This window comes from Phasianus colchicus, chromosome 11, assembly GCF_987193195.1.
Source record: "Phasianus colchicus chromosome 11, bPhaCol1.hap1.1, whole genome shotgun sequence".
Lineage (NCBI taxonomy): Eukaryota > Metazoa > Chordata > Aves > Galliformes > Phasianidae > Phasianus > Phasianus colchicus.
The window spans coordinates 3,320,347-3,591,100 of record NC_143446.1 but is presented as its reverse complement, the minus strand read 5'-3'; the positions used below and the strand labels follow the sequence as shown (position 1 = coordinate 3,591,100).

The following is a 270,754-nucleotide window of genomic DNA, read 5'->3' as shown; positions in this document are numbered from 1 at the left end:
GATTTACTGCTTCCAATGCCCCCTCTGCCGAGACAGAGACTGGTTTATTATGGACATGCTCTTTACGGGGATCCGAATCCCATTCAGGTTGGTGTCTTTCAACCAGCCCTTGAGATGTGAGGGCACACAAGCTGTGCCCAGCAGGCCTGGCCCTCTGCGGCCATTAAGATGGGCCTCAGCTTCACTGGGAAGCTGGAACTGGGCATGGGGTGGAAGGGGAGGGATGCCATGCATTAGTTTTAGCCCTGGGCATCACGTTCTCTCCCTTCTCTGGCAGAAAACCAACATGGGAGGACAACTATGCCTATGCATCCTTGGGAGTCAGGCATCAGCGCTGTGATGCCAGGTACTGCCATCATCCACGTGGCAGGGAGCGGGCAGAAGGAGAGGGGTGAGTTACCTCAGCAGCCCTCTGGGGCTCTGCGTGGGATTGCGGCCTCACCACAGGCTGGGGTGGAACAGACTGAGCACCAGAGCTGTGAAGGGGCACTCCGTAGCTCCAGTCACTTTGTCCTCACGGCCACACACCATTTGTTTCCCCAGGCCCTGGCAGCTGCTCCTCTGCAGCTCCTGTGCTGCACAAGGCACACATCGACTCTGCTCCAACTTGAGTCCAAGGACATCTGCATGGGAGTGCAACACCTGTGCTGGAGAGGGCACCGGTAAGAGGCAAACGGCCGCGTGCTGCTGGGCTGGGGCCAGGCGAGGCCTTGCTCAAGTCCCTTTGGCCCATGACGAATGGGACCCTGCCCCTCCCCAGCGCTGGAGATCTGTCCCGCTCACCTTGCTGTCTCCCCTTCCAGCCTCCAGCACCAACGTGGACAGCGCTGGCCCCACCACCACCAGCCAGCAGGGACCGGGGCCATCCCAAGGCCCCATAGGACGGGAGAGCAGCAGCTCCGGCACCACCAACCAGGCACCGTCGGGACCAGATCCCAGTTCCCAGGTGCCTGAGCTGCTCTCCAGGCAGGCAGGGCGGGCCCGGACTCGGAGCCGCTCGCCTCTCACACGTCGGGCTGCAGAGAACAACAGCCAGCCCCGAAGACGCCGAAGACGCCGCAGGAGCCGGTCCTGGCGGCGAGGCCCAGCCCGGGGGCGAAGCCGCTCCCGGGTACCACGTCGGGCCCAGAACTTCACCTGCTGGCTCCTCTGATGTTGCGGGAGCTGCTGTGTGCAAGCTCCAATTGCTGTATATATAAAGTCATCACATTCCATCAATAAAACAGAGTTCCATCATGCCACTGTCAGCTTTCTTCTTCTCTGCCTTTCCCAAGGAGGGCAGCTTTAGGGGCTGCAACCACGGCCATCTCTTCCCCCAGCACCCAACCCACTCCTTCCTCCCCCCAGCCCGGTTCAGGCTGAGCTGGGTTCTGGCCCCGACTCCAGCGGGGCGCAACGTTTCCAACGCACAACGTGGCAGAGGCCCGGCTGGCAGCTGCAGCCCCGTTCTGGGGGTGTTTCTGCCACCTTGGGGATGTCGCTGCATTTGGGACATGCGGGCGGACCCACGGCTGCTGCCGGCTGTGGGGTGGGCCAGGCCCCGGGCTTTCCTGCTGCATTCGGGCAGTGCCTCAGGTCTGAGGGCTGCTGCTGCTCTGGGGATGCTGCCAGGCTGTGGGTGACGCAGCCCATCGAGCACTGAACCACTCATCTCTGTCCCGAAGTCAGGCATCACGCCTCCTGTGCGAGCAATAGCAGTGCTGCCACTGCTGTAAACGGGACGGCCACCCTTCACTTACTCGGTCCAGCTGCCCAGACAAACAGCCCGCCGGTCTCTTCCTGCACCCAATGCGTTCTCCTAACACAGCCAGCGCAGCGCGTGACGTTTTCTTGCCGTGCCACAGATGACACCGCAGGGGCAGCGAGCCGTCCTGCAGCCCCGAGCGCGGTCGCAGCCCCCCTCGCTCTCGCAACACGGCGTGCGAGCGGCCCCGTCTAATTCCAGCCTTCCCAACCTCCCTTCCCACGCCCGCTCCAGGCCCGTCGCCCGCACTCCGCCGCGCACCCGGCGCTCTCCGGCCGTTGTCCCCGGCCGTCCCCGGCCGGCCGGGCTGTCTGGGCGCGTTCCTCCCGCTCCGGCTCTCGCCGGCCGCCGCGCATCCGGGACGCCCCGCGCGGACTCACGGCGCGGTTCGGGTGCGGGGCGCGGTCCGCTCGGCGCCCCCGCCCGTCTCCCGGCAACGCGCCCGCCCGCCCGCATGGCCCTCGCGGCTCGCCGTAGCGCGGCGGCGGCGGCGGCGGCGCGCCCGGGCCGGCGGTGAGTGCGGGGCGCTGGGCCGTGGCGCCCGGCTTCTGTTTCAGCCCACGCGCGGCGGTGCGCCGAGCGGGGCCGGGCACAGGGGCTGCCCCCGGCAGCGCGACCTCAGCCGGGGGGGGCGGAGAGGCCGCGTGTGCGTCCTTCCGGGCCGGGGCCGGGGCCGGGGCCGGCGGCTCGGTGGGAGGCTGCCCGCTCCTGGCCTTGGGGACGTCGCCGCGTTCGGCACGCGCGGGCAGAGCCGGGGCTGCTGCCGGCTGTGGGTGGGCCGGGACCCGGGCTTTCCTCCCGCGTCCGGCGGGGCCGCAGGTCTGAGGGCTGCCGCTGCTCCGCGGATGCTGCCGGGCTGGCGGGGCCGGCCTCGTCTCCTCGCCCTTGCCGCGATGGCGGGGTGCGGCGCGGCTGCCAGGCAAAGCTGCGTTTGCTGGCCCTCCTGCCCGTCGTGTGCCAGCCCGATTTAAAACCTGGCCTCCCCCGCGCTGTTTGTTCTGCGCTTCTTCTACACAGGTTCTGCTCGCGGCTGCCCAGCGTGGGGAGTCCGGCGCCTGGCCTCACTCAGAGCCCACGTTTGCTGGGGCTGCATGGGCCGCCTTTGTTTTTAGGCACCGAATCACCGATCCGGGCGGTGAAGGGGCTGATGTGTGGGGCTGCTCTGCCCTCTCTGTGACCTGCTGGCAGCGCCGTCTGCTCCGGTGGGATATGCAGTGTGGCACGGCAGCAGTGCTGCACGCTCCTACTTGTTCAGGGCGTGCAGAAGCTCGGGTCCCTGGCTGGTCACTCCGCGTGGCACTCGCCGAGTTCCTAACTTGGCTCAGACCAACTTACTGTATGCTCTGTATAAGATGCGTCGCAGAATCACAGCATGGTTTGATTGAGAGGGACCTTACAGCCCCCCAGCCCCACCCCTGCCATGCTCTGGCTGTCCTCCAGCTCGGCTGCCCAGGGCCCCTCCATGGCCTGGGGCACCTCCAGGGATGGCAGCCGCAGCTCTGGGCAGCAGTGCCAGCGCTTCACTGCCCTTTGAGCAAATAATTTCTTCCTAATATCTCACCTAAATCTGCCCTCTTTTAGTTTAAAATTGTTACCTTGACCTTTTATTATCAGTCAGTGTAAGAAGTCACTCTCCCTCCTACCTGTAAGCTCCCCTCAAGTACTGGAAGGTCACAGTGGGGTCTCCCTGGAGCTTTCTCTCCTCCATGCTGACCACCCCCAGCTCCCTCAGCCTGTCTCCATAGGAGAGGTGCTCCAGCCTGCTGAGCATCTTCGTGGCCTCCTCTGGCCCCGCTCCAACAGCCCCACAGCCCTCCTTTACTGGGGCCCCCAGGCCTGGACGCGGTGCTCCAGGTGGGGCCTCATGAGGGCAAAGCAGAGGTGGAACAATCCCCTCCCTGCCTGCTGCCCCCCTCTGTTGATGCAGCCCAGGATGCTGTTGGCCTTCCAGGCTGTGAGCGCACACTGCTGGCTCATACAGGGACCCCCCAAGTCCTTCTCTTAGTCCTTCTGCTCTGAAAGAATTATTCTCCCAGTCTGTACACATACCTGGTATTGCCCCAACCCAAGTACAGCACCTTGCCCTTAGACTTACTGAACTTTGTTAAGTTCACATGGGCCCACTTCTCAAGTTTGTCCAGGTCCCTCTGGATGGTATCCTTTCCTTCCATTTTATCAGCTGCACCACTCAAGCTGGTATCATCCACAGACATGCTAATCCCACTGTATATGTCATTGGTAATGATGTTGAAGAGTAGTGGTCTTAAGATGGACCCCCTGAAGGACACCGCTCATCACTGGCTCCCACCTGGACATAATGCTGCCAACCAGCCACTTCCTTACCCACCAAATAGTCCACCCTTCAAATCCATATCTTGGGAAAGAGTGGGAAAATCCTGGGAAGATTTTGAGCAGTTGGACAAGTGGATCTGAGAGCAGGATTGGCAACTAGCTGGCTTTGGGCTCCTGTGTGGTGGCATTAGTGGTGGCACTTTGACTTCTTTGGCTTAACCCAGTTGTTTACTCCAGGTGCATGAATCCACAAGAAAGGGAAAAGTCCTCAGGTGGCAGCATCCTCCCCAGCAAGTTCTGTTCTGGGTGTCTGTCCTGCCTTCGCTCTGGAGCTGGTGGCTGTGAAGAATGACCTCACGGGGTGCTGGGATGGCTCTCTCAAGGAAGAACTACAGGCTGAGCACTGGGCCAGAGAAGTCCAAGGTTGCAGGTATGGGCTGAGCATGCTTTGTATGAGCAGCACTGCTGTGGATTGGGGTGAGCGGCCCTGGCCTCACCTGAGATCATCTGCATTCCAATTGCAGTTATCTTGCTGATAAGAGGCATAGCGGGGCTGAAACTGAGTAAATCTCTGAGCTGAGGTGAGGTTTTGGGAGGGCCTTTCCTGCTGTATGAAGGACACCACCAGCAGCTCAGGTCACAGTGCCCTTTCTTCAGAGATGTGAGGCTGGAGAGTGTGGTGTTGCTTGTCTTTGTCCCATCTGACTTGGGGTAGATGGCTTCTCAGGTTCTGAGGTCAGTCTTTTCCTTGGAAATGTCGGTACCTGGTAAGCAGTCCATTTTTGCCTGGACTGAGCAATCCATCAGAATCATGCTTGTGAGATCACAGATCTGGGATTTGAGGGCTCTGTTGCACCCAGAGCTTTGTGACACAAGGGATAACTTTGCACAATGAAAGCTGGTGTGAGGTGTACAGGATTAAAGAGAGCTGTGAGTTTAGTCTAGATGATCCGTGTCTGCAAGCCTTCCTGTCTCTGCATCTTCCCTAGTGCAGATAACCTAAAATGTTCCAGGACATCAGGAATTGTAACACCAGCATTATTTGTATTTGTTTATGGGGGTTTGGTTTTGCTTTTAAATTGGATCCCCATTTTCAAATTTGAAGTTTCTTTATCTGGAAGTAGTACAGCAGTAGGGCTCCTGAAGATGTAGTCTCACCCTGGGGAACCACTGGCAGCCAGAACCACTGGTAGCCTCCCCTGTGGTAGAAATGCATTCGCTCCATGTTGCTGGTCTCAAGGGCTGTAAGTGAAGAGAAAGTAAATAACTTCTTGGAGCTCTGTCTGCCCCTGTGTTGGTCTGCAAACCTCATTGCTTGTACTCGAAGTTAATGTTTCGACTTCTAACTCTCTAAGCTTCTTTTTCTCTCTCTTTTTTTCTCCACAAGGGATTGTGAACAGCAGGCTACTGAATGACTATCTGCATCGGGTCTTCTCCAGTGCTGATGGGAACCAGCCTGCAGCTGCTTACAGGTATGGGACTTCTTAGTCTCTGGATGGCAGCGATGCTGTGTCAGTCCCCTGCATGTAAAACCCCATATAAAAGGTCATGAGGCAGTATTTCTGAAATAAATAGGCAGGTATGCATTCCCCTTCTCATTCCTGTTCCCTCTCTGCTTGCAAAGAAATGCAAAATGCACAGGTTTTAGCTAATGAAAAGTATGTCATCAGTGCCTGGTAAACTGAATGCAAGGCTGCTACTTGTACATCGAAGACCATATGCTTCTCAGGCAGTGGAATTGTGAGTACTTTTCTTGTTAGGAGTCACCAAAGGAAAAGGAACACAAAATTGCTGTACAATGTCTGTTTCCACCTCTTTGCTTTCATTTCTCCTTCACCTTGTAGTCCAGCAACTTGTAGCTTTGGATGAGAGGAAGGTCTTTTGCATTTAAATTTTTTGGCAGAAACAAGTCAGCTGGGTGCAAAGCAGGTCCAAGTGTTGCAGAGAGGCAGGCGTGTAGCTGCTGCTGGGTGGGCGGTGCTGCAGAGTGGGCTGGGGTCATGTTCCCTGGGCTATACTTAGTAGTGCCAGCTCAAACGTGAGCCTGTGGCTGCTAAAAATACTCCTGGTTCTGTGTGTGCTTGATGAGCTGAGGTTCTTGTGGGGGGAGGCAAGGTGGGTTATGTTACTTGGCCACAAGCTCTCCTGCCAGCATGCCTTGGTATGTTCCATCTGCCCAGGCATTCTGGTTGTCAGTACTGCTAACTTCTTTGCCTGGCAAGCACAGAGCTGATAGTTTGTTGGCTTGGTCCCTCTGTTTGTAGCTCCCTTCCAGTCTTCTTCCTGGACTTGGTAGCAAGTCCAGTAGCAGTCAGATTGGTCTCAAAAATAGTATTTACTACATGAGGGCAACTTTTATGGTGTGATATCTTGTCTTCTGGGGAGTTCATTGTAAACCTCTCTGGCTGTCCCCTCTCTGTCTGTCTCGTGCTCTTCTGCCTCTTTCCTGTGCTCCTTCTCCATGCTAGCTGCTGATACAGCTGCTTTGCTGAAGCCACTTTCTCCTGCCAATCCAAAGCTGCTTCTTTGATTCCACCTCTGTGCATCTTCACATGCATTGGGCTTTCAGAATGTCTCTCACCACTCCTTCAAAAAGTGTCTGGTCCCAAAGAATTGGAATGGTTGTTCCACAGATGAGTGGAAGTGGCAACCAGGATAGGAAAAGCCAGCAATTCTCACAGTAATAAAGGGAAATCACGATGGTCCCACAAACACAACACAAGCAGTGCTGTTCTGTCAATCTTTGGGAAGTTTTAAAAGGAAAAGAGCATGAAATTACAAAGTTTGCTGCTATTACAAAGTGATGTAGTGAAAGGAGAACAGCCCCAACTTTACGCATAAAGTAGTGGGGTGTGGGCTGATTTCTGCTGCACAGGAGTGAGACTGGAGGGATATAAACTCTTCAGTAAGTTAGGGAAAAAAAAAGCAGATAGGAAGTAAAGGATTGTTAGCAAAGGGATTCTGGAAAAGGAAAATCATTATGGCACAGAATGAATTTGTGGTCAATCCTCATCTTGATTAGCATGCTGTGGTGGCACCAGCTCCAAAAGGCTATCTTGGGGCTACGGAGATTTGGAGGAAGAGTAAGAGCAACGGCCACGAGTCTGGAAGGTCTGCTGTACAAGGAATAAATAAGTGATCCAACCTTGAGATGAGAGAACTGAGAGGGTCTGTGTGGAAGGTCTGTACAGTGGTAGACTGGAGGGTGTTGGCGAGGCATTTTACTTCATTACAGAAAGTGTGAAGACAAAATGTTTTTGGCTGTTCTCATGGAGATGATGATGGGCGAGCTTGACCTCTGTCTGAGCTGCTCCAGCTGCTGATATGGTCTTCTTTCTGCTTTTGTATTATGAAGTACTTGGGAAAAGAACTAAATCCTGTCCTATGCTGTGTTTGTATGATTGACATTGCCTCAGCAATGTCCCAGTCATTACTTATTGCTAATACAGGCTGGCAAAATACTCCTTAGCAGGCTGAAGACTGAAGGATCCTCTGTTAACTGCTTCATTTGTTCGCACTGTGTTTGGTTCTTGTTTCATTCATCGCACCAGCATGCTGGTCAGCAAATTCTTCAGATCCATGCCAAGAAACTCAGATCGACAGAACTTCCTGGTTCGTGTGTCAACACGATCCTATGCTGACACGTGTCTGGACCAAAATGCTTTAAAACTTGAAGGCAGAGCTTTCTGAAGTGCTCCTGTGTGTGTTTATTCCCTAGAAAGCACCTGACGTTCCAGAACCTGCAGGAGCACCTTGACCGGTTGCTAGCAGAGGAGAATGGCTCTGAAGACAGCCAAGGTAGGAGGCACGAGATGCCTGCAGTCTGTGTTTGTGCTACCTAACTGGAGGGGGGACAAGTTATGTCATGCAACACAGTTCCCTGAGTAAGCAGTTTTCTGCCATCTTGGGCTCTAATTTATTGTCCCTTTACATCCTGCCTGTTAGCAGCCCATCAGACAGCCCTCAAGCAGGTCTGCTTGTTGATGGAGGAGGCATGTTTCCAGGAAATGCCTGAAAAAGCAGCTTTGGAGCAGTAGTTGGATATATTTCATCGATAGCGACGTGCAGAGCCTTTGCCATGACCAGCTGTGAGGAGTGCTGTCCTCACTGGGAATGGCAGAGGCCTGTAGATGGTTTCTGTCTATGGGTCTCTGCTGTGGATGTCTGGTTAGGGCCTCAGCCTGTTGCCTCTGTTCTTGCTAGCGTCTGTTTGCCTGAATGAGGCACGTGGCAGGATGCATCCTGGCTCTTCTCCTCCAAAGCATTTTTCTTGCAGACCACAGTCAGAGCTTGCCTTCAGTTATGTGATACGCTGGCCAAACGTTTGGCTCAGAGTTTGGCCTTTGAACTTCGCACTTGTAAAATTTTCAGATGACATGAAGGCTTCATTTATGGTCTGACTGCTGCATAGCTTAGGCCTAAGGTGTTGCTGTGCAAGCTTCTTTTAAATCTCTTGGGTGTCTCCTCTCCTGAAGTTCTCATGGTCTGACGTGTGTAGCAATGTTTGAGTGCAGAATTCAGGTACCATTGCAGTCTACCCGGCAACACTTCAGAGCTCCCTTTAAATCCTGCACCTCTTTTTCTAACAGGTTATCTGCAACTCTTTGTTTCAGATCAGTTAACAGAGGGCCGGCTTGGTCCCTCTACTGTGGTGCTGGACCACACGAGTGGCTTTGAGGGGCTCCTGCTGGTTGATGATGACTTACTTGGGGTGAGTGTGATGGCTGCTGCAGGAAATGGGCTTTTAAGACTAAAAGCTGTCGGTTTGTTTGTCATGGCAGGTCCCTTTCACTGGTTTTGTAATATGTTGTTAAATGGAATCTACTCAAAAAGCTGAGGAGTCCTGGAGGAAATGATCTCTCCTGGGAAAAGGTCTAGCAGTACCCCCAGTCTTAGCAAACTCTGAGTGGAGCTGCAAGGGTGGGGAAGTGTTACGCTGGCCCAGTGGCTCACTGAAGAGCTTGGCTAAGCAAGAGGAGGGGATGGCAACCAATTTTCCTGTCCATCCCTCCAGTGGCTGCCTCTTCCTTCCTTTCCTGCTATGTTGTTTAACAGTGAGGACAAGTTGAGGCCAAGCTGCTATACTTTTTCCTTTCTCCCTTGTCTCTATCAGTTTCCTGCTGGTTCACTAGCTGATATTCTTCACTACACTTTGGGTTTGAGGCCTTAGTGCCTGACTTTGTAATATCTTCTGTTTATTGGTGCAGGTGATTGGCCACAGTAACTTTGGCTCTATCAGGGCCACAACGTGTGTGTACAAAGGTAAGAAGATAAGTGGGTGATGCTTTGATTAAGATCCCAGGAAGAATCCATGGAGGGTTACACAACTGGCGAGCACAGGACTAGAGTTCCAGAGCTCTGTCTTCCCAAATTCATCCACTGGCTTTCCAGGAAGTCAGGAGGGTGGAGAATTGTGTGGTGCCTAAGTGAAGAGTTGGGAGGGGAGTCCTGGGGATGTTGGAAATACCCTTTGTGTGCCAGGTTATTTTCTATGGGAACTGAATCACATTCTACTCCTCTAACAATGAGTTGAGTGGCACGGATTTACTGTGTGGCATCTCTTTTTTTTTCAGGGAAATGGATTTATGAGGTGCTTATCTCCTCCCAGGGACTCATGCAGATTGGCTGGTGTACTCTCAACTGCAGATTTAATCAGGAGATAGTGTAACTCCTGCACATGGCTGCTCGGTGTTCCTCCTCTTTGCCTGGGGGAGGCAGGGCCAGGCCAGCTCTTGTCAGGCACTGGGTGGGATGTTTGGTGCTGGGAAGGTTTGCCAGCTGCAGGGTCTCACTATCTTATCTGCAGCACTTGAGAGGGAGGGTGACAAACATCCAGAGGGGCTGCTTTGACAGTGATTTGAAAGTGTAATGTAGCAGTGCTCTTTTTCTAACTTAAACGTTAGTAGGGAATGGAGACAAAGATCGCAGGCCGTGGGCAGACCATGTCTGCTGTCAGCTGCGCTCCCTGTCTGCCAGTCTCCCCCTGAAGCTGCTCTTGCAATGAGAGGGATCCTTTGTACTTGTCCACATCTGAGTCTCCTCTTTGATACTGTGATGCAGGAAGGAGTTGGAGATACTCCAGATTCCTATGCGTATGATGGCAATAGGGTGCGCAAGTGGAACGTGACCACTACCAACTATGGCAAAGTGAGTACTGTCCTTCCAGGAAGGGAAAAGAAAGCAGGTGTCTCCTGCTCGCTGGGTTCTGCTGGGCCCTGTGGAAAGCATTTGATCTGTGCTTCCTGCTTCAGTCTGCTCTTGGGGAGGCTGTGTGCCAGCACTGATTTGTACTTGAGGGGCGCTGGGCACCCTGTGTGGGTGCTTTGTTTGACAGGCCCAGCAGACTGATTCCCAGCACAGTGCTGCTGGTGGTGTCTGAAAGGCTCTGGTTCTTTGTAGCGCATCAGAGGATGATGCAGTGTTGGGATAAGCATTATTCTGATCCTGTGCATGTTCCTAGTGCTCAAGGGAAAAAAGAAAATCCCATCCAGAGGCTTCCAGAAGTGTCTGAAAATGCAATGTGAGCTGCTGTCAGAAGGAGCTGTCACTCCTTCTTTCCTGAATCATAAGGGACTGATTGGGCTTACAGTCCTTCTTCTGATGTGGGAACTTGCTGGGTATGTGTCTAATATATTTTTTTCTCCTTTTAATGCAGTCTTGGGCTGCAGGAGACATCGTCAGCTGTCTGATAGACCTTGAGGAAGGCACTATTGCTTTCTGCCTGTAAGCATCTTTGCCCAGTTCCCTGTTCTGTGAATGGCTGCGTGTTGTCTACATGTTTCCTCATAGCTCAGCAGGTTGCTGATCCCTCTTTCTTCCTTCTCCCCTTTAAGTTCCTTGTTAGCTCCAGCCTCTGCTTTTCTGCTTTGTTTTGAGAAGCCATCTAGGTGAGCTTTGGAGTCTCCTAAGTTTGGGTGAGAGCAGTTGCTGGAAAAGTGCTCAAGCTCCTAAATAGCTGTAAAGTTTGCTGGGATTTTGAAGGAGAAGGCATATGTTGGGATGCTTAATACTACAGTTGGCTGAGCCCCACTGATTGCTTTCATGGCAAGTGTTGACATTGCCTGTAGTAGAGTCAGAGGGAAGTGTGGTAAATGTGATAAATCTGCAGCCTCCATCTTCGCTGGACAATGAACAGTGGCCAACCTGAGTAAGAATTGTTCCCTGGCCATAAACTATGGCCTGAGACAAGTCAGCTGGAATGAAAAACTGTCAGAGGCTGTCATTGTCTTCCAGAGAAGAGTGGACTAAGACCATTATCCTTCTATTTCTATCAGTGTCAAGTAGATGAGGCCAAAAATGGCACCTTTAAAATGTCCTGGTAATCACATACCTTGCAAGGATTTGGGTTGCCCTTGAAGCTGAGCAGGGCTCTTCATATTGTGCAGGCTCCAATGCCTTTCCATGCCATTACATGCAAATGAGAATTCGGCTGTGATTGCCAGGGTACTTGCTTAGCAGCACTGTGGTGTTTGCACATCTGTCAGGTTACAAGTGTTTAGAAGTATGAATGACTGTGATGTCTGTGTTGGCAGGTCGCTGAGAGGGGGGTGCAGACACATGAATTGCCTGCTTGAACACAAAACCTTTTGACCGTGGCTAAGGTTTTGTGGGCTTTTCTTCTTTCAGAAATGGCATCTCTCTAGGAACTGCTTTTGATAACATCACGAGAGGTGCTGGAATGGCTTACTTCCCTGCCATCAGTCTCTCATTCAAAGAGTCTGTTGCTTTTAACTTTGGAAGCCGTCCACTTCGATATCCTTTGGTTGTTGGGAGAGGAGGTCTGAAGGGAGAAGAGCCTGCCCTGAAACCATCTATGGAGGCTGTGGAATATCTGTATCTGAGTGCAGTTCACTCTCTTCTCTTAGCACTTCTGCTCAGAGCAGGATCAAGGAGAGAAGAAGCAGACATCCCTCAGCTGGACCACAACTGCAGGGCCCACAGTCACCTTTGCTGGCGCTAGCAATTGCTGAAATTGAGTTTACTTTAAGCTCTGAATCAACAGCTTCAAGCCTGGAGCTGCCAGTTTCCAGGCATTCAGATCCTAGAAAATCTCACTTTCCAGACCTGGAAACCTTTTGTGCTTCTGAACCTCTTGGCTTTGGGTCTGTTCAACCTCTCAGCCATGCAGGACCACTAGCATAGTAGAAGCATTGCATGCTGCCTTTCTGTGTGAAAGCTGAGACCTGCAGCAGTCCTGAATGTGCCCCTTGATAGTTGTCATGGAGGCTCCTTTCTGATCAGAAGCAGATAGGGAAGTACTGCAGTATTGAGGAGGAGATCTCGTGGCCTGTCATGCACTTAGAAGTGCACTTTGCCTTGAACTCTGATGTAGACATGCATACCGTAAAACAGACACTTTTCTTTGCTCGGATAAAGAAGGCCTGAAAGAATCTGATTGCATTTTACCTTAACACTTGCCCACTTATCCAGTGGAAGGCTACCGCCCCTTGCAAGATCCTCCTGTTGCAGACCTCGTGAAGGCCCGCAAGCTGCTGGGCTTCCTGAAGAATGTGATCCATATCGGGATCGATGTGACGGTAGGCTGATGTTACTGGGCAGGTCTGGGGGGCATCGTGCCAGGAAACGTGGTTCTGCACTATGTACATGCTCAGATTTTTCCTGACACCTGCGTGCCTTTACATGGGGGCATACACATCTCTGGTCTTTGGTTTGCAAAATGGGATTCCTAATAGTTCCACCCTAAGGCTTCAGATAGATCATACTGGGCCTTGTTGCTCTCAGTCCCACAAAGTTTCCTTCCAAGAGGTGATGTTTGTTGGGCTCAGAATTACTGCATTTGATTTTGAAGCTTTGAAAGAAATTTGTTTGCAGCCCATACATTCTCCTGATGTCCTGGTGCAATGATGGGGTCATGCTCTCTGCTGTGAGAACTGTTTTGGTTGTACCAGTGTTCAGTAGAAACCAGGTTTTTTCCCTCGAGGGTGAGAGATGTTCTCTTTATGCCCAAAACATGGGGAATGCTCTCTGCTTTAGTCTCAATTTACTTGCAAGCCCCGTTCACTTGTTGACCTCATCTGCAAGAGATTCACATTTACAAGTAATGACATGCACTCAGAAAACAAGTTTTCATTTGGAAAAACAGATTGTCAAGGTGCATGCATGTGACTGATACTGACACCTGGGGCATGATCGTGGCTGCTGCTCTGCCATCCTAACTTGTCACATTCAAGCTTTCTAGCCCAATTCTAGCGTGTGATAGCAAGCAGTGGCTGCTCCAGGCCCCTGGTACACTCAGTCAGTGCAGAGGTGGACTGGGTGGGCACCAAGCTGTGTTCTTATGGGTTTGTCATTGCAGGAGGGGAAGCTGGTGGAGAAGGATGCATCCATGTGGCAGCTGCAGGGAGAACCCACAGTGCTGATTACATTGGCCCACATCTTCAATTATTTCTCCCCTCTTATGGTGAGTTTTGCCTGCTCATTGCAAGCTTCTGTAAGTACCTGGTTTCTTGCTGACAAAGGGATGTAAATCAGGCCTCAGTCTTTGCTGGGAAGTGACTTTGCCTTGGAAGGCTGTTGACTTGCCTGTCTTCCTGCAGTGCAAGGTGTATCTGGTGGAAGATGTGCTCATGACCTTCCTGTTGAGCATCCTGGAGCGAGGAGGGGCAGTGGAGGCCCATCCCCTTATTCAGCAGCTGCTGGATCTCATGTGGCTTCTCATGGAGGTGAGTTGCTGGAGTGCTGTGAGGTGCTTAGAATAGGAGCATCCACTGGAACGTGCTGGTAGTGATCAACTTCTTTGCCTTCCTGGTGATGAGATCCCATTTTGCGGTAGACACTCTTCTTCCTGAGATTATCTTGCTGACCACGTGAAGCCAAAAGTGCTTGCTGGTGTGGGTACCAAGATCGTAGAAGAGACAGCATTTGTCCCACTGGTTGTCTGTCAGTTAGACTCAACAAGGCAGTTCTTCCACCATCACGTTTAACAAGAGTAGCTTGTCCTTCCCTTCTGGGTTGATTCTGCCAGGGCTGATTTGATTAGGTTTGGGGGCTGTGGGGATGGGTGACTCAGCCCAGCCAAGTAGGGCCTGGGACTTTGGCTTGTCCACTGGGTTGATTTTACTCACACAGGAACTTATCCCCTGTACAAAGTGATAGTAGCAACCACTGCTCACACTCTCCTGTTGAGTAAGGTGAGCAAATGCTGTGGGTGCAGGGTGCTTGTGTTTTCAATTCAGAAGTAAACGCTGCATCCTTCCAAAGCTGCACTGTGGGAACTATAGCTGTTCCTGACTTCATCCCATTGGTTTTGTTTCTTGTTTCCTCAGGAATATGAAGTGCACGAGTGCCTCAAGCAGCTACTGATGTCACTGCTGCGGGCCTACAGGTTCTCTCCTATCATCCCAGACCTAGGATTACAAGTGAGTTGCATTTCTGAGTCTCCAGGAATCTGTGACTAGCCAGCTTCTGTTATGACCCCTTGTCCAAAGGTCCCTAATGTTTTTGATTATCTGCAGTTATATGATCTGCAGTGGCAGTTCTGTCCCACTGTACCTCTTGGAGAGTTGCATACTCTTCTATGGATGGAGTCAGTTTTGCTTCTCATTTCCCTAGATTCACTACCTCCGGCTCACCATTGCAGTCTTGAAGCATGAGAAATCCAGGAAATACCTCCTCAGCAATGTTCTGTATCCTTTGTGCCTGCTCGGTCCTCTGTTCTCCCTGCCCTCAATAATGCAGCCAAGGAGACTGCAAGGATTAGCAGTTCCCTGGAGGCAGAAGCCACCCCATCTTTGAGAGGTCATTTCTCATTTCTCAAGTCTCCTCTGTTTGCCTGACAGCATTCTGTGCAAAGTCCTGCTTTGAGGAGTGGGAAGCAGTGCCATGAAGGTCACATCATACCAACACACAGGGCTTTATTTCTGCCTGACCCGCTTGTCTAATGTCCTTAGGCATTAGGGCACACCAGTGCTCTAACTCCTTTCAGAGCTGACTAACTGCCATGCCAGCATTTGGGCAGCTCCTGTTCTGAGTACAAGAGGCTTCTCCCAAGAGGAGGCTCTGGATTTTGCAGAGCTTTGAGTGGTTTTGGAAAGGGGTCTCTGACTCCAGCTCTGAAAACATATCCCATCCCTTCTCTGCCACAGCTTTTTGTGCTTCCTTTAACTTTGCTGCAGCTTTGATGTGCTCCGTTCAGTTGTGTTCTTCTACATTAAGAGCCCACTGCGTGTGGAGGAGGCTGGTTTGCAGGAGCTCATTCCCACCACCTGGTGGCCAAACCGCTTCACCAAGGAGGTGAGTCAGGGCACATCTGCTAAGGAGAGCAAAGGACCTCGGTAGTTTGTGGGCCCTTATTAATGCAGGGAAACTGAGCAGAGCTGTGTGGAAGCTGCGCCCCTCCGCTGCCCTGTCATCTCCTGTTAGGGTGTGTGTCTCAGGACTGGGGAGGTGACAGTTTTCCATGGCATTAGTTTTGGAAGGGAACCTCACAGAGTCAAAGAAGTTGTAGATGGGCTTGTGTGTCCTCAGAAGACCTCCTGCCATGATTTCTTACAAGGCCAAGGAGGGACAATTAGGTGTGCTTGTGTCCACACACTCATGCCTCATTTCAGTGAGTTTCTTCTCCCCTTTTGGCAGGATGCTGCCCCATGCTGCGTACTCCTCTTAATCTCTGTCTGTTCCTCAACCAGCCTCCGCCCTCCTGCCTGGGTGCCCCCAGCCACTGTGAGGTGTGATGGCGTCACAGAGGTGGCACGGAACGGCCATGGTGACACGCGGGGTGTGGAACACAGCTAAGGCTGCGGGGCTCAGGCCGAGCTCAGTGCGACTTGGTGAGGTGAGCAGGGAGGAAGGGGCTGCCTGGGGCTGCCGAGGGAGGCGGGTTCCCCGGCGCTCAGGGCCTGAGCTGAGAACTCAGCCTCGTCCCGCTTCTGCCACAGGTTGTCACGCGGAGGAGAAAGCCTGGTGTTGCCGGGACAGACGCTCTGCGAGGCTCACTGTTGATGCACACGATGTCCGAGGGGACGCAGGAGGCCGCCGGCTTGAGCGAGCTGGGTGAGAGCAAAGTATCCCTGCACGCAGCTCCCCGCCGCCGGGCAGAGGGGTGCTGGGGGTCTGCCTGCGGCGGAGAGGGGAGGCGGGGGCACGCAGGGCCCGTGTGCTCCTTGGCCAGGGGGGCCGCGGTTGGGCTGCGGCTGCCTGCTGGCACCGCTGGGCCTGCAGTGCCCCTTGCCCTCCACGGCCTCCAGCCCTGCCCCTCAGCTGGCACGGCCGGCACAGAGCAGCCCCTGGGACAGCCCCCGGGGGCACCTGGCCCCGCAAGGCGCTCACTGTGCTCCTCTCTCCTCTCCAGCATGCGTGCTGTGTGGCCGAGCGGATAACCAGAAATCCGTCTTCGGCAAGAAATACGAGATGTATGGGATGTGCTTCCATGCACTTTGTGTGGTGAGTTCCCTCGCGCCTCCTGCCACCTTCCTCCATCCTGTGCTTCCCTCCTTTCTGCACTAACAAGACCGTGCTCTTTCCTCCTGTCTACAGGGATTTGCCAACGGTCTGTGTCAACATGGAATAGACAACCAAAATAGAGGACTTTTCTATGTTGAACACCTCGTATGCGTACTGAGGCAGGCAGAGCAGACGGTGAGCACCGGACCCGAACAGGGAGCTTGGTGCCAGCAGAGGCATGGCGAGCTTCGCCTGGTCCCGAGAAAGCAATCCCAGCCCTTCCAACCAGCCCCGAGACACATTCCCGCTCTTGCAGATGAGCCCTGTGCAGCAGGCAGCTCTGCAGAGCGCCACCCAGCCCTGCCCCATCCTGTGCCCTGCTGCTCAGCCTGAGCCTGCTGCTGATGGAAATGCTCTGCTCTTTCCAGCTCTGCTTCGTTTGTGGCAAGCGGGGGGCCAGCATCACCTGCGCAGAGATGGGCTGTGACCGCAGCTTCCATTTCCCCTGCGCCTCGGAGGGTCAGTGCGTCACCCAGTTTTTTGGCCAGCACAGGTAAGGGCTGCCAGGCATCGTCTGCGAGCCTCCAATCCCTGCTGTCAGTACCAGCCAAAGACACCTTGCCGTGATGCCTCCCAGCAGCCTGACAGAGCCAGAGCCAAGGCCCGGGGCTCCTTCCTGTTCCTCTGCCCTCCTCGCAGCACTTCTCACCTTGCCCATCCCTCCCATCTTCCCCCAGGTGCTTCTGCTGGGAGCACCTCCCGCACCTGCCAGTGGAGACAGCGCCAACGCAGGACACGACCTGCATCATCTGCATGGAGCCCGTGGGACTCAGCAGGTCGTACTGCACCATGGTGTGCCCAGCCTGCCAACACGCCTGGTTCCACCGGGCCTGCATCCAGGTAGGAGCCCTCCCGTCACCCGCAGGCACCACAGGTGCTCAGCAGCACCGGGCTCCACTTACACTCGCGCTGCTTCTGTTCCCGCTGCAGGGCATGGCCAAGAGTGCTGGGCTTCGCTGCTTCCAGTGCCCTCTGTGCAGAGACAGAGACATCTTTATTCAAGAAATGATCAATCTGGGGATCCACATCCCAGCCAGGTTAGTGTCCTTCAGCCAGCTCTCGAGACATGAGGGCACAAGAGCACAAGTGCCTGCCCAAGGACTGTCCTGGCAGGCCTGGCCCTTTGCTGCCTGGGAGCAGCGGCCTCAGCTTCACACATATGGTGGAACGGCAGTCAGGCTGGAAGAGCAGGGATGGCTTTGGCCGCTCTTAGTCTCGAGGCACTGGGAGCTCATCACATTCCCTCCCTTCTCTGGCAGAAAACCAACATGGGAGACCAACCGTGCCTACGCATCCCTGGGAGTCAGGCACAGGAGCTGCAATGCCAGCGACTGCCGTTCCCCACACGGCAGGGATCGGGCAGAGGCAGAGGGGTGAGTTACCTCAGCAGCCCTCTGGGGCTCTGCGTGGGATCGCAGCCTCACCACAGCCAGGAGGAGCACAGACTGAGCACCAGAGCTGTGCCGGGCACTCCCTGGCTCAGGTCACTTTGTCCTCACGGCCACAACCCCTTGTTTTCCCCAGGCCCTGGCAGCTGCTCCTCTGCAGATCCTGCGCTGCACAAGGCACTCACCGGCGCTGCTCCAACTTGAGTCCGAGAACAACCAGCTGGGAGTGCAACGCCTGTGCTGGAGAGGGCACCGGTAAGAGGCAAACGGCCGCGTGCTGCTGGGCTGGGGCCAGGCGAGGCCTTGCTCAAGTCCCTTTGGCCCATGACGAATGGGACCCTGCCCCTCCCCAGCGCTGGAGATCTGTCCCGCTCACCTTGCTGTCTCCCCTTCCAGCCTCCAGCACCAACGTGGACAGCGCTGGCCCCACCACCACCAGCCAGCAGGGACCGGGGCCATCCCAAGGCCGCATAGGACGGGAGAGCAGCAGCTCCGGCACCACCAACCAGGCACCGTCGGGACCAGATCCCAGTTCCCAGGTGCCTGAGCTGCTCTCCAGGCAGGCAGGGCGGGCCCGGACTCGGAGCCGCTCGCCTCTCACACGTCGGGCTGCAGAGAACAACAGCCAGCCCCGAAGACGCCGAAGACGCCGCAGGAGCCGGTCCTGGCGGCGAGGCCCAGCCCGGGGGCGAAGCCGCTCCCGGGTACCACGTCGGGCCCAGAACTTCACCTGCTGGCTCCTCTGATGTTGCGGGAGCTGCTGTGTGCAAGCTCCAATTGCTGTATATATAAAGTCATCACAGTCCATCAATAAAACTGAGAGTTCCATCATGCCACTGTCAGCTTTCTTCTTCTCTGCCTTTCCCAAGGAGGGCAGCTTTAGGGGCTGCAACCACGGCCATCTCTTCCCCCAGCACCCAACCCACTCCTTCCTCCCCCCAGCCCGGTTCAGGCTGAGCTGGGTTCTGGCCCCGACTCCAGCGGGGCGCAACGTTTCCAACGCACAACGTGGCAGAGGCCCGGCTGGCAGCTGCAGCCCCGTTCTGGGGGTGTTTCTGCCACCTTGGGGATGTCGCTGTGCTTGGGACATGTGGGCAGCCCCACGGCTGCTGCCGGCTGTGGGGTGGGCCAGGCCCCGGGCTTTCCTGCTGCATTTGGGCAGTGCCTCAGGTCTGCTGCCACTGCTGGTAACCGTGACGTCCACCCTATATTTACTTGGTCCAATTGTCTAGAGAATTAGCCTGCTGGTCTCTTCCTGGATCCAATGTGCTCTGCTGTCTCTTCCATTGCAAAGTGACATCTTTCTTGCCCATACAGTTCAAAAGACTTTTCCAGACTGGGCAGTCCTAAGCAGGGGTAGACATCAGAGCTGCTCTCCGTTGAATAAAGGCTGTTTGGCATTCTGGGTTCCAGTCCAAAATTTCTCCTTCTCCTTTCACAGCTTCCTATTCCACGATCCTCCATCACTCCACAGTTTGGTATCCATAATCTACAGCATCCTGCCGAACCTAAGGAAGCTTGCATTTCCCATTTTGACTTTGGTCAAGTGGTATTTGACATACGGCCTCCTTGCCCTCACCCCCAGGCTTTGGTATCCCCGAGGGATGGTAAAACCAACGTAGATCACAGACTGACAAGCTAGTGGTGCTTTCTTTGTGGATACTCTGTGTCCCACAGAGCTCGGAAAATTCAGGAGACTTGTTGCCACTTGTGTTATTTCCTCCCTCATCTCAGCACCTATAAGGAGTTCATCTGCACCCTGGCGCAGTGTAGCTTCCAGCTGTTTGTGCCGCCATCCCTCCAGTTCCTTAGCAAGCCGATTCCCAGGTATGATGGGGCAATTTTTAAAGCCCTGGGGGGGCACAGTCCAGCACCACTGTGTTTTCCTCCCAGTTTTGGGGTTTTTGCACTCCAACACAAAGTCTGGCTTGCAGTGTCCAGCAAGATATAAAAACAAGCATCCTTCAAATCTAAAACTGTACACCTTTGATCTTTCTCTTCAATAGTCGTCAGGAGGGTATGTGGGTTTTCCATACGGGGATGTACTTCCATCACAATTGGACTTATAGCCCTTCCATCCGGAACCAGCTGACGTTCTGTGGAGTGAGGCTTTCTGGCTGGCAGAAGTGCCGTACTGCACTGTGAACAGCATTCTCGTAACGGTCCGTGAGTCACAGCACTACCAATCAGAGGCTGCTGGCTGGACGGGACGCTGCTCTCAGGCACCTTAGAGCTGTGAGCTGACCCCAAAGGGGCCTGGCTGGTGGTGCTGGAACTGCTGCTGCTCTGCGACGTCACGGGGCCTTGGAGAGACCCCTGTCCCTGTTGGATGGCAGTGCTGGGGCCAGCGCTGACACATTGCTGCTGGAGGCTATAAGGGAAGGCAGGAAGATGAGTGGGATGGAACTCCAGCCCTGGGGTGGACAGACTCCCATCCGTCCTGGGCAAAAGGGACTTAAGCAAATCGCCTTGCCCCAGTTCAGCAGCACGAGTTCCTCTCCCACCTTCCATTTTCAGGAGGTACTGGTTTTGTCATGCGGGCTTAGCTTTGGCTTTAGGGGTATTCATACCATTTTCTGCTGCTTTGGATCATCCTGGAATTTCAGTAGCCCACCGCAGTGGATTTACAGCAGACAGTATTCATAGGGGTCTACGATTTTATTTTATCGGCAATTATTTGCGCATTCAGTTTGTTCGGTGAGTCTCTTCCAACTCAAGGTATTGGACACTGAAGGACACACAAGAAATCCCATAAGCACCCGGCTTCCAATCCTCTTCTCAACTGCCTCTGTCCAACCAGAAAGTAAGGCTGCCTGTTTTTGGCTGTTCAGAAGTGCGGGAGCGGGATTGTGGAACTCGGTGACGACTCGATACGAGTTAGCAGCTATGTCCAACTGTAATGAGTTAACGCAGCAATATCTACACGAAAAGAACCCTTGGCCTCATACGATTGTTATACGAGCCCGCGCGTAACCTCTCACCGCGCGTATCCTATCAGCGGGCGAAAGCTGGCACCGTGACAACGCGGAATTCCCCGGAACCGCCTATTTTTTCCCGCCAACCTCCTCATTGGACACAACTCAGCAACCACGTGTTTATCTTGAATCCTCACAAAGTCCTTATCATTCCCGCAGTGGCCCCGCTCCCCAAGCCACCCCTCCACACAGAAGCCTGTGTTTAGCCAGCGTGTCAAAACGCACATACTTATTTGCTGCAGCAGAAGTTAGCCCCGCGTCCCGTGCCCCACTGTCAGCCCAGGTAGGGCTAACATAGCACCAAAGTTGGCTTGTTGCTCCCTGGGGTTCAGGACCGAGGGCAGTGGGGAAGAAGCGTTGATCTGCTTGAAGCCCTGCACAGGGATCGGGATGGCTGGTTGGATGGGCCGAGTGCAACTGGATGAGGCCCAAGAAGACCAAGTGCTGGCTGCTGCTCTTTGCTCACAACCACCCCAGGCAACAGCACAGCGCTGCAGCACCGTGCCCAGGCGCCCAAGAAGGCCAAGGGCATCCTGGCTTGTAGCGGAAACGGTGCAGCCAGCAGGAGCTGGGAGGTGATCGTGCCCCCGCAGCCGACACTGGTGAGGCTGCACCTCAAGAGCTGTGTTCCGTACTGGGCCCCTCACTACAAGAAAAACATGGAGGCCCTGCAGTGTGTCCCTGGAAAGGCAATAGGGCAGGAAAGGGTCTGGACAAAAGTCCCATGAGGAGCAGCACAGTGACCTGGGAAAGTTCCATCTGGAGGAGGCTCAGGAGAGGCCTCACCACTCCGTATGACTGCCTGGAAGGAGGTTGTAGAGAGGTGGGGGTTGGCCTCTTCTCCCCGGTAACAGCGATGGGACACGAGTGTTGCACCAGCAGAGCTCCCCATTGGATGTCAGGAAGAAGATCTTTGCTGAAAGAGCGGCTGGGCACTGGCACAGCTGCCTGGGGAGCTGGGAGAGTCAGCGTCCATGGAGGTGTTCCAGAGCCGTGGGGATGTGGCACTGAGGGACGTGGGCAGGTGGGGAGGTGGACGGTGGGACTTGGTGATCTTAGAGGTCTTTGCCAACCACAGAGATAATGTGATTCCGTGAATCGAGTCATTTATTGTAAGGAGAGGTAATCAGCAGCAAGGAACCAAAAAGTAAAGCGTTCAGAACACCGCAGAACCACCTGAACGCGCCATTGGGATACTGATGGAGCCACCCGTAGCCCGGCAGCATCCAGGTGGGGCCAGGAGGGTGGACGTGTCGCCCAGTGCCTTCAGCAGCACCAACACGCCGGGTTCCAGCGGGGCTGCGTCCGGCACCGGGCCCCTCACCCTGCGCTGGCTGCAAGAGCCTCCGCCCTCCTGCCTGGGTGCCCCCAGCCACTGTGAGGTGTGATGGCGTCACAGAGGTGGCACGGAACGGCCATGGTGACACGCGGGGTGTGGAACACAGCTAAGGCTGCGGGGCTCAGGCCGAGCTCAGTGCGACTTGGTGAGGTGAGCAGGGAGGAAGGGGCTGCCTGGGGCTGCCGAGGGAGGCGGGTTCCCCGGCGCTCAGGGCCTGAGCTGAGAACTCAGCCTCGTCCCGCTTCTGCCACAGGTTGTCACGCGGAGGAGAAAGCCTGGTGTTGCCGGGACAGACGCTCTGCGAGGCTCACTGTTGATGCACACGATGTCCGAGGGGACGCAGGAGGCCGCCGGCTTGAGCGAGCTGGGTGAGAGCAAAGTATCCCTGCACGCAGCTCCCCGCCGCCGGGCAGAGGGGTGCTGGGGGTCTGCCTGCGGCGGAGAGGGGAGGCGGGGGCACGCAGGGCCCGTGTGCTCCTTGGCCAGGGGGGCCGCGGTTGGGCTGCGGCTGCCTGCTGGCACCGCTGGGCCTGCAGTGCCCCTTGCCCTCCACGGCCTCCAGCCCTGCCCCTCAGCTGGCACGGCCGGCACAGAGCAGCCCCTGGGACAGCCCCCGGGGGCACCTGGCCCCGCAAGGCGCTCACTGTGCTCCTCTCTCCTCTCCAGCATGCGTGCTGTGTGGCCAAGTGGATGAGGACTCGAGCATCCTTGGGCACAAACATGAGAAAAATGGGTTGTGCTTCCATACTTTTTGTGCTGTGAGTTCCCATGTGGCTCCTGCCTCCTTCCTCCAACCAGTGTTTCCCTCCTATCTGCCCTAACAAGATCATGCTTTTTCTTCTTGTACAGATATTCTCCACTGGTCTTTGTAAACCAGGAAAAGATCACGGAAATACATGCCATTTCGAGGAAGGCCTGATACGTGCAATCAGGCAGGGAGAGCAGACGGTGAGCACCGGACCCGAACAGGGAGCTTGGTGCCAGCAGAGGCATGGCGAGCTTCGCCTGGTCCAAAGAAAGCAATCCCAGCCCTTCCAACCAGCCCCGAGACACATTCCCGCTCTTGCAGACGAGCCCTGTGCAGCAGGCAGCTCTGCAGAGTGCCACCCAGCCCTGCCCCATCCTGTGCCCTGCACAGAGGTGCGGGACCCGCTGTGTAGGCCCTGAGCCTGCTGCTGATGGAAATGCTCTGCTCATTCCAGCACTGCTACGTCTGTGGCAAGCGGGGGGCCAGCATCACCTGCGCAGAGCCAGACTGTGACCGCAGCTTCCACCTCTCCTGCGCTTCAGAGGGTGAATGTGTCACCCAGTTCTTTGAAGACTTCAGGTAAGGGCTGCCAGGCATCGTCTGCGAGCCTCCAACCCCTCTGTCAGCACCAGCCAAAGAAGTGAGGAGTGTGCTGTGACACCTCCCAGCAGCCTGACAGAGCCAGAGCCAAGGCCTGGGGCTCCTTCCTGTTCCTCTGCCCTCCTCGCAGCACTTCTCACCTTGCCCATCCCTCCCATCTTCCCCCAGGTGCTTCTGCTGGGTGCATCGTCCGCATCAGGCAGTGGAGGCAGTGCCGGCACAGGACACGACCTGCATCATCTGCATGGAGCCCATGGCAGAGAGCAGATCGTACTGCACCATGGTGTGCCCAGCCTGCAAACACGCCTGGTTTCACCGGGCTTGCATCCAGGTAGGAGTTCTCCCCTCACCCAACAGGCACAGCAGATGCTCAGCAGCACCGGGCCCAGCTCACACTCACGCTGCTTCTGTTTCTGCTGCAGGAACAGGCCGTGAGCGCAGGGATTTACTGCTTCCAATGCCCCCTCTGCCGAGACAGAGACTGGTTTATTATGGACATGCTCTTTACGGGGATCCGAATCCCATTCAGGTTGGTGTCTTTCAACCAGCCCTTGAGATGTGAGGGCACACAAGCTGTGCCCAGCAGGCCTGGCCCTCTGCGGCCATTAAGATGGGCCTCAGCTTCACTGGGAAGCTGGAACTGGGCATGGGGTGGAAGGGGAGGGATGCCATGCATTAGTTTTAGCCCTGGGCATCACGTTCTCTCCCTTCTCTGGCAGAAAACCAACATGGGAGGACAACTATGCCTATGCATCCTTGGGAGTCAGGCATCAGCGCTGTGATGCCAGGTACTGCCATCATCCACGTGGCAGGGAGCGGGCAGAAGGAGAGGGGTGAGTTACCTCAGCAGCCCTCTGGGGCTCTGCGTGGGATTGCGGCCTCACCACAGGCTGGGGTGGAACAGACTGAGCACCAGAGCTGTGAAGGGGCACTCCGTAGCTCCAGTCACTTTGTCCTCATGGCCACACACCATTTGTTTCCCCAGGCCCTGGCAGCTGCTCCTCTGCAGCTCCTGTGCTGCACAAGGCACACATCGACTCTGCTCCAACTTGAGTCCAAGGACATCTGCATGGGAGTGCAACACCTGTGCTGGAGAGGGCACCGGTAAGAGGCAAACGGCCGCGTGCTGCTGGGCTGGGGCCAGGCGAGGCCTTGCTCAAGTCCCTTTGGCCCATGACGAATGGGACCCTGCCCCTCCCCAGCGCTGGAGATCTGTCCCGCTCACCTTGCTGTCTCCCCTTCCAGCCTCCAGCACCAACGTGGACAGCGCTGGCCCCACCACCACCAGCCAGCAGGGACCGGGGCCATCCCAAGGCCCCATAGGACGGGAGAGCAGCAGCTCCGGCACCACCAACCAGGCACCGTCGGGACCAGATCCCAGTTCCCAGGTGCCTGAGCTGCTCTCCAGGCAGGCAGGGCGGGCCCGGACTCGGAGCCGCTCGCCTCTCACACGTCGGGCTGCAGAGAACAACAGCCAGCCCCGAAGACGCCGAAGACGCCGCAGGAGCCGGTCCTGGCGGCGAGGCCCAGCCCGGGGGCGAAGCCGCTCCCGGGTACCACGTCGGGCCCAGAACTTCACCTGCTGGCTCCTCTGATGTTGCGGGAGCTGCTGTGTGCAAGCTCCAATTGCTGTATATATAAAGTCATCACATTCCATCAATAAAACAGAGTTCCATCATGCCACTGTCAGCTTTCTTCTTCTCTGCCTTTCCCAAGGAGGGCAGCTTTAGGGGCTGCAACCACGGCCATCTCTTCCCCCAGCACCCAACCCACTCCTTCCTCCCCCCAGCCCGGTTCAGGCTGAGCTGGGTTCTGGCCCCGACTCCAGCGGGGCGCAACGTTTCCAACGCACAACGTGGCAGAGGCCCGGCTGGCAGCTGCAGCCCCGTTCTGGGGGTGTTTCTGCCACCTTGGGGATGTCGCTGCATTTGGGACATGCGGGCGGACCCACGGCTGCTGCCGGCTGTGGGGTGGGCCAGGCCCCGGGCTTTCCTGCTGCATTCGGGCAGTGCCTCAGGTCTGAGGGCTGCTGCTGCTCTGGGGATGCTGCCAGGCTGTGGGTGACGCAGCCCATCGAGCACTGAACCACTCATCTCTGTCCCGAAGTCAGGCATCACGCCTCCTGTGCGAGCAATAGCAGTGCTGCCACTGCTGTAAACGGGACGGCCACCCTTCACTTACTCGGTCCAGCTGCCCAGACAAACAGCCCGCCGGTCTCTTCCTGCACCCAATGCGTTCTCCTAACACAGCCAGCGCAGCGCGTGACGTTTTCTTGCCGTGCCACAGATGACACCGCAGGGGCAGCGAGCCGTCCTGCAGCCCCGAGCGCGGTCGCAGCCCCCCTCGCTCTCGCAACACGGCGTGCGAGCGGCCCCGTCTAATTCCAGCCTTCCCAACCTCCCTTCCCACGCCCGCTCCAGGCCCGTCGCCCGCACTCCGCCGCGCACCCGGCGCTCTCCGGCCGTTGTCCCCGGCCGTCCCCGGCCGGCCGGGCTGTCTGGGCGCGTTCCTCCCGCTCCGGCTCTCGCCGGCCGCCGCGCATCCGGGACGCCCCGCGCGGACTCACGGCGCGGTTCGGGTGCGGGGCGCGGTCCGCTCGGCGCCCCCGCCCGTCTCCCGGCAACGCGCCCGCCCGCCCGCATGGCCCTCGCGGCTCGCCGTAGCGCGGCGGCGGCGGCGGCGGCGCGCCCGGGCCGGCGGTGAGTGCGGGGCGCTGGGCCGTGGCGCCCGGCTTCTGTTTCAGCCCACGCGCGGCGGTGCGCCGAGCGGGGCCGGGCACAGGGGCTGCCCCCGGCAGCGCGACCTCAGCCGGGGGGGGCGGAGAGGCCGCGTGTGCGTCCTTCCGGGCCGGGGCCGGGGCCGGGGCCGGGGCCGGCGGCTCGGTGGGAGGCTGCCCGCTCCTGGCCTTGGGGACGTCGCCGCGTTCGGCACGCGCGGGCAGAGCCGGGGCTGCTGCCGGCTGTGGGTGGGCCGGGACCCGGGCTTTCCTCCCGCGTCCGGCGGGGCCGCAGGTCTGAGGGCTGCCGCTGCTCCGCGGATGCTGCCGGGCTGGCGGGGCCGGCCTCGTCTCCTCGCCCTTGCCGCGATGGCGGGGTGCGGCGCGGCTGCCAGGCAAAGCTGCGTTTGCTGGCCCTCCTGCCCGTCGTGTGCCAGCCCGATTTAAAACCTGGCCTCCCCCGCGCTGTTTGTTCTGCGCTTCTTCTACACAGGTTCTGCTCGCGGCTGCCCAGCGTGGGGAGTCCGGCGCCTGGCCTCACTCAGAGCCCACGTTTGCTGGGGCTGCATGGGCCGCCTTTGTTTTTAGGCACCGAATCACCGATCCGGGCGGTGAAGGGGCTGATGTGTGGGGCTGCTCTGCCCTCTCTGTGACCTGCTGGCAGCGCCGTCTGCTCCGGTGGGATATGCAGTGTGGCACGGCAGCAGTGCTGCACGCTCCTACTTGTTCAGGGCGTGCAGAAGCTCGGGTCCCTGGCTGGTCACTCCGCGTGGCACTCGCCGAGTTCCTAACTTGGCTCAGACCAACTTACTGTATGCTCTGTATAAGATGCGTCGCAGAATCACAGCATGGTTTGATTGAGAGGGACCTTACAGCCCCCCAGCCCCACCCCTGCCATGCTCTGGCTGTCCTCCAGCTCGGCTGCCCAGGGCCCCTCCATGGCCTGGGGCACCTCCAGGGATGGCAGCCGCAGCTCTGGGCAGCAGTGCCAGCGCTTCACTGCCCTTTGAGCAAATAATTTCTTCCTAATATCTCACCTAAATCTGCCCTCTTTTAGTTTAAAATTGTTACCTTGACCTTTTATTATCAGTCAGTGTAAGAAGTCACTCTCCCTCCTACCTGTAAGCTCCCCTCAAGTACTGGAAGGTCACAGTGGGGTCTCCCTGGAGCTTTCTCTCCTCCATGCTGACCACCCCCAGCTCCCTCAGCCTGTCTCCATAGGAGAGGTGCTCCAGCCTGCTGAGCATCTTCGTGGCCTCCTCTGGCCCCGCTCCAACAGCCCCACAGCCCTCCTTTACTGGGGCCCCCAGGCCTGGACGCGGTGCTCCAGGTGGGGCCTCATGAGGGCAAAGCAGAGGTGGAACAATCCCCTCCCTGCCTGCTGTCCCCCTCTGTTGATGCAGCCCAGGATGCTGTTGGCCTTCCAGGCTGTGAGCGCACACTGCTGGCTCATACAGGGACCCCCCAAGTCCTTCTCTTAGTCCTTCTGCTCTGAAAGAATTATTCTCCCAGTCTGTACACATACCTGGTATTGCCCCAACCCAAGTACAGCACCTTGCCCTTAGACTTACTGAACTTTGTTAAGTTCACATGGGCCCACTTCTCAAGTTTGTCCAGGTCCCTCTGGATGGTATCCTTTCCTTCCATTTTATCAGCTGCACCACTCAAGCTGGTATCATCCACAGACATGCTAATCCCACTGTATATGTCATTGGTAATGATGTTGAAGAGTAGTGGTCTTAAGATGGACCCCCTGAAGGACACCGCTCATCACTGGCTCCCACCTGGACATAATGCTGCCAACCAGCCACTTCCTTACCCACCAAATAGTCCACCCTTCAAATCCATATCTTGGGAAAGAGTGGGAAAATCCTGGGAAGATTTTGAGCAGTTGGACAAGTGGATCTGAGAGCAGGATTGGCAACTAGCTGGCTTTGGGCTCCTGTGTGGTGGCATTAGTGGTGGCACTTTGACTTCTTTGGCTTAACCCAGTTGTTTACTCCAGGTGCATGAATCCACAAGAAAGGGAAAAGTCCTCAGGTGGCAGCATCCTCCCCAGCAAGTTCTGTTCTGGGTGTCTGTCCTGCCTTCGCTCTGGAGCTGGTGGCTGTGAAGAATGACCTCACGGGGTGCTGGGATGGCTCTCTCAAGGAAGAACTACAGGCTGAGCACTGGGCCAGAGAAGTCCAAGGTTGCAGGTATGGGCTGAGCATGCTTTGTATGAGCAGCACTGCTGTGGATTGGGGTGAGCGGCCCTGGCCTCACCTGAGATCATCTGCATTCCAATTGCAGTTATCTTGCTGATAAGAGGCATAGCGGGGCTGAAACTGAGTAAATCTCTGAGCTGAGGTGAGGTTTTGGGAGGGCCTTTCCTGCTGTATGAAGGACACCACCAGCAGCTCAGGTCACAGTGCCCTTTCTTCAGAGATGTGAGGCTGGAGAGTGTGGTGTTGCTTGTCTTTGTCCCATCTGACTTGGGGTAGATGGCTTCTCAGGTTCTGAGGTCAGTCTTTTCCTTGGAAATGTCGGTACCTGGTAAGCAGTCCATTTTTGCCTGGACTGAGCAATCCATCAGAATCATGCTTGTGAGATCACAGATCTGGGATTTGAGGGCTCTGTTGCACCCAGAGCTTTGTGACACAAGGGATAACTTTGCACAATGAAAGCTGGTGTGAGGTGTACAGGATTAAAGAGAGCTGTGAGTTTAGTCTAGATGATCCGTGTCTGCAAGCCTTCCTGTCTCTGCATCTTCCCTAGTGCAGATAACCTAAAATGTTCCAGGACATCAGGAATTGTAACACCAGTATTATTTGTATTTGTTTATGGGGGTTTGGTTTTGCTTTTAAATTGGATCCCCATTTTCAAATTTGAAGTTTCTTTATCTGGAAGTAGTACAGCAGTAGGGCTCCTGAAGATGTAGTCTCACCCTGGGGAACCACTGGCAGCCAGAACCACTGGTAGCCTCCCCTGTGGTAGAAATGCATTCGCTCCATGTTGCTGGTCTCAAGGGCTGTAAGTGAAGAGAAAGTAAATAACTTCTTGGAGCTCTGTCTGCCCCTGTGTTGGTCTGCAAACCTCATTGCTTGTACTCGAAGTTAATGTTTCGACTTCTAACTCTCTAAGCTTCTTTTTCTCTCTCTTTTTTTCTCCACAAGGGATTGTGAACAGCAGGCTACTGAATGACTATCTGCATCGGGTCTTCTCCAGTGCTGATGGGAACCAGCCTGCAGCTGCTTACAGGTATGGGACTTCTTAGTCTCTGGATGGCAGCGATGCTGTGTCAGTCCCCTGCATGTAAAACCCCATATAAAAGGTCATGAGGCAGTATTTCTGAAATAAATAGGCAGGTATGCATTCCCCTTCTCATTCCTGTTCCCTCTCTGCTTGCAAAGAAATGCAAAATGCACAGGTTTTAGCTAATGAAAAGTATGTCATCAGTGCCTGGTAAACTGAATGCAAGGCTGCTACTTGTACATCGAAGACCATATGCTTCTCAGGCAGTGGAATTGTGAGTACTTTTCTTGTTAGGAGTCACCAAAGGAAAAGGAACACAAAATTGCTGTACAATGTCTGTTTCCACCTCTTTGCTTTCATTTCTCCTTCACCTTGTAGTCCAGCAACTTGTAGCTTTGGATGAGAGGAAGGTCTTTTGCATTTAAATTTTTTGGCAGAAACAAGTCAGCTGGGTGCAAAGCAGGTCCAAGTGTTGCAGAGAGGCAGGCGTGTAGCTGCTGCTGGGTGGGCGGTGCTGCAGAGTGGGCTGGGGTCATGTTCCCTGGGCTATACTTAGTAGTGCCAGCTCAAACGTGAGCCTGTGGCTGCTAAAAATACTCCTGGTTCTGTGTGTGCTTGATGAGCTGAGGTTCTTGTGGGGGGAGGCAAGGTGGGTTATGTTACTTGGCCACAAGCTCTCCTGCCAGCATGCCTTGGTATGTTCCATCTGCCCAGGCATTCTGGTTGTCAGTACTGCTAACTTCTTTGCCTGGCAAGCACAGAGCTGATAGTTTGTTGGCTTGGTCCCTCTGTTTGTAGCTCCCTTCCAGTCTTCTTCCTGGACTTGGTAGCAAGTCCAGTAGCAGTCAGATTGGTCTCAAAAATAGTATTTACTACATGAGGGCAACTTTTATGGTGTGATATCTTGTCTTCTGGGGAGCTCATTGTAAACCTCTCTGGCTGTCCCCTCTCTGTCTGTCTCGTGCTCTTCTGCCTCTTTCCTGTGCTCCTTCTCCATGCTAGCTGCTGATACAGCTGCTTTGCTGAAGCCACTTTCTCCTGCCAATCCAAAGCTGCTTCTTTGATTCCACCTCTGTGCATCTTCACATGCATTGGGCTTTCAGAATGTCTCTCACCACTCCTTCAAAAAGTGTCTGGTCCCAAAGAATTGGAATGGTTGTTCCACAGATGAGTGGAAGTGGCAACCAGGATAGGAAAAGCCAGCAATTCTCACAGTAATAAAGGGAAATCACGATGGTCCCACAAACACAACACAAGCAGTGCTGTTCTGTCAATCTTTGGGAAGTTTTAAAAGGAAAAGAGCATGAAATTACAAAGTTTGCTGCTATTACAAAGTGATGTAGTGAAAGGAGAACAGCCCCAACTTTACGCATAAAGTAGTGGGGTGTGGGCTGATTTCTGCTGCACAGGAGTGAGACTGGAGGGATATAAACTCTTCAGTAAGTTAGGGAAAAAAAAAGCAGATAGGAAGTAAAGGATTGTTAGCAAAGGGATTCTGGAAAAGGAAAATCATTATGGCACAGAATGAATTTGTGGTCAATCCTCATCTTGATTAGCATGCTGTGGTGGCACCAGCTCCAAAAGGCTATCTTGGGGCTACGGAGATTTAGAGGAAGAGTAAGAGCAACAGCCACGAGTCTGGAAGGTCTGCTGTACAAGGAATAAATAAGTGATCCAACCTTGAGATGAGAGAACTGAGAGGGTCTGTGTGGAAGGTCTGTACAGTGGTAGACTGGAGGGTGTTGGCGAGGCATTTTACTTCATTACAGAAAGTGTGAAGACAAAATGTTTTTGGCTGTTCTCATGGAGATGATGATGGGCGAGCTTGACCTCTGTCTGAGCTGCTCCAGCTGCTGATATGGTCTTCTTTCTGCTTTTGTATTATGAAGTACTTGGGAAAAGAACTAAATCCTGTCCTATGCTGTGTTTGTATGATTGACATTGCCTCAGCAATGTCCCAGTCATTACTTATTGCTAATACAGGCTGGCAAAATACTCCTTAGCAGGCTGAAGACTGAAGGATCCTCTGTTAACTGCTTCATTTGTTCGCACTGTGTTTGGTTCTTGTTTCATTCATCGCACCAGCATGCTGGTCAGCAAATTCTTCAGATCCATGCCAAGAAACTCAGATCGACAGAACTTCCTGGTTCGTGTGTCAACACGATCCTATGCTGACACGTGTCTGGACCAAAATGCTTTAAAACTTGAAGGCAGAGCTTTCTGAAGTGCTCCTGTGTGTGTTTATTCCCTAGAAAGCACCTGACGTTCCAGAACCTGCAGGAGCACCTTGACCGGTTGCTAGCAGAGGAGAATGGCTCTGAAGACAGCCAAGGTAGGAGGCACGAGATGCCTGCAGTCTGTGTTTGTGCTACCTAACTGGAGGGGGGACAAGTTATGTCATGCAACACAGTTCCCTGAGTAAGCAGTTTTCTGCCATCTTGGGCTCTAATTTATTGTCCCTTTACATCCTGCCTGTTAGCAGCCCATCAGACAGCCCTCAAGCAGGTCTGCTTGTTGATGGAGGAGGCATGTTTCCAGGAAATGCCTGAAAAAGCAGCTTTGGAGCAGTAGTTGGATATATTTCATCGATAGCGACGTGCAGAGCCTTTGCCATGACCAGCTGTGAGGAGTGCTGTCCTCACTGGGAATGGCAGAGGCCTGTAGATGGTTTCTGTCTATGGGTCTCTGCTGTGGATGTCTGGTTAGGGCCTCAGCCTGTTGCCTCTGTTCTTGCTAGCGTCTGTTTGCCTGAATGAGGCACGTGGCAGGATGCATCCTGGCTCTTCTCCTCCAAAGCATTTTTCTTGCAGACCACAGTCAGAGCTTGCCTTCAGTTATGTGATACGCTGGCCAAACGTTTGGCTCAGAGTTTGGCCTTTGAACTTCGCACTTGTAAAATTTTCAGATGACATGAAGGCTTCATTTATGGTCTGACTGCTGCATAGCTTAGGCCTAAGGTGTTGCTGTGCAAGCTTCTTTTAAATCTCTTGGGTGTCTCCTCTCCTGAAGTTCTCATGGTCTGACGTGTGTAGCAATGTTTGAGTGCAGAATTCAGGTACCATTGCAGTCTACCCGGCAACACTTCAGAGCTCCCTTTAAATCCTGCACCTCTTTTTCTAACAGGTTATCTGCAACTCTTTGTTTCAGATCAGTTAACAGAGGGCCGGCTTGGTCCCTCTACTGTGGTGCTGGACCACACGAGTGGCTTTGAGGGGCTCCTGCTGGTTGATGATGACTTACTTGGGGTGAGTGTGATGGCTGCTGCAGGAAATGGGCTTTTAAGACTAAAAGCTGTCGGTTTGTTTGTCATGGCAGGTCCCTTTCACTGGTTTTGTAATATGTTGTTAAATGGAATCTACTCAAAAAGCTGAGGAGTCCTGGAGGAAATGATCTCTCCTGGGAAAAGGTCTAGCAGTACCCCCAGTCTTAGCAAACTCTGAGTGGAGCTGCAAGGGTGGGGAAGTGTTACGCTGGCCCAGTGGCTCACTGAAGAGCTTGGCTAAGCAAGAGGAGGGGATGGCAACCAATTTTCCTGTCCATCCCTCCAGTGGCTGCCTCTTCCTTCCTTTCCTGCTATGTTGTTTAACAGTGAGGACAAGTTGAGGCCAAGCTGCTATACTTTTTCCTTTCTCCCTTGTCTCTATCAGTTTCCTGCTGGTTCACTAGCTGATATTCTTCACTACACTTTGGGTTTGAGGCCTTAGTGCCTGACTTTGTAATATCTTCTGTTTATTGGTGCAGGTGATTGGCCACAGTAACTTTGGCTCTATCAGGGCCACAACGTGTGTGTACAAAGGTAAGAAGATAAGTGGGTGATGCTTTGATTAAGATCCCAGGAAGAATCCATGGAGGGTTACACAACTGGCGAGCACAGGACTAGAGTTCCAGAGCTCTGTCTTCCCAAATTCATCCACTGGCTTTCCAGGAAGTCAGGAGGGTGGAGAATTGTGTGGTGCCTAAGTGAAGAGTTGGGAGGGGAGTCCTGGGGATGTTGGAAATACCCTTTGTGTGCCAGGTTATTTTCTATGGGAACTGAATCACATTCTACTCCTCTAACAATGAGTTGAGTGGCACGGATTTACTGTGTGGCATCTCTTTTTTTTTCAGGGAAATGGATTTATGAGGTGCTTATCTCCTCCCAGGGACTCATGCAGATTGGCTGGTGTACTCTCAACTGCAGATTTAATCAGGAGGTAGTGTAACTCCTGCACATGGCTGCTCGGTGTTCCTCCTCTTTGCCTGGGGGAGGCAGGGCCAGGCCAGCTCTTGTCAGGCACTGGGTGGGATGTTTGGTGCTGGGAAGGTTTGCCAGCTGCAGGGTCTCACTATCTTATCTGCAGCACTTGAGAGGGAGGGTGACAAACATCCAGAGGGGCTGCTTTGACAGTGATTTGAAAGTGTAATGTAGCAGTGCTCTTTTTCTAACTTAAACGTTAGTAGGGAATGGAGACAAAGATCGCAGGCCGTGGGCAGACCATGTCTGCTGTCAGCTGCGCTCCCTGTCTGCCAGTCTCCCCCTGAAGCTGCTCTTGCAATGAGAGGGATCCTTTGTACTTGTCCACATCTGAGTCTCCTCTTTGATACTGTGATGCAGGAAGGAGTTGGAGATACTCCAGATTCCTATGCGTATGATGGCAATAGGGTGCGCAAGTGGAACGTGACCACTACCAACTATGGCAAAGTGAGTACTGTCCTTCCAGGAAGGGAAAAGAAAGCAGGTGTCTCCTGCTCACTGGGTTCTGCTGGGCCCTGTGGAAAGCATTTGATCTGTGCTTCCTGCTTCAGTCTGCTCTTGGGGAGGCTGTGTGCCAGCACTGATTTGTACTTGAGGGGCGCTGGGCACCCTGTGTGGGTGCTTTGTTTGACAGGCCCAGCAGACTGATTCCCAGCACAGTGCTGCTGGTGGTGTCTGAAAGGCTCTGGTTCTTTGTAGCGCATCAGAGGATGATGCAGTGTTGGGATAAGCATTATTCTGATCCTGTGCATGTTCCTAGTGCTCAAGGGAAAAAAGAAAATCCCATCCAGAGGCTTCCAGAAGTGTCTGAAAATGCAATGTGAGCTGCTGTCAGAAGGAGCTGTCACTCCTTCTTTCCTGAATCATAAGGGACTGATTGGGCTTACAGTCCTTCTTCTGATGTGGGAACTTGCTGGGTATGTGTCTAATATATTTTTTTCTCCTTTTAATGCAGTCTTGGGCTGCAGGAGACATCGTCAGCTGTCTGATAGACCTTGAGGAAGGCACTATTGCTTTCTGCCTGTAAGCATCTTTGCCCAGTTCCCTGTTCTGTGAATGGCTGCGTGTTGTCTACATGTTTCCTCATAGCTCAGCAGGTTGCTGATCCCTCTTTCTTCCTTCTCCCCTTTAAGTTCCTTGTTAGCTCCAGCCTCTGCTTTTCTGCTTTGTTTTGAGAAGCCATCTAGGTGAGCTTTGGAGTCTCCTAAGTTTGGGTGAGAGCAGTTGCTGGAAAAGTGCTCAAGCTCCTAAATAGCTGTAAAGTTTGCTGGGATTTTGAAGGAGAAGGCATATGTTGGGATGCTTAATACTACAGTTGGCTGAGCCCCACTGATTGCTTTCATGGCAAGTGTTGACATTGCCTGTAGTAGAGTCAGAGGGAAGTGTGGTAAATGTGATAAATCTGCAGCCTCCATCTTCGCTGGACAATGAACAGTGGCCAACCTGAGTAAGAATTGTTCCCTGGCCATAAACTATGGCCTGAGACAAGTCAGCTGGAATGAAAAACTGTCAGAGGCTGTCATTGTCTTCCAGAGAAGAGTGGACTAAGACCATTATCCTTCTATTTCTATCAGTGTCAAGTAGATGAGGCCAAAAATGGCACCTTTAAAATGTCCTGGTAATCACATACCTTGCAAGGATTTGGGTTGCCCTTGAAGCTGAGCAGGGCTCTTCATATTGTGCAGGCTCCAATGCCTTTCCATGCCATTACATGCAAATGAGAATTCGGCTGTGATTGCCAGGGTACTTGCTTAGCAGCACTGTGGTGTTTGCACATCTGTCAGGTTACAAGTGTTTAGAAGTATGAATGACTGTGATGTCTGTGTTGGCAGGTCGCTGAGAGGGGGGTGCAGACACATGAATTGCCTGCTTGAACACAAAACCTTTTGACCGTGGCTAAGGTTTTGTGGGCTTTTCTTCTTTCAGAAATGGCATCTCTCTAGGAACTGCTTTTGATAACATCACGAGAGGTGCTGGAATGGCTTACTTCCCTGCCATCAGTCTCTCATTCAAAGAGTCTGTTGCTTTTAACTTTGGAAGCCGTCCACTTCGATATCCTTTGGTTGTTGGGAGAGGAGGTCTGAAGGGAGAAGAGCCTGCCCTGAAACCATCTATGGAGGCTGTGGAATATCTGTATCTGAGTGCAGTTCACTCTCTTCTCTTAGCACTTCTGCTCAGAGCAGGATCAAGGAGAGAAGAAGCAGACATCCCTCAGCTGGACCACAACTGCAGGGCCCACAGTCACCTTTGCTGGCGCTAGCAATTGCTGAAATTGAGTTTACTTTAAGCTCTGAATCAACAGCTTCAAGCCTGGAGCTGCCAGTTTCCAGGCATTCAGATCCTAGAAAATCTCACTTTCCAGACCTGGAAACCTTTTGTGCTTCTGAACCTCTTGGCTTTGGGTCTGTTCAACCTCTCAGCCATGCAGGACCACTAGCATAGTAGAAGCATTGCATGCTGCCTTTCTGTGTGAAAGCTGAGACCTGCAGCAGTCCTGAATGTGCCCCTTGATAGTTGTCATGGAGGCTCCTTTCTGATCAGAAGCAGATAGGGAAGTACTGCAGTATTGAGGAGGAGATCTCGTGGCCTGTCATGCACTTAGAAGTGCACTTTGCCTTGAACTCTGATGTAGACATGCATACCGTAAAACAGACACTTTTCTTTGCTCGGATAAAGAAGGCCTGAAAGAATCTGATTGCATTTTACCTTAACACTTGCCCACTTATCCAGTGGAAGGCTACCGCCCCTTGCAAGATCCTCCTGTTGCAGACCTCGTGAAGGCCCGCAAGCTGCTGGGCTTCCTGAAGAATGTGATCCATATCGGGATCGATGTGACGGTAGGCTGATGTTACTGGGCAGGTCTGGGGGGCATCGTGCCAGGAAACGTGGTTCTGCACTATGTACATGCTCAGATTTTTCCTGACACCTGCGTGCCTTTACATGGGGGCATACACATCTCTGGTCTTTGGTTTGCAAAATGGGATTCCTAATAGTTCCACCCTAAGGCTTCAGATAGATCATACTGGGCCTTGTTGCTCTCAGTCCCACAAAGTTTCCTTCCAAGAGGTGATGTTTGTTGGGCTCAGAATTACTGCATTTGATTTTGAAGCTTTGAAAGAAATTTGTTTGCAGCCCATACATTCTCCTGATGTCCTGGTGCAATGATGGGGTCATGCTCTCTGCTGTGAGAACTGTTTTGGTTGTACCAGTGTTCAGTAGAAACCAGGTTTTTTCCCTCGAGGGTGAGAGATGTTCTCTTTATGCCCAAAACATGGGGAATGCTCTCTGCTTTAGTCTCAATTTACTTGCAAGCCCCGTTCACTTGTTGACCTCATCTGCAAGAGATTCACATTTACAAGTAATGACATGCACTCAGAAAACAAGTTTTCATTTGGAAAAACAGATTGTCAAGGTGCATGCATGTGACTGATACTGACACCTGGGGCATGATCGTGGCTGCTGCTCTGCCATCCTAACTTGTCACATTCAAGCTTTCTAGCCCAATTCTAGCGTGTGATAGCAAGCAGTGGCTGCTCCAGGCCCCTGGTACACTCAGTCAGTGCAGAGGTGGACTGGGTGGGCACCAAGCTGTGTTCTTATGGGTTTGTCATTGCAGGAGGGGAAGCTGGTGGAGAAGGATGCATCCATGTGGCAGCTGCAGGGAGAACCCACAGTGCTGATTACATTGGCCCACATCTTCAATTATTTCTCCCCTCTTATGGTGAGTTTTGCCTGCTCATTGCAAGCTTCTGTAAGTACCTGGTTTCTTGCTGACAAAGGGATGTAAATCAGGCCTCAGTCTTTGCTGGGAAGTGACTTTGCCTTGGAAGGCTGTTGACTTGCCTGTCTTCCTGCAGTGCAAGGTGTATCTGGTGGAAGATGTGCTCATGACCTTCCTGTTGAGCATCCTGGAGCGAGGAGGGGCAGTGGAGGCCCATCCCCTTATTCAGCAGCTGCTGGATCTCATGTGGCTTCTCATGGAGGTGAGTTGCTGGAGTGCTGTGAGGTGCTTAGAATAGGAGCATCCACTGGAACGTGCTGGTAGTGATCAACTTCTTTGCCTTCCTGGTGATGAGATCCCATTTTGCGGTAGACACTCTTCTTCCTGAGATTATCTTGCTGACCACGTGAAGCCAAAAGTGCTTGCTGGTGTGGGTACCAAGATCGTAGAAGAGACAGCATTTGTCCCACTGGTTGTCTGTCAGTTAGACTCAACAAGGCAGTTCTTCCACCATCACGTTTAACAAGAGTAGCTTGTCCTTCCCTTCTGGGTTGATTCTGCCAGGGCTGATTTGATTAGGTTTGGGGGCTGTGGGGATGGGTGACTCAGCCCAGCCAAGTAGGGCCTGGGACTTTGGCTTGTCCACTGGGTTGATTTTACTCACACAGGAACTTATCCCCTGTACAAAGTGATAGTAGCAACCACTGCTCACACTCTCCTGTTGAGTAAGGTGAGCAAATGCTGTGGGTGCAGGGTGCTTGTGTTTTCAATTCAGAAGTAAACGCTGCATCCTTCCAAAGCTGCACTGTGGGAACTATAGCTGTTCCTGACTTCATCCCATTGGTTTTGTTTCTTGTTTCCTCAGGAATATGAAGTGCACGAGTGCCTCAAGCAGCTACTGATGTCACTGCTGCGGGCCTACAGGTTCTCTCCTATCATCCCAGACCTAGGATTACAAGTGAGTTGCATTTCTGAGTCTCCAGGAATCTGTGACTAGCCAGCTTCTGTTATGACCCCTTGTCCAAAGGTCCCTAATGTTTTTGATTATCTGCAGTTATATGATCTGCAGTGGCAGTTCTGTCCCACTGTACCTCTTGGAGAGTTGCATACTCTTCTATGGATGGAGTCAGTTTTGCTTCTCATTTCCCTAGATTCACTACCTCCGGCTCACCATTGCAGTCTTGAAGCATGAGAAATCCAGGAAATACCTCCTCAGCAATGTTCTGTATCCTTTGTGCCTGCTCGGTCCTCTGTTCTCCCTGCCCTCAATAATGCAGCCAAGGAGACTGCAAGGATTAGCAGTTCCCTGGAGGCAGAAGCCACCCCATCTTTGAGAGGTCATTTCTCATTTCTCAAGTCTCCTCTGTTTGCCTGACAGCATTCTGTGCAAAGTCCTGCTTTGAGGAGTGGGAAGCAGTGCCATGAAGGTCACATCATACCAACACACAGGGCTTTATTTCTGCCTGACCCGCTTGTCTAATGTCCTTAGGCATTAGGGCACACCACTGCTCTAACTCCTTTCAGAGCTGACTAACTGCCATGCCAGCATTTGGGCAGCTCCTGTTCTGAGTACAAGAGGCTTCTCCCAAGAGGAGGCTCTGGATTTTGCAGAGCTTTGAGTGGTTTTGGAAAGGGGTCTCTGACTCCAGCTCTGAAAACATATCCCATCCCTTCTCTGCCACAGCTTTTTGTGCTTCCTTTAACTTTGCTGCAGCTTTGATGTGCTCCGTTCAGTTGTGTTCTTCTACATTAAGAGCCCACTGCGTGTGGAGGAGGCTGGTTTGCAGGAGCTCATTCCCACCACCTGGTGGCCAAACCGCTTCACCAAGGAGGTGAGTCAGGGCACATCTGCTAAGGAGAGCAAAGGACCTCGGTAGTTTGTGGGCCCTTATTAATGCAGGGAAACTGAGCAGAGCTGTGTGGAAGCTGCGCCCCTCCGCTGCCCTGTCATCTCCTGTTAGGGTGTGTGTCTCAGGACTGGGGAGGTGACAGTTTTCCATGGCATTAGTTTTGGAAGGGAACCTCACAGAGTCAAAGAAGTTGTAGATGGGCTTGTGTGTCCTCAGAAGACCTCCTGCCATGATTTCTTACAAGGCCAAGGAGGGACAATTAGGTGTGCTTGTGTCCACACACTCATGCCTCATTTCAGTGAGTTTCTTCTCCCCTTTTGGCAGGATGCTGCCCCATGCTGCGTACTCCTCTTAATCTCTGTCTGTTCCTCAACCAGGGCAAGGAGAGTAAGGAGGTGAAGGAGGAGAGTGCTGAGGAAAGACTGAGGCGGCGGGCTTATGAAAGAGGCTGCCAGCGGCTCAAGAAGCGCATTGAAGGTCTGTGAGGAAGGAGAGAGATTGCCAAGATCCCATTCTTTGTGTGCAGCCAGAGGGATCAACCCATGAGCTGTTTCCAAATCGCCTTCCTGACCTGACGTGCAGCTGTATTCCCATCACAAAGGCTGCACTGCAGAGGCAGAGGCCAGCCATGGCCACTGTTGGATGGGTACAAGTGTTGAGTCCCCACTGCCCACACATGCAGCATTCTGCCAGGCGTTGTGAGCAAAGCAAAACCCACCTTTAGGGGCATTGTTTATCAGCTGGGGATTAATTTACTGCTGGGTGGAGAAGGAGAAAATTCTCCCAGCGATGGGACTAGCATTCTGCTGGACCTGGTTCTTTGTGCTGGGGTGGTGGTCTTTCTCCTGATGGCAGGGTACAGGTGGAGTTAGCACGGGCAGTTGCTTTCCAGTTGTTGCTGTCCAGTAGCAAACTGCTGTGTCCCTGTTTTAGTGGTGGAAGGTCTCCAGGTTCAAATTCTGAAGCTACTGCTGAACAACAAGGACAGAGGAGGGGTAAGCACTCTCTGGATCTTTTGCTACATTATCTCTGCATCCCAGGACTTGTAAGGTACAGAAGTACAGCTGTGGAGACGTTCCGTCCGCAGAAGTAATTCTCTAATTGATCCAGTCAGGCAGGCTGAACTGCAGAAACAGTTATTGGGCGCTGTTTAAAGGGCTGTCATGGAATCACAGACTCATAGATAGTCTCAGATGCTTTGCCAGTGTTGACTGATGACATGAGCTGCACCTGGGCCAGCCTTGTGTTTCTGTTGAACTAGGCAGACAGTCTGACTGCAGTGCATTCTCCCCTCACAATTAATATTAATTCCAGAGAGAAAAGAAATGGCAAGTATGTGAGTGTGTGCCTCTGCAGAGCAGGTGGAGAATGTTCAGCTGGATAAAGCTGTGCATCTTCTGGCCATCATCAGTGCGTCCCAGTATGGGCCTTAGAAGACACAACGCTGCAAATGGTGGTAGCAGTGGTGGTAGCTGGGTCAACTGCTTTCTCCCACTGAACGTAGCTCCCAAGCATATACAGCTCTGTTTCTCAGCAACGTTGGACCCCACAAGGACTCAGGCATCACTGCAGGCCCAGACCTTGTTGCAGATGTTCTGGGTACTATTGATGTAGCATAACACTGCAGATCTGCCTAATTAATATGGAAAAGTATACAGAGCCCCTCTACCTTACGTGCCTGAAGCCTAGATGCGTCCCTGAGCAAGCGTGACAGAGATGGACAGTGAATGCCTTTCTCTGGGAGTTCTTTTCCCTGTGAGTTCACCACCTGCTTTTCCTCCTACCAGGGGGAAGCATCCAGATACATCTTCCTGAACAAATTCCGCAAGTTTCTTCAGGAAAATGCTAGCAATAGAGGGGTAAGTCAGAGGGACAGCCTTCCCACAGACCTCAGCTGAAGAGCTCTCTGGTACCTGTGGGGTGGGAGCTCTTGCCCTTTTGGCTGAGCTGCTTCCAGCAGATGAACAATTGATACCTAGATACAGCATCCTCTTCACCACTTGGGTGAGGACCACTCTTCTGGCCTTTGCTCAGACTGATGGTCTGCAGCTAAGGAAGGTGGGGATATTATTATTATTGCAGGAAACCCTTTCCTCACCAGCCTCTCTGCGTTAATGAGCAGCCCATCTTCAGAGGCAGAACACGTGGTATCCATCCTCCTCTGTCACACCAGCTTGTTATTGTAGGGTCAGGTGTTTTACAGAGGTGGAAGCAGCTACACGCCATCAGTGCTGGGCTCCATCCCAGTGCTGGAAACTGGAGGTGCTCTTTGCAGACGGGTGCATGTGCTTTCAGCAAGACTGAGAACAGGAAGTTTCTGCCTGGCCCACGTGGCCACCAGAACTAAGAAGCACCTTCCCAGCTGCCCTAATGGCTGAACTCTCATTGTTGCCCTAGAACCTGACTGTGTTGTGCCCACCAGAGTACATGGTGTGCTTCCTGCACCGGCTCATTGCTGCCCTGCGTTTCTTCTGGGATGGCCACAAGGTGAAGGCACCTGCTGCACTGGGCAGTGAAGGTAAGGCCTGGAGGAGAAGCTAGCAGGACACTTCTGTGTTTGGGACAGGGTTTGTTTCCTGGCACTGCTCTCCAGGATGCTGAAAGCTTTGTGTTTCTCATGGGTGCTGATGCCTTCTGTGCCCTGAGCCTGTAGATCTTGGGAAATTCCTAGGTGCAGATCTAATCCAATTAACATCCAGACCGATTCTGGACAATTTGAGATTTGCAGAAGAGTATCTATGTTGTGATCCAATATTTAAAATACAGGGAAATGTATTTGCCAGTTTTCACAGGAATTTCTGTGGGATTAAGGAGAACACAAATCAATGCCAGTTGCTTTCCCACTCTTCATCCCAACTTTACCTATCCCTTTTCTTACTTTTGGCTTACTCTTTCTTTAGATTCATTGAGTGCCTTACAGTAAGGACCCTATGGGATGTAGTGGACTCCAGCTCAGCTTAGAGTAGATAGGTGGGAGCTGAAGAGTTTTCCCAGTGACTGGGACTGGTCGGGAAGAAAGGCTGGGAGCCTTGTTGCCTCCTGCTTTGATGTGCATCTAGTGCTCACTGTGTTATGGAAGTTACCTCTACCTCTATGGCTTGTGTTCTTGGAACAACAAAAGCAGTCACTTGGTGTAGCACCAGCCTGGGCCCTGGGCTCTGTCTTAGACTTACCTGTTGGTGCTAATATATGTGGGGGGGTCCTGTGTATGGCTCTAATGGGACAAACAAGTTTCTTTATCTACTTCAGAGGCATATGTCCCTCCCCAACTTTTCTATAATGGGAAGGTGGATTATTTTGACCTTCAGCGACTCGGAGGTCTTCTGTCTCATCTCAAGAAGACTCTGAAAGGTAAGTGCTCTCACTTCTAGAAGCTTTCCCACAGGTCCTGGCTGAAGTTCACCAAGGAGATATCCCACGGAGGGAGCTGTGGGTAATGAAATGTGATTAAATGTAAGGAGAGGAGACTTGAATTTTGACAAGATGCAAGTTACTCTAGAGAAGGCAGCATCCCTCTGGGGTGGAGTGTCCTTTAAGTTAACAGCTTTTTATATCTGTGATTTGGACACTAATTTGTCTTCTCCTAATTGCAGGCTCCATTCTGATGTTCAGTTGGAAACTTTTTTTCTGAACTCCTGTCCTTGATTTTTCTTGACGTGCTTTTATTCTCTGCCCCAAACTCATTATGGTGTATGGTGGGGATAGTGGAGAGATGCTGAACAGAGTCAGGTCTCAGTCCCTCTTTGTGTCAGGGTAACCCCAGCCTACCCAAAAAGCCCAGCAGCAAAGCCAAGGTGACTCCCTGTGGGACCATTAGCTTTGCCATTTGCCCTAGTTGGTCTGCCATCCAGCCCCCCTTGCTGCAGCTGTAGCGACGTGCCAGCTCTGCAGATGTAAGATGGGAGTCCAACTCAAGCAGTCCCACAAGGATACCGCTTCAGCCTATGGCTGGTGGAAGGAAGGGAGATAGCCTGGGAACACCTGTTGGGGAAGTGTTCTTGCTGCATCACAGCCAAGGGCTAGAAACTGTCAAAGCCTGCACAGTTCTGCTGGGTGTAAGAGATACCCAGGTTTTACTTGCTGTACCACTCCAGGCAAGCAGTAGCAGCAGCTCCAGGTTCTTTCTGGACCGCTTTAAACCCAGGACTGTGGACAAGAAAGCATGTTTAGGCTTCGTACAGCACAGCCATCTGAGCAGCCTTCCTCTGGGCTGTGAAGGGACCTGCAGTCTTAGTGATCTGGGGCAGCAAATTGGAGGATTGGAGGCTCAGCAGGTGGTCTCAGGCCCTGAAATAACTTCCCTGTCTCTGGCCCTGTTCACTGTCTCCTGGTTCCTCGGTTCTTCTGTTTGCTGCTGGTAGGAATAGGAACAGAAAGGAGCAGTACCTGTCATTGTTTGGTATCCATCCACTCTGTAGGGAGAGGTTGGGGAGAAGTGAGCCTGTTCTGATGCAGCATTCAACCTCGCTGGCTGCTTCTCTACTTCTGAGAAGCAGGAAAGAGAATGAACCTAAGGCTGTGACAGGTAACTTGTGCATTCACAGCTGCTCTGGTGTGCTCTTTGCAGATGACCTGGCTGCAAAAGCCAATGTCCTAATTGACCCTGCGGAGCTGCAAGCAGTGACTATGGATGATCTTGATGAAGATGAGGAATCAGCAACATCAGCAGCACAGGTGAGCCACTGGTGCTGGGCATCAAGCTTAACCTCTAGCTTGAAAAGCTTTGTTTAGGGGAAAGCAGTGTCTGGTACAGGACTGTAACCAGCCCATGGGCAGCCAGGTTAACAACTTGTGGGAGATCACTAAAGACCTAGGTGCACCAAGTCTGAGCAGCCAAATTTTCTCTGCACTGTAACTATCCCTTGATCTGAATGTAGCCCTCTCCTCTGTGAAAACTCTCGATGCTTACTTTTAAAGGAAGGCATGGCAGCTGCAGGCACAGCAGCTTCTTGCTGTGCAGATCTGCTGCTTGTGCCTGACACGTGCCTCAGATGAAGGAACACACATCAGCTAACTGAGCATCATCTCCCTTTCCAGTAGCCCTTGTGCATCTGTACCAAAATCCCTGCAGGAAAAAAAGGAGGAATAGCGAGCAGCATAACAGCTAGAACTCTTTCTCCCTTAATTTCTTCTCAGTCTCAGCGTCCTTCTGCCACCCTAGCCATTGGTGGAGCTCTTGCCAGACCTGGCTGGCTCAGCTCTCCCACCCTGGGCCGTGCCAACCGTTTCCTCAGCACAGCAGCCGTCAGCCTGATGAACCCACGGCGACCTCTTGGTACCCTTGAGAAGGTCAAAGTACGCACTCTAAGTGTGGAACAGCGTACGGAGGAGGACAGTGAGTACTTCTGCATGCTAGCATGGCCCAGCTGGTCCCTGGGAGAACAGCCTCTTCAGCTCCCCCTGCTCTTGAGAGGAAAGCAACCTGTTTACTTCCAGCATTGCTCCTTCCCTTTCCCAGGGCATGCTGAGACCCACAAAATCCACAGTTAACCACTTTGCTATCCTGAGCGTAACACTCTTGATGTTCTTGCACTCTGTATGCAAGGAGGTGCTGCCTTGGCTCCTGTAAGAATAGCATGACTTGGCAGGAAGGTAGTTTGGAGGCAGCGCTGTTGTTGTTGGCCCCTTGGTGGGGCCAGGCAAGTCTCTGAAATGTGGCTTCAGTCTGTTAGAGCAGATCTGGCAGGTCAACTTGATGCACAGTGGGGTGGGACGGCGTGTTTGTGTGTCTAGGGAAGGAACAGTGTGTTGCAGATATACTGCAGGGTTCTGGTCATTGGCTTGAGAGAGGTGCAGGCAGGAGCAGTGGTGCCAAAATGCCTTGTTGAGAACTTCTCTCCTGTCTTGGGGGTGGATTGCAGTTGAAGGCAGCAATGGAAATGAGGGTCTCTTACTGGGGAGACCTCCAGAGGAGCCAGACCAGCCCATCACAGAGAACTCCCTCCTGGAAGTCCTGGATGGGATAGTGATGATGTACAACCTCAGTGTCCACCAGCAGCTTGGGAAGGTAAGTAGCACGTGCTTTGCAGGCATCCATTCTCCCAGTCTCTGTTACTTCTGTACTGACTTTCTGTTTTCTGCTTGCTTAGAGACTGTGTGTTCTTTTCTTCTCCCAGCTCCCACGGGGGATCAGATTGCATGCTTTTGTGTGTAGGGAAATAAATGCCCTCATGTTTTGTTGGAATCTGCTTGCTTTTCAGATGGTTGGTGTGTCAGATGATGTGAATGAGTATGCTATGGCACTGAAAGATACAGAGGAAAAAATCAGCCGCTGCCCAAAGAGAGTAAGTGTTTCTGGACATCCAGCTTCTTTCTCTGGAAGCTCCTCAGTATCTGGCAAAAAGTTTGAAGCATGGTGCATGATTTTCAGCAGTGAAGCTGGAAATGTTTTGTTGGGGTAGTAACTCATGGCTGGAGCTGGCAGCCACATTTCATGCTGTGCCAACCAATTGTACCACTGCTTCAAGAAACAGAGGCACTGAAGCAACTGCTTCAACTTCTCCCAGACAGACTGTGAGAGTTTGCAAACCTCCAAGTGCTGCAGCTTGGAGCCATTCTCCTGAAGTTGGGACTAGGGGTACCTCACAGCTGTGGGCCTCCTATCCAGAGGAGACCTTTCAATCCACAGCTACTGCACTTTTGTCTGAGCTGCTGGAACTTTTGCTTACATCTGGCATTCACAAGCAGAGTGGAAGTTCAGAAAAAAACAAGTAGTAAATACCCTGCAGTGGTGAACTTGGGATACTTATGTCCTCTCCAGCTGCCGGAGACAGAATCTATCCGATGATGCATTAAAAAAGTATCCCTGACAGCAGTTGATCCTAGAGCTGTCAGGACCAGTGTCTACATCAGGCCTTGTGGGCTGCAACTGAGTCCAGTAAGTGCTTTTTATAGCACCAATTTCCCACTCCCTCCTCAGAAGGGGAGCTGACCTCTTTCTTTTCTGCCTAGCAAGCCCCAGGGTGGTATTTGCTTTTTGCTGTTTGTCCAGCTTTGAAAAAGGATAATATAAGTGGAAGTGATATCTGCCCTCACATCTTTGCACTCTTTCAGAGGAGAGACATCCATGAGGAGCTGCTGAAGAGCCAGAAGGTCTTCTCTGAGAAACTCAATCACCTAAGCCGACGCCTTGCCTGGATAAATGTCACCATCTATTCAAAGGTGGGCAGGAACGTAGTGTGAGTGGCTCAGAAGCTATTGAGCAGCTGTGCCTCTGTATCTGTGCTGCTCAGCTCACATGTCACAAGTAATGTTTTTGCTGGTGCTGGAGCAATGCTGATGATCTCTAGGCCTTGTTTGTGCCTTTGTGCACGGGGACTCCTTAGGCCTGGACTCCCTCCTGCCCCAGCGTTTATACATTAGAACACATCCCAGTTCTGTTCTGAGCTTTGTGTGGTGCTGTAGGCTTTTCCTTGGGGAATCAAGTCTCTGTGGTGCAGATAGAAGCTTGCAGGCCAAAGGGATGCAGGCCAAAGGGACATCCAGTTCTTAGGGCAAGCTGAGAAGACAGAGAAGCTATTGTGAAGCATTTCCCTGAGCTGTGCTGTGTGTCACAGGGAGTTCTCACTAAGGCTTCTCTTCTTGGAATCTGCAGCATCCAGCCCTTAGGAGTTTCCTTTTCAGATGTTCTCCCCTTCTTCACTTGGTTCCCAAATGCTTTTTATATTTAGTGCCACACTGACTGTTAGCACAAGTTGTCCCTTCTTCCTTGCATTCACCATCTTCTGGTGTAACATCTCTGGTCCTGCTTTTCTCACAAGCAGTTTATGCTCTTACACCCTGCAGATCTCCTCTTGTGTTCCCTTGCACATTACTTTACCCCATCTATGTTTGTACGTTCTTTGTTCTGGGGAGTAGGACACGTTTCTCTCAACATGCAGTGCCAACATATATCCCAGGATGTAAACAGGGAGGGAAGAGCAGTGGCTCCTATGAACAAATCTGCCAGGGCTGTGGAGGCAGAACTCTTTGCTTGTCCCCTCCATCGCTGGCAGAATACAAGTGCAGGGCACAGCATGGCAGCTCTCCAGCCACATGAGCATAGCCTTTGCTTGCCAAAAAATGCACCTTTCTTCCTGGATCCCACTTGAAAGGCTGGGGGGCTTTCCCAGTGCATATCAGTTATCACTGTAGTAGCCCACGCAGAAACAACGTTCTTGTCTCTAGATGACCTGTTGTCATGTTAAGGATGGGTACCTGCTGTTTGCCCATGGAATTCTATCCCCAGTGGGCTCCAGCATCCACATGGCCTGCGTGCTGGGGAGAGACACATCTGTATGAGCGTTGCTGATGGAGAGAAGGAGTGAATCTGCTCTCTGCCCAGCAGGGAAGTCCTGCTCTGTGCTGAGGTGTCAGAATGTAGGAGAGGCTGCTATGTCCTCTGGGGAGTTCACTGTCAGTTTATTCTGAGCTGTGGGATTTGATGTTAGATGAAAGGAAGGGCGAAACATCCGTAGTTTTAAGGTAGATAATGCCATCTTCACAACACCCCAGGGGAAGACCATTTTGGCTTATTTTGTTAAGACATTACTTATCTGTCACACTGTGGGTAATCACATCTCTCCATCCTCTTGGTGTAAGCTTTATTCCATCTTGGCAATACCTGAGATAATAGATTATAAGGTCTTAATAAAATCAAGCACAGCTCTCTTTACCTTAATGTTGTCTACACGATTGCTGATCATAACTGTTGGAAACAACACTTGAGCTGAGGTGTGTGTCAGCGTTGAGGTAAAGATGTCTTTTATTCAATCTAGTTGATTTTCTCCCCTTTGGTGTAATTTACAGAACAAACTCACGTAGCTCTCCCAAAGATGATAGTGGCATACTTTAGAAAAGGTACTAGGCAGACTGAATCACTTATCTGTACCTCTGAAGTGTTGTTGTTTTTTTTTAATTTGAAGTGTAACTCTCTTCCATCTGTTTTTATGTAAACTGCTAGTGTTCATCATATTTCTTGGCATTACAGGGTATAAAATAACATTTCCTCTTCTTACGCCTTTGTTGGTACTGATTGTAGGAGCTTAAAGTTATATAAAGTTATATAGATGCCCTTAAATTTCCTGGTTTTGATTTAGGACCTCCAGAGCTTTGCTAGAGAAGCAAGAAGCCAGTGCTGCTCCAGGTGGGGAGTGTGGCTGAGTGGTTGGCATGGAAGCCAAAAGGCTGTGGCCACCTATTGCAGGGGTCTGAGTTGGTGTGAGCTCTCTGCCAGTTTCTGTGTGTTAATTCCTACCGTGGCTGAGGTTTCTTTCTGCCAGATTTATGCCAGGATTGCTAGTGCCTGGCTTCCTTCAGACACTGCACTCAGAACAGAAACTAACACACGTTTTTTGCCATCAGGCTCATGTGGTCTCATATTCCCTAGAAAAGAATAGATCCTGAAGGGATTCAAGACTCTGAGACAAAGCCACTGCTGATCTGGTCTCATGCTGGTGGTAGTTGTGCTCTGAACTGACTGGGGATTGCTGTGTTCTCCTTGGCAGGAGAAGATGCAGGATATCTACTGGCTGCTGAGAGTGTGCATCCGCACCATTGAGCATGGTGACAGGACAGGCTCGCTTTTTGCTTTCATGCCAGAGTTCTACCTCAGCGTGGCTATGAACAGCTACAGCGCTCTCAAGAACTACTTCAGTCCTGTCAATAGCATGGAGGAACTTCCAGGTAAGGGGATGGGGAGGCCTTGCTAGTTTTGGCCTGGTAAAATCTAAGTAAAGCCCCATCCTTGTGATGTACTGGTAGCTGTGCATCCCTTCTGTATCCTTCCATGGCTGTGATATCCTTCACTTTGTATTGTCTGTGCGATGTGGGGCAAGTGCTGAATGCTGTTCCTTGGGTAGGTGCCCACTGGTGACCAATGCCCATTACTGAACTTAGGTGGGGTGCCTGTGCCTTGCCCAGAGCTGTCACAGCATTAGCTGTATTGAAAATCATTGGCAGCTGTGTATTTCCAAGGAGGCATTGGGAATGGGTTGGGATGCAGGAAGATGTCATTGTCCTGACCATGTATAGCACTGGTTCCTGGGTGGGGGAGATTCATGCCATGAGTGCAGGAACTGGGGCTGTTTTCAATTCCTCACGGGATTTGAATATGGAGATGAACACCCACTTCATGCCAAGCATCTGTGTTCAGCTGGGTTCAGTCTGTTCATGCTTTTCCTATCTACATCACCCTAGCAGTTCTTAGGCTTTCCAGAGCCTCTAAAAGCAAGAGCTGCTGTTCCATTCAACAAGACATAGCTAAAAAGTGTCCATTAATTGGAAGATGTGCAGGGAGCAGTAGAACTAAGCAGTAATAGATTTATTGCTTCAGGGCCTGCAGATTGGACACAGCTTCTCTGCATAGATCTAGGGTGCTATTTGTGTTGCTCAGCCCCTTCTGCATTAGTCTAGTCTCCCTTGTCATCTGTCACAGTTGCTTGGTTTTTTGGTTTCACCTTTTTCTGAGTAACTGCTTCAGACTGCATGGTAAGGCTGGAAACTGTGTTGCAGATACAAGTTTTCCCAGCTGTTTATTTTGACAGTTGGACAGGCAAGAAAGCTGCAAAGTTAGCAGCTGCAGGAATTCATCCCATTGCCTGTCCTGTTGCAGGACCACAGGTCTGCCCACTGGGTCGTTGCATGACCCCTACTCCCCTACTCCCTCCTTCTCTTCACAGGCTATGAAGAAACTCTGATGCGCCTCGCTGCCATCCTGGCCAAACACTTTGCTGACTCAAGGATTGTGGGCACAGGTAATGCTGCTCTCCTTTTCTTTGGGGTGATATGAGCCCTGGTTGGCTCCACTGCCAATGGCTCAGCAGTCTTCTGTTGGGATCTATCTGCTGAACTTATTGAGTGCTCTATACCTCCTCACATAGGCTGAACAGCCTCACAGAGGCTGAACACTGCCATTACCCCACATGTCCTGCTTAATTCAGGGTTAGGTACATGACCTAGGATGCCCCTTTGAGAGCAAGGCTCATATCTCAGCTACTTGCACATTAGTCTGGGGTTTCTCCCTAGCTGCCTAGGCACAGGGATGCTCTCCCTGCTGACTGGGGCAGCAAGCCTCTGTTTTTCCTGAGCTGTAGTAGGAGTAGGCAAGCAGATGCAGATACAGATGGGCCATATACAGGAATCCTTCAATTCACCATGAACTTTTGCTAACATGAGGAGCACACAGACTTGTACAAAAATGCTTATCTCTGCATGCGTGCTTCTGCCTGTAGTTCTCTGAGTCTGGGGCTTGACTTGGGCTTCTGGAGAAACCCAATGTCGTGCTGAGTGGACTGTTTACTCTCAAACCAATATTCCCTGTTCAGCTTGACTCTTGTTTTGATTCAGTCAAGTCTGCAGGGAAACTACTGCGTTTGACAGAGACTTAAGTGTTTCTCCTTCATCAGCTCAGCGTGTCTTCTGTGAAGGCCCTTGAGTGTATGACCCTTTATGATGTCTGGGTAGATCCTAAAGGCAGAATGATTCAACATGCCTAGTTCCAGCTGCCTGGAAACCAGTTTGGTTCACACACTTGGCTCTAACTTCTCTGAGCTCTACTTAATTCAGTAGCTATTTCTGAAGGTGTGTTTATCCTGCATTCTCAGGAGGAGACGAGTCCCTTTCTCATCCCTGTCATCTGGATTTAAAAGTGACTCTGCTCCTCTTCCAGAAGCTGCTTTCCCCTCATCCTTTAGATGACACTGTCTTATTGAGAGGTTAAACTAAGGCTGTAGGCACACTTTTCTATTGCAGAACAGGAGGCTGCTTGTCATACTGCTCATCTGCTGACAGCTGTTGCATCCTCAGCAGAGCCCCAGAATGCTTGTCTGCTCTTTTCATTCTGTGCAGGTTGGCTAGGTGAGATTGTGCTCTAGATCAAAAGGATTTGAAGTCGCTGGCTGCCTGCACAGAAGTAGATCAAGAAATACTCTACAAACTGTAGCAGGGAGTCAGTTGTTTAGGAATACCGTCATCTGCTCCAACTAAAGACAGAAGAGACAGTGGGCTCAAGAGGGAGATTCAAGACACAGCACTTGCACAGTACCTTTGTCTGCCTCTGATGTGGACCAGTAACCCTCAGCGGAAGGGTTTTCCTCCATCTGGACTGTCACAAGGCCATGGGACCAGACAGCCTACACCCTTGGGTGCTGGGGGAACTGGCGGAGGTGATTGCTGAGCTGCTCTCAGCCATCTATCAGCTCTCCTCTTTAACTGGAGAGGTCCCAGAGGATTGGAGGCTTGCTGATGTGACTCCCATCAACAGGAAGGGCTGTAAGGAAGATCCGGGAATCTACAGGCCTGTTAGCCTGACCTCGGTACTGGGGAAAGTAATGGAGCAAATCATCTTGGGTGAGATCACACAGGACATGAATTGTGTCTAGGGGATCAGGCCCAGCCAGCATGGGTTCATGAAAGGCAGGTCATGCTTGACCAACCTCATCTCCTTCTACGACTGGGTGACCAGCCTGGTAGATGAGGGAAAGGCTGTTGATGTAGTCTACCTAGACTTCAGCAAAGCCTTTGACATGGTCTCTCACAGGATTTTTCTGGGGAAACTGGCTGCCTGTGACCTGGACAGGTATACCCCTCTTTGGGCAAGGAACTGGTTATAGGGCCGTGCCCAACGGGTGGTGGTTAATGGAGTGAAGTCCAGCTGGCAACCTGTTTCAAGTGCTGTCCCCCAGGGGTCGGTACTGGGGCCTGTCTTGTTTAATATCTTTATTGATGACCTAGACGAGGGGATTGAGTGTACCCTCAGTAAGTTTGCAGATGACACCAAGCTGGGAGGTGGTGTTGATCTGCCTGAGGGTAGGGAGGCCCTTTAGAGGGATCTGGATAAGCTGGATCGCTGGGCTGGGGTGAATGGGATGAGGTTCAACAAGGCCAAGTGTCAGGTCCTGCACTTTGGCCACAACAACCCCATGCAGCACTACAGGGATGGGTGGCTGGGTGACTGGAAGAGGAAAGGGACCTGGGGGTGTTGGTTGGTGCTCGGCTGAACATGAGCCAGCAGTGTGTCCATCAGTGACCATTAGGGCCAACAGCATCCTGGCCTGCATTAGAAATAGTGTGGCCAGCAGGAGCAGGAGGTGATCATCCCCTGTACTCAGCACTGGTGAGGCTGCACCTCAGTACTGTGTTCAGTTTTGGGCCCCTCACTACAAGAAAGACATTGAGGCCCTGGAACGTGTCCAGAGAAGGGCAACGAAACTGGTGAGGGGTCTGGAGCACAAGTCTTATGAGCAGCAGCTGAGGGAGCTGGGATTGTTCAGTCTGGAGAAGACGAGGCTCAGGGAAGACCTCACTGCACTCTCCAACTTCCTGAAGGGAGGTTGTGGTGAGGAGGGGTTTGGCCTCTTCTCCCAGGCAACGAACAGGAAATGGCTGCAAGTTGTACCAGAGGAGGTTTAGGTTGGACATGAGGAAGAACTTTTTCTCTCAGTGGTCAGGCACTGGAATGGCTGCACAGGGAGGTGGTGGAGTCGCCGTGCCTGGCAGTGTTCAAGAGGCGTGTGGATGAGGAGCTGAGAGATGGTTTAGTTTGTGGTAGCAGTGGTGATGAGAAGGCAGTTGGACTGGATGATCTTATAGGTCGTTTCCAACCTTGTGATTCTATGATTCTATGAGAAGATCAGCACACAGCCAGTTGTGGCTTCATGGATACTTGTTCAGTTTTTCCTGAAGAGAGCACTGTTGGAACTTCAGGCTTTGGCTGTAATCTGAATACCTTTTGACAGCAGCATTTTTTGATCTGGTGCTGTCTGTAGCTGTGTGTTTTCCAGTATCTGCTACTTTGAGCAAGTGTTATCCTTCAGACTCTCCCATCTCGTGACTGACCTTCCCTCTGCACAAAGGGTGCAGATGCTTTTCTAACTGCAAGCATGGGTCAGGCAGAAACCTCAGGGCTATTCAGATTGGAGAGAATCTCAGGAGGTCTCTGGACTGTCCTCTACAGGGTCAGCTGTGATGCTGGACTAGGGCTCAGGGCTTTATTCTGTCTGGTCTTGAAAGCCTCAAAGGATGAAGACTGCACAACACAGAGCCTTTCTGAGCAACTGTTTCACTACTTTACTGTCCTCATGGAGAACATTTTTCCTTATATCCAGTGTGAACCTCTCTTGTTTTATGTCCATTCTGTCTTGCCTCTCACTGTATACCACTAGTGGTATATAACCACAGTTGTGAACTGCATCTGATAACCTCTTACCTTCCTGATAAATCTCTTTGCAAGCTACTGTTAGGTTCCCTATAGCTTTCTAATCCATGATGAACAAAGCCAGCTCCCTTAGCACTTCCTTTCAGGGCACGTTGGCCATATTAGCACCCCTCTGCTGAACTCTAGTCTGTTTATTTTATTTTGAGGATCTCAAAACTGGATGCACTGCCTGTGGTCTAATGAGAGCTAATTAAAGGGAGTTAATCACTTCCCTTGATCTACATTCTTGTTAATGCAGCAGAGGATGCTATTGGCCTCCTTTTCTGCCAGGGCATACTGCTAGCCCAAGCTCAGGTTACTGTCTGCTTCCAGCCCTGGTTGCTCTGCAGTGCTGTTCTGCACCCAGCCTGTACCACTGCAAGGGATTCTTCCTTCCCACACCTGGAAGTCAGCATTTGTTCTTTTTGAATTTGATAAGGTTCATGCTGTCCCATTTCTCCAACCCATCCAAATCCCTCTAGCAGTCCGGCCATTGAGCACATCAACTGATGCCACTAATTTGGCATCATCTGCAAAGTGGGTTCTTCCTCTGAACGTGTTCAGAGAGGAACTGTTGTTAATGAGAGCTGGTCCCTCCCAGCCTCTGGTGTTCAGGTGCCCCATGGCACACTGTGTGTCCTTGGATGCCTGTCCTAGCTCCTTCTCTTTGCTCCACAGACATCCGGGACTCCCTGATGCAGGCACTGGCCAGCTATGTTTGCTACCCCCACTCGCTGCGTGCTGTAGAGAGGATCCCAGAAGAGCAGTAAGTGCTGCCCTGCCTGTTCCTGGGGCAGGGCTGGGTTGGTGGCAAGGCTTGAAGTGAGCAGGCAGGCTGCCAAGCACTGCAGGGATAGAGGAGCTGCAGCAGGGTGCTGGAGTTGATTTGGGGGAGCCTCTTTCCTCTAATACACCAGTGTGTTGCTCTGCCCCGGCTCCATGAGTTCTGCCATAAGTCCAGTTTGTTCCCCTGTCCCCAGACCCTTTGCAGCACCTATGTCTTCTGTCATGCAGGCGGATCTCCATGATGAAGAACCTCCTGGCTCCCTATGAGCAGCGGCCCTGGGCGCAGACCAACTGGATCCTCGTCAGGCTGTGGAGGGTGAGCATCCCTGCCCTCTCACTGTCTGGGGTTTGGGTGGACGCTGAGCATTTTGCTTTCCAGTAGCAGCAAAACCTAACTGTTCTCCATCCTCTAAGATATTTCCTCATCTCTTTTGGCAGGGCTGTGGCTTTGGATACAGATACACACGGCTCCCACACTTGCTGAAAACCAAGCCTGAGGATGCCAGCCTCCCCAGCCTGCAGAGTGAGTGGGGCAGGGGAGTGGCATTCAGGCTTACAGAGGGTGCAAAGGGAGGGCTGTCCTAATAGCAGGTACATTGTGAGAGGGAGTGGGTGTCCAAGGAGACAGGGCACTGGACAAATTCAGAAGTAAGGAATGTTTTAAACAGGCTTCTCTCTTGGAGCCTGGCAGAGCCTGTCTTGCCTTTGGCTTGGCATTTCAGTTATCAGTTCTATTGCCAAACTGAGGAGTTCCTCAGATCTGCTGCATCTGGAAAAGACATGGGGAGGAGGTAACTTTTATGAGCTGAAGTATCCATCTTCTGCTTCACCTGTGCAGACTCTTGGCCAGTCTGGATACAATCCTGATTCCTGTCTTCTGTGGAAAAGGCTTTGTGCCAGACTCTGCTGGAGAGCTGCTCAGGGATGGGGGACAGAGGATACTGCAGCCTGATGTAGGCTGGGGGCGTGTGGAGGTGCACTGAGTGCCCCTTCTGGTGGGGAGAGCTGCCTATCTCTATTTTAATGGCACTGTTGTTCTTTTTCTTTCTCCTGCCTGTGTGTGCCCAGGAGATCTCTCTGTTGCTAGTTTCCAGAGTAAGTTTGTTGTGTGGCCCTCTCCTGTCTGGTGTAGTAGCTTTAGAGAGTTCCCTCCTTCCCCGGTTCTGTGTTGAGAGAGTCTTCTTTTGTGGGACAGAGGGGTTCATGCAGTGATCCCTTTTCTCAATTACATCCCTGGGAGATGCCAGGGAGTCTGGTACCCACATAGCAGATTCTGAGGCTGCATTACAGACCTGCTCTCACTCCTGTTTGTATCAGTGTTGCCTCTTGGGTCAGAGGTTTGCTGCAGGCTGTGCCAGCCTTGGGTTCCTCTCATCCTTGGAGGATGATGGGGAAGCCCTGCTACACATGGCAGGGACCTGATGGTTACCCCTCACCCTCATCCTGCAAAAGCAAGTCCTCAGGTAGCTGCTGTCAGTCCCAGGGGGTGGTCACCAAGATCCCTCAGTCCTGCAGAGCTTTGGAAGAGGATCAGAGTTTCTCAGTTTTTGAGATCTCTCTGCATCCATCCTTGGATGGCTCCGCGCAGTCTGAGCGCAGTGGGCTGGGCAGGCTGCTGGGGACTTGCTCCTGGGACTGCTATTTTAAGGTGCAGCTGAATCAATAATGAGTGCTGGTTTCATTGAAGAGGGACATGGGACTTAAAGGTGTCCTTGAGATACCGCCCAAGAAAGGAGAAGGAGATGCACCCTTGTCTTCCCACCTATCTGTCCTCACCTTGCTGCAATATGAGTGTTGGCAGGGACAGCGGGCCAAACTGCTGAGCTGAAAGAAATCCCTGTTTGTCTGGGCCAGCTTCTGCAGCCAGCCTGAAGCCAAAATAATTGGCTTGTGTTAGTTTAACTGTGTGGGCCTTCACAGTGGTAGTTCCTTGCTCTCAGAAATAAACCCTTGACTGAGAACATACCCAGGTGGGAACATTCCCTTGATGGGAACATACCTAACCTCATCTCCTGTCTTCTGCTGCTGCTGCCTCGCTCTGCTGGGTGTACATTACAACCTTGCCTTCCTCAGAAGTGTTTTTGCAATCTTCCTTCTTTGTCCTTCTGAACGATGTGGAAAAAAGTGTGACCTCTGAGTGTTGTTCAGGAAGGCTTTTTGTTCCCCCCTCGAGTCCCTTTGTGGCCCCTTCCCATCTGACATGCTGCTCACAGATCCAGCACTAACAGCCTGTTTTCGTGGAGCTCCCTGATGCCTTGCATTACCAGTGATGGGGTTTCCTGCATCCCCAGCTTTACATTTGTCACCGCTGCTCCATCTGCCAGCCGGGCACATTTACATCTGGATCCTTTTGAGAAGGCAGGTTAGTGCTGGGTGGAACTGCTCTGCTCCTCCACCCGGCCCATTGCTCCCAGCTCTGCTAATGCCTGGAGCCTCACACATACATCACCCAGGGCACTGACCAAGAGATCTCACAAATAGCCCTGTTACAGACCTTGCCAGGTCATTAGCAAACTATAAAGTACGTAATTATCTTCCTGTAATGAAAGTACGTGACCCTGCGTCTTCACAGTCAACCAGTAGGAACACTTATTGAATGCTTCCACTTTATCTGCTTTATTAATTTTTAACTCTATCTGTTAATGGCCTCTTGCTGTTTGACTTTCTCCTATTGCTACTTTTCTAAATAATTCTGTTACAGTTACTTCCTATAGTTAAAGAAACTGTGTGTGTAGCCAGCTTAGTCCTGAATGTTTCCTTTTTGTCTTTTCCTTCTATTACCTCCTTTCTCCTTGTTTTCTTCCACTGCTGGCTATGTTTAATTATGCCCGTTTTGCCCTTCTCATCTTAGCTTTTGTCTGTGCTTCACTGTGGCCTCAGAGAACTTTCTAGCTGAGAGGTTTGCTGCAGTTCTGGGGCTTTCTGGCTGCCTGATAACCTTACAGATTATTTCTCCCCACTTTGAACTTTGTTTTTCCTCCTCTGAATGCTTTGCTCACCTTTCTGTGGGGAAGTTTCTGTTGTGGAAACATTAGATGTATTTATTACCGCTTGGGGCCACACTCTGTTGCCCACATTAAATGTATTGAGATCATAATTTCTGGCCTTGGAAAACCACCAATTTCAGTTCCAGTGACTGATGTTCATCTGCCATAACGAAGGCTAAGCCAAGATCGAGTGGCTTTCGTATGAAGGAGTTACAAGTTTTAGAAATCCTCATGATGCTCTGTTGCCAAGATCGAGAAGGTAACCACGTCGACAGGTCACCACAGACTCCTAGCACTCCTCTCCTACAGCAAACGTGGGCACAGCAAAGGGCCGTGCTCATAGCCAGGAGGGCAATGCTGAGTGGGCTGTGGGGAAGAAACCCCTCAGTGCAGGTGAGCATCTTGTTAAATGGAGGAGAACTCAGGGGTCTGACTGCAAGGCTAGGATTCTGGATGCAGTGATGTTTGCCCCGTGGTGATCCCAGCCTGGGAACTCATGGAGGAGAAGCAGCCACGCTTGCTGTGGCTGAGGGCAAGTTCTTTCCATGGCTTTCAGCATGGTCATGGTGTAATTAAGACTCATGCTCCTCCTGGGAGCAATAGAGGCCAAACTTGTGCACCTGGTATTAGCTAAAGACTTAGAAAATCTCCAGAACTCTGACAAGCAGCACCACTTCTTAATGCTCTTATGAACTGGCACAGTCTTTGCCAGAAGCAAGGAAAGCATTTAAGGACCTGGAATTGGAGGCCTGGAGCAAATTCACACCACTTATTGGAAAAACACAGTGAGGAAATAGCCATTGGCTAGAAGTCAGGGAAAAGCAAGTTACTACAAGCAGAAAATCATCCTTCAAACTGCCTTCAGCTGAGGTAGGCTTTGGCTGGGCGGCTCATTTTGGGAACTGTCTTGGCTTGAAGTGTTGGTGGAGGAGGCTGAGCTGCACAGCACAGCTGCGGTTTGCAGTGGTGGTGCTGATACTTGTAGTCTTTTTTTCTGTGATAAGGCTTTTCTCACAGCCCTCACTCACAGACAGACCCCCTCGCTTAGTGTTGTGTGTTCAGGGTGCTCAGCATGCTGTCATCTGTAACCAACAGAAGAAAACAGAGTGGGCTCTGGTGCTGGCTGCTGGGCTTCTCTGCTTGCACCTTGCAGCCAGCGAGTTCCTGAGGATCACAAACAGTTCTGACAAAGGGTTATCCTTCAGCTGAAATCCTAGCTTCATCTTTTCAGAAAAAAAAAACCAACAACAACAAAGAAAAGGCAGTTTGATGCGTGGCCAAAGGAATGAATTACACAACAGCAATTGCAAGGGGAGGAAAAGAGAACAAAACAACACATTATGCTTTTGTGCAAATCTGCCTCCTATTTGTGGTTTGGATGCTGAGGGCACTTAACAATTCCACCTCTCCACAGAAAATCTGGGAGAGCTGGTGAGGCTTGGGGACAGTGGCACAGGAGCATGGATGTGACAGTCTGTGTATGAGAGGCTGCTGGGACTGGAGCCTCAGGAGCAACTCAGGGCTGTGATGGATGTCCGAAATCATGGCTGACTGCAGGGGGTGAATGGAGAGCAGCATCTGAGGGGCAGCAAGAGGAAAGTTATTAAATGAAGCAAGTGAGAACCAAGCTCCAGTTAGAATTCTTCCTGCTGTGAATAGTTAAGCTGTAAATGTTGCTCTAGGGCATGTTCAGTGCCAAAGGCTTACATGGCTTCAGGGGGACCCTGGGCAAGAAGCCACAGAGGGTCACTGAGTACATAAAGGATCCATCTGGCTCAGGCAGCCCCTGAGCCGTGCGTGGGCACAGGACATCAAAGCCATTTCCCCTTATGAAATCCCCCCCAGAGATGTGCTTTTGGCCAGGATCAAAGCCTGCTTGGAGTGTAAGGGCTCCAAGCACCAGCACATGTCCTCCACCCCAGCAGAATATTGGACTCATTGTGAGGATTTACAGTATCATTTCTCCCATTCCCATCCAGGCTGATGATCTCTGCCTGCCTCCTGCCTTCCCTCTCTAGTTCTGCTGTTCCCAGTGAGCAGTGTATAATTGTGCCTGGCTGCTCAGTGTCTGAGATCGTGCTGGAGGATGACGTGTGTTTCCTTTGCTCCTGCTGTCCTTTGAGCAGGAGTTTTCACCTGCTCTTACTTAATGACAGCTTTTCATAGGGGAAAGTAGTTGTGCTTCTTCCCTATATTTGGTAAAGATGCTCGTGATCTTTTCTCCAAGCCTTGAATGCTAGTCTGTAGTTTGATCTTGGCTGGCCTTCCCTCATGCTGTTACTGATTTTGTGAGCCTTCATGTGCCAGTGAGAAGCATCTACCCCATGGGTACCTCCTCCTTTACCCCCTTGCAGGAGCCAGCATCCCTCATGGGACTGACCACACTCCCCATCTGCAGGCCCTGGGGGCACAATGCCATGTATAGTCTGTGGGCAGCCCTGCCTGCCCGAGCCCACTGGAGGCACAGCCTGGTGCTGAGCAGGAGGAGGGGGTTTTCTAGGTGCCTCTCACACACACTGGCTCTGGAACAAGCCCACAGCCAACTCCTACCTGCTCTTGCTCCAAATTTGTGGCCACTCTGTGTCCGTGCCACTGAACTGTCCCTGTCTGCTTGCAGAGCCGTGTCCCTCCACCCTGCTGCAGAGGCACATGGCAGACTTGCTCCACAGCGACTGTGACTTGGCCCCCAGCTTCCTGAACAGCGTCCTCAACCAACTGAACTGGGCTTTCTCTGAGTTCATTGGCATGATTCAGGAGGTAAGCATGTCCTTGGGGCTGCACATCCCTGCACCCAGTGTCCCACACCCAGCAGGACTCAGGACCTGAATCTCAGGGGTGAGGATGCAGCCGTTCCCTGGCACATACAGGAACCAGACTGGGCTGGGGTTTGTGGCCCTTCTTTTGGGAAGAGGCCTTGTTAAGGTGTCTCTTTCTAGATCCAGCAGGCTGCAGAACGCCTGGAAAGGAACTTTGTGGACAGCCGCCAGCTGAAGGTGTGCGCCACGTGCTTCGACCTCTCGGTCAGCCTGCTCCGGGTGCTGGAGATGACTGTCACTCTGGCTCCCGAGATCTTCCTGGATTGGAATCGCCCATCATCTGAGCTGCTGCTTCGGAGGCTCGCCCAGGTATTGGCCTTTGGCATAGAGGGAAGGAGTTTCCCTCCAGAGAGGGTGTGAGTGGCTCTAAGCTCCTGGTTTGGGGAGTGTCAGCAGAGAGCAGCGCGCTGCAGCATGCCCCTCACCCTGCTGACACTGCAAAGCTGTGCCCACACAGTTCGGTGCTTTGTGCGTGCGGGTGGCAGAAAGAGGGATGCTTTGCTCAGAGATTGCATGGCTTACAGTGAACGTGTCAAGCCTGGAGCCATCCCTGCTCATCCCACTTGGCTGTGGGTGAGAGCTAATGGTGGTTGATTAAGTGCCTGTGCAGCTGATTCCTGCAGTGTAGAAATCTCCATCTGTGGTGATGCTCTGTCACACAGAGAAGCACGCTGCTTTTTGTGCTTTTCCTGTGCCTTGGGGCCGGTAGGGCTGTCCCACTGCCATCCCCACCCCACTGACACTGCCTTGTCCAGTAGCAGCTGCCAGCCAGGTCTTCATGGGCTGTGGCTGTGCCCCCTGCTTCCAAAGAGCTGCTTGCACAGAAGCAGCTTGGCATCTGTAGGTGGAGTATAAATGTAAGTGCAAGGTGCTGACCTCAGACATTCTCTGCTTCTCCCTGCGCAGCTCTTGAACCAGGTGCTGAACCGTGTGACAGCTGAAAGGAATTTGTTTGACAGAGTGGTCAACCTCCGTCTGCCAGGTGAGTCTGTGCATCAGCTCTCCATCCCTCTGACCTGGTGAGAACATGCTGGAAGCCCTCGGACAGTGGACACATTGTGGCCAAGGTCATTGCAGAGGTGTGTGATCAGCAGCTGGATGGCTCTGGCTGTCCGCAGCAGAGGTGGCAGCTGGGCTATGCCTGTGGCAGGTATCTTGCTGGAGAGGTGCACTGACCTGACATGGGTTAGACTGGAGCTGTATGTAGGGCTCAGAGGCCTGGAGAGATTTCAGTGTATGTAGCAAACTTGGTTGCTGTGCACTGCATTGAGTAAAGAGTGTACTGAATTACTGAGGCAAGCTGTTTGCATCAGCATCAGCCATCTTCTTCCTGTTCTGCCTGTTAGCAGAGGCAGGCTCCAGGTACTGTGTTGTGAGCATCCCATATTCACCATAAAACAGCTGGATTTTCCTGCTGGCTTGACAGAGGACAGATTACCTTCTCCTCCTGGGGCTTGGAAGAGGCAGGGATGCTCCATTAGGAGAGCAGTGCCCAAGCCTGGGGCTCATCAGTGGGGAAAACTCCTGTTTTGTGGGGACCTGTGTCCCCTGCAGCCCTCTGCAGAATCAAAGTCCCAGACCTGCGTCCTGCCACCAAGGCTGGGAGTAGGCTGCAGCCCCATCCCACCTGCTGTGCAGCAGCACTGATTCTGCCTTTCACTTTTGCTTCTGTAGGACTGGAGAGTGTGGACCATTACCCGATCCTCGTAGCTGTGACAGGAATACTGGTCCGGCTGCTGGTGGACACTGATGCTCAGGGGTGAGTGGCTTTTGATTTCTTAAGCACAGTGTTGCTGCACATGGCATTACTTTACTTTCCCCATGTACATACCCTGGGAGATGCTCCAGGAGCAATAGGGGTGTGTGGGGACTGAGGTGAGAAGAGGTAGATGTGCTTGGAGCGTTCAGCACATTGATGGCAGCTGGGGAGGCTGCACACATCTTTGCTGAAAAAGCTCTCAGTGGAGCCAGTGGAGCCATGCCTCGGGCTGGTGGTTTGTGTGTGCCAGTGCCTGCTTGTGTGTGCCAGTGCCTGCTTGTGTGTGCCTCTGCAAACAGGCTCATCCTGATGTCTTCTGCAGCCTGGTTCTGCTCTCTCCCAGTGCTGCCCTGCCACCGTGCCCTGTAGGATGCTGTAGGAAAGGGCTCTTATGTCTGCCCTGCACATCTTGCTTTAGAGAACATGACAATCCCTGGCTGTGCGCAGAGCAGAGCCCCATCTGGCCACGCAGCTCAGCCATGCAGACAGTCTTTCTGCTTCTTCTCTCAAGGACTCAAAAGATGTACACAAATACATCTAATTATATCCTGCTCCCATGGCTGCTGCACCAGTCACACAGCCCCAGGGGTGACAGTGCCAAGTGCTCAGTGCAGAGTCGCTGGCAGTGGCCTTTCTGGACTCTGGGTGTGGGTGTGTTTCGCTCTTCCCCAGAATCCTGCTGCATGAAAAGGGCAAACATCATAAATTTGACACCACAACTGGTTCCTTCCTCCTGGAGGGAAAGGAGGGGTGTCAAGCAGTTCCCCGTGTGCCTGGCAGGGTGAGAAGGCTCCCCCCATTCCCTGTCCCTAAAACATCTGTCCTAGAGCTAAAAGCTGTTTCTCTGCCCTCAAGCCCAGCGAACTTAGGAAGCAGGGTGTGGGTTGGAACCTGCAGCTCCCAGCCTGCATTTCCCCTGCCTGGAAAGCCAATTGTGCTTTGGGTTGGTGACAGCCAGGCAGCTGCTGTTACAGTTGCTGAATGGCACTGTCCCCCATGTGTGAACGGTGCCCACAGCAGCTAGGACAGTGACAAACCAGAAGTGCTGTACCCCGTTGTGCAGCTGGGAAGTGGAGAGTCTGAGGCTGTTTATCAGGGCTTTGCAGCCACCTCCTTGAACACTGGAAAGCAGAGGTAAATAAGCAGGGGAATGATGCAAGAAAGCATTGTGTCCTTATGGGGGGATTGGCTGAGTGGGAGAGGCACAAGGTGAGACAGGAGGAAGCCCAGGAAAATTTTCTCTAAAACAAAATGCTTCTGCATTATTTTGCAAAGCCCAGCAATAATTCTGAGATTTGATACGCCACTGATCTATAAAAGGCAGGCAGGCTTTGCAGGGAGGTTGCTCAGGTCAAACAAGACATAGAAGTACCAAGGCTGAGCATCCCAAAGGCATCCTTGGTCCCAGAGCAGGGGGTGGGCAGCCTGCTGGTACCAATTGTGTGACAGTGGGCAGATAACTCTCAGGGAAGGAGAGCTGAGCACTCACTTCTTGCCAGCTCTGAGTTGGTGAAGAGGGCTGTGCCCTGCCTACAGGGTGGTTCTGCTCAGCACAGCACATTCAGAACCAGCAGACAGGGCTGCAGGACCAGGAGGTGCAGCAGGACTGAGCATGGCCCTATTGAGATCTCTGCCCACAGTCACCCTAATGCAGAGAGGTGGCACAGCTCAGCAGCAGCCAGCACAGAGCAGGCATGGGGAGGTGTCCTTTTCCAAGGACGTGAGCAAGAGGATGCTTCTTGGAGTGAAAAAGGAGAATTAAACCTTTATCGGGTTGGTTCTGTCCCACAGGAGATGGCTGCTGTGGGTTGTATTGCTGCAGAGAGCCAGCAGCAAGGATCCCATCCCCAGGTTCAGGCTGTCGAACCCGTTTACATGAACCCAAGAGGAGACAGCCCTCCTTTTCTCTTTTTTGCTTGCTCTCAATGGGGCAAGCAGGTAACAGGATGGACATTCCCCTTCTGCAGAAGCACCACCTGGAGGTAGAAGTAGGAAGAAATTTATTCCAGGTCCCATTTGGCACCTTCCAGATTTTCAGAAATTGTTAGCAGAGCAATTACACCACATGAATTTGCTCAGAGGAACCTCTCCATGGGAATTACCCAGAACTAGCTGTTAACCTGCTGGCTTCCCTGCAGAGAGAGCTCTGCCCCAGAGGGTGAGGACAAAGGGCAGGAGGACCTCCTGTGACCTCCTTGCTTGAGTCTGTGAGCTGACCCTGCACCAGGTGCTGGGGGCTTTGCCCTGGGACAGCACACACAGCAGGGAGAGCAGGGCTCTGCACAGTTCCCTGGGTGCAGCAGGAAGTGGTCTGATGCCTCAGCTGTGCTGTCCAGCACGATAGGCTCAGCCAGGCATCAAGTCCTCCTATTACGGCCTCCTGGCACAAAAAGGGCCATTAAGCACAGGAATAGGGAACATTGCCCGGGCTGGGATGTGAGGAGACAATTGATACATGGTGTGTGTTAGTCCGAAATGCACTCCTTAGTTCTGTGGGGATGGCTGTGCTCCTTGCAGTGAGGCAGCACTCAGCCCAGCACCCGCTCCGCTGAGCCCCAAAGCCTGGCCAGCCAGTCCTGGCACTGGCAGCAGGGTAAGGAGGAAAACTGTGTGGTGGTACCTGAGCATCCTCCAAGAGCTGCTAGCCTGGGCAAGAGCAGAGCCTGACGACTTTCATCCTCAGCTCACTCCTGATGGGCAGGGTGCAGGATAGAGCCTGCCAGCTCATAGTGGGGTCTGCAGCAGTTCCAGTCTGCAGCAATTCCAGTCCCCACAACAGAGAGGGGGCAGCAGCATCACTGATGGTGCTCCCAGTGCTAATGGGATGCCCGTGTGCTCCGTGCTTTGCCAGGCCCTAATGACCATGCCTCTCTTTTATGGGGAAGAGAGGGAAGGTGGGAGCTGAGCCTGGAGCTGCTCTGAATCACTGGGACCATGCCAAGGACCCGGGCAGCCTTCAGCCAGTATCATCCCCCTGTTTGTCTGCTAAATAATTGAGCAGATTTTCTATTAAGCCTCCTTTGGAGTGAGCTAATGGAGCCAAGTTGGCCAGATCTTGTGTAATGATCCTGATGAGAGCGAGTGATGGGGGAAAGGGCAGTGCCTGAAGGTTCTCCGCAGGTGTCTGTGTGTGAGGGGACACACTTGGTGGCAGTGGGGCTCTGGTTGGGAGGGCTGGGATGTGTTCAGGAGTTCGGTGCATTTGTTGGCAGCACAGCTGTGGTGGAGCCTTCTGGGGGGCTCCCAGGGAGTGCCACCCAGAAGAGGGGGAGGACAGAGGGTGGTCACCTGGCTATGGACTGCTTCACTCACTGCTCCCTGAGCAGGGCATACACAGGCTGGGGTCTGCAGTGCCCTGTGGGGATGGCACAGGTTGGGGCTCCGAGCTTTGCTGCCTGTGTTTCTTTGGAAGTCCAAGAGCGTGGTAAGGGAGGGGCCCAGGTGCAACCAGCCCCAGGGTGGGAGGTAGGAGAGAACCAAGATGTGGAGCATGGGGAACAGACGATCCTTGGTCCCCTCACACCCGTGTTGCTGTGCTGTGTGCCAACCCATGGCGTGGCAGCCAGCCAGGCCAGAGTGATTACAGGTGGCTGCCAGGAGGGGATGGTGGTGATGGAGACCATCTGCTGTATTTCCAGCCCTGCCTGTTAGGGAGGCCATGCTCACGGCTGTGCTTTCCCTGGCTGAGATTTGCCATTCAAGCTGCTTGAGGGACTGCTCTGAGCGTTACAGCACCTCTCTGGAGCAGCACTATGGGGCCGAGTCCTTTCCTGGCACCAGAACAGTGTGACACACTGCAATGGGGTTTTCCTGGGAAACAGGGTGCCCTTGTGACAGGCACTGGAACAGCCACGTCCACGGCACTGTGGGATGGGGTTGGGCAGCTGCAGGGAGCAGCAGGCCCCTTGCTTTGGGGTGGATGGTACCATCCCCTCACTTCATCACCTCTCTGGAATGCTTTTCCAGAATCTGAGGTGAAACATCAGCATGCTGCCATAGTGCAGCAACCAGATTCCTCAGCAGGGAATGGCTTTGCTCAACGCAAAAGCAGGGGGGTAGGATTCCCATTATAAAGGGCAAACCCATATCCCCCTTGGTGGGATCCCTGCATGGGAGCAGAGCCAGGGGACGGTACCACCGCAACTCCCCAGCCCCAGCAGCAGCTGATATGGCCGCTCAGCATCCCGGGCTCATTAGCAGTGCTGTGCTAACACAAGGGGACAGCGGGTGCAGGCAGTGAGGCAGGGCCAGCAGCAGCTGTCAGTCCCCATCCCTCGCCAAGCAGTGGCTGCAGGGCTGATGGCACGGGGCTGCACAAGGTCGGTTTCAGGTGGCGAGCCTGAGCGCTTTGGGCAGGGCTGACTTTGTGCTGGAAATAAGCTGCTTGTGTCTGTGCTGGAAGAGTAGAAGGATGGGCGAGAGCTGCATTCTCTCATGGCGACCGTGCAGAGGTGGTTGTGTCCCTCTGCTTGGCCCCATGTCCCTCTGTGGTTCCCCCCAGTCCCTAGTGTCAGGGTCGGCTGCTCCCGAGCAAGCAACTCTCCCACCCCTCTGAATGCTGCTGGTTTCTGAATGTGCTGTGTGCCACTGCTGCTGCCCCCTCCCCACCTCACAGATGTTACCTCCTGGGGACAAGTGATCAGAGGTTCCCCCATCCCCAGCCCAGCCCTCAACACAGCATGTCACACCAGCCCCACACAGATCATGGGGGTCCTGCAGCCCCCAGCCCAACCGCCCTGTTGTGAGGACAAGGAGACACGCAGCCCAGCATGAGCTTAAAAAAATAGGCATTTTTTATTCAAATGTAACTGGAGAGTGATGGCCCGAGAGAGGAGAGCATTACTCACATTTATCGACAGGCTCATTAGATTACTGCCTCAATAGCTGTGCTCGAGCAGCGCACGTCCATCTCAAGGAGAAGCAGTGAGCACGGGCAATGCGGGAGACCTCAGCGTCCTTGGTGGCACGGGGAGCTGCAAGCAGCGCTGCGTCAGTCACCTCCTGGTGCCCGACATCACTATGTACAGCTTCAGGGTTATTCAGAGGCAAAAACATGCGATGTTTGCTTGGCTGGGTGCTGAGCCTCCTCTTTGCCACGAGGTCCCCCAGTGGATGTGTGGGGCCACAGGACAGTGCTCCCTCCACTCCAAGTGGCTGGGGACAGTGGCATGGCCATCCCTGAGAGCCCCTGAGGACAGCACTGGGGGGATTGGGTTGGGAGCACTGGGCTGGATCTTGCACACCCATGGCCACAGCCACTGCTGCCTGGACAAAACAGGGATTGCAGGCGTGCTGAATCCATCGTGTTGCCCTTGTGTCAGCGGCTGAAGCGGTGCAAGCGGTGCTTGAACCTGCCCCCTCTCCCCCCTCCCATCCCCCCCGTAGTCAGGCTGAACGCTGGGGCTCAGCGATGCTCTGAGCAGAACAGCTCAGCCCCACTACGACACGATGGGGGTGTCTGAAAAGACGGAGCTGATGGACTCGGTGTCTGAGCGCAGCTGCAGCACCTTGGGGTGCCTGCCATCGGGGAGGCCCTCACCGGGCACCGGGCGCTCCTTGCCATCCAGCACCTCGCGGGCAGGCTCCAGGAAGGCCACGTGCTTGCTGGCCCTGCGGCTGGGCCCGTCAGTGGTGGGCGGCGTGGCACTGAGGATGGAGGACTGTGCGCTGCACTCCTGCGGGGGGCTTGGAGGGGCCGTCCTGCAGCACGGCGGGCAGCGGCACGGCGTCACAAACAGGTAGACGAGCACCAGCAGCAGGCTGACGATGCAGCCCAGCAGCGTGGTCAGGCCGGTGCTGAACGCCTCCCCATCTGGCTTGGAGTAATGCACCGTCACGTTGACCTCGCACAGCCGACTGACGTTGCGGGGGCCGTTGATGGCCAAGCAGACGTAGATCCCGGAGTGCCAGGGCCGGGCGGATGCAATACGCAAGCTGCCGTTGTGGAACACCTCGACGGAGCGGTTGGCGTTGCCTGGGGGCCAAATGGGCTCGTGGTGTGGGGAGATCCACATGTAGGCGACGTGGGGCAGGCTGGCGTTGCAGCCCAGCAGCAGCACCCGGCCCACCGTCACCGGGAAGGGCACGGGCTGCGCGGGGTCTGGCTCGGCCGAGCAGTTCTCAAACAGGTGACTGTACTTGAGGAGCTTGATCAGGGAGCGCGGCACGGCGTCGGATACCTTGCAGGTGTGCTCCTCGAAGAAATCCCTCACCGAGCTGAAACCCCGCTGCCTCCAGCGCTGCAGCATCAGGTAGAGCGGGCAGCTGCAGCGCACGGGGTTGTTGTGCAGGTAGAGGCCGTTGCGGACGTGCTCAGGCAGCGCCGCCAGCTCCTCCACAGGCAGGCTGCTCAGGCTGTTGGAGGACAGGTCCAGCGTGCGCAGGCTGAAGTTGCCCAGGCCCTGCACCGCATGGAAGGGAAAGGAGGTGAGGTTGTTCCAGCTCAGGTACACCTTCCTCAGCCCGCTCAGCTTGGCGAAGGCGTTCTCGTCCACCCGCGCGATGCGGTTGTTGTAGAGCAGGAGCTCCTCCAGGCTCACCAGCTCCTCGAAGTAGTGCGTCTCGACGGCGCGCAGGCGGTTGGAGGACATGTCGAGGTGCCGCAGACGGGACGCGTTGTGGAAGGCACGCGGGGACAGCTCGCCGATCTGGTTGTGGCCGACGTGCAGAGCCTCGAGGTGCGGCAGCGCGGCCAGCCAGCCGTCCTGCAGCTGGCTCAGCGCGTTGTGACTCAGGTCCAGCGTGGTGGCGGTGGGGGGCAGCGCACGGGGCACGCGCTGCAGGGTCTGCCGGCTGCAGCTCAGCAGGTCGGAGGTGCAGATACAGGCGGGGGGGCAGCTGCGGGGCGGCGAGGTGCGCGCGGGACACAGCTGGAGCAGCAGCAGCAGCCACAGCTCCGCGGGCGCCCACGGGGCCATGGCGTTTTTCGGCAGCCCGAGGCGGTGGGGGCTCAGCGGGGCCGCGCTGCCCTTACCGGGTGCCGGCAGAGCCCGACCGCAGCCACGGGGCTGGAGCGGAGCTTAGGAGCGGCATGGCCCCTCGCGCAGCGCTACGCGTTGCGGGGGGACCGCATCCAGCACGGGGTGCCGCGATGCTCCGGTGCTCACCCAACGCCTCCCAGCGCCGCTCGTCCCCGGAGCGCCAAGTTTCTCAGGGTTCGGCACCGTGCATCCCCGTGCCCGGCCGCTTCCCGAGTAGCATCTCCCGGCGGCCGCCCGCTCGCCCCTACTTACGTGCTGGCGATGCGCAGCGTGGGGGCTGGGCGGGAGCCCATTGGTCCCGGAGCGGGGAGTGGTGGCCGCGGTGGCCGGGCGGCTCGGCGCGTCCCTCCCTCGCGTGTTGCGGTGGGCAGGGCGGTGCGGGTGCTCATCCCAGGGGATCGCTTCAGAGACCCTCGGCCGTGCGCAGCCTCTGCTCCTCCTTCGACAGCGGCAGCCGCTGCGCCGCGCTGACCTCCCACACGCCGCCTTTGTCCCGGTCAGCCCTTGGTGAGCTGGCGGGGACCCCCTGGCACGGCCATCCATGAGGGGAGGCTGAGCCCAGGGATCCCTGCGGAGGACAGGGTGCTATTAGTAGGGGCAGCCATGCGGTGAAGGACGCTCAGGAATGTCATTGCCAGCTCCTGGGCTCTTCAGTGGGAAGCGGAGAGCGGGGCTGGGGAATTGGTTTCCATTAGGGCAGCAAAAAAGCTCATTTGGCCGCTGTGGCTGCTGGGCACTGAGGGGCTGTTAACCCCCTGCTCCCCAGAGCGGTTCAGCTGGTGATGAGGATGGAGACTGCTGTGCCCAGCTGTGCCCTTGCTGGAGGTGGCCACGGGGCTGTGGATGGGGCACAGGGCATGTGCCTGATGGAGGCGGTGCCTGAGCAGCGCTGGGGGCTCTGGATGCCACACTGTTTCCCTCCTCTGTCCAGGCCATTCCTGCTGATGCATGAAGCCTGAAGAGACACAACCGCTCTCTCCCTCCTCCCCACCAGGGTGCTGACATGCCATGGGAACACCGTGTGGTGTCCCCGAGGTGCAGATGTGTTCCAGTCCTGGGCTGCTGTGGTGCTGTGTCCTGCAATGCTGGTACCAGCTGCTTCAGCCACCCTGCATCTCCTAGGGCGCAAGCCAGCACCTGAACTGAAGTGCAACCTCGGCAAATGCCAATGCAGCACATCGACCTGGGGTCCTGCAGCAGATCCCCAGTGGGATGGTAGGAGGAGGGGGAGGAGAAGGAATGCCCTTTGGCTGCCTTAATGTGTGCTGGGGGATCCTGAGGACTGGGGGCTACCACCATGCTGCATTCACCTTGGGCGCAGCTCCCGCAGAACAGGCCAGCTGCGTGGTGCTGGGTCAGAGCCAGGACCATGTCTGGGGACGTGGGGAAACAGGCAGTGCCTGTCTGTGTCTGTCCCTTTGCAGGGCTGAGCGCGCGACAGCGGTGCTGCTGGCGGACCCCTGCTTCCAGCTGCGCTCCATCCAGTACCTCCTGGGCCACGCCGAACCTGCAGCCATGGCAGCGGCTGCTACGGCCACAGAGAAACGCCACTTCTCCCTGAGCACATGTGAGTGATGCACCAGGCTGGGGGGCACGTGGGGGCAGCAGTGGGCACGAAGCAGCCCGGCAGCAGGTACCACTCAGCACACCGTCCGGTTCTGCCCCCAGACACGGAGTACATCAGTGCCGAGGAGCTGTCCAAGGTGGACAAGATGCTGAGCCATCTGAGCGAGGAGTCCAAGCAGGCGGCTGCCACCACGCTGGTGAGTGTCCTCCATTCCCATCCCCACACACAGCTCTGCCGCTCCAAATTTGACTGCAGCCCTGGCACCGCTGCCCCCCAGCTCCAAGTACCTCTGCCAAGCACCCACCTGTCCCCCACAGCCCACCAGCGAGGAGGACCTGTGCCCCATCTGCTACGCACACCCAATCTCTGCCATCTTCCGGCCCTGCTCCCACAAGTCCTGCAAGTGAGTATGAGCAGCTCCTGCTGCCCCAGCTCCCCGCAGCATTTGGGGTTCGGGAGTGCTTACGCTCTTCTTCCCTCCCCGTCCCAGAGCCTGCATCAACCAGCACCTGATGAACAACAAGGACTGCTTCTTCTGCAAGGCCACCATCACAGGGGTGGATGATTTCACCAAGCCGGCCAGCTCCTAACACCTGGCCCTGCACGTGGGTCTGTCCCTAACACAGGACAGGGGCTGCAGGGAGGGAGGGGCCATTCTCAGGGAGGGGAGCACGAGGCCTCATTCCCACAGCAGCCCCGTGTGCAATGAGTGCTGTCTGGGGCTGGGCTGTGTGTTTGGGCTCTGTGACTTCGCCCCTGGCTGGGGGCTGACTTCATGAAATGCAGCATTAAATTATTCTTCCTTACACAGTACCAGGGTGATGTGAGGAGGGAAAGCTGAGCCGGCTCTGGGGGCTCGGCTGTGCACAGATAATGCTCAGAGGTAGATGGAAATATAAATATTTAATCTAAACAGAGCCAGGAGAGAGCACAGCGGGCGCTACATGATGATGCGTGGCTCTGGCACGGACTCGGCGATGGATTTGTGTGGCAGCACGTTGGCCCCATTGAGGTAGAGCTCGTCGTTGACAATGACATCCTCACCGAGCACCGTCACATTCTCCATACGCACCTGTCCCAAGAGCTGTGTCACACCCAGCCCGGTTCAGGGCATGGGGCCGTGCTCCTGCTGCTGCCCAACTGGTACCAGTGCTTCCCTCCTCCCCTTGGCCACAGCCAGGAGGCAGAGAGCAGGATCTGGCCCAATCCCTCCAGAGCCCCGCAGCACAAGCCTCCTCACCCACTGCCCCACAGAGCAGCTCCAGCCCACAATGCAGGACTCCAGCCAGGAGTGGGAGCGGATGCGGGCCCCCTGCAGCACCGTGCAGCGCTTGATGCGCACCCCATCCTCCACCACCACGCCAGCCCCAATCGTCACGTTGGGGCCGATGACACAGTTTGCCCCAATCTTGGCACTAGGATCCTGCAAGGAAGGCGGATTAATCAAAGAATCACCAAGGTTGGAAAAGACCTATAAGATCATCCAGTCCAACCGTTCACTGACAGCTCTCACTAAACCATATCCCTCAAAACAACATCCAAAACTGCAGTGAGGCTGGGGGCACAGCTCAGCCAGCATGGGGATGGCAGGGCGCAGCTTCAGGAAAGCAGCAGGAGGATGGAGGTGAGCCCGTACAGTGTGCCTGGGGCTGGCACTTACCACCAGCACATTCCCCACGACACCGGGCCCTGAGTGCAACTTCTCAGGGTGCTGCGCCCGCAGTGCCTGCAGGTACATGCACATGCCAGTGAGAAAGTCTTTGGGCTGCCCGATGTCCATCCAGAAGCCTGTGGGGACAGAGCCTCAGTGACAGCAGTTCAGGTGGGGTCCCAAGCACGGCCAGGACCCTGCTTGAGGCCTTACCCTGCAGCTCCATGGCATAGAGCTGCCCATCCTGTGCCATGGCTGGGAAGATCTCCTTCTCGATGGATGTGGGACGCAGCTGCAGGGATGGAGATGGGTCGTGGGCTGAGCATGGGGACACAGCCTCCAGACCCAGCCCCTGGTCCCCGGCCCAGCCCTACCTGGATGCGTTGCAGGATGCCGGGGCTGAAGATGTAGAGGCCAGCATTGATCTTGTTGGACACGAAGACGCGTGGCTTCTCCACGAAGCGGCAGATGCGGCCGCTGTCGGGCTCGCTCACCACCACGCCGTACTTGGCCGGCTCCTCCACGCGAGTGACCACGATGGAGCCCTCGCCACCGTGCCGACGGTGGAATTGGGCCAGCGCCGCGAAGGGGAACTCGCAGATCACGTCGCTGTTGAGGACAAAAAAGGGCTCCCCGCCCTCGGCCAGCAGGTCCCGCGCCAACGCCAGCGGTCCCGCTGCGCAGCTGTCAGTGCCACCGCGGGGCCGGGGACAGCCCAGCCTCGAGCTGGATGCTGCCTGTGCCCATGTCAGTGTCCCAGGTGCCACCAGCACTCCCAGCCGCTGGCCGTCACTCAGCCGCTGCCAATGCTACCTTCGCTCATCCCGTCGTCCCTCGTGCCCATCGGCCTTCCCAGCCGCCGTCCGCACCGCCCGTCCCCACCCTCGTGCCCATCAGCGCTCCCATCCACCGACCGTCGGCAGCCCTCCGTCCCCACCACCTGCGCCCATCCCAGCATCCCCGGCGACGGCAGCGCTCTCGGCCACCGGGGTCCACCCGTACCCCTCCCAGCGCCCCGCCCGCTGCCCGCCCCTACCTGTGCCCAGCGGCTCCTTCTCGTGGGACAGGGAGATGCGGATGCCGAGCTGCGGGCAGAGGGTCAGAGCGGGGCGGGACGGGGCGGGGCGGGGCGGGGGTGCGGGGGGTCTCTTACCCGCTGCTCCTGCTCGCGCATAGCGGCCTCCAGCGCCTCGGACATGTAGCTCACGGCCAGCACCACGTGGCTGACGCCCGCCTGCGGGACCTGCGGTCAGGGGGCGGCGGGGCGGCGGGGCCCGGCTTCCTTCCCCCCGGAGCGGCCCGTACCTGGCGCAGCGCCTCCAGCTGGTGCAGCAGCAGCGCCTTGTTGCAGAACTCCACCAGCGGCTTCGGCCGGCTCAGGGTCAGCGGCCGCAGCCGCGTCCCGAAGCCGCCCACCAGGATCAGCGCCCGCATCCCCGCGCCCGCGCCGACACGTCAGCGCCGCGCGCGCCTCACGCGTCACCGCCGGGCCCGCCCCGAGGGGCGGAGCTACCCGCGCCTCATCCAATGGGAGGCGGAACCACCCGTGCCCCACCCAGCGGGAGGCGGGGCCACCCGTGCTCCCACCCAATGGGAGGCGGAGCCACCGCTGCCCCCACCCAATGGGAGGCGGATCCGCCCCGCGCACTCCCGCCCCGCGGACACACGCAGACGCAGGGCGAAAACCAGCTCCTTTAATGCGCGGCGCTGGGCGAGCCCGGACAGCGGGCAGCGGATGGACGCGGCTATGTACAGACGGCGGCCCTCCGCACCGGGGGCGAAGGAAGGCGGCTCCGGACAGCCCGGCCGGGCGCAGGGCTGCTCCCGCTGCCCCGGGCTCCTCACTGCAGCCCATCCCGAACCCCGCGGCTCGGCCGGGCAGCGCGGCCGCCCGCAGAAGCGATGGAGGAAGCGAGCGGAGGGGAGAGCGGAGCCGAGGCGGGGCAGAAGTGCCGCGGGATGAGGCGGGGAGAGCAGGAAAAGAGCGGCCGGAACGCAGCGAAGACACGCGGGGCGAAGGGGCCGGGACAGCGGCGAACGGAGCGTCCGCAGCACGGGAGCCGGGGGGGGGGGGGCGGGCACAGCCCAGCGCTAATCCGTGCCAGCCGGGCCCCCCCCAGCGCGGAGCCCGGATAGGACGTAGCGCTGTGCCTGCAGGAGCCGGCAGGCCGAGCCCGTGGAACAGAGAGATCCTTGCATACAAGCGGCGGAAAAACGATTACAAGGGGAAGGGTTGAACGCCCCGTGCAGGGCCGGGGTCACGTTAACTGCTACAAGTACTATTGCTAGCCCACGAGCTGAGCTGTGGCTTGGTCGGGGGCCCAGGGCAGAGTCACGGTGGCAGAGCCCTGCCCGCGTTGTCCCGGGGCCCGCCCAGGGCAGCAGGGGCGAAGGCAGCACCGGGAGTGCAGCGTTTCCTCCCCCCGCAGCTCTGCCCTGGGTTGCATTTGGTCATTTTATTTCCCCGTTTGGGTCGGTTATTCACAGTGCCCAAACAGAAGGAAAAGGCAGCATCAAAAGCAAAGGCCCAACGGCAAAACAGAGGGCAGAGCTAGCAACGCCAGCCAGGGAGCATGCAGAGCACCCGCCCCATAGAACCAGGGTGCTGCTCCAATGCCCTGGGAGAACTTCAAGCCAAAGGCCTTTAAAAGGCTGCCGAGGCAGGAGGCTCCCCAAGCCACAGCTGCAGCCCTGCAGAGCCCTGCGTTCTCCTGCTTTCCCTTCCCTAGGGCCAGGTTCCCCCTCCAAAATACACATGGGAGGAGCGAAGTACCAAGAGCCCCAGAGGCAGCCGTGAAGCCCCCTCCAAGAGGCAGAGCTGTTGCGTTCAGTTTGAGGAGCTCTTCCACTCTGCCTCCCTTCAGCTCTTCTCTCCGAGTACATTTAAAAACAGTGGAGCAGTACAATTGTTCTAAAACTGAAGTGGCTGCTGTTTCCCGTGGTAGGAGGTGGTCGTGTCTGCTCCAGTCACCAGGACAAGAATAAGTGGCCACGGTCCAGAGCTACTGGTTTCCCTCACGCAGCTGTTCCATGATGTTGATGAGGCTCTCCAGCCCAAACACGTAACCTCTATCAGGTCCGTCGTGCACAGTGGGGTCATCACGGAAGCCTTTGAATGTGCTGTGTGCAAAGTCAATCATACGCACATCCACCATGGGGTGTGGGGGGGAGCTGGGCTCCATACCGCCGCCGTCCTGAAGGCTCTCCGGAACAGAGCTGTCCGTCTGCTTCAGGCGCGTCTCCGAGTGGCACTCCACAAACATCTCTGCCCTGCTGTCCTTGCCATCGTAAATGATGAGAAGGGAGCTGGAGTAGAAGCGGTAGGAGGCCTGTCTCTCCAAAACTGCCTTCAAACTTCGGAGTTTGGCAAGGACAGGCTCAAAGAGGTCCTTGCGCAGCTCTATGCCGTTGTGGAGATACTGGTAGAGGGCATTGCGGAAGCCCTCGATGGAAAGACCACGTCCATAGTATTTATTCCTGCATAAGTAATGCCCTGTGTTCAGCTGGTAGACCTGGAAAACCAAAGGAAACGCACATGGAGTGGGAACATGAGGTTAAGGCAACACAGGGAGAGCCCAGGGCTGCCTCGTACTGACAGGGCAGAGGGAACTCACATCACCACCACACCTGGGAGACAGAAGGAACAGCCCTGCCTGCCCCCTGCATCCCCAAACAGCCTGTTATGCGATTTGTGAAGGGCCCTCCTTGCTTCAGGCTGTGGGCAGAGAGATGGACTACAAGATGATTCTACAGGCGGGGAAAGGACTGGCTCTATTGCACAACAGCATCAGCAGCAAATCCTTGTGCTCAGGGTATAACCACAATAGGAAAACAGATTTTTACTCTCAACACATGGATGGTGATAGGGCAGAAAGATATCTCCACCAGGTGCTGCAGTTCTAGCTTAACACTAAGAAGAGCAGTTGTTTTAAAAAGTCCCCATGTTTTCTGCAAACAAGCAGACCCACCTTGGGAGAAGCAAGTTCCTTTGCTCTGGGCTTTCAAATGAAGACCAAAAGTATGTATCATGAACTCCAGCATACCCACCCGCTAACTCAGAGCTCAGCAGCAAACATTAACAACTAGAAGCTCTAGTGGGACCGGGAAAAGGAACGTGCAACATCTGCAGCCTTGGGGATTCCTACCTGCATCCCACACACTCGCACACCCAAGGTGGCAGAAGTGCTCTGTTCACACTTCTTCATCTGCCGAGCAGCCTTCTCCTCAGAGGCATCATCTCCGTGCTGTCTGGTCCCCATCTTCAGATCAAGCACGCAGGGAAACTTGAAATGATGCACCACGTTCTCCAGCAAAAGGAACTCTGAGAGACACGTCAAGGAGAGTTCCCCAGTCACAGACACTGCCCCCAGAACTGCCACGAGGAGGGACACAGGCCAGCATGAGACAGGCAAACAAACAGGAACCAAGGAGGAAGTAGAACAAACCGGGAAGCTGAAGAAAAGGGCAAAACCCAAAGAGTGGCACGTGGGCTTTGGCAGCTGGTAGAAGAAGTCAGCCTGGAAAGTGTCAGGCCCAGCCCTAACAGGAGATCACAAGCAGGCTTACTGGAAAGCCCAGCAGGAGGAACCAAGGAGCAGAATGCAAACATCAGGAAAGATACAGTGTGCCAGTAAGGACTGGTGATACTTTAGGGGGAGCTTGAAGGCTAACCAAAATCACAGTTGAACCACATGGATAAAGAACACGATCCCCGTGGATTGAGAATTCAAGGCTGAAATAATAGCTACAGTTCTGTTATCAGCCTGACCAGAAGTGCAGCACTGACCAATACAGGGGGGAAACTGGAGAGGCCACAAAGGCAGGAAACAGACTTGTAATGGGAAACTTCAATTACCACCACACACAATGGGCACACCTTCCATTAGGGCACAACGCTGAGAGCAAACTCGAGACAATCAGTACAGCAAAGGAGTCCCAGAGGGGAGAAATAACCCCAGCGTTTGCCCTGTGGGTCACAGTTCAATGCATTACTCTGAAATGGCAACCAGAGCAGAGCTACATTAAACCTGCAAGGGAGTTCAGCATGTAGAAAAAAAATCTACCAGCAACTATGTTTGATTTGAAAGAGGAACTCCAGAAAAATAAGGAAGTGTGTTAAAAAAAGATAGGACAGCTATAGAATCACTTCTCCACAAGTGATGTGGAGTTATTTAAAAATATACATTGGAGGCTCAAAGCACACATTTGAGAATAGGAAAAGGAAGCCCACAGTTAAAACATGGAAGAATAAAGCTATTAAAAACAAGGTTGTTCCTAGGCAAGCAAAACAAAAATTGAGTTCTAGCAGGTGAAGCAAAAAACACAAGTTGTCAAGTTAAAAAAAGAAAACAAAACAGCAAAACTGTGTGAGGAATGAATTGCAAAGGCAAAGAAAACAAGAAATCCTTCTTAGGCCATACGAAGAAGCCATTCAGACTGCTTGAAGGGCTTAGAGTACAAGTATAAAAGGAGCTATTGGGAGATGGGAGTAAAAAGAGACTCTAACAAGAAAGAAACACTAATAATTTATTGTGTTTTCTGGGGATTCCAAAACTTTTTCTAAATACAGATTAGCTCAGGCTGCAGTGCCAGAAGAAGAGCTGTACATCCAACAAGAACTAATGAATAACAAATAATCAGAGCTGGGCAGTCTCACCCAGAAGCACTAAAGGGCACAGGACAGATCTACTTCTACTATTAAACAGCAACTGAAGCTCATTTAAAGCTGCCTCCCTAAAGGGAGGACATGGCAATGCTGATTTGCAGAGACCTGGGGAACCACAAACTGTCACAAGCGTATCACACAGCTCAGCAGGAGGCAGTCCTGAAGAACAGAAGCTGGTAAATGACTTCTCAGGGAAGGATCAAACACACCTTCCGTGGAAGTCACACCTCAGAAATACCCTGGGGTTCTTCAGCAGCTTTGGCAAATGCAGACATGAAGTGTCAGGACAAAATGAAATCTGCGTGAGGATTAGGAGATCTGTGACAGTGCCTCAAAGAGGTCAGACAACAGACTGAGGACTAAGAAGCTGACAGTCGATTAATTAGCCAGCAAATGAAAGAAGAAAAGAGTTGGGATGTCTGATCGGTCACACAGAATCATTCACAAGGCCTGTGTGTGGAGAACCATGCTGGTCAACAAGTGATCCAGAAAATGGAATGAGATGACAAACATACCAAGTTCCAAAAATGAGGAGCAACCATCCAAAATCCCAAAAGGACCTTATGAGACCCACCTGGTCATTAAATGGGTAGACACCCTCTGGAGTTAACGTGCAAGATGACGAACATAAGGAGAAGAAATTTTGTTATTTTTAACCCTAATGTATAAAGCAGGGGGTTTTGAGACAGCTATGACAGTCAGAATGGTAGGTTAGAACAAACAAACAGCATTTACAACAAGAGTGTGTGCCACAGATTATGAGGAAGTGGAGACAACAGCACTATGTGCCAGTGGAAATGAAATCTCTGATTCACCAGCATCTTCTGTACGGTCTGCAGTTCTGGTCACCATTTCCAGAAGGATACAGTAGAACTGGAAGAGACTCAAGAAAGGTGGCAAGGACGATCATAGCTCCTTCCCAAGGAATTACTGAGCAGCCTAAACCTGCATCTGCTGCTGGGCAAGGTCTCGTGTGAAGAACTCAATAGTTCAAAAAAAAAAAAAAAGAAAACAACACAAGCCAACTCAGAGAAAGTCCAGAAGAAAAAACCAAGTACAGGAAACTAGCCAGAAACGTGGCTTCTCTGAGTGTCAGTGTCAGAAATCAGTTGGGTTGTTTGAGAAGTAGGAAAGAGCAGGAGAAAGAAAATTTAATACAGCTTTGATTGTGCAATGGATGGGGAGAACATCATTCTTAACACAAGCCAAGTGAAACACAGGCCTAGCTGCTTCCAGCACGAGTGTGTAGTGTAGGCCAGCACAGCAGCAGCAACCTGATGCACTCGGTGCCTTCCCTAAGGATACTGTAGAGTTTTCTCTCCTTGGACTCCGACCGCATGCGGCTCAGCTGCTGCTTGTGGCAGCGCAGGCTCCAGGGGTTATGGCTGATCTTTTCAGAGCTCAGCCCACTGTTCCCATCCAACATCTGAAACGGAACATCTGAGTGGATGTGCAAGTCCATCCTGGAACTCTTTGCCTCCTGGATGCTGCTGGCATAAACACAAGACAAGGAAGCATGTTAAGATCCATGCATTCTCCAGATATTTACAACAGTCATGCCTGCACACGACCTCCTCCTGTTCCCCCTCCCGCCGCACACTTCACACTATTCAAAAGCTGACAGCTTAACAGCAAATCCTTGCTAACATCCCAGACAGCGGACCCATATTTATACCCTCAGGTTAAGGGCTGGATGGTCTTTGAATCTGTACTTGAATCTGCTCCCCTGGCTCTGTTTCCACATCCAGCTGTTATCCCATTTCAGAAGCATTTCGCTTGGATGAGTTTGTCTACAACTGGGCACAGCTCCTAACATGGCTTGCAGTGCCACAGTATGCTGGAATAGCAGCTGCAAGACAATCTAGCAGCTGTACAGAAGTACAGAACACCTCAATAAAAGGAGGACCAGAGCTGAAAGTGGAAAGGAATATTTCCTGGTGTAGGGAACCTGCTTTGGCAGGGGGGTTGGACTCGATGATCTCGGGAGGTTCCTTCCAACCCCTACAATTCTATGATTTCCCACTTGTCACACTGTCAGTGGACCCTCAAAAGCTTCTACCTTTCTGTGCTGTCACTGGCCAGGCCAGGTTTCTCCTCCTTGTGCTCAGTGCCACTGCTTGACCTGTGAAGGCTCCGACGCGAGTGCTTGCGCCGTGGCTGGTCCCTCTCTGGCATGTCATCTTGCTCCAAAGCTTCATTCTCCATGTAGGGATACGCCACCAGATTAATGTAGCCATCGCTGTCTCCCTCAAAACAGACAGACACCACACCTGCCAGAAAGAAGGAACCTGTCAGTGCTGTTTGCCAGCAGAGGAAATATAATTACTAGAATACAGGTGTTCAATAACACAGAAGTAACCATAGCTCACGGAGCAGAAAACCAAATCCAGAGCAGCGGAATGAGGTTCAGGATGACGGGGGGAGAACTCAAACATTTTTAACACAGCACGGAGGAGAAATCTCTGCATACAGCAGTGTTGTGTTACTACAGGAGCGAACAGTTGGTAACAGCAGTAGAAGCTGTGGCATTCACAGGAAATCAAGCATGATACTCCTAGCCCAGAGTGCTAACATCCCAGTGTGCTGCGCTAAGGGAAACGCAGTTGCAAGACTGATGAGGGATGGATGTTCCCCTCCTTTCAGTCTTGCAGTGTAAAATAAAACAAGAAATGTCGAACTAGAGAAAGTAAAGCAGAGTCTATCAAGCTGCTGAAGAAAAAGCATATGAAATATACATTTAGTTCATTTGGGTGGAGTATCTAATGTCAACAGCAGGAACATGTTCGCAGGACAAGAGCATCCCAGGTCTGCTTTCTCCACTCCAACATCTCTCCAGCATCTGAGCACTGAGACTCAGGTGACACCTGCTGCTTCTATCTTAAATCAGCCTGTCTTGTAGAAAAGGGATCAATGAGGCCCCAGGGCTTCCTAGTGATAAAAAACAGGAGGCTGTGGAGCAAAAATACTTTGTGCCAGCTGAAGGTGATCAGGTCCACATGTGTCCTGGCCATTGTCACCTTCCAAAGGCTCTTGAAAAACACCACACTCCCAGAGAAGATAAAGATCTTTCATGGCACCAATTCTGAGTGTACCTAGCTGGCCAGCCATGGAGCAGAAGAGCTGGCAATTTCAGTTAGGGCTGACATCTTCAGGGCACCTCCAGCCCTGAAAATGAGGCAATCAACATCTCTCAACTCACAGCAGTGAGATTTTTTTTTATCAGCTTGTCACCAGTATCAAACAGCTGCCGATAATACTGGGCACTACATGGACTGAATCTGAAGACTTGCCATAAAAGCGATGAAACATTTCACTGCTCAGTTGATAGAGAACATCACGCCACTGTTTTTCCCTATCTGCACATGACAATGCCAACAAGCGTTAAGAAAGCTCCACACAAGTTCTGAGAAGTTCAGGACTCCAGCATGACACTACATAAATGATCATCCAAGCCCTCTGTCTGCCTGGATGTGCTCCACAAGCCACACCTCTGAAGAGGCAATCTTAAGAGTTACATACGTGTGCTCAGAAAGGAAACATCATCTTCTCCAGAGCAGCAGGACTGACCCCTGGGACCAGCTGGAAACTGCACTGGAGCCTCAGATGAAATCCCATACTGTAGTGGAGATGCACATCCCGTGCCTTTAGGCAACTAGGAAATACGATGATGATGCGAGGTCTCCATCTGGACCATCAGCTTCATCAGTTTTAAAGACATCTCCTGAGGAAAGCCTGACGTCACATCGATTCCAGTAACAACGCAGGCTTCAGATGGGATTTCAGATGGGTCACCAGAGCACCATATGGATCCAGAATGGCTTGAGGGTACAAGAGGACCCATCTGTTGGAGACGGTATCTTTCAGTCACACTCTGTATACAGACACAGGTAGGTAAGCTGACACTGCTTTCAGCCCTTCAGGATACAGCCAGATCAAATGGCACGACCTGGAACAGACGGTGGTCCCAGCTGTCCCTGAAGCACAGTCCTCCTTGTGCCACACGGGGAGGAAGCAGCAGCAGTTACCCTCCTGCAGGGGAACACATGGCCACAAGGGTACCTTCTGAAAGATACAGTAGGCAATCGATTTGCTACAAGGATACAGGCACTGGAAAATTCCACTCCTTGGGAGCAGCTGGGGACAAGGCTCACTTCACCTCAGCGCTCGGAAAGAAACACTTCCTGCTTCAGCAGTTTTCTGATATGGGTCCATAAAAGAGCTGGGATGAGGAAGCAGTAAATTATGGGACTGCATACACAACTGCTCAGTGCATGACCTAACTTCATTTGCTCAAGGTCAAGGCGGTAGGAACTGACAAGAACTTGCCAGTAAAATTACTTCTGTCATAACCTTAAGTGTCAGACTACAACCATGAGACTCTGTCTGGAAGGATGAACACATTAAGCACAAAAAAAAGAGACCTCCCCCTTTCCAAAAGCTCCAATCAAATCGCTACCCTGCAAAAGAGAAGAATAAAAATAAAAAGAGAAAAAAAAAAAAGAAAACCAGCAACACACAAGCAGCTCCAGGAAAAGGAGAAGGCAGGTTCACAAAACACCTCGTTTCAAGGTGACAGCGGGCCTCACCTTTGTACTCAGGTGTGAACTCCTTCATTTCTGGAGGCAGGGACTCATAGAAGCGCTGCTCCCTGGTGATGAGCGGCTTGCAGACGGTGTGGTCGTCATAGCGCATCATGCTGCTGTGGCCGCCCACCTGGTGAATAAAAGGCTCCAGCAGGACCCCCCGGTCTCCAGATTTAGTGGCATTCTTGCCATACTTGCCCACTTCCATGGTTTGACAAACACACATTGCGTTGGGCACCAGTTGAACTCTTGGAGCATGGGGAGAGCCACAAAGGCTGGGAGATGCAGCTCAGCAGCGCTCAAGCAGCCAGGTTTACTCCCTCTTTATCTGCTTCCTTGTGATGATCTGGAAAGGCAAACGAGATTCCTGTGAATGGAGAACCACTTGTACTCGTGCTCATCTCCTAGGAGAAGTTTCTGCATTTTTTGCTATTTTTCTATATCTGCATGTGTCCCTCTCATTCCCCATTTACTTCCCACTTGTTGCAGCACGCTCCTCACCACCTCTTCCATCGTGTAGGGAAACACGTGCTAATTTGGAGTCTGTCTCTTCCACAGATTCTCCAGTAGGGCTGACAGGAGACAGGGAAAGGAGGAGGTCTGAGTATTCTGAGGCTCCCATCTTTAGAAAATACCATTTCCTTCCTTCAGCTCATTTCATCAGAGAGGCACCGTGGTAACAGAGCACAAACGCTGAGCTCCAGCACAAGTGAAAGCAAAAAAAGTAAAAGCAAAAGTCCCACCTAGCAGGGACAGAACCAACACAGGCAGAACAAGTCCTTTAAGAATCAGAATCCCATTCCTTCTGCCTCTGCTTTTTCAACACCTAAGTAACTTCTGTTCACCTCCTGCCCTGACACCATTTCCTCCTTTTCTTTTTCACTTCTCTGCAAGCTGTGTCACGGAAGATTTTCAGAATACAATGCCATAGCCATTCTGCTGCTGCATCTAAGTGGCTTCCCCTTGGATCCTCTCCTTTAATACCCAACTCTTCTCCTTTAATAGCCCACTCACACAATAAGCTTGGGCTTTCTAAAGGTAGGCAAGAGGGACTGCTAAATCCAAATGAGATTTAAAGTGCTTTGGAGAAGGCAGATGCTCTTTAAATGTTTGCAGACTGCCTGGCACAGCCACAGGATGATGAAAAAGTAAAGCTGCCCGAGTCAGCTCCAGATGCTTTGCCCTTTCTAGCTCGGACTGTAGCTGCTCCTGGGGCTGCTGGAGAAACACCACAGCATCTCCTCACAGCAGAGACCTACCTGAAGTCTCTGACACAAAAACCCCACGGCAGCAACAATATCTGAAAGTATCATGTTGGAACAGCCACGTGCAGGGGCAATAATGAAAGCCTGAGGGATGTCAGAGGCTTGAACACAGCTCAGGCTATCCCTCCTCCGACCACGGGATGTCTCTGCATCTACACACCAACACTGCACTGGGCCACGTTCCAGGGGGAAAGCAGCTCCTCCAGCTCTTCCCTCGCTCTCCAGTTCAGCAGCACAGAAGCAGCAGCTCCAGAGATTAAGAAACTGGGGGTGATACGTTACAATGTGTTACAACCTAACCCAAAAGGTCCCAGCAACAGAAGGATGCTTCTCTCTCCTGTCCGCACATTCCCTCGCACTGGATTTTGGACAGTACATTGCGGTTGAATCATCTCACTGATTCAGTGGAAAACATTTCCTTTTGTGGTGGCCACGCTGTCCTCACACAACTACATCCAGTGCAAAGGGATGCAAACAGTCAGCTTGCTGGTGTAGAAAAGGGAAAAACATCATATTTGGATCAAAGGATAAGGTTTGAGTCTCTGAACTCGCGCAGAGTCTGAGACACATCACAAAGACCAAAACAGGCTGAAGATTTCTCTCCTCCCTCTTATTTGCTTTAGCAAAAAGGCAGAGTTCTAGCAGCAGAGGCTTGCCTCCATACTTCTTAGCTTGGTTTGATAGTAGCTAGTATCCAAGAAGCAGCGGGGTGCCAGCACCTGCAACACACAAGCACTGCACAGCTGAACACTTCAGACTTAGCTCTCCTCGTGCCTATGCAGCTTTCCCTTAGATTTGGTTTCCTTTATTTTCACAATGATCAAAGCAGAGTTTTCCATTATTCCAAACACAGGGACAACTTCACACCTTCCTGTGAGTTTAAACTTCGTGGGACATGGGAGCTAAGAGAGTCCTCCATATCCAGAGACACACATACAACTGCCAGTTCTGTACCAGTCCCAGTGCCCAAGTTGATTGCAGTGTGTCTCAGGGTCTCCATTCCACCAGCAACAGAATGAAACACTAATGTCCCTGTGTGAGAGAATGGAAACTATCTAGGTATGCTCATTAGCTTCAGACACCTTCATTAACTTGAGACAGATATCACAGATACCCAGGCAGACACGCACACCAGCAGGCTGCTTTCAGACTCACCTCTGGGCAGATTTTAGCCATCAGAACAAGAGAGGGGATGCCTGGCCTACTTTAAGAAGTCTGTTGAAAGATAAGCAACACCTAAGAACGTGGCATCTGAGTCAGAGGACAGCAGCATACCTTAGCACAGGGTCACGTGCAAGTAAATGTGAGAAAAATCCTTTGTCCCCAATAGCATTTAGCAGAAGAGGAAGCTAACTACAGGGCTTGAAAAACCAACATGTTACATCTGGGAGTGGGAACCGAGCGACATTCAGACCAACTCAAAGCAAAGAATTATTACTAAACATGGACACTATCCACAAATAGAGACAGAAGAATCCCAGCAGTTTCAAACAACTATAAAGCAAAAAAAAAAAACCAACCCTATTTGAAGGCCTAAATATTACTCATTCTTCCTCTGTTAAACAAAGGCATTGGTTCAACTATTTTAGCTGGCTTGTGAAATTCAGAGTCCTTCCAGTTGGACTGAAAAATAGCCTATAATCCCCACAACAGCTTCAGGGAGACGAGGTCACCCAAGCACATCCTTTGGCAGTGCCCAACACTGCAACCAGAGATCAGACAGCAGAACACAGAGGGCAGCTTCGCATCCCCCTTCCAAAGACAGCCAGCAAGACAGATCGACCACCAAGTCACACTTGTGAAGGGTGAGCAGAGTTACTGGTGAGTGCACGAGGACAAGGCACATCTGATGTTCCATCATCCCAGCCATTAAATATATCCTGTAGTGGAAGAGGACTGGCTCCACAACATTTAAATCTAAACGCAAGCTCTGAATTCAAGCTAGGTACCTCACCTTTCCAACACTTGGTCCTTAGTAGCACAGACACCAAGAACAACAAGCTGTGTTTTCCTATAGTGGCACAAAATCTTTCCAAAGAAAAAGACACACGAGGTAACCCTGAGCTCCACAGTCATGGAGTGAAGCCCACTGCCCTTACTGATGGTGCCCTTCAGAAAGGTACGTGCCATCCCACAGTAACAAACTGGTTATGTGCTCCTAGATCCAACCAGAGGATGTCAGGGACCTCCAGCTGAAGCTAATGTCTTACCAGACCTCCCCCACAGCCAAGGAGATGCCAGCACTGAGGGGATCTGGGATGGGAGAGCATCAGATGTACTCACACACAAACACATGCATACAGAAGAACAGAGGGCAGGAAGGACAACTGTTCAATCACAATTTTAAGTAATTTCAAGCTCTGGGGTGAGACATCAGGTTCTCAGAAATACACTAAAGAAGTTCCATAGCTAAGGCACAGCACTGCACGAACACCCTCACCTCTTCAGTGCAGGGTTAAAAATCCCTCTATTTGTAGCTCTGTGCTCACTAGAAGACAGCGTGCACTTCCCAGAGCAGCACCTGCATCCTCCTGTACACCCAGCCTCGCACCAGCACAAGAAACTCATGCAGCTGCATGACAAACTGCATCAAGACAAACTCCTCTGCTGCACTGGTTCAACTCAGATCAGGCTCCCAGTGCCATTCACTCTGCAAGCAATCTGTGCAGATGCAGGGATGGAGGCAGCAGGACAACAGAGATGCCCTCTCCTGCAAGGTCAGCTGCTCAAACACAACAACCCAAGGCTGCCAGCGCAGCAAGTGGGAACAGCAGGGATGCTTCTGTGATGGTTAAGTTAAGGTGACAGAGAAACGAGCCCCATGTCACCGTGCACTCGAGAGGTGGTGGCACAGAGCTTCACTGCAACGAACGCGAGGACTGCTGAGGTCACACCACGATGCTCACAATTTCAATCCTTCCAAGCTGTCCCGGATGGGAATACTGGCAACGCTTTATGACTCACTAGGAAAGCTGAACTCTACCAAAATAAAATGAAGAACAAACATTTCAAATTGTGATGCACACAGCAAGAAGGCTGACTGCCTTAAGCTGCGCTGACTCATGCCTTCACTGCGAGCAGCATGCGTGGCTGCCTTCCCACAAGGCCCCACTGTGGCTCCCAGCACTGCAGCCTGCCTGCAGGATCTGCACAGCCAAAGAACAAGGCAGATGGCCACACAGGATCCTGGGATGGAGCCACAGGCGAGGATAAACACTGACCTCAAGGTCGTGATGACAGAAGTTGGACTTTTCCTTGACATCCCCAGCGCAAGCAGGAGCAAAGCACAAAACTAAAACAACATTAACACGGCAGGAATGAGGATAAGAGCATCTGGCCAGAGGGTGCCTGGTGGCTGCGAGCTAAAGGTAGCCTGGCTAGCAAAGAGCAGATGCAGTTAGCATCCATGTCTTTTCTCGTGATGCCAGAATGAGTGACTCAACCTCAATAAACAAAAACTGAGCCTAAAAATGGAACAACATCCCCACGTGCTTTGATTTGAGATCAACTTCCTAGCATTGAACCACGAGCTTGAGGCACACCAGCAGAAGACCTTGAGGATCCCTGCAGCCAGGCACATCCCTCCTGCAGAAACACAACCTGCAAAAACATTCAGGACGTAACAAGAAATGCTCACATTCAGCCAGCTAGGTACCTTGGAAGCTACGAGCCTTCCTTGCCTGCTCAAGTGTGCAGCTTTAAATCCTGAGCCTCCCTATGCACCTTGTCCAGTGCCACAGCTATTTGGACATGCTCCCTCACCAAGATGGCTCTACAGATCAAGACCAGAGGGGAGAACTCTATCCTGAAAAAACATAAACAGATATTTTAGAGAAAGCTGCTTGCAAAAAGGCAGCTGAGAAAGAATGATGATGGGGATGCAGCAAAGGATACCGTGCTGCCAGAGTGAGGATAGGAACCACACTCAGGTGTGGGTGGCCCTATTACCCCCTATGCCATGAGCTAACCAAAAGCACTCCAATCAAAATTCTCCCATCTCAACAGCAGGGAAAAGCACTCGCTGCTGAAGTGTGCAAAAGCAAAGAGCTTCATCAGCTTTAAGACACAGCTTGACTGAACTTACAGAAAGGACCACACGTAGAATACAATTAAGCTTGTAGTGTGAGTCCTTAAGAGAACCCTGTGTTTTTATCTTCTAGAGATCTGAAAGACAACAATCTGCATCCTACTTAGATCCCAGTCATCACAGAGCCCTAGCACTTCTGCCTGCAGCCTATGAGAGCACAAATTTTCTGCTCTCTTCCTTACAAAGTAGAAGCAGCCAAGCGTTTTCAGCTCCTCCTGAAGCAAAAAAAAGGTTGAGTTACGCAGTCTTAACTAAGGCTGGAATGTTCAAACAACCAACAGAACTGCCACCTAGATGTGGGATTAAAGAAGGCTGTTTCCCTAGAGGAACTGCAAAGGCATTCTGCTGTCACCTATGCATAAAGCACAGAGTGCATTCAGGGGGTGATGAGATACTTGAATCCCTTGCCAGATCCAAGGCCAAGAGAATTCTTGCTTTCTCACAATGGTACACTACAGTGAAAGCTTCTCTTATTTTATTTTACTTTTTTAAATGACAAACCCTAGCACACAACAAGGCACTAGGAAACATCTGTGACTGTTTGCAGCATCTGAAGCAGGTGCTGTGCAACACTTTGTGAACATCTGTCACACAGCTGTCTGCCAGCAAGGGTAACCCAAGTCAGCAGCTCAGATAGCCTCTTCCAGCTTGCATTCCTGTTCAGCTGGATGCTGGAAAAGGTGGCAGCTCTGCAATAACACCAGGCTAGGGACAAAGAGGACAGCACATAACAGGTATGATACGCAGTGATTTAATTCCCTTGCTGCTCTTCTCTCCAGGTTTCTCCTTTTCCACTGCAGAAATGCAGCACGTTGGCAGGAGGACACAGCCATCAGTGCCAGGGGTGGCTGCAGAAGGCCCAGCCCTGGCAGGGTTATCTCCCTCACCCCCTCCAGCAGGCAGCGAGGTACAGGAGCCTGAAAACATACCCTGCCTCAGTTTAAAGGGCACCTTCCTGCTCCATCCTGAGACACTGGCTCCAGCCCAAGCCTGAGTTTCCATAGCAGCAGGACCAGAGCAAGTACGTACATTAACAAAAGGTTGCTTTATCAGTACCAGCCCAGGTTTTCTTCCAAGCTTGTCTAGGAAAGCAGGGATGTCCGATTCCAGCTTTGTATCTTATGGGTGAGATGAGAAAACAGCCAACACTTCCCAGAGAAGAATTTACTGATCGGTGCTTGCAAGGCCGGTCAGCTTTCTGTGCATTAATTCCTGGCTTCCATTCATCTCAGATGCAAAAGGGAAAAAAGTCTTCACTGAATATGGGTTCCTTTTAAAGTATTCCAATGCAAACACTGCTGTTAAGCACAGCTCCAGCAGCCAGAAAGGCATTTACTTTCAACTATCACAAACCATAAGGAATCAGCCCTATCCATCAAGAGAAAAATAACATTGCTAGAATTCTCACTAGCGAAGGGCTCAGCAGTAAACTTAACAGCAGGGTAATCAGCAGAAAACCACAGTCCCTGCATTCACAGATGGGGGAAAGGAAACAATAATCATATCGAACCCCGTGAAGAGGCTTGACCCTAACTTGGAAAGAATTTGCACCTTAACTTACAGTCTGAACGCAAAGGAGGCAGTTTCATGTCCTGCCTCAAAGCCCTCTGATTGTTTATTAATTCTTTTCAAGGGTAGATAACAGCAGGACGAGGGGAAATGGTTTTAAGTTGAGGGAGGGAAGGTTTACGCTGGATGTCAGGGGGAAGTTCTTTACTGTGAGAGTGGTGAGGTGCTGGAACAGCTGCCCAGAGAGGCTGTGGATGCCCCGTGCCTGGAGGTGTTCAAGGCCAGGTTGGATGGGGCTCTGGGCAGCCTGGGCTGGTATTAAATGTGGAGGTTGTTGGCCCTGCATGTGGCAGGAGGGCTGGAGGTTCATGATCCTTGAGGTCCCTTCCAACCCTGGCCATTCTGTGATTCTCTGATCTTATGTTTAGTGCTTTTGTTAATGCTGACAGCAAATCATTGAAGCTCTTCAGACCCAGACCACGGCTTCCTCCCCAGGAGTAAAGCTTAAATAAGGCAGGCACATCCCTAAGGAATTCCTAAAGGACTAAAGGATCCTCCAGGTAACTCTACCCAGGTGCCTCCCAGGGCAGGCAGACAACAGAACAGCTGTGTTTCTGAGTTTCAAACTCAAAGTGCTTTCATGTCATGTACCAAATGCCACAGCTCCCACAGCATCAGAAGGCGAGGCACAAGCAGGTAAAGCCCCACGCTGTTCTGCTGATACAAAGGCAGTGAATGAGTCAGCACTGGTAGTGCTTGTGCTCAGCAAGAGGAACAGCAAAGCACTGTTCAGCACAGCAAAGCACTGCTGGCAGAGAAAGGGAAGGCATGATGTAATGGCAGCGTGCACATCTGCTAAGGATGGGCAGCACTGCTCTGTGCCAGAGGGGCTGCCAAACCCAACAGCACCCACAGAACTCAAGTGAGTTTCAAGTCTCAGGTTTGTGTCACAGCTGGGGGAAAGGGGAAAGCTGGCACCCTGTAAGACAACTCTTACCTCACCTTCTCTGGGTTAACAACACCCAGAAGCTTGGGAGCCAGAGCTCCCACTCACACCTCTGCACAGCCTCGACAAGTAGGAACAACTGTGTCCCTTCAGGCTGTAATGAGGCTACAGAGAGAATGGGACTGGAGCCTCCCAGCTTGCACAACGTGAGGAAACTTCCAGCAAAGGCACCAAAATCCAGAGAAGCGTAGCAACAAAATCAGTTTTCAAACTTAAGAGAGTGGTGGACAGGAACTGGAAATAATGTTGATGTAATGCCTCCTACCTGCCCCACACAGAAAGCAAAGCACAGAGGCTAAAGTGAGGGCTCTGCAAGAGGAAAAACAGCCACAGCCCTCCTGATTGAGGAACATGCACCCACTTCCAGGCCATAGGTGAGCTGTCAAAAGTAGGAGCAGGGAGGATCCGGCTCTCAGCCCTCTTCCATCTCATAAGGAACCCCTACAAGATTAGGAGGAGAAGGGGGGAGAAGGAAGAAAAGGAGAAATCGAGAACCTATCTGAAATAAAAATCAAACAGGATTCATATGCACTTTGTAAAAATAGTTTTTGTTTTTAAAATATGTCAAAAAAAGAATATACAAAATAGGAATTAAGGGAGAGAACCTGGGTGAGCAGCCAGATCTCCAGATCTCTCACTCTCAAATGGCAGAGTCAGAAAACATGCATTAAAGGCTTGATCTGCAGCTGAAAAAGGTGTGTGCTGATACTTGATTCATCCACCACCTTCTCCCTAATTTGGTAAAAACAGGGCACATTTTGGGGTGGAGACAGCTGCTTGTTTTGGTTGCTCTTTAAAGCAATCCTCCACAACAAATCAAACTCCATCCAAATGCCTGGCTTCAAACAAAAAAAGTAAGTTCAGGCTCCTTCCAGCGCTGACTGTGCCAAATCAGTTTCTAATCCCTCTTTCAGTTATTTCTTCAGAGCACAGTTACAGCTGCACCAGCATGAGCAGCACCCTCCCACTCAGCCCTGCCGCGCTGCTACAACTGCTTGCAGGGAAACAAATGAGGGAGTTGATTGAAGTTAAAAATAAACCAGCATTTTGTTTTGGTTTTAAGGATTACTTTTCAACTCAGGTCAGATCCCCAATCTATCGGGCAGCTGTACAAACAGTTGTATCAGCACGAGGTGCCAGAACTGCTGATAGTTATCCTCACGCCTGAAGCCAACGTTTACATTCCCAGCTCACCTCTGTTTTCAGGACTGCTGCAGAACAGGATTACTTGCAAAACTGAACACGTAGGGTATTTTAGTGCTGCATGGATGGTCTATTTAATGAGACAAAATGAGGTCACACTGATGAGCATCCAACAAGTACGGCATGGCTACTGACTTCCCTTGAGCTGCTGCTTGTCCTAAGTTATATGTCATTCTGCAGTCTGCATGCTGAAATATAAAAAGATGACTAACAAAGTCACTGAGGCGAATGAACAGCTTTGGGCCAACTTCTGTAACAGAACTCTCCCAGAAATTGCATAACATCATCTATCTTGGTGATCTTCATTCAAAACAAAAACAACCCAGAATCAAGCCTACGTGACGTGCAGATTCACACCTCTGTGAAGACCGTGATGCTCAAGGAGCACAGAGGCTGTCTGCAGCATTTGTGACTTTATAATTGCAGCTGTGCTGGTTTCTTTTATATTTCCACATGAAAAACAAAAGACAGAAAACCAAAATAAGCACCAAGCAACAATGAAACGCTAGCATGGTTTAGAAACGACCACGAGAGAAACACTGATGGTTCTTTTCCCAAATGACCAGCCCAAATACTGACTGAAACAAAACCAAGTGAAAATGCTTCCTATTTGATGGCTGCTTAGCAACCTGCTGGGAAGGCTGTGGTTCTCTGCTTTCAGCTGGTGGCAGGTACCCACACCAGGAGTGTGCTGTGATCACAGAATGGCCAGGGTTGGAAGGGACCTCAAGGATCATGAATCTCCAACCCCCCTGCCACACGCAGGGCCACCAACCTCCACATTTAATACCAGCCCAGGCTGCCCAGAGCCCCATCCAACCTGGCCTTGAACACCTCCAGGGATGAGGCATCCACAACCTCTCTGGGCAGCTGTTCCAGTACCTCACCACTCTCTCTGTAAAGAATTTCCCCCTGACGTCCAACCTAAATCTCCCCTCCCTCAGCTTAAAACCATTTCCCCTTGTCCTGCTGTCACTCACCCTTTCCAAGAGTTGATTCCCCTCCTGTTTGTAGGCTCCCTTTAGGTACTGAAAGGCTGCAATGAGGTCACCCCACAGCCTTCTTTTCTCCAGGCTGAACAAGCCCAGCTCCCTCAGCCTGTCCTCATAGGGGAGGTGCTCCAGTCCCCTGATCATCTTCATGGCTCCTCTGGACCCTCTCCAACAGCTCCCTGTCTTTCTTGTCCTGGGGGCTCCAGACTTGGACACAGTGCTGCAGATGGGGCCTCACAAGAGCAGAGTAGAGGGTGTAGTGATGTAAGTGATGTAAGGCCTTCTCATTGAAAACAAGACACCAAAGACTGAGTGACCATTAAGACCTGACTTCTGGAGCAGGGCACTAGGCATGCTAATGAAACAGCTTCATGAAGCTCACGTTTCAACAGTTTCTGTCGTGTTTGCCCTAGAAGAGCTGAGTCAGTCTCTAGTGGAAGGTGTCAAACCAATCCACGAGGACACAAAATTAACAAAAGCAGTATTTGGCAAATGCTACCTTTTGTTCCTTAGCATGCATCTCAGGGCGTAGCTTCACAGCAGCTTAAGTAAATCCAAGTCAGCACTCTTCAACCCCATTCTCACTCCTGAGTCAGCACTGGCATTCACCTGATCCTGCTCAGAAACTACTCTGGCAAGAAAGTTCAGCCGAGGAAGAAAGAATTGTTTTTGCCAGCATGACTTCCTGCACTGGTTTAGTGCCAGTGCCATTGAAAAGAAAGGGAAGAACCATCCAGCATAGGAAGGACGCACAAAGGAGAGGCAGAGCCAGCTGAGTTCAGCTTCAACTGCCCTGCAACCACGTGCACAGTGAAGTCTCACCATGACTTTAAAGACACGCTGCTGCTGCTGCCAACAGAAACATCATTCAGCACCTTCAACTCTCTGCTGTCACTTCTTTTACATCTGCAGCAGCACTCTTGCAGACAGGTCCTTAACAGATCTGTAAAGCAAGTGGTTCAACAGACATGCTAGTGACAAAAGGAGCAAACAGGAAGCTGGGAATGAAGGAAAGAAAGGCTAACACTCAGTTTCAAGCAACTGTCAAGTTCTGCTCTTATTCACACTGACAAAAATTCACAGCAGGACTATGCAGCATTTATATAAAAGCAAACTTTAGGTCAAAAAGATTTAAGTAAGAAATGCACCAAGTTTTAATTCTTCACGCTTTAAGTTCCCACAGCACATCACTGATGCTCCCAACATTCTACCTCCTCAAAAATAAACCCTATTTATTTGTTGCAGCATTATTTTCAGAGCAAGAGGGCTACTAAAACATACATAAAGGTGAGAGCAAGGAACAGCCATCCGTGATTAAGTAGGGCACCACAAACAGCAGCAGTGTGTACAAGCAACACTGGGGAGGAAAGCCAGGAAAAACAGCGACAACATTATACAAACAACATTGATTCCTGAACAACAAAGAATTCTTAGAAACTGCAGCCTGGGTTACCATCCAGTGCTCTCTTTACCTTGGTTCAACTGTGAGCAAAGCCACTTCAGAAAACCAACCGCTTCCGTGCAGCCATGGTTTTTGGAAGCAAGAGCTGATCCTTCTAAAGGGATGTCAGGTAGGAAATCACTGCAACAGTTCTTACAGCTCCAAAGCCACATGTATCACTCATCAGCATTTGCTGTGCACTGTACCTTAAGGTTAGTGACATCACAGGGCCCTCTCAGAACAGCTCCACTCATTCACAATGCATTTCATGACCTTACCTACACCACTTCCACGTGCTCAACGTGTGTTTCAGTCAGCTCTTGGCACTGCTTGTAACACCTGCCTCTGCTCAAAGCTCTGCTCAAGCAGGGATTCCTGTAAGAGCTGGTTTTACCTCAGAGGTACTGCAAATTCAGTTTGTGTACATCACCTCGCTGCCATACGGAGGTCAGACACTCCAGGCTACCTCCAACACAGCTCACTCCACCAAAACCAGGGCTTACAGATGTGGCTCTTGTGAATAAGCACCGTGCTCCCAACGCTGGACAGCTGTGCACAAGAAAGGTCTATTCAAAGAGAAAAGCAGTATGTTCATAACAAAACATCACAGAATCACAGAATTGCCAGGGTTGGAAGGGACCTCAAGGATCATGAATCTCCAACCCCCTGCCACATGCAGGGCTACCAACCATCCCACCTAATGCTAGACCAGGCTGCCCAGGGCCCCATCCAACCTGGCCTTGAACACCTCCAGGGACGGGGCATCCACAGCCTCCCTGGGCAGCTGTTCCAGCACCTCACCACTCTCTCTGTAGAAACATGCAGCTCCCCAGCCCAGTAAATCACCAGAATATCAGAAATCAGAATTAGGAAGTTAATCTTGAATTCTTGACCGTTGACACTTAAACATCAAACACTGCAAGCATTTCTCTTTAAATATCAACTCATTAAAACGCGAGGGAAAACTCTGCATTTAGACACCTCCATTTCCAACAACAAAACACACACGTGGCAAAATGAGCCTAAGGTAAAGCTGCACGCTGTGAAGCAGAAGCACGAGGCTGCATTTAGATCAGTGTGTCTCATCAGCTGCTCCCCTATTTACTACTGTTTTACAGAGTGAGACCACGTAACACAGCCACACAAAACCATCTGCCCACATGCACAGTCATCTTCTTGCTGATGGCCTCTGCAAACCTGAGGAACCAGGAGACTGCACAGATGTCAAAGTCTCCTGCAGGACTCACCTACATCTATTTTCCAGTGCTGCTAGATGAAGCATAAAACACTGGGAGAGACTGATCACAACAGCTTTGCACAAGGACTGCTTCTCACCCTGCAAAAGGTGAGCTCTCAAAGCCTCTTTGATTCCCCCCTCTTTTAAGAGGATTATGATTCCTATCCTTGGGGACCTACTGGTCCACTGCTATTACACATTAATACTGCGTCTCATCTCTTCATTCTTATCAGCAGGGAGATATTAGAAGAATTTAAGACCACTGCTTAAAGATCAGGCCTTTAAATGGAACTCTAATGCAAGCAGGAAAAGCTACAAACAAGGGTGGCTTGGTAGGGAATAGGCTGCAGGTCTGCTTAGTGCTTAAACACTGATTCAGCTCATCTGCACACGCAGATTGCAGACTACCCTTCAAAGCAGATATCTTCATCAAGGAGCAATTAAAAGCTTCAGATGATTTTGTGCAAAAAGATTAGGGCAGGACAAATGAACCTGGTTCAGAGCTGCCCCCAGCTCACACACAGACTGCATCAAACCAAGGAGAACATCCCAAATGCAATCAGGTGAGGCACTGGGGCAGCAGCACAATGCAAGAAACACACTGGTACCCCAATGAAAATCCAGAGGGTAGAATGAAGCAAAAATCAGTCCCATAGATCTTTGGCTGTCATTTTGTCCCCCGTTATTCCAGGTTTGTTTTGCACCTTCCAACAAAGGACCATCTGGACATTTCTGAATGGAGCCTGTGAAGCAAGTCCTAGGCAACAGTAATCAGTGAATCATTTAATTTGCCATTTAGCTGTGTGCAGACTCGAAGCACTCCATGCTGCAGTGCAGGTGAAGATTCACAGCTTTCCCTTCACAATTCAATCCAAGTTAAAATGTATTATAAATACTGTAGTTACAAAGGCTGCAAGAAGAGTTTTCATGAAGGAAAGCCCCAACAGGTCAGAGTGTGCTGCCTGCAAGGATACAGCATCTCTGGGAATAGAGATTTAAAATGAGATTAGACACAAGGGATAATCCCAACAGCCCGTTCTGACCTGGGACAAATGTTTAAAACGTGCTGTTATAAAAGCAGCACGTAACCAACACAGCAGAAGAGCTTCTCAGATGCATCTCAACGAGCACTCTGTGGTTTGGGCTGTTTTAAACTACACAGGCGAAGGGGAGAGTGATGTGTTTGAACCAGTAGCTGTATGCAGAAGCTACAATGTTAACCACAGGAGCACAAAAGCCACAAGGAAACAAACCTCAAATAACTATTACAAAAGTTATAAATGTAGCAGAGCTTAAGTTACACTCCTTAAGTAGTTTAAGCAGTTAAAGAAGTCACTTGCTGCAGGTAATTAATTTCCACAGCAAGGTCCACAACTGGGACAAAACAGAACTTCTAATGGCTATTTTTAATTCTGCAGTGACAAAAAAGCCTCCATACAAACGTTATGTAAGACCATTAACCTCTTTGTTCAGAACTGGCACCTTCATTCAGCACACCATCACACCCGATAGCATAATCTGAATTCTTAATGCCCAAACGCAGCACCAGCTGCAACAAGTCTACTGCTATTAACAGCAATAATGGAAAACAATCCCAAAGCAAGCATCACACGCTGAGTTTATGAATTACAGTTCCTCAGACACAAGCAGATATACCTACATGAAGAGAAATCGAAGTAGACAGGAAATCTAGACTGATAATTTTGCTATTATGCTATATGGTGTGTCAAACCCAAAAAGGTTGTAACCAAAGATGAAATTACTCTGCATTTTGAGCCGTTGCTTTTCTTCTTTACAAACTGGCCTCCCAGTATTCCAAACACATCCTCCATGAAGCCAGGCACGACAAGCATGTCAGAGGAGCTGTGTACTGACAGAACTGTTGCTCACATGCACACAGATGACCAAGTGAAGAACAATACAAGGTAACCTTGAAGATTCATGTCACCTCTCCAAATGTCTCACAGAAAGATTAATCTGTGATAAGCAGTGAGACTGATGAATTTCAGCCAAGCAACTTTCTATATAATGCCATCCATTCAACCTCATCACATCGTGGCAAAAACACAATGCTCAAGAGGAAAAGATTAAGAGATTCCTTTCAGGACCTACTGTCCTCCTGTGTAGAAGTAGTTCTCTGAATTACTACTTCACCCTCCTCTGACTCCATTCACTCCTTGCAGCATTCCTCAGGCTGCTTACAGTTGTACTTCATTCATCCAGTCTGTCCCAACCTGCATTCAAGAATACTGTGGGAGATGATATCAAAACACTTGGTACAAGTTGAGCTAAATGGCCTCTACTGCTCCTCCTCACCCACAAATAGGGTTTATGTATCACAGAAGACAACCAGGTATCCCTTACCCATGGTAAATCCATACTGACTGTTCCTTCCTTCACATGCTCAGAAAGGTGCTAAAAAGAACAGTTCCATGACTGCCCCTGGACCAAAGTGAGACTGACCTGTAGTTGTCTGGATGATTCTTTGGGTCTATCCTGATGACCAGTCCAACACGTGCCATTGTTCAGCAACCACAGTCCTCCTTGCACCACCATGGCATTCAAACATGGCTACAACACAGCCAGCTCCACGTCCTTGGGTGCAGACCACCAGGTCCCATGGGTGTACAAGGCTCAAGTTCTCTCAAGCAATCCCCACCCTGTTTCCATTTGCCTCTGGTTGTTATCCCCTCTTTGAAACTTATCTCTAAACACAGAGGCCCAGGAGACCTTACCACTGAAGGCTGGGCAAAAACAAAGTCACTCATTCATTGACACATTCACCAGAATTCACTTCTTCTTTAGTCCTTCATTGCTAATGGACAGAAAGAAGCTACCTCATATTATCAGGTATACTAGATCATCATATATATCAGGTTTATAATAATAAACCTGTAATAAACACTGTCCTGAAAAAAAGTAGCTGCTTCCACAGTTCAAAGACAGAAACGCAGACTAACGTCGCTGAGTTTATTCTGTCTGCATTCCAGGTTGTCACAGAAACCACAGGTCTCTTTGCAGGATGTAAAACCAGCTCACTGGAGAGGTGCATGACCCCATTTTTAATGTATTTGGCAAAAAAAAAAAAAAAAGCCTCTCTCCCACTGTTGGCAAGGCTGAGTGAATTTAGCACAGGGGAGCCAACTGTTCTAAGAGAAAGCGTAGGTCCTCCTGAAAAAGAACTTCAGTTTCATGGAGAAGATTTTTTCCAAGCTTTAAGTAGAAAGAACCTGGAATAAAGAACTCAGATTGCTACCCAGACAAGATGCCAAGATTGCTCTAGGTATAGAAAGACACCTTCTGATGCCTCCATACTCCCATGGTCTTTACATGCACAATATCTCAGACGTGATGAGAGAGAACCAGCTGCTCGAAAGCTGTTCTAAGGCTCCCCAAGAGAAAGGAGAACCAAAGAACGACCTGCTGGCAGCCCAGCTCACTGCTGCAGGCTTCCAGCACTGCGCAGGCACCTCACCACGCCACGCTCCCCTGCCTGGAAGCACAGCGTAAACAGAAGTACATTTATCAGACTCCAGTCTCCCCCGCCCCCTTCTGGGAACAAGGTGGATTTGAAACCATTCAGTATCTATTTTCAATAACGAAAGCGTTTACATGGGCAAACAACCAAAAGAAAACCAGAATGAGCTTTTGCCTCAAGCAGGATTCTCTTCGGTAAGGATATGGGTATAATTAAAGCACATCACCTTCAGCAACAGAGACAAGCTCAGGCTGGGTTTTCTTTCTCCACACACTGAAGCCACTAACAAACTCGTGCCTGCCAGAAAGCAGCCTGACAATTTGCTGCTGCTCCACACTTATGACTAAGCCAGCTCACTCCTCAGGTCACAGTGCAGATATGCAGTGCAGAATCCCTCTCCTTTACCCCACTGTCTCCACCACTGTCCCAAAATGAAAGGCAAGATAGCAACTACAACAAAACTTGCATGATGTGCATTAACTACTCCTAAGCCTTCTCCACCAGCTCCGGAAATTACATTCTCTTAATCTGCTGAGCGAGACCTGACTTAAGCAAAAATCCCTTTGCAACAACTTGCCAACCTCGTGTATTTATCTCAAGATCTTAAATGCAAAAGACAAACAGAACGCATGAGGACTGGTGGAAAAAAATTCTACCACCTGCCTCTTCCTCACACTGCTAGCAATGAAAACATGCTAGAGTTTTTGCATTTCACTGCATTATGAGTTTTTGTTTTCTCTTCACCTCTGTAGCACAGTACTGCTGCCCAGAAAACTGACCCAGATAACCAAGCACTTTTCCTTTGCCTCTGCTCTACCAGTAGGTAAAGAAGAGGAAGGAGAGCAAACACATGCTCCCAGCATGACGAGGGGAAAGGACTTCCCAAAGCAGCAGAGCAGTTATTGCTAAGCCAACCAATTCAGGATTTGTAAAGAGAAATGTTTCTCATTTTGAAGAGACAGACCCTGCAGCAAACATCCAAGACCTTCTATCCAGTGAGCACACTGAGAACAGCTACCAGCTCTTTGCTCTCCTTGCCCTTTGCAAATTCAGCTGCCGAGGAGCAGGCGCAGGGCTCCAGCACTCAGGAAGCAGCACGAATGTTTTGTTTCCCAGGAATTAGGACATCATCTAGATTTAAATCTACCGAGCCTGAGAGTTATGCATCAAAGCAAAACACCAGCATGCAATGAAGAATCATCACATGCAAGCTAATCTCCTCTTTAACGCCCTTCAGAATCCACATTTAATTTGGCTTGCTTCAAACTCACTGTAAAACAACTTGACAATTACTGTGACATGCTGTGGGCTGTGACACTGCTCTGATCCATCTCCTCCTCAGATCTATACGCTGCTCTTTTCCTGAGCTGTTTAAGAATTAATTTCAGAAATGAACATCGTTAGATAAAGGGATTCCCAGCAAGTAGCTTTCTTAAAGAAACTACAGGATCTGCAGCTATGCCCATCCAGGACACTCCTTCTAAAAATAAAGAGGGCTAACCTACGATCCAAACAAGCAAACACAACAGTATTACTCCCCTCTTCTCACTTCTGTCCAGAAACAAAAGTGCTTACCAAAGTGTCAAACCTCTGCCTCCTGCCACCCCTACACCACATCTCAGCAACCGTTCTGATCTGAGAAACTTCTGCCAAAACTAAAGAAGATATACAAGCAGCATGCTTGAGCAAAACCAGATGAACACTGTGACTTGAATGCATTGTCTGAATAAGCTCCACCTATCCCTCCAGGAAAAGAAAGGCAGGAACAGTAAGCTTCACAGACTCGTGCCATCTGCAATTTCACTAGCCACGACGGCTCTCATCTGACATAACCCAAGCAGATACACCTAGGAATTTTTGCTGTCAGCTGAGCTCGAGTGTGAAAAGGCAGTGAGGTGACTGGCGTTGGAATCTTCTCTGTCTTAGCATGAAGGCAAAGCTGAACAAGTACTTTGTTTCAGCTGGGCCTGTAAGCTTCCCTGCCTAGAAAGAGACAGCATTTTATTTGGCAGGCCTTTAATTGCATCACGGGGTCTTACCATACAGCCCAGCTGTTGTCTGAACACTGTGAAAACATTCAAAGCAAGGAGAAATACAGAAAGTCTCACACCTTCCCACTGTAGTTAGCAGGTCAGAAGTGCCCAGCTGTCACCTGGATGGAGGAAGATGCTACAGAAGAGAAGCAGGGAGAGGTTACTGGTGTTGGTGCTTCAGCTCCCTCAGCCAAACTGCTCAGCACTGGCACACTTCAGCCAGCTGCCTGTCAGAAAGGAGCAGCAGAACAGTCAAGTAAACTGTTGAAAAGACTGCAGTTTGGAGATCATTTTATTTCTAGCAAACCTATGCATTCCAGTTCAACTTAGTCTTACCTGATAGTTAACTTGTCAAGATTGCTGGAATCTCTAGCCCCAGTCCATGAACTATTGAACAGAGATTGCTAATGCCAACTAAAATCAGGGCACTGCTTTCACATGAAAGCAGTGCTGCGTTTGGCCAAAGAATCAAATGCTTTAGCTTCTTTTCTGCTCAAAATGGCAGAAACAGAAGAGGACAATCTAGAAGCACATCAGTTCCACGGGAAGATTTAAGAGCACAAAAGCAAGATTAACCAAACAAATTCACTTCATTCTGGTAAACAAAGTCCTGTGCCAAAAGAAAAGGAGCAGCTGTTACCTAGCAGTTCCTTCTGCTAACGGAGTGTCAGGGCACGAACAGGAAACCAAATCCAAGGGTTTGTTAAGCAGCAGAACGAGGTCAGAGAGGCAGAGAAGTGCAGTGCAGCCAAAGGCACTGTGCTCCACACCCCGACACCAATCAGTGCCCAGGACATGGCTTCACTTATCACGTGAGCAAAGGGAACTGCAGGTTGTTCTACGGCGCTGCGTGGACAGCCGTTCTGAAATAAACATAACAAGGTCTGCAGGGAGAGGTAAAATCTTTATGAGACCAACTGAGAGATGACTGCCATTGTGCCCCACTCCTCTCCCTTTTTTTCTTTTAAATTGCTGATGAAAAAAAATAGATTAAACTGGAAAAGATGCATATTGAAGCTCTGTTTTTCTAATACCTATTTCCTCCGAATGCAAGCCCTGCCAGCCCACGTGCTACTCCCAGCAATGAAAAAAGCCCTCACACCACTGCTTCCCCTCTCAACACCCACAGCAAAACCAGCTTTACTTCAAAAGCCTGACTCTCCATTGTAACTGTATCTACATTAAGGGATTCCAGCAGCAGAGCTGCACCAGACAAGGATGAACCTGTTGATTAATGCAGCTGTCCCAATCTGTAGTAGAAATGACCTTATAGGCACGTCCACAGGGATTTAAAGCCACATAATCACACTGCAAATCCACACCCCTGACTTGTTATCATTTAATTTTCCTAAGCAGATGACCCTTAAGGGTCACAACAACAACAGTCGAGCTACAGCTTCTGAATTTGAGATCTGTTCATTCCAATGTCTTCCAGGCAGAATACTAAAAAGCCTGCAGGTTATCTTGTATGGTGAACCTACCCACAAAAAATAGAAGGGAAGAAAAGTCTGAGCAACTTTCTTGTTAGATTCAGCTCAAAAATCTCATTATATTCTTACTGAATTCTTCTTATCCTTACTGCATGGAAGGAAACAGTGCTAAGGAAATACAGGGATTACAGTGCAATATTTCACTTCCCAAGTTAGGGCATAAAAATAAGGTAAAGGTCCTGTCACAGCAAACATTTTAGACAGAAGTCATGCATTACAGCTAGTAGTACTTAATTTCAGTAAAGTATATATAAGATCTGAGGGCACTTAAAGCTAAGGCAGCAGATTTAATCTGACACCAGCTACAAGGTTAAAGAGAACTTCATACAAGGATGCTCTCACTTTCCTAGTGATGATTATAAAAATCCAGTGTGGCAAAACACACAGAAAATACTCAGGGTCAGGGAAGGGGTTGATATGGGCCTGCTGCTATCATCTGCAAGATGCTCAGTCACTCAGATTGAAAACCTTACAGCTGTCAGTACCTCTAGAGCTGCTTTGTGGCCTGCAGCGTGCTTTGGAAGGCAAAGGGCAATGAATGACCACACAGCCCCAGCCACCTGAGTGACAGTGAAAGGCAATCTGAAGGCATTTTCTCAGAGGATACACAAGTTGGACAGCTAGTCACAGCTCCAAGCTTGGCGAGATGCTATGCATACTGAAGGGCAAAAAACAAAACCTGGCATTTAAAACATCTGCAATACCACGGCGCTGCCATCCTTTGGTGCTTCCTTCCCAGTGATCCAGGGTAACAAGGGTGGTGCAGAAAGAAAAATATCCAAGGGTATAAAGGTGCTCTTGGATGCCAGAACAACAATCACTGAACAGAATTCCTTCTGTGTTTTTAAGTTCTTCCTAAATAAAAGAGCCCTCTATCATTACTTCTCTCCTTACGCCATATGCTGAGACTGGACAGCAGGTATCTCAGAAAACCCCAGCACAGCAGCCAGCTCAATTCTGAAGGCCTGGAACACAAAATTCTTTCTTTTCAGAATAAGTAAAGAACCAGGTAAACAAAGCCTACATTTAACTTCCCATTCACTGCAGCAGTTGGAAACAAGTTCTTACAGACACTCCCCAGGTCACAAATTTCCAGTACCTTATCTAGATGTTAAGCTGCTCAGCAGAGCTCAAAGCTCTTTCCAGCAGGCTTTGCAGAATATCAGTTAGAACTGAGGCCACCATTTAAGTAACAGAATTCTGAAGCCAAAAAAGAAGTCATTTGTTAAAGCTGAGCCACTATCAGACTGCATCTATTAAGGCAAAATACCTGTACGTATACACGTAGGTCACCCCAAAAGTAGCATCTCCTATTTATTTCCACGGGAACTACAACAGGAAAAAAGATTTCGTATGGAACCTGCTTGGGTCTGGGGGAGAAGGAAGGATGGGGGACATGATGATCTCCAGAGGTCCCTTCCAACCCCTGCAACTCTGTGATAGCTGTGATTAACTAACAGCACAGTAACAAAAATACACAGTCTAACTTAACTAGAAGAATAATTAACAGAGTAGTTTTCTGCAGGAAAAACAACTAGAGGAAACATCACTTTACACAGTACCTGGAGAATAAAGAGTAAAAGCTGTTCTGATCTTGCAGAGTACAAAACAGTGCTATTTATCAGTCTGACTAAAGCAGTTAGTGGTTTTCTCAGTTCTATACAGGATGTTTGAAATGTGCCTGATAATGCTTATTGATTCAGATTTAGCTACAAATTTTAGTAAGCGTATTCAGGTCGGTGTTCATGGTAAGAACTGCAAAAAAATAAAATTAGACTGCAATTATACAAAGCAGCTTTATACCCAAAGAAAACATCACTTCTACAGCTTAAGAAAAAGCATCAGACTCAGTCCAAACAGGAAACAAAGCAAAGCATCCCAATGTTTTCAAAAGTAAGAATACTTGAAGACAGTCACATTTCATCTTGGCAAAACCTGCACATTCATGATTAGCCTAGCGTGGAGTTTACACACAAATCACAGTCTGGAAAATATTCCTTCTGTTAAGCAAGGAGCACCTGGAAGCCCTTCCAAAGCTCCAGGCCTTTGCTAGTTTTGCTTACAATCCACAATGCTACAACACAAGGGAGCAGCTACACTTCATACTCTGCAATACCTTCAGTGCCTTCATCGTAGTTGTTCTTTTCTGCCACTAAGACACAGGACCATGCAATCCCCCAGACCTTGCTCCCAAATCCTTCCTGCTTGAAATAACTCACTGCCATCTGCAGACACTGCTGTGCTGATCCTGGTGCTCGAAGCTGCTTATCACCCGCCGTTCGCTGTAATGAGATCACAGCCGTCTCCCCACACACAATCAAGCTGCTTAGGCAGTACTGACAAAGGATGCAGAACAAACAGCCCTTACCCTGCCTTCGTGCCCTTCTAGTATTGCTAAATTCACTTTGTGAAATGCTTGAAAACAGTTTGATACCAGCAGCGGACAACTAATCTGAATTCAAGTCGATGTGCTGTTTTTATATGGACAGCTTTAAGAAGGGGGAAATACAACTCACTATACAATATGAGGGGGAAAAAGAGCAACGTCACAGCAGAATGTAAGATACAGCCAGTCTTTAAATGAGCATCTAAGCCTGCTGCAAGTCAGCAGTGACAGACACAGGAGCACCTCCAGCAGAGCCACCATAAGACTCCTTTGCTTCTCTCAAGAAGGCAGTTGTGGAGTTTGGCATCCTTGGTCATTACATGTTTGCTGGTTTGGAGTGCAACACCACAAGTTCCACAGCCCTCAGACCTCCTCACCAAAGAAGTGATCTGTGCAACACAACCACTACCTAAAAATACGGCCTCCTGAGGTCAGTCGAGCCTGGTGGTAAGCAGATAATCACAACACAGGTAGTACTACTGAGTCATATCTTCGTTGATAAAGATTTGGTGGAAGACAGCAGGCATGCCAGAGCCTCTTCTAAATTCAGAAGAGCACAGAGTAGCCTTGCAGCCTGGAAGACTAACATATCAAGCTATTATACTCCACCGAGCTGAACTCAAAACAGGAAGGAGAGGATAGGAAAAATAAACAAAAAAAAGACAATAATCAAATCCTGAAATCAGTATTAAGGTAACACAGCTGCAATTCAGCCACCAAAACAGCCAGAGCTGCTAATATATGACAGATTCAGCTTCCAAAACCTGGCAGCTTAGTTCTTATTATAAAGAATTGTCATTTAATTGATTACAAATTAATAAATAGCGAGCCTTTCATTCCCATGTAGTGCTTTTACTGGTGATTTGATTCCTGTGGTTTCCTCTGAAAATATGAGCATCCTTCCCAAAAACAATATCTACACATACTACAAGGATAAAATTACAATATGAGAAGCAAAAAGCAAGCGACTAATTTTTCTTTGCATGATATTTAATGTGGCTGAATTTGTGTTCTGGGCAAAACAGAAAAGTTACCTTAGAGATGTTACCCAAACTCTCTCTGCTGAACGGTCACCGGGATCCGGAGCCAACCTCTTGCAACCAAGAGGGCGTGGGGTGCCAGAAGCAAGTCAGCCTGCAAAACGTGGTATGGAGACAAGTTAACAAGGACTAACTTAGCCTTTGTTTAGATCTTCACCTGTTTTCATCAATCCAGAACGTTTGAGATCACACCCTCCTTCAAAGCTGGGACCTGAATTCAAAGTGAGCTCCTTTCAGGACACAAATATTCTCACATACTGATCAGGGCTCTGACAGCTGCTCTTAATTAGTTTATAAGGACTGCTGCCCCCCAAATGACTCCTCCAAGCATCAGCTGATAGTTACCAACCAGCAGGTGAAGCAGAAGAGAGCGCACGCCTGTTCTTCATCTGGCCTGGTTCACAGCACTCCAATGGGTATTAATAAAGAAAAATTATGTATTAAGTGGTAGCAGCTGACCAGGAACTGCTGCAGCCCCTAACACCAGGGAGGTAACTTTTGGCAAAGAAGCAGGACAGCTGGCGGAGGAGATAACCTTTCTAACTACAAAAGCTAAATCAGACACAGCTTATCTGCCAGAGCTCTTACCCACACTTAGTAACATCCCATCAGGATAGGCAAATTATACTGCAACTTTCTTTACTGCGTTCATCAGATTTGGTTGGCACTGATCTTCTATTAATACAATTATGGCAGTTACGCCCATGCTGTCTTTAAACAGAACCAACTGCAGTCATGCTAACGGTACCGTGGATATCGTGATACGGAGGCACCCTCTGATAGAGAATCTTATTCCCTTATTCTGGAATAAGTGCTGGAACAGCTGCCCAGAGAGGCTGTGGATGATCCATTCCTGGAGGTGTTCAAGGCCAGGTTGGATGGGGCCCTGAGCAGCCTGGTCTAATGAGGTATGGAGGTTGGTGGCCCTGCATGTGGCAGAGGGTTGGAGCTTGATGAGCCTTGGGGTCCCTTCCAATCCAAGCCATTCTGTGACTCTCCCAAGAGAATGGGATAAAATCCTTTCTTGGAAGTGAAACTGACCACATACTGACAAGGGTCATGCAAAATAACAGCGTAAAGAAGCATGCTTGTTTCGCACAGTTACTGCCACTCAGAACACATACAGAAAATAAAAAGGCAAATAACTTGCTCCCAGGTACTACCTGCACCTGAAGGGGACTACATAGGAAGCACCCCAACACAACAATTAGAAGAACTGCATCCATTAGAAAATGCATCTACTCAAACAGCATGCTGGGAAAGCCAAAAATAACAGCTGCTGCCACATCAGAACAGCTAAAGCACTGTGCACAGGCAATGCCTGCAAAACAGAAACCAAGCAGCCATGCAGACACTTCCTCTTCCTCCCCCACCACCCTTATGACAGCGTGCAACAAACCTGAGATTAAACTCTTGCCAGCATCCTGCTCTGCATTCCTGTCACACCAGGAGTACAGAAAGGAGAGTGCCAGCTACTCCTCTGCGCATCTGAAGGGTTCCTTCAGTTTACAACAAGTCATGTAAACAGTCAACGTGATTCTTGCAGAGCTTTCTGTCGCATTTCCTTCATTCCTTTCACTCCTTCCTCCAGCTCACCCATCTCAGTTCTCACGAGGGAACTCCTTGCATTTAGCAGCCTGGCTTTTAATACGTTCTTTCTCAAAGAAAGAAGCCAGAAATTACAGACATTCCTTTCAGCCAAGTCATACGGTACAGGCACAGAGTAAGGGCTCTGCTGAACTGCCACACATCTGCAAACATCACGGCTCAAGTTCAAACCTACACCCTGCCCAGCACCACAACTGGACTGACGCTGCCAACAGGAGAGAGAAAAAAAGAGTCAGGCTGCAGCTTCCTGCCAGCAATACCCTGCAGCTTTCCAAGACTCTGCAGCACAGCATCAGCACTTAACTTTGCTGCATGTATCAACCATCCTAAAGCTAACTGATGGTGGATGGATTGGGGGAATCTGATAGCAGCGTGTGAAGTGCCTGGGTTACAGCACAGTGCCTGAGTAATGGCTCAAACAAGGTCTTCATCAGACATTCTACAGCTTCAACCACGGGTGCAAGAAACGTACCTGCTCAAGAGTAAAGGCTGTTTCAACTTCAGGCTTAACACCTATGCTTCCTACTCAAAACACAACCCACGAGGCAGCATGTTCCACCTCAGAACCCACTCACCAGTCCCACAGCGACCTCGAGAAATAGACAAATAAACTAAAAGACATCTCAAATGCAGTCAAAACCTATCCGGGCATCTGGCGACCTATTAAAGCTGTGTCCTGTGAGCAGATGGTCAGCAGCCAGCTCCCAGCCTGGGCAGGGCTCATCACCTCACAAGGTCACGTTTCAGAGGTTAATAAATGTAATAAGTGCCACATGTGGGCGAAGGAACAAGAGAAGAAAACACTAGGAAGCTTAGCATAGACAAGAATAGCATGGAACTGCATGATTAAGAAACAAATTATAATGCGTGTCGGGGAGGCTAATTAGCTGATTAAGGCTGTGGGTACAACTTAGCTAGGGCATTTTTTGACCACAGTGCTTGCTACTTTAACCTTGCCTTCACAACACTGGTAATGGAAACAGAATAACTTACAATTCTGTTGTCCTGTACAATCTGCCACTAGAGGGGGGATCCCCCATTGCACATCTAATCTTGATTTTGCCCTCCAGAATATTTTGGAAATAAGGACGTGCCCTATATTGCCATCCTTATGATGAAGCAGGCTGTGCTGCTACTCACAAAAGCAGGAGGAAAGAAATTTGGTCAGGGTGAATGTCTTCAGCACCCTGGTCAAACTGGTGAGGCACAAACAGCTGTCAGCAGGGAGAGGGCATGACCCTCCTGTTGGCTGCAGACTTTAATTATATGAGCTCAAAGCAATAGGAGCTACGTGGAGAAGGTGGCACAAATTCCCAGTGACTGGAAGCATATCCTAGAAACCTCTCTCATCTTACCAGTGATTCATGCTCACTTATTCTTTTTCAACATCAAAAATACACAAAACTGCCACGAGGGACTTGCTGGATAACCAGAGCATCAACCACACAAGGAAAAACACATGCAGTACCCAGTCCTATGGTCTTAAGAGATCCCAGTTATGACACTGTACATACTGACTTCTGCCTCAGGGAGCCAGAGCTCACTTCCCCTGCTCTACCTGAAGTCCTTATGAGACAGGAAGCAGAGGCAATGCCATGAAAAGGACACATCAAGTCTGGCTCTAACCAGAACAGAACAGGTTGTTCATTCAAACATCTGGAAACGGTTGTGGTGAAAAAGCTGGGATGAGAATGAAATACTTCCTAAAGCTACTGGATGAAAATTTAGCAACAGCAAAATTCAAAAGACAGCAAACATGAGCTTTATGTAGTTGACACATCAGCCCCATGATGTCTTGGTACGTAATGAGTTCACACTTAATCTTTTCAAAGTGCACCACTGCTTCCAGCTCTAAAATAGGGCACTTACCCCAGGGCAGCGCTAAGCTAACCCAGCCACAGGGAAACACCCCTCAATCTCAGCGATGAGGAACTGTTACGTAGGATTAAGATGTCCCACAGTAGGCCTGTTTAGGTTAATGGTGATGACACCTAACAAACGATGCATCCAATTCTAAATCAGGCTCCTGCCAGGCTTTCAGGAAAAAGGCAGCTTGCCCAAATCCTCAGCCCAGAACATACATTCAGAATGGAGTATTCTTCTACCTTGAAGCCCCGACTGTTAGCACGCAGATCACCCATCTGGTCAGACACATTGCTTCAATAGATAAAGATGTTACAGTGCAGCTCTTTGTTAGACGTGCTGCCAGCCAAGCCGGCACAGCCCAGCCAAGGGACGCACGGCATTACGGCGTCGCACAGCTCCGTTAGCAAAGCTCAGCCCGGGATTCAGAAACAGCGAGCTGGGACGGCCGGCTGCGAGGGGAGAAAAGCAGAAACACGCAGGACGGGCCGCAATGATAAAAGCAGCACAGGGCGAAGCGCGACGTTGGGGGCTTTGCTGATTCAGAGCTCTAAGATGGAGGGGCACGGAGCCGAGCAGCAGCTTGGATACAAAACCGAGCCCTTCCCAGCCGCGCTCACACTCACACTCACACGCACGCTCACACGCTCGCACGGCGGCGGATCGCCGAGCCCAGCCGGGGCAGCGCCGGCCCGGCGGGAGGAGCGCTCAGCTCGCTGCCCACGCCGCTCCCTCACCATGCCGCTCTCATGGCACCGCCGCGCTCCGAGGGCTCCTCGCCGCACGCAGCCTCTGCGGAAGGAAGGGCACAGAGGGAGGGCCGCTAGGGCTGCCGCCGGGCTCGCCGCACGCCGGGATCCCCCGACCTCCAGCCCCAGACGGACCCGGCCCGGCTCCTCCGCCCCGCCCGGACCCCCGCCCCTCCCCGCTCATCCTTCACGCGGCCGCGCCGCTCCCCCACCCCATCCATCCCATCCCACCACCCCGTCCCGTCCCGCCCCATTTCCTCCCGTCTCTCCTCGCGGAGCCGCGCTCCACGCCCGGCCCTCAGCTCAGCCCGCCGCGCTCACCGGGGCGGCTCCGCCTGCCCGGCCGGGGGCTGGCAACCCCGAGCCCCCAGCGCCGCCGCCGCCGCCGCCGCCCGCTCCCCGCCGTTCGAATCAACAACAAGATGGCGGCCGTCGAGGGGGCGGAACCCCGGGGCGCGCCGTCATAGCAACCGCGCCGTCCAACGCCCGCCCCGCCGCGCTCTGCGCCAATCAGCAGCCGAGCCCCTCCCGCCGGGGGCGAAGCGGGCGCGTTGATAGGTCGAGACAGACGTCAGTCGAGCCTAAAGCCGCCCCGCCCCTTTCCGAGCGCGGCCCGCCTCCGGATGGTCGCGCACGTTAGGCACACGTGACGCCGCCCGACGGCCCGCCTCCCCGCGGGGCGCGCCGTCTCATTGGCCACCAGGGGGAGGACGTCGGACCAATGGGCGCTGCGGAGCGAGCGCGGGCCGCGGTGGGAGCCCCTCTACGGGCACGGCCCGAGGAGCGGAGCGGAGCCGAGCCGAGCGGCCCCGCCGGGCGCAGTACCGCCCCGTGGCCGCGCCTCGGTTCTGCCGGTTCTGCCCTCTCGGCTCCCACCCAGCTCCGCTCGAGGCGCCGACCTCCCCCCGCTTCCCCAGGGCGCCCCTCGGCAGTCACAGCGCGGCGCGCGGTCCGTGCACCGTTTAATGGCTGCGTCCCACGCGCGGCGGGCGCTCGGGATCCCCGTCCCGCGTGCGGTGAGTGCTCAGATCCAGCGCCGCGCCCCGGTGACGCTGTTGAACAGATAGTCCCTGCCGGTCCCTGCGGGGGGAGCGGCGCTCAGCCCGTGCCCTCAGCCCCGTCCCCTCACCCGGGGCGCGGCGCTCACGTGGGTCCTGCGCGCGGCCGTCGAAGGGCTGCGGTGCCGAGAACCGGGACGGGCTGCTCCGCTCCTCCTCGCGGGCGCTGCTCTGCGCTGCCGCATCCCGGGAGCTGCGGGGGAAAAGGGGCGAAGGGAGGGCGCTCCTCACCCTCCTGGAGCGCGGGTCCCGCCGGACGGCAGCCCGGGTGGCTCCGAGCCACGCGTGTCACCCGGAGGCTGCGCCCGCGCTCCCAGCTCCGTGCCCATCCGTGACGTCGCGTAGCGCTGGGTTATGTGGCTGCAGGCGGCCGTCGGCCACCCCGAGGGCTGATGTGGCTCCTCCTCACTAGACGGGTGCCTGCCGTGGGCTGGGAAGGCTCTGCCGCCCCTCAGGCTCTCCCTCCGCAGCCTCTCAAAGGCCCTTGTCACCCTTTTCTCCAGCCGGTGTCAGGAACAACCCTCGAGTTGAACTGTGCCGCCCTGCACGGTTTCTGCCTCCAGCCTGGCCACTGGCACAGCCATTCCCCGATAAAACCACCATCCCTGTGCTCGTTGCTCCGTGCCCTTACTCTAAAGCAAAGGCTGCTCCTCAGAGCAGCTCCCTGGTGACATCAACATCCCCTCCCCAAGTGCCACGTCTCCCCACATGGCTGCAGGGACACCACGGGTGTTTTCACCACTGCCCAGCACCCACCTCTCACTCAGAAGCACCTTGCTGGGGTTTCGGCTGCTGCAGGAGGAACAGAAAGCAGCCCTGAGCCCCCACCTCGCTGTGCTGTGCCATGCTGCAGGCTGGGGCTCACCTGCGCAGCATGCTGTGTGCCACACAGCACAGGCTGGCCAGGAACAGGGCACAGGTTGCAGTCAGCACTGCCACAAACCAAGCTGGTGGGAGCCAAGCCAGCTCCGTCCGCCTGACCACCAGCGGCTCCTTCTGCAGCGTCTGCAGAGGCAGAGGTAAGGGGCCAGGTGGTGTCCCAGCCTAAGGCACCTGGGCCTTGGGATGCTGCTCACCGTGTGCAGGGCGGTGGTGCTGGGTGGCGCTGCGGTGCTGCGGGGTGTGACGTGCACCACCAGTGCCACCACGGTGCTGCGGCGTGGGGACCCAGTGCTGCCCCACACCTCCACCAGCAGCACGAATGTGCGGGGCTCAGCCAGGCCATTGGGGATGTAGGAGAGCATGCTCCCCTCCTGCCGAAAGTGCCCATCCTCATTGCCTGCATAGGAGGGTTTGCTCAGCACCCCGGCCGTGCTGAAGAGACGAGTCACAGCGCTTGGCTGCTCCTCACCTCCAACAATGGCATAGGACAGCATGGTGCCCTCGGGGTCCCCACTGCACACCAGGTGGGTGACAGGCTGCCGGCTGCCTGTCCCAGCTGTGATCCGCAGCTCCTGCACCTCCGGGGTGCACAGCGGTGCCCGTTCAGGCATGGCCTGCCAGGAGCAGATGTAGCTCAGCTCCATCCCACCCGGTCCCTGTGGGTACCTCCAGCCCAGAGCCACCCCTGGGGCAGCCGCAGGGACGCAGCACAGCGCCTGCTCTGGTGGAACCCCGGCATCACGCTCTCACCTGCAGGCGCACGGCCACATCACACAGGCGGCTCCGCCGGTTCAATGGGTCCAGATCATTGTGGGTGTCCGTCAGCCGCACCGTCAGCCGGTAGCCAGCACGCCGCGGGGGGCTGAGGGGCCCCACCACACGGATCTCACCTGTGGGGTCGTGTGAGCTCTCTGGCACCCGTGGGTGTCCGGGCTGTGGGGCAGGGGAAGGGCTGAGCACTCACCAGTGCGTGCATCGACGGAGAAGGGCTGTGCAGGGCCAGTGCCCCCCTCCAGGCTGTACTCGAGGCTGTCTGGTGGGCGGTCACGGTCAGTGCCAACCACACGCCCCACGATGCTGCCAAAAGGTGCTGTCTCTGACACGGTGAAGATGATGCCATTGGGGCACTCCGGTGTGAATTCATTGACAGGTATCACCGTCACGAGCACGGGTACGCGGGCTGCGCAGCACACAGCAGCTCAGCTGCACTGGCACCATCCCATGGCCCACACTGCACTGGGCATGCTCCATAAGGACACTGGGACGGTGCCACGCTGGTGCCCTAGGGGTTGGGCATCACTGGGGCCACAGGAGAGAAGCATTTCCTCCACTGTGTGTTGGTTTGGGGGTCCAAAGGGAGCTTTGCATATCTCTACTTTGACCTCCCCCAGGGCGAAGGAAACATGGGCACAGGGTGCAGGGGATATGGGCACTCACTGCTCCTCAGAGGTTGTCCCCCAGCTGTCACCATGATGGTGGCTGTCAGCTGGAAGCCCACAGCAGCCATTGCCTCGGTGTCATAGTCCAGAGTGGTGTTGATCTGCCAAGCCAAGGTGTCCCGTAGTGCTGGGCATCCCCCAGAGCCACAGCCTGCCATGCCGCTGTGCCAGAAAGACCCTGCTCCCCCAGTGGGGACTCACCATCCCAGGCCCCACATACCTTCAGCTGTGGCCCCTCCATGTGGAAGTAGGAACGAGAGCCTGGTGGCCCCTCCAGCGTGTAATGCAGGGACCCGTCACTGCCACCAGGGTCAGCGCACCTCAGTGTCACCAGCGTGCTGCCAGGGGACATGGTCTCACGCACCTGAGACCTGTGTGGGAGTAGCTGCTGCTCAGCTCCACTTTCCAAGCACTGTGCAGCATCCCCCTCAAAACCCTTGAACCGTACACATAGAGGGCTGGCACACAGGATGGTGCCCGCTGGTCTGTCCCCTGCACGGTGATGTTGAGCATGATGGTGTCCTGGTCAGAGGGCTGCAGCGCGTTGTATGCCTGGATGAGGAGATGTGCACCGGCCACCTCCAGCCGACGTGTGCTGCGGATCTCACCCGTCACTGCAGGAGGTGGCCAGCCTTGAGCCAAGCACAGGGATGGGGATAGGGCAGCCATGGGGACCCTGCCACCATGCTCACTTTCATCGATGGTGAAGAGCGCTGGTGATGTGGGAGCGAGGATGGCGTAGCAGATGTTGGCCCCACTGGCACGGACCTGTGTGACCACTTCCAGGGGGCCGATGCCCTCTGGCACCACCACGTCCCGCTGCGGAGCACTGCGGGCACAGCGGGCAGTGTGGCACAGCGTGGTGCTACCAGCACTCCCACCCACCCAGCCTCACTCACAGGATGGTGACACGGGGATGGCGCGATGGCAGCACTTCCACTGTCACGGCCCCACTGCAGTTCTGTCCATGCCGGTCCATCACCTCTATCTCCAGCCTGAATGTCTGCGGGCAGCACAGGGGTGGCCCTGAGACAGCTAGGAGTGACACTGCCATCAGGGATGGGGATGGAGATGGAGATGGGGACAGGAATGAGGACTGGGATGGCAGTGGAGTTGAAGATAGGGTTAAGGATAGGGATAGGATGGAGGCAAGGATGGAAATGGGGTGGGGTCAACAACGAAGGAGAAGGAGACAGACATAAGAATGGGGAGGGGAACAGGCAGGATAGGGACAGGGATAGAGGCAAAGACTGGGGATGGAGAAGGCCATGAATAGGGCTTGGGTTAGGAATAGGAATGAGAATAGGGATGAGGATGAGGAGACTGGCATGGGGATGGGAATAGGGACAGGGATGAGGATGAAGTCAGGAATACAAATAGGAGCAGGGATGGAATACAGAAGGGGAAAGAGCTGGGGGTAGGGACAGGAAGAGGAGAGCTAGAGCATTCCTGGGGTCTCCCTGGTGGGAGCAGGACACAGAGCTGCGTGTGGTGCCAAGGAGGGCAGTGACAGTGCTGTCAGTGTGGGGACTCGTACCCACCTGGGTGTCCTTGCTGGGGCTGAAGCCACCATCAGGTGCCAGCACCAAGCCCTGATGGGTCAGCGTGAGTGGTGTGCTACTATTTCTGAGCTGGAACTGTCAGAGGAGAGATCAGAATTCCATCCCTGTGCCCAGCTGTCCCAGGGGTCTGCTCCCTTTGGGAGGCTGCGGGACACGGGGCAGCTGGCACTCACCATCAGCCCACCCGGTGGCTGTGCCTGCACCACATACAGGGGTGCACGGGGTGCCACGTCTGCCGACACCCGCACCACGTCCCCATCAGTGCTGGCAAATGGGAAACCACAGCGCAGCGCCTGTCCCGATGTCACCCGCACATACAGCTGCCCTGTCACCTCCTGCTCGCCGGGACAGGCAGCACGCAGTGCCAGCGCGTACCAGTTCACCTGGTAGGCATCGAGCTCTGCGCCGGCACGCAGTGTCACCTGTATGGGGACATGGTGCTCAGCGGGGTGCCACACTCTCCAGCCCCTCTCCCTGCCCCCCAGCCGTACCTCTGCCCTAAATGTGGAAGCAGGCACACCATCGGCGCTGATCGCAATGGGGTTGAAGGGGTGACTGGGATCGGTGTTGCGTTGGGTGACGTTGGAGCCCACGGGGACAGCGGACTCGACGTGCTGCAGCGTGACTTGGGGGCTGCTGCTGGCATTGCTGCAGGACACGGCCACCTCGGCCACGCGGGCGCCCGGTGCAGCATCCTCACTCAGTGTCACTATGCGTGGCAGGTCAGGCAGGGCTGGTGGGACACCCCAGGATTGGCCTCGTGTGGCCACGGCCACCAGCATCTCACACGGCTGTGTCAGGGAACTAGGTCCTGTCCCCTGTCCCCACCAGGGGATGAACGGCCCTGCCGCGCTTACCTGCTGACTTTACAAAGGTGCCTGCAAAGAGCAGAGTGTCACTGCAGCCTGCCAGGCTGTCCCTGCAGTGCCCCAAGGGTGCCCCGGAGATGTCCCCAAGATGTACCCCAGATGTGTCCCAGACTCTGAAGCTGCCACCCCTTTCCCCATCCTGGGGTGGGCACCCTGGGGCACCCGGAGGACCCTGTTCCTGTCCCTCTTCTTTTAGTTCCTTTGGGTGCCGCTGAACCCCAGGGTGCCTACCTGGGGCACGGAGGAGGAGGAGGAGGAAGGTGAGGTGTCCGTACGTGCCCATGGCTTGGCAGCTGTTTGGGACAAGCCGGAGCGCGTTGCCACGGGCGTCGGGCGCCACCCACGCCCGGCGTCACGCCGGTCACCGCGGCTCCCAGCCCAGCCCCGGGGTGGGAGGGGGTCAGGTCACGGCCCCGCTGCGGCCGCGGATCCACGCCGCGCTCTCGGGAACCGGCAGAATTACCGGGCGGCTAATTGTTACCCTTCATTAGCAAACCAGAGCGGCTAATAGCCGGCAATTAACAGGCGCTGGCGGAGCGCGGGCGGGCGGCGGGTCTCCGCTCCCCTCCCGCTCGGAGCCCGGCGCCCGTAACGGGGCCGCCTCGCCCCGCGGGTCGTGTCCGGGCGCGCCGAGCGGGGCCCCGGGGCGGCGGGCGGGGCGGGGCGGTGCCGGTGCCGGTACGGCCCGGGCTCACGTTACGGCGGTCCCATTGGCTGCGGCAGGCGGGGCGGCGCCGCGGCGGGAGGCGGCGGGGAGGGCCGGGGCTGAGCCGCGCTCCGCTGCTCCGCGGGGCCGCGGCCGCTCCGCCACCGGCACCGGCACCGGGAGCGGGGCCGGGCCGGGGATGCACAGCGCCCGTCTGGACGGCGGCCTCGGGCAGCGCCGCGTCGAGCCGGTGAGTGCCGCGGGGAGCGGGAGGGCGGACGGGTCGCGGCGTGTCGGGGCGCGGGTGACATCAGCGCGGTGACATCACGCGTGGGAGCACCGCGCGCGGGACGCGGGCGGGGGGCGCGAGGCCGGAGGGGGACGAGCGGCGAGCTGTCAGCCGCGCTCCCGACCCGAGCAGCATCGGGAACGGCGGAGCCCCTCCCGCCCCGCGCCCTCCCAGCGCCCGACGGCCCCCGCGGGACAGGGTGGTGCGGGGCGGTGGCGCGGCGCCAGCTGGGACTGGGGAGAGGGATCGGGGAGAGGGACGCGGGGACAGGGGAGAGGCGACGGGGCGCTGCGGGCGGCGGGACAGGACGCGGAGCGGGCCGCCCTGCGCGCTCGGCTTTCCGCGAGAGGGAAGCGGACGTAACAGCCAGCTTTTGGGCTCAGACAATAGGAATTCAAGAAAGAGGAGCGGCCCGACCGCGGGGACGGGGCGCTCCTTCCGCTGCCGCTCGGCAGCGCTCCCCGTTCCGCCGCCGCCCCTCAGCCCCGCGCGGTCGGGGTGCGCCGAGCCTGGGGTGAGCGGGCCCGACGGCACCCGGCGTCCTCGAGCGGAGGGCTCTCCCTGGGGACGTCGCCCCGTCCCGTCCCGCCGATCGGGGCGCGCCGTGGCAGTGAGGGGCCGGGGCGGGGGCGCGGGGCTGCTACGTGCCTCGGCCCCGTGTCACTTCCCGCAGGCACGGCCGGGCTGGGAGCCGCGCGCTCTCTGACATGCCGCCGCACGCCGGCCGGGGCTGCGGGAAAGCAGAGCCCGGGGCCGCGGGCGAGCCGAGACCTGCGCCCGCCGCCGGCCCGACGCTGAGCCGCCCTCTCCCCGCAGCGCTGCCGCCGGGAGCACATGCCCGGCACGCGGCCGGCCGAACGCGACCCCCTCCCCGCGCCCCGCCGCCCCGGCTCGGCCTGCGGCGAAGAGGAGCAGGGGGACCCGGCCGCCCGCTCGCCCCCCGCCAGCGTGCGCAGCCTGGAGTGCGACTCGGGCTACTCGGAGGCGTCGGGGGGCACGTGGCGCGAGGACGAAGCGCCGGTGCTGCGGCGGCACCCCCCGCCCCGCCAGCGGGCACACCGCCTCTCCGCCGGCACCCCCGCGCCCGCCCCCGCCCGCCGCGCCCGCCCCAAATCCACGTCGGACGCCTGCCTGGAGCAGTGGCGGACGCTGGAGCCGGCCGACGGGAGGGACTGGACGGTGTCGCTGCTGTCGCAGAGCCGCAACCGGCAGCCGCTGGTGCTGGGGGACAACTGCTTCGCCGACCTGGTGGAGAACTGGATGGACCTGCCCGAGGTGGGCGCCGAGCCCCGCCGTCGACCGCCCGCCGAGTCCTCGCGCCGCCTGGGCAAACCGCCCGCCTTCCTGCTCAGCCTCTCGGGCAACGTGCGCCGCAAGCTGGCCAGCATGGCCCGGCCCCGCGCCGCAGAGGGAGCCCGGCCGGGTGGCCGCGACCCCGCCAAGCGCCTGTCGTGCCCGCTGGGGCTGGGCGGGCAGCCCAAGGGAGCCTGCTTCCACCAGTCCCACAGCAACATCGCCCAGCTGGCCACGGACTTCCACCGCTTCACCGCCCTCATGAACAGCCGCAGCCGCCAGCCCATCATCTGCAACGACGTCATCGGCTACATCTAGCCCCGCCACCCCCTCCCCGCTGTAAATAAACCCCCGTTTTGTATGAAACGGACACACGGCGGCTTTTGTGGGGCGCAGCACCGGCAGAGGGTGCAGCGCGGTGAGCACGTGTTGCAGCTTATCCTGCAAGTTTTATTGCGTGGGGCAGGCAGTGACATCTGGGGATCCTGCAGGGCTCAGGGCAGGGTGCAGAGAAGTGGGGGGCAGGCGTCGTCCAGCTCATCCCCAGCACACACGTACTGCAGCTCCAGCTGCTGTGGCTCTGCGGAGCTCTCCATACCATCTGACAGCCTGCAGCCGGGAAAGGAACGGTGTGCTGGGCCCCTCAGGCTGGGAAAGCTACACTGGGCCGGACCCCAGGCTCGCTCCCCAGCCCCTATGGTAGGGGGCCGGCGGGGGTCCAGCAGAGGAAGCGCTGCCGGCGGCAGGATGTTTACTCTGCAGCTGGAGCGGAGCAGGAGAGATGGGGGCCCTGCAGCACCAGGGCACGGCCAGAGTCGGCTGCCTACCTCTGCGCCTGCTGCCGTGCCCGCATCTCCTCCTCCTCCTCCCCGTCGTACAGCATGGTGCTGCCACGCAGGAGCTTGGTGACGGTCCACCCGTGCTCCTCCTGCAGCCAGGCCAGCAGCTCCCGCACCGTCATCGCCTGCCCGTCCTCCCCAATAGCACGCACCTCCAGCCGGTCCCAGCAGCTCCACTCCTTTCCCCGGTACTGCGAGGGGAGCAGGGAGAATGAATCAGGGCTGTGGACAGGGGTTTGAGGAGAGGGGGTTCGGGGACAGGGAGCTGGGAATGGAACACGGCCACCCCCCGGCACCGCTGGCCCCAACCACGCACAAAGCCCCATTGACAGGCAGCCCAGCCCCACACAATCGCCTCTTCTTGTGCCTGTGGCCCCCGGGGGTTTTGTGACCCTGGCTGCAGCCCGAGCGCAGGATGCGGCCCCAGCACTTGGCATGGCTGTCCACCATCTGCCCCCACTGCAGGCAGCGCTGGGCCCGGCCATGTCCCACGGATGCTGGCAATGGGCCGCCCTCGCGTCCTGCCTTCTGCTGCCTGTGCCGGGAGAGGCCTTAACCCCATCTGTACCACCACAGCCACACACACAACACATCCCCCAGGCCGTGGCCACAGCCTTGGTGGGCTCTCAGGACCCCACGGTACCACCGGGCACCGAGCCATAGGACAGCGCTTCTGCCACATCCCAGCATGAAGTGTCATGGAGCAGCACTGGGAGCCCTGGAGCAGGATGTTGGCACAGAGGGCATGGAGCACCAGAGCAACATCCTCTGCCCTGGCCTCCCTGAGGTTATGGCACAGGACCAGGCAGCGGGGCACAGAGGCAGGAGGGTCTTGGGGTGGCTGGGCAGCCTGAAGTCGAGCTGCAGCCGGCACGGAGGCGATGAAGGCGCTTTTCCTCCCCCTCTTCCTGCCCCCGGCCCTGGGCCCCCCGGGCCAATCTGGTTCCAATCGGCGCTTCCTGCCGCGCAGGAAGGGCTGCCTCGCACGCCATAAACCCCCAGACAAAGGGGCCTCTATCACCCAGACGGTCCCAATCTGGGGGCCTGCCCCCCCCGCCCCTGATGTGGCTTTGCTTTCCCCCCTCTGACAGAAAGGGGGGGACCTCGGCTCTGCTCCCCCCACAGCCGCAGGCAGCCCCGGGCCCAGTGCCAGCTGCTCGCCGGCTGCTGCAGCTGCTTCCCATCAGCCAGATGCGAGTGGCTGCAGCAGCCCTGCACACACTAGCCGTGGGGCACACCGTGGGGCTGCTGGAGTGCCTCAGGGAGAGGGTCCTACCTGGTATGTGGGGGCTGGCAGGGGCTGGATGCGGAACAGCAGGCATACAGACAGGCACAGATTGCTGTTGCGGTAGCATTGGAGGTCCCGGCATCTCCACACCAGCTTGTAAACCTCCAGGCACGCCAGGGCAGCCACGGCTGCTGTGGTGGTGATGATGGCGGGCACAATGCGCCCAGCAATGCGCTGGCTCTGAGGACAAGAGGGGTGTCACCAGCTGCCCTGTGGGGAGGGGGGCTCTCGGGGATGGCACTCACCGTCAGCCGGCTCGCAGGTGGGATGCCGTAGTTCTCTGCACGCAGGTTGGATGCAGCCGTGATGAAGCTCAAGTGGAGATCACTGTCCTGCAGGGAAGAGCGTGGGGACATGGGCATTCAATGGGAAGCAGTGCCACCTCCCCAAGCCCTGCAGCTGTGGTACCTTGTCATAGTGGATGGGGTCCATTGCCTCTGTGTCCCCTCCTAGCTCCTGTTTCCACTGCGCCAGCTCTTGCACGAGCTCCAGCATCTGTCCAGGCTCTGGGGATGCAGGGGCAGAGGCCAGGAACCCGTTATCACAGCTGCACCTCCTGGCCTGTGCCTCTTCATTGGGTTTTGGGGATACAGACATGCAGTAGCCTTACCCAGAGTCTCCTCCACCTCCTCCATGCCCTCTGCTGTGGGGACGTAGCACCCGTCCTTGGGCACGAAGGGTGGCAGCACCATGTTGCAGAGGACATCCCACGTGGCCACCCGGTCACCACAGGATGGCAGCCTGTAAGTTTGAGCCAGGAGGTGGGCAGCAGCCTCCACGTATGCCAGGTGGGTGTCCTGCAGTAGAGAGGGAGATGGAGGTGCCTCTCAACCTCCATGCTGCAGATCTCATTCAGGTTGTCTGAGCAGCTCCACTGTGCCCAGTGCCCACCAGCAGTTCTCCCCGGCCCTACATCTCCATGCACTCACATTGCTGGGGTCGAACGTCAGTGGATGGGGACACCTCCTGTCCCCTGACCAGAAGGGCACACCGGGGCTGGTTTCCTGCCACAGGGAAGGCAGAGTCAGGGCTAGGGACGCCTCTCCATCAAATGGCACAAGGGGGACCCATGCTCACGTGCGAGGGCGGCACGTCGTGCAGCAGCTGTGCGATGCTGTTGTGGTAGCGGAGCTGCCAGTGCTGGCAGGCCCAGCGCACGCAGTCCCCCCAGTCCCGCGGCCGCTCCTGCAGGCTCCTCTGCACCTGCTTGGGCACCACCAGGCCCTCCCATCGCCCCGGCTCATCGGGCAGCTCCCTGCAAAACCAGGCACTACCAGCACGCCTGCAGTGATGCCACGTGCAGGACACGGCCGTCTGTCCCTTGATCCTGGCCCCAGGGCAGTGAGTCTGTACTCACCCCAGGAAGCGGTTCATGCTCTCTGCAGGCAGCTGGAAGAGCCCCTCGAACTCATCACGAGCCCACTGCATTGAGGGGACAGGGCTGAGTGCTGGGTTCCCACACTGTGACCCTTCCCCGTTCACCATGATGGTGATACCCTGGCAGGGAGCAGCTGGGGCCACATCCTGCCAGGGGGATGGGATGGGATGGGACACCAAAGGGCCAGGTGCAAGGATCCACATCCATACCAGCAGCGTATGCTCGATGGCACAGGGGAAGAAGCGCAGCGTGCACAGTGGGAAGCTCCTATCTGCAGGGTCGCTGCTTGGCTCCAGCGGCTGGCTCAGGGGGGGCACCATGGCCAGCACGTTGCCCTTTGCCCCCTCTGTGCCCGTGTCCAGCAGCGCCGTGCGGGAGCGGATGCAGCAACTCTCCAGGAAGGCTCCTATGGGGAACAGGAGGGATGCATCCATCCTGGTAGCATGGAGACAGGGCTCATCCCTGCTCCACATAAGCACTCACGGGCCGTCAGCGTGTCCAGGGCACTGACAACACCATCCAGCCGCTGGAAGAAGGTGTTCCCAAAGAGCTTCTCGGTGCCGGGGCCCAGCTGGACCTGGTGGGCTGTCACCTTGATGTCCGGGTTCATCAGCCGTACAGCGGCTGCAGCCACCTCCGCCTTCGGCTTCTGCAAGGCACAGAGCGGGGACGGCTTCCTCCCGTTTCACATCCCCGCACTGCCCAGGTCTCCCCCTGGGGGGAGCTCACCCCCACGTCAGCCTCACGGAAGAGAAGCTGTCGGTGCAGGTTGGAGCGTGCGACTGTGTCCATGTCGGTGATGGTGATGTCCCCGCCCGGCCCCGCTGCCAGCCCCATCATGGCAAAGTTCTTCAGCAGCTCGCAGCCGATGGCGCCGGCTCCCACCTGCGAGGCACAACCACTGCACCCCAACGCCCCAGCTGTGCCACACCACTGCCCGCACCCTGCTCACCACGAAGTACTTCTGGCGGCCCAGCTCCTCCTGGAAGTCAGCCCCGAACACGGCAATCTGTCCATCGTAGCGGGATCCCCTCTGCCGGGAGAGGGATCGGTGTAAGTGGGGGTGGGCACAGCATCGCGGCACCCAGCGGCAGCGGGCACTCACCGGGGCGCAGTCCTCCGGCATCAGCCCCGCAGCCCCCTCCACGGCCAGGCACTCCAGGGCGTCAAAGTAAAACCACTGATCCAGGGGCAGGAACTTCCCCGTGATGGCCTGGGGCGAGCGAGGTGCCCGTGCCCAGCATTGGCACCACGTCACCCCGCCCAGCACTCTGCTCTGAGCACCCGGTGTCCCCAGGAAGGCAGCAGATGCCCTCTCGTGGCCACCGAGCGCTTGGGGATAGCAGAGCTCGCCGCACGCCTGCTCACCTTCATCGCCTCCTGGGCAGCCAGCGCGCCGATGAAGGATGCCACTGGGCACAGCTCCCCAGCGCTGACGCTGGCGAACGCTCGCACGACGTCCTCATCCAGGGGGCCCAGCGCTGAGCCCAGCTCACATGCCAGCTCCAGCACACGCTCAGCATCCTCCTGCAGGCAGAGGGGCAGTGGCAGTGCGGTAGGGGGCACGGGCTGGGGGGGGGCTGGGAGGAAACTCACAGTTGCCCGGGGTTGGGGCAGGCGGCCCCGCTCTCGGCAGAAGGCATGCAGGGCCTGGAAGGCAGCGTGCAGACTGCGGCTGCGCAGCAGCTCTGTGGAGGTCCTGGCCTGGATCCTGGGCATTGCCAGCGCCTGGCGGAGGGGCTCCTGCTGACACAGCATGGGGACAGTGGGGACACGGTGGGGGCATGGGGCTGCTGCTGGAGGTGGCACTGCCGTGGCACAGGGGCACGTACATACGAGTGCTCCTGGCGTGGCCGCACCTCCGAAACCCGGCCGCCACCACAGTATGGCGAGAAGGTGCTTGTGTCACCAATCTCCAACCTGAAGCCATCTGGGGAGCAAGAGGGGATGGGTGTCACGGTCACCACCAGGGACCCCCGCAGACCCCAGGGCGGGCACTCACCCAGCACGCGTACAGGGCAGGGCTCGCTGCTGTTCAGCTCCACCATGCCCTCCACGCCAGAAAACATCACCAGATCACCATCACTGAAGCGGTGGCCATAGTTCTTGTCCGCCCCTGCACATGTCACGATCCCTGGGTTGCCCTGAGCAGAGGAGATGTGAGCGTGCAGGTTCAATCCAGGCAGCGTGAGGCATCAAAGCATTTTGGGTCACAGACATGGAGCTGAAAAGTCACCGTGCTGGGGTGCAGGGACAACCACAGAACTTCCTACCTGGGAGATGTGCTGCACAGTGGCACAGAGCGGGTCCCCTTCCACCGGGTCATGGACAATAAAGTGCTCCCCAAAGTCACAGAAGAGCTGCCTGGGCAGGGACAATGCAGCTCCGAGAGTGGGCAGGTCCCACCCACCAGCGGGTTGGGGACACGGAGGGACAGTGCAGGGTAAGAAGGGGCAGCCACGTGGTGCCACGCAGTGCTAAGCCCTTACCCTGCCAGCCCTTTGGCATCGGCCACGATGAAGCAGACACCCTTGGCATGGCAGATGTCCCCAACACGGAGTTGCTCCTCCAGCGGGCACTCAGTCAGCAACACCACCTGTGCAGGGCGGTCAGTGGGCACTGGAGCCCCATGGCACCCCTGGGCTGGGGGCCAGACTCACCTGGAAGGCAGTGAGGAACTCCTCCGATAGCTCCCCGGAGTGCACTGTCACTTCCACATCAGGGTTCAGTGAGGCCAGCAGCCGCTGGGATGCCTCAGCACGGTTCTGGCCCACGCTGCACTCCCCCTGGAGGAACTGTGGGGCAGCGGCATTTGTGGGCCTGGGCCACTGATGGGGACCTCACCCGGAACAGAGAGACCACATCCCATCCCTAGCACAGGCACCCCAATCCCCACTGGGACAGGGATCTCCCAGCTGTAGCCACCCCCATGGCTCCTCCATACCCATTACTGGAACCCCCAGCCCTGCACCTTCTTGCACCCACAGCCGAGGTCCACTCCCCAGACCCCCACCCGTCCCTGTACCCCTTACTGGGACCCTGCCCACAGCCACACCCATTAATGGGATCCCTGCCCGTACTCGCACTCATTATCAGCACCCCCAGCCTGTACCCGTGTTCATTCCTGGAACCTTCGCCCATCCCCACGCCCCACCAGCACCCCCACCCGTACCATCAGCAGGACCCACACCCATAACCATTACCGAGCACCTCACATCCCTTATTGGGACCCATCCCCACACCGGGATGCCTCCCTGTACCCGTACGCGTTCTCCCAACCCCCCGGACCCATTTCACGGGACAGCACCCGCCTCGGGCCCCCAACAGCACCCGCACCATCGCCGTGACCCCGCACTCCGTACCTGCACCCCGCCCCGCGCCGCACCGCTCTCGTGCAGGACGACCCTCCGCACCCCGGCCAGCACCAGCGCCGCCGCCGCCTGCGCTCCGACCCCGCGCAGCCCCCCCACCAGCACCGCGGCTTCCCGCAGCCGCCGCCCGCCGTCGCCCAGCACCAACCTGCGGGGCACGGCGGGCGCTCAGCGGCAGGAAAGCGAGCGGCCGGACCCCGCCACCCCCGGCCCCGCACGCACAGCTGCCGGGAGTAGCGCGCACCCGCCATGCCGCCGCCCCGCCCCGCCGGCCGTGCCCCGCCCCGTCCGGTAACGGCGATGGCGGCGGTCTGGGAGGCGCTGGGCGCGCTGGGCCGGGAGCTGGCGGCCGAGTGGGCGACGCAGGACGTGCGTGCCGCGCTGTGCCAGCTGCTGCTGCTGTGGCTGGGGCTCAGCCTGATGGCCACCCGCTTGGCGTGGCGCGCCTACGGCGAGGAGGTGGCCGCGCTCTGCTACCGCCCGGCCGCCCGCCGCCCCCCCGCCCCGGGCACCGACGGCGGCCCCGCGCCCGCACGGCCCCGCGCGCATTCCTCGTCCCCCGCCCGACGCGACGGCGCCGCCGAGCGGCACTGCCCGCCCCGGTGAGTCCGCTCTGCGCCGCGTCCGTGTGCCCACGGCACCGCGCGTCCCCGTTCCGGCGCGTCCCAGCGAACGCCTCCCCCCGCCCCGGATCCCCGCGGCTGTGTATCCCACCGCGTGCCCCCCCGTGCCGCTGTCCCACTACCTCCCGGTGCCCGTCCTCGTCCCGCGTCCCCAAACCAACGAGCCCCAGCACGCAGCCCTGCTGTGCCCCCAGAGCCGCCTGCCCTCCCCGTGCCACCACCGCAGCGCGTCTCCCGCTGGGTCCTCGCGCATCACTGCGTCCTTGTGCGTGCCGACCCGGTGTGTGCCTCCCTGCTGTGCCCCCGGCCCGCTGCCCCCTCGGGATGTGCCCCCAGCGCAAGTCCCCACCCTGGTGTGCCCCACTATGTACCCCACAGCCCAGGGCATCCCACCGCCCTCCCACTCCCCTACTTCCCCTCCACTATGTGCCCCACCGCCCACTGTGCCCCAGTATATCCGTATATCCCCCCCCAGTCCAGTCCATCACTGGCTGCATCCTCCACTCCTGTCCCCATCCCCGTATGCCCCACTCTGCACCCCCCAGCCGGGTGCATCCACCGCCCTCCCCGTGTCCCCCTGCTGACACTGCCATCTCCACAGGGACAGCACGGCAGCTGAGCCGGGGAAGACGCACCGCGAATGAGGAGCGCCCACCGCCAGCACCGCACCATTAAAGGACTGCAGCCCCCCACCGCCCTGTGCTGCCCCAGCGAAAGATACGAGGCGGGAGATGGGCGAGGGGCTTTAATGGGGCCAGGTCTCACTTGGCCATGTAATAGTGCGTGGGCACAAAGGGCATCTTGGTGACCAGCGCCGGCTGCTGCTTCTTCCTCACCTCAACGGTGAGCGTGGTGCCGGGGCGGCTGTGCGCAGCCTGCACGTAGCCCATGGCGATGTTCTTGCCCAGGGAGGGCGAGGGGCAGCCGCTGGTCACCGTGCCCACAGGCGTGCCCTCAGGGCCCAGGATGGCGGCAGGTGGCCGGAGGGGGGGACCCACCGATGTCAGCCCCACACGCTTCCGCTTTGGCTTCTCCTTCACCTGCTCCATGATGATGGCTGCACCGGGGAAGTCCATGGCTGTGCGCCGGCGCTTCCCTATGGGGCACAGAGGGCTGAAGCCTGCGCTTTGGGCATGGCACTGGGGGGGCCTACGCATTGGGAATGGTACTGGGGGGTCTTGCGCTTTAGGACTAGCAATTGGGGGCTGCACTTGGGGGGGCTTGTGCTTTGGGCCTGGCACTGAAGGGCTGTGCTTCAGGCCCGGCAGCTGTGACCTGCATTTCAGGCCTGGCAATTGGACACAGCCTGCACCTACCCAGGGTCCACAGCAGCCCAGCCTCCACCGGCGTGGTGCTCTCATCGATGTCGTTTCCGTAGAGGCAGAGCCCGGCCTCCAGGCGCAGGCTGTCCCGGGCTGCCAGCCCTGCCGGCCACACCTCAGGGCAGCCCAGCAGCCGCTCAGCCAGCTCCATGGCTCGCCCTGCAGGCACTGAGATCTGTGCAGGATGGGGGCGGTCAGGGGGCACAGCACCCTGCAGGGAACGGCTGCCCCATGGCGCCCCACGATGCCCAATACCTCCACACCATCCTCGCCAGTGTAGCCACAGCGTGTCACACGGCAGCCCGGCACACCAAAGACGGTGGTGGCTGTGCTGGTCATGAAGGTCAGCTTGGTCAGGTCATCTGGCAGCCCGGCCTGCAGCACCTGTGCCATGGAGGGCCCTGGAGGGGACAGGCGTCAGCCTTGGGGATGGCAGCACCGAGGCGGGGGGTGCAAGGCCATACATTGGGCCCGGTGGGATGAGACCAGTGCCACCAGCATGGGGACCCACTACCTTGCAGTGCCAGCAGTGCGTTGTCCGACACCTCCAGGTGCACGTCGCCGCCGGCCGCCCTCAGTTCTGCTGCTCTGCCCTGCGGGGATGGGGCCGCAGTGTGGGGACAGGTTGTGGGGCCCTGCCCTGCCCCAGCCCTGCCCGTACCTCCATGACAGCCCGGTCCTTGTCAGCGCAGCCCGCGTTGGACACCACGTAGAGGTGATCCTCCACCGTGTTGGTGACGATGAGGTCATCCACGATGCCACCGTGCTCATTGGTGAGCAGTGTCAGGGTGCCCTGTGGGGTGGGTGCTGGGACGGGGGGGGACCCTGGGGGAGCCCTGTGCCGGGGCATCCGTCCCCACGTATGGGGCCATGTGCTGGGCGCCCATTGCCCAGCTGCCACCCGCTGACCCCCATACCTGTCCCGGGCGCAGCTCGGCGATGTCACCCACCACCAGGCTCTCCAGGAAGCGGACGCGGTCCCGCCCGTACACCCGCGTCTGGAAGGGGTCGGGGGTGAGGCGGTGCGACGGGACCCCTCCCGCAGCCCCCGTCCCCCCGCCCGCTACCTGCAGCATGTGGGACACGTCGAACAGCGAGCAGTGCCGCCGGGTGTGCAGGTGCGACTCGAGGTGCCCGCGGCCGTACTGCACAGGCAGGCTCCAGCCGGCGAACGGCACCATCCTCCCACCGCGGGCCCGGTGCAGCGCGTCCAGCGGCGTCCGCTTCAGCCCCTCCTGCGCGGCACGGCCCGGCTTAGCTCAGCACGGCAGGGCCTCCCTCTCTCCCCTCGGCCCCACTCACCGGCGCCGAGCCCAGGTGGCGTCGGGCCAGCGCGGCGCGGCACCCCGCCCGCAGCATCCTCCGGCCCCGGCCCGGCTCAGCGCAGCGCGGCTCGGTACGGCACGGCTCGGCCCGCCCCGCCGGGGCGCCTGGGACATGCCGCCTTCCCGCCCCGCCCCCGGCCCGCCCCCGGCCCCGCACAAACGAGCGGAGGCGGCAGCGCGGTAGTAGCCTTTATCCGGAGCCGCGGCTGCGGAACGCGTAGGGGCCGGGCCCCAACCGAGCCCGCGGGTGGTGGAGACGGCGCTGCGGGAGGGGCCGTGGGGCACGGCCGGCGGGCGGCACGGGAGGTAGTGGGGCAAAGGCCGGGTCGGAGTCCACCGGTTGCAGCATCCACGCCGGTTCCGGGAGCGCCCAGCGGGGCTCAGCCGTAGGACAGCAGGTTGACGTCGTAGCAGCCGTCTACCTGCGAGAGGAACGCGGCACGCTGGGTCCCGGCAGCGCCGCAGGGAGCACAGCGCACGGCCCCCACCGGGCCCGCGGCCGCCGGTGCCGCGGTTGAGCACCGCACTCACGTCGAAGCGCCCGATGCGCGCGGCCGCCTGGCGAGCGCGGACCACCTCCGTCAGCGCCCACATCTGCTGCACCTCCGCCGCCACCTTCTCCGGGTCGGGCAGCTCCTGGAAGGCAGCGGGAGCGGTGCCGGGAGGGCCGGGGCAACCCTCGTGCGGGGCATTGTGCCACGGCAAACAGCACCCGCAGAGCAGCCCTGCTGGGCGGCTGGGAAACGGTGACCCTGAGGGTGACACGGCCCCGCTGGCGGGCGTCCAGAGCGGGGACACAAACCAGGCAATTAGCTAATGATTAAAGACCTAATTGCACCACCGAGGTTCAGCACCCAGGACGCTCAAGCTCTTTTCCCAGCACGGCACTGCGCGATGCTCCCCACGTCCTCTCCCTCCCGCCCCAGCGTGACGTGGGGACACACGGTGACAACCCGTGGGGACATGGGTGACCCGAGCTCTGCCCCAACTCTCCTTGGACTCTGCTCACCCCGCGCCACCTAGCAGGCCCAACACCGGTGCTTGCAGGCTGTGATGGTCTCCATGGTCACCTCCTGGACCAACCCTGCCAGTCAGCGCTGCCCTCCCTCTGCCACCCGCCTGCGCTCGCGAGGCCTCCCCTGTCCCCAGGCAGAGGATGAGCTGATTTAAATGCCACCTCGATCTGCATGTCTCACGGGTATTTTTCTTCTGAACTCTGCACACTGCTTCCAGCACCGGGCAGTGGCTTTGGGGCTCTGGAATGATCCCTGGTGCCAGCGGGACCAGGAGGGGGCTGGAAGCACCCAGGGGTTGGGTACCAGGATTCGGTACATCCTCTGGGGATGGAGTGCTCACGCCATGATCTGTTGGGGTCAGAAGGCCCGGCAGCACTGGAGCAGCCACCAGCTGCGCACTTAGCAGATGGACAATGTGGGCTGTGTGACGGGTGGGAAGGACCAGCCCGTGCACCCCGGGGCAGGGTGGCACCCATCGGCAGCCCCACCCACGCCCCACCCACGGCACGGGACGGCCCCACTCACCCCGTGCAGGCTGGGGGGCTGCTCCGGAGGGCTCAGCTGGGACAGCCAGGAGGGGACGTCCTGCGGGGAGGTCTGCGGTGGAGCCAAAGGGTCACGCGGGGGCCTCTATCCCGCCCTCACCCCTCGCGCCGCAGTTCGGACCCCAGCATCCTCCTTGTTGCTACGAGCATCACTCCGCAGCGCCCAGGGGGTGGCACTCCGAGGACCCCGGGCCCCACGCCCCCCTTTCCCCTCGAGCCCCCCAGGGCGGACCCCGCGCTCGGGGCTCCCCGGGGTCACCTTGCTGCCAGGAGGGAAGAGCTGCAGCTCCTCGATTCCGAAGTGCAGCCACGCCGGGGAGGGCTGCCGCAGGATGAAGCGCAGCGCCGTCACCTGCTCCATGTCGCACAGCATCTGCGGGGGGACAGCGGGCGTCAGGCGGCCGGTGGGCGGCCGGGGGGCGACCGCGTGCCCGGGGCGGACCTGGGAGCGGCGGAGCGAGAAGTATTCCTGAGCGCCCAGCTCCGTGTGCGGGCACGGCATCAGCCGCAGGTCGCGGATGCAGGTGACCCACTTGCGGGGTCCCGGCGGCCCGGCCCGCTGCGCCCGCACGCTCAGGAAGGCGGTGTAGAAGTTCTTGAAGACGATTTCGTGCACCTGCGGGGGGCGGCGCGGTCACGGCCCCGGCATCCCGCCGGTACCCCGCCGGTACCCCGCCGGTACCCGCAGCGCCCGCCCCCGGCCCGCACTCACGTCAGCCGCGCTGCCGCGGGGAAAGCGCACGTCAATGACGGCCACGCCGGGCCGCGCCGCCTCGGCCCCGCCGGGCAGCTGCAGGTGGGCGGCGGCGCGGGCGGTGCAGGGCAGCGGGGCTCGGCCCGGGCCCGGCGCTCCCGACATGGCGGCGCCGCGCTGGGCGGGGCGCGGGACGGGGGGCGGCGCGGCCGGCAGGGGGCGCCATAACGCGGGCGGCGCCGCGCCGCGCTGTCACGGGGCGGAGGAGCGGAGAACGCGGAGGGACCGGCGGGGCGGGGCGGGGCGGGGCGGGGCGGGTCCGCGGAGGGTCCCAAGAAGCGGAGCCCAACAGACTGCTGTCAGCGTTACCCATCTTTAATGCTTTTTCTTTTTTAATAAAACAATTTGAGGCTGTATCAAAAATTTAGTAAAAAAATTAGATTTGAGACTTCACCGATTGTTCTGACTATTCACTATTCCTGGCGCTTTTTGTTCGTTTGTTTGTTTGTTTCCCCCCCTCCCCCCTTTTTTTTCCCCTTTTTTTCTTTTTCCTTTTCTTTTTATCCTTTATTTATTTATTTATTTATTTATTTTCCCCCCACCTTTCCCGGCAGCCCCCAGCCCTGTGCACACAGCCACGTGGCCCACCCAGCATCGCCCCCCACGAGAAGTCACTGTGATGGACGGCACTGCGCTACGGAACCCCTCCCCAGCTCCCGAACGCCCCACGCCCAGGGGCTGCCTCTGCACGGAGCCCCACCGGCACACAGGGCGATGCGGGCCCGGCTCGCCTCCCTCCAGCGCCCCCCGCTCCAGGCTGACCCCATGCTGTGTTGTGATGCGTGAGAAAAACAGGATCGCTTCGATTAAAAAAAAGAAAAATCAATGAAACAAAGCCAGAGCCCTCCGCCCCCAGCACCGGGGCCGGCTGTCCTCTATGGCCACCCCTCTACCTAAACCTATGACACCCCTGGAGCTTTACCTGCAGCGTAGCGCTTCCCCCCCCCACGCCCCCAGAACTATACATGAGTTTAGGTGAACAGCAGATTAAATGTAAAAACTTAAAAACATCGACTTCAGAAAGTCCCTTGAATTTAATTATTTTTTAGGCTACCTTTCATGTTACGTCCTGTAGCTAGACACACGTGAATAGAAAAAAACAGTACAGTTAGTGTTAAAGGCAAACAGCGGAGACCCAGAGTGCCACCCCAGTGCTGCCTGCTCGTCCCCCCCTCCCTGCCCTCCGCGCCGGCCCCAGCCGTGCCCGGAAGCCCGCCGCCAGAAAGGCGGTTTCGAGCTGAGAATTTTTCTATGAATAAAATAAAACCAAAGCTTGTTAGGCAAAAATAAAACAAGTGTCCCCCAGGTTCCACGGGCGCTCCGGCACGGTGGGCACAGCCGCAGGGGGGCCTGCTTGGGAGCAGGCTGGGATGTCGGCTTCCCGGCCGGCAAGGGGGTGGCCGGCCCGCAGGCGGCACCGGTGTGGGACCAGAGGCCCTGTCTCCCCCCCGAGCGTCCCGTTCGTTAAGGGGGCACGTAGGGCGGTGGGGAGCGGTAGGGGGTCATGTTCTTCGGGCGGGAGCCCTTCCCCTCCATGGGAGCGGTGAAGGGGGGGGGCGGCTGGTAGGGCGGCGCGTTGGGGTCCTCGTCCCGCAGCGGCGTGTACTCCCCGATGGTGTCCTGGTTGAGCGGCGTGGTCTCGGGCATGCTCTGGTTGGGGTACTCCGGGGGGGGCAGCGGGGCTTTCTCCTCCTGCAGGATGAGGGGCATGCTGGAGGACGGCGGGGGCTTGGAGTCGTCCAGCTCGTCGGCGAAGATGATGGGCACGCCCTTCTTAATGAACGTGGCCTGGTCTTCGATGGTCAGCTTCCCTTTCCTCTTCTTGCGGTAGCAGATCATGGCGATGATGCCGGCCACCAGCAGGATGGCGGCCACCACCACGGCGGGGATGACGGTGTGCAGGTACACGTCGTCTTCGCTGCTCTTCTCGGGGTCCTTCCCAGCCGCCACCGTCGGCGTTGCCTCTGAGATCACCCTGCCGTCCTTCATCACGGGGACGAACTGGATGTGCCTGCAGCTGCCGGAGCCCACCACCGACACGTTCAGAGGTTTGAACTCCGGCTGCAAGATGTTGGAGAAAGCCGGGCTCGGCCCCCCGGAGTCATCCGCAATCTTTTTGCTCAAAGTCCGGATCTGCTCGCGGGGGCAGGGCTCCAGAGGCAGCGTGTTGTTGGTCCATTCCACCACGATGGAGCCCTTGGTGATGTCCTGCACCGTGATGGTGCTGCTGTTCCTATCGCCGAACGCCAGGGCCAGCTTCTTCACCAGCATGATCTTCTTATGGATGTCATTTGCCACCGCGTTGTGGTCTCCTTCCAGCCTGGCCTTGAACTTCACCGGGGATTTGTCCCCATGCGGGCGTTTGTGGACGTGGATTTCAAAAGCGTCCACGGCAAACAGCCCCCCTTTGTCAGTGGCATACATGAAGTACTCGTGTTTCCCCACGTGGCTGCGGTCCGGCATGCCGTACATGAGCTGGCTGGTGCTGTTGAACTGGACCCACGAATTCTCCTCTATCATTTGCTGCTCCTTCAGCTTCAAGGTCAGCTGCAGCTTGTCAGTGGTGGTATCTTCCTTATCGTAGAAAGTATCCGAGGGTATTTTCACCTCAAAGTAAGTCCCCTCCCACGCGTCTACCCTGTCGATGTGGTTCGTCAGCTTGGGCGGCTCGTTTGGCTCCCAGGGCCGGGGGACGCCGCTGGCCGTGGTGCGGACGCGGGTGGGAGGGGAGGCGGTGGTCAGCTTGGAGATTGGGGAGCGGGTGGTGCCGGGGGGCTTCGTGGGACGGGGCGTTTTGGGCCTCCGGGTAGGTCTGCGTGTTGTCGCCGTGGAGGAATCTGTAGTGGACGGCGTGGCGGGCTTCAGAGTGGAGACTCTGGGCTTCTTGGTGGTGGTGGTGGGCGGCGTGATCACCGCGGTGGGCTCCACGTAGCCGGGCATCGTGGGGCGAATCGGCACGGAGACCGTCCCAGTGCCTTCCACCAGCCTGGTCGGCTGGATCGGCCCGAGGGTGGGCGTCTGCACGATGGGGCCCCTTGTTCTGATGGTGACCGTCGGCTTCCTCGGCAGCGGGATGGGCTCCCTGACCGGCGGGGCCGTTGTCTCCGTGGGGGGAGCGATGGCGGGCGACGTCGGGGTGGGGACAATCCTCGTCGGCGGCTCTTGAGCGGCGGTGGTGGGGGGTCCGATGGCAGTCAGAGGCGTGGGGGTGGCGTTGATCTGCCGCCGCATCCTTTTTGGGAGGTGAGGTTTCTTGTTAGCGATGTGCCAGCCAACTACAGGGTAGCCAAGGCGGGCAGACATAGTCCCCTCTTTGGCCGGGGCCTCGACCTTGCTGATGTTGGGGACGCTGTTTTGGCTCAAAGAACAGCCCAGTTTCCACGAGAGCAAGGCCCCGTTTTCCACCACCTTCTTCGCGTTTCCCGGCCCGGCCATGAAAGCCGACATGTCAAAGAGTCTGTTATTTACAACAGGAACCAACTTCATGTTGTGAAGCTCCACCTCTGAGAAGCTTCTCATCCTGTTTAAAAGTTCAATCCTCTGCTTTGGTGTCATTTTTGTCAAATCGGCATCCAGAATGACGGTCAGGATGGTGACCGGCTCCTCCGCACCGCACACGAACGGCGCGGTGTCGCCCATATCCTGGGCTGCCGCTCGCACCGACTGCGGCTCGCTGTGGTCTTCCTGGTGCACCTCCACGGAGAAGACGTTGGCGGCCTGCGGCACGTAGCTGCCGTTGGGGAAGGGCTGCAGCGTGGTCACCGAGATGTAGTGCACACCCTTGTCCGTGTCCAGGGGCAGCCCTTCCAGGGAGCTGCTCTCCGCGTTCCAGTGTAACCACGAAGGCAAGGACTCCTTCCCAGCCTCGGAGACCTGCCAAAGAAGAGAAAAAAGAGCTTTTAGAAGTACGGCATCAGGACAGATTATACCAGCAATAACATTTAATTAAAAGGAGAAAAAACCTGAAAGGTAACAACTGGGGAAGGAACGGCCTGGTGGGAGCGGGGCAGCCGGTGTCATCCCCTCGGCATGGTGACAAGGACAGGCTCTGCAGGGTGCACAGGTCCCTAAGACCTGAAGGACCACAGGATCTCATCAAGCGCTGCAAAGGTCACCGGCCTGCAGGATTTCACTTTCATACAGTAACTTGCTTTCACAGACAAGAAATAAAGCTGCAGACCACAGACGCCTCAGGACTCCAGTTCACTGTTTACCTACGGCTTTTAGGTCACAGCAATGCTTTTTTTATAGGGCTCGAGGTGCAGATGGGCAGAAGGCAACGCAGGATCACAGCTCCCTCTTTCTCAGCAGGCACTGCTCATCCCTCAGGGCTCTGGTTCCCCCACCTCATTGCCCATGCAGAGAACAGCCCACTCCCCTCGGCAGCACTACCAGGCCTGCTCAAGAAGTCCCACGGGGAAAGCAGCCTCACAGGGTCCTGCTCTGAAAACCTGGGTGCCCAAGAGCCCTGCAGAAAGGCTCGCAGAGCTGCAGCACAACCAGGTCTCTCTCCGCTGGCTACTTTTGTGCTTTTCATCTGCTAAGAACAAAGCTGCTACTTCAAAAGGGTAAGGAGAGCAGGAGGAGGCTGTCTGCAAGGATAGCACAGGGGCTGGGAACCTGCTGGGAGCAGCATGAGGACGCTGTGTGCCAGAGCAGCGGAGGGCTGCAGGAATCAGCCCCGCTCTGCCAGCCTGGGCAGGCCAGAAAGTGTGTCACAAGGCATGGTATGGTTTGTGGAGCAGAGCTTAAAGCTGTTAGCACATCTTTCAGTTAACGCCCAAGCCATAGTGTCAGAGAGCACAAAATAAAGATTCCTCTTTGCACCAGAGGTAGAAAGTCCCAAGGACCTTAAACACCAATGTAGCCCTTCCAGGTCCAGGGCTCAAGATGTGATGCCCTCTCATCCAGTTCTGCTGCTCACCCCTTTCTGCCAGCAGAAAGCTGCAGGCTCTGGCAGTGCTGGCACCCTCCTCTCCACCACGGCAGGGTTAGGAGCTGCCATGACCCTGGCAGCCCCAAGGAGCACCAGCCCTTCAGCTGAGCCCATGGGCTGGGCTCCTTGGCGAGGACAGGCTGTCCTTCCTCGGGCACTCCTTGCTCCAGATGGGGACAGTGGCAGGACCTGCTCCAGAACCAGGAGCCACCAACACGCCTGTGGAGAGGTGAGGAGCAAACACACAGGGGGACGTGGCCACAGTGCTGCTGAGACTCACCCAGTCAAGAAGAACGCAGACTTTAACAGCGAGTGGTTAGATGCAAGCAGGACGTGTAATTTCAGACTGTATGTGGGACAAGCCTCCCTCATCCGTGTGCTCTGCGAGCCACTAATCACAGGGTCACGTGCTGCTGAGCTTCCCTGTGAGCCAGGCCTTCGGCTGCTCCCTTTTCCCTGTGGCTGCTGTACAACCCAAGTTGCTGGAAAAGGCTCCCAGCACACAACCAACGGTCTTGTGTGCTCCTCACGTTGCTGTTTGATAACCAGAATGACTCAGAAATAGTGCCCAACCTCACGTGCCAAAAGAACAGAGTGAGACATGGCTCACTGTGACTTTTTATGCTTTGAAAACTACTTTACCAGCTTTACTTTAACAGCTTTTTCTGGCAGACATGGCAGGGTCTTGGAGGTGGAGGCCAACTGCTCAGGACCAACTTCTCTCCTGCTCTTCCTTGAAGCATATAGAGGGAAAAGCACTGCTGGCACCCCCAGCAGAACCTCGTGGGGACACTGCCAGGTCTGACCCAACTCCCATCCTTAAGGACTCGTGTTAGGCTCCAGCAAAGCCCTCCACGTAGCTCTGTCCTGGTCACGTCACTGCTGTTAGGGAACTGTGCTGCACGTGAGCAGAGCTCCAGACTCCTTTCTATCAGCATTTCCTCCCAGTATCGCTTCCGACAGTATTTGTCGAGGCTGCACACGGTTAATGATTCGGGATCTCTCTCTTTCATGTACAGCTTCCCAGCTTTCCACGCACACCATAAATATCAGCCTTAAGCCCCATCATTTTCCGCAGAGCTCTGCTTTCAAAACAACTCTGCTGTTGCTCAAGAAAAGAGGGCCGCCTTTGTTTTTCCGATAGCTGAGATAATTGTAAACCAATGCTTATCGGCTAAAGGTTACAGCAGCCTGGCAGCACGCTGAAGACCATCACAAAACGAGTAATTTTAAATCCACACAGGGGTCTGGCTGCTCCGAGACCCCGCTCCCAGCACACATGCACTGCTGTTATTTTTAGGCCGGCTAGGAGCAGGCAGGCAGCTCATAAACTAAGATAGCTCCATTTGATTTGTTTTTCAAACTTGGAGCTCAGAGCCCTTGTAGCCAACGAGACAAAGAGAAGCAAACAAGCTCTGAGCAGAGCTGCTGCCTCCGAGGGAATTCAGGCAGAAAAAACCAGCATTCTTGCTTACAAAAGTCCCCTCTAATCCTCCAAGTATTCAGTCCTCCTCCTCCCATGGAATCCTGCAGAAAGCAGGCAGTGATCCCATGCCAGGACGGCCGCGGTGCCAGGACACAGCCCTGCTGGGTGGAGGTGAATGCTGGGGGCAGCAGGGAGGCTCCCCAGCCCTGTGCTGAGGGACCTTCGCTACCCAGGCAGCCGAGGACTCCATGCTCCCACTGCCCGTGCCCTCTCCTACAAAGTCCCAGAGAAGGAGTGGGCCTTGAGAGCAGCCCTGTGGAGAAAGACCTGGGGGTCCTGATAGATGAAAAACTTAACATGAGCCAGCAGTGTGCCCTTGTGGCTCGGAAGGCAAATGGGATCCTGGGCTCCATCAGCAGAGGGGTGGCCAGCAGGGACAGGGAGGTGATTGTTCCCCTCTACTCTGCTCTTGTGAGGCCCCATCTGGAATACTGCATCCAAGTGTGGAGCCCCCAGTACAAGAAAGACAGGGAGCTGTTGGAGAGGGTCCAGAGGAGGGCCACAAAGATGATCAGGGGGCTGGAGCACCTGCCCTACAAAGACAGGCTGAGGGAGCTGGGCTTGTTCAGCCTGGAGAAAAGAAGGCTGCGGGGTGACCTTGTTGCATCCTTTCAGTACCTAAAGGGAGCCTACAGACAGGAGGGGAATCAACTCTTTGAAAGGGTGAGTGACAGCAGGACAAGGGGAAATGGTTTGAAGTTGAGGGAGGGAAGATTTGGGTTGGATGTCAGGGGGAAGTTCTTTCCTATGAGAGTGGTGAGGTGCTGGAACAGCTGCCCAGAGAGGCTGTGGATGCCCCGTCCATCCCTGGAGGTGTTCAAGGCCAGGTTGGATGGAGCGCTGAGCAGCCTGGGCTGGTATTAAATGTGGAGGTTGGTGGCCCTGCGTGTGGCAGGGGGGTTGGAGATTCATGATCCTTGAGGTCCCTTCCAGCCCTGGCCATTCTGTGATTCTGTGATAGGTCCTCCTGCAGCTCTTTGCCGCCCCTTCTCCCCGTGTTCATGTCTGTGACAGCAGACGCACGTCAGCTGAGCCCCAGCACTGTGCAGGACTGTAGCAGAGGGCACAGCCAGAGTCAGCCTGAGCCTCCCCACCTGCCCTGGGAGGCTGGGAGTGAGGTGGGTGCAGCGAGCACAGAGCTGCTCCCTGGCAGCTGCACACACACAGCCGCCCCGCTCTGCTCCCCCAGCACCGCCCTGAGCCACCCGCTGGCCCTGCGCCGGGCGGCCGCCCCCAGCCATGCCATTCCCTGCCGTGCCCTCGCTCCTGCTATAAGGGCACCATTCAGAGTCCCACCGGGCCTGGGCGAGGGAACACAGCGGCTGCTTCACTGGAGGTCGTGGCAGAACACGGAGCGTCCCAAGAAACCCTCCTTTCACGGGGCTGTGGCTGCGGTTTGTGCAGCCGCTTTGTCGTGGTGCGGCCCACGCGCTGCCCTATGGCACGGCTGGGGGTGAATGTGGGGCAGGAAAAGCCTGACGTGGCCCCAAAACGCAGCTCGGGGCAGGATCTTCCCTCAGAGCAACTTTCTGTAAGCAAAAGCCCAAAGGGAAGCAAAAATACCAGGGGGCGGGGATGCCGAGCACTGGGGGCTCGGTGCTGCCAGCCCTGTGCCTTCCTCCTGCCACCAGCACATCACAGGGATCTGGGAAGAGGGGCAAGGAGAGGTGAGTGGGGCTGGCAGCCCCGGGTCAGGCTGTGCACAGGGTGCTGCTGCTTCCCGTCTTGCTTCAGTCTCCCCGGATGCTCAGGGCAGCAGCTCGGCCAAGCAGGACAAAACAAGGAACTTCCCAGCCTGTCTGAAGAGCTGGTTTATAATTAGATTGAGTCACATTTTCCACTCCTCCAAATTCAGAGCTTGTTACTAAGCGTGCACTGAAAATGCCAAACTCCCCAACTGTTTTGCTGCAGGAAGGAGATAAGCAGTCCCTCGGCCCCCCAACAGCAGCCTTATCAGCTCCTCTTATCACCCCAATTGCAGCATTGCTCTCAGGCAGTGCCCTGCCCAAGAAGCCCTTTGCCTGGACCTGCTCCAGACATCACCTTTATCCCAGCACAGCCCCTGTAAATAGCTGCTGTTGCTTCATCTCTTAGTCAAGGTCTAAGGAAACTGGGGAGAGAGGTGAAGCTGCTGCAGTGTTTCCCTTCCATACAGCTCAGTGTGCCCAGCAGCCTCTGCTCAGTGCACCATGAGGACCCTGAGGCACGGCGCTGATGGCCAATTCTAATGCCAGGACTCCTCCAGCCCTAAAACAAGGCCCCCGAGGGCTGGTGAGAGCAAAGCTGTGTAGCAAGAGCCACTCCAGCAAATGGCAGGCAGAACAACCATTGGAAAGATCAGGCTCCTGCCTGGAAAGCAAAGACTTTGTTTGCCCAGATTGCTACCCGGCGCTCAGATGGCCTCACCAACCCTCAGCACAGATGCACCACACACAGCAGCTGCCTGAGTTAGTTCTGCTGCTGTCATCACTTCACCACCAGCTATGCTTGCACAGAGCAGCAGCTCCTTGGGGCCCTGCTACGTGCTCCATCTACTTTCCCCACAAAGCCCCAGTGATGCCGTGCACCTCCAACACATCAGGAGCACATCAGGAGTGGACTCCTCCCCAGGAGTGCTCACCTGGAGCCTTCAATTCTGGCTGAGCAGATATGCTGCTGGGACCTGCCCCAGGCCCCCTCTGTCACTGTGCTCCCCAGCTCTGCCTGGCTTTGTAGATGGCTACAAATGGCAGAAGTTCAAGGAAATGACCTAACAGTTGTGTTTGAGCTGCATGCCTTGAGACTGCACCTAACGTTCAGATCTGGGGGCACTGCCCGGTGTTCCTGGAGAGAAGCTGGAAGCCCAGATGTCTCCTGTTTCCTGCAACCAGATTGGAGAAACGCTGCCTCTGGTTCACAGTTTGGCACCAGAAAGCCTCTCCTGCAGACATCAGATGCTTTTTGCAACAGCTTCCCCAGCAGCCAGATCAGCTTCTTGGAGCCAGGACGGGGGCAATCACCACGTCAATGCTGTCCTTTGTCTGGTTTTAACTTGGCGTTGGCTTTCCTGATGTGAGTGGGGGTGCTGAGAGAAGAGAGCTGCACTTGCTGCAAAAGCCACTGTTCCAAATTCTGACAACAGTGCTGTAAGTGTTAGTGCTGCTGCCCTTGCATCGATTATCTGCTGTCACTCAGGCAGCGATGGGAGGCACAGATTTGCACGCAGGGAGAATGGGACAACCTTAGAGGTTGCACTCCCAGACCTCACTGAGAACAAGAATGGTCACACCAAATCCCAGACCACTCACCTTGGCTAATGTGCTCTCCTGGGACCTCATGAACTGGAAGGAGAAAGACTACAGCCCTGGGTATTCCAGCTGATCACATAGGGTTTGAGCCAAAGGCAGACATGGAAAAGCACACAATTATGGGATGGGGTATTTATAGCAGAGAAAAGGAAGTTTTATACAAGGCTCCAGTAACATTTTGCCTGCAGTACTTTGTATAGCTCTGGTCAGGCACCCACAAGAAAAATAAACTCAAGCTGGAAGAGGTGCAGAAGACAGCTGCAAAATGAGGAGAGGAAAAGAAAGCTTATTTTATGGGGAAAGACTAAAGAGATTGGCTTGTTTAATTTAATCAAATCAAGACAGGAGAACATGCCTGTCACTTTTAAATACATAAAGGAAGTAAATATTATGAAGGTGGAAGAGAGATTCAGGCTAAAGGGCAGCACAAATATTTCTAGCTATCTCTAAATTTAGGCTGGAAGTTGCATTTTTAATCAGAGTAGCCCAATTCTGGAACAGCCTTCAAATGGAAGCAATAAGAGCAGGAAATCCAACTGCTTTTACCCTGGGTGCGATGAGTTTCTCAACAACAGGACGCAGCAGAGCACGCTGCCCTGCTGGCTGCAGGGATGCAACAGGTCAGGGTTTGCTCCTTCATCTGCACATCCACCTCTGCGTTCTGACGAGCTGCTCCAACGCACTGGAATAAACTTGCTTTCGTGCTCCTCACCTGCTCTGAAGCTGGCTGGGGGTTAGCAGGGAAGCACTGGTGCCTGCTGGCAGCAGCACTACCTGACTGTGCAGTGAGCCCACGCAGCTGGGCAGGCGCCTGCCAGGCACTCCTCCGCAGCGCTGCCAATGCTGCCCGTTGTTTCCAGCCCACAACCAAGTATGCAGAGAAAACTACTTTGTCTGCAGGCGGCTGGAATCTGCTAACAAGCAGGGAGAGGAGCCGAGAGGCAGCTTCAAGGGGCTCCCCCCACCACAGTGAGGACTGAACCTATCGGTGGGAATTGCCTAGAAATGGAGCAGCCACACCACTCCCAGGCTCCTGAGGTTTGGGGGATGTCGTGTATCAATTGCTCAATTTTTTTTCTTCTAAATGAGATGATATCCAGCTTCCTAGAAATTTAAGGGGACTGAACGTAGGCAAGTACATCTCCTTGTAAGCACTGATTCACTGCTACATCTCAAAAGGGTGTCCCTACTCTCTCTCATTAGGGGTCAAGTAACTCATTTAGCAACATCCAGACTATAGAATCCTAGAATGGCCTGGGTTGAAAAGGACCACAATGATCATCTCATTTCAACCCCCTGCTATGTGCAGGTCGCCAACCAGCAGACCAGGCTGCCCAGAGCCACATCCAGCCTGGCCTTGAATGCCTGCAGGGATGGGGCATCCACAGCCTCCTTGGGCAACCTGTTCCAGTGCCTCACCACCCTCTGAGTGAGAAACTTCCCCTAAATGCACCATGTTATCACTGCTCTGGCTGAGGCAGCCTGAGAAAAAGAGCAGAACAGCTTGCCCTGAAAGCACCCCAGCACTCCAGGATTGCCTTTGTACGCCAGGAATCAGATCCCCATTGGGAAGGCTGGCCTCACTCAGCAGCCAACACAGCTCTTGGTGCAAGGGAGAGCCCTTCCAGATGCCTGCTAAGTGAGGCCAGGAGCACTGCCACAGAGCCTGCCTCACTTTTAAAATCAATTTCAAGGTGAACAGATGCAATGTGCATTCAGGCAAACCCACGTATGAGCGTGGAAATTGCTCCCAGCCTTTGCTGATCTACATCCCAGCCAGCAACTGCTCCTCCAGCCCCGCTCCAGCACGCTCCCTTTGCTGCTCTCCAAGCATCTGTTGCTATCAGCAAAGACTCCCTGACACCAGTGGCAGAAGTATTGTTCGGAGCTATTAGATGGGGCTGAAATAACACACCACAGAGCCACCCTACAGCTATCAAAGACGACTGTTGCGCCAGGAGGAGGAGAGTGATGCAGCTGTGGTGTTGAACAAGCACTGAGAATGCCTTCTTGCCATCAAAGTAGCCACTAGACAACACCAAAACAAGCCAGTCTGCAACAAAGCTCAAAACCAAAGCGATCATTTCTGTAGCACAAGATCTTGACAGTTTCCTCCAGTGAATTCACAGGGAAAGATAAAGCTCCCGTGGTGCTGGCAGCAGCACCCACCACACACCAAGCCACAAACCAGGCAGAGCTCACGGGCACAGCAGCCCTGAACAACTCTCCTGCTCACAAAGATCCACACTGAAGAGTCTGCTCCCTCCAGAGCTGAAGCCTGCTACCCTCACATCAGTGTCCTGTGCTAACAAACCCCCACCTGGCAGTGGTTCAAGTAGGGCAGCCACCACCACTCTCCACCAGTTTCATTAATCATCACAACCCTTGCTCTGAAACCAGCCCACCCCACCTCCAGCAAACCCCAGGGCTCACCCACCACACGTCTCTATCCCCCCATCTGACAGTCAATAACAGATGCATTCTTCAGATTTTCTACCTGCCATCAGGATGCTGCAATCCCAGAGCTGGAGACAGTGAGATGGTGAATCCGGACTGATGTAATTGCACAACAGCATGCACAGCTAAAACAAACCTGCCTGCAAGGAGAGGCTGAGATGTCAGGATGCCTCCTGAGTTGCTCTATCTGCCTCTGATCTTCTGAAAGGCACTCGAAGTTTGCTCTGTTACAACATTTTCCAAAAATGGATTTTTAAAAGTATTTTTCAATTCTACTTTCGGAAAAAAAACCAACAACTAAGATTGGAATTCTGCTTTCTTTCAAAAACAGAATTTTCCTGAGCTCTCCAGCAGATGCTGAGACAACTTCTCAGCACCCTTCCAGAAAAGGACAAGAGCTGAACAAGTATCTGTTTGGCAGCACGTCTGTCCTCCTCCAGCCTGCCCCAACACTTCCTTGCCCCCAGGACAGCTTACAAAGCTTAGTTTTTGGATGTCCGCAGTGCCAGTAGGTCAGACGAAAAGAAAGGTTCTGATCTTCCCAAGAGGACTTAGGGACAAGGTCAGGAAAGACTACGTCAAACACAGAACAGAGCCCTGCTCCCAGAACACAGCCTGTTTGTCTGGCAGTATTTTGTTACCATAGTGAAGCAGGCTCCCCGAGTGTCACGGCAGCAGTCTCAGGCAATGCACAGCTGCCCCGATCCCGAGGCAGCATCTCCCCACCGTGCCAGGGGCTGTGTGCTTTACAGCTTCAATGCAGCCAACAAACCTGAGCAGCCGTCTCAAAAACAGCCTTACCATAGAGGAAAGAAACTTTGCAGAGAGGTGAGAAAGATCTATGTCCTTCTTCCACAGCCCTACAAAGCCTGAAGGGAGCTCTGCAGCAACTTCACCGCATTCTCGTGGTAACCCCACAAACGACTGAAAATGAGCCCCAAGGAATGCCATTTCTCACCTGGACTACTTCTCCATTGGAAGCAATTAAATCTGTGGGGATGGAGACTCTGAAGAAGCGGCCCACCACGGCAGAGCTGTCTGGTATCCCCACCACAGCCGGCACAGTCTCTCGGAGGTCTGAGAGCACGGAGTGCATGGAGGCCTCGAGCTGGTTTTCCCAGTCCTTCAGCACTTCTGCTGGCTCGCTGGGCCAGTGGCAGTGAGCTGAGGCTGCGAGCAGCAGCACCGGGAGCAAAGTCCTCCCCAGGAACGGGGGCTGCAGGACACATCCAACAGTCATTCTGCCCAGTGGCTCTCGGACGGCGCTCCAGCAGGAGGAGGGATGTGGGGTGGGGTGTGCAGGCACGGCAGTGCGGGCAGTGGATCTGCCACTCCTCACAGCAGCCTCATCCTAAGGGTCCTGGCAACCTGGGTGAAGAAAGGAAACCGAATTAATTGCAAATTAATCGCAATCCCCAGCCAGCCAGCCAGCACGCACAGATCTCCTCGTGATGGGCACCGGGCTTCCCACCTTCCACCTGTTTGTTCTAATTTGCTTTTGGATTAAACCCTAAGAGTTGACACTATCAGAGAGAGCTTCCCAGCTCTTTTCCTGATATACAGCATCTCTAAAGCAATGCTTTCCATGCACACAGTTCTGCTGCTCCTGGAGCACCCGCTGGCCCCAGGCTCTGGGCAGACACAGCTGGTGGCAGAGCACAGCGCAGAGGGGTCTTTGGAGGCAAGCTGCACTCAGGCTGGGGCAGCAGCACATTTAAATGCTGATTACTCAGCATGAAGGTCCCTAGAAACCTTTGATACTCAATGCATGACAGATGCTTACAGATTCTTCCTCTCCTCCGCCCCATAGCCTGGCTTCTCAAACCAGTTGTGCTCTGTTCCAGCCTGTGGGATTCACCAGTGTTCATACCTGACTCTGGGGCCAGCAACATGCAATCTAGGATCAGACCCGAGCAAGCTACGCACGTGAGGCCAAGAGAGCACTTGGAACTGGACTACCATGGACCCAGGTGCTCAGGCACCTTTAACCAACCCTTTATTTCCCAGGCTGAGAGCAGCAGCTCCGAAATCCCAGAGCAAACCCTGCCCTCCTCACGACCAACAGCCACAGCCCCCAGCACAGCTCCCACGCTGGGGGTGCACGCCTGGCTGCCCTCGCACACCTCCTGCTGCCCTGGGTGCAGAGTTGTGTGAGCAGGGCTGGGAGCTGCCCTGTGCAAAGCTATCACAGGGCGGGTTCTGCATCCGCCCAGCTAACGAACAAAGCTGGAGCACGCTGTGGGTGCTCTGAGGCTGACGCAGAGCTTGTGCTATTCTGGACACTGAGTCCTTGGGCTGAGGATGCTTCAGCGTTCCTCACCCCTGGAGCTGTTTGCTTGTCGAGATGAAACTTAATCCACTCCCAAATCCTGCAGCCCGTCAGCCATTGCTGCAGCATGGTGCGCCCGGAGGCCACGCGGCTGCACAGCCAGGCCTACTGCAGAAGGGAGAAGGCAGAGGGGTTGTGCAAAGGCTGGCACAGAAGGGAGAAGGGTCCTCACCCTGCAACAGGCCTTCCCCACCTGCGGGCAGAGGGCTGACACCTCTGTGCCACCGCAAGGAAGCACCCAGGGGCAGTGGGATTGTGAGTTGAACACGGTAACCTGCAGCATTTGTCAGGCAGATATCTGATCTGAGCATTGCCAGTCTCAGAAAGGCCTCGAGTGAAAGGCAGGAGAAACAGCACAGGTGGAAAACAGTGCTGGAAAGCCCTGGGAATCAGCTGGGAGGGGGTCAGTGAGAGATGCTGGGCCAGAGGAGAGCCCAGGACAGGAGCACATCGGGCTGAGTAACAGAGAAACCAAATCCAGCCTCTTCCCAAAGGCAACACTGTGGTCTTTATCCAGAGTCAAACACCTGAGCTGCCTCTCCAGAGACTGTCACCACCAGAAATGGAACAGCTGGAGAGGTAAAGGCAAGTCTCACTTCCTGCAGGCCACAGCTCCTACCAGCTCCCTGCCTTGTTAGCAGATGAGAATCTGACACACATCAAATGGCACAGGGATGTGGATGGATTTTGGACGCGGTGAATTTGGATGAGTTTGAAGTCACCTCAACAAGAGGAGAACTACCACAACAGGTACCCAGAGAACTTCCAACACGCTCTGCACATCTTGTTCTGAATGAGTTCTGGAGACAGAACAAGGCTCTGCAGGAGGTCCTGGTGAGGCCACTGACTGCCACAGTGGGAAACCAGGACACTGTCACTCTGCACAGGGCTATAAGAAAGTAGAGGCTCTCAGCCTCCATAGAGTCTGCACACACAGCAGCTTGTCCATGAGCTGCTTCTCCTGCAGCCCCATCACTGGAAGATCCTGCTGCACAGAGGGACAAGAGAGCAGCCGTGCTGCAAGCGTGGGCAGGATCAGCGGCTGCAGCCAGGGGAGGAAGGCAGCAGCTGAGGAATGTGGCTGCTGTGGAGCTGAGATGGTATCAGCACAGAAACACGGCTGCTGCTCACAGCTGAGTCTCCACACCTGCGTGGGACGGACGTGCAGACAGCAGGACAGACGGGCAGCCAGCAGCAGCCGTGCAAAGCTGCAGCCACACCTGCAGAGGCAGGCACCGTGTCCCCACAGCAGCAATGCCCCCCGCTTGGCAAAGCTGCAGAACCACGCGCTGCCATGGCGCGGCTCTGTGTTGTTAAGCCAACTTTGCCCCAGGGTAATCCTGTCCGACGGGTAGGAGCGCCTGGGCAGAACGGAGCCAGCCCCTGATATCTGTGGCAAGCAGGAGAGGAGGATGAAGTCATCACCCACCGCAGAAAGAATCCCCGGAGCAGGCAGCAGGCACTGCCTGTGCCCCTCGGCCAGGCAAGTCAAGCACCGGCTGTGCAGCTCCAGTCTGACAACTGTAGGTCACACCAATTCCAAATTCCGTTTAGGAAAACCACAGAACAGTCTCTGTACCCAGAAGCAGAGCACGATGGAAGTACAGGAAGAATTCTGGAGTCGTTGTCAAAAGAAAAGCCAGGAGAAGCAAGAACAGCACTACAGCACCAAGAAATCTCTTTAATACAGCTCCTCACCAAACAATAAGCTGAGGTGGTCCCAGCACAGTGTGAGAGCCTGGCACCAAAGGCAGGGCAGCTCCCCACAACCACAGCAAGGCCCCCAGCTATGGTCTCTTCATGACAGACCCCCACCTGTGCACAGCACGGAGCTGTGAGTCTAGATACAAGTGCAGACACGCAGCAGAACAAACGTGGGAGGGTGGAAAAAGCACGGGCACCTGCACGACGCCTCCGGGGAAGTTCAAGAGCTACAGCCAAACTATTTCACGTGCGGTGACTGGCAGAACGCAGACTCACTTGTTTGAGGCTGCTCAGTCACAGGTAGAAGATAACAGTGCTCAGGATCACCTTCCACGAGCTGTGAGTAGCACGGAGCCGGGGAGGATCAGGAAGGCCCAGCCAGGTGCTGGGACAGGCTGCCCAGAGAGGATGTGGATGCCCCATCTCTGGATGTGCTCGAGGCCAGGCTGGGTGGGATCCTGGGTGAGCAGTTGAGCTGGTGGTTGGCATCCCTGCCTGCTTCAGTGAGTTGAAACTACACATCTTTAAGGCCCCCTCCAACCTAAGCCATTCCATGATTCTGCCGTTTCATGCAAGCTCAGAACAGAGCCAAAAATCAAACAGAATTCTGCAGTGCTGCTCTCTGCTCTGCAGGCATCACCGTGCTGCAGGGCTCATCCTCTTGCTTTCAGGTTGCCGGGCCGCCCCAGCTTCTCCACAGGATCCGCGCTGCCCTGTTTGGCAGAACCACCACAAAGGTTCAGGTTAGTCCTGAATTTCAGGATGTTTTTGCTCTGTCTGATCTTATGAAAATACCAAGTTTCTCTTTATCCTCCTGCTTCTGTGAGAGCTCTTTCGGGTCTCCACTTTGAACCTCCAAAACGCTGGATTAAACATCAAAGCTGGGATCAACATCTGCTTTGGCCTTGGTGCTCAGCACACACGCCAATGTTGATGCCTGATTGCTGATGCCAAATCCTCATCTTGGAGCACGCAGCCGGGCCTGCTGGGTGATGCTGATATGATGCTGACTTGCCAAGACAATGCTGGAGCTGACTGCTCCATGCAAGCACAAGGCCTGCTGATGTGCTAAGGATATGCACTGCTTCACATGCAGGAAGGCAGAACAGAGCAGCTAGAAGATGGGGCCGAAAGCGAGACCTGGACAACACAGCTCCTGGCAGCCATAGGACCTTGCTGACTGCCCACCGCAGGACCAGCAGGAGTGCAGCTGCCCTAGGAACTGCTTCTGTGTGGCCAACTGCATCGCAGCTCCAGCGAGAACCTGCTAACGTGAGCCCCAGCACAGCTGCACCTAATCCAATTGCTCAAGTACAGTCACATCAGTGGGCTGTGGTAATTAATCACTGCCAGCATGTTAATGCCTCTGAATCTTGCACGCTGAAAGCCTGAGTAGCTGCCTACCACGTCCTGCTCCGAATAAAGAATTAAGGAGAGCAAGGAGGAATCCCACCTACCTGAGCTGCTTACTTACCACTGTCCCCATAAAGACATCACTGAAACAAATGGTCTCTCCCTAAGGAAGCCAACTCGGAGCAGAATGCAATGGGCTGGTGCAACTTCCCAAAGCACATCTATTGTACGTGCACAGCTCTTGTGCATGTTCCCACAGGAGGATCTCTGGGCAAGTCCCATCAGTGGCTGCGTGTCGAGGCAGCAAGCAGGAGGAATGATGCAATGTGGTGGGATGGCTGGGTGCGGGCAGGGGCACAGTGCTGCACATGCCCCAGTGCCTACTGCTGCTCAGTGCACGGCTGTGGGAGCTTCGGGGGGAGGTTGGGCAGGTGGGGGCTTCTCCCACCCTCCAGCACAGCAGTGACCCAGGCACTCACCAGCTCCAGCCTCTGCATGCCTGGTGAGTTATGGGAGGGACACGCAGGAGCACAGTTGCTCAGGACATTTGTCACGCAGCTGGCATGAGCAGACGGGCAAAGCTGGGGACAGACATTCTCCCTCCACGAAGCCATGCCCCCCACCCCGAGCAGAGACGTGCAGTGAGGACGTGCACGGGACAGGATGCCTCTCTGAAAGACAAGCTCACCCCTGCAGTTGTGGTTTAATGCTGAATGCATTCGTGTCCTGCACGCCTGTAACCATAGACCAAATATGAAGTAGCAGGTTCCGCTCATCTCCAGCACAGCTGTTGTCAGCAACAGGAAACCCTGACACTGAGCAACAATTTAGGGGAAAAAACAACAAAACTCAGCTGTGCTGAGGTATGTGCTGGGCAGAGAGACGAGCAGAACTTCTGCAGATGGGAACTGCAAACTGTCACTCGCTGCCTCAGGTCATACTGCCAACAGCCGCTCCACGGAGCTTGCAGGGGAAGTGGTCACAGCAATCGACACCTCAAAGCAGTTTTTATTCTGCTAGAGTAAGCACTGAGATATTTAACCTACTCATAGCTCAGGGGAAGCTTTCCTGCTACTCGTCATTACCTTCTCTTTGCAAGATGGAGCTCTGTACCACCAAGAAGGAAGCAGGCGCTTGCACACGGACCTGACTCTGCCAGAAGACCAGGTGGATGCCTCCCAGCTGTGAGATCCTGCTTGCAGGTCCCTCAAAACCCATGCTCAGCACGTGCCACTGTGATGCCCTGGAGCTCAGGAGAATCCACACCACCCATCACCACGCCAGACCCGCACAAGTGACCACAGCAGTGATTTTGGCCGGGTGGGACTTCTCCCTTTGATGAGAGCTTCAGCAACCACAATCAATCCCTTCCTCCCACTTTGCTATTCCCAAACAGACAACCCAGATCGTATCTTCAAGTGCGCTCAGTTAAAAGGAAACTGATATTATCGGCCCAAATATTTAGGATGCCTCAGAGACCATTTTTTCCCCTGTAATTAGGAACATCGCAGCCAGAACTGCCGCGGTCCTGGCAGCACACAGGCAAATTAGGATAAATCCACAGAGGGGACTCCAAATAACAACTGAAGACTGCTTCACAGTGCTGTCCTGACATCAGGCCTCCAAAGAAGCACCAGAAGGGATTATCTGGATACAGGACGGACCCTGCATGAGAAATAACTGCACTGCCCTGGTGAGAAGCAGGCAGAGCACAGCAGGTACAGAGGCACCGGGGGCTGGGCGCAAGGGGCTGCTGATGGATGCATCAGGAGTAAGGCATGCACCAAGCTCAGCCCTGTGCAGAACGAGGCTGTGGACGTGGTAAATGTTAAACCCCAAGGAGGAGGGAGGGAGGGAGGGGTCAGTTTTATGGAGAGAAGTTACCAAGGCACTGCTTCTGGCTCGAGAAGCACTTTGTGATGGATCCCAGGGCAGCACTCAGGGCGGGTATGACTTACATTCCTCCTCGGGTGTCTTCTCCTGGCTGTAATTGGAAAGGGCACATAGGCTAAATATACAGCTGCAGCGGGGCAGAGCAAAGGTCTGCTTGTTCTTAAGGGCATTCAGTTTAACCTGGCTTTGACTTCACTCGATTTGCCACAGCCAGCCCCTCAGGAACACAACTCCTGATTTCGCCTGAAACAGAGCTACAGAGCATAAACATCCTCATGCTTACATTCTGTGTTTAACCTAAGCTAAAGCTCGTACTGAAAGTCACAGGAAATTAAACAATTAAACAAGTTAGCCTCAACTTCTTTGGTTTTAAGAGCTCTTTACTACCAAAGCTATAGAAATGCATATTTTGAAGACAAACACAACAGGCATGTATGCATACGTGCATATGAATGCTTTATCAGATTCCAAGATTCCGTGAAGAAACAGAACTCAGAGCACCAAGATAAAATAGGTATTTTTCCTCCCCATTTCTCTTTTGTAAAGACAGCATTCCATAGCTCGGGGCAAATTCAGCAAGATAATGCTGAGATGAAGGCAGCAGCGTTACCAAAGGCTTTTCCAGCAGGAACCATCCTGTCCCCTGTTTGTCACTCACCATCCACCAGTTGCCTGAGTCCAATTCACACCAGCTAACGACCTTAGATAGAAGTCAATGCAATGAGGATCGCAGATGTCATTCTGTGCACTGTCCTGCCACTGATGGGCTGAGTCCTTCCCCCCATCTCATGCTCTGCATGGGACAAAATCCTTCCCCAGCCCCCAGCAGCACCTGCAATCTCAGCTGAAGCCATAGAAATCCTCCCTCCCTATGCTGCCCCGCTGTGCTGTGCAGATGTGAGCTTCGGATGCAGCTATGAACATTGAAACAAACGAGACCAACCAGATTTGCAACTCTTGCCTGACTTCTTAATTGTATTAAAGGCTGAACAAATCCCCTCGTGAGGCTTCGGAGAGCCCACACAGAAGGGAAGCAATGAATATCCTCATCAGAGAGGCTGCTTCCACCGAACAGTTTGTCCTGGTAAGTACAAAGGACCCCACACAAAAAGAGGATGGACCCTGAGGGATACATTCTCATGTCCAGCAAGGCAGGAGACCTCGCTGCAGCTTCTCCCAGCTCAGCCTCCTGCTCACACCCCGCGCTGGAAGCCACACAGGAGCAGAGGTCAGCCTGGGAGCGCCCATTTAGCCAAGGAAACTCGCCCATCATCCCAGCCACCTGCTTTGTGTTTGATAAAAAAAATAAAAGGCACAAAGCCTCACCTGTCAAATTAGCAAGCAGAAGCTGTCAGTGAGGTGGGGGAGAGCCTGGTGGCAGGGCAGACCCCCAAGTCTTCCTTTGGAACCGTGTTTCCAAACTATGTGAAAAAGGAGGCTGCAGCTCCGATGGCTCCTGAAGTGCTTGGATGCTGAGATCCTTGCACGTGCAGTCACTCAGCAAAGTATTTCCTAATTTTTATCACCAGAACCGCCCTGTGCATCGAGCACTGCACTCGGGCTCCCCTAGGACACCAGCACACAGGCAAACCTCGGCTGTGCTGGTGGCATCAAGGGGCACCTGGCAGCACGCTGTGTGTCCCAGCACGAGGAGCAAACAACCCCAGGCCTGCAGGTGCCAAACCACACCAAAAAGGGGAGATTTAGTGAGGTTTTGCGTTCGTCTAAACGTTGTTTCGCTGAATGGTTTTATGGATAGGCAGCCACATTCCAATGGTTTATCATCACCTTCTGAGTATCCCATGGAATTCCTCAGACAGTGAAGTATTTCAAGAGAGTCTTTGGAAGCGTTCTTTAAGCAATGATTTCCCATCAGCTGAGCTCGAGGCACCAGGCAGGACTGGAGGGATGGGCTCAAGGCCTTTCCCCACACCAGGAGCCTGACTGCTGCTACCAATGGGACACGAGGCATTAGAGCTGATGGGAGACAGACAAGGGAGCGAGGCAAGCCAGTTTCCAGCACTCCAGTTACACAGACAGCATCATTTATGTCCTTAGTGGCTGCGTAGCTAAGGGCCAGCACATTGTTTGGAAGCATCTCGCTGTTCCAGCAGTTCCTGCACCCTGCCCTGCAGCCCCAAGCCAAAGCATGAAGATACAGCTCGATGGAGCAGCTCTGCCTTGACTTATTGCTCAGTGAGTGGAACTGCCACAGCTCTTCCTCTGAACGCATTTACCACTGAGCAATCCGTGCAGAGCAGCCAGGGCCTCAGCCCTGGACTTGCAACTTTCAATGTTTCTCAGGAAAAGCATTGTAAACGCTTTTTGGCAGCAACACTCCTGCTCTAACCATCCAGCATAAAATGGGAAAGCTACGAAATGAAGCAGAGCTCAGACCAAGAAAGCTTCTGAAAGAGGAATTAAAGATCCTAAAGATCCTCAGGAGTCACCGAGCTCCATCAGACTGACAAGCTCTTTGCACAGTGCACATTTTTATAGGTATTCTCCTCTTGCTGGAAAGCAGAGGGCGAAGGCTTTGGCTGCCTGGCTAGAACTCCCAACTCCTCACCACAACCCCCAGCCATGCCAGTGGGCTGAGAGCCACGGAAAAGCAGGGACCTTGCTCGGGGTGTCCATCTGCTTCCCTGCTGCTATGGCACAAGCCAATTCAAAACCAACCCACCTGGTTCTGTGTGGGGGTTTTGCAGCTGTGGGGTTTTTGCAGCTACAGCCCTGCTGCCAGGTCACCCTGGGCCCGTGGGGGGGCCTGAAGCACACAGACATCAGCCTTCCTTCACACCCTGCTCTGGCATCACGGAGCAGAATGCCAAACCCAATGATTCCGAGGCCACAAACTCCACTGTAAGGAGTGGAGGTGGGATGTGGGCATCTGTTCTTAGCTGCAAGTCCAGCATTAACACCTCCTGCTGCCAGTGCCCAAACCTCAGGAGCAAGGAACTCCCTCTTCACACCTAGGTGGAGTAAAGGTGGAATAAAACTATGGAGGAGAACACTGGAGTAAGACAACGGCACAGATCCTGGGCTGATGTCTCTCCCAGGGCACAGCACAGAGGCGAAGCACAGGTAACACACCTGCTCAGGCTGCAGGAATCCCAGGAATGGGGGCAAAGTCATTAAAGCACCAGTGTTTGCCCCGGGAAAACAGAGCTGAATGCCATTCTGAGGCAACAAGGAAAATTACACCAGTGCTTAGCCGGGCTCTGTACCAGCTCGTGCCTGTCCCCCCCAAGCACCATCTGCCCTGGCTCACCCCCAAACCAGTGCCTCCTGCAGCAGGGCTGCCTCCCCAGGCACAGGCACCCAGCAGCGCCCCAAAGGAAGCAGGACAACTCCATTTCACAGCCTCAAGCACTCAGAGCCTTTAACACCCCACACCTTTCCTCTCAAATGCCACCCCTCAAGTCAAACTGAGCATGATTTCTGCTCAGCACCCATCTACTCCCTTATGAAAATGATGCCCAGAGCCCAACAATTGGCTGGAGAGGGCATCCCACTCCCAGGAGACCCTCCTCTCTGCTTGCACACCTAACAGCATAGATCTGAACAACTTTCCAGAAAAACTCAATGGCTCACTGCTATCACACAGCATAGGTAAAGATAAAGGGTGTGGAGAACAGAAGGGCTGCATGAAGAGGGATGCTCAAGCGCCACAGGAAAAAGCAGGCTCGGAGTTGCAGTGAGGCTGTTAAGCTCTGAAGGTGTGTGCAGCTTGCCTTGGTTTTATAATGCTGCAGCAGATGCAGGGAAACAATTAAACTGCTTATCACAGTATGGCCCATTCAGCTTCCAGAGCAGAGAGCAATTCCAGTCCCCAGGTGGCAAACACAGCAATTAGGTACCCAATTACCTGCACCAAAGCTCCTATTTGCTTACGCTATCTTACTTCAGTGGTTATATGGCACTTCCTTGGCTGGCTATTGCTAAAGGGCTGCAGGTTTGGGGAGGAGCTGCAGGGTCCCAGGAGACCTGGCAGCCCTGCAGGACCACACTGTGCCACAGCTGCAGTTCTGTCTTACTGCTCCTACAGCAGCACCAAGGTACAGAGCCTGGCCACAGCTTCATGTCTTCACCTGGACGGGGTAGACTTCATTACCAAAATGAACACAAATGGCTACAGGGCAGTCAGGATTTGCTTCCAGCTTTCCCAACAGCCCACTTGCTAAGAAGAATTCGGGCCTGATGCCTGAGTCTGAGTTTAGTAAAAAAGCTCCAAGGAAAAACGTGCAGCTCAAATTTTAGAAAAGGAGAAGAGAAACCCTGCAGTCCCCAGGCACTCCCTGCTTACCAGGAACCTGTAGGGCAGAGCAGAAAACTAAAACAGCACGCAGCCAGAGAGAGGTGTGCCGTAAAGACTAAGAAAGGTGCAGTTTGGGGACATAACTCGAGTTCAAGGCAAAGGCCTCTGCAACCTCACTGCAACAAAGTGCACGTAAAACCACCACATGAACCGAATCATCTCACGCACAAAGCGACTGGCAGAAACAGCAGCAGGGCAGCAGAAGCCAGGCTGCCCCAACCACGAGATGAGCTGCTGCGACTGCAGGCCACATCACCTGCAAGGCAGGATGCTGCTTGGGTAGCACAAGCTGCAAATAGTGAATTCAAAGTGAGAATACCTGAGCTCAGACTGCTCACAGCAAGCACGGCGTGCCCTCGTTCTGCACCTTCTCTGGGCTTCTCCCTCCACGAGACAGAGGAGCTCCTTCCCGGCTGTGGCCGTACACAAGGCAGCAGTGAGGGGACAGGGCTGTCCCCCCCCAGTGCCCCCAGGTGTCCCCGCCCTGCCACAGCCCATCCAACCCGGCCCTTCCTAGATAGCATCTGAGTGGCAGGTGAGGTCTGCAAAGCCATCCTGGTGCCTGCCAGGTGATAAGATCAGGGCATTTGTGCCTGGAGCACAGCCCTGGGACGCTGACAACAGCAGGCAGCTCAGGGCACAACAGTTAAGCTTTGTTGTTCTCTTAAATACTCAAAACTTCGGGCACTTCTGCCTTTAACTCCTGAAAATGTCTAAACTGGTTTTTAAGTTTTCAGCCGAAGAAGTGTGAGGCAGACTCACAGCATGGGAAACTCCAGTGCCAGCTCAAGAGTAAACCAGCACCAGACACAGCAGGAGTTTGGTCATGGGTACCTATTGCAGTTTCAAAGCTTGCTCATGGGTACGTATTGTAAGGACTAGTTTGAGCAAGTCCTGTGAGGGGGAGGCTAAGAAAATGAGTTTTTAAAGCTGGAAAAAGTTACATTTCCAAAGTTTTTGCTCTGTTTCCCAGCACTGACCACCCTCTTGCTCTCACTGCCTTTCTTACTTGGGAATGGTAGCCCTTTCTTACACTGCTCTTCCACCAAAACAAGCAATGATCCAAAGAAAAGCTGATGAGGGGACTCGGGGCTGATGTGCCTTCACTTGTTAAACATATCAGCTGTGTAAATCAGCGCCATCCCTGCAAACCCCACAGAACTGCTGGCTTTTAGGGACAGCGAAATCCCCGGGATCGGAGCTGGCTGACCTGAAGCCCCACAGCCAGCAGCTGCTGAGGCCGAGCCCAGCAGAACGCCCTGGGGATCAATCACACCCGGGGAGGTCTAACCACAGCCCCACCAGCACGGGTTTTATTCTGGGTTTTCCAGGAATCACCGTGCAGACAAAGCGAAGCGGACCCGAAGCGCTCAGATAACGCATCCCACCGCGAGCACATCAGCCAGAACGAAAGCTTAGAGCCTGGGAAAAAACACCCCAAACGTCATTTGTGACAGCGGCTTTGCTCTGCTTGCAACACGCACTGCCATCACACAGAGGGACAACGCTCAGAGGTTACCAGATAGGTTTCTCTCAAGAAGAGAAACTCAGTCCATTATTTCATGTCGCCCAGGTGCTGGAGATGCCTCCCCAGCACGTGCCGGGCACTCAGGAAGCAGCAGAGAGTGCAAGGAGTGAGTTTGGGAAGCAGTCCCACGGCTCACGGTCCCGCTCAGCCCCGTGCCATGCATTTCTGCACCCTGCGGCCCCACGCTGCTCAGTACAGGTGACCTCACAGAACCACCGTCTCCAAGCAGGGGTTTCGGCCACGGAAATGACTCCAGACTCCTCAGAGGGATGAAGTCATGGTTTGAAATGCAACAGTGCAGCAAATTCAATTAACTCGCTCAGCCCGCCCGCTTCTTCAGCAACGTGGCAGCAAGATCCCTCGCTGCCCGAGCCCGAGGTGCAGCACATTGGTTATTATTAGGAACGCTGCTGAGTCCCAGCAGTGTGCTCCAAAGGCTCTGCCCCCATCCCTGGCGCAAGGGTCCCGCTCCCAGGGCATCACAGAGCAACCGCTCCCCAGCACAGCCCAAGAGCTGCCCCACTGTAAGCCCCCAGCGGAGGCTGGAGGGGCTCAGAAAGGTTTGCACAAAGCCAGCCAGAGGCAAACAGAGGCTCTGCTGAGGAATGAGCCCCTCTGTCAGTCTGTCGTGATTGATATGTACATCTGCCAGTCCCCACCTGCTGTTCGCATTCCTGGCATTTCTTTCTGCAGCATTTTCTCCCTGAGAAAGGACCAGCTGCTTATCAACTGCTGCAGAGATTTAAAGGAAGAGAAACAGGCCCCAGCTTCAACAAAACTAAGAAATTTCAAGCTCTGAGCATACCAAAGAGTTTTCCTCTATCAGGTGGGAAAACCCGCCCAAGGGGTACAATGAAGAACTCCCACACCACAGAGAGCTGCACAGAGCTCAGCGCTCCCTTCCATCACTTCCACATCCCACCACCACTCAATGCCCAGCTGCCAACCAACGCAGGGGCTCCAGGGGCCTCTCCAACCCTCCAGCCACTCACCCCAAAGTCGTTTTCTGTCCCGGTGAGCCACAGCCTGGGAGAAAGACGTGAAGAGCGTGAGGAAGGCCAGCCTGTGAGCAGGGCACAGAACTGCCCAGCAGCGAGGGCTGACGAGCAGGGACAGGCGGTGGGGATGGGGGGGCAGCCAGGGTGCAAATCCCCAGCGCGCCCCGAGCCAAGAAACTGCCTTCCAAGTATTCATGGGATAGATTCCTGCACCTCCCAGTTCTGGTTCTCAGCCCTGAGTATGAGCTGGAAGTTTTTCCTTCCTTCTCATCTTAGCTTTAATGTGGCAAGGAGGCTGAAAAGAAGAAATGGTAAAGGGATCCAAAGCGGGGAGGGGGAATGTGAGCCTACCTGCCTGCAGAAAGCAGCCCTGAGCAGCAGGACAGACTGAGTATCATAGGGCTCTCCTGACAGCTCGGCGTCTTTAAGATCCCGACCCCTGTCAAACCGGATCAGAATTAGCTATCAGGATCAGAATTATTAGAGTGTGTGCTCCTGCTGACAGCAGAGCAGCCCGGCTGCTGCAGGGAGCTGAGCTGTGTGCAGGGTGCTCGGCACCCACCTGCTTCGCACTGAAAGCAGCACAAACAACTGCAAGCCTACAAGGCTTTGCTTATTTCTGTCTTAGGGGAAGAAGGGAGAAAGCAGCAGGAAATAAATGCAGCTATCCCCATGCCTGCAAGGGGAAAAAAAAAATGCCAAACAGCTTTTGTTTTTTGGACTGTTAGTTACTGCCACCTACACGCACTCCTTAACCCAGGCTTAAGTAAACCAGAGTGAACGCAATACCAAAAGCTGATAGATATCCCTGCCTTGGCCCTAGGAGCCGTCTCAGCAGCCAGGACACCTCCAAAGGACATGCAGGATGCTCTGAGTGCTCTGCCCCAAAGCTCCTGCAGCTGGCTCTGCACAGGCCAGGTGGGAGCAGCCTTCGGTTGGCGATGGGCGCAGCTGTCCTCCGGCTTTATGGCTCCTGCAGGAAATTTAAACAGGAACTTTCTATAAATTAACCGTCCATAAAACGAGCTTGTTTTCTCAGTGCACCCGAAGGTCAGGAAAGGTCTGCTCAGCCTCACGTTCCCAGGGCACCAAACATGCAGCTTTCCATCCCGAAGCACTGGAGCACGAGTTGAGCGCAGCGCTAAGTTGGCGGCGGCGCGCTCACGCAACGAGCAGCCATTCCTCATCCACAGCAAACTAGTAATTGGTTTTTGCCCTAAAATCCCCAGTGCAATCCAGATGTCTAAGTAGCCTTTGTCCCAGAAAGTGAAGTACACGCCGGCCTTAGACAGACAGCCCCGGCTCCATTTGGCAGAGCCCTCACACGGCTGTTTGCTCTGCAGGAGTGACAAACTCCGATTTCGGCTCCTCCGGGTCTGGAAGTTGCTGATGATAAGGTGGTTATGGTAACTCTCCCCTCGCCTTTCTGCTTCTTCCTGTTGATAAAAACACACCTGACACCTTCCCACTTCTGGAGGAAACAGGTATGGGGAAGGCCAGGCTGAAGTCAGCAAACCTGGGAAATCAAACTGCAAATACATCGTAGCACAGGATGCGCAGGGAGGGCCAGGGCAGCACTCGGGGGAAAAGCCTTCTAAAAGAATTATGGAAATCTCTGGAAAAGTTGAAAATAGAAGTTGGGAAACTTGCTGTGTCCAGCAGCACAGCTCTTCCAGGGATATTTTAAGCCGCAAGTATTTTTTCTATGACCAAGTATTCTAAGTCACTTTGTTTCAAAACTTATTTTATTGAGCACCCGCAATGCAGTGCCTCACGTTTTAGTCCTGTACCCTGCCAGCCCAATTTGCTCCTCATTTGTTTTAAAGCCATGCCGTGTTACCTCATGGGCTCATTTCTGTGGTTTTTGTTTTCTTGATATTTTTTCCTTTTTCTCCAGAAGCTTGTCTACAAATACACCTGTGACAGAATTCTAGGGCTCTACCAACACACCTGGCCTCAGCTCAATGCTGCTTTGTTCACAAAACAACACGTGGGCTTGTTTCCTAACCCAGTTTTTTCCCTTTTACAGGCCAGGTAGTGAAAGAAAATACACCAGTAATGTGCAAAGTAACTCTGTGTAACAAGGCACTGCTCTCAGGGACAAAGCCCCAAAGCACACAGCCAGCTGTGATTTCTGGATGCTGTGCTCGTGCTCCAGCCAGAACACAAGTCCTGCCCTGCCATGTGCCAAAGCCCATCTGACGTCTGTTTTCCCCCAAAAACTTGGCCAAGCCTTGCACAGAGGGAAAATGCATTACCCCCCAGCCCAGCGTGCCAAGGATTTGGGCTCTCGTGCACCAGGGATGCCAACAAAAAACACAGCTTAACCTTCAGAGCACAAATGTTTGCAGATGCGTTACGGTACACAAATATTAATATTAGCAAATAAATGCAGGCCTGCTTAATCCAAAGCACACAGAGCACATGGGTCTGCGGCCAAGCATGCGTTTTCTTTGGAGACCAGACCAAGCATTCAGAGCCCACTTGTTTTACCTGTTTGACACTTGAATCTGACTTTCAAAAACAGGAATCAGCCACGCCAAAAGGCCAACTGTCCCTGCAAGACCTTCTGCTCTCCTCTGGCTGTTAGCAAAAAGGGAGAAAACACCCCTAGGTTACTGAATTCACCTCCAGGAGGCTGACAGAGGGATACAGAAGGCATAACACATAGCTCAGGTGTTAGATACATCTCACCAACTCTTGGGAGCCGTGAAAGCTCGTTTCAGCAGGAATATCAGTGCCAGGTGACCCTGTGTCTCCTTTCCCATCTCAGTACAGCTTGGGTCATAAATGCTCCAGGGCAGCTGTGAGCAGGAGCTTTGTCAGAGCACTGCTGGGAACCTGCAGGAGCCAGGAGAGCCAGCCACACAGCTGCTGCTGGAATGCAAACGCAGCGTGGAAAATGGCAATTTGCTGCACTGGGATGAAGATGTGCACATAAACTGCTTGTGCTTAATGGGACACAGGTAGAAGAATGAAGGCTGAGATGGGGTGATTTGCCTGAAAGGACATAAGGCACCCAGTGTGCCAAGCAATTGTAGGGGACCTGCATGGCCATGAGCAGCAGGCAGCAACAGGATAAGGTAGGGCTGGAAGTGCACAAGTCACAACAGAAGCACCAGGTTTGATATAGATATAGCAGAGCTGAAACCAGCAAGCAAAGAAATAACAAGTCCTGTTATTTGGAAGCCTGGGAAGAGCAAGGGGAGCAGTGCAAGGCTCAGTGCTGCACTCACCCTCCCACCAGCTGGGAGGATTTGCTGCAGGAAGGCAGGCAGGCAGGGACAAGCACCCTGACACCGAGTGCCATGGGAGAGCAGGGTGACACGGCAGCTCTGAAGTGCAACTTCTAAGATCTCAGATTAATAATTACCAACTCTGCAGCTGTAAGCGTGCACAACGGTACAACTGTAAACTAGTATCAGTGGTATTTATTAGCACAAGAGCTAAATAACCAATATCTTGGCTAGTTCTTTGTACAGTTGCCTCAGGTCAGTGATGCAAACTGCAGGGGCTGGACCAAACCTGAAGCAACACAGCAGATCCCAGCCTGGAAGTCTGTGGGACAGAAGGAGGATCGAGCCTGTGTGGATAGGGCCCCTGGGGCCACTCACCATACATGCTCATCCAGCCTCCAACGTGAGGAGCTGCGACCCATCCCTGCAAACCCTCCACGTCACTGTGAGCACACCGTGCTTTTAATAGCAATAAGCTGGGATAAAGAGCTTAAAAGTTTGCAACGCAACACACGAAGCACACCGCAACTCCGCCAGCCCTAGGGGAGCACCAGCAGCAGAGGGCACAGCACACAGCCTGGGCTCCCTGCTCCCAGCCCTTCAAATTCTGCACGTCGCTGCTCTGTTAAGCCCAACCAGCCACCCTTGTGCAGGATGGCACAGGGCCCAGCAGCAGGCTGCAGCCTTTGCAGACCCCCAGCAGCAGTGGGTGGGTGCTGGCAGCCTCCACACCTTGCAGGAGCAACGAGTTTTCCTGTGATATCCAGAGTTTGAGTTTTTAATCCAATAGCAACAGCAGATATTAAAAAACAGCCCAGCCTGAGCGGCTCCGGAGTATAAAGTAAACATGCTGAGCCCTGTTTGTGACGGAGTAAAAATAGGCTCTGCCTCATCCCTCACTCCCAGCACCTCTGCTTTGCGCTCCAAAGCCTCACGGGTTAACCACCGAAATACCTGCGCTCTGAATGCCAGCAGATGCGTGGAAGGAATGTTTCACTCTGAGCTTTGCACCGTTTCTGCAGGAATTTGGAGAGCTGGAGTGTGGGTAACACCCACGAAGCCCACGGGGCGAATGGCCGCACCGATTCCCTTTAATAGAAGCTACCGCCCTGCTAAAAAAAAACTCTGTTGGAATTACATCTTGTGCTCTTTCTTGGCTTGGATACTTTTTAAATGACACTGATTCCAAAGAGCATTAGCTACCAAATCCAGCGCTGCAGCCGCCAGCAGCTCCCGGGAAGGCAGTGAGCAGAACAGGTCGGTGCTTCAGAGGGCTGGGAGGCACTGGGCTGATCTGCCCCCCACCAAGCTCTATTAAATCAGTGCATTTCCAACCTAAACAGCTCATCCAGCACCCACATATTCGGGCCTTGGTGTGGCACAGAAGGCAGCCACAATGCAGGGGGCTGTCAGGAAGCAGAGGAGCCCCCAGCCCAGCCAGGTGGATCCCGTTGCTGTGACAGCCACCTCCCTGCAGGCAGAAATCACCAACAGCTTTCAAGCACCACAGCCAACACATATGGCCACGTCCTGCTCCACCACCACACAAATCCTGCTCCCCAGACGTGGGCTCACATCACAGCAGCACTAATTACAAAGTCATCTGGGGCTTTGGACCAGGTGTGTCCCACAAACTCTTAGCACAGCCACAGTCATTTTAAGTGACAGGGACCAGAAAAACAGACTTGCTCGCTAAGCACACATTTAATGCTGGTCCTATGGCAATGCTCAGTGCTCGTTTCAGATTACACTGCACTCATGGGCAGTGTTTAGTGAGATCAGTTACGCAGGTCCTTGAAGTTTCACCTGGTTGATTAAAGCAGGTCTTGCAGAAAGGCCATTGTGTGGTCAAAGGCACAACCGCAGTCTCTCCCCAGCTGTTTCTTCCAACTAGGAAGCACTCTAGCAATGAAAAAAGCACACCTTTTCCAGGCTTTCTTTCCCTGGCTCCCTCCTCTTCTTGCTGTATGCAGGCTTCCATAATTCAGTCACAAATGCTTTGGAAAACAAGGAGAGCAAATCTGACACTCCCCAGCTCTCACCCCACCTGCCTACATACTGCCAGTGCAGCCACCCCAGGCAGGTGCTCCAAGCTAAAAATCACAGCTCCTTATTTACGTTAATATTGGGTTAGCCATTACGTAAATACTGCTGCTCCTCAAGGACGCTTCTCTTCTGTCCCCTGCTCCTCATCTGTCATCACATCCCATTCTTTTTGCTCACGGCTCACAGGAAAAAAAATACTTCTCATTTGGTGGACAGGGGTCTAACAGCCCGCTCCCCAAGCACAAATAGCTGTGGTGTGTGAATACCCTCACCCCCTTATGTGCAGTCTAGGATTTCAGCTAATAGGTCCAAAGGAATAACATCCCTGTGCGTGCACTAAGCAGTGCCCTCGCCTCTGGTGCAACACATCACACTTCCTTCCTACCCCAGTGCACTTTTCCTCCTATTCAATGGCCTCAGGAGATTCCGGGAGCTCACGCAAGCAGGGCTTTAGAGCAGCACAACATTGCAGGCAGCTCCATCAGCAGCATGGATCCTCACTCACTGCCAGCAACTCAATGCCTGCTAGGATTTGCCGGACCAACTCTTCCTGCAGGCAGACGTAACACCTGAAGACCCACACAAGGCAGCTTCACAGTCCTTCCAGGCTGGTGCCCCTTCCAGAGGAGGCACTTCCACACCTGTACTCTTTGTGCTGGCACAGGAGTTAAAGCCACACGCAGAGCCAGACCAGGGCACTGACACCTGGCTGAGGAACCCAGCAAGAGGCTGGTTTCCACCTGGCACAGGTTCCTGCTGGATGCGGGCTGTATAAGGGCACTTCTGCTCCCTGGCAGCAGCACAAGAAGGCAGGACTCTTCTGCCCGCAGCACCAACTCACAGCACGCCAACTTTGGGCTCTGTAAAATCCTCTGGCACAAACCGTTCTGCCCACAGCTGCCAAGGAAAACCCAAACAACTGCAACAGATAAGGGAAAAATAAATTAAAACTGGTTTCAGCTGGACATCTCCCACTTGTTTCCCACTATTGTCCCAGCCAGCCCCTCCTGCTCCAGCAGCAGCTCCCACAGACAGCTGCATCCTGGCAGCACTGAAGCAGTCCCCACTCCACGTGTCTCCGGATGGGTCTGTCCCACACCCACAGCCTGCTCCAGCACTGCAGCGAGCGACCCGACGCAGGTTGGCCTTTCAGCCACTTGAAAAAGATACCTAAAAAATACATTCAATGCTTTTCTCCTACGGCTTTTTGATTCGAGGGACTGCTCTGAAGCCTGCCAACAGCAAATGGAAGGCGGGCTGCTGCGAGGTCTCCTTCCTGCAGGAGCAACCTGTGCACCACTGCTGGTCTGGGCAGCAACAGTTCCTGTTCCTAAGAGGTCTGCCACTTGTCACTGCTAGAGGCACATTCACACATCCACTCCTCCCAGCAAGGCCTAGGGAAAGAAGACAAGATTTCAGCCCTGCTGACACAGGTCATTCCTCCTCACTGAGGACAGAGGGTAAACAGGACAGCTGTTTGCCTTCATAAGCACTTTGAAATGAGCTCAGCTGGCTGTGATCACCAAGCCCAGGCAGGAAGACACCAGCCACTTCAGTTACTCTTGCTGGTCTTTATGTCCATCACTTTAGAGTAGATGTACATCATCAAGCTTCCCAAAGCAATAACTTCTGTAGCAGCCACCAAACTTCTTCCTGTACTCTCAGGCAGCTTTTGTGCTGCTAGTGTGAAACCAGGAGCAACATGCTTGGCAACTTCTGTCCTGACAAACTTCTGTCCACGTTTGCCTCTGCTTTCAGTTGGATCACACGCTGAGATGGCAGCAGGTGCTTACTCCTGGTTCAGGCTGCAGAGCTGGGCTATCTGCTCCTGCTCATACCACAGGTGGCTTGTACTCTGATCACTTTGCTGCACGCCCAAGCAGCACCATGCTCCAGGTGCCTTCTCCAGTTGGCACAGACCAAGACTGCTGGTCCAAACCTACTGTGCAAAGAGCGAGGCATGCAGGATAAAGCTGCCATCATCCTAAGCTTCTACTCAAGAAGAATCCCACCCCAAAACACTGGCTCAAGGACTCAGCTACGCCAAAGTGAATTCCCATATACAAGCAGAAAACAGGACATCAGCATACCTGGAGTGACCAAACCACGTTGCACCAGTCTGAGAGATATGGATGAGAAAGAGCCTAACCTTGATTTCATCTCAGCTCCTGGAAAAATCCAATTCAAAATCTCACTGCCTGCTCTGTTCTCCGTTTTTCTTTGCCAAGCAGAGAAACTACATCAAGGAATCTGCTGAAGCACTGCATCAAGTCAGTGGTTTTCAATCAGCACATCAATGGGCTACAAGGAACCCACAAAAGGAGCAAGAAGGCTTACCTGGAGTCAGCAGATACAAAGCTGTGCACCTCCAGGGGAAGCTTTAGGAGCCTGCAATTCAGGAGAGGGCTGCAGGATGCTAAGCTGGAGCACAGCAGGATGAAGATGACGGCACCAGAACACAGCAGCAAGGTCTGCAGGAAGCAGCTCCTTCCCGTGACGACAGCACAGCACCACGGCCCTGCTCCCCTGGGTGCCCACAGACCAGGCACATCCACCTGCCAGAGCCAGCCTGCAGCTCCAAAGCCACAGAGCCACAGCTTCTATCCTGGCTTATCACCAGCACCACACACAGCAACACTGCCACTTTCTCCAGCAATTTAAGCTCAAAGATACAAGTTCACATCATTGCCAGTAACAACCGAATCCCTTCCTCACGTTAGCTTTGATTACCAAGTTTCCTTAGGTGCTATTGCTATCCCTTCCTCACAGGCAGCTTATTAACCAGGTTCGTGGTGTTCTGCCCACAGTACTGATAAGACAGAGGCGTTAGCATCCTCTGTACCTTTTTTTGAAGGGGATGATATCCAGCAATTGATACTCTCACAACATCAATCTGGCCTCTCTGAAGTCTGAGCTCTGATATTCAGATAAAATTTTATTCAAAGATGTGACCAAATGTTTCCTGAAAGAGCAACCAGCACAAGGCCACCAACAGAAAGATCAGTCCCCAGGCTAACAGTTCACAGAATCACAGAATGGCCAGGGTTGGAAGGGACCTCAAGGATCATGAATCTCCAACCCCCTGCCACATGCAGGGCCACCAACCTCCTCACTTAATGCTAGACCAGGCTGCCCAGGGCCCCACCAATCTGGCCTTGAACACCTCCAGGGACGGGGCATCAGAAAGTTCTTCTGACCTGGCCTAAACAAATCCAAAATGTGTTTGCTACCCTACTCCTGAAGCTTTGCTCCACGCACAATGCATAGATCTGCTGTGTGACCACACTCCAGAACTCCCAGGACCACCAACACACCCTGTCATCAGAAGCTACTGAGCTCACAGACACCACAGGGCAGAGCCCTTAGGTGAATCCAGCGTGACAGCTAACAAAATCAGTGCCACAAGCTTAGTCTATTAAGTTCAGTTGTTGCCAGTATTACCAAAATTACACTTTTCAACACGTCATAAAGCATGCATGACTGTGCAGCACGCAGGAGAAAGGAAAGGAGGAAGATTTTGGAAGCTGACAGGAGAGAGGGAACTGAATTTTAAGATCCTGAAAACTTTAATACGGATTTTAGAATAACCACCTTTCATCCTCTAATGTGGCTCCTGGCATTATGATAGAAACTCCAATGGAAATAGTTTCTCTGGGGTAGGAAACACCACACATGGTCCTGCATGAGAACCAACTCCTCCAGCACAGAGAACACAACATTCAACAGGTGCCAGGAAAGCCTAAGGGATGCAAATCTGAAATTGTTGCAACCCAGATTATTTCTATCTTTGTAGCCTCAGCGTCAAAAGCATCAGGTCAGATTTCCAGCAGCCTCACACTCAGTGTCTGCAGGTGTCTGCAAGGTCATCTGTGCTAAGAACCCCTGATCTGGGGAAAAGCTAAGTGCTCACATTCAGAGGAAGCAGATCCGGATGGAAGGTGTTAGAGGAGAAAAAGAGGGAGAGCTCCAAAGCGTTCAGTATCAGCACCCAGCAGTACAGTTCTTCTGCCTTCTGGCTCACAGTGCCTCCTGCTATCACACTCAGAATCTGTCCCTGCGTGAAGTCTTCCTGTAAGAGTCCCTGGAGTACAACATGAGATAACAGAAACACCTCAGCTGGAGGACAATGGTACAGCACAAGTTTATGGGCGATGCATAGAAGCCAGAAATGACTCCAGAGATATTTCCCCTTTAGTTACAGAGATCTCTGACCCCTCCCCTGAAAAGCCCCAAAGAAGCCGTGGACACAAGGAAACCCACTGGGGACCTTACAGGAGCTCTGCTAAGAGGTGCCTTTCCCAGAGGGTCTGAAAGAGTCCACCTTGGGCTGACGCTGCATAAGGAAAAGGGAAAACTGGTGGTGCTTGCAAGAAGCAAGCAGTGCCACCCTCACAAGGGACCTGTGCTGCAGTTGGAGGCTGTGACAGCAACGTAAGGCTGTCACATCAACCCTCATCATTCATTGCTCAAGTGGGAAACTGCCAGCCCTGGCTGCCACTCAGCCTTCCTGTAGCCCAGCTCATCCCAACCCAACCTCTAGCCCCTGATATCAAGCGCCCAGAACCTGCTGCTGGAAGCTGCCATCAAACCTATGGGATGCTAATAGCCAGCTTTGGGGAACACACTTCCCAGAGGATTAAGCAGTCTCAAGTCTAAATGTACAACCTTGTTAAAAAAAAAATGAAACGTGCCTGCAAGCAGCAGTGTGAATTTATCACCTGTGTTCAGCACCAGAGTGACCTGTGGCCGTACTGCAATAAGCTGGAAGCCCTCCTGCAATCACTGCACTGAGGGCAGGCAGGAATGCCACTAGTCAGGTCCTCCAGAGGAGCACTGCAGAACCCAGTGCTGCGCAGAGGCTTTTAAAGCAATTTGTGGTAGAGCTCCGAGCCAGGATCTGAAATCTTTCTGAAGCCACCCCATCGTCCTCTGTGAGCTGAGCTCTTCTCAGAAAGCACGTGAGAAAATACAGCCCATATCCTCAGCCAGGGTCACCGCGAGGGAAAGTGCCGCAGCTGAGCATTGTGGTGAGACCACAACATGTGAAAGGAGGAAAAAAAGGGAACTCATCAGCAGAATCCCTCATTCACACATCTGTTCACAGGGCAGATGAGGCCGGGAGCCTGTTTTCCTGAAGAAAACCCCAACGTGAAACCGAGCACTGTCCTGTCCAGCGCTGTCCCCAGGCCTTGTCCCTTGTCATCAACAGGCTGCAAGGAACCCACAAAAAGAGCAAGAAGGCTTACCTGGGGTCAGCAGATACAAAGCTGCAAGGATCTGCCAGGGAGAACATACGGGGATCCCATCAGGAATCACCCCCTGGCCCTGCAGCCCTACAGCACACCTGCAGGCACAGCAAGCAGGGCAGTAACCCCACAGGGGGGACCTCAGAGCAGAGCTGTGCTGGCAGAGGGCTCCTTGCCTGCCAGCCCCATCCGAGTTCCCTCCTCTGAGACCAACAGAGAAATGCTCACTCAGAAAAAAAAAAAAAAACACCATGAAAAGAACAACTGAATGCCAAGTGAGTTGGGTCAGTCCACCAGGGCACGGGCTCAGCACCACAGCTGGCACGTGGGAGGAGGCAGGAGGGCACAGCTGAGAGTGGGGAAGAGAGGAGCCCTTTTGAGAGTGCCCAGCACTAACTCACCTCTGCAGTGCCTGCTGCCTCCTCCTCCTCCAGGCTGGACCCCCTCCTATGGGGCTCTGTGCTTATCTGCTCCTTCGTGTGATCTTCTGGGTTACTAATTTGCAGAAAGTTAATCCAGGGGAATAAAAAAAAAGGGAAAAAAAGGATCAGCTCAGCAAAAAGACTGGCCGCCACGTGCTGGAAAGAGCTTGCTCACGTTCACAGCGAGCGTGCCACCAGCAGAAACCCTCTGTGCTAAAGCTGGGGGCCCACCAGGACACCCAAAGTTGGACATGTCAGAAGCAGCAGGGCCACATCCTGGCCCAGGATGTGGAGGACCCTGGCGCAGTGGGGATGCCAAGGCACATCCCAGCAAGAGCCAGGCCTCCGGGAACCCACAGTGCCAAGCTGTGTGACCTTGAGCAGGACACAGCACTGAGGAAAATGGCATGCATTCCTGGGGTGTGGGATCTCACCTGAGCCCTGCTGACACCTCAGCTACAAGCTGCCCTCCAGCCAGGACCTTCAGCTTCTATCCACCACCTGTCCCAGGACGCAGGCAGCCCCACACGGCCAGCACACTCAGGAAAAGCACAGCAACACCAAATAGTCCCAAACAGCTTTCCCACTGACATACTGAACTTCAATCAGATCGCAATCGAGTCAGTGAATAAATGCAGCAAAATACACAGCTAGGAAAATGTGCCAGAGCAGGAAATATGCACACCTGCATATAACACACCTTAGTTAATGAACTAACTTCCCTTCCCGCAGCACCTCCAGGCTTTGCCCAAACTTACTCAATCTCAGAGAACAAGCCCCAAAAGCACAGGTTCTTCAGACAGATTAAACACGGTCACAGTCCTCAGCAAACGGGGTTTAAAGTACAGAGCCCTCCAGCCTGCACAAACATCCTAAGAACAAACATTTTCAGCATACCAAGACCTCAGATATACCAGATCAACCCAATGGTGTTTACTTGTATTTTGGCCCAAATTGCTGGCAAAGTACTCAGAGCTGGGGGAGAAGCAGCAGCCTCCCCAACAGCTCAGCAAGAAACCACGAGGGATCGGGCAGCCGATGAGCACTACAAGGAATACCAGAGACATTTATTTACACAACCGCTGTTTGCCCAGCGAGAACACAGAGTTTACATTTTCCTCATCCAACTCACTGGAATTCATTCCTCCACGCTATTCCTCAGCTGACGGGACATGGAGAGGCAGTGAGAGAGGTCTCTCCCCTGCTGCTGTGCCACACCTCTGCTGCACGAGCAGCACGTGCAGCTCACACCTGTGCCAGGGGAGCCTGGCAGTGCCACCAGTGTGACTCCACCGCCCTCTCACCTCCTCCAGCAGAGCTGAGGGGAACCCAGGCTCAGATGCAAAGCACTAAAGCGCCTCTCTCTGTGGCACGAACCTCCAACGTCCCCACGCTGCTGGAGAGAAGTTCTGCTGCCAGAAGACATGCAGGAATTCCTCCAGAGCAGCCGCCCGTGGCAGATAAGCTATAGTCAGGTCTGAGCCAGTTCTGGCCGTGCATTTCACAGCTCAAGCTGGCGGGGTTCTCGGCGTACCCCAGCACCCACCTCACACCTGCAACAGCCAGAGGAGCAGGGAGCAGCCCTGCAGCATCAGCCACGTCTGAAAGCAGAGAAGCGCTCGGGGTTAACAAATCCCTACAGACCCACGGGTGCGTGGCAGGGCGCGGGGCACACTCACCTGTGTGCCAGCGTGCAAAGGAGCAGGCACTGCTAAGTTAGCACACGCCATAACCAAAGCCCATCTCGTTCAGGAGCTCACAAGCAGCACGGTGTGGGTGCAGCACAGCTCCGCCGACACGGCGTTATTCCCTGCACCCCGGCTCCCGAGCCTCACCCATTGGCACACTACCCTATATTTAGGATAGCAGAGCGCAGTGACAAGCATTGGGAAGAATGAGTAAGTGGCTTAGGATGCCTGGAATGGTGGCAGAGGCTGTAGGAAGAAAACGAGGCTGAATTAGGAACCGCCGGCGCGAAAGGCGCAGAGGCAGGAGGGCACCTGCGAAGCTGAAGTTTATAAGGGCCGATAAACCTCTCACAAAGCGGGGTAAGGACTGGGCTCGGAGCTGCGCTCCCCGGCGAGGGGCGGCAGCAATCCGTGCTGCAGCGGCGGGAGGCGGCCCTGCCCGGGAGATGGGAAAGAGAGGAAAGGTGAAGGCGCGCTCCGTTCACACACAGACAGACACACACACAGACAGACACACAGACACGCCGCTCCGTGCCCGCTTAGGCCCCACGGCCCCTGGCGTCGCCACCTCCCAGCGCGGAGCCGCAGCCCGGGTTCCCCGCACGCCGCGCACCGCGAGCCCCGGCCGGAATGCGCCGAACTCGGCCCGAGCGCGCCCGTGGAGCGGGGCCGGCCCGCCTGTTGCTCCCACGGCCCCGCCGCCGCCGCCGCGCCCCGCCCGGACACCGAGGCGGCCCCAAGGTCGGCCCGGCACCCCCGGAGCGCGGCCCGGAGCCCCGGCGCGACCCGGCGGCCGTCCCGCGGGCACCGCTCGGCCGCGGCGGCGGGGGGAGGCGGAGCCCGTCCCGGCGCGGCGAGGCCGTTCCGCGGCGAGCCCGTTCCCGGCGCGGCCCGCGGGGACGGGGAGAAGGAGGCAGCGCCGGGGCCGCCCCGCCGCCCGCGCCCCGCCGGGCCTCGGCCCGCCCGCCCATCCCGCCCAGGCCGCGCCGCTCCGCCGGGCCCGGCCCGCCGTTAGGCCGAGGGCAGCGCGGCCGGCAGGTGCCGCCGCCGGGCGGAGGCGAGGCGAGGCCCGGTCGCGCTTCCCTCCCGCCGCGCCGGGCTCACCGTGCTCGGCCGGGCCCGGACGCCGCTCCCCGCCGGCTCTCGCCGCCAGCGGCCCCGACGCACCGAGCGGGCGGCGCGGCGCGAGCGCGACCCCGCGCGGGCACGTACCTGGGGGCGGGGCCCCGCGGCGCCTAGCAACCGGCGGCACGAGCGCGGCGCGGCCAATCGGAGCCCGCCGCCGGCGCCTCGCCCCGCCCCCTCCGCCCCGCCCCACCTGGCCGCGCGCGGCCCCGCCCCCTCCCGCGCCCTGCGGCCGTCCCGCGCGGCCCCGCCCTTCGCGTAGCCCCGCCCCCGCGCCGCATCCGCTTCCTCTGGGCACCGCCCCAAGCCCCGCCCCGCGCCCGGCGGTCCCCGCCCACCTCCCTCGGGCCCCGCCCACCGCATCGGGCGCCGCCCTCTCCCGGCAGGCCACGCCCTCAGCGACGGGCCACGCCCTCTCCCGGCAGGCCACGCCCCCCTCCGGTTAGGCCACGCCCACCTCCAGCAAGCACCGCCCCACGTGCGGCTTCGTGGTCCGCGGCCTCGGCACCCTTCTGCCCCCCGGACCGCAGGCAAATATTTGCTGGGCCGGCCCTGGGCCGCAGCCTGACCACCGGCACCTCCACCATGCCGGCCCCGCTGGGCCTGCTGCTCTCCCTGGCTGTGGCTCTGGGTGCAGGTAGGGCCCCGGCAGGCGGTGTGGGGCCAGAGGGCATAGGGTGGCGTGGGGGGCCCAGGATGGGGGGCTCAGGAAGCTGTGGCTCTCCTGGGCCGGGACGCGCTGACCCTGGCTCCATCTTAGGCCACCGCTCACCTCTCAATGACTTCCAGCGCCTGCGTGGCACCGAGCTGCAGGCAGTGCCCAGTGAGCCCCCACTGCATGTACTGGAGCGCAGCACGGCCCAGCAGTGCGCCCAGAACTGTGCCAACAGGCCGATCTGCCGGTGAGCACCGTGTGGCAGAGAGCTGAGCCTCAGTGCTGTGCAGCACCCTGCCGCCTCTGCCTGCCCGCAGGGCCTTCCACCACGAGCGGCAGAGCCAGCTGTGCCAGCTGCTGTCCCGGACCCAGCGCTCACCCGGCACCCGGCTGCAGAAGAACATCCACTACGATCTGTACCAGAAGAAAGGTGGGGCTGGCACTGTGCCCGGGGCTCACGGTGCGGGGCTCCCACTGCCTGCACGGCTCTGATGCGGTGCCCGGTGCTCCCCAGACTTCCTGCGGGAGTGCATCGTGGCCAATGGCACCAGTTATCGTGGCACGCGGGACACGACAGAGCGTGGCTTGCGCTGCCAGCACTGGCAGGCTACCGTGCCCCATGACCACAGGTGCCCCGGGCAGTGAGGGGGTGGTGGGGAAGGGATGGGGACAATGGGGACAGTACATTAATGGGGAATGGGATTGGGGTGATGGGAAATGGGGGGGTGGGTGGGAGGCAACGGGAACAGCACAGTGATAGGAAATGGGATGCAGACAGCATGGGGTGGCGGGGAGCGGGATGGAAACAATATGGGGTGATGGGGAATGGGGTGGGGACAGACTGGGAACAATGAGGACAGCTTAGGGACAGTGCAGGGACAGTGGCAACAACTGGGGTGGCACAGGTTCCTGCCATCCCCCCGCAATGGGCTGGAGGAGAATTACTGCCGCAACCCCGACCGTGACAAGCGGGGCCCGTGGTGCTACACCATCGACCCCAATGTCCGACACCAGAGCTGTGGCATCAAAAAGTGTGAGGACGGTGAGTGCTGTGCTTCGGGAACGCCCCGTGCTGCCCATCCCCATTACCAATGACTCCCCCGGCTGTTGGCAGCCATCTGCATGACCTGCAACGGGGAGGATTACCGGGGCTTTGTGGACCACACCGAGTCGGGGATCGAGTGCCAGCGCTGGGACCTGCAGCACCCACACAAGCATCCCTACCACCCTGACAAGTCAGTACTTATTGCAGGCTGTGTGCCCGTGGGGGTGGCAGCAGATATCTGTCACCTGCAGCCTCTGCTCCCCGCCTCTCACCCAGGTACCCGGAGAAGGGGCTGGATGACAACTACTGCCGCAACCCGGACAGCTCTGAGCGGCCCTGGTGCTACACCACTGACCCGGCGGTGGAGCGCGAGTTCTGCCGAATCCGTGTCTGCAGTAAGTGCCCTGACATCATCTCTGCTTCTGGTGTCCTCGGTGCCACCCTCACCCTGCCTCTTGCTCCATACAAGCAGAGAAACGCCCACGACCCATCAATGTCACCACCGGCTGCTACAGGGGCAAAGGCGAAGGCTACCGGGGCCGAGTGAACGTCACCGTGTCGGGCATCCCCTGCCAGCGCTGGGAGGCGCAGACACCCCACCGGCACCACTTCGTGCCCAGCAAGTACCCCTGCAAGTAGGGCTGGTGTGACGGGGGGCTGCGGCAGCACCCAGGCGTGCAGGCACCCATGCGGCCGCTCCGCCAGGGATCTGCAGGAGAACTACTGCCGCAACCCCGATGGCTCAGAGGCCCCATGGTGCTTCACCACCCGCCCCGGCATGCGCGTCGCCTTCTGCTTCCACATCCGCCACTGTGATGACGAGCTGGATGCACAAGGTGAGCCCCCACCACATGGGTGCCCCACTGGGGTGTCCACCAGCAGTTCAGCTTCCCCTGCCTGTCCCCAGAGTGCTACCACGGCCACGGCGAGCAGTACCACGGCCACGTCAGTAAGACGCGCAAGGGCATCACGTGCCAGAAGTGGGATGCCACGACACCCCACGTGCCACAGTGAGTGTGCCACAAGCATGCCAGGGCGATGCACGGCAGTGGGGATGGGGGAGTAACAGTGGCTCCCGGCTGGCAGGATGTCACCCACCACCCACCCTGAGGCGCACCTGGAGGAGAACTACTGCCGCAACCCCGACAACGACAGCCACGGCCCCTGGTGCTACACCATGGATCCACGCACACCCTTTGACTACTGCGCCATCAAGCCCTGCTGTGAGCTTGGTCCCACCGAGCCCTGGCTGCCCCACAGGGTGGGTTGGGCCACCTGCCACAGCCCCACTCTGCTTTCTCTCTGCAGCCGGCAGCGCTGTGCCATCTGTCCTGGAGAATGCAGGTGAGGACACAGGGACATGGGGCGGTGGGTGCTCGGTGCGGTGCCCCCAGCCAATGATTGCTGTGCCTACAGACGCAGTGAAATTTGAGGAGTGTGGCCGGCGGGACGAGAGGCTGCAGCAGAAGCAGCGTGTGGTGGGTGGGATGCCTGGCAACTCGCCGTGGACCGTCAGCATCCGCAACCGGTGAGAAGACACCCCATGTTCCAGCTGTGCCGTGCTGCCGGCTGGATACCCACCCCTGCCAAATCCCCATGCCTGCAGGGCCGGCTTGCACTTCTGCGGTGGGTCGCTGGTGAAGGAGCAGTGGGTGATCAGCACACGGCAGTGCTTCTCCTCCTGGTGAGCTCAGGGGCAGGGTGCGGGGTGCCGGCAGCTGCCATACCCTGATGGCCCTGTCCCACAGTGATGCGGACCTGTCAGGCTATGAGGTGCACCTGGGGACGCTGTTCAAGGACCCCAGCCCCACCGACCCTGACCTGCAGGCCATCCCCATTGTACGCATCATCTGCGGCCCCTCTGAGTCCCACCTGGTGCTGCTGAAGCTGGCGAGGTGAGCATCTGCATGTGGTGCTCTGTGCCCCCGTGCCATGAGCTGGCTCCACATCCCCATGCTGCTCCATCCCTCTGCAGGCCAGCTGTGCTGAACAAGCGTGTGGCCCTGATCTGCCTGCCACCTGAGCGCTACGTTGTGCCTGCTGGCACCACCTGTGAGATTGCTGGCTTTGGGGAAACCAGAGGTACTGCCACGGGCACCATCTCACTACGATGGCATCCCCCTATCCATGACAATTCCTTCCACAGCACCTCCAGGGTCATGGTATCCCCCTGCCCATGTCCACTGTCCACAGCAACCCTCCTTGATGTCATCTCCCTGCCCATGCCATCCATCCACCCATGGCATTCCCCTACCCACGGCATCTCCTTCCCAAGGCATCTCCTTGCTCATGGAATCCCCTTGCTCCTAGCATCCCCCTGCCCATGTCATTGCATTCTCCCACCCATGGCATCCCCTACCCCTGCCACCCCTCACCCACCACTCTCCCACACCCATACATGCCTTGCTGGTGTCCTGTCTCCGCAGGCACAACGGATGGCCACGTGCTGAATGTGGCAAAGCTGCCAGTGATGGCACATGCTGACTGCCAGGCAGAGCTGCGTGGGCGCCTGAAGGAGAGCGAGCTGTGCACAGCCCCGCTGCGTGCTGGTGTGGGTGCCTGTGAGGTGAGCAGGGTCCAGGGGGCCAGGCAGGCTTGGAGACCCCACAGCATAGGGATGACAGTATTCTCTTGGCCCTACAGGGAGATTATGGGGGGCCCCTGGCCTGTCTGACTGCCGACTGCTGGGTGCTGGAGGGGGTGATCACCCCATCCCGTGTCTGCGCCCGCACTGACCAGCCTGCCCTCTTCATCCGCATCTCACTCTATGTTGACTGGATCCACAAGGTCATGAGGATGGTGTGAGCTGTGTTGCAGGTGGCACCTCCCTGTTCAGCCCCCAGTTCCAATAAAGGCAGTGGAGCCAGCCTGTGTGTGCATCTCAGTGTGGCCAAGATACGGGGGACAGCACTGCACAGGGCATCACACATTTATTTAGAGCCAAACCCAAATCCCCATCCCCAACTTGCACCTTTGCTGTGCTCAATCCATCCTCCTTCAGTTCTGGCCATCTCCAGGACCCGTGGTCACCCTGAGGCCAGCACAGTCGTGGGGCCACAGTGAGCTCTAGGGGCTGTGCTGTTCCACCAGGGGCTGCCCCAAGTGCTGGAGAAACCAGCGGGCGCAGTTCCCAAAAATATCAGCTTCCATCTCCACGCCGGTCAGTGCATGGCCACCCTCAGGGTACCACAACAGCCTGCAGGGCAGGAGATGCTTAGCCAGCACCGCAGGGTTCCATGCCCACTTAACCCCAGCTCCACGCTGCACTCACCGGGTTGGCACCCCGCAGGCCCGCAGCACTCGGTACAGCTCCAGCGCCTGCGTGGGGCTGACACGCCAGTCCCGGGCACCCACACATAGCAGCACAGGTGCCCGCACCTGTGACACAGATGGTGATGGGCACCTGCTTCCTGTCCCTGCATCCCTGCACCCATCCCACCACACCATACCTGGGGTGCCTGGATGATGGGTGAGCGCTGCAGCATGACAACCAGGTCCTCCGTGCGGGGCACCCGCTGGAAGGAGTAGGGCAGCCCCAGGGATGCGTAGCGCCTGCAGGAGGGAGGCAGTGGTGGGTGATGTGGCACAGCGTGGTGCGGGATGGCACGGTGTGGGACGGGTGGCTCTCACCAGTCAGGGATATCGGATGTGCCCAGCAGTGCAGGAAGGTTGGAGACAGGGTTGCGCAGGGCGCACGCCTGGTAGAGCTCAGGCTGGCGGGTGAGGAGGTGGAGGGCAATGAAGGCTCCGTGGGAGCCGGCTAGCAGTGCCACACGGTGCGGGTCGAGGGGCTCATAACGCAGCGCCTGCTCCACTGCCAGCTGTGGGCATGGGCACCCCACCATCAGCACCCCACCATCAGCACCCCACCATCAGCACCCCACCATCAGCATCTGTTTGGTGCTCCTCACCTGTGTGTCAGCCACATCCTGCTCACCCACACGGGACTGCAGGTGCTCAATGCTTGCCTGCCCAAAGCCCAACGAGCCACGGTAATTCACTGTGGAGATGGGGACGGTAGAGGCCACATCCTGGTGTGGCACAGGGGACACGCAGCACCGAAGTCCCCATCACTCACCCAGCAGCACGGCGAAGCCCAGCCAGCACAGCGCAGCCATGCTTGGGCGCCAGCGGGCATCAAAGACAGCGTGGGGGCCACCTGGGAACAGCAGGGATGTTACCTGAGTGCCACCAGCACCATCAAGATGTCCCCCTGCCCCTCACTCACCGTGGGGACACACAACAAGGGGGTGTGGAGTGGTGCCGCCTGTTGGGCTCAGCAGCAGGGCCTCGAAGGTCTGGGGACCTGCACCACGGAGGGGCCCCACTCAGCACCCAGTGCCATGGACAACCCTGTGCACCCAGGCGCTGCAGGGCCCCCATGTGCTCACTGTGCAGAGCAGAGTTCTGCTGGACTGTCAGCGTTTTCCAGGTGATGCCAGGAACTGGTGGGGTGTCCTCCACCAGCACCCAACGCAGGGGCAGCTCCTGGCCCAATGGTGGCAGCTCTGCCATCACCTGGGGACAGACAGCGGGTGGCTCCAGGGTACCCCTATTCCATAGCAGGGTATCACCAGCACCTCACACAGTGCCAGTGCTGCATGGTGCTCTGCTCACCAGGCTGGGTGGGTGGTGTGGGGCCGAACAGATCGCCACCAGCAGGTCCCACTGGATGGTCAGCAGATCCCAGCACCCCTCGGGTGACCCTGGGGACAGCAGCACGCTCACAGTTCCCAATGCTCATCCTGCTCACCAAAGCGCCGTGAGCAGCTGGGTGCCACGTACCAGCAGTGAGGTTGGTGACGGTGGCAGTCTCTGTGTCCACCAGCAGCAGGTCCTGTGTGGGGACAGCGTCACACGGGGGCTGTGCCATGGCCGTGCCCTGTCCCCATGCCCCAGCTCACCGTGCGGCTCCGCTGCGGGGTGCACAGCAGTGCCCGCCGGCTGTCAGCTGCCCAGCACTGCAGTGGCAGCGCATTGGTGTAGATTCCAGTGAAGGCTGTGAGTGGAGCAGAGCGTTGAGGAGTTGGGGTGGTGGCACTCAGTGTGATGATCCGATCCCCCAGCAGCACCTGGCCTTACAGCTCTCACTGCCCGTGGGCTCTTGCACCACATCGAGCACCATCACCGTCTGCCGTGTCTGCCAGGTGAGCTGGGGAGAGCCAAGCTCAAACTGAGGCACGGGGATTTGGGGACCAAAAGGGACTTTGGGGACCTGCCCAGTGTGGGACGGATCCTGCTCACCAGGTGCAGCTGCAGACACTGCCGGTGAGGTCCTCCCACGGCTCCTTCCAAGTAGAGCAGGCGCTGACCATCTGGGCTCAGCCGGGGTGAGAAGGAGGCACGGTTAGGGGCAGACAGCAGCTCTGCAGGGAGTGGGTCAGTGCCTGGGGACAGCAAGGAGCCCACAGTCCTCTGTGTCCCAGTGCTCACCACAGTGCCCGCTGGCCAGCTCCAGGTGGAAAATGCCCGACCTGGGGAGGAGGAACGCTTGGGTCAGAGCTCCATGGCTGTGCCATGCAGGCAGTGGGTGAGCATTGGAGGCACTGGGGGCTCACCTCCTGTTGGAGCAGGCGCTCAGCCCCAGGCGGAAGGGCTCGTGCCACCAGCCCACAAATATCACACCAGTATCACCTGGGGACCACAGTGCCTGTGGGACAGCCAGGCTCAGGTCTGGGCCTCACCTTGATCCCACAGCTGCCCCACCTACCTCCCAGTACTGACCTGGCCGGGGGACACGTGCTCAGGGACACTTTCCAGCACTGAGACACTGCTGCTCTTGATATCCAGTATACAGAGCACGGGCGCACTGCGGGTGCTCAGCTTCTCTCCCCAGCCCTCGTGGTACACGAACTGCTCACCCTGCAGCATGCTCAGAGGGAGCATGGCACGCTTAGCGTGCACATGGCACACTCACTGCTCACATGGCACGCTCACAGGAATCAAGGCACACTCACCATTTGTGGGGCATGCTCACAGGGCACATGGCATGCTCATGGGGTGCACGCTCACCATGTGCAGGGTATACTCACACTCACCACCCACCTCCTCATCCTCATCCTCTGCTGGCCTGGCTGCCCCTGGCACACGCCCTGGGCAGGCTGCACGTAGTGTGGGCCGGCTCTTCTCAGCCACATAGAGCAGCTGTGTCTCCAAATGGGACCAGGCCAGGCAGGCAAACGGCCCTGGCACAGGCACAGGCTGCCATAGCGCTCCATGGTGCGGGGGCAGCCAGGCACCGCGGCTGTGCCACCCTCACCTGTGCAGCGGATGATTTGGGGAGGGGTCCTTACCCTCTGTGTAGACCACCCCGTGCTTTCCCAGCGCCGTCAGGTCCACACTGTGGCTGCGCCCGCTGCCATCCCACACCTGGGTGAAGCAGGGTCACCGTGCACACCGTGCCCATTGCACCCAGCTCCCTGGCACTCCCCGGGCACCGCATTACCTCCAGCAGCTCATGGCCCTGCGGTGGGCAGCGGACAAGCACGGCACGGTGCTGTCCCGAGGGTGAATCCTGGCTGAGCAGCCTGCAAGCAAGCAGTAGGGAGCTGCAGAGGGTCCAGAACGCACCACACCGCACCACCCCGTCCCTGGCCATGAGCCGTACCGGTTGTGGATCTCCGTGCTGAGTGCAGCCCGGCTGATGGTGAGGCCACGCTCCGTGCGCTGCACGCTGTAGTGGCGGCTGAAGCGCAGGAGCCGCCGGCGGGGCAGGTCGGGCTGGCTGCACTCTGCAGGATGGGGAGTCAGCAGCAGTCCGGGCACAGCGCAGTGGGGCCGCAGGGCCTGACTCACCGGTGTGCAGCAGGAAGGCCTGTCCCTGTCCCCCCGTGGTGGCCCCCAGCGCGGCACAGCTGATGGCAGGGAAGCGGCTCAGCTCCCTGTAGCAGGCAGCAGGGCTGCTCCGCTGCCCCTCTCCCGGTTGCCCCCAGCTCCCCGCGCCCCGCTGCGTTGCCGAGGCCATGGGGCCGCTCCGTGCTCAGCCGGCCGTGGCTCAGCAGTGGGCAGGGTGCCAGGGTGCGCGAGCAGCCCGCCGGGGCCAGAGCCAGGAAGGGTGCTGGGAGCTGGCAGCAGGCTCTGCCCACCCTCCGCTTGCGGTCACGAGCCCCGAGGGCATCGGAGGCCACAGAACCACCGCAGACAGTCCCAGTGCTCAACAACATTTATTGGGGAGTGATGGTGCCGGGGGCTCTCAGCCCTGCAGGTGCTGGAGCAGCCACAGCACGATGTTCATGAAGCTGTCGGCTTCGGCCTCGACGCCGGCCAGCGCGTGGTTGTTCTTGGGGTACCAGAGCAACCTGCAGGGAGACAGGGCTCAGTGCTGCTCCCACAGCCCATGTCCCAGTGCCTGCATCCCACTCACCGTGTGGGCACACCACGGGCCTTCAGGGCACGGTAATACTCCAGCCCCTGCGCGGGGGGAACGCGCTTGTCGTCCTCCCCCAGCATCAGCAGTACAGGCGTGCGGACCTGCAGGAAGGGCACAGACTCAGCTGCAGTGCTGCAGGTTGGTACAAGAGATGGGATGGGACAGGGATGTACCTGATTGATGTAGGACATGGGTGACTTCTGCAGCATCACCGTCAAGTGGGCCGGGTCTGGGAGGTTGTTGGGCACGTAGGGTACTCCCATCTCTGTCAGGCACCTGCGGGTGAGAGGCAGGGGGACATGCAGTGCCAGGGCTGGGGGAAGGTGGGGGCTGCAGCACTCACCAGTCAGGAATGTCAGTGATGGTGAGCATGGAGGCGATGTTCACCACGGGGTTGCGGACCACGCAGGCACGGTAGGTGTTGGGGAACTGCCCAATGAGGTGGCATGCCAGGAAGCCCCCGTGTGAGCCACCCACCAGGGCCACTCGGCTGGCATCCAGCTGCTCCTCCTGCAGCACTTGCTCCACACAGAGCTGTGAGCACCAGGGACAGTTGTTGAAGTGGGGAGGTGACTGTGCCCAGGTTTCCAACCCAGGACACCCACAGGATGATAAGCACACGCGTCCTACCTGCACATCCCGCACATCCTGCGTGCCCACATTGCCTGGCAGGGAGTTCACGCTGTCCTGGCCGAAGCCCAGTGAGCCACGATAATTCACTGGGAGAGAAGGCATCAGAGCCTCCTGCTGCAGATCCCCACGGATACTATGAAGGTGTTGTGCCCCATCTACCCCAACACTCACCCAGAAGCACAGCAAAGCCCAGGCGGCACAGCGTGGCTGGGTACAGCATCCACCCAGCAGAGAAAACAGTATGGGGTCCCCCTGTGGGGCAGAGGTAGTGAGGGTGACACTGCAGGGCCGGGGCTGGTGCTGGGGAGTGGGAGCTGGGGCGAACTCTCACCGTGGGGCATCACAACCAGAGGGGGCTTCTGGACAGTGGGACCCTCAGTTGGGCGCAGCAGGATGGCATCAAAATCCAGCCCCTCTGTGGGGATGGTGTCAGCAATCAGTGCTCAGTGGGGATGAGCAACAGCTGCGCTGCCCCCAGCACTCACCATACTGGGGGTTTTCCTGCTCCGGTGGGGGTTTCAGGGTGCGGATGCCCCAGCTGATGCCAGGCACTGGGGGTGCATTTTGCAGGCATATCCACTTTATCTGCGCCTCCTGGCCCACACCAGGCAGGACAGCCACTTGCTGCATGGGGAGCAGTGTCAGCATCAGCACCCAGAAGGGCAGGGAGGCAATGGGGACAGGGATGTCACCATACCAATGTTGCGGGGCAGCTTGGGGTGGAGAACTGGGCCACCAAGAGATCCCGGTCAATGGTGAGGACAGACCAGCTCCCTTGGGGTGCATCTGGGGAAGACAGAGAGGGTCAGAGCTGCAGGCACAACCTGCCCCAACCCTGGTACCGTGGCACTCACCAGCTGTCAGTGAGGTTGTGCTGCCTGTCTGCGTGTCCACCACAAACACATCCTGAGGGCAGAAGGGCAGAGTCCAGCTCAGCACCGGAACAACTGCTCTGTGTGCCCCCAGGCCCTGCAGTCCTTACCTGCTGGCTGCGCTGGGACGTGTCCAGCACAAGCCGACGGCTGTCGGCTGCCCAGCACAGCCTTGGCAGAGTGCTGCAGTAGATCCCAGGGAAGGCACCTGTAATGAGAGTATTGGTGCTCAACACCTCACCCTGTCCTGTGACCCAAGACCTGCCCCACGGGGCTACACTCACCCCACACTTGCCGTGGCACAGCCTCCAGCACAGTGCAGGTCTGCTTGGTACGCCAATTGTACTGTGGGAGACATGGGGTGGGAGGCTGTGTCAGGTGCACTGGGTCTCAGACAGCCCACTAAGGTAAGGGTACAGCACCAGCCCCCCCAGGTGGGTGGGAGAGCAGAGCTGCTCACCATGCGGAGGCGGCTGCACTGCTGGTGGGGGCCCAGCACCCTGTTTTCCAGGTAGGCGATGTGGCAGCAGTCAGGGCTGAGCCGTGGAGACCACAAGGCCCCAGTGTCCTCAGAGAGCAGCTCTGCAAGGTTGCAAGGGGGTGGTGAGGGGCTGCATGGTGCTCAGCACTGCAGGTGTGAGGGTGAGCTGCTCACCGCATTTCCCACCGGTCAGGTCCACGTAGAAGAGTGCTGAGCTGCCAGGAGAGAGGGGCTGTCACCACAGGCCTGGGGTCCTCAGGGTGGTGGGGACCAGGGGGACTCACCGGCGGTTGGTGCAGTGCCGCAGCCCCAGGCGGAAGGGCTCATGCCACCAGCCCACAAACACCACACCAGTGTCATCTGGGGACCAGAAGGCCTGTGAGCAGTGGACTGTGTGGCTCAGTAATAGAGTCTCCTATTGTCCACCACCTCCCGTGTCCCCTTTCCCCATCCTGACCTGTCCAGGGGACACATGTTTGGGGACACCCTCCAGCACTGAGATGCTGCTGCCCTCGATGTCCAGCACGCAGAGCACAGGGACGCTGCGGGTGCTCAGTGTCTCCCCCCAGTCCTCATAGTACACGAACTGCTCGCCCTGTGGCACAGCCCCATTAGTGCCAGCTCCGGGGTGGAGGGACATCACCCCAGGGGTGGTGGGAGCCCACCTTGATGGGTGCATCTGTCTTCTTGGGGCACTCCAGCTCCTCATCAGCAGAGCCATCCAGCTCGGGTGCTTTGGTCTGGAAGAAGGACTCAGCCTTGGGACGCTTCTTCTCCGCCACATACATCAGGTGGGTCTCTGAGTGAGACCAGGCCAGGCAGCCAAACTGATCTGTGGGGAGAGGTCTGCCACAAACTGTCCTGTCCCCAGCATCCCCCAAGGCCATCCCGACCCTCACCGTCATCATAGACGCTGCCATGCTTGTCCAGCGCCGTCAGGTCGATGCTTTTCACCTTGCGGTTCTGGTACCACACCTGGGAGCAGAGGGGCAGGGGGAGCCCAGGTTGCCAGCCCCTTCCTTTCTGTAACCTTCTGGCCCCTCACTCACCTCCAGGAACTGCTTCTCCTTCTCCTTCTCCTTGCCAGCAACCTTGAGCAGGACAGCCTTCAATGCACCGCTGGGGGACTCGCAGCTCATCAGCCTGTGGGAAGGCTGTTCGTCAGCCCCGTGCTGCCAGCGACGTGGGGACGTGGGGAGGTGGGGACGTGAGGACCCACTCATTATTGATCTCACAGCAGGCACCGCCAGGCCCCGCGTAGACGATGGAGGCCCCGTCGTGGAACAGCAGGTACTGCCGGCAGAACTTGATGCTCTTGGCCTGCACCAGGTCCCGCTGCGACCACTCTGCGGGGATGAGGGTGAGGAAAAGCGACGACCCCTCTGCCCCCCCTCGCCCAGTGCCCACCCCATACCGGTGTACAGGCTGCAGTACTTGCCCCCGTACTGCGTGGTGACGTCGGGGCCCAGGCAGGCGGTGCTGATCCCTGGGTTCTGGCTCAGCTCCCGGTACAGCGCTGCAGCCTCCTCAGCGCTGGGCAGCACCTGCGGGAGCACGAGGGGGGGAAGGGGGGCAAAGGGCAGGCAGGGAGAGGCTTCTATGGGGGCACTTCGCTCTTAGCAAGGAATAAGGGCACACGGGAGGAATTATGAAGGCTGGGGGGGGGTTCTGTGAGGGGTACCAGGGCACGGGGGGGGCTGTGACTGAGGCACCAGGGCATGGGGGGGGCTGCTGTGGTACCAGAGCCATGGTGGAGGGCTGAGTGGTACCAGGGCCATGGAGGGGGGGGGGCTGAGTGGTACCAGGGCCATGGGGGGGGGTAGGGGTCCCAGGCGTCGGGAGGAAAGGAAAGCCCCGCGGCGGCGGCTATGGGGTACGGGACACCCGGGGAAGGGCAGAATTCGGGGAGGGGGGGAAGCACTGGTCGGGGGGAGGGTTATGGAGGGCGGGGTCCCGGGGTAGTGACGCCACCGCCCCCCCAGCCCTCACCCCGTCCCCCTCCCAGCCCCTCACCAGCGGCTCCATGTCGCTGCGGCAGGCGGACGCAGCGCCGAGCGCCAGCGCATCCGGGGCGGTGGGCGGGGCCGCGGGCGGGGCCGCCTCTCATTGGCTGCGGCGTTCTGGCCTCGGCCGCGCTACGGCGCCCCCTGGCGGGCGCGGCCGGAACCGCTGCCGCGATACGTCCGGCGGTACCCGAAACGCGGAGCGGGTTGGGAGCGCTGCCGTGATCGGAGCGCTGCTCCCGGCCATCCCCGGGATGCACGAAGGCACGAGGCGGAGACGGTGTGTGGTTTATATCAAGTCCTTTTATTTTGTTCCCACAGAAATACCTGGATGGGGGCAGCTTCTGTACGGAGTCACGACACAGCGCGGCACGGGGGGGGTTACTACGGGTCTCACGGAGCACAGCAGACACGCACACCGTCACAATGGTCAGAGGGAGGGCGCCGGCATTGCACTTACCGCTGTAAACTTCTCCTGGGGCGCAGCGGGACCCCGCGTGCAGCCGCGCCCCGGCACCTATTTACAGCGCGAGGGGCGGCGGGGGCTCACCCGGCAGCGGTGGGCACGGGGAGCCCAGCCCGTAACCCCGGTGCACGCGTCGCGGTCGGTATGGCGATGAACCGATGAAGGAGAGAGAGAGGAGAAAAAAAAAGAAGAAAAAAAAAAAGAAAAAAAAAAAGAAAAAAAAAAGAAAAAAAAAAAAGAGTCCAGGCAAAGAACAGCAAGCACTGAAACGCGGTGAGACCGTGCAGAGAAGTAGCAAGCCATGCTCTACGACAGGACAGACGGTCACGGGCGCTATGGCTGCCCTTTGGCAAAGTGGCCCTCCGTGGGTCAAACATGCCACGAATTGGAACTTCATACGCACAGGTGGTCGAGAGAGGAGTTACCCGGTTTGCAATGACACCCTTGCACGCGACGTCGGATTATCAGCTATGAACGGGTCTCGTTCTGGAGTCGTGTTATTTCGTTGCATAGAACATGGGACGGGCGCCGGCGGGGCACCGGGGCGGGCGAGGGCTGGGTACGTCTCCCAGTGCTGGGGGGAGCCCCGCCGGTCCGAGCGTGCCCACGCGGAATGGCTTCAGAAGGACTTGGATTGCACAGTAAGAGGAAGGATATCGGCGGAGGCGAAGCTCTCCTGGTCTTGTTCCATGGATTGTGCTCTTTTGTGGCCTCCTGCACTCTATTGCTTCTACAGACGACAGCCCATGTGCTAACTCATCGCACAAAGCAAAAGGGGGAAGAGGATTTGGTAGAAAGTGAAATAAATTAGAAAAAAAAAAAACAAAAACGAACGAACAAAACAACAAAATGAGCCCGAAGAAAAAAAAAAAGTAGGGGAAAAAAAAAAAAAAGATCCAGCCCCTCCCCTCCCCCCCTCCTGACTCCCCCTGCCCTTCCCGGTGCGGATGAGGTATACGAGAACTCAAAGTGGGATGATTAAGGCTGTTCTTCAAAGAAAAGGGGTGCCCGGTGGTGGGGCGCGCCGGCTGCGTGGCGAGGGCGAGCGCGGCCCTTCGGATGCTTCCCATGGCTTCGGGGCAGAGCCCGGCAGGGCCGCGTCGGCAAAGGCCAGCCCACATCCGCGCCGCCCGGCAGAGTCCTATGGCCTCGTATTTCGGTAGTGAAACAGTGTTAGGTCCTAACGGGGCGTGCCAGCTCCACGGGGGGAGCGGGCGGCAGTGCAGGGGACCGAGGGGCTGGTGGGGCGGAGGGAACGGGGAGCAGCCCTCGGCTCGCACGGAGGGGAAAAACCTATGAAGACACCAGAGCTGGGGTTCGGAGGGAGCAACTCTGTGTATAATCTTGAGAAAGGGCCGAGGGTCTGGGTGCAGCCCCTCGGCACGCTGGGCTCCCTACGCTGTGCCACACCGGAGCTGCTCGCCGCCATCTGCCATGGGAGGTCCAGCACCCAGGGGTCACCCTGCTTTCAAAAGCTGGCAAGAGATAGAGAAGAAGGTCAGTCCACGTGGCCACATCCCCGCGGTGAGGGGGACGCTGCTATGTGGTCACACAGCCGGCCCCGTGGTGCACCGGCTGCCAGCATGGAGCTCGGCGCAGCTGCCGAGGGGCCGCTCACCGTTATACCCAGAGTCAGCGCTGTGTGCTGAGGTCCCTGGCTTCTTCATAGGTTTTTCCGCTGCAACGACTCGATCTTCACTCGCTTCCCCAGCTCCTGCGGCAGGAGGGCATCAGGGCACGGCGGGCATGGAGCACTGGGCCGCGGCACCAGCACCGTGCACTCACCTTTTGCCATTCTCACCAGAACGAAGTGAATTTCTTGCCGAAAGCCGACACCGCTGCGGGGAAGCGGGAGAGGCATGAGGACAGCCACATCCACCACACCCTGTGCCCGCGGTCCCCAGGTCAAAGCCATCAGACTTTGACGCTTGCACATCCCTGGCTGTGGGAGCAGTGCATCCAGGCAGAGGCTTCCAGCCACCCCTGCGCCCCCCAACTTCATCTCACCGCGGGGACGTGGTGGCAGCCCTCACCTTCAGTCAGTTTGCCTGCTTGTTCAGCTGCCCCTCCCGGCAGGATTTTGGAGAAGACGCTTTCTCCCTCCGCCCCAGGCTGCCCCATGGCCGTGCCGGTGGGGCCACGTGTCCCGGCTGCCCTCGGACCAACCTTGCTGTCTGCTGGGGGACAAACAAGGTGGCCGTCAGCAAAGGTGGATCCCACGGGGTGACCCTCAGGCAGCCAGCACCGGGGTTCTGGTCGCTGACTGTCATGCACTGACCTGCTGCTCCTGGGGGCTGGGCTGCAGGTGCTCTCCCAGGCTGCTGCGGCACTTTCGCTGCAGGTTTGGCCGTGTCCGTCTGCTCTGATTTCAGCTGCAAGGCAGAAGATGCCTGTCAGCTCTTGCCCTCCCGGTGGGGATGGCAGAGCATCCTTCGGGACCCTCCCTTTGGGTGGGGGTGGCACGGGGCTCGCCACGGCAATGTCTGCGCTTTGCTTCACAGGGACGACCCCAAAGTAGAGTGGGAGCAAGACTCCACACCCTAAAAGAGTCAGGGGCACAGGGATGTCCCCTCCCACGGGCACCTGGGGTGGCACATGCGCTGGTCCCCAGCCACAGCAAGCAGACGCAGCAGATGCGGGCTCACCTGTGGCGCCGGGTGTCCTCCAGGCTGTGCGTGCAGCGTCGCCGCCGCCTTCCCCACGGGCTGGCCCGTCCCCGGCTGCTGCTGTGCCGGCCGGGCCGCGGCGGGTCCCTGCGCCCTGGGCTGCGCTGCGCCCGCCGGCTGAGCGCCCTGCCGTGCCGCCGGCTGCTGCCGCGCTGCCTGCTGCCCCGCCTGCGGCTGCCTGCCCGCCGCCTGCTGCGCAGGGACCGACGGCTCAGCCTTCTGCGCAGCGGAGGGCGTCCCGTGCGGCTGCGGAGCCTTGGGCGCCTTCTGGGGCTCGGCACCGTGGTGGCGGGATGGCGGCACGTACTCGGAGGCACCGGGGCCGTACGGTGCCGAGGCACGGGGCTCCGGCTGCTGCGCCTTCTTGGCGGCGGCCGGCGCGGCGTGGCCGCGGGGCTCGTGGCGGCCGGACTCCCGCTGGTGCTGCTTGGCCGAGCGGCGCGGCTGCTCGTCGTGGCGGGAGGAGGCGGCGTGGCGGCCGTAGTCGCCGTGGTGCCGGTGCTCGCGGTGCTGAGGATAGTCGTCGTGCTGCCACGGGTCCTCGTCCGGTGGCTCGTCGTAGTCGTGGTAGGTGTGCTTAGCCGGGGGTCTCTTCTGCGAGGAAGAGTGGCCGCCGTAGTGCCTTACCCTCTCTGACCGCGCTTCCCTGGGCTTATCAAACCAGTCTGTCTCCTCCTGACCCAAATGATAGGCTTCAGAAACCAAAAACAAACGACAGTCAATCTCTCGCTCCTCAGGCGGCAACGCAGCCCGGGCTGAAGCCATGCAATGAGGCAGGAGAAGGCAAGCAGCTCGTCACACACACAGGGGACAGCCCGCGCCGGCAGGGACGGGACGGGGCACCGCGCGAGCGCCGCCGGCCAACACCGAACACCCAGACAAGGACTGGAAAGGGGGGAGGAAGGCACGTGTCAAGCAAACTGAGGCCGTGAGTGTCTCTGCGGACGAGCATGCCCCGGGGAAGCGCCATGCTCTGGGTGCTCACCACCACGGGTAGCCGTTACCTTCGCTGTCCGAGACAACGCAATGGGAATCGTCCATGCCGTAGCCCTCCTCGTGCTTGTACATGTGGTTCCTTGGCACGTCTTTGATGTGCTCTTGCACATCAGGCAACGAGTGGCTGGAGCAGAACTGGGAGCAGGGGTCCCCCGCTGACTGCGGAGGGACCATGGAGCGCGACCCCCCCACCGACTTGCCCAGGGGGCTGATGGGGCTTTCCTCCTCGGAGGGCTGCGTGCGGACCGGAGCCCGGCCCCGGCTCTGGCTCATGCCGAGGGATGAGGGCTTGGAGCCGCCCTTCTGGGAGCGTTCCGCGCCCTCCCGCTCGAAGGACTTGCTGCGACCTCCTGCGTCACGTCCGGAAGACTTCTCCAGCCCGTAGGCGGAGGAGCGGGTTCTGCCACTGCTGGAGTAGACCCGCTCCTCCTCGTCCACCAGGTCCCGGCTGGACACGCCGTAGTACTTCTGCTGCTCATATACATTCTTCTTGAGGCCATAGGTGATCTCATCCTGCAGCTTCTTGGCCCTGGAGGCCACATTGCTGCTGCTGACTGACGTTGTCACTGCGTAGGAGGCCAAGTCTGACTCCACGTCTTTGGCTTCTTCAATGGGGGAGAACTTTGAGATCTTCTGCTCCATGCCCTGCTTCCTGTGCTTGCTGCGCTTGGATGAGACAACGGCAGGTGCCAGGTTCTTGGATGAGTGCTTTGGCAGCGCCGTGCCGGAGCCGTGCTTGTCTGCCCGTGAGGAGTGCCGGTACTCGCTATCCCCATAGTAGTAGGAGGAGCCCGCCGAGCTCCCCGACACCCTGCCGTTGCTGTCCCGGTGGTAGCTGTTCTTCCCACGATGGTCAGGGCCGTGGTGGTCATAGATGTCCTCCTCGGATTCATCCTCTGCCTTGCTGTAGCAGCACGGCCGGCTGGGCCCCTCGCCGTCCAACATCTCGCTCTTCTCTTTGCTGTGGCGGCCGTTGGCGCCCGTGCCTGCTGGCTCCACTTTCTGCCCATCCACCGCCGGGCTCTCCTTGGTGAGCTCGCTGATGTCCTCAATCATCACGTAGTTCCGGGGAATGTTCTGCTCCAGGCTGGTGTAGAGGGACTCAGAGGAGAAGCTGGTTGAAGGGCCCTGCGTGACGCTGGTTCTGTCAGCCAGCCGGGCTTCGGGCGCCTTGTACTGCTCATAGCTGCTGCTCACTGCCGCCGCACCGAGGGTGACATCAGGGACAGCAGAGGAGCTGGTGGCCGTGCTTATGACCTCGTAGTTGGTGGGGATCTTCTGCTCCAGCTCAGCCAGTGAGGTCTGCCGTGGCTTCTGATGTGCGTCTGACGGGCTCTGGTAGAGCACAGGCTGCGCTGCGGGCACACCGGCTGTGCCGGCGAAGGTGCCCTGGGCTTGGTAGGGGTTTTGGGGCCGGAAGCCTGGCTGGTCAGGGGCACTCAGCTCTGGGTACGCAGTGCCAGGGGCCGGGAAGGTGGCGGGTGACGCGAAGACAGGCAGTGGGGCAGGTGGCAAGCCGTCCTGCGTGGTGCTAGCAGCGGGGAATTGGGGTGGTTGTGGGCGCGTGGCAGGGAAGGAGGGCCCCGGTGGGGCCGCATAGGGGTATGCGCCATAGGAGGCGGCGGTGAAGTCGGGGTACTGGGCAGTAGGCGCGGCGCGCAGCCCGGTGCTGTCATAGGCGGCGAGGCGCAGGCTGTGCAGCTCGCTGTCGGACAGGTAGTCGCGGCGGTCAGCCAGGCTGCGCAAGTAGGGGTGGTCCCGCGTCCCTCGGTCCTTCAGCAGTGACTCCTTGCGCTGCGTGATGCCCAGCTCCAGGTACTTCAGCTTGGCGTCGATCTCCTTCTCCTCCTCGTCCAGCTCCGCCTGCTTCTTGCGCAGCTTGGTCGACTCGTGCTCCACCAGCTTCAGGTCACGGTCCAGCTCCTTCAGCAGGCTGGCCTTGGTGACCGGTGCTGCAGCAGGGGCCTTGGGGGCCAAGCTGCCCAGGTAGAGCTGTTGGGTGGCCGGGCTGCCCAGGGCCACGTGGGGCTCCTCGGGCGGTGGGCTGGGCAGCGTGCGCTTCACCTTGCGTGCCAGCGGGCTCGACTGCAGGGTGCCCACCTGCAAAGGCAAGGGGAGGCCATCAGCGGTGCGGCTGGTGGACCCCAGCCCCCCAGGGTTGAGTGCCCTGCACATGTCCTCTCATGCCCCGAGTACGCAGCATTTATGTAAAGTCACAATAAATAGGATGGAAGTAAAAGGCAGGGCACTTTCTATGAATAATTACCAGGAGTGGCAGCAAGCCAAGTGTCAGGCTGGCTGCAGGCATGCCAGCAGAGGAGCACTGCTAAGTGCTGCACGAGCCCCTGCATGCTCTCCAGGAGGGCTGGGAAAATCGGCAGAGGGGCGATGGTGTGGGACCCGCTGAGCTGGGAGCTGTCACAGAGCTGTGTTTCCCCACTGCACCCTGCAAAGTGCAGGTCGTGTTTGGGGATGCTGGACAGCCCATCACCGGCCTATCTTCCTCCGCTTTGTATGGAGGGGTTTTGCCAGGTTGGGCCTCAGTTTCCCCACCTGCAAAATGGGGCTGTTTGAGGATGAGAGTGTGAGCTGTTGCTCCCCAAAACTGAACTGTGCAGGAGAGGGAGGGCACCTGCTGTGGGATGTGAATATCCAGGGTCCTGCCATGGTCATGCTGTGCTGCTGCACAGACCATGAGTGCCTGCAGACCTGGAAGAGCCGCCCGCTGTCTGCTCAGAGGTGCAGGGCCACGTGTCCATGCACGCAGGCTGCCATCAGCTGCTGCGGGGAGCCAACCTTTTGAAATATTAATTGCTGCAGCACTAATGAAACTGAAATGGCCTGAGGTGCCTCCTGGGGCCATTCTCCAAGGGAAAGGTTATTTATTGCAGGACGAGAGTGAGTTGAGTGACTGCATCTCTCCCGCTCACAGTGGTGAGATGTCACCAGAAAAGATTCAGCTCGGGTCAGCCTGGCCAGGCACACACAGGGAAAGATGCAGCATGAGGACACGTCTGTCCCCAGCAGGGTGAGATGCCCACTGAGCTGGGACACAAAGTGCCATCACCGGGGGGGGCGCCCAAGCATGAGCCCGCACGCACGTACCTGGGTGCCTGGGAGCAGTGGGTGCTGGTAGAGGGAGAACCTGTCCTTGCCGGCCTCCTCAGAGGTGGGGCTGATGGGCTTGGGGTCGGACAGGGAGCGCTGCATGGTTTTGATGGGACGCGGCAGCGTCTGCTGGCGCTGGGCTGAGTCTGTGAAGTGCTTCTGGGGTGGGACGTGCGCCTTGTTGAGCCGCTCACTGGTGGCGAAGGAAGACTCCAGCAGGCGGTGTGGGGACAGCGGGGACACGGGTGAGTAGAGGACCTGGGGGGAGCGGGGTGGCTGGCGGGTCACCAGCTGGGAGAGGGAGTCGGCCGGCAGGTGGGACTGGTACCCGATCTCCAGGGGGTCTGGCTTCTTCTTCTCAAACTTGCCCAGGGTCTGCTGCCGGACGGCGTGGGGGTCCAGAGGCCCTGTGCTGACCATCTGCAGGTTGGTGGAGTAGGGGGTGATGGTGGTGGGCACTGTGAGCTGGGGCACCACGATTCCGGGCTGTGGGGGCGGCTCAGGTTCCGTCTGACAGGCGAGGCTCTCGCCCCGCTGCGTCTTCTCCGGGGCTGAGATGTACTTGATAATCTCCACGCGAGGGTCGTGGGTGGTGATGTGGATGGAGGGCGAGACGCGGAGGAGCTGGTCGGGCTCGGTCTGCACCGAGCAGTCGCTGATGGTCTGGATGCCAACGCTGGCCACGCCGCGTGCTGTGCCATCCGCCTTGCCCTCAGTGCCGGCATCGGCGTGCCGGGAGGGCCGGGAGCGCCGGCGCCGCACAGGCTGCTCCCACTCTCCACTGTCCTCCTCATCTGTCTGCACGCTGCAGTCGGTGCTGCGCCGTGACCGCCGCCGCCGTGACAGCATGTACCGCTCCTCGCCATCCTCCTCGTCCGTCTGCACGCTGCTGTCCGCTGTCTTCCTCGCTGTCTCCTTCTCATAGGCGTCCCGCAGCCGCGGCATCGAGTTCCTCTTCTTGATGCCCCGTCCGGGCTCCCAGGACTCCTCGGCCTGCAGTGACATGTCTGAGGCTGAGCTGCTGAGTGGCCGCTGCGGTGCAGGGTAGCGTGGGCCACCGGCAGTTTCGGGACCCCCGGGCAGCGCCTGGCCAGCTGGTGTCCACCCGTGTCCATTGTGCATTGGGCCCCGTGGCACCTCGGTGGGCCCCTCGGGCGGACGGCTGGTGGGTTCGGCACCAGCGGGGGGGAAGATGGTCTTCTGCCTCTTCTGCTCCTCCAGCTGCTGCTGCAACTGGTGCTGCAGCTGGTGGATGTGCTCCAGTTGCAGGCGCTGCTGGGCCAGCTGCTCCCGCTGCAGCGCCAGCTGCGCGTGCCGCTCCTCCTGCTGCTGCTGCAGCACCTGCTGCTTGATGCACTGCAGTTCCTGCAGCTCCCGCTGCACCAGCAGCTGCTCCTTCTCCCGGTGCCGCTGCAGCTCAGCGCGCTCCCGCTCCAGCTCTTCCTGCAGCCGCAGCTGCCGCAGCTTCTCCAGCTCCACTCGCTCCCGCTCCAGCTGCAGCACGTGCTCCTGCTGCTTGCGCTGCCGCTCCTCCTCGCGCTCGCGCTCCTCCCTCTGTACGCTCTCCGAGGCTGGTTTGGGCACGGGGGCTGCCTGGCCACCCTCCTTGCTGCCCACTGCGGGAGGCTCGGTGCGGGGCGCCGCTCCTGTCGCCTCTGCTCTCTGCATGCCGGTGGCGGGGGCGGTGGGGGCTTTGGCAGCAGGGGCTGCGCCTGGTGCAGCACTGACCGCCTTGCCCAGGTAGACGGGTGTGTCCATCATCGAGGAAGCCGGGAGGCGGCTGGGGGCTGGATAGCGGTAGAGGCCCTGCGGGGCCAGCGGGACGCGCGGCGCAACGACAGGCACCCTGGCCAGGCTGGCGAGCGGGACAGCGGCCATGCCGGGTGGGCCGTAGGGCCGGTACAGCCCACGCAGCATGGGTCGCAGCACGGAGGCTGGCTGGGTGGTGATGGGCAGCGTGGAGGCGATGGGTGTGTTGATGGTCGAGTAGATCATGCCATCGGCTGCCCGCACGGTGGCGGAGGATGGGAACATCTGCCTGACAGCACCCAGGCGCACGCCGGGCACGTTGTACTGTGCCAGGTTGCCGAAGCCCTGCCGTGTCTCGGGGACGGATGGGTTGAACATCCCGCTGGGTTTTGGGGCCACGGCAGCTCCCGGCTGGGCTGGCAGCCCCCTACCGCCAGGGCCATAAGACATTGTGTCGGGGCCATTGGCGTGCCGGGCCCCATACTGGTGGTCCATGGAGTTGAGTGCAGCACACATGCGGCTGATCTCGCGCGCAGTTGTAGCACTGTAGTGGGCCAGGCTGGACTCCTGGAAGCTGGCCAGGTCCCCTCGGGGTGAGTAGCGGTAGTCAGAGTAGATGTTGGAGGCTGAGCTGTACCTTCTCATAGGGAGCGGGTGGCCCAGCAGGTCAGCGGGCTGGCGCAGGTCAGAGAAGGAACCGTACTGCAGCCCTTGGCCCAGGTACCCACCCTCAGCAAAGCCGATGCTGTAGGAATGCTTCATGGTGCTCAGGTCCACGGCGGCCTCGTGGAAGGGTTGGTCCCCCTTCAGTGGGTAGTAGTTCATGCCGATTTCTGACAGGTTGGTGTCCGACATGGAGGAGTAGAGTCTCCCAAAGGTGCCAGTGGGGTAGAACTTGTGCTCCTCATAGAGTGCAGGTGCCGGCTGCTCCCGGTATGGGAAGGTCTCTGGCAGCTCTGGCTCCCTGCTGCCATACAGGGGCCCACTGGCCTTCCTGCTGGGGACCGTGTCTGCAGCCTTCTTCTCTGGCACCTTGGAGGTGGGATTGAATGCACCGGTGCAGCTGCTGCCAAAAGGGAACTTGTAGACCACATCGCAGCAGGCCACCTGACTCTCCGCCTTCACACCTGTGAGATCCAGCACATTGGCTGGAGGCTCTTCCTTCAGCACTTTGGTCACCGGGCCAGCTGTCACGTCCTCCACCTGCACCATCATCACCTGGGACTTCTTGCCACCCAGGGCAAGCAGAGGGCTCTGGGTCTTCAGCTCCACTGGCACCGCGCGGTACAGCTCCGAGCCCTGCTCCTGCTGAAATGGCTGTTGAAGGCCGCTGACACTGGTCTGCGTAATGAGCACATCCTTCTTTACCATTTGACTGGGCAAGCTGTACCTGGAGAACTTCGCCTGGGGAGAAGCGGGTGGCTCGGGCTTGCTGGTGGGTGCAGGGCCAGCTGCCCCACTGGCTCTGCCAGCACCCGTCTGAACGCCTTGCTCCACCTGCTTCACCTGCGCCAAGCACACCGGGCTGCCGGCCCCCTGCCCAAAGTCCATCCGGCTCTGGAAGGGGTCTCCGTAGACCACGGGCTGCTTGGGCTGGGAGATGAGCATGGGGGAGGCAATGGCAAGGCCGGTGGTGCTGGAGGCTGCGATGATGGCGTGGGGCTGCTCCTGGGCGTTGAGGTTGATGATCAGGGGCTGGATGGCTGTGGACTGCCGGCTGGGGATCTGGTCCAAGGTTAGGCAGTACTTCCTGGCCTCAGTGGCCAAGGAGGTCAGATCCATGCCTTGGTCTGTTATGATGATGGGAGCGGACTTCAGAGCAGTGCGCAGGTCCACAGCGCTGCTGCTTGGCACCTTGGGCCCTGGCTCCACACGGGAGGTGCCGGGGATGGAGGAGATGCGGCACAGCGATATGTTCTCTGCCGGCAGTGCTCCCCAGCTGTACAGCCCCGTGATGCCATCGGGGCTTGAAGTCACGGGCACCTTCTGGGCTGGGTCCTTCACATGCTGTGCCCGGATGAATGTGCCCAGCGGTTGCTCTGGCTCCTGACCGTAGCCGTGGCTGATCACCTGCCGGCTTATCCTGGTGGGGGATGAGGCAGGGGACGCAGAGGAGCTCGGTGGTTTGGTCTGGCTGGCTGCATCAGCTGCGAGCGTGATCAGCATGAAGGGTGCATCCTGTGAGGACTGCTGCCGGGTCAGGCGAGGCGAGCCTGCCTGGTGTGGTGTTTGTGTCCCCTGGGCCACCATGGCGGAGGAAGCTGAGGGGCCGGTGGTGGTGGGGACATCATAGGCGAGGAGGGGGCTTTGCGTCTGCGTGGAGAACTCAGCAGTGGACTTGGCAGTGGGGCCGGGGGGCACAGCAGCTCTGGGGGCAGCGCGAGTTGGACTCTGAGTGGGAGACGTTGGTGAGAGCGGGGGGCTGGAGCTCTTGAAGAAAGAGTACGTCTTGGCTGGGGGGGGCTTGCCATCACTCACCCCTTGGAGCTTCTCCCTCGCCATTTGCACACTGGTCTCCACCCCCACCTTGCTTCGTGTGATGTCCTCTGTCTGCGAGCCGTAGCTGATGGTGCTCTTTGATGGGCCGTAGCTCCTGGCAGGTGTGGACGCAGCCTCTGCAGAGCTGTAGATCCGTGGTGTGCTGGTGGGGCTGGTCACCGCTGTTGTGACCATGCTGGTACCTTTGCTGTAGGTGTAAGGAGCTGTGATGGGCTTGGGAGCCGGGCTGGGTGCTGCTGGGGTGCTTTGGAGCTTGGCCAGGTCCTGTCCCTCTTTGGCAAAATGCTGTGTTACCCGGACGTCGGGAACCGCCTTGGTGCCCTCAGAGGTCGAAAAGGAGACAGGAGCAGAGAGCTGCGTGGGGCTGGTGCCAGGGGTGAGGGGTCCCCCATTCTGCTTCATTAGCTCAGCATATGCACTCTCGGCATTCAGGAAGTGCTTCTCCTGGTACGCTTCCTCCTGTCCTTTCTTCTTGTCTCCCTTCTCCAGGGCCAGGTCAAATGAGGAGGACTGGTGCATCCTGGCGATGCTCTGCGAGGTCTGCAGGATCTCCTCGTATACTGCACCAGGCTTCGACAGGGAACTCGAATAGTCGGGCTGCGAGGGGCGTGTGGGGCCACTGTCATAGCCATATTTGTCCGCATACTGGTACTGGAAGCCGTTCTGCCCCTCGGTGCTGTGGTATCCAACCTGCTGGTAGGTGCTACCACCATAGGAAATGTCCTGCTGGGCCTGCTGGACCTGCTGCTTCTGCATCATCTCTGCCTTCCTCATCATCTCCTCGTAGGCTTCCTCGGCGCTCTTGAGGGGCTTGCTGGTGGGCTGCACACTCTCCACCTTCTCTGTGGGGGAGTACAGTGACATGAAGGTGGGCAGGTTGTACTCGCTGCCCGACTTGTACAGCTTGGAGGTCACGGCATCAAAGCTCTCAGCCTCGGAGTCGATGGAGGGCGAGTACTCGGAGCAGGAGGAGCGGTGCAGCTCCTCCATCTCCGCCGCCTGCCGCAGCTCCTCAGTGGGAGAGGCGTCCTCGATGGGGGACAGGTTGCTGGGGGGGGTTTTGGAGCGCTCCCTCCTCCGCTGCGCCCTCAGCTCCTCCTTGTCACGCTTGGTCTTGCGTGCCGTGCTGCGGATGCGCTGCTGCTCCACCTCCCGCATCTTCTCCTGCTCCCGCAGCAGCTCTTCTTCCTCCCGCAGCTCCTCCTCCTCTGATGAGTCCTCAATGGTAGGCAGCAAAGGACCGTGTGAGCGGTGCCGAGCCTTCCTCTGCTGCTTCACCTCCTCCAGGCGCTGCCGCCGGCTGGGGCTGCTGTCGCTGTCCTCCTCCAGAGAGGAGATGGAGGTGGGTGAGGTGCCCGAGGTGTAGCTGGGTGTGGTGGCCGGCAGGGTGGAGGAGTACTCACCACGGGATCGCTCCTCGGGTGATCCCATCAGGCTCTCCATCTCCAGCTCGGGCTCCCTCTCCAGCCCAGCGTCAGCCTCCTGGCTCACCTCCATCTCCCTGCCATAGCCGGTGGTGCTGTTCAGTTCAATGGTCTTGAAGCGCCGCAGGCCTCCCTGGGTTGTGCTTATGTCATCGCTCTCTGCTGCCTCCAGCTCCTTCCTCTCCTCCTTGTAGAGGCCAGTGGGGCCGTGCGGCTGGCGCCGCTTGGCTGAGGAAGGCTCTTTGCCTTTCTCCACCTCGGCTTTGGGGGCACTGCACTTGGAGCGCCCGTAGCCCTCCTCCTCCTCCTCCTCAAGGTTGTCCTCCTCTGCACTCATCTCCAGGATCTGCCTGCGCATGAACTCCTCGTCAGCCACCTCCTCCCGGCCCTTGGGACGTCCGGGCACCGGGGAGAAGCCCCCCTCACTGCTGTCCTCCACGTAGTCGTGCCGCAGTTTGCTGCCGAACTCGTCGGAGGACTCCACGCTCTCCCGCTGCTCCCTCTGGTTCTCCCACTCCAGTGAGTCCTCGTCCTCCTCCAGGATGTCCTCCAGCTCCTCATCTGAGTCAAAGGCTTCGGGGGTGATGGAGAGATACCGGGGCCGCTGCCGCTGCCGCTGTTCCTCCCGTGCTTCTGAGCCCTTGCCGGTCTCTGCCGCAGCCCCCCGTGCCTCCAGCAGTGGCCGCATGCTGCTCTCCAGCTTGGTGAGCTCAGAGGGGCTGGGAGGACTTTGCCCTGCCAGCCCAGTGCCACTCAGCTTCTCCTCCTCCTGCTGCACCAGCCCGGTGATCTCACTCTGCGAGCTGGAGATGCCATCTGAGGAGTAGCCAGTGTCACTCAGGCTCTGGGGGCTGCGAGACAGGTCTGGGGGGTAAGGCTTGCTCGCGTCCTGCAGGTGAGAGGGAGCGTGGAGTTAGGGTATGTGAGTGCCCCAGCAGGAGGGGGCCCCAGGAACCCCCCCAGCAAAACCCCACCTGACAGCAAATGCCAGAAGGCTGCATAATGGCAATACCTTTAATTTTCTATTGCTGAGAGACCCAGCAATGGCTGAGCCCTCACTGTAACCCTTGGGATATTTACGGCTGTGAGCACATCCCTAGGAAAGGGGGCAGGAGCTTGGCCTCGGGCAGTACTGGGAGTACAGCACTGGCTCTGGGTATGGGCAGGGAGCAATGGGCTGGCAGCACAGCCCAGAGGGCACAGCTGGGCTGGCAGCAGTGTGAGGCCAGGAATTTAATTTCTCCAATGGACAGCCCTGCAGAACATGCTGGAGAAGCAAGGCAGTCCCCAAGATCCTCATTGGATGCCAGCAGGAATAAAGGCATTGCTTTAATTGATAGTACAATGAGGCAGCACTGCAATGAGACTCAGTGTCACACTCGGCAGTGGGGGCAGTGTCTGAGAGCCTGTGAGCAGGAGCACTGTGGACCCCGTGGGATTGGGGACCACCAGGGTGCAAGCAGCCTCCCTCCCCAAGGGCCGTGATGGCTCCCTGGGCACAGCCATCCCAGCGCTGTTGGACTGTTTCCCCAAAGAGCATTGAGTTAAAGAAGAAAAAAAAACCCAGTAGAATGAGCTCGGGAATGGCCATTTCTGCAGTGCAAGCTGGAAATGTTTCAAAATTAGCTTTGCATTTAACGAGAACTCTGACTGCCCTTTAAAACCAATGGGGTAAGGACTACCTGAGTATTGCATTATGCACAGAAGATCCTGAATGGTTTGGACTCTAGGGAAGCACCGTGCTTTGGCTGCAGGTATGACAAAATGCCTCTCTGTGACATGGAACACAGTGACCACAGGGGACGAGGGCAGAGCTCACCTCCAGCTCCTTCACCTTCTGCGTTTCAGGGGCTGCACGTCCCTCCTTGCTCTCCCCCTCCAGTTTGGGGCTGACGCTCTTCCCCTTGGGCGCTGGGACAGATGGCTCCGGAGCAGCTTTGGGCGGCGGCTTCTCTTCTGCTTGCGCCGGTGGCTTCTTCTCCGGAGCAGGGCTGGGGGCCCGGCTCTGCTCGGGTGCCCGCAGGCTCCTGGCAGGGGAAGGCTGCCGTTCAGGAGGTGCCACCGGCTCGGCAGGGGCCGGTGCCCGCTGGCTGGCTGCTGTCGGCTGGTGCCGAGGGGAGCCGCTCGCGGGTTGCTTTGGCGCGGGCAGCGGCATCGGGGCAGGGTCTGCCAGGCTCCCTTCCAGCAGCCTCTGGGTTTGGCAGTTCAGACACAGCCATTCGTTTTTCTGCAGGACGTGGAAAGGAAGCGTCATGTTAGAAATCAGTGCCAACGGGGCCTCCCTTTCTCCGGTGCCCAGCAGAGATGGGCATCACGGTGAGCCCTGGGATGGCAGGGTTCTGGCCCCATCACCAGCAAGAGCACGGATCTCAGCAGTCAGTACAACCACGGGGCTGTGCCTCGCTATGCACTGACAACCATCAGAATGTTCCATTCCTCCCATCTTGCCCTAGGGTGAAAAGTCCTTACTACGGTTTGTGACAACACAAAAATCATTCTTGCTTTTTATGCCACCTTTTTAATATCCTGGAGGAGTTTTAATGGTGAAAACTAGATCTCTTGCAGACTACACCAAAACACCTTCAGCATCTATTTGAGGGGGAATGAGCCCAGTCTGAACCTGCCTTTGGCTCCAGGTGTGCTGCCTGTGGGCTGGGATGCGTGGCCCTGCCTGCCCTGTGAATAAGAGCAGCTGAAAAGTTCACTGGAAATGGGGAGATGCAGCTTACTGGGCTGGTATGTGACTGACCACACATCAAAGCAATGCATTGGGCATCAATAGGAATGCACTGGGCATCAATAAGAATGCATTGGGCATCAAAGCCATGCATCAAGCATTGGGCAATGCACCGAGCATCACTAGGAATGCAATGGACATCAAAGCAATGCACTGGGCATCAAAGAAATACACTGGACATCTATAGGAATGCATTGGGCATTAAAACAATGCGCTGGGCATCAATAAGAATGCACTGGGCATCAAAGCAATGCACTGGGCATCAAAGCAATGCATTGGGCATCAATAGCAATGCATTAGGCATTAAAACAATGCACTGGGCATCAATAAGAATGCACTGGGCATCAAAGCAATGCATAGGGCATCAAAGAAATACACTGGGCATCTATAGGAATGCACTGGGCATCAGAGCAGTACATTGGGAATCAAAGCAATGCAGAGGGCATCAAAGAAACGCACTGGGCATCAGTAGCAATGCACTCGACAATGAAAACAACAGCATGGGGAAGGCCCCACCAAGACAATCCAGGAGGACAGGTTTGGGTCCCCAAGGGGATCCCAGGTTTAGGTCAGACAAACCATGGTGTCATGGTGGCAAATGCCAGCACCATCACAACCCAGGTGCCCGCACTGCTGGTGGGTCCCTGACAGCTTCTTGCTGCAATTTGTTTTCCTTGCTACAACAGAGGCCTAACAGCATAATCGTAATGCTTGGGGATCTTTTTTTTTTCTAGGTTATCAGAAAGTACTGGCTACACGAGTATGCCGAAAAAAAACTTCCCAAAGATATTACCCCAAGTACACGCTGTGCGGAAAAGAACAAGACAATCTCATTGAGCGAGGCTCTCAGCAAGAGCCTTCATTTCATGACCTGGAAAAAACAGCGTGCAGCTGGGGCTGTAAGAGAGCCTGCAGGGAGAGGCAGGAGCCCTGCTCAGGGCTCACAAGCACTCTCCCACTCCGAGTCCTCAAAGGGCTATTTTTACCTTCACAGGAATGTCCAGGAATAGGGCCCTGACATTTGCTTCACTTTTGATGTTTCATCATTTTAAATCTTCTCTCTTTTCTCAGCTCACAGCCAGCTGCTCGAAGCCATCTCTCCCCATTCCCCAGGTAAGCCTTTCCCCCTCCCCACAGCCCCCTCTCCTCCGCCTGCCCCATGCAGGAGCATCTTCAGAACGCATCAGGGCTGCACAGGGCCATAAAAGAAACCCTTCAGCACGGCAATATTTAATTACTGCTTAATCAAAGAGAAAGTCTAATTAAGGGGCAAGTGCAGCCTATTGTATCCTAATGATTGCATTTGTCTTCTTTTATTTCGGAGCTAGCTCTCATCATGTTGCCTCTGAATCAGATCTCCTTGCCACACTCTGCTCTATAATTATTTCAGGCGGCAGAAGAAAATGTAATTGTGTGACACAAATTGAATCCCTTCCTCACAGAGACGTTCAGCCCTTCGTTTTTCTTCCAGGAATCCCATTTTCCTTGCGGAGCTCCTCACGTGGTGGGGCTGTGAGGGCAGGTGTGATGGGGATGGCACAGCTGCTTGGCCCTTTTTAGGGGCAATGCAAGTCAAGGGGAATGGGGAGCTTAGGGAAGGGTCGGGTCCCACCTGGGCCGGTGTCTTCATGCCCATGGGTTCTGGTCAGATACTGCAGGGATAGCCATGATGGCAGCCCCTGCTCATCCAAAGCTCAGCCTCCAAACCCAGTGCGTTGTTGGCTTGGCGTTGCGCAGGCAGAGAGGCAGGTGCTGTGCGAGAGCAGAGGTTTGGGTGGAGGTGAGGAAAGGCCCTTTGGGAGGTGGTGGTGCCGCCCCAGGTTGCTCACCAGGTCTGATCTGGACAAAGCCTGCAGCCCTGTCCCCACACGGATGGCCACCCTGCACTGGGGACCCCACAAGTGCTTCCCCAGAGGTGGGGGGCATGCAGCAGGATGAAGCTTATGGGACCCCCAGGATCAGCTGAGCATGACCCCTGGCACAGGAAACAAGGGGCTCATGGGGCCCCACGCCTCCTCAGCTGCCACCGGTTTTGCGCAGCTGCAATGGCTCAGCTCTGCAGGGCCACACTGGGAACCAGAGAAGGGAACGCTCTCCGTTAAAAATAGCCCTGCCAGGAAGATTGCAGAGCCACGCTGAGCTGCCTGTCCCCAGCAGCGAGCAGGGAGGCTACGGCACAGGGAGGGGGCTGCAGCTGGGGGGGCTCAGCCTCTGCTCCCCGTGAGATGTGCCAGCCAGACTGCTGTTCCCTCCTCACCGACTGGGCAGCTCCCACAGCTCCTGTTTAGGCTGAGGGGCCCGTTTACACCCGGGGCTGGCACCCACTGGCGGCTGGCCAGAGCTGCACTCACCAACCACTGACGGGCTTTACCAGGCAATTGTTTTTATTTACTAATGGGCAACGACAAAACGGTAATTAACGACAATAGAAGCCTTCCCGCATCATTTTGGTCAACGCCACCGCTTGGCAACTTAATTAACTGCTGAGTCCCCCAGCGCCGGCGGGTTATGTTGCACTGCGAGCTCCAGCAGCTGTGCCAACACAGCCACCCCCTGGCACAGCCCAGCGCTGCCCACAGAGCCCCTCCTGCACCGAGCTCTGCTGTTATTTGTGCTCCTCAGCATTATTTTACACAATCCAAGTGGCAGATACTAAAATACCGGCACAAGGCTGCACAAAGTCAGATACGTGGCGCGAGGTGTAAGTATCCTACAAGCCAGATCTCATCTCCCAGCATTACACACAGCGAATATCCCACGAATATTTCATTTATTTGCTGACAAGCCCTGCACAGGGCTCATTCTGATGACAGATGGGTGCCTGGGAAATATGGAAAACACTTCTGCTATCTGAATCAAGATCCAAATTAACAGCAAGAGCCCTGCAGAACGGCTTCTTGAGCCCTGCTCCATCTCGAGGATCTTTCTCCCAGCTCCTCGCACATGAATACTGCCGTAATTCATTTCGCTCCCCAGATGCTGCTGCCCAAATGCCAGCTAATGCTTCTTCCCTCGGTGTCAGCTCATTGGCACGGCTGAATTCTCCAGAGCAATCCCTCCATGGGCTGCATGTGATGCCCCTCCATGTGTGCCAATGAGCGCTTCCTTGGGTGGGAACCAGTGGAAAGGATGAGCCTAGCATGCATTGTGGACCAAGCACCCACAGGGGCTGTGTCTACCATCCCTGCTCAGCATTTTCCCCTCTTTAGGGTTGGTTCACACAGTGAGCAATCGAGAGGGAAATACTCCATTTTTGGGGATAGCAGATGAGTCCAATATCTCTAATTTAAATAATACAGCTTGGGATTTCCTTCATCTTTTTCCAAGCGCTGCCTTCTCAACCAGAAGCTCCACAAGGGCTTGGAACCAGATGCTCTTCAAGGTCCCCTCCAACCCAAGCCATTCTATAGGGCAAGTTCTAGCCCAATTGCCAATCTCCCAGTGTTTCTGGAGGAGGAGGCAGGATACCCTGCTTCCCAGCTGCACTGTGCCCCATGCACAGAGCAAACACAGCAGCATGAAACCACAGGCACCACTGTCTGCACGTCCCTTGGCAGAGTCTATTCTACACTAATTGGCTTCATTAATGTGAACCGGGTGAGTATCAGTGCCACCACAGCTCACAGATTAGCTCAGCCAAAAACCACCGATGTCATCCCAGCCCATCACTAAACAGAGCATCTGACCGCACAATGGAGCAATGCTCCCCAGCATTGCCATGTTGGTACCCATCCCCAGAGCCCTCCCGGGGGGACAGGGGGGATACAGTCCCTGCCTGGCTCTTCTCCAGCCGTGATGATGTAGCATCACACTTCGCACAGCAATAATGTGATTAAAAGCGGCACGGGGTAATCTCCATGCAATCAGACCTTGACGCAGCTTCTCCTCCCCCGAGAAAAGTCACGTGTGGGGATTTTCCTTCCCCGTTTCAGCCCCTATGCTGCACCCAGCAGTGGGCAGTGGCAGAGTGGACCAGCAGAGCTGAGCAGCCCTCGCTGTGCCCAGGAGCATTGGACCACAGCCACCGTGCGCACCGCCGCCACGCACCTCACTGGCCAGCAAGGGATTAATGCAGCTGAAAGCCTTTGGCTGATGAGTAATAGCAGCACTGCCTTCACCTTCCTTCGAGGAACGAGCATGCGCCTGCCAAGTCCGGCTTACTGCATGCCGGCACTGGTGGGACGAGCCCAGCCAGCATGGCCACAATGGGAGGGATGGCAAGGAAAAGCTCTCGAAGTGCACAGGTTGGCCGTCAGCACCACCTCCATCCCTTTTCAGTGTCATCCCTCCTTCTGCTGTAACTACCTGAGCAGGAGCACCTGCCTGCTCTGCTAACAAGTAATTACTGCTACCATCAATTAGCACCATATTCTCAAGACAAAAGCCGCTTGACTCATCATTTCAGACCCAAAAATCCAGGCCACGTGCCTGCCAGCACAGGTAGCATCGACCTGTGCCTTTGTGCCCCTGCAGCCCAGGAGTCTTTGCACTGTGACAACCCAAATTTGCCAACGTTGACCTCAATTCTCTGCTCCCTACCCACTTCACACCCCCTTCCCAAAGCAGCTCAGCTCCCTGTGCCAGGAAGCACCTTCTGCATTTTCCGTGCTAAAAATCTTCTCGAGTCTCAAGAATGTGTTTCTAAGTTAAAAGATTTAAACTATTTTCCAATCAAGTGAGAGTATTTCCAAACGAGACGGGTTCCAAGTTCTGGGTGCTGCGTGGGCTGTGTGAAGGGGCTGCTAAAAACGGGTACACAGCTGTCTAAAATTTTGAAACCGGTGCTTTTGGGGAATATATATAGCCATCCCTCCCCACTCAACATATTTCCTTCCAGTTCATTAGATTAAAAAAAACAACAGCAACAAAAAAAAAACCCAAACACCCTCAGTCGGATATTGAGGAGTTAATTTTGATGCTCTTGGCTCATCTAGAAGCCTCAGGACATATCCCAGGGTTGTGGACGAGCATCCATCTCCCTTGGGAAGGGTCTATTTAATGACACTGCTGCGGTAACACGCACATCCAGCAATGCAAACAGCTGCTGCAGAAATAACATCTGTGTGGTGTGGGGAGGCAGGGCTGCCAGGGGACAGCCGTATGTCCCAGCACTCGTGGGACAGCCGAACTCTCACGAGGACCTGGGAGCAGAAAAGCCATCTGCCATCATGGCCATGGGTGGCGGAGGTCGATGCAAGGTTTGCGTCTCTACAGAGCGGGAGAAACAAGCCGCCCGGCGCGGTGCTGTCCGTGGTCCTGAAGGACAACAGACACGGGCACGGCTCGGCACGTTTCGGAACAGTCAGAAAAACAAAGTGCCACAAAAGAGTAGGAAAATGATGAGGAATGAGAGCAAGTCTTAGATGCTGAAAGCGCTTTTTTCCTCTCTTTTCACTAAGCTCTACTACGTCCTCCTTTTTTTTTTTTTTTTTTATCTTGGAGAAAGAGCTAAATTAACTCCCAGCTCAGTTCCAAGAGACTGAATCCAAAAGGATGAAGAATTAAGGAGATTTTCTGTTCACAATAAAACACAGCCAACAGCATTAAATCAGAAGAGGGCCTGGTCTGTTTTTCAAAGATTAGCAATGGCTGTCCCAAGGAAGACAAGTTTGTATTTTCTTCTTTTCCTCTACCGTGACGTTTCTGGAGCTGCATGGGTCATCTACAGACTAACCTCTGTGAAGGTGCTGTGAAACAGAAAGCCCCCAGAGCATTGAGGATTGCCATGTAGGTGCACAGCGCTCATTCCTGGGGCAGTGTTCCTGGTGCTGGTGGCTGGAGCTGGCACTGCAAGGCCATGGAGGAGGGGCACATGGAGCCGAGCACAGTCAGCAGGAGCAGGGGGGCTCACAATAGGAGGATAGAAGGAGAACCAATGGGTTCTAAAGATAAGGGCTGAAGAGACCAAAAAAAAAAGTTAAAATATGATCCCTGATATGCAGGTAGAAGATAGCCCATGAAGTCCTATGGGATACAGGCAGAGTAGAGTGCCACAGGCAGGGAGGAAGGATGATCACGTATATGAGGCTGAAAGCTGCTGGAGAGGCAGAAATGTATCATGGTGACTGCTCTGGGCAGGGGGGATGCAGAGGTGCTCCAAAGCTCTCCCGTTGAGTGAGCTAAATGCAAAGTTCCCTGCTCTGCCACATGCAGAATCACAGTCTTTGGGGCTGGAAAAGGCCTTCAGGATCAGCAAGTGCAACCATCTATCTGACCATCTACCATCTACCAAGCCCTGCCACCAAACCACGTCCCTTAGTGCTACGCTCGTACATCCCTTAAATACCTGCAAGGGATAAGGGCTGCACCAATGCCCTCAGCCACTGCCAATGCTTGGCCATCCTCTGCGTGAAGAAATTCTCCCTAACATCCCATTAAACCTCCCCTGGTGCAACTTGAGACCACTCTACACCTTTTGCAACCCTTTGCTGCCCCTTGCTGGAGCTCATTACAGACCAGCCCATGAAGAGCACTGTTAGCCATGCAGGAGTGAGGATGTGGTACTGCCCCATTGATGCCAGTGCTGCCAGAGCTGCTCTCAGTTCCTCAGCAAGTCTTGAGCTAAAAGTTGAGACACTGAAACCCAGCAGAGAGGGAGGAATTTATTCCATCCCCATTAACAGAGCAGTAATATATTGTTCATTTTTGTTCAAATCGATCTGAGTGTGCATTGTAATTTACTCTGCAAAGTAGTACTCCTTAACTAGATTTATCAGCCTGCCAGGCAGCCTTATCTTTAACAGCCCACATTATCAGGATGTATTTCTCAGCCAAGGTTAACAGAAGCGGGAGGATCTCTACACACTGTCTGCATACCAATAATTCTGCAATAATGCCCAGGAGGAGGCATGGGGCACCATGGAGCCCACACCCTGGTCACCATCTCACAACTCCCATCAGAGCATGGGCATAGCATTGGTGGGATATGTTTTCATGGCCACACTGCTAATGCACACATGTGTCACCATGCATATGTCTGATGAAGTAACCACACCTCTCTGAACCTGTAAGGGGGAGATTTCAAGTCTGCAGCAAAATAATGCCTTCAAATAGAAACCTAGCAAAACTGCAGAAAAGAACTACAGCATTTTAATTTTTTTTTTTTTTTTCTCCCCACTAGACAGGAGGATAAAAAGTCCTTAAAAAAAAAAAAAAAAAAGAGAGAGAGAGAAATCTTATTTAATCAAAACCTTGGTTTTTCACAGGCAGTAGTGTTGACTAAAACACCCAGCCATCCAACGAGCAATTTTCTGTCTCTGATAAAAGCTGATTCAAGCTGTTTGATTGCCCTCCTCTGAGCTGCAGAGAGCCCCACATATGCCAGGCAGCAGCCACTCACTTGCAAACCAGACAAAAACCTGCATCGTCCCTTGCAGTCCCCAACCTTTGCAGACCCTTTCTTTGGGTTTAGCCTCTTTCATGACCACGACGGAGCACCTTCGAAGCTGGGAAATATCTGTTACATGGCCTGGAAGCTGAGGACATCACAAGCTGATGTCCAGTGGGCTCTATACAGTTTTCAAACCAACTACAGCACTTTCCCAGGAGACGTTGCCTTCTGCTGGGGCTGAGAGCCAGCCCTCACCATGCAGACATCAGCACGTTGACACACACATCCCAGGAGGAACCCACTACTCCTGTGGATTTCGTAGAATCATTGAATGGCATAGATTGGAAAGGATCTTAAAGATCACCACCCAGTTCCAACCCCTGCTGTAGGCAAGCTTGCCAAATACAAGGTCAGGTTGCCCAGGGCTCCATCCAAGCCTTGAATGCTTCCACGGCACCCACCACCTCTCTAGACAACCTGTTCCAGCTCCTCAGTGTCCTCTGAGTAAGACACTTCTTTCTAACATCCAGCATACATCTCCTCTCTTTTAGTTTAAAGCTGCTCCCCCTTGTCCTCTCACTATGACACCATGCAAAAAGTCAGTTCTCCTCCTGCTTATAAGCTCACTTCAAGCACTGGAGGGCCACAATGGAGTCTCCCCAGAGCCTTCTCTTCTGCAAGCTAAACAATCCCAGTTCCCACAACCTTTCTCCAGCTCCTGCCTTCCTTTCTTTACCTTTATCTTCTATTTCTACACCCTTACTTCGCCCCTGCCAGCATTTTTACCCTGAAATACACCTTTTCCTTGATGATTGTGAGCTTTAATTTGTTTGATCCCATTAAATGACCATTTTTTCAAAAAAGCCTCTGCCCTGCTCCAAGCTTCAAGATCACCAAGCCCAATTCCAGCAGCACAAGTATTTTAATTAAAGGAACTACCTTTAATCAAGTGATAAGAGTGAAAAATTAACTCTCATAATCTTTCATACTTGTGTACAAGCCAATAATCTATCATACCAAAAGGCTCAGAAGCATTCTAGAAACGCAGATTGCTACAGCAAAGATGCATGAGCCATTTCACTCCCCACATTACACACATCAGCACCTCTCTGTACTTGAGCCTTGCATGCTCCCACCACTGGGAGACCCCAGTGAATGAAACTCCCCCTACCCAGGTCATGGGGGGGCACATGTGGGATCCTACAAAATACCTACAGAGGGTGTCTGCAGCTTGGTGGGTCCAACATATTTTTCGTCATCTTCAGAACAAACTTCTGTAAAGAACTTGCTTTAATTTAACTTATTAAAAAAACAGCTTGCTCCTTCTCACACCTAGAAGTCAAGCTAGAAGCGCGACTGAAGCATCCTCTGATGCTATCAGAGGTGTTGGGAACCCTTGTTACCCCCTGCTCTCCTGCACACCACAGCGTAGATGGGCACAAAGAAGCCCAGCTGATGGCAGATGCCCAAAGCCAGGGCTGTTAGTTCAGCCAAGACAAGAGAAAATGACAAGATACAGCAAAATGAAGCCAGGAAACCAAAGCAAAATGAAATGGTGCTATCCACATAAAATGGTCGTTAGCACTTTTTTAACCACGTGGCCGTTTTTGCTCAGTTTAACACGCGCCTGGGAAGCTCTGCCTTCCCCACGTGCTCCATGCAGACACGGCCACATGCAGGAGCTCTGCTCCCTGCAGCCACAGGAGATCTGAGCTGAGCAAACCCTTGAGGAGAGGCACCCAGTGTGCTTTGGTGCTCCAGAAACCTGCTGCTCCGTGCCGGGCACGCGCCTCCGCCTCCAGCCTGCAGCAAGCCCACGTGCGTTACAGCACTGCTGCCTGGCTCTGCTTTTGCTCGCCTGTTCCTGACGCGCTATTTGCTCCCAGCAAACAGATGACTGCTGGTCACGCTTAACAGTTTCCAGCGAGTTGGGAAATTACATAAAGATGGGAATTTCACACCGCTTGCGGGTGCCGAGCCCTGCCGTGCGGCGCACTGCTGCCTGCTCACCCAGCTCCTCCGTGTCCCATGGCCACAGCCCTGCTCCCATCCCTGCGCCCCAGTGGCACACGTCATCCCCTAATCAGGTCTGCAGTGAGAACGTTTGTTCCGAGCCAACTGCAGCCCATTGCAATCCGGTGCTCTTCTGCTTCAGCAGCACTGGGAATCAGGTGCTCCATATGTACCCTTAAAAATATTGCAGTGCAAAAAAAAAACAAAAACAACCAAGCAAGCAAACTCCAAACGACCACAAAAGCCACAGAGCAACGCAGCTGCAATAGACCGGGCTGAGGGAAGGAGGATCAGCAGGGAGGGAGCTGATGCTGCTCTCTCTCCCTTGGCTGCGTTTGTGTCCCCCTCCGTCAGGATACCCACAGCCCTGGGGGCAGCAGCTGGCCCCACACCACGGTGTAAGTGGCCAAGGGAGAGGTCCTGCATGCCGTGCCTCTGCACTGAGCTGCCTGCAGCCCCATGGGCCGCGTGGGGTTCCTGAGCACGGCACAGCGCGTCCGTGGCGCGGCCTTATTTTAGCAGGCAGAGCAGATGGTGGTGGGAAGAGAGTGGTGCAGAGCAAGAGTGGGGAGGATGCTTTTGCAGTCAGATCTCAGCTCGGCTGTGGGGGGGGGGGGGGTTCGCCACGTTTTCATGGCACTGCCAGGGGGAGCGCTGAAGGCTGGGGTGGGAACTCCAGGCATGGAGAGCAAAGATGTGGGAGAAGCATGTCCCAGTTTCCAAATACCGCATCGCAGGAACAGCTGCCGTTGGCTCAGCACTGTCTCATGGCAAGGCACAAACAGAGAGACCCAAAGAATCCTCGCCAAGCGGAGGCAGAGCCCTGGGAAGGCTCCCAGCCCCGGCCAGGAGGTGCCCTGGCTCAGCTGGGACCCCCCCCCTCGGGCCAATTCCAGGGCTGCCCCCCATCCCCTGCAGCCTCTGGGGTCCTCAGATCCTACTGGGATGGCACGGAGAAGGGGGAACGCAGCGCTTATCGCAGCCGCACGGCGCCGATGGGAAACGGCAGCAGCTGCTCCCTTAAAGCTGCTTCTGTTCCAAGCACATGGAAAACTGTTTAAGTTGCAAAGTGTCATCGGGGGCTTTTGGAAACAGGTTCTTAATTAGCTGAAACTATTTGCTTTTGTGGGTGGATCGCTTCCAGAAGCACCTAAGAGCTTTTAGCAGCAGGAGCACCCTCAGGAGCAAACAGCACCGCTGTGCTCTGCCCCCACAGCCTGCTCCCCCTGGACACACACGTTCTGAGACTGCATTTGGAAAGGAGTCTGCTGCTCCCTCCTGCTGCTCAGGCAGCTCCCTGGAGTTTCTGGAGCACTAATGCACGCTTTGCCAGCAGCTGGCACAGCTGCAGGGCACGCTGCACATTCCCAACCCACCCCTATCCCACTCCCACACCCAGTGGGGCTTTGCTTGCAGCACGTGCCCTCTGGGAATTTTAAGCAAGAGATGGGGAGACTTCAGGGATTCTCAGCCCGAGTGCCTCCTGTAGCTCCGCACTTGCACAGGATGAGTGCCTGCATTTTACAAGGGTTGCATCAGAAACGGCAACCCTATCTCAAAGTGCTCACTGCCCACCCTGCCTGCATCTCGGTTCAGCACTGCGGTTACCAACTCTTGGCAAAGCAGGAAGGAACCAGGACCTGTGGATGTTCTTTTCCAACGCTGCCAGCACGGCCAAAGGCCGCGCAAGGGAAGGCAGCCTGCCCACAGCACTGCTCCCTGCAAGCTGCTGCCTCGTGGCACGTCCCTCATCCAGCTCCTGGTGCCTGCCCAGGGCTGCCTGCGGCAGTGTTGGCAACACTAATAATACACATTCCATACCCTGTGTGTTGACACGCTGTAGTGCACGCGTTTTGCACTGGGGACATTGGGCTGGAAGCTCGAGAGTCCTTCCAGGCTGCTCACAAGCAGAGAAACTCAATAAAAATCAACCATGAAAAAGTGCAATTGCTGTGGGATCAAGTGTAAGCATCTACGTGGATGCCTCCGCTGCTAACTGCAATCATTTCTGTTAACAAACATGCCTCCCTGCCAGCCTCTCCTAGGCTTCTGATTACTTCCTTACAGCCTCATGTACAAAATGAGACTTTATGACTCTGAACAAAGGAAAAACCGAACCCCGCCAGTGCCAGGAGCCTGGATGCAGGTGTGCCAGGGTCTGGGAGAAGGAAAAGTGGCCACGAGTGCCTGCGGGGCTCCAATATCTGCAAAGGGCTGGCACACAGCTCGCTGCACACCTGAGGGCTTCCTTTGAGAGAGCAGAAAAGCAGCACAGATAAATCACAAAGCAGTTTCCAGCATGCAGGGCTTTGCCAGCCAGCACCTGCACCCAGCCCCTGCCAGGGCTTCCTACCTCCAGGAATCAAAGGGGAAATGCTTCCCTTTCAACTCAGCGGCAAACGGCAACAAAAAGACATTTAATTAAATGTTTCCAGCCAGCTCCTGACCCGCACATCTGACAAATTACCCATGAGGCAGCCTTCAGCTCTCCCAGATTCGGAAGGGTTTGGGATAAGAGCGATTCCTACGAGGAGAGGCGAGAAGGCAGGCAGGGCAGCAGCCCCCTGGCAGCCCACATGGGCAGCTGGCACAGCAGCAGAGCACTGCAGCCTTGGCAGGAGTGCACGTCCCTGCTGCGGGCTCACAGGAGGAAGCCAGCACTGGTGCACCCCCAGGCCATCCAACACAGCCTTCTTCCAGCTCCCAGTGAAGCCCAACACGTGCACATCCCAAGCAGTAATCTCATCATCAATGCCGCTGGTCCCTTCCCTCCCCATCCTTTGATTCCACGGGTCTCTGCAGGTGCTGAGGACAATGGGCTGCACGGGGCTGCTGGGCTCATGAGGAGAAACAGGTCTGGCTGGGAGATGGATGGGCACCAAGAGAGAAAGTGCAGGATCTGCTGCCACGGCTGGAAAACCGCAACTTCTCTGCAGTCCTCAACCCGAGCAGAAACACGGGGCTACAAAGCCAATTAAACGCTCGATTAAGTGTCCTAACGTGTTCCCACACAAAGCAACAACGTGGCACGTCAAAAAAAATTAAATAAATAAATAAATAAATAAAAAGATAAAGAAATGAGGAAGTGCCAGGTTGTGTAATGGCCTGAGAGCACATCAGGATAATCTGTGCTGCTCCCAGGGGATGGCAGCAGGAACAGCCAAATCCCCACACCACCTCAGCATGAATCGCCGCCTCCCACTGCCTGCTGAGCGCTGCCCGGGGTGGGGGTGAAGAGGAGATGATGGATTCCTGGGTCACAGCCTGCTGGGGGGCTCTGAGCACTGATGGAGCTATGGGTGACACTGCAGGGTGTGCGACCAAATGGCCCTTAGGGGTCTCTTCCAACTCAGACACTATGATTCTGGGATATGGGATGCTGCTGACCCATGGGAGCACCAACGCCCCAAGCCTGGCCCTACACTTCCATTCAAAGCAAACCCCACGCAAGGTGCTACTGCCCCATGGCACAGAGCTGGGTGACACCGCAGGGCAGCAGGGCACACCTCACTGGGATGCAGCACAGTGCAGGTGGCAGCACCACGAGAAACAACAGAGCCACAGATTCAAGAAAGGCACAGGCTGAGATGGTTTTCTAAGCAGCCGCAAGCCGGCAGTTGGCCCAACGAGGAGCTCGGCATCTGCACAGGTCCTGGAAGCCCCAGAGCACAGCCAGCAGAAGATGGAGTCTGCAGGAGGGCTCCACAGGAGTGGTTCTGCAGGAGAAGCAGTAGCAAGGTGCGTTGTGGGACCCCACTCTTCATTCAACTGGATGTAACTGAGACCCAGCCCCATGCTTTCCCATAGGGTTTGGGCAGCAGGCCCCAGGCACTCAGGTTAATCACAGCACATTAAGCAGCAGAGAAAACTCCTGAGTCACAGCAAGCTGTTAATTACCCATCTGTAAAGGGATTTGCAGGCTCAGATGGGCAAAGCCGACTTCCATGGTGCGCTGTTGGAGGTGGCTCTCATTGTGACTCCAGCTCAGGTGCTGACCCACAGCAAGCTCCCAGCCTCCATGCAGGAGGACAAAATTTGGATGTGGCGCTTGGAGCCTAAATGCAAACTCCTGTTGGGATCTGGGTGCTGTGCAATGGGGACACAACCCCATAGCAGGAACCCCCACGACACCTACAGGGGGTCACAGCCTGCTGCTCAGTGAGTGGCCATCAGCAAAACCTGCTGCAGCTCCTGTTTCAGGCTGCTTAATTAGGCAAAGGGGCATCGTGCCATGCTCCTTTAGTAACACAACATGCACAGCTCATTTGTTCCTTAATACAAAACCACTGGAGTCAACTGGGGTCAGCCGGGCGACCAGGAACATGCCGCAGGGCACAGGGCCACCGTGCTCCAAGGAAGCCCTTGCCAGATCACTCAGGATGGTGATGGCCTCACAGCCTGCCTGCCTGCCATGGAAACCTGCTCCTACCTGCACAGCACCAGGCTGGGGGAGCTCGGGAGCTCCTCAACACGCCGGATCCGACGTGGTGGGAAGAGCACCAGGAGCTGCTGGCAGGAGCTGTGCTCCTGGAGGAGGTGTGACGAGGTGGGAAGCAGCTCCAGGCACCTGCAGTTCTGACAGTTCCCACAGATAACTTATTTAAAGCTGGTAAGGCGAGCAGGCGAGAGAGCCGCAGGTCAGACACGCATTCAGGCTCCTTCCAGCTGGTGGCCAACAGCAGCACAGGACAACACAGCCCACACCTCCCGCAGTGCCACACTGACACCAACCTGAGGGCATAACTCCCCATCCCCTCCTGGCCTCGGGCAGAAGCTCTCTGTGATGCAGAAGCAGAGCAGAGCCAGCCCTGCAGGCGCAGCCCGCAGCTCACAGGTAGGATAGATGCTCAGGGAAAGGAGCCTGCCCTGCTCCCTTCCCAACTGGGAACACCTGGAAAGGCAGGGTGCCATTCCCCCTCAGCACCTCAGCAGGGATGACCTACTTAGAGAGCCCTCAGTGAGGAAGCAAACACTGCCCCTGTTTTTTTTTTGGCCAACCCTCGAATGGTTATCCATGGTTTTGCCAGAAAAATACAACCCCGTGCAGCCCGTCTTCAGCACCGTGACTCAAAGCCTTGAGTGCCTGCAGTGATGAGGCAACTTCATTTATGGGAAATGTATTCGTTTAGCACCACTTTGCTGCAAAACTCCATCCTTCCTCCAACAAGCAGAACATGAGGTCCGTGCCCTCTCCTCCTCCCCGTGCCCACAGCCCACATTTGGAAGCTGGGGATGACAGCCGTGCCCAGGTTTCAGCAGTGCAGACAGACTGCCCGTCCTGCCCTCAGCCAGGGCTCCTCTGCTTCCCCTCAGTAGCTGTCATGCAGCTTCCAAAGGCAATTTGCAAGGTCCTAATTCATAAAGCAATTAATGGGTCAAGTCTCGCTACTTCAAAGAGGGAGCTCCGCATGAATTTCCAAGCTTGGGACAAGCTCCTGTGAGCTGCAGGTGAAACACTTACAGGATCAGACCACAGAGCTATTTTCTGAGAAGATCAAGCAAACCTAAAGCCCGGCCGTATTAAAAGATCTTGAAGTTTTCTTTCTCTTTTTTCATTTTTTTTTTCTCTTTCCAGAGGAGTTTTGCTACAGCTCTCATCCCAGCACCCAAAATGACACCACTTGTACACAGCTCTCTTATAAAACAGGCGTTTGGCACTGGGAAGATGGTGCTTTTCCCCATGGCACAAGCCTGTCTGGGACTCAACTTTTTGGAACAAAATTGGTTGGAATGACAAGTGGAGGACTTTGCTCACGAAGAGCAATCTGAGGAGCACAAATGGGTGCTGCTGCTGGCATGATGGCATGCAGCAGCCTTAACCGGCAGCTCTGGGAAGGGAATAAAAGCGCTGCGTGTAATTGAAACTGCAGGGAGGAGTTAGGGACATAAAATGTAATTACCCGCAGTGGAACGGAGCCAAGATTAGCAATCCTACTTCTGATCACTAAAAGTTTCCCCTTAACTTTTTGCTGTGCTGATGGTATCGGCTTTCTGCCTCAATGCTTCCAGAAGCAGCCCTGGGCTCCCACTCAGTGAGTCCATAAAGAACGGGGTGAGGGTCTGGTGTTCAGCCAAGGGTCTGCAGGATTCCCTGTCACCAAAGCAGGAGGAAGAGGTAGGACAGTCCATGGAGCCCTGACCACAGCACACCCCTCAACAGCTGTGCATGGTGAGGGTGCTTTGGGAGATGCTCCATGATTCAGAGACGTCCTGAACCAGGGCTGATGGGTCTGGGTGGACCTCAACCTTGACTCGCATCCACACAGCCCCGCATCCACCTCCACATCCATCCTCTCAGCCCTCTCCCCTGCATCTCAGACACAATGGAGAACGGAGGGCAGCATGCTCCAGTGGGCCAACACGTGCCCTCAGCTGCTTTCAAACCCTGCTCAGCCCCAACCTGCTTCCCCTGCACCCTCACCATTGAGCAGCAGGACACAGCTTGCTCCTGGGCCTGGCCAAGCAGTGTGCCTGGAGCAGCAGGAGGTGACTCTTTTTTTTGAGACTGTGGCACAGCACGACCTACTTGTATTTCCCTGCCCCATTCACTGACTGCTCCATCACCTTCCAGGAGCAGCAGGTAATTTCTATGGCCTCGAGGGGGCTGCCCCCAGATGACCACCCCTCGCTCTGCTCCTTGTGCCACATCGCTTTCACATCTGTTCTTTATTAATGCTCGCTGCAGACAAGCAAAGCCTTACCAGGCAGCCCAGCCCCTTCCTCCCTCACAAACCAAACCAGCCCACGTTCAGCAACGAAAGCAGGCAGACGGGCCTGCCGGCCCCTTACCTCCACCAGATGAGGCGCGGGGTTGAAGCCGCACATGTTGCACACCTGCTGCCGGCAGCTCGTGCAGGCGTTGTAGTTGGGGGGCTCACCGGAGCCCACGTTGATCTCAGCCTTGCAGAGGGGACACAACACCCTGGCTTTCGGCACTTCCTTTGGCTTGACGCCCGGCTCCGTTTTGCTCGGCTTGGCGGCCGGCACGGCCCCGACCCGGCCCTGCACCCCGGCGGCTTTGGGGCCGGCTTCCTTGCTGGCGTCGCTGAAGACGATTTTTGGAGGCACTTTGCCAGAAGTCTGTGGACTGGGAGCGGGGGCCTCCGGCTGGACGGACATGAGCGTGCTGGCCTGGGTCAGCAGGGAAGCCCCGAAGCCAAAGAGCTTCCCGGTGAGCCCCTCCTGCTGTTGCTCCGCAGCCCCCGCGCCGGGGGTCGGGGCTGTGGGTTTGGGGTCTCCCACCGCCTTTTTCTGCTCGGAGGAAGAAGGCTTTGCTTGTTGGTGCTGTGGGGAAGCCCGCGCTGCCTCCGGAGGAGCGGCAGCTTTCGGCTGGCCGTGCTGCTCCCGCTGCGGCGCGGCGCTCTGTGCTTTGGGGGGCTCAGGAGGGGGGATGGCGCTGGGCTGGGTGGGCGCAGGGGTCTTCTCCTGGCCTGCTGGGAGCTTGGCTGGGGAGTGGGATGGAGATGGAGACGGGGAGTGCAGCTGCTGCTGGCTCTTGGAGCGCGGGGCGGTGGTCATGTCCATTCCCAGCGCCCGCTGCATCTGGCAGTTCAGGCACAGCCATTCCTTCACCTGCGGGATGAGAGGAGGATAGGGATGGTGAGCAACCAGCAGCGGGCAGGGCAGGGCCAGCAGCAAGACGTGTGGCACCGGGCTCACGGCTAACATGTGCCATAAGCAAAGTCCTCTGGGGCCGTATGAGCAAATCGCCAACCTCCAACTCCCCCCCCCCAAAAAACACATTTCAGCACTGTGTTCTTCACGAAAGTGTCTTGCAATCACAGGGAACAGACCCCATCTGTCACAGGTACAACACGCTTGTGCTGAAGCAGGCTTTAATTAGCTTTGTTTTGCTTCCAAGGCTTCTGCCATGCAGCTCTTGCTAGAGACGAGGCTCTCATATCCCTCCCAGTGCTCGTCTGGTGGAAGAGGGCCCTGCATAACGATGCAGAACAGAGGGAGAAAGCCCTGGCAGCCCAACTTACCTCCTGCTCTGGCCTCACTAACCCCACCAAGCCTCCTTCCAAACCCTTGGTGGAAAGCAGAATGGGGACCAGAATGAAGTCCCCTCCGGGAGAGCACAGGGCCTGCAGAGGTCAGGGATGCTGAGGGTGGGGGGAACAGCTTCTCTTCTCACTGGGCAGGCGCAATGCCAGCCTGGGAGCAAGAGGTTAATTCTCACTCTTGCAACGATGAACAAGAGGATGCAAATGAAAAATATAGTGCTCCCTGGCTAAGTGGTGATAAATGAAAGGCTTTCCTCCCTTGAGAGACATTCCCGGTAACATGCCAATGTCTGAATTAAGTTAATTAAAGAGGCTGTATTAAAGTTGCGAGCCTTCTGAAACGAGGAATCCCCAGGATGCTCAGCAGCTGTGCAAGCATTAACGTACAGCACAGTCTGCAGGGTAACCATGCCTGCAGATTGCTCCAAGACAAGCAGGTATGGTGCCGAACAGAACAGAGGTGCTCCCCAGCTCTCTGCCCCACACGTGGCCCTGGGCCTCCAGCACAGCTCACTCCATTGCCCTACAGACCCGGCTGCGTGTCAGCACCGAGCTCCTCTTGCTCTCTGCCGTGCTCATTGCTTGCCCCAAACCTCTTCTCTTCTGCTCCCCATCCCTCCTCTGGACCCTCAGCACAATGGGACAATATGCAGACAGTGCTGCCCAAACCACTGCCCTACACAAACCAGCTACAGAGTGCTGGGCTGCTGCAGCTACTGCTAATTATTAGGTTTTGTCATTTCTCACGGCCTTGCTATCACCAATCTGAGCCACAAACCAAAGATGTGCAGAATTCCTCTTTTTTTTTTTTTTTTTTTTTTTACATTCTCATCCCTTGGAGTTTCTTCCTGCAATGCTATTTCAAAAGAGCAGCTCCCCAAATCCCATCAGCTTTGCATGCCATCTCCATCAGCTCTGATTAAGGGAGAACCAATCCCTTCTATTCAGGTTCTCTCTCTCTCCACAAAGTTCCCAGTATCTAAGAAATGCAAATCTTGCCTCTCTGTGTAATCTTCTTATCCACACTTTAAGACCCTGGGGCTAGGTAGAAATTGGGGAAAGAATCTCCACAGCACAGAGCTGCTCCCCAGCAATGGGAGGTGCCTTCTGGCTCCTGCTGGCCATGCAAGCCAAGCGTGGCTCATGGACACGCCACCAGGGTAGCCCTGGGGGGCTGATGGAGCCCTCGGCTGGCTTGCCTCCCCCTGTGTGGGCAGACTGACTGCAGCAGGGAGGAGAAATGGGAGAGCAATGGAAATGAGAACAGAAAGAATGTATTTTTACCGTTTCTACATCCATGCTGGTTAACCAGCAAGAGGAAATCTGAGTGGGGGAATAATGAAAACCACAAAGGGAATCGGGGCGCAAAGGACGGTTCTGAAACCAAACCAGTCCCCCGATGGGGGGTGAGCGAGGCTGGTTAAAAGGGAATGTGACTGCTGGGCAAAATGAAGGGCACCTCTAGAGGTGGCAAATCAACAGCATTCAGAGCTCAGCATCACCAGGACCGACTGATTGATGGGAATGGGAAGCTGTAAAGTGCACGAATTGCAGCAAAACGCAGGAACTGCACAAAAGTCTCTCCGGGTCCTTTCATCGAGTGCAGCGGGGACAAAGGCTGGCCAAGGAAGGACACGGGTTCATTAATGGATGGAGTGAGTAAAGCTGCTAATGAGACAGATAGGGCACGAGTGCGCTAATTACTGCTGGTGAACGTTTGGAAGGAAGCGGGATAATGCTCATAACAAGGATGAAGCATTTCCAGCTTATTAGCAACTGAGACGAACATCCAACAACATCTACCAGCACTAAGGATATTTAAATTTGGCAGATCTGAATAATTTTGCATCCAAGAGATCTCTGAGAGCTAAGAAAGCTGCTGCGTGCCGATGTTCATCTTCAAGCATAGTGAGGAAATCTTAGAGGTCTGGAAGAGTTGCCTGCTTGGATACCCAAGGCACGAGGGTATGACCTGACAGGACAGCCAGCCAGACATCCATCCAGGAGAGAAAGATGACACTGGAGTCACGCAGCAGAGAACTGAAGGGCAAGCAGATATGCCACTCAATGTGGTTTTGGGGAAAATAGGTCATGGCAAGCAAACTTGATTTTATTCCCTGCTAAGAGTGTAGAATTGCTATTAGCAATGAATGGAAGTGATGCCCAAAAGGTGTTTGAGCCAAGCAATGTCTGGTATGCTGACAAAAAAAAAAAAAAAAGAATACCCTATAGAATATGACTATGAGATCTGGAGGACAATGGGGGCTTACCACTACTTGGGTACCCTCCAGTAAGCCGCCCATCACCACGGAACAGCACCTACAACAGCGTCTGGTAGAGGGATAAACTCCTATTTAGGGGGTCCTGAATGAAGCAGGATGCTGGTGAGCATGGAGGCAGCTCAGTTCTACCTCCAGCAGCGAGGGAGCCCTTCCAGAACCACAGCCAGTGCCACGCCAACATTTTGAAATGAGGAGTCCAACCCACAGAGGATATGGGCTGGAGCTGGGAAAGGGAGTCTAGGAGAAAATGTCTGTAATGGGAGAATTAAAGAGGCCGATCTTTTTGCTTTATCAAAGAGGAGATGAAGAAGTGACTTGATTATGGCATTCAGTAGAAACAATGTCAGGTACTAAAAGGTTCTTAATTAGGCAGAAAAGAGCATGAAAAGAACGAACGACTGGAAATGGAAGCCAAATATATTAAGCATCATTTTTAACAGCAGATGTTTCTAACCATTAAAGCAAATTATACACATGCTGCTGGGCTCGGTACAAGGCTCAGGGAGGCAAAACTTACACAGCCTTTCATCTAGAGAGGATTTAGTGCCCAAATCCATCCTAGCTGTGAACATTGGAGCCATCCAGCCCTCACCGGCGCTTGGTAGGAACATAACCACAGTGTGCATCCATCTGCCTGCCCAACGTGCCCATGGGGCAGGGATATGTAGCACATGCTGGCTGTGCCACAGCTGATGGAGACACCGTGCTTAGCACTGGCTGATGTCCAGCTGCCACCCACCCGCACCCCAGGTCCTTTTCAGCAGAGCTGCTCCATCCTTACATCCCCCACCTTGTGTCAATAGCGGGTGTTGCCACAACCCAGGTGCAGACATTGCACTTGGATGTGCTGAACCTCACGAGGATCTCCTGGGCCCACAGCTCAGCCTGCCTGGGTCTCTGGATGGCATCCTGCCCCTGGGGCACGTCAACCACAATACACAGCTTGGTGTCATCCGCAGTGAGCAGGCTGTTTTGTTCTCTAGAGGTAAGACAATACAGCTCTGAAAGCATCGTCCGCGCAGGGCGCAGCCTTTGCAGCACATAGGAGAAGCCTCAAAGTGAACTGCAAGCAGAAGGACTTCTCAATAAATGCCCAAGACCGTCTTCAAGCCAAAATTTAGGATTATCACAGAGAATAATTCTGTCTTCACTGCAAGCTGTCTATTTGAAGGTCACACAGAACACTGTCCTACTGCACAAGCAGCAGAGGACAGGAGAGCATTAGATGATCCTATTTATGACTTAGGAGACCTGAGAGCGCAGCCCTGTGCCACAAGAACCCTTAGGTCTGCTGGGAGCACAGCTCATCCAACCCGCTGGAAATGATTATTTTAGGCTGGGAAGAGCAGTTCCCCAGTCATCCCCAGTGGGGTTTGTTCATTCCCATCTGAGGTCAGCCTCTTACATCATGGGGTGCACAGCCAGCTGGAAAGCACAACATGCTCATGGGAAACAAGAGAAGAAAAGGAATGGGGGTTAACTCCAATTTGCCCCAAGCACTTGTTTAATAGTCTGCGTAATCATGAAAAACCACATTTGGAGCCAGCAAGCAGCCAGCCTCCAGCAGAACGCCCTCAGCTGCAGGCCTGCAGGAGCCCCAGAGCATCGTCTCCTGCAGCCAGCCCAGAGGGGCACAGCTCCCTCAATGCTCTCCCTGGGCAGCAACACCCCCAGGGCAGTGCAAACAAAATGGAGGCTGCAATTTGGAATTGCAGGTGCTGAGCTCATTGCTCTGGAAGCTCACTGCAGCGCGCCATGCATGGGATGAAGAGCAGTGCCATCGGTGGGTGCTGCCCCAGAGGAACACTGCAGCATCCTGCCCTCCTCCTGGTGCTGCAGAGCTGCCGGGAACCTGCCTCAAGTGTCCTCACATGCCTCCAACTCATCAGCTCTGCTTGCAGCTGAAGAGCCACAGTCTAAAGAAATCAGCTTGTCAGCAAAACAGTCCATCTCTCTGTTACGCCCAAGTTTTGCTCGTTTCTCCTACAGCAGCACAGGGACAGCCCAGCACAGGGCGCGCAGCCCGCTTGTAAATCATTCCCCGGGGGGTTGCAGCGTGCTGCTGCACCAGTGAGGGCTCGGTCGGGGGGGAGCACACACAGCAGCTCTCTCCCTCTGCAGCACAACGAGCAGCCCTGGGGCCAGCAGGCGAGCGCAAGGCGCCAGCACCACGCGGATGTGCACAGGGAGAGGCGTGGGCTGGAGCTTGCTGGTCACATTCCAATGCATGCTCACACAGGGATGCAGCACTCCGGAGGGGCCGTGCAATTAGCGGCGTTTGGGCATTTAATTGACAAGGGATGCGTCTCCGATGTGCTTTGGAAAAAGGCCGCCTTGTGCGTTTCTTTTCCTTCAAAGACAACAAAACAAAGCAAACCCAGACCTCGGCACTGCTGCCCAGGAAAGGGAAGCCACAGAAGCCACCGAGCCACCAGCAGCCGTCCTGCCAGTGCCTGCCAGGAAACAGCCAGCCTGTGCTGGCACGAGGGAGGAACAAACCCCCAGACTCATCTCCTCTGCTGCAAACAACAGATGGGAGCCCACATTCATCCAGAGAGCCGAGCTGGGGAATAAGACGGTGCCATTTCATCCTATTAGTCATTTATTAACTAATTTTCCCCTAAATAAGCCTCTTTCTCTAGTGAGCACCCCCCGAACTAAGCTAATGTTTCAGAACTGTCAGAAATCACCAGCGGTTGTCATCTCTGCTGTAAGCAGAAGAGGAAAGGGTGGCAGAGTGGATGTAACATGCTCCTGCTAGGAAATCACTGCTCACATACGAGCACGACTGGAAAAATGCTGCCTGGAGCACATTTTGCCATCGTACTGCGCCCTTCCATCCTGGGGATGGCTGCCCCTCTCTGCACCAGGTGCCATGAATGCCCCACCTCCAGCCCTAACCCATTCCCTGGTAGCACTGGGAGAATTTGGGCGCTCAGCCACTTCCCAATCCCGGCTGGGAGCACAGCACCAATCTTAGGGCTGTCATGCAGGACGCAGTGAGCCCACCACGCCGCTGCCAGCCCTCCTTACCCACAGCACCCACACTCAGCAAACACTCCCAAACCCAGCACTGGGACTGACCTCGATCCGCTGTGCCACAGCAGGCAGCGCTCCCCCGGCGAGGTCCCCATCGCTGCCTCCTGCTCACTGAGCACCAGCCCTGCTCTCCTGCCCAAAGCAGGGTTAAAGGCTGGGAGGAGAGGAAGGAGCCCTCTCCCTGTGCTCTGCCCCTGCCTGCGTGCCACTGCCGCTCCACGCTGGGTGCAGGGCCCCTCGCTGTGCAACGCCGCCCGGCTCCACGCGCCCGCAGTGCTGCTGCCCCAGGCGAAGGGACAAGTCCTTCCGCTTCATTAGGGAATGTTTCTTGTGCGATTTGCTGCCTCACTAGCTCCTGTTTAGACAGCCTTTGTTCCCCGTCCACGGGAACACACGAAAGGTTTGGACGTAGGGATGCGCTCGGAGGGTGCTTTCCTCTGTGCGCGGTCGGGAGGAATGGCAGAAAGCTCACCCTGGGCTTTAACCTGGTGAGACGGCAGCGTGGACATGCTTTAAGTGCAGCTCCGAGCCCTGAGGCTGCAGAACCTCAGTGCAAGGTCACAGAAAGCGTAATGGATGGCTCTGCCTGGCCTGGCTGCCATTACAGCTCCCTGCAGCAAGGCGGCTCGCTGTTGGACGCCTGCGGGTCCCCATCACTTGGGCTTCTCCACAACCAAAGGAGCGGTCCAGAGGAGCCTGGGGACATGGGGGCTCATGTTGGTGCTCAGGCAGGGCATAAATAGCCCAAAGTATCCTTAGAGACACACTGCTCTGGGGCCTCCCATCCTCTCCATAAGGAAGCAGCCAAGCTGTGCACTCTTACCCCAGTGCAGTATGCACCTCTGAGTGAGCCAGCTGGAATGAGCATCTGCCCCTGTTCACTGCAGGGGAGTTGGACCAGATGATCGTTAAGGGTCCCTTCCAACTGAAATGATCCCACGACTCCATGATTCTATGAATCAGTATGTAATAAATGCACTTACAGCATTTAAGGCCTGAAGATAGACAAGACACTGCACAATCTCTTTACATACATAAACAGATTTAATTACACAATTATTCCAGATAAACACGATAAGTTCCCTGCCATGAATAATTCACAATCCAGCTAGCCACATCATCAGCGAAACACAAACCTACAGCCATAGGAAAGAAAAAGCAAGATATATGATGGTCCTGCAATACCCCAAAGCTGATAGGGTTTTTACAGGTAACACTTCCCCCCGTGCTTGGAAGCAAGCTTTGGTCAACAAGCACATAAGAAAAGAGCTCTGCAGGGCAGGAAGCCTTCAAACTTCTGTAGTCTGCCTTGGGCAACCAAGAAACTTCAGAAGGGGAACAGCAGGAACCCAAGCAATAGTGGCCAGATGTGTGCGTGTGCAGTGGTTGGAGATGGGAGGACAAGTGGTAAAAAGAGGGAAAATAAGGGTTAATGATGTGAGAACCTTAAGCACCCTCACTGTGAAGTACTGTCTTCCTACACTGAGCTCCTCAGGGTAACGAATGATTCTGGGTGAAAAGGTCTGTTCTAGAACTGATAACAATCAGAAAGCCAACCAAACAACCAACCCAATCAACCAAAACCAACCCAATCAACATAAAAATCCAACCAACATGAACTCAACCAACACCAACCCAACCAACAAAAACACTCAATTAACCAACAAAAACCAACCCAACCAACGGACGCCAACTTGATCAACCAACCTAAAGCAAAACCCAAACCAGCCTCTTGTTCTCTAGCACTGGCCAAAAGAGCAGCAGTTTGTGCTACCCATGGTTGGGCTGATCTTGTCAGAAATCACTCACATGGTCTGTGCCCTCGTTTGGATCCCTGTGCTGCTTAATGGATGCAAATACTGAACAAATTGGACAGCCACAAAGTAGGACTGGTGCATTCCCCTCCTGCTCCTGTTGGATACCTGGGCTGCACAGTTCTCCCCAGGGCTTTCACCAAGTGACCACGATCCAGCTAAAAGGCTGCAGAGCAGCACAGTGGGGCACAGAAGGCTGGAGGAGCCATCTTGGTGCTGCAGGAGCACCACTGGGGAGGGAAGGTGGCAGGACTCACCATGCTCAAAGAGTAGAGCCCCATGAGGAAGAACTAGAATGAGATGGGCACTCAAAAGAAAGCACCCCACAGGATTCTCCATCGCACAGGTGGGCAGGTTTCCCCATCCAAAGGGCCCAGCCCTGCCTGCTCTCTGCAGCACCCTGCTTCTCCCAGGAGATGCTGCTGGCTTTGGGTTGTACTGACACCTTGCTCGGCTCCAGCAAACCCATGCTGAAGGCTGCAGGGCTTCACCCTCGTGTCCTGCAGCAGCAGAGGGCCCTGCAGGAGGTGCCTGCTCCCCCGACAGATGTCTGTCTAATTCTGTCCTTACACCTCCCAGCCGCTGTGGATTTACTGGGTGGGCACTGCAAGGGGGAATAGCAGGGCTTTAGCTTAACTGTCCTCATGGTTAGAGAGCAGTCCCAAAATATTAACCTAATTCTTCCTTGCAGCTTAAGCCCACTTCTTGCTGCTCCTTTCTCCAGAGACAAGAATGAATGGTATTCCATAAAAACAGCCTGAGAGCAGGTTCCTGCCCAAGGCACCTGTCTGGATGAGCCATCCCCACACCAACACTGTGAAGCACCTCTCCCAGCTGGTCGTTTAAATCAGCATTTTTCTGCTTGCTGTGGGGATCTAACCAGCAGGCTCCAGAAAGCTGCACAGGATGCCTCCTGATGAAGAGTTTGTTGTCCTCTTCCAGCATCACACAAAGAGAACACGAAGTTACCCAGCTCTGCTCCTTTCCAGCTCAGACATTTGCCTTTGGGAGATGTATGAAGAACCCATCAGCCCCATCTGAAACCCCAGCAGAGCTTACAGCACAAGCTGGCTACATTCTGCTCAAAGGATGGGTGGAATCCTTGATTGCAAAACCAAAAACTGCTACAGAAGAGAAAAAAAAAACGAAGAATAAAAATACTACGGACTTAAAAGAAGAAGAAAAATGCCCAAAGGCCATATTTCCTGTCTTTCTGGTTCCTTAGCTTTTCGCCTACTGCTCCGGGTGGGTGCCTGGGCGCCCCGTCCTTTAGTTCAGGAAGAGGGTGCCCTGCAGAAGGCGTGCAGGAGCTTTAGCATGGGGTTGGATGAGGTGGTTGCCACAGGTCCCTCCCAACCTCTATGGTCCTGTGATTCTCACTCCAGCCCCAGGCAGCCCCCAGCTCTGAGCTCTGCCACCCCAGCCAAAAAGCACAGAGCTGGCGGATGCCTCGTGCAGGCTGGGGACCGCATCCATCCAGACTAAATGGAAAATAAAGAAGAGCAAACTGCATCATTCAAACTGATTTCACCTCCCCTTTGATTTACTACAAGCTCCAAACGCCGATTAGGAACCGCTTGTGGAGAGAAACCATAAATCTTGTCCCAGTGCCCCAGCTCCAAGCAGAGGCAGCTCAGGCGTGACCACCAGCCACAGGGGCTCTGACCGACAGCACATCTGTCAGACCAGGGAGCAACAGCAAGCGCTGCTCTCTGCATCTTGCAGAGCTTTTCAGTTCTGGGTGCTGCGCAGCCAAAGCTCCAGCCAAACAGCAGCAGATCTACGAGCAGCCAGACACGAGCTGCAAGGCAGGGCTGGATCAGCAAGAGGGAAGCAGCAGGATCCTGCACCGAGGCAGAAAGCATTTTGCATCCAAATAAACACCGCCTTCCCATTAGCTTTTGTCTGCCCACACGCTTGTCTGTTTGGGCACCACTCCACACAGCCCCTGCCTGGCACTCTGCAGGGATAGGAAAGCAGTGGTGGAGGTGGAGGATATGGATAACGGGTGGGGAAGGCGGGGGGCACGCCACAGTGATGCTGCTAAGGCCGTGCGCAGCCCCCAGGGAGCATCTCCTCAATGCAGTCCCATCCTGGGACCTCTCACTGCAGACCTGCCTCCAGCCAGAGCTCAGCACCCAGGAGTACTTACAGGAAGCAGAACTTCAGAAGTGCTGTGGTTTTCAAACCCCTAATCCACCATGGCAATAACCATCGTCTGCTGCCAGCAAGCAGCAGCACCCCAGCAGCCGCTCAGAAGACAGATGGCAGCAGCAGTGTGCCGGTTTGGTTACATTTTTCAAAGCACTCTCCAATCTGAAAGGCACAATCATTTCATCTGGAAAATGAATATGGCAGATCAGAACACAAGGTAGAGTTTGGAAGAATGAGTTATGGTGCACAAGCTGGTCGTGTGGTTGCGTGCCGAGCTCAACCAAGCTCCAACATATTCGGTCTTCTCAAGGCTCAAGAGGTTTCTCAATAGGGAGGGCACAAGGACAAGCCTCTCCCAGCAAGAAGCATGCTGGTTTCTGAGGAATCCAGAAATTCAGGTAATTCAACTCTCCCTCAGGTGCTGAGAGAGGCTGGTGCCACAGACCACTGGCTTTCAACAAGTCCTTCCCACCATACCTGGATGTGACCTGCTGGGCACCACGCTCTGCTTAAGACGGTTGCATTGGGAAAGTGCAGCAGGCAAGTGCTGGAGATGGGATGGAGCAACACAGGATGGCAGCAAGGGCAGAAACACTTCACGGCGTGTGAGGGACCAAGCAGAACAACGTGTGGACAGAGCCAAGGTTGGGCTGGGTTTGGAGCCGTGCTCCCGAGGAGCTGCAGCCACCTCTCCTCTTGCAGCAGCTCAGCACCTGCAGCTCCCTGCCTGCCCACACCTTTGTGCACTGCAGTACTTCACCAGACAAAAACAGCAAACCATCCTCCTCGAGGTTCCCACCCTGTAGCCCCAACAAACCCCACACCAAACCCCAGCACGTCCAGCCTCGTGCAGCCCTATACGTGCATGCCTATTCATTTGCATCCTTCGTGGGGGACTTGTGCTGAGCCCACACTTCTTGCAAAGTCCAGTTACATGCAGTGACAAGCTCTTTTGCTCTTCGGGGACAGGGCTTCAAATAGCTGCTTGCTTGCAGCAATTAAATGGGAAGAGCGCTGCCACCGACTCTGATAGCAGGCCGTGCTGTGACTGATGCAAACACCGTCTGCAGCGCTCTGATAAGGATATTGGATGATTCACAATAATCTACACTGTGCTGAACGCAGGAGCCCGAGCGTTTGTGCTTCTGTTTCCAGTAACAGGAATATGGTGCGTCGTGCTCATCAGAAGGGCACGGGGCACCAAAGCTTCCTTCTCGTCAGACTGATGTGTGCTGTCCTGCCCCTCTGCAGGTCTCCTCCTAGCAGGCTTCCAGCCATCCTTGGCAGTGAGCATCTGGCCCCATGGCTCAGAACTGCATGCAGGGAGGGTGCCTGAGCTGTGGGGAGGGAGCAGGCGGCCAGTGGGACAACCAGGAGGGTGCTTGGGGTGTCATGGGCAGAAACATGGTCACAGAGCCAGCAGGGCAATGCTGTCCCCACACTGGTCTCCAGCTGCTGCAGGGCTGCACTGCACCCCTCCCTTAACCCATCTCAGCAAACCTGTCGTCCCACAGACTGGGCAGCAGCATTCTTGTTCCTATCCCATCAGGATGACATTTCCCTCTCCAAATTCCCCTATTGAGCCATTCTGACAATGTTACACTGATTGCTCCTGGAGAAGAAAGCCAAACCAACAGCACGGCGTATTTACAACACCAACTGAATCCAGAGCAGTAAAATCCCACCCTTCGGCTGTCCCCAATCAAAAGGTTTACCATCTAGATAAAGCAGCATTTCAATCAGAGCTAAAATAACCACTTTTCATAGCCCAGTTAGCACCGCATCCCTGCATGCTGGCCTTCAAACAGGGGCAGCCAGGTTGCGGGGCTGAAGCCAGAGCTGTGAGGAACACCTCAGCAGGTTCACCCACTGCCACACTGCTTGCAGACACAGGGCTGCTCATTCCATGCACTGGAACGTCCCAGGGAGAGAACGGGGAGCAAATAAGCACAGCTTAGAAACAAACAGGGAGCCACCAACCCTGCCCCAAGCTGCTCCGGAGAACACAACCATGGCAGTCCATCACCCAGCCAGGGTTCTCCTTTGGAAGCCCAGTGATGGAGGAAAGCGTGTCTGTGGTTGGATTCCTTTTTGAAGGGAATGAAGTGACATATGAGGTGGGAGCTGGAGAACACCCAGTCCTGCAGGCAGCACTCAGTCACACCAGGCAGGGACAAGGCAAGCAAATGCTGAGCAGAAAGCAGGCTGCCTCTCAGCCCCTGCAGCACCACAGCCTGACTTACAGGGGTTTGTCAGCTCTCTCCTTTGGTCCCTGTCTGCTCCCAGGGCAGTGCATCACCTGCCTTCCCACAGCCCACTCGTCAGCAACACCAGCACCATCCATCAGCAGCCACCACCCTGCCGGTCGCACGGTGACATTTGCTTCGAGTGGATTTCTCATTATTGGAAACGTTTGTGCAGAGAGGAGCGAAAGGCAGCACATGGGGAGGAACAGCCAGAATTACTCATCAGCTTTTTTTGTTGCTGTTGGCTCTGACTTGGGCGGCCGTCCATCCCTCCATGCATCCATCCATCGTGCAGACAACCCGTGCGTGGCTGCAGAAGCCCCTGCTCTGTCTGCAGCAGTGGCTGCAGAGGCAAGCAAGTCATTTATATTTAGAAAGCCTGGGCAAGCGCAAGCGCCGCTCTGCAGCTTCCTATGAGCTGCTCTGTTCAGTGCTAATCACCCCCATTTAGAAAAAGATAGAGCATAAATAAATAAACAAAAGTCCAACTGGGAGATAAGAGAAACATCCTCGGGCACAGCATTGCAGATACAAGACAAAACAAGGGCTTGGTGCGGAGATAAGGGGACGGAGAGGTGAGGGCATGCATGACCTGTTGGTGCAGAGAGACAGGCTTAGGATTCCATTGATATTTTCACGTCATGAGAACATAAGGAGTTGTTCAGTGCACTCACACTGCCTCATAGGATGGCCTAGTTGAAAAGGAGCACAATGCTCATCCAGTTCCAACCCCCTGCTATGTGCAGGGTCACCACCAGCAGCCCAGGCTGCCCAGAGCCACATCCAGCCTGGCCTTGAATGCCTGCAGGGATGGGGCATCCACAGCCTCCTTGGGCAACCTGTTCCAGTGCCTCACCACCCTCTGGCTGAAAAACTTCCTCCTGATATCTAACCTAAACCTCCCCTGTCTCAGTTTAAAACCATCCCCCCTTGTCCTATCACTACCCACCCTCGTAAACAGCTGTTGCCCCTCCTGTTTATACGCTCCCTTCCACTGGAAGGCCATTGGTCTGTAGGCATTCTCCCTCCTTGATGCAGCAAAGACATTCCCAACAGCAAAGAGCAGGGCAATGGGAAGGGAAGGCAGGTGCATAAATGCACTCCTTCCACTTGGAAAGATCAAGTTGTACCACGTGCATTGCAAAACTGATGAACCACGTCTGATGAACACGATCCCCAGTTGAGAAAAGCATCGCAGGAACATAAGGAAGAACTTTGGGATTCTCTGCAATCCCCAAACAGCCCCAGCAAACCCATTAGACACGGTGAGCATCGTTTCAGCTCAAATTAAAGCACGTATTGAAACGCTGCAGCTCTGCTCTCGATTAAGATCAAAACCAACCTCTTGTCAATGTTCTCCTCGTATTGTTTGGGAGGGGGAGGGAATGAATGAAAAGAAACAAACAGCACCAACAAAAAACCTTCAGAGAATAGCGCAGGCGTTCGTTCCTCAGATCAGCAATGGACTGCGACGCTTCCAAAGCCACAAGCAACAGATAGGATGCCTGCAGGTTCCTCTCATTGTACCAAACAGAGCAAATCCAATCAGAGGAATGTGCTGCGGGATCACTCAGCTGAACGGTGCCATGGGAGCAGCATCAGCAAGCAGAAGATGAAGGGAAAGAAGGTTTTCTAATGGCATTGCTCTGCCTGGCACCCGGCAGAACTGTCTGACCAAAGAATAAAGCAGCCCCTGTGAGACAGAAGAAAACTAAGGGGAAAAAAAGTTTTAATGGGAAGGAATAATCCCACCAGAGTGGGTGGTGATGGTGTTTAGAATCCTGCACCTCCATTCCAAAGCCGATTTCATACATGGGCATGCGAGCAAACTGATAGATTTTACCACTCCGTTCCATAACTTCTTCACATTTCACTACCAGCCTTTAACGATGCCATCACTGCTCCCTGCTTCATGTTTCCTTTTGCCTGAAATACAGCAAGGGCTCTGACCTTCAGAAATAAGTGAATGAGTGAGGAAACTCATGTATCCTTATGTTACAAAATGGAAAGCTGTGGGAGCACTTATTTTAGAGCAAGAATACCATTACCCACACTTCAAACCACAAGCAACACAGGCAGGGATGGGTCTGCCCAGCCCTGTGAGATGAGAACGAGCTGATGCTCAATTAATTGGAAGGTAGAAACCAAATAGAAGATAGCACCTCTCCATGAGCAATTGGACAGACACACACCACAAGGTGCCCCAGCAGCTGACTGCAATGGCATACGTGCACCACTCGCCTAGAAAACCAAATGCCTGCTGAGCCATATGAGAAAGGAAAAAAAAAAAAAAAGATGGGAATGAAAAAAGACACAAGTGGTTTGGAAGAAATGCACATCCTTTGGAGCACATCCTTTGGAGCACAAGGCCTCGCCCAACAGCAGGGTCAAAGTGCCTTGCCCCTACCCACCCCCCCCACTCGTGGTTTCTGGCAGCCCACAGATCGTGCAGAAGAGGATTTGCTGCGTAAAACACAGTTTTGGTTTCCTTGGTTTCAGCTTTCTTAGAAAATGTGATGTTCCCGATAATTGAATCCCACTAATGAGCCTTGAAAGCAGAAAGAAGTTGGAAAGATGCGTCTACTGCAGCCACAGAGTAAAAACCATCAAGTGTTCACATGAAAATATATACGTGAGCAGAAGGGAAGCACGGCTGCATAAATCACCAGGAACAGCATGCAGCAGCCTTGCAGCACCACCTGGATTTAAGGGGTCAGACAGGAAAGCCCCTCCCAGAGAGTGGCATTTAGAAACTGTAGTTCTGGTCGTTGGGACAAATGGGGACTGTTCACCACTTCTAACAAAACCCATGCATCCAGCTGACCTGAGTGCCCAAATCCTGTTTCCTAATGTCCTGAAGTCACATGGCTGCTTTCCCCAGTTTCTGAAGCATTAAGCCTAAGAGAGGAACCCCGCAGGAAATTCATGGCCAGAGCCTCCAGCTGCCTCCCACCCCATCATGGACCTCCAGCAGAACCTCTGCATGGGGAGCCCTGTGCTGCAGTTGGGCCTGACACCATGCACCCACCTCACACCTCCACCTGCAGAGTGTGACACTATCCCAGGTGAGAAATGCCAGAATCAATTCCTTCACCCCAAAACTACTCACCATGACCATATCCTGGAAGCACCAAGAACCACTTCTCCCACTGCTGGGCCCCAGAACTTCACGGCCACCCCAACCGAGCACCCAACATCCCACTGAGAAGCCCCATCTGCACACAGAACCTCTGGGCTGCCCCAGCACGTCCTCCTAACTAACACACCTTCCTCCCCCCCCCCAGATGGCAGTTCATATTATAGCAATTATCCACTGATTGGCCAGCAAGAACAACACCTTTAACGCTTTGCAGCTGCCAAAAGCAAAGGTGCAGCATCTTGGAGAAAGGAAAACGTGACCATCACGCTCCCTGGCAGCCCATAACGCTTCAACCATAGAATCATAGAATGGCCTGGGTTGGAAGGGACTCAGGGATCATCAAGCTCCAACCCTGCTGCTGCAGGCAGGGCTGCTAAAACCTCGCGCTTAAAAGCCCAATTGGGATGGCAGAGATGTTACCTCAGTGAGATGCGGGTTGGGGTTGAAGCCGCACTGGTTGCAGACCTTGCTGTGACATTGGGTGCAGGCATTGAAGTTGGGCTGGCTGGGCGCCGAGGTGAGCTCCGTCGTCTTGCAGATGGGGCAGAGGGTGCTGCTGGGCAGGGGAGCGATCTGGGGCAGTGAGTAGGGTGAGGTGGGAGTGCTGCCCCGCTCCGGAGAGGCCGAGGGTGACCGTCTGGCTCTCTGGCTGTGGGCATCCACCTGCAGCGTCCTGCGGGGTCCCTCTGCCTGCCCGCGGCCACGCATCTCACGGGGGCTTTCGGAGTCCTGCGCCAGGGAGGGCGGTGCCGAGCGCTGTCCAGCCGCGTGGTCCAGCTGCTCCGGTCTCCTCGGCGTGCTGAAATGCCAGTAAAACACATACGGGTAAGTATGTGCCATGGAGGGGCACTGGGCAGCCTGAGCTGGAGGGCAGCACCACGGGGTGGGGTTCCCTCCGTCCCAACCATACTGTGATTCTATGACTGTCCGACCACTTTTCCCCATCCTCACCGCAGCGACGCCACCTCCTTCCTTCCCCAGAAGATGCAGGGGCTTTAGCTGCCAGCTCCCATGATACTCCCAAGGACAGCGCCATTAAAGAGCTTAGTGGCTCTGCATCCCCCACCAGCACACGGCTTCCCGTGCTGCCCGACGTCGGATTTAGCCCTCACCTGATCTCTGTGCCCGAGATGCAGCCCTGCATGCCCCACCCCGTGCCGTGCAGAGCCTGGGGCGCATCGCTTACGGGTGGGAGAAGTGGATGTCAGAATTCTGTCACCCAAACCCCCCGTAATCCGGAGCTTATCAGCAACACCCACGAGTATTTCTCATGCAGGTGGAAGCTCCGCTGCCCTCACTGCCATCCGCAGCAGGTTGAGGAAAAGTATTACCCGGAATCTCAAATGTAATAAATTGATGATTTACCCAAGCAGGGCCTGACCTTATGAGGGTTTAAAGAGGGAAGTTCGATGCATAAAACTAATGAAATTGAAAGCGCACATTGCCACAGCCATAGGAACTCGGATGAAAATAAATATTAAAACAGCACTTTGGGAATTTATGGATTGAAGCCTGGTTTTCCAAAGGGAGAAGCATTTGGTATTGGTAGTTCTCTGCATTTTGCAGCTGGCAACACTGCTGTCAGCAGTGCTGGGTGCCCGCCTCGTCTCGGTCAAGCGCTTTCCTTGTGTGAAAGGAGAGCTCTGTGCAGGAGATGGAGGTGTGGGAGCACGCAGATGTGCAATCACAGAACCATAGGGGTTGGAAAGGACCTCCAGAGATCATCGAGTCCAACCCCCTGCCAAAGCAGATTCCCTACACCAGGTATGGGCACTATCTGTCCATTCCAGCACCACCCTGCACATCGTCAGCCCTGTGCTGCTGATGACAGGGCTGATGTGGGCTCAGAAAGTCGCTGTCCATCTGGGAATACTGGCCTGCCAGCAGCTGCAGATGCTGATGGAGCCGTGTCCATTTCTAAGGATGCCCTCAGGACAATTAAATTGAGGCACCTCAGTGCTGCAGCATTCCCCCAGTTAGGTGGGGGCTGCACTGCCTCTGCACAGCCACAGCTCCCCCAACGCAGCCTCTACTACGTTCTACCTGTGCTGGTTAGACTTCCATTCCACACAAACATGATTTGTCATCAAGTGAAGAGATGTCATCAGCTTTAGGAAGGGTGAAAGCAATGCAGGAGGGCAGTCCACAACCCCCATCCCATCCCATTCCATTGGCACAGCACTCTGTTGCAGGGTAAGGCAGTGGAAGAGAATGGCTCCAACCTAACTCAAGCTAGCTCCTGATTGGGGCACCTGATATGGCGCGTGGAGGGGCTCAAGGGAGCAGGGGAAGCAGATATCCCCTGACTTCAGCCTCAGCTTTGGGTCCGCACCAAGGTTAGCCCTGGGGACAGTGAGCCCTGGGGATAAGCACAGCTCTTCTGCCAAGAAAGAAAGAAGGAAAACGCTTGACCCCACAACAAAACCTATGGGATGAGAAGATAGCAAACCAAGATACAGCATGAGAAGCGAGGAAACGTGTGGATGCGGACAGCTAGAAGATGGAGGCTTGGTGAGCAAGCAGGGACTGGAGCTGCTCCGCTACGAGCGCAGATTTGACCTACTTGGTTTGACTGAAACCTGATGTGAGCATCCACATGACTGATTTTAAGAATCAGCGAATATAACCTATTTAGGAGCGAGGAGGGAGCGGAGCAGGAGGAGTTGTACTCCCAGTGAAACAGCACGGGGTTCGCTCAGACATCTGCAGGGCTGGGGAACATTGCAGCCGACAGCTTCGCGGCCCCGAAAACGCATCTGAGGTGGGGAGTTCTGCGTTAGATTCTGAGCTGCTAAAAACAGGCAGCAGCCACACAATTCAAAATCGGCACCGTCGCAAATACAAGTGCTTAATTACACTTATGGCCACGCAGGATGGATTTCGTGCTGGAGCTGTGTGTACTGGAGGGCTTTAAAACCAGCAAATGCCACAAAGCTGACAACAATTCTGCTCCGGAGAGGTTAGGGAACAGACAGCAAAGCAGAAGACAAGAAGCAGCGACGGGGAACTGTCAGAGGGGATTTTATTAGATGCCAACACACGCGCTCCTGTGAAAGGCCACGGTGTTTAATGAATTACTTTTGTGAGCAGTGGAAAAACCCCATTCTGTGCAGCTCCGTGCTCTGGGGCTGCTCCACCCTCCTGAGATGCAAAGCGCACCGAAGCGATGCGCCTCTCCTGGTGCACCACCAAAGCAGCGCAGACGCGGCTGAGAGTCAGGTGGATCACAGAGTCATTGGGATTGGCAAAGAACTCTGAGATCAACCAGTCCAACCACCCGCCCACGTCCCTCAGTGCCACATCCCCACAGCTCTCAGACACCCACAGGGATGGTGCCTCCCCCGGGACATGGTTTGGTGATGGGCTGAGCAGGTCGGCTTGACCTGAAGAACCTGAAGGACTTTCCCAACCCAGATGGTTGAGTCACTCTAACTGGCAGACACGTGGTTTTTGCTCAGAAAAGGTGTGCTAACAAGGAATTGGAAGCAGCGCAGGAGGTGCCGTCCATCCACCAGCTTTCAGAACTCATGTCTTGCACTTCTGTCGGGGCTGTGCAAAGAAGCCAAAGAGCAAAAGGTGATGAGCGCCCTTCCACTTGCAGACAGCTTTTGGCCAAGTCAATGGATGTTAGAAAGAAATAAGGGGAAAAAACGGAGGGAGACATGGGCAAATAAAAGGAAGCCATCTCGTGGTTTAAGACTTGGAATCCTGGCATGGAGGAGAGCGGTCAGTTCTTGACATGGGAGCATTCTCCAAGTTCTGCCAAGGGAGAAGTGGGCTGTGCTCAGGAATGGCGTGGCAAGGAAGCAGGTAGGGATATTTATTCAGCGTATCCTAAAGCCTAACACAGAGAGCTTCAGAAAGCTCTGTTGGAATGGATAGTGAAATCCAAAAATGCAGAGTAACACACAGGATGTGACTCCGTAACCATGCACAGCGATGGGCTCCAAAGGAGGCACTGCCACTGCACAAGAGTTCTTGAAGCCATTTTGGACAGTTCTCAGAAAACGTCAATTTAATGCTCATCAACAAATATAGAACATTCTACAAAGGAAATAAATAAATAAATAAATAAATAAAACCAACAAACAAAAAGCCGCAATTAAGTTATTTTGGGAAAATCACATTCTGGAAAGCAATTCAAAAGGAAGAGCAGAGCAGCGCGTTCCCTCAAATTGCTGATGGTTTTGCCCCCGCCCCGGAGAGTGGCACAAAGCTCTGTTTTTTTTTTTTTTCTTGGAGCTTCAGGCTCCATCCAGTCCAGGGTCTGGAGGCATTGCTGCAGCTGCTGCCCACTGTGCACAGCTCGGGGTCGGCTCCACCAGCACCATGCTGGATGTCCTTTCTGCAGCACCTACAGCTCCCCACGCTCCTCCAACCCCCACCCGGCAGCAATAGCTTTGCATTCTGCCATTGAGAAGCCAGGAAGACTGTAGGGCTCTATTTTGGATGAGTTCCATCCGTGTTCCAGAATTAAAAGCTGATGCAAAAAATGTATCATTATCCATCTCCGTGACAGCTTGAGTCAACTGAACTCAGCCCGGAACGAGAAACAACATTCACTTCAGGCACAAAAAATAGGAAGATCCATCGGGAAGAGAAGCACTCTTAAAAAAGAGGCAGTAATGACATACCAGAAAGAAACCAACCTATATTTTTAGAAAAAGGGAAGAAAACCCTGCTAAAACAGCCCCGGTGCTGGCAGGATGAGAGGAAATGATGCTGGCCGTGCCGTGGGCTGTGGGTAGAGGCAGCGAGGTGCTGGGACACATCAAGGACTGCAGCCAACCAAATTCATTCGTTTGTTTTCCATCCATGAAAAAGTGGCACCCTTTTACCACCCCCCAGTCACGTCTTTGTCCATCCTGTCATTGTCCTTCTGACTTCTCCCCATGCCTTTGCATCCTCTATTGGTCTTCATTGCCTCGTGCCACCAAGAGAGATGACATTTAAGGTGTGGAAGAGCAATAGAGAGAGGACATCATTTCAGCAGGGCTTGAGGCAATGGGGATAGACACTGTTGAGACGTGGTGGTGTCCAAGTCCTTGGAAACAGCCAAGCTCAGGCTGGAAGGGCTCTGAGCACTGATGGAGCTGTGGGTGTCCCTGCTCACTGCAGGGGGTTGGACCAGATGGCCTTAAAGGGTCCCTTCCAACTCTAAGGATTCAGTGATGTCCTCCACAAAGAGCTCTGAGCACTGCCCACGTCACCAGGATGCTGGGGAAAACCAACCCTGCAAGGAGGAGGGATCCACACCCACCAAGCACCTTCTGCTGAGAGCTTCATTCAGGCTGTGGTTGTTGGAAACCCCTCTCCTGCAGAAGGTGCTCCCACCTTGAAGCTCTGGTCCCATGGATGGGGAAGAGGCCATCAGGCTGCAGTGGGCTGTGAGTGCTGAGGTTTGCTTATCCTGGGGGGTGGCACCTCGTGGCTCCAGGAGATGTGAATCAGGAGCCCGAGCACAAACAGCAAACCAAACTCAGAAGGAATGAATATTTGTGCGTGCAAATGTGATATTTACAATAGGAAGGCAAGGAAAACTAATGAATAAATGCATTACCAATAACAAAAAGAGAATCCATCAACTTCAATATCTCAAGCTAAAGTGCCCAGGGAGGCGGTGGGGTCACCTGGAGGTGTCCAAGAGCCTTGGGGACGCGGCAGTGCAGGACGTGGAGTGTTGGTGGTGGGAGGATGGCTGGGCTGGGTGGTCCCAGAGGTCTTTGCCAACCTGGGTGATCCCATGGTTCTATTGCAACACAAAGCAGCTATCTGAGTGCGTTTGTGCGTTTTGAAGAAAAAGACAGACGTGATAATTTGTTAATTCAGAGTGTTTTGGATGGCGTTTTTAGTTGATTAAAAGTAAAATGAAGCTGGCAATTATCGACACTGGTTTCCTGAAACTGGGTGGTACGGCCAAGAGGAATCAGATCCTAATCTAATAAGCAGCACAGCGCGGAGATGCTTTGAGACAAGAGAGGCACACAGACAAAGTAGAAGAGAACTCCTTTAGAGAAGCTGCTTGAGTTTTCTCCCAGTGATTTTTCTGGACACCATTTCTCCCAGGCTAAGCTGAAGGATAACTTAGGAATACAGACCATCTTCCCTGCTCAAACAAGGACTGATGCTCTATTATAATTGAATGAAGCCAGTCAAATCCATGTCTAATAAAGTCACCAAGGGTTTAGGAGAGAACAGCAGAGCTCTGCTGCTGGACCCAAGCAAACAGCAGCACGACATGCAGGAAGACAGGAGACTGGCGTGGAAATTTCCACTCTTTAAGACCAAAGAGCTGCCCTAAAGAGGGGCAGGCGCTGAGCAGCACAGGGCGCTGTGCAGTGCTGCAAGCAGAACCCGGTGCTGCTCCCTCACATACAGCAACGTCGGGTGCACTGGAGAAGGCAGCCATACAGCCCTGACACGTTGTGCTCCGTATCTGCTGCAGACATCTGGCACACAGGGGCGTGCTGGAGGCAGGAGGATGCCCAGCTCACCATCCTCTGGTGATGCTCCTGCAGCATGCATGCCGAGGAGAGGAGGTCTGCACGGTCTGAGGGACAGACCCAAGGCCTGGCAGCTCCCTGGACCAATGGCAGGGCAGTTGTGGGGTCAATAGCCACCCCTGCCCTGTCCAACATGGAACTGTGCTGTGAAAAGGAGTCCCAGATCTCGTGGATGTGAGACAGAGCTGGTAAGGAAACATGGGAAAAACCAATGTATCTCAAGGAAAGCACACCAGACCATCCTTTGACCATCAGGTGCACCTTCCTTGCAGGCTCCTCACTATCCAGGAAAACAGCTTTCTTACTAAAACCTATCCAGCTGTTACCACCTCTTCTCATGAGGACCTGCTGGATGCCACAAGCTTGGCCAAGCAGCACAGAGCAGGACACACATACAGCAAGCTGCCAACCCACAGCAACACCACCGAACATCAGCACGTGCTGCAATCACTGCACGGCCACACCACAGACGTACCTGGGAAGGCTCCAAGCCATCAGCTTTGCCTCTTAACTCAGATTTTAGTGTTTAAAGAAAGAAAAGCAAGAAGGAACGCTCCCTCCCCCCCCAGCCAAACAACCACTGTCTCCCTAAGAAGATTAATAGGTGCGTTTAAAGACATCAGTCTGTGGGCTTCATGACAAACGGGTGAGAGCTCCCACGGTTCCTCAGCCCAGCTGTGGAGCCAAATAACAGTTGATGTAAATAAGACTGGAAGAAAAGAAATTAAAAGTAATCTCATCTTTCATACTGAAGTGGAAAAAAGTGCATTCCAGAGCACGCGGATTTGGGGAGGTGAACCCTGGGAGCGGCAGAGAGCAGCTCTGCTCTGCTCTGCTCTGCTCTGTCTGCAGCTGAGAACGTGACAATCCAATCTTTGCATTCAGCTGCACGCACACCAGGCACCCTCCAAAGCTCCCCGAGCTGCACTACCAATGCCAAACCCCACATGCACGGATGTGGGATGGAGCATTGGATCCACGGGGTGGGGGAGAGCCAGCAGAAGCCGTGCAGCATGAGCCCTGGGCACAGCAAAGCTAAGGGTGGGCAGCATCGCCTGCAGGGGCTCCTTCCAGCCACAGGAAACTCGAACCCAGCAGGCAGACTGCAGGTCTGTGTGTTTGTTTTGGAAATAGAGGCACGGACAGTGAGTGCTGAGCACTGTGGATATGGACGAGCACACTCACAGGAGAGCTCAGGAGGCAGCCAGCACCCCAGGGTGCACCCACACCCAGGGCCGTGGAGCTGCTGTGTCTAACACAGCAAATATTTTGCCTCCATCAGCCAAGTGAGCCATTCTGTGCTCTTTTGACATGACACTCGCACAAGTTTTATGAGCTTGAAATCCTGCAGACCTGGTCTTCTCCCCACCTAACCCCAGCACTGGCACTCCTGATGCTCCAAACGCTTCATACAAACACAGATGTGCTTACTTAGCACAGCAGCACAGCAGACTTCTCTAGAGCACCAGCCTTATGGTGAGCAAGAGGCAGGAAAACATTACTTCGATTCCTAAGAGATAGGCAGATCCGTGTTAGCAGCCAGCAGTGACCAGCATAGGGCTGCACCAGGCAGCATCACCCCAGCACTGTGCTCGGAGCCTCCTCTTGCTATCACTCTGTGCTGGAAATCCCCACTCAGGGATGCAACCCCAAGCAGCAACTCACCCTCTGCACAGCTCTCCATGGGGACTCCAGCACTGCATGCCCTGCTCATGGACCAGCCCTACTGCAGGAGCCCTGCACCCACAGCCAGTGCCCCATGGCTCTGTAGGGCTGGTGCATGGGCTCAGGGTGCTCCATCCCATGGTGCAGAACAGTAGGGACACAGCGTGGTCCAGCCCTGCTGGTGGCAATGGGGCTGAGAGCTGTGCTGGACCCTGACATCCACCCAGGGGTCCCTTAGTGCACCCATAGCCGGGCTCCAATGTTGGAACCACTCACAGCTCACCAGAAAGGCAGAGCACAACCCCACGCCAGGCCCTGCCACGTTCCTGCTCCCATAAAGCTGCCATAGGGCCTCCGCCCTCAGCTGGGGAACCCAGCACAGCCCCAACGAGGAAGGGAGGTAAGGAGGGAGGAAAACACCCCCCATGCCCCCCCACAGCACCCTCCCTTTTGTGCCAGCATTTAATCTTGAAGTGTCACGAGCAGCCTACGAACAAGTTATGGCTGGAAGAGAGTGGGAGGCTGAGGAGTCGGAGATTTTTCAGCAACAGAAATGGGAAAACGGAAAGGGAAAGGGACAAAATACCCCCTGGGGGGTTATTTTCTCACGCTGTCTCTATGGGAGCTGGCACAGAGCTGGCTCAGAGCAGTGGGGCACCACGCTGAGCCCAGCAGCGCTCCCATTCCAGGGAGCAGCACTGGGGCCAAAAGGAGCAGAGCTGCAGGGCCCCACTGCATCCCTCCATGCAACTTTCTGCCCTTCACCTTTCCTTTTCTCAAGAGGATGATGATATTTTAGGGTCTGCTTTTTAAAGGGACACCCCCAGCCACCCGTTCCCAAAGCGTCACCCTACAAGCACGGCACCACCAGCTTGGCACCACGGGGCTGCACGTTGCATAACGGCACTCCGTTCCCATCCACACGCCATAGCCCATGCCAGCCCCCAACATGCTGGCTCTCCCTGCCTGCCTGCACCCCCCAACCTGCAAGCAAAGCACCTCCTGCACCCACCAAGCGTGCACCCCACCGTGCATCCACGCACACCCTGCGTGCCTGCAACCCCATGTGCCCACACTCCCTGACTCTACACCCACCGTGCACCCACACGTTGCCTGGCCCCACACCTGCACCCCGTGTGCCTGCACCACTCCTGTGCCCAGAACACACCTGCACCTATACATACCCACACCCTGCATGCTCCCGTGCCCTGCATGCACGTCCATGCCTCGTGCCCCTGCACACCGTGCACACCTGCACCTACGCTTTGCTCCTGCACGCCCTGCACACACACACAGCTTGCACACCTACACCCCGTGCACCTGCTCCCCATGCACACCTACGGTTTGCTCCACATCGGCACCCCACCCACGCCCCGCGTGCACACCTGCTCTGGTGCTCCTGTGCCCCACACACCTCCACCCATGCACACCCGTAGGTCTGCACACACACCCGTAGGTCTGCACGCACACCCGTAGGTCTGCACACACACCCGTACAGTTGCACACACACCAGTAGGGCTGCACACACATCCGTAAGGCTGCACACACACCCGTAGGTCTGCACACACATCCGTAAGGCTGCACACACACCCGTAGGTCTGCACACACACCCGTAGGGCTGCACACACACCCGTACGGTTGCACACATACCCGTAGGGCTGCACACACACCCGTACGGTTGCACACACACCCGTACGGCTGCACACACACCCGTAGGGCTGCACACACACCCGTACGGTTGCACACACACCCGTACGGTTGCACACACACCCGTACGGTTGCACACACACCCGTAGGGCTGCACACACACCCGTACGGTTGCACACACCCCCCTCGTGCCGCTCCCCGCCGCCCCGCGCCGCCGGGCCCCGCGCTCTGACCTGGCTGCGGGCGGGGCGGGGGCGGGCGCGGGCCCCGGGAGCTGTCCGCCGCCGCCCGGTGCTGAAGGCGATTTGGAGGCGGCGGGGCCGGCGGCGGGCGGCGGCGGGGCCGCGGCGGCGGAGGGCGGGTGCCCGTCGGCGCCGCCGCCCTCCAGGCTGGCCTCGTTGCCCATGGCGGGCCGGGCGGGACCGCTCCTCAGCGCAGCGCCGCCTCCGCCGCCATCAGCCCCGCGCCGCCGTCGCCGCCGACCCCGTCGCCCCGCGCATGCGCCGCCGACCCCCTGCGCGCGCGCGCGCCCCCGAGCCGCCGAGCGCGGGCACGCGCGGCCAATGGGCGGCCGCCCCGACGGGAGGCGGTGGGCGCGCGGGGCGCGGCCGAGGGCGGAGGAGAAAACCCCGCCCCTTCGGGCCCGGCCGCCAATCGGCGTCGCGTACCGCCCGCGGCCGCCAGGCGGTGCCCTGCGCCCCGCCGGCTCGAGGCCGAGCGACCGAACGAGCGGCGGCCGGCCGCTACGTCACGCCTCGGCAGCCAATCAGCGCCCGGCGCCGCATGAGCTTACACTCGCCGGCCAACGAGCGCACGGCTCCGCCGTGACGTCACGGATCGCCGCGGGATGTCACGCGGCGCGGACCGACGGGCGGCTCCGAGAAGCGGCGCTCGGCCGCCAATCAGCGCCGCCCCCCCGTGTGACGTCACGGCCGGCAGCCGCGTCCCGCCACGCGGTGATGTCACGGGGCTCAGCCCCCCCCCACGTGACATCGTGGGCCGCTGACCCCATCGCACCTCATCCCCTCCCGCCTCCTCGTTAGAGGGCACGGCTCCCAGCAGCAGCGCTCAGGCGCTGCAGACACAGAGGGGCCCCAGGAAGGAAGGCAGGGGAGGCCGCTCGGCACCGATGCGGAGCAATTCGTTTATTCCCTCAACACAGGTTTGCAGCCAGCCCGGGCCCCCAGCAGGCGGGGATGGGAAGCACCCAGCGGGACGCAGCTGTAGGGCAAGAGGAGGGGAGCTCCAGCCCCAGAGGGACCACGCAGCAGCACCGTGCCTTAGGCTGGCTTTGGAAGAAGGACAAAAATGCCTACAGTCATATTAAAAATACAGAAATTCACACAGAAGAAATTACAGAACGCAGGCCAGAAAGAGAGAGGGCAGCAGCACAGGGCACTCTGCTTCTTGCTGAGCAGGGCAGGGGTTCACCACCATCACCACCCCCCTGTGTCCCAGCCCAGGCTCCACATCCCAAGCCAAGGCACAGGAGCCCCCAGTTTGGTGCAGGTGCTGCAGTGCTGACAGAGGGACAGGGATGGGCCCAGCAGCAGGCACAGCTGTGCTGCAGCATCACCCCGGGCACAGCAAGGAGATCTCTGCCCTATTTACAGCACTGCACGAGGTCCCTTCTTCCCACTCGTGCTCCCAGCTGCTGCCCCCGGGCTGCAGGTGGACAAGATCTCTGCCTGCAGCTCATGGTTGTGTCCCAGACGTGCAGCTCCACCTCCAGCAACAAACAGCAGCAGCAACTACAGAGCTCCGAGCAGGCTGGCAGATGAGAAATCCCCATTTAAATTTCTGTGTGGAAATGAGAGGGGGGCTGAAATGAGGCATGAAGCTGTCCGTGCACTGGGCAGATGGTTGGGCTCCTGCCGGCTCGCTGCAGGGCCAAGCTCTGTGCAAGCACACTCAGCCCTGCTGCTCCCAGGGGCATGAACCCTTCACTGCAGGAAAGCATCCAGGCTGGCCCGGCTGCTGCTGCAGGCACGTTCAGGGGCAGCAGCTGCTGCTGGCCTGGAGCCGTTCCTCTTGCTCTTCACTGCTATGGGACGGAGCTCTGTAGGGCTTGTCTGAAGGTAGGGCCGTCAAGGGAAGCGCACAGATCAAGGCTCTGGGGACATAAGCAGCACAGGACCTCCTCCTCCAGAGCAACCTGAGCCACAAACCTGGGACCTAGCCACATACTTACACCCTGAGGCATTTTGGTAACACCCTTAATAATATGCTTTAACTTTTGCTTTGTCTCAAAGAGATGGGCTGTTGGACTCCAGCTCTGCAGGCTCCTTCCAAGAAAATTAAACTACTCTAAGAAAAGCTCCTTGAAGGTCAGGCTGGGCTCTGCCTCTACCCACAGAAGCAAATCTCAGGCACACTCCTATCCCACACTTTTCACTTCCATGCTGTGCGTTAGTGCACAAAGCAACGTCTAAGCGCAACCAACCAGAGCTTCAAGATCTATCCTGCATATCAGAGCTGGGACATTGGGCAGACAAAGTGACAGCAGGCAGAACCTGCAGCCTCCCAGGGCATGGTGACGCTCCAGGGGCAGAGATCTTGGAGTAAGGAGTTCTCCTTGCCTGTGATGGCATCATACAAATCTTCAGAGACAAAATAAATATTAATGTTCTTAGTAAGCTCAGGTCTTTGATGCCTTTGCTGTCTCTGCTGAGCTCAGGCTTGTTCAGAATCAGATGTAGAGCACTGTGATAGTGATTCCCTGAAGGTCCCAGCCCCAGTTTGGGAAGCTCTGCCCCAGGCTACCAAGCTGGCTGAGACAGGAGGAACAGAGGAGGTGCCCCACCACATTACTACTGCCACACAAACTGCAGGAAAGGATACAGGCTGTATGAACTTGGTTCTGCCTCCCAAGCCATCATATCCCATCCTCACCTAGGAGAGACAAACAAATGTGAATGGAGCAGCACAGAGCCTTGGCTACTTCTTGTCTTGGTCAGCAGAGAGCCTTGCAGGCCATGTGCTCCAGGGATATGTTACAAGCACCTGGAAACACTCAGTCCTTGTGCTAAGCCTCCACCTTCAGAAAAAGGCAGGTCCAAGTGTGTTAGTGAAGTTTGAGTATCTTTCTGAAGTAAGCTGAGCCTTCAAGACTGCAGCAAAGCTTAGGATTTTTGTCAGTGGGACTGATATATACAAGGAAAATGCCCAACACTCCAAGGAGGTGGAACTGGATACAGAAGGCCATTTAATCTGCTGCCAGGTAGGGAATGACCATCTGTCATCTCCGGAGCTCCGCAGGACTGGGAGGCAGCCAGGTCACACTCTGAGATTTACTCTCTCTACACTGGACGTGGCAAGGTAAAAGCCTTATTGGCTTCCTCCTGTAGGGTAACCTCAGGACAGAAGTGTGCAGTGCCAGACAAGCTCACCAACAGCACTACTCACCTTGCCCGTGTTCTTGTGGGGACGCAGCAAGCTACCCGACACGGGCTTCTTGGAGAAAACTGAGTTTCTGATGAATGCTGGCAGGAATCCTTTAAGAGTCTCGTCCTCCAGATCATCTCCCCAATTCTGTCCCACAGAATAATGAGAAAAGCTTTTTAAGCAACATCATCTGCTGAATTTAGTCTGTATACAGGCACTTCCTTAAGGTAACAGGCAGTCCTGTATCACATCAGGTCAAAGAACAGTACCTCCAAACCTCCCTCTGGGGCTCATTTGGAGCCATGCCTGGGAGGCAGGACACTGCATCCAGCATGCCTAGGGGGACAGTTCCCTTAGCCGACCCACAGCCTTTGCAGGCAGACCCCACACTGTGTGTTTGCCAAGCACATCTGATGCAGGATAATGTGCAAGCAGCATGTGCCCCCCCCCCCCTCTCCTGACCGATTCCAGGAGGCCTCTGAGGCAGCAATAGCGTTTCTAGGAGACAGTCAAGCAGAGCACTTTGAAATATGTACTGTGGTGCAGCAGATAGGCCAATCTACAGTTAGAGCATCTCCTGCACAGGAAAATGGGGCCTTTATCTCAAGCTTATTAATAGCAGAATTGAAGAGGTGATACAGCAAACAAGATCAGTCCTTTTACCTCCACTGTTTCCTTTAGAGCTTTCTTTGCCAGATTTACCACGGGAGGCCTGTAAGAAGCACACGGAGCAAGTCAGCAGAGATTCATTGTTTGACTGGAGCTGGCAAGGACAGACGAGGCAAAGCAAATGACGAAAAAACTTGCAGTGCGACATCAGGCAGCTGGAGAGCTATCTGATCTCACACAGCAACTTCCAAAGCAGAGAGACTTTCATCTCCTTTAGAAGCAGAAAGGACAAACTCACTGCTTTTTATCCAGCTTCTGCTTTTTTGCAGCGCTGAATGGAGATCTGCAGGGCTGATTTTCAGGGGTGTCCACATCAAAAGAGTCATCTAGGTTGATCTCATCACTGTGAGCTGGACGGTGGAGCCTCGGGTGCTGCAGTTCAACAGGAGTTGGGCTGCAAAGCCATGCAAAGCATCAGCCATCATGAGGCTGCCACCCATCAGATAGAAGAGAAGGAGAGGGAGCTACAAGCTACATCATTTAGTGAGCACGACAGAAGTAGGATTAAGATCTGAACCCCATTCTGTTTACAAGTTCCAGAAAGAACAACCCAAACCCCACAGTCCATGGTCTATGTCTCAAACCATCGTTCAACCTTCAAACACCACTGCTCACAGCAGCAGCAGTCCAAGCACAGGTAAACAGCCCAGCACACTTCTGCTCAGCATACACAACCCAGTTTGCTGTACTGGGCTTATAGCATAGGTTGCCAGAAAGAGGCTCACTAAAATATAAAGGATGCCAGACCAAGCCTTAATCATTCTGAACTCCTTTGCTTGGCAAAGATCTCCAGCCCCTGTATATCAGGGCATGCTTGCTGGAAGGCCAACCCTGAGGCAACCAGAAGAGCAGCTTTAGGAATATTTCCCTGGCAGGGCAGTGTGGAAAAAGTTTGTCCAAACTTAGTTCTTTCTTCCAAACCAACCTGATGCAAATCCACCAAAATATGCACTTTTTCAGGTAATCTAAACATTATCTTGTCAGCAACAAGAAAAACAAAATGCAAGAAGAAAGACTGTGCTATGGCAATGCCTTCTAGACCAGCATGCTCCTGCCTTCCCAGTCAGTACTTGGTTAAACTGCTGACCCTTACTCTGGACATGCTATTCACCATATTTGGCCTGTATCTGAGGCTGCACCTCTCTGACCTTTCAAAGACTAGCCGGCTGAGCGTCTCTCTAGTTACAGATGGCACTTTCAGAGTGTCCTGCAGTATGTCTATCTTCTTCTTCAGACTCTAGAGGGAGGAGGAAAGGCAGACAAGTTAGACAAAAAGAGATTTAACAGCAGGTCTTTCCCCCCCTCTCCCGTAAGTGAGCATTGGCCGGAGCTCAGAGGTGGGGCAGATAAAAGCAGTAAGGTGGGCTAGATCCAAGCAAAACCCAGCACAGCTCCTGGCATTGCTGCTGAAGGTTGTGGCCAGCTGCCAGTTACTGCAGACTGAGGAATGTTATTCTCACCAAGATCTCCTTGTCTGCATTCTTCAGATCCTTCTGGGTGCTCTTTAACTCCTCCTTTGTCTTCTCCAACTCTGAAACTGTTTTCTGCAGCTGCAGAATAAATAACACCAAACAGCAGAGTGCTGATTACAACACATAGGTAAGGGAGACTGTGAATCCCCATGGGAACGATGTGCTCCATGGCACACACTATTTTCCTGTTTTCGGGCTCAATCTTCCCGTGGCAGTCTCTCCAAATCAGAGCAATCCGATTGCTGTTCATTTCCTCAAGCTGCCTGCAGAGGGATCCCCAGGGCTGCTTGCCCAGCTTAAGTCTTCCTACAGCATCTCTGCCTGACGGTAACAGCTTTCCCACGTTCTAACACTTGGTGGCTCCATTCTGAATTCCTGCAGGACTTAGCACGCACCACATCACAGCATTACAAACCACAGGCCGGACACTGGCTGTGCATCAGCAGTGCTGGCACACTGACAAGCCTGATTCAACGGGAGAGCATGCCAGGAGCCGGAGATTGAGAGGTGGCCTGGCACCACAACACGGGCTTGAAGTGGGGTCAGGTGCCTGGGCCAGCCCACAGAGAGGCAGCACAGTCAGCTCTCTGTCAGCCAAACTCAGAGCACGCTGACTCGCATCCTCCTGACCCAAGCTAGTGATTGTAGTTTGGCACGGACTCGGCCACAAACAGGTCAGCTCCAGCAGCAACACTTCTTGTAGGGAGTTAACTCACTTAGGAGCAGCTCGGTATTCCAAGAACCTCCTCCTCTGTTTGAAGGGACCATAACAGCTATGGCTAGGTAACAAAAATAGGCCAAATCCACCCACAGTCTCTCACTTTGTGAGCCTGGACTCTGGCACACCCCAGGGAACACCTGTGCCTTGGAGAGCAAGGCTACACAGACATTTATCATGGCAACTTGCTACTGAAACAGTAATTCCCAGCCTGGGCCAAAAGGGCCCAGACAGGCTAGAGCAGAGGCAGCACAGCAGTACGGGCATACCTGCAGCCCTGCGCCAAGCCAGGGCTGAGCCCTGCTCAGCTGGTGCTGGTTCACACCTCATTTCCTCCCAGGGCCCTGACTCTACAGTAGAAGGGGCTGGTGGCTGAACAAGCTCACGCTCAGCCTGGCAGGACAAAGGCTGCATTGCTTCTGGAGCCCAATGAATGCAGAAAGCACCTGCATGCTGCTGTGTTCCAGCCCAGGCTGGCTCTGCACATGCTACCCCAATGACATCCTCAGAGTCCACAGTGCTAGCAACAGCTCATGAGCTACACACAGCATCATACTCTGACCCAGAAACCCCAGCCTGACACTTCCATGCCAGCTGTACTGCTCAAGGAAAGCTCACTGTGGGAGGGGGTCACTAAACAGGGCTGGGAGCACAGTAGCTGAGAGGGATCTGTGGACCAGATATCACCTTTATGTCTCTCATGCTCTCCTTTTACCTTACTGTTGACAGAGAATAGCTCCTTCTTCTGCTTCTCTGTCATCTCACTAGAGATCTTCTGAGCCTCCTTCAAGTTCTCATATTCCCTGAAAAGAGAGCAGAAGAATCATGCTGCCTTTAAAGAAGATTGAGCTAGAACTTATTAGAGGCCCTCAATTTGAAGATCTGCAACTGCAGAACCACCAAAGAAAACCCAGGACACAAATTCTTAAGGGAATTGAGCTGAGTGTACCAAAACAAACCAACGGTGCAACAAACATCACCACACGTGGCAGGGAAAAACACCTGCAAAGGATGCCACGCCTAGGAGCAAAGCATGCACAGGATTCACCAACAAAATGGAAACTGGATTCAGAAATATTACAATTGCCAGTGAAGAGAGAGACAAAAAACAGAGCAGCCTCTGTACTTGCAGCAAATAGAGAACTCTGCTTTAATGACTTTACAGAGGCTTCATACTATTGGCCATGCACACTGTTCCCAATTACACCACAGGGACACTTGCCTCATTACAGCTTTGTATCAAAGCTGCGATTATTCAGCTGTCATCAGAACGGACCCAGAGAAGCTGTGGTTTTGCTCAGCAGGACCAGAAGCATTTCCAGGTAGGGGATGGCAGCACTGCAGATCCCGCATGCCAGAGAGTGGTGTGCTCAGAGCACTTCAGGCCACAGCTGCACTGTGCAGTGCAGCAGAGGGTGCAGCCCAGAGCTCCTCATCCTCCCATTTCCCCCCAGGCGTGAAAAGAGAACTGAGGGAATAATAATCACTGCATAGGTGCACTGACAACTCTGGAGACAGTTCCCATGGTGACACGCATGTCACTACAGTGACAGCAGGAACGGTTCAGTGTGACAGGCTCCAATCTAGGTCCCCAGGATCTGTCAGCCAAAGCCTAAAGGAGGCCCAAACAGGGACAAGTGCCCTGCAGTGCCTGTGTGTCTGTTGGGACTCAGCAACAGGTTCTCTTTCTACAAGCCCAGGACAGCACAAGCAGCCCATGCTGAGCCTGAAGCACTCACTTCTTCAATGAGACACAATAGACTGCAAGCTGCTCCACTGCTGCCTGCCCAACTCCCATCTCTCTGATCATCTCCTCCACTTCAGGGCGCTGGCTCTGAAGCAACAATTCAATCCTGCAATAGAATAAGAAAATGTACCTTCAGCTCGTGAGTCACGAACAGAGCAGGGAAGAAGGCTGCAGCCCTGCTTCCCCTGGAGAGCCCACACAGACTAAGCTCCTGGATGTAGGGGTAGCAAAGAGATGCAACTGCCACTCTACAAGGAGGGTATCTTTGCTAGGACAGAGTAGCACTACATGGACTAAAGAAGAGACAGCTGTACACACACACTACACTTGGAAACACCAACTTGTAGGCCCTACACGCATGCAGCTGACTTCATTCCCAGGCTGGGATTTGAGCTTTGCCCCAGAACCCTCTCCAGTAATAGCAACAGCACATAGCTGTGCTTGGAGGCCTGGAGACAAGGACAGTCTGCACAGAGTATCGTGTCCTGCTGCTGTTCAGGGAGAGCAGCTGCCTGGAAAGAAAGCTGGGCTGAGGGCAGACCCAGGCAAAGCCTGCTACTGCAGCAGTTTCCAGCCTTACAGGGTAGGGAGGCCCAGCAGTTCCAGCATGTGGGGCTGGGAGATACAGCAAGCACAGCAGGACCTCTCCCTTCCTCTTGGAGAAGGGGAGAGACATGCAGCCCAGCCTGCGAGGCACAGGGTCTCACCGCTCCATGGTTCTCAGCTTGTTTCGCAGGCGGCGGACCTCTTCCTTTGAACTTCTGTTATCCTCCTGCTGCTGCTCCAGGAATTTCATCTGTTTCTGCAGAGAAGCAAGCACACACAGACCGTCAGGAAGGCTCCAGGGATTGTTAGCAAAACATCCTGGCTTATGCGCACTGCGGGCAGCTGGGAGCATACATTGGCTCTTAATGCTATCACCACCTCAGCAGCCCAGGATTATGGAGAATTTAGCTCCCTCCCTGCTGCACCCCTAGCTCTGCTCCTTGCTAGCACAGCAGGGTTTGAGTGCTAATCACAAGAGGAGTCTGGTGCTGGAACTGCTTTGGATCCTCCTTTCTGCTGGGTGTATTTGTGGGGCTGGGCAGCACTCCGTGCGCAATACAGCAGCGATGTTTTTCAAAAGTGAGGGAGTTCAAAGCAGGCAAACCTTGCTAGTGCGTTCTGCTCCCTAAATAGCTGAGCCCTTTGCTTTAGCCTTCCAATTTTCCTTGCTCTTAGCTCCTTAAAGCAGAAATAGGAATGCTGCGTGGGTCTCTCCTGCAGATCTCAGCTGAACCAGATGCTTAGCTGGGTGCTTCTCTCATGCACCTGGGGCGGCCACGAGTCTCTCAAAGCCAGCACCTTTCCAGGCTCTCCAGTAGCAGGCAGCATTAGCAGCAAACCTCAGCTGAGCTAAGAAAACACAGAAGCCAAACAGCTGTGACAGTGTTGGGACTCTGCAGAGCTGCAGGCTCGTATCTTCCTACTGCAGAGCCCACCTTTGGCCTGCTGCTGACCAGAGGTCTCCACATTCCTGACCCCTGGGCCAGGTCAGAGCAGGGCCCAGTAGCAGACCACTACATGAAGGTTCAGCAGCAGCTGGCAGAAGATGGGACCTGCTCACTGCCTGTGAGCTTGACCTGCCTCACAGCTAGTTAAGCCTCTATTTTTACTGCAGAAGTTCAGTGCTTTAATCTTTAAATGATGCATGTAAGACATTGCTTGGCATTCAGCTGGAAAACACTGTACGCCACAGAAAAGATATCCTTAGGTCCCTACTCCTGTCCTTCTCGACTTTCACTAACAGGACTTCAGCATACTCAGAGGCTTTTGCAACAGACAAGATAACCACAGTCTCCTCCTGAGATGCCAGGCAGGAACATCAAGCACAGAGATCTTGAGTTGAGAAGCAGGACCCCACTTCCACTGCCACAGCTGCTTTTCTGAAGTAGGAAGCATCAATGCTATTCTGCCTCTGGTACATCTGAGATCCCAGGAACAGCTTGGGAACGCCAGGCTGTCTTTAGACCCAAGAAGATTGGATCTAACCTGATAGGCAAGCAAAAAAGAGCTTGTGCTGTCCCACAGCAAGGCCTGTGTGGTGGTGACTCCTTACTTTCATCTCCTGCCCTGTGACAGCTCATGTCAGGCAACCTTCAAGTGGTTCCTCCAGGAAGAGCCCAGTCCTGTATGTGGTGTACAGTAAGACAGCTCCATGCCCCATCTACAAGCTCACCCTGGCTGCATGGCCTGGCGGGTCAAGGAATGTGATGCAGTGTAGGCTCTCTCTACACAGAGATTTAATGAACTGTCTGAACTCTCTGTGCTCGCAATGAGCTTTCAGTACACAGCAGAGGCAGCCAGCACCAAGTCAAGGCTGCACTGCTCACCACAAGACATCCCAGCCAAGAGGCTCTTGTTCTTACCCCCCTTCCACTTGCTGTTTATGCACAATGCATGACTATGCACTGAGTCACTGCACGCTGAAGCACAACAGGAATATTTGATCCCTGGACTTTGCACATTACTAACCTAATCGAAGGAAAGCCCTGGCAACAGAACAGACAGGAGAGTTTGCTGGATCAAATCCCACTCAGCTAAAGCTTGCAACTCCCCCTCCATATATTTCAGTTTGATTTCTCCTCTGATCAAACCAAGAAACTAATTTTCCTTGAATCCCGTCTGGCCAAAACCCATTTCAGAAGAACATTCTACCGCAGGGAGCCGGTGCTTCTGCGATGGGGCGCGGGGGCCAGTTCCCACATTCCCCTCACACCACTACCTTTATGATCAACGCTGCAGCAGCAAAGCTCAGCTAACACCCCCAGGCTGGGCTGGTGGCCTCCCAACCCCGGCCACCACTGCCCTGAGTACATAGCCATTACACACAGCCACAGGCCTGGGTTTTATGCCTCTGAATCACCCTCAGCATGGCACGCAGCCAGTACCTCCAGACTGGCGTCACTGCTCACTTTGGGTTAATAAACCCAAAAAGAAAACCCAGCTCCACAGCCTTCCTGTTACTCAGAGACTGAAGTGGCAGGCGTCTCGAGGCACCCAACCCAAACTCCCACCAGCACAGAGTAGTGTCAATACCAGCATGGCCTGAAGACAACCTGAACAAAATTAACATTGATTGTGCAACGGGTAGAGCCAAAATCCAGCAAGGGATGGGAAAGGTACCTTGAGAGAGGAACACAGCATCTCTGTCTCTCCCAGCACCTTCTGGAGTGACTCTATGGTGGCGTTGCGCACATCCAGAGTGTCCCGCAGCCCATCCACGATGGCCTGGCATTCCCGCTTTTCTTTCTCTAGAAGAAAAAAAGAAATGATGGCCTAGAAACCCACACCTCAGCAGCCCCACATACAACAGCAGTAGCACAACAAACCGGTGCTGATTGCAGTCTCAGTCTCCATGCTGCTAGGAGTCGGCCAGTCCTGTAGAGACCCATTTCCCTAAATGCTGTCTGCAACTGGGCTTGTAGCAAGCAATTGCTTCTCCCAGTGCCAGCAGGCTTCAAGATTTTCTTCAGTAAAGATAACATGTTCCCTTTAATAGCTTTCCAGCGCCAGTCCTGCTAGCATTAAGCTGATGTATCTTAACTCCTGCATGCTCTCCAAGCCAGGCGTGTGCAGAACTGCTCTCTGGAGTCACACTGAGCTGGAGAGCTGAGCCCTGAGCTCATCCTCTCCATGCAAAGCCTGGCGTGCAGGGCAACCCTTTGGGGCTGCAAACAGCCAGCCTGCTCACACAGGGACCGCAGCACTGCATCACCACACCACTGCACCTACCCCACAGCACCACCAGCATGATGCATCCACCTCCTTGTGCAGGCAACCCAGCACAAGGCACATACCTTTGACCACCAGGGAGAAGTCTGTGAAAACAGTGCCAGATTTCCATTTGTTTTGGTGAGACAAGTGAAGAACAGCCCACAAAGGAACAACCATCAGCAGCAGCTGACAGAGCTAAGCAGGGAACAGCCAGTTCAGCTGCTGGGCAATGAAGAAAAGAAGTAAGCCCTCGGTGCAACTCTGGTGAGAGCAGGGTAAAGTCTTGAGCTCCTTCTGTCTTTGTCAAAATTGCCTATGGCTCCAGTCTGACAACAGCAGGGAGTCACTCAGCACCCCTCCAACAGGCCATTCCTCCTTTCAAGCAATCCAGTGTCAAGGTTGTGCCAACACATCCCACAGAAGTGTGGCACTGCTGGACAACAGTAAGGGAACCACATGGGACTGAAGAAAATCAGGAAGAACATATCCCAGCAGAAACACACAGGTGGCTGGGGAGGTGTTGAAGGAAACAGGTTTCTTAGTAAAGCGTTTTTTTCTCTGTTGGTCTGAATAACCCCTCCTCACCAGAGGCAGCACAGCCTGGAGCTGCCCCCCTGCAATTGCAAGGACTCCACATCAACCAGAGGAGCCTGGGCTTTCCCTTCCTCCGATCCCAGCTGCCCAGAGGCAGATGACAGAAGTCAAACCTCCCTGTGCTGCAGGAATGAGTTCTCAGCTCGTTCCAAGTGCCTCCCACTGCGCCTGCTGGGTCTGTACAGAGCTCTGCACCTCAGGAGCCATTTGCAAGCTGATCAGAGACTGGCAATTACACAGTTCCACTACAGCACGGAGCGCAGAGCACATCTTTAAGAGGAGAATTTATACACAAGAACCACCAGAGAGCAGAGTGCCCATAGCAAAGGAGGCAGGAGGTGGGAACTGCTTCTTTCCAATATGAAAAGAGGATGGGACAGGGAATGTCACATCCAGCCTCTACTCACCAGAAGCTGAGAAGATGAGCAGGCCTTCAAGCAGTTTTTCTTGGATAACATCCTAGCAATAATCCCAGCCACCTTCCCCAGAAGATCTGGCTCTCTACCAAGTCACTAAACTCAACCAAGCTGGCAAGAGAACGAGCCTCAGAATAGAGGCGTGCAGGCTGTGCAATCCTGCTCTCAGGCTAAGGACCGAATCCTCAATCTACTGGCTAGCTGAGTCTGTCTCGTGCAGGGAAGGCAGAGTAAAGACGACTCTCAGGGCGTGGGTGAGCCCCTGGCATTCTTTAAAGATTTTTCCTTTCTGCTAGTGTGACTTTGGATTTCTGTCACTCAGACTGACATTTTCCTTTCACTGCTCATGACTCATGTCCTGATGACAGGCTGCCTACAGACGATGCTCAAAAACCATCGACAAGTCTCCAGGGCTTTTGCTTTTCCTGCCTCCCTCAAACATCCTCTAAAATTAAAGATGGGAAAAATGGAAGTGCACACAGCAAGCTCCGTCTGCTCTTCAAGTGACACATGTGGCACTGCAACAGCCAAACAAAAGCTAACACCTTCCCACTGCAGCTCGGGCACCACTGTAGCTGTTAGAAGGAACAAGCCTTTGGCACATGCAGCTGTGAGCTTCCTGGTGCTCAGACCACAGGTTTTGATTTTGGCAAGCTTACTCCAGACAGAGCTGTGCTGGACTTTTATAGCTTTTAATCAGGGAGAGGAGAAAAAAAAAAAAAAAGACAAAAAAAATCACGTATTTGCCAAAATTGGCAAAGGAGACCCCACTTAGAGCTGAGCTGGGCTGGTTTGTGAACTCTGGCTCTGTTATACAGGTTCTATATAGCTTTGGGCAGTCTTTCCTCAAAGACACAGCTCTGAAGAAGCTCCTCCAGCAAAACTGCTCACAGCCTGCACCATGCCCTCAGCTTCAGCGAGAGGAAGCTCTGCACACTCAGTCCTCCGACCCGGAGAAGCAGCTCAGGCAGGCAGAGCCCAGGCCCTGCTGGCAGCTGGAACTCACCTTTCATGGAGAGCTGAGCCTTCACCTTGTCCAGTTCATTCTGAAACGCAACACAGAAAACCCGATTAGGAAACAGCCTGCAGAGAAGCTTTCACCATATCTTCAAAGGACCCGAGAGGTTTCTCGGCAGGACATTTGCACCAGCCATGTGCTAAGAATAGCATGCATTAGCAGCAAGCACCAAGCTACAAACAAGTATTATCGCAGGGAACACAAAGAGCACCTCCAACTGGCATTCTTCGGGGAGAGAAGAGACGATCCCAGTTTTGTCTTAGCCTTGTCAACCTTGCGTTTCTCACACTGTCAGTCATCTTGTTTTAGCTGAATAATTTTGGAAGGCTCTCAGGGAAATTCAGGAAATCAGACAGGAAGAATTTTTATAATGTTTTACCTAAACAGGGCAATAAAACAGGGATGATGCCAGACTATCTGGATCAAGAGCCACTTTGAACTGACGTGAACTTGAGCCACGTGCAGGTGGGAGAGACAAAAGCACATCCAAACATCTGAAAGGTGGCAAAGCATTAAGATCAAAAGGCATCACCAGCATTCTGAGGACACTAAGTCACTGCAGTGTGAGATGCTGATATCAACTAACAGCCGAGCCAAATACATAAACAGATAGCCAATAAACCCATCTATACCAAACAGTGGGCACGTAATGTCCCCTGGGCACCCCAAAGGCCTGGGGGAGGTCAGGCATTTCTAACATCTTAATTAAGGATTGGAGAGAGGGAGCAAATAACCGTGGTTTAAATTATGGATGAAGTGATATAACCTACGAACACTGGAAAATACCAAAGGAGGGATAGAGTTTATAAAGATAGGCAATATATATATTTATATACATATTTATAACTCACACCACATTACAGATAGAGGGAGGAAAGAAAAAATACAGGAAAGAGTCAACAGAAGATGACTTAAAAAGCTGTGTTAGAGCTGCAGAGGAAAGCACATAACAAGCCAGGCAGGAACTGCAGTGGAATAAAACCACAATAAAATGCCAACACAGTACTGAAGCCGAGCACACAAATCTGTGCAGCCTGGAATGCTACATGCAAATCTGAGCTGAGAATAGCAGTAGCAGTGACCACAGAGCTGACAGGACCAAAGCAAAGCTCTGCTAGTGACAGCAAAGGCAGGAAGGAGAGCATGGGATCTAAAGCTGGGTAAGTAGAAGGGACAGAGGGTAAAGCCTAGCAGAGCTGACTTAGATTTGCCCCCAGGGGGACAACAGAGGGCTGAGGTAGAAATAGCTCTGCTGCAGGAACTATTCTGATGCAGCCTCCTCTGAGTCCTATTCAGGAACGATTAGTGAGCTCACAAGATGTGCTAATTAGCATGGTAGCAAAAGAAATCCTGGGCTACCGGAGGCAGCTATGTAACATTACCTCATTCATCAACTTAATCTGAAATCCCTCATCTTCCACCACTGTTCCTAAAGGCTGCTCTCAATTTTCACTCCGATAGATGCAAGCTCCTTTGTCTCACTGCCAGCCTGATTACAAGGGAATGCTGCCACAAGATATTGCAACCACAAGCAGTCAGCTGTCCTCCCAGGTTTCTACCCTCCCTGGCAGGTTTATAGGCAGGAACCCTCCTCTCCTGCCTCCCTTTTACCAAGCTGAACAAAGTACCCCAATCTCCTTCATAAGATGGACTCTCAGCTCCTTAGATACAAACAAGTAGGATGCTGGGCTCCAGCAAGCCCCGGGGCAGTGTTACACCCCAAAAGTAACATTTCTGCTTTCACAGCAGAAACACAGAGACTGTTCCAATCGCTGAGGACCATCTTTAAAAGCAGTACAGGAAAAAAAAAAACAAAAAAACCAAACAGGCTCAGCACTAAAAAGCTGAGATATGCTGCAGCTCTCAACCTGTGGTCTGCATCTACTCCAGGGAACCAGGTTACCTTCCGAGTGTTAACTGAAACCCATGTCTGGCAGTCAGACAGAAGCAGAGCAGCTTCAGCTCTCATTCAACCCCAAATATTTCAGAGCAAAAGTGAGAGCTGGGATTAGCAAAGACTGATTACTCAGAAGATAATTTGGATAATTCTGCATCAAAACGCCACAAGGCAATTCTTCCAAGCACTTCTAGCTGGGTACATAACAGATTTGTCTCTCCAGGATGACACAGCTTCACCCTCAGCTTTCTAGCACACAGAAGCACACCCTCTCACCCCACTCCAACTTTGTCATGGCGAGAGGCCAAGCTCTCATTTCAAGGCATCTGCAGGCTGCACAGATACAGGTCCAGCTGATTACACAGCTGACTGATTAGAGCAACCCCCAGAGCTGCCCATGGGGCAGTAGCACCCCTACCAGCCAACCGTGCTCCTCTACACAGAAAATATTTGGTTCTTCCCTATTATACAGTGACCTCAGCCACCTCATTAAAATGCCCGCCTGCTGAAGTTTAGACACTGCTCTAATGGCAACAAAATAAACTTCGTAGGAGCTGTCCTGCTGCAATGCAAGTCTACGATCTTTTATGAGAGGAAGAGAGCCAGGCTTCAGCACAGTCTACATGGAGGGAAAAGCTGAGGGAGCCCATCTTGGACCCTGGGGAGCGGATAAGAGGAAGAAAAAAACAGCTTTTCTAGGGCATTTTTCACCATACAGCCCATCACTGAGTCACTCATCTATTTACACTTATGAGACCCGATCTGAATGCATCCTGAAGGCAATGTTTACCTCCTTCAAGCCACTGCTTTGCATCTGAGGCGCACAGCTTCCAGTGCCCAGAGATGCTTTTTCATTTCCTCCGCACGCATATTTGGTCTCCAGTTTATTAGTGGTCTTTGAGAACGACAGTGCTACTGACATCACAGTCTGGCTTGCTTTATTTTAAAAACATACAATATACATATAGCAGTTACCATGACAATGCTAATTATGGTAATTACTGCACATGCTGATTCTAAACACAAGAGGATACAAGCATCCCATTATACCAAGGTCAACTGATGACTTTTTTTGGAACAGATAACTCCACCATATAAGGAGCCGTGCATCATCCATATTAAGCAACAGAGTAGAGCACAGAACAGCCCCTCTGTGTTAATCCCTCCTCACAAACAGCTCTCCACAGCAGAGTTTGGCACTTGGAGAACATCACTCAGCTCTTCTACTCCAGCCTGGAGTCCCCATGGGGACCCAGCAGCAGCACTGCATGCTCCCCTGAGAGTGCAGCTTCTGACAGTCCACTTCCTAATGTCTCTAGGGAAAACAAGTCAGCGTTGCTGCCCCACTTCCTTATGAGCCCATGCAAATAAACCCACCTGTCAAGCCACAGATATCTGCAGCAGATCACTGAATTTAGCACTCTTCCTCATGAGCATTTTGGTAAAAGCACATTTCCACACAACCACTGAGAGGAGCTTTGAGACCCAATGGAGAAGAAGCAGTTGGATACTTATTTGATTCTGCTTCAGAAGGCTTCCAGGCTAAGTAAGAACAATAAGAAAGAACAATAAAGCAGAAGAGGCGGCTTCCTAAGTCACTGTCTGAGATTTGGCTGGACTAAACCACCACATGTGAGACCGCCTCATGGCAGAGCTTAGACTGGACCATGACAGAAAACATGGACAGGCAGGAGACTCTGAAGCACTCTGGGTCTGAAATGTGAGCATAGCACAGCAAACAGCAGCTCAAGCAGCAGCTCGGGAGGCAGCTGGTGGCAAAGAACCAGCATCCCCAGACATGTTTCCAAGTTGCTCAAAGCACCACAGGATAGAAGAAACCCATCAAATACCTGCAAGGTCTCTGCATCCAGTGCTGTCTGCTCCTCCAGGGCAACATCAAAGAACAGCTTATTGATTATGTGTCTTTTGCTGACCTAGAGACAGAGAAGGCGGAGGTTGACTGGCACAGGAAGAAACAGTAAATATAGAAGATGCATGCAGGGGAAGAAGGTGCCACCTCGCCACAAGGCCACAGGAGGCATGTCAGTCCACGTGCAACGCCATCCCTGGCAATATCTGTGCTGCTTCTGCTCAGCAGCACAACTGCAGGCTCCCCACTCAGTTTTGGGAGCACGACTCCAGCCAAGCTCCCGAGCTGCAGAAGATTCAGGCACTTCTGAATCGAGCGCAGTCTGTTCTCTGGCAGCTAAGGCCCAAGCAGCTGACGCTGAGCTAACATGATGCCAGATCCAAAGACAGAAGTACGTGCTGCTTTCTGCAGGCAGAAGGTGCTGTAATTGAATTTGATAGCTCTCCACACCTCCCCCATGCAGTTACAGCTTTGTGTTTTAAGTATTATATACAGTCATGACACCAGCTAATTGCATAGTTACTGCTACATAAGATGTTATTTCGCGATAACTCCATGGTAACCCAGAGATGTAAGCGGCAGCGAAGAACAGAGGGAATCAACAAGTCAGGGAAGGAACAAGGGCCAGGACCTTGAGAGGAAAAAAAGCATGAGCGCAGAGCGAGTCCCAGCGACAGCAGGCTGGAAGCCTGCACCAGACCCCTCCTTCAGCTGCACGTAGCGAGCCCTGCGAGGCCGATACCGCAGCAGCCTCCAGAGAGGTGCAGCTCCTCCCTCGCCAGCATAAAACATCCACATTCCTCAACGAGGACAGCAGAGCCAGGACTCGATGCTAAGAACCACGGCAGCAGTTTGCCTGCCTGACGGCCTCCCCAGAAGCGCAGCTCTGAGGGCCTGGGCTTTCCTTCCCGCCCTCCCCATCGTTACACCGAGCGGCGAAGCTCCAGCACAGATACCGGCAGGGCACGCTCGGCTCCATCCGGCCTTCCGCTCCGCCCCACGGGCCCACAGCTCCAGGCCGGAGCTCCCACAGCGCGCGGTGCCATAGAAACGCGGCGCCGACGGCCGTACCTGGATCCTGCACTGCGGGCAGGTGCGGCTGGGCGCCGTGTCGAACCACTGGAACAGGCTGCGGAGGGAGAGGGAAACGGCCGCTCAGCTCAGGCCGACGCCGCCCGCGGGCCGAGCCGCAGCCGAGCGGGAAGGCCGCGCCCGGGCTCGGCATCGCAGCCCGAGGAAGCGGCGGCTCCCTCACCCGCCCGCCCGCCGCTCACCACGCCCGATGGAAGGTGTGCCCGCACGGCACGGCGGCCACGTCGCGCGCGTTATCGAAGAAGTCGGAGCAAATGGTGCAGTGCGCGCGGATCGGCATGGCGGGAGCGGCGGCGCCGAGGCCGTGCGGCGCCGCGCGATTCAAACCCGGCCGCCCAGCCGCCGCTTCCGGTCCGGGCCGGAAGTGACGTCACGGGGCTCGCGCTCGTCCCGCTCCCCGCGGGGCGGGTCCCTTCGGCCGCCGTGCCACGCCCCCGCCGCGGGGCGCCGCGAGTCCTTCCGACGGCCGAGCTGCGGCCCCGCTCCGACGGCACGGCGCGCAGAGCCCGGCCCCGCGCGGCCCGTGCGGCAGCCCGCCCTCGGCCCGGCGTCACCCGGCCCGGCCCGCCCTCGCCCACCCCGGCCCTCCCGGGCGGCGACCCCTCACGGAGGCGGGCGGGCGGCGCTGCTGCTTTCTCAGTTTGCCCTCGGCGGGTCTTTATTTGCCAGAGATAGAGGCCGCGGGGCGCGGCATGCAGCGGCCCGGGGCGGGGGGGGGAAGCGGGGGCGGGGCGGGGCCGGCTGGGCGCAGCGCTTCGGGGACCCCCGCTCTGCTCCGCCCCCCTCCCCCGGGGGCCGGCGGGCCGGAGGTGGGCGACGGGCGACGGGGGGACCGACCCCCGCTTCCGTCCCGCCTCGGGCCCGGCCCGTGAGCGCGCGTCCCCGGGGGGTGTCCCGCGGGTATCTCTGAGCATCCCCGGGGGAGGGGACGGGGGAGGCGGCGGGGGACAGACTGAGAGAGCGGCGGGGACCGGGAGAGGACGGGCTCCATGCAGGGCGCTGCCCCGCTCTCCGCTGGGGGCACGTAGAAAAGTGGGGCGCAGGCGGGGGTGCGGGGGCCATGCCGGGGCTATGTACAGAGCTGCCGCTCAGCCGCTCGGCTCGCTGGGGGCCTCGGCGGGGGCGGCGGCGGCGGCGGCGGCGTCCCCGGCCCCGTTACACGTGTCAGCGGCCGGGCTGGCGGCGGGCGGCGTGGCGGGGGCCGGGGGGGCCGCGGCGTCCGTGGCGGCGGTGGCGGTGGCGGTGGTGGTGGCGGTGGTGGTTGCAGGGGCCGACTCCGTCTGCTCGGGTGCCCGCAGCCGCTTCATGAGCGTGGTCACTCGCACGGCTTTCTGCGGGGACGAGTGGGCGTCAGGACCCCCCGGGGGGAGACTGAGGCACGGGGCTGCGCCCACCCACCTTCCACTTGGCCCTGGCGAAGTTCTTCTCGATCTGAGCGCAGACGCCGTCCTTAATGTTCTTGTCGGAGGCAGCGTTGCCAGAGATCCTGGGGGCAGTAAGGGGGTGGTGAGCGGCCCCCACCGCCCTCCCCAGACCCCCCGCTGCCCCTGCGGCCCCTCACCATTCGTGGGAGATGGCCTCCTCCGCCGTGATCCTCTGGTCCTGCTCCACTTCCATCAGCCGTGTCACCAGCTCCTTGGCTGGGGTGAGGAGGGTCAGCGCTGGTGGGACACACAGGGACCCCCTGTCCCCCTCTGCCCCCCCCCCCCAAGAACTGTGGCTCACCTGCCTGCGAGATGTCATCCCAGTAGGGTGGGTCAAACTCGTAGTCCCCGGCCAGGATTTTGCGGAAGAGGTTCTTGTCGTGGTTCTCATAGTCATCCTCATCCGCCTCCTCGTAGAAGGGAGGGTTCCCCGAGAGGCTGCAGGCTGTGTACTTAGTGTCTCCCCCAATCCAGAGCCCCCCCAACCCTGTCCCCAACCCCACACTCACAGGATGTACATGATGACACCAATGGCCCAGCAGTCTACCGGCCGCCCGTACCGCTGCCGCCCCACCACCTCCGGAGCTACGGAACACAGGATGGTGGAAAAGGGGACCGGTCCTGCTCTGGGGTCTCCAGACACCACATCCCCCCACTGGGAAACCCATCTCCCTGCACCCAATCTGCTCCTCCAGGGTGGCTGTGCATGGTGTGTCCCAACACGTCACCCATGAGCAGCAGGAGGGACCCAGTATGGGTACTTCTGATGATGGGGTGTAGGAGGAACCCTTTGGGAAGAATCAGGATAGGTGTCTGGGGTGATGGAGACCAGGAGGGACCAGTTGTGAGCATCCACGATTGCTCCTCTGTGTGATGGGAAGTGGGAATAACCCACGAGGGACACCCAGGAACCCACAGAGAGCAGTCATCAGCAGAGCGGGGGCCCAATGGGAGCACTCAGGATTGGTCCCTGGGGTGATGGGAAGCAGGAGGGACCCCCAGCGTGCAGCCAGCATCAACTGCAGGGTGATGGGAATGGGAGAGAACTTCCAGGAGCACCCAGGATGGATCCCTGAGTGATGGAAACTCATCAAAAGCACCAATGATCACCGCAAGGACCCACTAGAAGGGCAGGGACCTGCCATGACCGTGACACTGGAGACAGGCAGTCTGTGCCCCCTGCCCCCTCTCTGTGCCCGCCCAGCTCGCCCTCACCCAGGTACTCAGGGGTGCCGCAGGGTTCCTTGATAAGACCATTCTCCAGCTTGGCCAGGTGGAAGTCACTGATGACGATCTTGGAATTCTTCAGGCGGTTGTAGTACACCAGGTTCTCCAGCTGCCAGCGCAGGGAACGTGAACGTGGTGAGGCTGCATCGGCACCCATAGGTGCCTGTGCCCACCAGGGACCCTCAGCGCCCACCTTGAGGTTCCTGTGAACGATCTTGAGGGAGTGCAGGTATGCGACGGCCTCCAGCACCTGCCGGATGACGTTGCTGGTGTCCTTCTCCGAGTAGTAGCCCTGGTCCAGGATCCAGTCGAAAACCTCCCGGCCCGTGGCCCTGCCGGTGCCGAGAGCAGGCTGCGGTGGCCCCGCGGCACAGCGCCCACCCGCCACCCCACGCCATGCTTACAGCTCCAGGAAGATGAAGTACTCCTTGCGCGTGATGTAGACGTCCACCAGCTGCAGGATGTTGGGGTGCTTCACCCTGCAGCGCCCACGGGACGGTGGTTGCGGTGGGTGATGGATGGGTGCTGCCCACTGACCCGCTGGGACCAACCCATGAGGACCGACCTGCCTCACCCCCCCCCGGCCTTGGCACTCACATTTTCAGGATGATGATCTCATTCTTGGCAGCCTTCCGCACCTTGCGCCCGTCCCGCTTCAGGAACTTCTTGCAAGTGTACAGCTTGCCCGACGTCTTCTCCTTTGCCCGGAAGATTTCACAGAACTCCTCCCTGCAAGGAATCAGCAAGGGATAAGCAAAGCATTAGGAAAGTGGGGGGGTGAAGAAAAAACCCCTTCCCCTGCAACAGGGCCACATGGGCTCCCGGAGCATCCTGCGGGACGGCCCCTGTCCCTGCACAGAGCTCACGGCCGGATGGATGCTGCAGAACCATCAATACTGAGCTGCACAGCAGCATGCCTCCACACTACTGTAACGCCGCATTCGGGAAGGCAGGAGGTGAGAGAACTTCCCCAGAGCCCCTTCCTCCGCCACCACCAGAACAGACAGTCCTGCTTTCGGGAGGTGCACCGGGAAGCCTCGATTTTGAGGAACTGCTGCAATCCCAGCAGATATTTGGGAGGGAACAGGGAGGGTTAACTGCAGGCGCCAGGCTGCAGCGAGCAGCAGCAGCGGCGGCGAACCTCGGCACCGGCAGCAATTCTGTGCTCAGAGCAGACGGCAAAGCCTTCCTGGAATCAGCACTCATTGCAGGGAACGCACCCCAGCCCTGAAGGCACCGGGCTCCCCAACTGGTGCAGGGTAGGGGTCCCCGTGGGCACTCCCGGGGCCGGGCAGGGACGCACTCACGTTTTGATGACCTGGCCCAGGTCATATCTGTCGGTCACCTCGGACGGTTGGTTGTAGTCTTTCTTGTCCCCCAGTGTCACGCAGCCAAACGGCATCGCAGGGCCCGGTGCTGCAGAGGCAGAGGAGCCATGAGAGCCTTGGCCCCGCTGCCTGCACCTGTCCCTCCTGAGCAGCATAAAACCTGACAGAGTGCAGCCTATCCCCATGGCTTCTGGCCACTCTGCCCCACCAGCCTGCTTTGCAGCTCAGTAACGAATTTATTCCATAGGCAGAGCCAGGAGCAGCTCACCGGGCAGTGTAGCAAGTGGACTAGGTCCTGTTCCTCAGCCCCATTTTGCCCTGTGGTGACACTTCTTCAGCTCAAGCATTGCCAGCTGCGTGCTGTTACCCTGCCATTTGGGGACGGTGACAGCCTCTGCCTTCCTGACAGGAACCCTCCAAACCCAGACCCTTCTTGGGAGCTTGCCGGCAAAAAAAAACTGTTCCCAGAAAGTAATTTTTTTTCCTTTTTCTCATCCTGTTCGGGGAGGAAGTTTTAACGGATGTTATTTTCTGATGCTTCAGGAAGAGAAGAGCTCCATGGCCCCACTCAGCCTGAGTGGGACATCCAGCGGGATGCTGGTCTGGTGCCGGAGGCACCCATCATCCCCAGCTCCCAGGGCGACAAGCCATGCCGTGCCGCACCGCACTGTGCAGGCAGCACCTGCCACCCCAGTCCTGGTGGCAGGATGGCGGAGCGGGATGCAGGAGCCGGCGCGGCGGGTACCCAAGCTCTGAGCCTGTTGCTATGGCGATGGGAGCTGAAGATGCAGAAAGCGGCACATCCTGCGGCGGGGGCAGGGACGGGCAGCACCCGACCTGCTGTGCTGCGCAGCCCTGGCACTACCGCGCCGGCCCCGGATGGGTGCCCTGTCTGTGGCACCATGTGCGGGCACCAGGATGATCCCTGGGGTGGGTGACCCCGAGGAGGGGTGTGAGGACAGCGAGGCAGGGGTGTGGGGATGCTCCTTCGTGTGCTCGCTGCCTCCATCCAGCCCTGCCTGCAGGATGGGAGCCCCTCGCTGTGCAGCACCAGGGCACCAGTCCGTGCCAGACGAGAGCAGCCAGCCCCATCCCGCTCAGAGTGCGCCCACTCCCAGAAGAGAAGCAAAGCACCCATGGGTGCAGGAGAACTCACCCCCAAGCTATAGACCTGCTGAAGCTTCCCTGCCTTCCCTGGGCTCATCCCAACAGGGAACATGCCCTGCCTGGCTCCTCCAAGTGTCCCTGTGCCACACGATGCCAGCTGTGCCATGCCACTGCCCCTGGGCGAGGGGATGAGGGCTGTCCCCGCAGCCAGTGGCCGGCTGGGAGGGCTGGGATGAAAGCTGCCGGCGTGCTGCCAGGATAAGCCGTGCAGGGACCCAATGGGATGACAGATAGGGATCTGATTGTTGCCTCTGTGAGCGCTCGGCTGACCTGCGTCCATCCCAGCAGTTCCCGCTGGCTGAGCAGGTGCCATCCTGCAGTGCTGAGCACCGTCCCCTGCCCCGGGCTGGCTCAGGGGTCAGCACCCCCGGGATGTCCCGCAGGTGAGCGCACCCGGGTGAGAGCTGGGCACAGTAGGGAGGCTGGGTGCCGCGCTGGCAACCGCACGCAGCTGCCCCCCCTCTCCCCCCCCCCTTCTGAAGCAGCTAATTTGGGATCAGAAGCAACAGCGGGTGTAAGACAATAGCGGGAGGTGGGTGGCCGGGTGCGGACGGGATGACGCAGCCGTGCAGCCCTCGCCAGCATCCCCCCCAGCACCCCGGAGCCCGGCTCTGCCTCACGGCTCGGGGACCCCCGGCTACAGCACAGCCAGCATCACCTGCAGCCCCGCTCCCACCTGCGGCCGTGCTGCCAGAAGGTCCCCGCTGCACCCCGCATCCCACGGGAGCGCTGGACCGGAGGGAAGCGTACCCAAACGTCCACAGTGCAGGTGGCAGCAGAGCGGAGGGGCTACGGGAGCCCGCAGTGCTGCACCCAAAGGGAGCTCCTGGGGTTGGGACAGAGCCGGGGCCGGGGGGTCCCCACTGCCCGGTGCCCCCCAACCAGGGAGCATCTGCCCAGGGGCGAGCTGGGGGCTGCCGCAGCGGGGAGCGGGCAGGGAGGGATGCAAATCTCGTCGGGCAGTGATGGGATGGGGCGGGGTGGGGTGTGGTGTGATGCGATGGGACGGGACGGGATGAGGCGGCGCGGGATGCGGTGGGATGAGTGAGATGGACGGGATGGAACGGGGTTGGGACGGGACGGCAGCTCGGCGCCCGCCGGGGTCGGGGAAGGCGGCAGCGGGGGGCGGCGCGGGGCAGCCGTCGGGGCGCACACGGGCACGGCAGAGGGGGACGAGGCAGGGACACGGAGGGGCAGCCCCGGGCCGACACGTGGCGAACCCCAGCGACTCCCCCGGCCCGGCCCAGCAGCCCCGCGCCCTGGGGGCGGCACGGCTCAGCCCGGCTCGGTTCGGCATCCCCCCCGGGGCCGTCCCGCCGCGCTCACCTCTCGCCTCTCCGACAGCAACGGGGGGCGCGGCCCGGGGCCGCCGCTCGGGGGGAGCCGCGCGGTGCCGGGCGGTGCGGAGCGGTGCGGAGCCGAGCCGAACCGAGCCGAGCACCGCCGTCGCTCCGTCGCGGCGCGGCCCCGCGCGCCCGGCGCGGCAATTGGGGGGGGGGGTGGGACCGCCGGGCCCCGCCCCTCCAACGGTGGGGTCCCCCCGCCCCCTCCCGTGACGTCACCCCAAACTTTGCGCCCCGCCCCCTCCTGGCGCGGGTGCCGCCACCCACGGGAATGGGGCGCGTGGCATCACCGCCGGGCTCTGTGACACCGCGCGGGGTGGGGGGACACGGGGACACCTGCGGGGATGGAGCAACGGGGGACAGCTGTGGCTCCCGGAGTGCCATGGGCGGCGGGAACGGGGGTGCGGTGTCATTGGGATGGGATGGGGTGGGGTGGGGTGGGGTGGGGTGGGGTGGGACGGATGGAGTGGAATTGGACATAACAGGATAGAATGTAATGGGTTGTAATGGAGTGGAAGGGATGAGGTGGATGAGATTGTTGATGGTTGGGATAGGATGGAATGTGAAAGGACAGGTTGGAATAGGACAGGTTAGAGGTGGTACGATGGGCTGAGATGGGTTGGATGGAATGGATGTGATGGGATCAGATGGGATGGGATGGTGTGGGTGGGATGGGACAGGATGGGGTGGGATGGATCAGAATGGGATGGGATGGTTTGAATAGGACAGGACAGATTGGAGGGGATAGGATGGACTGGGATGGATAGGATGGGATTGGTGTGATGGGGTGGATAATATGGGTTTGGATAATTGGAATGGGGCTGATAGGATGGATGGGATGGGACTGGATGGTAGGATGGGGTGGATGGCATGATGGGATGAATGGTATGGCTGGGATGGAATGGACAGGATGGGTCAGGACAGGATCTTCTCTGATAGGACAGTTTGGAGGAGATAGGATGGAATGGCATGGGTTAGATGGAATGGGATGGAGGAGGTGGGACAGGATGGGATGGATGGGATGGCATAGGATAAGATAAAATAGAATAGGACAGCACAAGGTGGGATGGATTAACCAGAATAAAGATGGATGGGATGGAATGAGATGGAATAGGAAGAGTGCGACCCTGTTGGAGCTGGGCACTTTCCCTCGGGCTCCATCCCTCTGGCTGCAGGCCTGGGGCATCACTCACTGCCCCACCTCCTTGCCAAAGTGGCAAGAGAGGGGTGATGGCCTCTCTACAGCATGAGCCATCCCAAAGCCTTTCACTCTGCCTGCAGTTCAGGCATGGAGTGCAGGGGGGGCCCTGACTGCTCACAGACCTCTGCTGAGTCCCAGAGCCCCCACGGCCCCGGCCTCACCGCCACACGAACCACGTAATTAACAGCACGTGAGCCCGGGGGAATTAGCAGAGCACCGTAGATTGAGCTTCTAATCAAGAGTTTAATCACACAGCCTGGAAGCAGCGCACGGCTCTGTTATTAATCTTTGCCCACCCGGGAACCCGGAGTGTAACTCACAATTACTCAGCAGCACCCGCTCTTCTCTGGGGCTGCCCCACAGCTGCTCGCTGGGCAAAGGGCAGAACGGTGCTGTGCCAGCACTGTGCCTACAGCAAAATGGTCCCACAGAGCCCCCAGCTCTGCCTCTGCCTGGGCTCCCAGCCCTCCCAGCACCTTGCTGTGTGGCGATGGGCTCTGCTGAGCTCTTGTGCCTGCTGTGTGTCCTGTTCTGCTGCCCCCAAGACTTGCATCCCAGCGTTCTGAAGGAATGGGGTGTCTCCATTCTGTTTGAACAGTCCTGGCTGTCAGGAAACGTCCCCTGAGACTGGAAAAAGGCAAATATCACTGCCATGTATAAGAAAGGAGAACCTGGGGAACTCCAGACTGGCAAGCCTCATCTGTGTGCCTGGGAAGATCATGGAGCAGATCCTCCTGGATGACATGTTAAGGCACATGAGTGATGACCAGGTGACCCCAGGCAGCCAGCACGGCTTTGCCAAGGGCAGATGGTGCCTGACCTGTCTGGTGGCCTTCTGTGATGAACTGACAGCATTGGTGGGCAAAAGAAGGGCGACTGATGTCATCCACCTGAACCTGTGCAAGGCCTTTGACATGGTCCTGCACCACATGCCTACCTCTAACTTGGAGAGCGATCTGAAGGCTGATTGTTTGGTGGATAAAGAGTGGATTGGATGGCTTCAGTGAGAGGGTTGTGCTCAGTGGCTCTATGTCCAGGTGATGAGTGCTGTCCCTTAGGGGGCCCTCTTGGGACCAGTGCTCTTTAACATCATTACCAATGACACAGACAGTGGGATCGAGTGCACCCTCAGCACAGTTTGTGGGTGACACTGAGCTGAGTGGTGCAGCTGACAGAACAGAAGTGATGCCATCCACACGGCTCGAGAAGTGGGCACGAGAGAACCTAATGAGGTTCAACAAGGCCAAGGTGCTGTACTTTGGGCTGGGGGCAACCCCAGATGTGAGCACAGAGTGGGAGAAGAACTTGAGAGCAGCCCTGCAGAGAAGGATGTGGGTGTCCTGGTGGACGAGAAGCTGGACACGAGCCAGCAGTGTGCTCTCATTGCCCAGAAGGCCAACAGCATCCCGGGCTGCAGCAACAGAGGGGGGCAGCAGGCAGGGAGGGGATTGTTCCACCTCTGCTTTGCCCTCATGAGGCCCCACCTGGAGCACCGCGTCCAGGCCTGGGGGCCCCAGTAAAGGAGGGCTGTGGGGCTGTTGGAGCGGGGCCAGAGGAGGCCACGAAGATGCTCAGCAGGCTGGAGCACCTCTCCTATGGAGACAGGCTGAGGGAGCTGGGGGTGGTCAGCATGGAGGAGAGAAAGCTCCAGGGAGACCCCACTGTGACCTTCCAGTACTTGAGGGAAGTTTATAAGCAGGAGGGAGAGTGACTTTTTACAGGGTCTCACAGTGACAGAACAAGGGGGGGATGGCTTTAAACTAAAAGAGGGAAGATTAGGCAAGATGTTAGGGATGTAAATTCTCTTCTCAGGGGACAATGAAGTGATGGCACAGTCCAGAGCTGCGGGTGCCATCCCTGGAAGTGTCCCAGGCCATGAAGGAGCCCTGGGCAGCCTGAGCTGGGGCGGCAGCCCCACGGCAGGGGTGGGGTTGGAGCTCTATGATCTCTAAGGTCTCCTCCAACCTAAGCCATTCCATACCACCACCCCTTGCACCCCCACCCCACGCACCCTCCATCCATCCCACCATCCCTCAGTAACCCCACAGGTGGCAGCTCCGTCTCCACCCAGATCCCTGTGGGACCTGCCAGTGGTGGGGTGCTGGGCTGGGGTCCCACGGCCGCCCCCTGCACCCCCCACACACGGGTAGGGGACGGGGGATACAGCGTGCCCATGACTCAAGTGCCACGCAGCACCGCATCCCTGCATGCTTGCCATCGCCATGGCAACCAGCAGGCAATCAGCAGTAATTGCGCTGCATGTCAGCCTGGCATTGGGGCCAAATAAAGCCCATCCTCTCCATTTAGCGGGGCAGGAATGAAATAGGGGCAGCTGCTGCCACCCCACTGCTCTTTCTTGGTGGCACGGTCAGCAGCAGCAGCGAGTTGCAGGGATGGTCCCTGCTGGGACACAGGGAGCTGGCTGCTATCTCCAGCAGGACTGAGCCCTGCCACCCCTCGGCCACAGGGGTGAGGAGGGTCTCAGGGCAGCAGGAGCTCTCATTCTGCAGGGAGGATGTCCTCAATATGGTGCTGGACCAGGGGACATTGGGCCTTACACAATGGCTCATGGCAGGGTGGGCTCTGAGCCGCCAGTGGGACAGTGTGGTGGTCTTCTGTGATGGAGTGATGGCTTTGGTAGACAAAAGGGCAACTGATGTCATCTACCTGGGCTTGTGCAAGGCCTTTGAGATGGTCCTATGCTACATCCTTATCTCTAAGTTGGAGAGGGATGGATTTGAAAGCTGATATGGATAAAGAATTGGTTGGTTGGAGACAGAAGGTTGTGGTCAATGGCTCTATGTCTGGGTGCAGGCTGATGGCAAGTGCTGTCCCCCAGGGTTTCTCTTGGGATAACTCTTCTTCAACATCTTTGTCAACAACACAGACAGCGGGATCGAGTGCACGCTCAGCACGCCTGCAGATGACACCAAGCTGAGTGGTGCAGCTGGTACACGCAAGGCCAGCTTGGATGGAGCTCTGGGCAGCCTGATCTGGTAGGGGGCAGCCAACCCTCAGCAGGGAGTTGGAACTGGATCCCCTCCAACCAAAGCCATTCTATGACTGTATGAGCTGCTGGGAAGGGAGCCCTGCGGGGTGCAGGCATCCCACTCGCCAGCACAGTGTTTGCAGGCACCACGAGCACAGCTAGCTCTGCACCTGGCCCCGCGCCGCTGTGCTGCTGCTCCCAAGCACTGGAGCAGAGGCTACAAACAGCCCATCCCCACCTGCTGTCTGCTGCCATCTCTTGCAGGGCAGGGGGATGCTGAAGAACTGCCACCAGCACGAGGCGTGCGCATCACTGCAGCCAGCAAATGCCACCCTAGCATGTCCCTGGGTGCTGTCACCTCCCCTGCAGGACAGTAGTGCTGCACCCCGCTGCCTGTATGCCTGCGGCCCCATGCACAGCCATTCCTGCCTTAGAGATGGCTCCGATTTTAATAATTAATCCCTGCTAACGACAGCACTTTCCCCAAATAAAACATTTAAACTGCTGCGTGTGCAAGGCGTGCTGCCGCAGCGGGACACCCAGGGGCTGTGCTGCAGCCTGGCGGATGGGCACGGTGAGGCAAGCTGCCACCCTGGGGAAACTGAGGCAGCGCTGCTGGAAGCCAAGGCTAAAAATACACTGCTGAAAGCAGCTGGTGCAGGTGTGAGGTGCGGGGGAGAGATGGACAGCTTC

At 55.5% G+C, this 270,754-nt stretch overlaps 20 protein-coding genes across 39 annotated transcripts in view; 7 read left to right on the top strand and 13 right to left on the bottom strand.

Moving 5' to 3' along the window:
• Positions 1-1,153, top strand: part of LOC149916394 (E3 ubiquitin-protein ligase PHF7-like) — a 3,083-nt gene extending 1,930 nt beyond the window's left edge. The window contains exons 7-10 of the mRNA XM_090148535.1: positions 1-87; positions 278-391; positions 544-662; positions 804-1,153. The exon at positions 1-87 is cut by the window's left edge and continues 20 nt beyond it. Coding sequence (XP_090004661.1) covers positions 1-87; positions 278-391; positions 544-662; positions 804-1,153 — 670 coding nt within the window. The remainder of the gene's footprint in view (positions 88-277; positions 392-543; positions 663-803) is intronic.
• An 8,552-nt stretch (positions 1,154-9,705) lies between these two features.
• LOC149916393 (E3 ubiquitin-protein ligase RNF123-like) lies at positions 9,706-15,676 on the top strand. The gene is made up of 9 exons (XM_090147996.1): positions 9,706-10,183; positions 10,692-10,759; positions 11,663-11,788; positions 12,459-12,573; positions 13,353-13,457; positions 13,594-13,719; positions 14,323-14,415; positions 14,609-14,682; positions 15,172-15,676. The coding sequence occupies exons 1-9, from the start codon at positions 10,037-10,039 to the stop codon at positions 15,332-15,334; spliced, it is 1,017 nt and encodes a 338-aa protein (XP_090004122.1). The 5' UTR covers positions 9,706-10,036; the 3' UTR covers positions 15,335-15,676.
• A 6,384-nt stretch (positions 15,677-22,060) lies between these two features.
• LOC149916392 (E3 ubiquitin-protein ligase PHF7-like) lies at positions 22,061-25,143 on the top strand. The gene is made up of 10 exons (XM_090148534.1): positions 22,061-22,243; positions 22,454-22,568; positions 22,867-22,958; positions 23,050-23,148; positions 23,403-23,527; positions 23,717-23,879; positions 23,971-24,077; positions 24,268-24,381; positions 24,534-24,652; positions 24,794-25,143. Exons 1-10 carry the CDS (start codon positions 22,061-22,063, stop codon positions 25,141-25,143), a joined length of 1,467 nt encoding a protein of 488 aa, XP_090004660.1.
• A 1,041-nt stretch (positions 25,144-26,184) lies between these two features.
• Positions 26,185-71,177, top strand: RNF123 (ring finger protein 123). Its single transcript, XM_090147990.1, has 39 exons — positions 26,185-26,247; positions 28,270-28,462; positions 29,420-29,504; positions 31,751-31,830; positions 32,646-32,743; positions 33,240-33,294; positions 33,606-33,691; positions 34,093-34,179; positions 34,688-34,755; positions 35,659-35,784; positions 36,455-36,569; positions 37,349-37,453; positions 37,590-37,715; positions 38,319-38,411; positions 38,605-38,678; positions 39,168-39,285; positions 39,681-39,780; positions 40,237-40,298; positions 41,091-41,162; positions 41,701-41,821; positions 42,553-42,654; positions 43,871-43,977; positions 44,440-44,638; positions 45,165-45,310; positions 45,504-45,587; positions 46,357-46,464; positions 48,789-48,966; positions 49,962-50,036; positions 54,155-54,242; positions 54,491-54,578; positions 54,701-54,785; positions 59,867-60,006; positions 60,186-60,374; positions 60,972-61,047; positions 61,740-61,824; positions 70,229-70,371; positions 70,473-70,567; positions 70,689-70,774; positions 70,862-71,177. The coding sequence occupies exons 2-39, from the start codon at positions 28,381-28,383 to the stop codon at positions 70,959-70,961; spliced, it is 3,927 nt and encodes a 1,308-aa protein (XP_090004116.1). The 5' UTR covers positions 26,185-26,247; positions 28,270-28,380; the 3' UTR covers positions 70,962-71,177.
• Positions 66,626-70,233, bottom strand: AMIGO3 (adhesion molecule with Ig like domain 3). Of its 2 annotated transcripts, XM_031611713.2 has the most exons (2): positions 68,364-70,233; positions 66,626-68,225 (listed from the first exon to the last, which is right to left on the bottom strand). In XM_031611713.2, the coding sequence occupies exons 1-2, from the start codon at positions 68,739-68,741 to the stop codon at positions 67,263-67,265; spliced, it is 1,341 nt and encodes a 446-aa protein (XP_031467573.1). In that variant the 5' UTR covers positions 68,742-70,233; the 3' UTR covers positions 66,626-67,262. The 2 variants fall into 2 exon arrangements, with proteins under 2 accessions (XP_031467573.1, XP_031467572.1); XM_031611712.2 differs by having other exon boundaries at positions 66,626-70,233.
• Positions 71,178-71,193: 16 nt separating the features above from the next.
• Positions 71,194-73,494, bottom strand: GMPPB (GDP-mannose pyrophosphorylase B). Its single transcript, XM_031611717.2, has 8 exons — positions 73,328-73,494; positions 73,176-73,256; positions 73,059-73,107; positions 72,397-72,698; positions 72,236-72,314; positions 72,032-72,159; positions 71,612-71,794; positions 71,194-71,443 (listed from the first exon to the last, which is right to left on the bottom strand). The coding sequence occupies exons 1-8, from the start codon at positions 73,454-73,456 to the stop codon at positions 71,312-71,314; spliced, it is 1,083 nt and encodes a 360-aa protein (XP_031467577.2). The 5' UTR covers positions 73,457-73,494; the 3' UTR covers positions 71,194-71,311.
• A 208-nt stretch (positions 73,495-73,702) lies between these two features.
• IP6K1 (inositol hexakisphosphate kinase 1) lies at positions 73,703-82,497 on the bottom strand. 2 transcript variants are annotated; one of them, XM_031611715.2, is made up of 5 exons: positions 82,274-82,497; positions 79,747-79,957; positions 78,993-79,177; positions 76,168-76,343; positions 73,703-75,534 (listed from the first exon to the last, which is right to left on the bottom strand). In XM_031611715.2, the coding sequence occupies exons 1-5, from the start codon at positions 82,494-82,496 to the stop codon at positions 75,025-75,027; spliced, it is 1,305 nt and encodes a 434-aa protein (XP_031467575.1). In that variant the 5' UTR covers position 82,497; the 3' UTR covers positions 73,703-75,024. The 2 variants fall into 2 exon arrangements, with proteins under 2 accessions (XP_031467575.1, XP_031467576.1); XM_031611716.2 differs by having other exon boundaries at positions 78,993-79,174.
• A 27,679-nt stretch (positions 82,498-110,176) lies between these two features.
• CDHR4 (cadherin related family member 4) lies at positions 110,177-115,865 on the bottom strand. Of its 5 annotated transcripts, XM_090147995.1 has the most exons (18): positions 115,699-115,865; positions 115,456-115,476; positions 115,090-115,331; positions 114,772-115,020; positions 114,578-114,673; positions 113,936-114,039; positions 113,729-113,865; positions 113,485-113,650; positions 113,257-113,407; positions 113,035-113,137; positions 112,562-112,777; positions 112,348-112,487; positions 112,067-112,211; positions 111,792-111,994; positions 111,581-111,720; positions 111,472-111,507; positions 110,805-110,908; positions 110,177-110,737 (listed from the first exon to the last, which is right to left on the bottom strand). In XM_090147995.1, the coding sequence occupies exons 1-18, from the start codon at positions 115,748-115,750 to the stop codon at positions 110,682-110,684; spliced, it is 2,361 nt and encodes a 786-aa protein (XP_090004121.1). In that variant the 5' UTR covers positions 115,751-115,865; the 3' UTR covers positions 110,177-110,681. The 5 variants fall into 5 exon arrangements, with proteins under 5 accessions (XP_090004121.1, XP_090004119.1, XP_090004120.1 ...); XM_090147993.1 differs by having other exon boundaries at positions 115,456-115,865; XM_090147994.1 differs by having other exon boundaries at positions 110,177-110,908.
• A 374-nt stretch (positions 115,866-116,239) lies between these two features.
• Positions 116,240-118,061, top strand: INKA1 (inka box actin regulator 1). The gene is made up of 2 exons (XM_031611733.2): positions 116,240-116,363; positions 117,219-118,061. Exons 1-2 carry the CDS (start codon positions 116,313-116,315, stop codon positions 118,011-118,013), a joined length of 846 nt encoding a protein of 281 aa, XP_031467593.2. The 5' UTR covers positions 116,240-116,312; the 3' UTR covers positions 118,014-118,061.
• Positions 118,062-118,076: 15 nt separating this feature from the next.
• UBA7 (ubiquitin like modifier activating enzyme 7) lies at positions 118,077-124,883 on the bottom strand. Of its 2 annotated transcripts, none has more exons than XM_090147987.1 (23): positions 124,794-124,883; positions 124,563-124,719; positions 123,861-123,995; positions 123,690-123,796; positions 123,474-123,564; positions 123,203-123,344; positions 123,033-123,130; positions 122,797-122,943; positions 122,569-122,727; positions 122,306-122,413; positions 122,153-122,233; positions 121,930-122,085; positions 121,684-121,849; positions 121,410-121,606; positions 121,180-121,244; positions 120,900-121,092; positions 120,752-120,826; positions 120,433-120,619; positions 120,231-120,328; positions 120,068-120,154; positions 119,811-120,002; positions 118,523-118,725; positions 118,077-118,304 (listed from the first exon to the last, which is right to left on the bottom strand). In XM_090147987.1, the coding sequence occupies exons 1-23, from the start codon at positions 124,820-124,822 to the stop codon at positions 118,190-118,192; spliced, it is 2,988 nt and encodes a 995-aa protein (XP_090004113.1). In that variant the 5' UTR covers positions 124,823-124,883; the 3' UTR covers positions 118,077-118,189. The 2 variants fall into 2 exon arrangements, with proteins under 2 accessions (XP_090004113.1, XP_090004114.1); XM_090147988.1 differs by having other exon boundaries at positions 120,900-121,077.
• Positions 124,872-125,944, top strand: TCTA (T cell leukemia translocation altered). The gene is made up of 2 exons (XM_031611706.2): positions 124,872-125,173; positions 125,796-125,944. The coding sequence occupies exons 1-2, from the start codon at positions 124,872-124,874 to the stop codon at positions 125,836-125,838; spliced, it is 345 nt and encodes a 114-aa protein (XP_031467566.1). The 3' UTR covers positions 125,839-125,944.
• Positions 125,925-127,947, bottom strand: AMT (aminomethyltransferase). 2 transcript variants are annotated; one of them, XM_031611704.2, is made up of 8 exons: positions 127,819-127,947; positions 127,584-127,751; positions 127,434-127,514; positions 127,178-127,309; positions 127,031-127,109; positions 126,772-126,917; positions 126,511-126,691; positions 125,925-126,290 (listed from the first exon to the last, which is right to left on the bottom strand). In XM_031611704.2, exons 1-8 carry the CDS (start codon positions 127,873-127,875, stop codon positions 125,956-125,958), a joined length of 1,179 nt encoding a protein of 392 aa, XP_031467564.1. In that variant the 5' UTR covers positions 127,876-127,947; the 3' UTR covers positions 125,925-125,955. The 2 variants fall into 2 exon arrangements, with proteins under 2 accessions (XP_031467564.1, XP_090004115.1); XM_090147989.1 differs by having other exon boundaries at positions 127,786-127,916.
• A 70-nt stretch (positions 127,948-128,017) lies between these two features.
• NICN1 (nicolin 1, tubulin polyglutamylase complex subunit) lies at positions 128,018-130,267 on the bottom strand. The gene is made up of 6 exons (XM_031611705.2): positions 130,115-130,267; positions 129,845-130,018; positions 129,662-129,775; positions 129,383-129,454; positions 128,373-128,477; positions 128,018-128,263 (listed from the first exon to the last, which is right to left on the bottom strand). Exons 1-6 carry the CDS (start codon positions 130,259-130,261, stop codon positions 128,222-128,224), a joined length of 654 nt encoding a protein of 217 aa, XP_031467565.1. The 5' UTR covers positions 130,262-130,267; the 3' UTR covers positions 128,018-128,221.
• A 908-nt stretch (positions 130,268-131,175) lies between these two features.
• Positions 131,176-170,314, bottom strand: DAG1 (dystroglycan 1). Of its 7 annotated transcripts, none has more exons than XM_090147984.1 (4): positions 167,830-169,670; positions 167,375-167,468; positions 143,281-143,690; positions 131,176-134,029 (listed from the first exon to the last, which is right to left on the bottom strand). In XM_090147984.1, exons 3-4 carry the CDS (start codon positions 143,560-143,562, stop codon positions 131,621-131,623), a joined length of 2,691 nt encoding a protein of 896 aa, XP_090004110.1. In that variant the 5' UTR covers positions 143,563-143,690; positions 167,375-167,468; positions 167,830-169,670; the 3' UTR covers positions 131,176-131,620. The 7 variants fall into 7 exon arrangements, with proteins under 7 accessions (XP_090004110.1, XP_090004108.1, XP_090004112.1 ...); XM_090147982.1 differs by lacking the exons at positions 167,375-167,468; positions 167,830-169,670 and adding exons at positions 158,939-159,028; positions 160,636-163,100; XM_090147986.1 differs by lacking the exons at positions 167,375-167,468; positions 167,830-169,670 and adding an exon at positions 170,296-170,314.
• A 338-nt stretch (positions 170,315-170,652) lies between these two features.
• MST1 (macrophage stimulating 1) lies at positions 170,653-174,781 on the top strand. 2 transcript variants are annotated; one of them, XM_031611724.2, is made up of 18 exons: positions 170,653-170,845; positions 170,969-171,110; positions 171,181-171,293; positions 171,378-171,492; positions 171,769-171,905; positions 171,978-172,098; positions 172,185-172,303; positions 172,381-172,543; positions 172,614-172,744; positions 172,816-172,918; positions 172,995-173,131; positions 173,217-173,252; positions 173,325-173,436; positions 173,515-173,592; positions 173,657-173,803; positions 173,884-173,990; positions 174,335-174,474; positions 174,552-174,781. In XM_031611724.2, the coding sequence occupies exons 1-18, from the start codon at positions 170,794-170,796 to the stop codon at positions 174,711-174,713; spliced, it is 2,115 nt and encodes a 704-aa protein (XP_031467584.2). In that variant the 5' UTR covers positions 170,653-170,793; the 3' UTR covers positions 174,714-174,781. The 2 variants fall into 2 exon arrangements, with proteins under 2 accessions (XP_031467584.2, XP_031467583.2); XM_031611723.2 differs by having other exon boundaries at positions 172,378-172,543.
• A 42-nt stretch (positions 174,782-174,823) lies between these two features.
• LOC116241105 (acylamino-acid-releasing enzyme-like) lies at positions 174,824-178,923 on the bottom strand. Its single transcript, XM_031611725.2, has 21 exons — positions 178,704-178,923; positions 178,516-178,639; positions 178,354-178,435; positions 178,202-178,277; positions 177,954-178,093; positions 177,633-177,770; positions 177,467-177,558; positions 177,342-177,382; positions 177,153-177,274; positions 176,991-177,060; positions 176,813-176,907; positions 176,694-176,745; positions 176,526-176,614; positions 176,300-176,426; positions 176,137-176,214; positions 175,987-176,067; positions 175,820-175,908; positions 175,539-175,729; positions 175,358-175,460; positions 175,180-175,286; positions 174,824-175,104 (listed from the first exon to the last, which is right to left on the bottom strand). Exons 1-21 carry the CDS (start codon positions 178,870-178,872, stop codon positions 174,975-174,977), a joined length of 2,196 nt encoding a protein of 731 aa, XP_031467585.2. The 5' UTR covers positions 178,873-178,923; the 3' UTR covers positions 174,824-174,974.
• Positions 178,924-179,052: 129 nt separating this feature from the next.
• LOC116241103 (acylamino-acid-releasing enzyme-like) lies at positions 179,053-183,346 on the bottom strand. Its single transcript, XM_031611722.2, has 22 exons — positions 183,277-183,346; positions 182,678-182,807; positions 182,483-182,609; positions 182,313-182,406; positions 182,163-182,238; positions 181,929-182,095; positions 181,721-181,858; positions 181,548-181,639; positions 181,438-181,478; positions 181,243-181,364; positions 181,067-181,127; positions 180,893-180,990; positions 180,765-180,816; positions 180,608-180,696; positions 180,396-180,534; positions 180,242-180,325; positions 180,082-180,162; positions 179,908-179,996; positions 179,621-179,811; positions 179,451-179,553; positions 179,272-179,378; positions 179,053-179,206 (listed from the first exon to the last, which is right to left on the bottom strand). Exons 1-22 carry the CDS (start codon positions 183,286-183,288, stop codon positions 179,101-179,103), a joined length of 2,199 nt encoding a protein of 732 aa, XP_031467582.1. The 5' UTR covers positions 183,289-183,346; the 3' UTR covers positions 179,053-179,100.
• Positions 183,347-184,640: 1,294 nt separating this feature from the next.
• Positions 184,641-241,155, bottom strand: BSN (bassoon presynaptic cytomatrix protein). 2 transcript variants are annotated; one of them, XM_031611702.2, is made up of 12 exons: positions 240,983-241,155; positions 231,355-231,733; positions 215,044-215,826; positions 197,994-198,401; positions 190,500-197,063; positions 187,403-189,494; positions 186,378-187,090; positions 186,011-186,104; positions 185,766-185,909; positions 185,518-185,570; positions 185,351-185,446; positions 184,641-185,207 (listed from the first exon to the last, which is right to left on the bottom strand). In XM_031611702.2, exons 1-10 carry the CDS (start codon positions 241,153-241,155, stop codon positions 185,530-185,532), a joined length of 11,391 nt encoding a protein of 3,796 aa, XP_031467562.2. In that variant the 3' UTR covers positions 184,641-185,207; positions 185,351-185,446; positions 185,518-185,529. The 2 variants fall into 2 exon arrangements, with proteins under 2 accessions (XP_031467562.2, XP_090004100.1); XM_090147974.1 differs by having other exon boundaries at positions 185,766-185,906.
• A 540-nt stretch (positions 241,156-241,695) lies between these two features.
• TRAIP (TRAF interacting protein) lies at positions 241,696-259,741 on the bottom strand. Of its 2 annotated transcripts, XM_090147976.1 has the most exons (16): positions 259,565-259,741; positions 259,362-259,419; positions 258,271-258,354; positions 257,810-257,962; positions 254,512-254,551; positions 251,905-252,032; positions 249,447-249,541; positions 248,732-248,845; positions 247,708-247,795; positions 246,263-246,352; positions 245,951-246,039; positions 245,041-245,196; positions 244,797-244,845; positions 244,155-244,280; positions 243,591-243,641; positions 241,696-242,821 (listed from the first exon to the last, which is right to left on the bottom strand). In XM_090147976.1, exons 1-16 carry the CDS (start codon positions 259,660-259,662, stop codon positions 242,693-242,695), a joined length of 1,548 nt encoding a protein of 515 aa, XP_090004102.1. In that variant the 5' UTR covers positions 259,663-259,741; the 3' UTR covers positions 241,696-242,692. The 2 variants fall into 2 exon arrangements, with proteins under 2 accessions (XP_090004102.1, XP_031467578.1); XM_031611718.2 differs by lacking the exon at positions 257,810-257,962 and having other exon boundaries at positions 241,702-242,821; positions 259,565-259,739.
• Positions 259,742-260,123: 382 nt separating this feature from the next.
• Positions 260,124-265,989, bottom strand: CAMKV (CaM kinase like vesicle associated). 3 transcript variants are annotated; one of them, XM_090147978.1, is made up of 11 exons: positions 264,518-264,841; positions 263,341-263,449; positions 262,631-262,762; positions 262,438-262,512; positions 262,227-262,365; positions 262,022-262,142; positions 261,316-261,391; positions 261,108-261,244; positions 260,944-261,022; positions 260,781-260,868; positions 260,124-260,713 (listed from the first exon to the last, which is right to left on the bottom strand). In XM_090147978.1, the coding sequence occupies exons 2-11, from the start codon at positions 263,433-263,435 to the stop codon at positions 260,471-260,473; spliced, it is 1,185 nt and encodes a 394-aa protein (XP_090004104.1). In that variant the 5' UTR covers positions 263,436-263,449; positions 264,518-264,841; the 3' UTR covers positions 260,124-260,470. The 3 variants fall into 3 exon arrangements, with proteins under 3 accessions (XP_090004104.1, XP_090004105.1, XP_090004103.1); XM_090147979.1 differs by lacking the exon at positions 264,518-264,841 and adding an exon at positions 263,630-263,767; XM_090147977.1 differs by lacking the exon at positions 264,518-264,841 and adding an exon at positions 265,855-265,989 and having other exon boundaries at positions 260,125-260,713.
• Between the last annotated feature and the right edge of the window lie 4,765 nt (positions 265,990-270,754).

Bases quoted from the DNA above. Each gene is read 5' to 3' on its own strand.
- LOC149916393 (XM_090147996.1), top strand. From the start codon at position 10,037: ATGAGAGGGATCCTTTGTACTTGTCCACATCTGAGTCTCCTCTTTGAT. The intron at 13,458-13,593 runs GTGAGTTTTGCC...GTCTTCCTGCAG, and splicing joins ATTATTTCTCCCCTCTTATG to TGCAAGGTGTATCTGGTGGA. The intron at 13,720-14,322 runs GTGAGTTGCTGG...TTGTTTCCTCAG, and splicing joins TCATGTGGCTTCTCATGGAG to GAATATGAAGTGCACGAGTG.
- LOC149916392 (XM_090148534.1), top strand. From the start codon at position 22,061: ATGGAGCCACCCGTAGCCCGGCAGCATCCAGGTGGGGCCAGGAGGGTG. The intron at 23,149-23,402 runs GTGAGCACCGGA...TGCTCATTCCAG, and splicing joins TCAGGCAGGGAGAGCAGACG to CACTGCTACGTCTGTGGCAA. The intron at 23,880-23,970 runs GTAGGAGTTCTC...TTTCTGCTGCAG, and splicing joins TTCACCGGGCTTGCATCCAG to GAACAGGCCGTGAGCGCAGG.
- RNF123 (XM_090147990.1), top strand. From the start codon at position 28,381: ATGACCTCACGGGGTGCTGGGATGGCTCTCTCAAGGAAGAACTACAGG. The intron at 32,744-33,239 runs GTGAGTGTGATG...TTATTGGTGCAG, and splicing joins TTGATGATGACTTACTTGGG to GTGATTGGCCACAGTAACTT. The intron at 43,978-44,439 runs GTGAGCCACTGG...ATTTCTTCTCAG, and splicing joins CAGCAACATCAGCAGCACAG to TCTCAGCGTCCTTCTGCCAC.
- AMIGO3 (XM_031611712.2), bottom strand. From the start codon at position 68,741: ATGGCCCCGTGGGCGCCCGCGGAGCTGTGGCTGCTGCTGCTGCTCCAG.
- GMPPB (XM_031611717.2), bottom strand. From the start codon at position 73,456: ATGCGGGCGCTGATCCTGGTGGGCGGCTTCGGGACGCGGCTGCGGCCG. The intron at 72,699-73,058 runs GTAGGGGCGGGC...ACAGCTGCGCAG, and splicing joins GAAGGAGCCGCTGGGCACAG to CGGGACCGCTGGCGTTGGCG. The intron at 71,795-72,031 runs GTAAGTGCCAGC...CCTTCCTTGCAG, and splicing joins TCGTGGGGAATGTGCTGGTG to GATCCTAGTGCCAAGATTGG.
- IP6K1 (XM_031611715.2), bottom strand. From the start codon at position 82,496: ATGTGTGTTTGTCAAACCATGGAAGTGGGCAAGTATGGCAAGAATGCC. The intron at 79,958-82,273 runs GTGAGGCCCGCT...TCTTTCTGGCAG, and splicing joins GTTCACACCTGAGTACAAAG to GTGTGGTGTCTGTCTGTTTT. The intron at 76,344-78,992 runs GTATCCTTAGGG...CGTGTCTCTCAG, and splicing joins CAAGGAGAGAAAACTCTACA to AGTTCCTTTTGCTGGAGAAC.
- CDHR4 (XM_090147991.1), bottom strand. From the start codon at position 115,750: ATGGGCACGTACGGACACCTCACCTTCCTCCTCCTCCTCCTCCGTGCC. The intron at 115,332-115,455 runs GTAAGCGCGGCA...GTGTCCCACCAG, and splicing joins CACCTTTGTAAAGTCAGCAG to CCCTGCCTGACCTGCCACGC. The intron at 112,212-112,347 runs GTGAGAGCGTGA...TGCTCCTGGCAG, and splicing joins ATGTGGCCGTGCGCCTGCAG to GCCATGCCTGAACGGGCACC.
- INKA1 (XM_031611733.2), top strand. From the start codon at position 116,313: ATGCACAGCGCCCGTCTGGACGGCGGCCTCGGGCAGCGCCGCGTCGAG. The intron at 116,364-117,218 runs GTGAGTGCCGCG...CTCTCCCCGCAG, and splicing joins GGCAGCGCCGCGTCGAGCCG to CGCTGCCGCCGGGAGCACAT.
- UBA7 (XM_090147987.1), bottom strand. From the start codon at position 124,822: ATGGCGGGTGCGCGCTACTCCCGGCAGCT. The intron at 123,131-123,202 runs GTGAGTGCCCGC...CTTGCTCCCCAG, and splicing joins CTGCCCTGTACGCGTGCTGG to ATGGCTTCAGGTTGGAGATT. The intron at 122,728-122,796 runs GTGAGTTTCCTC...CTCTGCCTGCAG, and splicing joins TGCCCCAACCCCGGGCAACT to GAGGATGCTGAGCGTGTGCT.
- TCTA (XM_031611706.2), top strand. From the start codon at position 124,872: ATGGCGGCGGTCTGGGAGGCGCTGGGCGCGCTGGGCCGGGAGCTGGCG. The intron at 125,174-125,795 runs GTGAGTCCGCTC...CCATCTCCACAG, and splicing joins GAGCGGCACTGCCCGCCCCG to GGACAGCACGGCAGCTGAGC.
- AMT (XM_090147989.1), bottom strand. From the start codon at position 127,875: ATGCTGCGGGCGGGGTGCCGCGCCGCGCTGGCCCGACGCCACCTGGGC. The intron at 127,515-127,583 runs GTAGCGGGCGGG...GACCCCTTCCAG, and splicing joins ACGTGTCCCACATGCTGCAG to ACGCGGGTGTACGGGCGGGA. The intron at 126,291-126,510 runs GTAGGTGCAGGC...TGTGCCCCATAG, and splicing joins TGGGCTGCTGTGGACCCTGG to GGAAGCGCCGGCGCACAGCC.
- NICN1 (XM_031611705.2), bottom strand. From the start codon at position 130,261: ATGTCGGGAGCGCCGGGCCCGGGCCGAGCCCCGCTGCCCTGCACCGCC. The intron at 129,776-129,844 runs GTCCGCCCCGGG...GTCCCCCCGCAG, and splicing joins TCTCGCTCCGCCGCTCCCAG to ATGCTGTGCGACATGGAGCA. The intron at 128,264-128,372 runs GTGAGTGCGGTG...TTCCTCTCGCAG, and splicing joins CGCGCATCGGGCGCTTCGAC to GTAGACGGCTGCTACGACGT.
- DAG1 (XM_090147986.1), bottom strand. From the start codon at position 143,562: ATGACTGTTGGATGTGTCCTGCAGCCCCCGTTCCTGGGGAGGACTTTG. The intron at 134,030-143,280 runs GTGAGAAATGGC...CTTCTTTGGCAG, and splicing joins CCAATGGAGAAGTAGTCCAG to GTCTCCGAGGCTGGGAAGGA.
- MST1 (XM_031611723.2), top strand. From the start codon at position 170,794: ATGCCGGCCCCGCTGGGCCTGCTGCTCTCCCTGGCTGTGGCTCTGGGT. The intron at 173,132-173,216 runs GTGAGCTTGGTC...TTCTCTCTGCAG, and splicing joins CTGCGCCATCAAGCCCTGCT to CCGGCAGCGCTGTGCCATCT. The intron at 174,475-174,551 runs GTGAGCAGGGTC...TTGGCCCTACAG, and splicing joins CTGGTGTGGGTGCCTGTGAG to GGAGATTATGGGGGGCCCCT.
- LOC116241105 (XM_031611725.2), bottom strand. From the start codon at position 178,872: ATGGCCTCGGCAACGCAGCGGGGCGCGGGGAGCTGGGGGCAACCGGGA. The intron at 178,094-178,201 runs GTAAGGACCCCT...TGCCTGTGCCAG, and splicing joins CGGGGTGGTCTACACAGAGG to GGCCGTTTGCCTGCCTGGCC. The intron at 177,275-177,341 runs GTGAGCACTGGG...CACTCCCTGCAG, and splicing joins GCTGGCCAGCGGGCACTGTG to AGCTGCTGTCTGCCCCTAAC.
- LOC116241103 (XM_031611722.2), bottom strand. The intron at 180,326-180,395 runs GTGAGTGCTGGG...CCATCCCCACAG, and splicing joins GCAGGAAAACCCCCAGTATG to AGGGGCTGGATTTTGATGCC. The intron at 179,812-179,907 runs GTAGGACGCGTG...TGGTGCTCACAG, and splicing joins AGGATGTGCGGGATGTGCAG to CTCTGTGTGGAGCAAGTGCT.
- BSN (XM_031611702.2), bottom strand. From the start codon at position 241,155: ATGGGCAACGAGGCCAGCCTGGAGGGCGGCGGCGCCGACGGGCACCCG. The intron at 215,827-231,354 runs GTAACATCTCTG...CTCATCCCGCAG, and splicing joins CCAACCCGCATCTCACTGAG to GTGAAGGAATGGCTGTGCCT. The intron at 187,091-187,402 runs GTAACGGCTACC...TGGTTTCTGAAG, and splicing joins CGTTGTCTCGGACAGCGAAG to CCTATCATTTGGGTCAGGAG.
- TRAIP (XM_090147976.1), bottom strand. From the start codon at position 259,662: ATGCCGATCCGCGCGCACTGCACCATTTGCTCCGACTTCTTCGATAAC. The intron at 254,552-257,809 runs GTGGCTTGACAG...GTTGCGTTTCAG, and splicing joins GTGATCTGCTGCAGATATCT to AATGAACTGGACAAGGTGAA. The intron at 243,642-244,154 runs GTGAGTAGTGCT...TGTCTCTCCTAG, and splicing joins CCCACAAGAACACGGGCAAG to GTGAGGATGGGATATGATGG.
- CAMKV (XM_090147977.1), bottom strand. From the start codon at position 263,435: ATGCCGTTTGGCTGCGTGACACTGGGGGACAAGAAAGACTACAACCAA. The intron at 262,513-262,630 runs GTGAGTGCCAAG...TGGGCGCTGCAG, and splicing joins GAGATCATCATCCTGAAAAT to GGTGAAGCACCCCAACATCC. The intron at 261,245-261,315 runs GTGAGTGTGGGG...CACAGCCTGCAG, and splicing joins GGTGTCATCATGTACATCCT to CCTCTCGGGGAACCCTCCCT.